The 217,957-nt window shown below is 41.2% G+C and overlaps 6 protein-coding genes and 2 long non-coding RNA genes across 13 annotated transcripts; 5 read left to right on the top strand and 3 right to left on the bottom strand.

The window, feature by feature from the left end:
- Positions 1-10,141: 10,141 nt before the first annotated feature.
- On the bottom strand, positions 10,142-47,110 carry LOC124138932 (serine/threonine-protein kinase H1 homolog). Its single transcript, XM_046505841.2, has 2 exons — positions 45,870-47,110; positions 10,142-15,454 (listed from the first exon to the last, which is right to left on the bottom strand). Exons 1-2 carry the CDS (start codon positions 46,755-46,757, stop codon positions 15,074-15,076), a joined length of 1,269 nt encoding a protein of 422 aa, XP_046361797.1. The 5' UTR covers positions 46,758-47,110; the 3' UTR covers positions 10,142-15,073.
- A 4,164-nt stretch (positions 47,111-51,274) lies between these two features.
- On the top strand, positions 51,275-58,265 carry LOC125381630. Its single transcript, XR_007221920.1, has 3 exons — positions 51,275-51,429; positions 56,220-56,376; positions 57,931-58,265. It is a non-coding gene; the product is annotated as an uncharacterized LOC125381630 (long non-coding RNA).
- A 6,238-nt stretch (positions 58,266-64,503) lies between these two features.
- On the bottom strand, positions 64,504-78,900 carry LOC124138933 (WD repeat-containing protein 89-like). Of its 2 annotated transcripts, none has more exons than XM_048398877.1 (13): positions 78,610-78,900; positions 76,617-76,708; positions 75,632-75,716; positions 74,979-75,028; positions 73,410-73,533; positions 72,500-72,563; positions 72,232-72,363; positions 71,334-71,420; positions 71,125-71,169; positions 70,386-70,468; positions 66,963-67,071; positions 66,483-66,569; positions 64,504-65,478 (listed from the first exon to the last, which is right to left on the bottom strand). In XM_048398877.1, the coding sequence occupies exons 1-13, from the start codon at positions 78,762-78,764 to the stop codon at positions 65,425-65,427; spliced, it is 1,167 nt and encodes a 388-aa protein (XP_048254834.1). In that variant the 5' UTR covers positions 78,765-78,900; the 3' UTR covers positions 64,504-65,424. The 2 variants fall into 2 exon arrangements, with proteins under 2 accessions (XP_048254834.1, XP_048254835.1); XM_048398878.1 differs by having other exon boundaries at positions 73,410-73,518; positions 78,610-78,898.
- A 2,028-nt stretch (positions 78,901-80,928) lies between these two features.
- On the bottom strand, positions 80,929-83,012 carry LOC124151202. Of its 2 annotated transcripts, XR_006863338.2 has the most exons (4): positions 82,253-83,012; positions 81,838-81,962; positions 81,632-81,734; positions 80,929-81,414 (listed from the first exon to the last, which is right to left on the bottom strand). It is a non-coding gene; the product is annotated as an uncharacterized LOC124151202 (long non-coding RNA). The 2 variants fall into 2 exon arrangements; XR_007221940.1 differs by having other exon boundaries at positions 81,838-83,012.
- Positions 83,013-85,215: 2,203 nt separating this feature from the next.
- Positions 85,216-89,041, top strand: LOC124138934. Its single transcript, XM_046505844.2, has 3 exons — positions 85,216-85,507; positions 87,702-87,869; positions 88,464-89,041. Exons 1-3 carry the CDS (start codon positions 85,291-85,293, stop codon positions 88,679-88,681), a joined length of 603 nt encoding a protein of 200 aa, XP_046361800.1. The 5' UTR covers positions 85,216-85,290; the 3' UTR covers positions 88,682-89,041.
- Positions 89,042-99,899: 10,858 nt separating this feature from the next.
- LOC124138936 lies at positions 99,900-134,927 on the top strand. Of its 3 annotated transcripts, none has more exons than XM_048398876.1 (3): positions 99,900-100,188; positions 133,596-133,763; positions 134,358-134,927. In XM_048398876.1, exons 1-3 carry the CDS (start codon positions 99,972-99,974, stop codon positions 134,573-134,575), a joined length of 603 nt encoding a protein of 200 aa, XP_048254833.1. In that variant the 5' UTR covers positions 99,900-99,971; the 3' UTR covers positions 134,576-134,927. The 3 variants fall into 3 exon arrangements, with proteins under 3 accessions (XP_048254833.1, XP_046361802.2, XP_048254832.1); XM_046505846.2 differs by lacking the exons at positions 133,596-133,763; positions 134,358-134,927 and adding exons at positions 101,329-101,496; positions 102,091-102,659 and having other exon boundaries at positions 99,901-100,188; XM_048398875.1 differs by lacking the exon at positions 99,900-100,188 and adding an exon at positions 132,036-132,327.
- A 13,317-nt stretch (positions 134,928-148,244) lies between these two features.
- LOC124138935 lies at positions 148,245-151,125 on the top strand. Its single transcript, XM_046505845.2, has 3 exons — positions 148,245-148,535; positions 149,804-149,971; positions 150,567-151,125. Exons 1-3 carry the CDS (start codon positions 148,319-148,321, stop codon positions 150,782-150,784), a joined length of 603 nt encoding a protein of 200 aa, XP_046361801.1. The 5' UTR covers positions 148,245-148,318; the 3' UTR covers positions 150,785-151,125.
- A 9,997-nt stretch (positions 151,126-161,122) lies between these two features.
- LOC124138938 (phosphoethanolamine N-methyltransferase-like) lies at positions 161,123-188,392 on the top strand. Of its 2 annotated transcripts, none has more exons than XM_046505847.2 (11): positions 161,123-161,243; positions 167,655-167,829; positions 170,120-170,275; positions 176,329-176,465; positions 177,524-177,672; positions 178,312-178,500; positions 180,029-180,118; positions 181,318-181,536; positions 182,366-182,497; positions 183,636-183,752; positions 185,569-188,392. In XM_046505847.2, exons 1-11 carry the CDS (start codon positions 161,228-161,230, stop codon positions 185,677-185,679), a joined length of 1,491 nt encoding a protein of 496 aa, XP_046361803.1. In that variant the 5' UTR covers positions 161,123-161,227; the 3' UTR covers positions 185,680-188,392. The 2 variants fall into 2 exon arrangements, with proteins under 2 accessions (XP_046361803.1, XP_046361804.1); XM_046505848.2 differs by lacking the exon at positions 161,123-161,243 and adding an exon at positions 163,372-163,452.
- The last annotated feature ends 29,565 nt before the right edge of the window (positions 188,393-217,957 follow it).

The following is a 217,957-nucleotide window of genomic DNA, read 5'->3' as shown; positions in this document are numbered from 1 at the left end:
AGAGGATTCTTTGGGCATCATCAGAACATATGAAAACATTAAATGTTCAGGTTTCCAAAGAGAATCTTTAGTCACAAAGGCTATACTCTTCACTAACATATTCTGCTATGATGCAGGCATTTAACTAGGTCCTTGGGCGTCTCGGTAATGAATATTGGGGTCCAGGCTGGCAACATGTGGCACAGTTCACTTGATTTCCAACAATTATACTGATGACAAATTACTGTGCATGCTCAGAAGCCTCTCGCCTATTAAAGGTGGGGACTTCAGTTTTAATTTGAAGAAAATGAACAATTGATACACTGAACATTGTGTGTATTTCTTACCAGAATAGAAATGTTTGTTATATGTAATATGCAATTGACAACTTTGATAAATTGGATGCACAATCTGTACACCAATGTTGTACAGCCCTGTGAGTATAGATATTTCTCCATGTTATCAAGGCCTTCATGCCCCCACCCTACTGCCACCCCTATTGACTTAAGTCTCTTATCTTTTCAATCATATCTCAACATACCTGGTATTAAATATATTTAATCAGGTGTGAATAAATCTTATCTAGATGACTGTCAATGCTCTCCCACATAGCTGACTATTGATTACTGTGTCAAAGAATGACCTAAAAAATGGCTAATTACTTCGTCTTCTTACATAATGAAATGTTGTCACTCCACAATAATGAGAGATACCCGGCCTCACAACACCAGTGTCAGGTACCCTAGCTAGCACATAACACCAGTGTCAGGTACCCTAGCTACCACACAACACCAGTGTCAGGTACCCTAGCTACCACACAACACCAGTGTCAGGTACCCTAGCTACCACACAACACCAGTGTCAGGTACCCTAGCTAGCACATAACACAAGTGTCAGGTACCATACCACACAACACCAATGTCAGGTACCCTATCTACCACACAACACCAGTGTCAGGTACCCTAGCTACCACACAACACCAGTGTCAGGGACCCTAGCTAGCACATAACACAAGTGTCAGGTACCATACCACACAACACCAATGTCAGGTACCCTATCTACCACACAACACCAGTGTCAGGTACCATACCACACAACACCAATGTCAGGTACCCTAGCTACCACACAACACCAGTGTCAGGTACCCTAGCTACCACACAACACCAGTGTCAGGTACCCTAGCTACCACACAACACCAGTGTCAGGGACCCTAGCTAGCACATAACACAAGTGTCGGGTACCATACCACACAACACCAATGTCAGGTACCCTATCTACCACACAACACCAGTGTCAGGTACCATACCACACAACACCAATGTCAGGTACCCTGCCACACAACACCAGTGTCAGGTACCCTAGCTAGCACATAGCACAAGTGTCAGGTACCATACCACACAACACCAATGTCAGGTACCCTATCTACCACACAACACCAATGTCAGGTATCTGCCACATAACACCAGTGTCAGGTACCCTAGCTAGCACATAACACCAATGTCAGGTACCACCCTACCACACAACACCAATGTCAGGTACCCTAGCTACCACACAACACCAGTGTCAGGTACCCTAGCTACCACACAACACCAATGTCAGGTACCATACCACACAACACCAATGTCAGGTACCATACCACACACCACCAATGTCAGGTACCCTAGCTACCACACACCACCAATGTCAGGTACCATACCACACAACACCAATGTCAGGTACCATACCACACAACACCAATGTCAGGTACCCTAGCTACCACACAACACCAATGTCAGGTACCCTAGCTACCACACTACACCAATGTCAGGTACCCTAGCTACCACACACCACCAATGTCAGGTACCATACCACACAACACCAATGTCAGGTACCATACCACACAACACCAATGTCAGGTACCCTAGCTACCACACAACACCAATGTCAGGTACCATACCACACACCACCAATGTCAGGTACCCTAGCTACCACACAACACCAATGTCAGGTACCCTAGCTACCACACAACACCAATGTCAGGTACCCTAGCTACCACACACCACCAATGTCAGGTACCCTAGCTACCACACTACACCAATGCCAGGTACCCTAGCTACCACACACCACCAATGTCAGGTACCCTAGCTACCACACAACACCAATGTCAGATACCCTAGCTACCACACAACACCAGTGCCAGGTACCCTAGCTACCACACACCACCAATGTCAGGTACCCTAGCTACCACACAACACCAATGTCAGGTACCCTAGCTACCACACACCACCAATGTCAGGTACCCTAGCTACCACACTACACCAATGCCAGGTACCCTAGCTACCACACAACACCAATGTCTGGTACCCTACCACACAACACCAATGTCAGGTACCATACCATTCAACACCATTGCCAGGTACCCCAGCTTACACACAACACCAATGTCAGGTACCCTGCCACACAACACCAGTGTCAGGTACCCTAGCTACCACACAACACCAGTGTCAGGTACCCTGCCACACAACACCAGTGTCAGGTACCCTAGCTACCACACAACACCAATGTCAGGTACCATACCACACAACACCAATGTCAGGTACCATACCACACACCACCAATGTCAGGTACCCTAGCTACCACACACCACCAATGTCAGGTACCCTAGCTACCACACAACACCAGTGCCAGGTACCATACCACACACCACCAATGTCAGGTACCCTAGCTACCACACAACACCAATGTCAGGTACCCTAGCTACCACACAACACCAATGTCAGGTACCCTAGCTACCACACACCACCAATGTCAGGTACCCTAGCTACCACACTACACCAATGCCAGGTACCCTAGCTACCACACACCACCAATGTCAGGTACCCTAGCTACCACACAACACCAATGTCAGATACCCTAGCTACCACACAACACCAGTGCCAGGTACCCTAGCTACCACACACCACCAATGTCAGGTACCCTAGCTACCACACAACACCAATGTCAGGTACCCTAGCTACCACACACCACCAATGTCAGGTACCCTAGCTACCACACTACACCAATGCCAGGTACCCTAGCTACCACACACCACCAATGTCAGGTACCCTAGCTACCACACAACACCAATGTCAGATACCCTAGCTACCACACAACTCCAGTGCCAGGTACCCTAGCTACCACACACCACCAATGTCAGGTACCCTAGCTACCACACAACACCAATGTCACGTACCCTAGTTACCACACAACACCAGTGCCAGGTACCATACCACACAACACCAATGTCAGGTACCCTAGCTACCACACAACACCAGTGTCAGGTACCATACCATTCAACACCATTGCCAGGTACCCCAGCTAACACACAACACCAATGTCAGGTACCCTGCCACACAACACCAGTGTCAGGTACCCTAGCTACCACACAACACCAGTGTCAGGTACCCTGCCACACAACACCAGTGTCAGGTACCCTAGCTACCACACAACACCAGTGCCAGGTACCCCAGCTACCACACAACCCCAATGTCTGGTACCATATCACACAACACCAGTGTCAGGTACCCTAGCTACCACACAACACCAATGCCAGGTACCCCAGCTACCACACAACACCAATGTCTGGTACCATACCACACAACACCAATGTCAGGTTCCCTATCTACCACACAACACCAATGTCAGGTACCCTGCCACACAACACCAATGGCAGGTACCCTAGCTAGCACATAACACCAATGTCAGGTACCACCCTACCACACAACACCAGTGTCAGGTACCCTGCCACACAACACCAATGTAGGGTACCCTGCCACACAACACCAATGTCTGGTACCCTGCCACACAACACCAATGGCAGGTACCCTGCCACACAACACCAGTGTCAGGTACCCTGCCACACAACACCAATGTCTAGTACCCTACCACACAACACCAATGTCAGGTACCCTAGCTACCACACAACACCAGTGCCAGGTACCATACCACACACCACCAATGTCAGGTACCCTAGCTACCACACACCACCAATGTCAGGTACCCTAGCTACCACACTACACCAATGCCAGGTACCCTAGCTACCACACACCACCAATGTCAGGTACCCTAGCTACCACACAACACCAGTGTCAGGTACCCCAGCTACCACACAACACCAGTGCCAGGTACCATACCACACAACACCAATGTCAGGTACCCTAGCTACCACACAACACCAGTGTCAGGTACCATACCATTCAACACCAATGCCAGGTACCCCAGCTACCACACAACACCAATGTCAGGTACCCTGCCACACAACACCAATGTCTGGTACCCTATCTACCACACACCACCAATATAAGGTACCCTAGCTACCACACAACACCAGTGTCAGGTACCCTAGCTACCACACAACACCAGTGCCAGGTACCATACCACACACCACCAATGTCAGGTACCCTAGCTACCACACAACACCAATGCCAGGTACCCCAGCTACCACACAACACCAATGTCAGGTACCCTAGCTACCACACACCACCAATGTCAGGTACCCTAGCTACCACACAACACCAGTGTCAGGTACCCTAGCTACCACACAACACCAGTGCCAGGTACCATACCACACACCACCAATGTCAGGTACCCTATCTACCACAAAACACCAATGTCAGGTACCCTGCCACACAACACCAATGTCTGGTACCCTGCCACACAACACCAGTGTCAGGTACCCTAGCTACCACACAACACCAATGTCTGGTACCCTACCACACAACACCAATGTCAGGTACCCTGCCACACAACACCAATGTCTGGTACCATACCACACAACACCAATGGCAGGTACCCTAGCTACCACACAACACCAATGTCAGGTACCCTGCCACACAACACCAGTGTCAGGTACCCTAGCTACCACACAACACCAATGTCTGGTACCCTACCACACAACACCAATGTCAGGTACCCTAGCTACCACACAACACCAATGTCAGGTACCCTACAACACAACACCAGTGTCAGGTACCCTAGCTACCACACAACACCAGTGTCAGGTACCCTGCCACACAACACCAGTGTCAGGTACCCTAGCTACCACACAACACCAGTGCCAGGTACCCCAGCTACCACACAACCCCAATGTCTGGTACCATACCACACAACACCAGTGTCAGGTACCCTAGCTACCACACAACACCAATGCCAGGTACCCCAGCTACCACACAACACCAATGACTGGTACCATACCACACAACACCAATGTCAGGTACCCTATCTACCACACAACACCAATGTCAGGTACCCTGCCACACAACACCAATGGCAGGTACCCTAGCTAGCACATAACACCAATGTCAGGTACCACCCTACCACACAACACCAATGTCAGGTACCCTACCACACAACACCAGTGTCAGGTACCCTGCCACACAACACCAATGTAGGGTACCCTGCCACACAACACCAATGTCTGGTACCCTGCCACACAACACCAATGGCAGGTACCCTGCCACACAACACCAGTGTCAGGTACCCTGCCACACAACACCAATGTCTGGTACCCTACCACACAACACCAATGTCAGGTACCCTAGCTACCACACAACATCAGTGCCAGATACCATACCACACACCACCAATGTCAGGTACCCTAGCTACCACACACCACCAATGTCAGGTACCCTAGCTACCACACTACACCAATGCCAGGTACCCTAGCTACCACACACCACCAATGTCAGGTACCCTAGCTACCACACAACACCAGTGTCAGGTACCCTAGCTACCACACAACACCAGTTCCAGGTACCATACCACACACCACCAATGTCAGGTACCCTAGCTACCACACAACACCAATGTCTGGTACCCTACCACACAACACCAATGTCAGGTACCCTACCACACAACACCAGTGTCAGGTACCCTGCCACACAACACCAGTGTCAGGTACCATACCACACAACACCAATGTCAGGTACCCTAGCTACCACACAACACCAGTGTCAGGTACCATACCATTCAACACCAATGCCAGGTACCCCAGCTACCACACAACACCAATGTCAGGTACCCTGCCACACAACACCAATGTCTGGTACCCTATCTACCACACACCACCAATGTAAGGTACCCTAGCTACCACACAACACCAGTGTCAGGTACCCTAGCTACCACACAACACCAGTGCCAGGTACCATACCACACACCACCAATGTCAGGTACCCTAGCTACCACACAACACCAATGCCAGGTACCCCAGCTACCACACAACACCAATGTCAGGTACCGTAGCTACCACACACCACCAATGTCAGGTACCCTAGCTACCACACAACACCAGTGTCAGGTACCCTAGCTACCACACAACACCAGTGCCAGGTACCATACCACACACCACCAATGTCAGGTACCCTATCTACCACAAAACACCAATGTCAGGTACCCTGCCACACAACACCAGTGTCAGGTACCCTAGCTACCACACAACACCAATGTCTGGTACCCTACCACACAACACCAATGTCAGGTACCCTGCCACACAACACCAATGTCTGGTACCATACCACACAACACCAATGGCAGGTACCCTAGCTACCACACAACACCAATGTCAGGTACCCTGCCACACAACACCAGTGTCAGGTACCCTAGCTACCACACAACACCAATGTCTGGTACCCTACCACACAACACCAATGTCAGGTACCCTAGCTACCACACAACACCAATGTCAGGTACCCTACCACACAACACCAGTGTCAGGTACCCTAGCTACCACACAACACCAGTGTCAGGTACCCTGCCACACAACACCAGTGTCAGGTACCCTAGCTACCACACAACACCAGTGCCAGGTACCCCAGCTACCACACAACCCCAATGTCTGGTACCATACCACACAACACCAGTGTCAGGTACCCTAGCTACCACACAACACCAATGCCAGGTACCCCAGCTACCACACAACACCAATGACTGGTACCATACCACACAACACCAATGTCAGGTACCCTATCTACCACACAACACCAATGTCAGGTACCCTGCCACACAACACCAATGGCAGGTACCCTAGCTAGCACATAACACCAATGTCAGGTACCACCCTACCACACAACACCAATGTCAGGTACCCTACCACACAACACCAGTGTCAGGTACCCTGCCACACAACACCAATGTAGGGTACCCTGCCACACAACACCAATGTCTGGTACCCTGCCACACAACACCAATGGCAGGTACCCTGCCACACAACACCAGTGTCAGGTACCCTGCCACACAACACCAATGTCTGGTACCCTACCACACAACACCAATGTCAGGTACCCTAGCTACCACACAACATCAGTGCCAGATACCATACCACACACCACCAATGTCAGGTACCCTAGCTACCACACACCACCAATGTCAGGTACCCTAGCTACCACACTACACCAATGCCAGGTACCCTAGCTACCACACACCACCAATGTCAGGTACCCTAGCTACCACACAACACCAGTGTCAGGTACCCTAGCTACCACACAACACCAGTTCCAGGTACCATACCACACACCACCAATGTCAGGTACCCTAGCTACCACACAACACCAATGTCTGGTACCCTACCACACAACACCAATGTCAGGTACCCTACCACACAACACCAGTGTCAGGTACCCTAGCTACCACAAAACACCAATGTCTGGTACCCTGCCACACAACACCAATGTCAGGTACCCTAGCTACCACACAACACCAGTGTCAGGTACCCTAGCTACCACACAACACCAGTGTCAGGTACCCTAGCTACCACAAAACACCAATGTCAGGTACCCTACCACACAACACCAATGTCAGGTACCCTACCACACAACACCAGTGTCAGGTACCCTGCCACACAACACCAGTGTCAGGTACCCTAGCTACCACAAAACACCAATGTCAGGTACCCTGCCACACAACACCAATGTCAGGTACCCTAGCTACCACAAAACACCAGTGTCAGGTACCCTACCACACACCACCAATGTCAGGTACCCTAGCTACCACAAAACACCAATGTCAGGTACCCTGCCACACAACACCAATGTCAGGTACCCTAGCTACCACAAAACACCAGTGTCAGGTACCCTAGCTACCACAAAACACCAATGTCAGGTACCCTACCACACAACACCAATGTCAGGTACCCTACCACACAACACCAGTGTCAGGTACCCTGCCACACAACACCAGTGTCAGGTACCCTAGCTACCACAAAACACCAATGTCAGGTACCCTGCCACACAACACCAATGTCAGGTACCCTAGCTACCACAAAACACCAGTGTCAGGTACCCTGCCACACAACACCAATGTCAGGTACCCTAGCTACCACAAAACACCAATGTCAGGTACCCTAGCTACCACACTACACCAATGTCAGGTACCCTGCCACACAACACCATATTGCACTGATGTAAGGTGCTCAGATAAATGGGGAACTCACCTAAAGGAAGGGTCGGTCTTTCACCTGCCAAGATAACTACTGGTGAATGTAGCTACTATATCTTCCTTAACAAATCGCCTAGCTGACAGGCTGAATAGAGTCTGTTTTTCAAATGATCTTCAGCGATTGCAAATAGGAACTTATCATTTGTGAGGAGAAATGATTTACCGATACATTTCTCTCGTTTTATTTGTTTCTTGCATCTGATTAGCCATTGACTTTCATAAAACTGGCCATCAGTAACACATACTGATGTAGGGCTTCTCGGTTTGCACCAATGGGTGCCCCAGTTCTAGTGTCCTATCATTACATGATGTATTGGTGTTGGAGTGGGTGGGTTTTTTGGGGTGGGGGGAGAGTCATGGAAAGATTATTTTTCTGACTGTTTTGCCACAGATTCATGGGTCTCATGTTTCACAACAAAGTGTATAGTTACAACCATAGCAATCCACCAAAACCAATTAAATTATGGCCTCTGATGCATACTTTCAACATACCAGATGGGATCATACCCTACAACTCATCCAAGGGTGAGGTGATATGGGCTTTAATGTTGTGTCAAAGATTATTGCACTTATATAGCGGTGTGTGCGTGTGTCTGCTTGTGCTAGTCAGGACCGATTTAATAGTGCTATCCCACAGAGATACTATGCCGCATTTTTTAACATGAATACCCCCACACAATACACTGACACCGAGCTGACTAGTCCTTGTTTTAGCCCCTTCATAGGGTAACAGGGTGACAACAAGTACCATCTTTTAACGTCTTTTGGTGGGACGTGGCCGGGAATCACACTCATGATCTTCTGCTCTCCCTCTAGACCACGCTCATCCATCCAGAAACATAACAACACAATTGTGTACAATTAGGATTCTGCAATAACAAAGAAGTAAATAATGTCATTGCATAGTCCACGCAGCATACCCAGAACAGACGAAGCTCTAGCCACTCAGCTGAGCACCCTCTTTATCACATTCTGAAGCTACATGTCAAGATTCTTGCGAGGAGCAAGGGCTGTTCAATGCAGCAGTCAGTAGTATTACAGCGCTATCCCCATGGCCTGGAAATGATGGTCTAACCAAACCAGTCACAGAAGATTGAGCATCAACAGTTTTGAAGTACGATGATTGTTGTTTAATGATGCACTCAGCAATATTCCAGCTATATGATGGTGGCTTGTAAATAATCAAGTTCGACCAAACAGTCCAGTGTTGATGTTGTGAACAATGATCCACACCATCGGGGTACAATGGCACTATCTCAACCAAGTCACCGAGCTTGACCACAAGATCCATTTGGTTTGCCTCCTTTGACCAGCATTGGTTGCGGCCGGGGGCATATTCGAACCTAAAATCTCCTCAGGACATTTTCCACAAGTGCTTGTTTTAAATAAATCAAGATACACAGACAGAACTGTTCTGATACAGTCAGATGCCATGTTTATGTTAGTATGCAGATTAGCTGTGACATCATATGGCAACATGATACATAATGCCCCATTGTTTGATAAAATGAGGCAATTTTCATGTTACAGCAATCCTTCATTTTATGATAATTCTATATATTTTAGCTATAATAAGTATGATGACAAGCAACCAACCCAGTCAACGCGACCCTATTATTTGTCAGCTCTCTGAGCTAGGATGCTGGGGAGGTATTCTGACCCCGAATCCCCCAGGGTACATCTTCTGACTGGAAGTGAACACATGACACACGTATAGAGGATATACAGATTTTATTAAACTTAACACATTTTACAAAATTGAACGTAGCAAAATTTGGATCTACATTGCACTACTACATAGACTAACCTCACAGTACAGGAAGGGCCTATTGTCTGTAAGTATAAAACCATTGATAAATATGCGTAAAGATACAAACACAGTGTTCCCAAGTAGTCATCTTTTTCATTCCCCCCATCAAGAAGCAATTTGTGACTATTTTCCCATGAGACCACTTAAATGTTTTTCAATTAAGGGGAGACAATTTAAACCCTTGATAGTGCAACCCTAACGCATGTACTGTACATTTTTGTTTTCTTGCGTTCAGACAAGACATGCAAAAATAATATATGATCAAATCCAGGGAGCTTGACATGATAGAACACTTCCTTATTAACCGCATTATGCCAACAATTGGATAATTGGGAAAATTTTACCGAGCAAAACGTAACAAATATTACACGGAGGAAAAATCTAGAATCTTTGAGCCTTAGGTTATTCTGCATTATGTGCATTGCTCCTGAGACAAATGGCTTTATAAATATCTACGAGTTTTCATACACAATATAACTACAGCAACTGATGGACGGACGGCAAGACATTATCAAAATATCTTTAAATCACTAAATTTGTGGAATAAGCTTATTTGTCAATGATACAGCATCATTCCACAACATAGTACAATCCATAGTGTACTTTTTGTTTCTTAGCACAATTCAAAACATTTTCAGAAAAAAGGAAACGCTCTCCAGAAGGCCCAAGATAAAAGTTTCTAATGCAAGTTACAATTTCATACATTTCTTTGAAATCACATCACTTATTATATATTTCATGTTTAAATTATATGCATGACCTTTGACAAAACAGCTTGTTCTACATAAATCTGTTTAAATGTTTAACTGATAACTAGTGCAGAATGGTCAAAACGTGACCTGTTGAAAATATTTTCGAAGACCTTTTCTGATTGACAATTGATATTGATAACAATGCACAGGCAACTCTTACAAAGAAGTGCTCCTCCTTCGTGCAAACACAACCCCTGTCAGAACCAACATCCCTCCCCACCTAAATATATACAGCAAGAATTTCAAACAAATTCCAATTTTCAAAAGAAATAAAGTCAAGTTCTAAATTTTCACAAAAATTTAAAATACTGGTATGCATTTCTTTTACTACAATTTTTACCCTACAATACATGAAAGGGAGAGCACTCCTTCATACAGTAACAATGAAATGTCCTCGCACAACACAGACCTGTTTTACCCTCATGTGCCCACCCCCAGCAATATGGCCGCCATATGTACTGCTTCAAACAAAATGCCAGTGATATTAAAAATTGAAAGAGTTCTCGTATTTACAATTTCTCCAAAAGTAAATAATATCATCCATATTCTGAACATAAAACTCCATCAAAGTTAAAATATAAATTAGAAATTGAAATCAATAATGACAAAATATAGGCCATCAACATCACCTTGTATTGAGGCATACACCACTGACAATGTCAAAGCATGTTACCATGGTTACCCTTGAACTAGCATGAGGCCATGTGGACTGTGGAGAAATGCAGTTTGCTTCATGAACAATGTTAGCCTGATTGACACAGAAGGCACAGGTGACGACAGACAATCAACATGTTCTATTTACATACACATATATGTACAAAACATGGTCAAACAACATTAACAATGTGAGCTAAGAGCAAAAATTTAAGCAACAATATTACCTCATCTCTTGACGGAGAGCATAAATATCAATTGAGTTTTCAACAATCTGTAGTTTTCTCTTTCATTTAATGTATACCCATCGTTTCCCATCCACTGTTCAGGAAACAGATACAGGGGTGCAATGATTCACCAATGCTTAGTGCATCACGATACTTTGTGCCACGATAATATTTCAAGCAATATTTTCCGACAAAAATCACAAGTTCTCAAGCCATTGATAATTTGCTAGACTCAAGACTTACTTCAAGTGTCTGAGTTGGACCTATGTTGATTCCCATGAGGATGGAACATGGCTCCCATACTATTCCAACAGCATGTACATGAGTTCTGAATGAACTATAATCTACCCCATCAGAGTTGAAATATGGCTTCCTATGATGGCAAGTGTTGAGTTTGTATGTATCATGTATTGTATCGTGGCCCGATACATATGTATCTCATCCTACTAAGTGTATCATTAAAACCCTATAAAGATATTTGTGTCTGCTCATGTTAGTTATTAAGTAGTCGGACATTTCCAATATTCAAAGTGAAAGACATGGACAAAAATTCGTTGAGTTTCATCTTTTGTGATCAATATGCTCAAGAGTTGTAAGTGTGAGACATCACAGATCCGTGACTAGAGAACAAAAATGCATGACATTAAAGGTTCTTGATGCAAATGTACATTAGCAAATTCTTTTCAATAGAATCTACAGAGCTTTGCCAAATTAAAGAACTGTATGAAAAACTATTACTCTAAATTTATTATTATTTAGAAGTAAGTTCCTTCTTTAGGAAATATGCATGACATAGTGAACATGTTCTAGCAACAGAATTGATCAAACTGACACAAAATTTTATTAAAATGAAAATCAAATTATTCAAAGAAAGTGACCAAGTACTCTGCAAAGTTTAGATTTGATGATGAGAATAAAAACCACAAAAATAAGGATGTATGGCACATTGGAATAACAAATAACTATAAAATTAACTACACATTGTTTCATAAAAAATATATTAAATAAATGTAATACAAACTAAAATGGACGGTTCATTGAGAATTGGCACTAGAAATAAACCCATTAAAGTTTAGCACTAAGTACTAAAAAAATAAATATCACTTCATGTTATTAAGAAGAAAGAAGTTCTTGAAATAACAATGGCTTCCCACCAAAACACTATGAAATAACAAACAATACCAATTTCAACAACTTTGATTCAACAGCTGTTGCAAGCACTATGCCTAAAGAATGTACTCAGACCTACAAAGACTTAAGTACATGATGTCCAGCCTGTTACCACAGCAACCAGGCAGAACATAAAATAGCAACAAAACACTGTGTCCTGGTTCTACCCAGATAAAATCTTATTCCACAACAACCTTTCCTCACAGACATGCATGTCTTAATGAACAACAAATTCAACAGTTGGACGGTTAGAATCCTTTTCAATATGTCAATCATATTTACCAGAAATGAAATTACATTGAGTGTGAGTTTACAAACTAAGAGAGAACTGCATGAGTTTTATCAAATTTTAAAAGGCACTTTTAATGCATTGCTGTGTGATAGAACGAAGCAAACCAGTCAGTTTGGATGACAGAAGTTTCACATACATCAATTTCCTTCTAGATCAAAAACATCAAACAAGTATTCATGAAAAGAGGAGCAATTATAGTTTTGAAAGAGCTGACATGAGATAATTTGCTCTACTGACATACATGATATATACATTAATACCATACAAGAGGTAGAAATGGATCACATTAAACAAAATTGGTGCTGATGAATAAAGACAATATACATGTATTACACAGATGTAGTGGCACGCATGTTTGAAAAGGTCACATGAGCAGGGCAAAATGTACACAATAACCAATCAGATCAGCCAACAGATTTCGTGCAGATAATTGTTCCAATATATTCTTAGCATTATTACTTCAGATCATGATAACACGGACCTAACAAAACATTACATAAATGTGGACAGATATCAATTTCAGATTCGTATTCAACTTTTAACAGAAAAAAGTTTAGCATGGTCATAACATACAAAAAAGTTTGTACCGAATGGACAAAAAACAAAATACTAAAACCCCTTTCTTTAAGTAAAGCATTACTTTTTAAACAAGATCACTCTCAATGAGTAAATATAGTTTCAGGAAAGCAGTCCATCTTTAAAGCTTATGGCTCATGAGCATGTTCAAAGCAATCATCTACCGGAAAAATCTGAGTATTTAATGATGTCTTGTATCACCTGGGTGTGTATCTCAAGTACAGAGATAATTTCATATCACAAGGCCTTGAAAGAGTCTTTGACAAGTAGTTTCACAAGCAGTAAAACTGTCAATATTGTGGATCAATGTGTAACGTCACAAGGAAAGATGAGATTTCGGCCACCACTGCCAACTGCGTGAGTCGGCATGATGTCCATCTTTCTCGAAAGGTGCTTGCTTGTCTCATGTCTTGGTTTCTCCTGGACTACAATTTCTTCCAAATCCAAACAATTATTCAACCAGAAACCGAACAACCATCATAACCCAAAAACATTAAATTAATCTTCATAATTCATATCTCTTTAATATCATTCAAAATTGTTGTCAGAAGAAAACATCTTCATTAATTATGCTGGAGTTATTCCATATGATCTCTTCCTTCAAAATGAAAATTGGTTAAGTCTGGTCATGCTGACATCCTATGAGAAAGGAAACCATTGTGTTAGTGGAATCAGAGGAGAAGAGGCTGGCCAGCAACCTAACTCAGACGACAGTGGAACATTACTACTGATTCCATCCCGAGTCCTGCCTGTACCAGTCACATCCCCAGTTGGCTCAACACAGATCAGGGATGTCCCGGTGGGAAATAAGTAGATCAAAAACCTTAGTGTACAGGTTACAATCAGCAAAATCCATTTTTTGAAATAAGTTTTCTGTACAATATCACATCTACTGACCAATCACATCCTTGCCCTTGCAGCCGACTGTCCAGTCACATCTGGCACATGCTACTTGCCTGACAACATGCCGTTAGAAGCTGCCGACAAATGTCCTCGCACACAAGAGAGGCATACTTGTAGCATGATGGTTTTGGGAAAAGTCAATATTCTGTACACATTTCTCATGATAAATACACAACTCCTGAGATGGCAATTCAAAGTTAAGCCAGGTAGCAATGAAACTGATAACCCAGCTTTAATGTCAAGAAACTGACAATACTTGGAGTTACGTTCGATGGCTGTAGTTGCTATGGTGACTGCCAATTGATGCAATGTCTGCCTGAACTTCAGGATCTTTGTGAAGTTCATCAATCTCTTCTGGCTGCACACGGCGATGGTCAGACCGAAGTGACCTTGCCGACTTGTTGGACTTGTTACTTTTGTTGGACTTTGTCGATTTGGCACTTGTACTATTGGCATGCAGGGACTGACGATGCAACAGGTTTTGGCTAATTGTGCGATGGAGATTCTTGTTACTTGATGAGGCAGCATTTGTTGTGATCCACGGGTGTTTCAAGCACTGTGCCGAAGTGCCACGAGTATCCGGATCCAGAACAAGAAGCTTGCTGATGAAGTCCTTGGCTAGTGCAGACACATCCTTCCAATGCTGAAACACACACAACACAGTGTTTTACAAATAAATTATGTATGAAGACTTCTTATCGTTAAACTACAGAGTAAGACATTTCACTAAAAGAAAAAATCTACAGAAGATTTCTATGTATAAAAATGAAGACAGTTTAGGGTTACACAATGCCATATCAGGTCAGTGAGACCGTAAAGAATGAGGAGAAAAAGCTCCGTAACATGACAATTTCAGGATGGAATTGTGGAGTCAGGAAATCAATGGAGACCTATATTTCTAGTCATTAACTTGGTGCAAATATTGGCACGAACATGAATGCCAAGTCCAGTTGTTTGGAAAAGATGCAAGACATAGACATCAGCTCACTTTGACTCATAGTCCCAGTCATTCCCGAGACAATGGGAGTTAACAGACTTTAAAAGTTCAGTTTCAACCCTTGCAGAACTAAGCTGGAATTATGAAGTTACATTTCGGCTTGACTAACGAGTCTATGCATAGTCCAAGCAAAATCCTGTAAGGATATCGACATCCTGTTCATAAATAACATGGCAACTCCTACACTGAATTCATTCGATTGCAGGATTTGCAGAGCATGTGTACCATCAAGTGGGCGTTGACAGTTATTTCCCAAAACTTTTCATGTTTATAATGAAGGGGCTCAAGTGATTTGATGCACTTTGCGAGGCAAAGCCAGTTTTATTACCATATAGATCTTTATTATTGATGAGATCGTCTTGACTAGGTGCTACCATTTTGTTTGAAGCAAATGCAAGTGATATGAGAGGTGGAATCTAATTGGTCGGTAGGGGGGACATAGAAGGGACATAGAAGGGACTCGTAATAGCCACTGGTGGCGCAAAGATCGAGCCAAGAAATTCCAGGCTAGTTCGGCAAGGGTGGAAAGTGGACTTTTAAAGTCACTTAACTCCCTTGCCTCGGGAAAATGAGTCCCAGTGAACTTAACACTGTGAACCCACTCCCCAATAATATATACCCAACGGAGCCAGCCAACCACTGAGCCTTGCCAACTGTTCCTGTGGACGATGAGACAGCATGCATGACCACACCTCCACTATCCTTCTCCCCTCCAGTGATCAACAGCAGATATTCATACCTTTACCATATACAGTCTATGATAAATCACATCTGATCAATTTTACATAACCTTTCAATAAATGCAATACAAATCACTTTTAAAACCTTCCAATAATAAGCTATTCAAGTATGAACATCTAAACAGCAAGTACACAAATATCAAGAAATCAAGTGTTTTAGTCATCACTATTTGACATATGACAAATCTTATATTTTGATAACATTTTCATAGTAAAGTACAAATTCTAGTTCTTTTGTGGGTTGAGTCCCATCCAGGAATCGAACCCACACTCAGAGAGTGAGGCACATAATTGCCAGCACACAAAGTCAGTGTTCTAATCCACTCAGCCATGTTAATTGACATATTAAAAAAAATGATGTATCAAAATACATGTGTTATTGATGTTGGGGAAGGTTTGGTACTGAAACTGAAGTGCTACTAAACAAGGTAGACCTGGGAAGGGAGACCGGCCCCCAATGTATGAAGCTGACTATACCTGGGCTTGTGAATGGGGAAAAGAAAACAAGAGTATTTTAGTTCTGACTCTACACAGGAATAGATCAGTGTGGGTTAGGAGCAATTATTCACTCTCGAGATGCCATCATATGTTCCTGTAACTCAGAATGACCCTGCTTCACAGTGCCTGCCATACAACATGCAATACCTCAAACATTAAGTCGGGACCAGACCTAACCTGACAGTGGCAGTGAGCCTCAAGCTGCCTTCCACTTTGTGTTGTATTAGCAGACACTGCAGCCTACTGCACAGTCGGGGGGGGGGGGGGGGGGGGGGGACAGGGGGAGGGGGCAGCAGTTGGCAGCAGGGACTTGGCTCACAGCATTGAGAAGGAAACCCACTCTATAGTCCATTTCATTCAATAACTACATGTGTTGTTCAGGAACAAAAGAAAAGGTTTATATTGTATATGGTACAAACGATCATGACATCCAATATTTCCTATCATATCTCTTGTACAACCTCACTTCAAAATACCCAGTTCAGATGAGTGACTGTTACATATTGTAGCGCTAAATTCAGCTCGGGTCTGGACGTAATCAGTGCCCAGCGTGAAATGGATGCATGGCAATTAGATACTAGACTCATCTTCTTAAAAAAACCTGTGAAATAGCAGATGAGTAACATATTTGAATGACCTGAATAATTCATAAATTGACCCAAGCATAGTTTCTCTACTAGTTTACTTGTAAACTATAATACTAATGTGCTGATTCCTGGATTGTGACAATCATATTGTAACCCCTTCATCACACATCTATACTGTCAGAAACATGTCACCAAACTTCTTTCTATTACAATTCATTATTGGAACAAAGATTTCAAAGAAATTATGATATGCATAAAAGGATATTACACATGCAACACATTTGTATGTGAATGCTGCCTTTTGTGAAGATGAGAATTTATAGCCATACACTATACAAGCATGAACAGCGTCATATAACATGCCGTCTACTGATAGCAATGCCTTGTAATGTTTACAGCTGGATCGAAACAGTGATATACCAGAATGTGTCTTCAATTCTGGATACAGTTCTAAGCAAATCAGAGAAATTGTCAAAATGGTGAGAGTGCTGTTTAACATAACAATAGTCCAGCTACATGTATATTAGAGTGGCCTGCAAATAATTGAATCTAGGACAGACAATTAGTGCCTGTACAGTTTGTTTGAGAGCTATCAGCACTGAATTCTGTCAACAGAATTAGTTGCTACCATAGTAACCTCCCCTTGACATGAGTCAGTCGAGGTCCTCAGTGGATTGTTAACCAGTACCACAACACACATATTATGTATCATACTGAAATGGATTCTCAGATACCCAGCCCCTTTGAAGTTGTAAAATACAATTTAACTACCACACAGACATGAAACAACCCACACCATCAAATTGATAATCCACATAATCATAAGAAAATATGACAAACGACCTCATGACACAGTATGCACATCCATGTATATAGCATCACAATGTTATTAATGAACTGTTACATCTGCGGTGTAAACCGGTACATCATTGGACACATTAAACATATTAAAGACATAATTGACAGATAAATACATTCTTGTGCAAAGATAAACAAGAAGACAAAATCATTGATATCCCTGGTCTTTTTAAATATGTGTATAGAATCACATTACGTTTATCACATACCTCATACAAGAAACGTTACCGTAATCGCCATATTAAGCCCCCTGCTCCAATATTAAGTGTCCCCTGGCCAACTTTTAGATCAATTTGTAAGTTATCTCTACAAGTGACCCTTCAAAGGCCGAAAATTTATACGACAGTCCATTTTTGGTGTATATTAGATATTTTACAGAAAACAGCAGTGCAGAAGGGATACATACTTGCCCAGAAACTATTAAAGAAAAAGTTTAAGTTTCATCAACATTAGAACAAAGTAGGCTCACTACCACTCAATCGCTTAAAACAGATTAAACTTGTTGTGTACAGTAAAAAGAGCTCCCCTTTGCCAATTTTAAAATGTTCCCAGGGTGCTTATTACAAGATATATGGTAATCCTAAAAGTTTCTGAATACAATTGTCATTATGATTGATGACTAAACCAAATGACTCCCTCTTTTCTTCAATTTCTTCCACTACGTCCCAAAGACATAAATCAGTAATGGTACTTTTATAAATAGAGCAATTCATTTGACAGCAATGCTAACATATTTTCAAAACTCCAAATCATAATTCCATAACAAAATATCCTGCAAATGAATATATGATGTATGTTGCTGATCTTGCTTTCGATTAAACACTTATTAGTTATGACCAGGGGCGTCTATTATGGTTTTTTCACTATTGCAAAAATATTGCAATAATTCCCCACACTATTGCAATAGAATTGTTATAATTATAATAATTATTTTAATCAGAATATGTAATAGAAATGAACAAAATATCACTTACAGTTATTCCTCCATATATACTCACAAGCTCCTCACAGCGATAGTGCGTTCCCGGAGCTCTCTATACTATCGCTGCCACCAGTCAAAACTCCACACTGTGAATAGGTGGCCACAACCATGCTTGGAGTTGAACTCGCAATCGAATGACCGTTATGTTTACAAACAAGTGACGACTGTCGTGACGCCGAATACACTTATCGCTGCTAAATTACTTTCTTCGTTTGTCAATTTAAATTTCTGTTTATTAAAACTATCGTGTTATTGATATCGTAAGAATGTAAGGGAGAAGTTGGTTGATTTTCCGTTAGTCTGCAATCTCGAACCAATCTGATTATCAAAACAACAAAGTAAATTCATCTGGAAAACATGGTCAGTCGTAAAGCTTTTCAAATTGAAATATGATGGCATCCCCAAAGACATAAACAAAAGTATAAACATTACTACATATGGGGTTGGAGGGCAAATTTCAAGATTCTTGTAATGGCCGCGCCCACACTGGTGGCAGCGATGTTACCGAGAGTGTAACGAAGGTGTCACGTGCTGGGAAGGAGCTTGATATACTCAAACCAAAGGGAAGTAACTCTAATCTGAAGTTGTAATCCTTGCTGTCAACACATGGCAGTTGTGAAATTTGACTTTAAAAACTGACTTTTCTGATGCATAAATAATGTTTTATTCATAACTAATTGCGACTTTTGAAACTATCAATTGTTAGCCATACTATCAATACCACTGGGGTTTCTAAATTCCCATCAATATAGTACAATCGTAGGTCAAACAATTGCAATACATTGATAGTTTGATCCACTATTACACTTCTCATAACGAACCACATCCGACTGTCAAGACACAATGTCACCAACTCACCGTCCTGTGTTGTGTTTATGCTACCCACTCACTGTCCTGTGTTGTGTTTATGCTACCAACTCACCATCCTGTGTTGTGTTTATGCTACCCACTCACTGTCCTGTGTTGTGTTTATGCTACCAATCCACCATCCTGTGTTGTGTTTATGCTACCCACTCACTGTCCTGTGTTGTGTTTATGCTACCAACTCACCATCCTGTGTTGTGTTTATGCTACCAACTCAACATATTAAGTTGTGTTTATGCTACCAACTCATTATCCTAAGTTTTGTTTATGCTACCAACTCACCATCCTAAGTTGTGCATGCTACCAACTCACCGTCCTAAGTGGTGTTTATGCTACCAATCCACCATCCCATGTAATGTTTATACTGCCAACCCACCATCCTGTGTAATGTTTATGCTACCATCCACCATCCTGTGTAATGTTTATGCTACCAACCCACCATCCTGTGTAATGTTTCTGCTACCAACCCACCGACCTGTGTAATGTTTATGCTACCAACTCACCATCCTCTGTTGTGTTTATGCTACCAACTGTCTTGTGTTTATGCTACCAACCCACCGTCCTGTGTTTATGCTACCAACCCACCGTCCTGTGTAATGTTTAAGCTACCAACTCACCATCCTGTGTTGTGTTTATGCTACCAATTCACTATCCCATGTTGTTATGCTTGATTATGCTTTCACATGATTATTTTAGTCCCATTTGATTACCAAAGTTACCAATGTAAAAGTAGAAAATTCATAACAATATTCCAATAACAAAAACTGTTCATCCACAGTGTCCTAGTCACTACATTCAAGCACTTCCTACCTGTCACTACTCAAAGTCAACATCCGGTATCTCGAACAGTTACAAAATTAGAATCATGCTTCCCGTAATTGTGACACCTGAACAAATATGACAAGAGGTTTCACTTTTTACATAGTGCCATATGTTGGGAAACTAGACGCCTGGCTGCAACAGCGCATTTCTTATGCCTCTGTTACGCAACAGGGAAGTTCAGCCCTCACCCATCCTCTAAACATTTACAATGAAAAGCCAGGAACTGTCAGCAGCTTTCCTTCCAAAATAATACAAGCCGTGACCTAGAAAACCTAGTACAGTGAGTCTGGGAGTGAGGAAGGCAGGCTGCAATAAGCAGCCTCTTGTTAGCCACTTGTTCTTATCACCCATCCCCCTACAGCGCATGCCAGTCTCAGAGGGAACTGTCTTTATTCTCAGACAACTAGCCCTAATCACACAATCCCCAATCTCCTACAGATTCATCATCATGTTAAACCATTTCCGCTCACCTCGTACAACGGGCGGGGTACCAGAGAAATATGAGGGAGGGGTTAACTTTTTCTTGTTTGGGCAGGGATGATGGGAATGTTGAAGGCCCCTCTAACAGGATCTAGCAGCACCGCTTGCCTGGAACATCGGAAGCCAGCTCAGATCAACCTGCAGGTTGTGTTTCAAGATGGCTGCCATTGGGGTCAAAGTCTACATTGTAGTACAATGTGCCACAAAGTGGTGTTTTGTTACAGTGTGAATCTCCTCCAGCATCCAGTAGGAGGGTGGTGAATATAACAGCACAGAGTTAAGATGGTGGGGAGTGAATGGAAGAGCCGGACTGACTAATTCCTCTCCTAAAGAATATTGCTGCTATCAGATGGAAATGTCTATGGTTAGTCTACGTGATGATTCACATCTCCCTGTTTTGAAACATGAACAGTGGATTTCTATCCACTTGTCTAATCAGTGACCATCTCCTTGTCTAGCGACTTGGATGAAAGCATGGCTGTATGTTGTAACTTTTTAACAATGACAGCACAAATAAATGAACAATACTGGTTGGGGAATTTCAATGTGGAAGAAGCATGATTACATCACTGTGTTTTTGTGAAAGAGAAGTTGTTCTAATGTTGAATAAATGTCCAGTTTTAAGGAATATGATTTGGATACAGTTCTTTCACTGACATACATAGAAGTTATTAGAACAGATAGATATGGGACTCTATGTAGGACAACTTCCATAATAAAGATAAATAATAAACTAGTTGTTATCCATAAACTATGATAAAGTTTCATGTCTGGATAACAGTTTTGATAACAATTTCTCTCACTGTGGCAAAGCAGCCACATGTGAGTTCAGCTTGGCTCAATCCATACTGAAGTTAAAATAAGATAATTCATCACAATACAATACACATCTCAATATATTTCACAAGAGAGTGGAAGATGCTAATGCTGTTCATAAAACACTGAAAAGTTTATGCGAGTTCATTTTGAGATCAAATGATAATGTTTTAAGATTTCATGTTAACATGATCTACAGACTGCTGGAACATTGCTGAGTGTGTTGTTAACATGGTTAAACAACAAACAAACAAAACATTTGTCTGAAACCAATTAGGCATTTCCATATTTGTGATTTGTCTGAAATCTACAGAATAATCCACTTCTGACACAACCAAAAATACTGATCAATTCCATTTTGTATAGTCTGATTCTGAATGAAGCCTGTTGTGTGTTAATATCAGAGTGCACTCTTGGCATACTACTAACTTGATTCAGGGTGCTAGAATCATGATAATTAGCCCTGCAGCCTTCGAACCTCTTGATTCAGGGTGCTAGAATCATGATAATTAGCCCTGCAGCCTTCGAACCTCTTGATTCAGGGTGCTGGAATCATCATAATCAACCTGCAGCCTTCGAACCTCTTGATTCAGGGTGCTAGAATCATGATAATTAGCCCTGCAGCCTTCAAACCTCTTGATTCAGGGTGCTAGAATCACTATAATTAGCCCTGCAGCCTTCAAACCTCTTGATTCAGGGTGCTAGAATCATGATAATTAGCCCTGCAGCCCTCAAACCTCTTGATTCAGGGTGCTGGAATCATCATAATCAACCTGCAGCCTTCGAACCTCTTGATTCAGGGTGCTAGAATCACTATAATTAGCCCTGCAGCCTTCAAACCTCTTGATTCAGGGTGCTAGAATCATGATAATTAGCCCTGCAGCCTTCAAACCTCTTGATTCAGGGTGCTGGAATCATCATAATCAACCTGCAGCCTTCGAACCTCTTGATTCAGGGTGCTGGAATCATCATAATCAACCTGCAGCCTTCAAACCTCTTGATTCAGGGTGCTGGAATCATCATAATCAACCTGCAGCCTTCAAACCTCTTGATTCAGGGTGCTGGAATCATCATAATCAACCTGCAGCCTTCGAACCTCTTGATTCAGGGTGCTGGAATCATCATAATCAACCTGCAGCCTTCAAACCTCTTGATTCAGGGTGCTGGAATCATCATAATCAACCTGCAGCCTTCGAACCTCTTGATTCAGGGTGCTGGAATCATCATAATCAACCTGCAGCCTTCAAACCTCTTGATTCAGGGTGCTGGAATCATGATAATTAGCCCTGCAGCCTTCAAACCTCTGTATTCAGGGTGCTGGAATCATCATAATCAACCTGCAGCCTTCAAACCTCTTGATTCAGGGTGCTAGAATCATCATAATCAACCTGCAGCCTTCAAACCTCTTGATTCAGGGTGCTGGAATCATCATAATCAACCTGCAGCCTTCAAACCTCTTGATTCAGGGTGCTAGAATCATCATAATCAACCTGCAGCCATCTAAAACTCAGCACTACAGCCTGAACCATGATCAGTTAAACTTTTCACTGTTTTCAGAATTGTTAACCTCAGTAAAAGATTTTCTATTACTTACGTTAGTTATTGCTTGTGATAACACATTTCAAAGGCAGTGTCCCTTATGTATTGGTTTATATGAACAATAAAGATTTCTGGATAGAAACAATACTGCTGTATCTTATTCATCCAACATGCAAGTGAAAACATGTTGCCATGGAAACATTGCATACACAATCAATTTGTTGAATTGAAAACGTGTTTCTCTCTATGATGTCTATGAGAATGCTTGAGGTGAGGTGAGGTGAAATTGGGTTTAACGTCGCATCCAAAGATTATTGCACTTATATATATAGTGACGTGCATGCACGTGTGTGTGTGTTTGTTGCTGCTTGTACTAGTCCGGACTGATGTTGATTTATAGTGCTAGCTCACTGAGATACCATGCCGCAGTTTAACATGAATACCCCACTCAGACACAGTAGACTGACTGAGCTGACCAGTCCTTGTTTTAGCCCCTTTATGCCCAGCGCCAGACAGGGTAACAACAAGTACCATCTTTTAACTTCTTTTAGTATGATTCGGCCGGGGATCGAACCCAGGACCTTCCGCTCTCCGGGCGGACGCTCTACCACAAGACCACGGAGGCGGCGAGAAAGCTTGAGGAAGTGCTATGATAATATCAGTGATTATCAACTTGATGACATGAGCCAAAAATAGTCATACCAACTAAACATTCAGTGTTTCTGGTGACTTTTTCAACTGCCAGTTGAAAGGACCGTCAACAATAAAAGATTCTGGTCCTGACAGCTATATTCAACAGCCATGATTTCAAAACATTACTTGGTGAATAAAGAACATTAATACACAACTCTAGGCCTTACTCTGGTTATCACTCATGACTTTCAAGCTTTCGCAAGCAAAGAAGGAAGAGAGTGCAGTCTACTTGGACATCCCTTCCATTTAAAATGCATGTGCAATATAATCTCAAACCAACTGTTTCTACTGACGAAACAACCCAAGAATATATAATCCAATGACAAGACACCTCAGTAATCAGGGCAGAATGAGTCAGTTATAGTGAGTGAGTGAGTGAGTGAGGGAGGGAGGCAGTGAGGTTTAACGCCGCTTTTAACATTATTCCAGTTATATCACGGCATGTTAGCTTAATGTGGGAGGAAAGTTCGAAGTGATGCAGGTCTCAGACCTTGACCACTTTAGTGGAACCCACGAGCACAGGTATGGTGCTGACAAACCTAGAAACATGATCAGGGCGAACCAGGATTCGAACCCACAATGATTGGTTTCTTGCTTGCGCAAGGGACGCAACTCTGCACAGCGAATCGCAGCGCCTTAGACGACTGGGCAACCTGTGCCCCCGCGTCAGTTACAAACAGATACACAAAACACCTCTCCCATGTATACAAAGAAAGGATAAAACACCATGAAATTTATGCTTATGTTATTTTTTCACCTGTTGCAATGTTTGGAGAAGGATCATTCTGTCGTAATCATACTTATTTCAATAATATTTATGCCAACCTCCGGGATGGACAAGTAAAATATGACCAGTCAAAAATAAGTAATTATGGGCAAACAGAATCTCATACATGGGTGAATCCGTGTCATGTTTCACATTGCTCAACCTTCAACAGTTCAAGGAGAAACATTAAACTTTGTCATATTTTGCACCCAATAAAAAACATTTTGGTAAAAACATCCTATGCCCAGCAGTCTAATAATACACTGAATGTCAGGTGCCTATGTAACAAACTATGACCTCAGGCAATTGTCAAAATCTACTTGAAGCAGTTGAAGGCTCCTTGTCCAGAATTACAGACACACATATACTTCAGGTTGGGTTTTCTAATTTGTAAACATGTGTGTTGCAACTGGGTTTCCACTGGTGATATTAGCTGCTTTACCTTGCGCTATACAGAATTTCTTCAGTTGCACATTATTAATAGAGATAATATGCTAAAATGTACTGCTACAAAGACACCTCAGACAAATCTACTTATCTCCTGATAAAGAGTAACAAAGAAAATACCTTACTCAATATGTGTGCAAGTGTTTCGTGAAAAACCTTTAAAATGTTTTTGAGCTGGCTCTGAAAAATGAAGATTGTCCTCAGAAATTAAACTTCAAAATGCCAAAAGGCCAACTCTTATTTTGGGTCAATAAGATTCACAGAGTTTCTTGAAGCTATCAGGAATGTTCTCCTAACTCTGTGGTTGATATGTCACATTTCAATGTGGAGAGAAAAGAAAAGAAAGTTCTAATTCTATGTAACAAATGGAAACAATATAACACTTCACTAGTGCATAGAGGCACAGATAGATTGACATTCCACACATACATCTTGACTACATGCACATTAAATTACATAATAACTTATGGGAGAGTTGAGGGAGTGACTTCTGTTTCATGCCACTGTGAATTGTGATTGTTATATCATCGTGTGGCAGCTTGAACCAACAGGAAAGCTCAAAGTGATGCAGGTCCAGGGTTTATATGGGGGTCCTGTAAAGTAATGAAATGGTACAGTGTATTGTACATTTAGATAATTACTTTAGAACCTGGATTGAAGCAATGTGGACAGTGGTCATGATTGATGGATGAAATTACAGAAACCCATAACTGCTCTTGATGCTCTGTGGGTACAATGAAAAATGTTGTGCACAATATATTCATTTTCTGCATCCTATCTCCACATCTATGAGTCACGGCAATCCTGAGAACTTTGCAGTTTACCACTAGTGAAACCAATAAGCATGGGGATGGAGCTGACAAACATAGAAACATAAACAAGGAGAATCTTGGATTCAAACCTACGATCATAGGTTTCTGGCAAGATAGTGAGGGACACATACACCTTTGAAATGACTGAATTGGCACAGTGTTACACAATGTCATTACACATAGCACATACTAACTTGATTACAACGAAGAATACGAAACAAGGAAGAAAACAGCTGAAAATGGGCAAAGATGATTTGCAAAATGGCTTCAGTGGCAGCCATCTTTAAAACCAAATTAGAATTCTCTGAGCAAAGTTGATAGGATCATATACACACTAACTTCCAGTGGTTTCAGCTGATATGTAAATGATGGACTCCGTTGAACCTTTGTTTCAGGTAAGCCAAAACTTCATATCTTATTGAAATTGGACGCAGATCAAATAATGAAAGCCAGGAGTAAACCAAGGAACATAAGCTACTTTATCTTGGTAAGAATAGCTGAAAATACCCATAGAAGCCCCTTTCCTCTGCATTACACCATATCATGGAATACCAAATGAGAACCATGTGGTCATATTAAAGGATGTGAGGAAACATGTCCGTAACAGGCTTCCATACTATTACTGATCTTTGTTCTGCTAGCTTTGCAGCATGCCAGCCATCGGTGGCCTTCCATAGACTTACTTTCAAAGGAAACATCAACATGGAGGTTTGAAGAACATATGGTCTGAGTTCAGTATCGGTTGTCTGTGGTGCTGCTCTTTTGAGAATGATTAGAAAAAGAATGCATTGTTCAACGATTCCAACAAATGTGATATGCACAATGGCCAGCATCAGTTACTGGTCCACACCTCAAGCAGGAAATTTAAGTTGCTTTACATTTTTTGCAATCAAATATGGAACTCTGCAAATGGCATTACAACTTTTGCTGACAGGGAAATTAATTTGCAATACAATTGTTGAGTTAACTTGGGTTATCCAGTGTTCATTTGTCAAATTGACAAACACAGTTCAGTAAGATTAAATCCCACTCCAGCGTGTGCCTCTAACCTCTTGCTTGATACTTAAAGAAAAGGTCAAATTCTGGCAAGTAAACTTGACCATGTTAAGTGTACAAAAATCAATAATGATTGTTTCCAGAACACTAGATCAGTCATGGGACAGCTCGTGACAGTAATAATGCTGTCTGGTCACAAGAAAGAACATTACGTTACTTCCTTCAGACGCAAAATTGAACAGTTCACATGCTTTAGCAGATCCCTTCTTACAAACTAGGGATGTAATGATTCACCATTGTATTGACGCAATGATATTATTCTCAGAAGATATGATATGCTATCCACACAGAATCCTTATTTTAATCCCGTTTCCTTTCACACATCGAACATTTAAAACAGCAATGGAATGAATTTCTTGGCAAAATGGGTCTTACCTAAATCTTGATAAATAATTTTATCATTATTAACTTACGCTATATCCAGTGATATCTAACACTGTACATAGTTCTTAAGACTTAAATTCTGTTCTAGTTACATCTAACTGCTGTTGACACTCAAGTCTTATCTGAAATAAAGTATTGATTGAAATAAGACATTTATATTTTCAAATATGAGACAAGATACTCAGGAAGTTGCATAATCATTCCCACAACGCTACAGCTGGTCAACTTGTAACATGGCTTATTCCTCGGACATGCCTTAGGAAAGTAATGATATGCTATTTCCTCAAAAACAATCATTTTGAAATAATTTCAGAATAAGATCATACTCATACACATTACACAGAGAAAATACATGACTTGTTGTTTTCATGAAAAGTACTGTAACAAAACCTTTAATTACAAACACCATTTGATTATCAAACATGTCCGATCAGGGAGATCAATAATACTGTCAAGGATCTAATCATGCTAATATTGCCTAAGTCATCTTCTTGAGACATCAACATTAAACAGCTACTGACTCATGAATATTTTAACGCTTATTCAAAGAATGTCTTCATGTATTCATAGAGCACTGAACTGACTGAAAGGTAAACCAAGTCAATCTGTACCAAGTTACATGTCTAATGTCCTTGAAACTTTATTGAATATGGGCTTAGAAAATAAGATCCTTTAATATACAAAACTTATGTTTTCATAACTGAGCCAATATATGCAGTAAACCAGAACAAAGAATGCAGACAGGTCTTTATTTACACAGGAACAAGGTTCATATTATTCTCTCCCAAGTCTGATGCCTACCCCAAGGCGGGAGAAATATGAAAATCCTGAAGTTATTTTTTGCCTGCAGATATCTGGCAAACTAGAACAAGAACATTCTGATCTGTCTGTCAAAAGCAACATTAAACCACGCATATTTACAGTTAATTATGACTCCTCTCAAATCTCATTTGTTCTGTAACAAAGTATTAACATGATGAAGAGTAACTTTACACCTTTCTTCCCTCCGTATCAGTGTGAGTATCTAAGTATTAGGAATAGCTTCACACCTTTCTTCCCTCCGTATCAGTGAGAGTATCTAAGTATTGGGACTAGCTTAACACCTTTCTTCCCTCCGTATCAGTGTGAGTATCTAAGTATTGGGGCTAGCTTCACACCTTTCTTCCCTCCGTATCAGTGAGAGTATCTAAGTATTGGGAATAGCTTCACACCTTTCTTCCCTCCATATCAGTGAGAGTATCTAAGTATTGGGAATAGCTTCACACCTTTCTTCCTTCCGTATCAGTGAGAGTATCTAAGTATTGGGAATAGCTTCACACCTTTCTTCCCTCCGTATCAGTGAGAGTATCTAAGTATTGGGAATAGCTTCACACCTTTCTTCCTTCTGTATCAGTGAGAGTATCTAAGTATTGGGAATAGCTTTACACCTTTCTTCCCTCCGTATCAGTGAGAGTATCTAAGTATTGGGAATAGCTTTACACCTTTCTTCCCTCCGTATCAGTGAGAGTATCTAAGTATTGGGAATAGCTTCACACCTTTCTTCCCTCCGTATCAGTGAGAGTATCTAAGTATTGGGAATAGCTTTACACCTTTCTTCCCTCCGTATCAGTGAGAGTATCTAAGTATTGGGAATAGCTTTACACCTTTCTTCCCTCCGTATCAGTGAGAGTATCTAAGTATTGGGAATAGTTTTACACCTTTCTTCCCTCCGTATCAGTGAGAGTATCAAAGTATTAGGAATAGCTTTACACCTTTCTTCCCTCCGTATCAGTGAGAGTATCTAAGTATTGGGAATAGTTTTACACCTTTCTTCCCTCCGTATCAGTGAGAGTATCAAAGTATTAGGAATAGCTTTACACCTTTCTTCCCTCCGTATCAGTGAGAGTATCAAAGTATTGGGAATAGCTTCACACCTTTCTTCCCTCCGTATCAGTGAGAGTATCAAAGTATTAGGAATAGCTTTACACCTTTCTTCCCTCCGTATCAGTGAGAGTATCAAAGTATTGGGAATAGCTTTACACCTTTCTTCCTTCCGTATCAGTGAGAGTATCAAAGTATTGGGAATAGCTTTACACCTTTCTTCCCTCCGTATCAGTGAGAGTATCTAAGTATTGGGACTAGCTTTACACCTACTTCCTTCCGTATCAGTGAGAGTATCTAAGTATTGGGAATAGCTTTACACCTTTCTTCCCTCCGTATCAGTGAGAGTATCTAAGTATTGGGAATAGCTTTACACCTTTCTTCCTTCCGTATCAGTGAGAGTATCTAAGTATTGGGAATAGCTTTACACCTTTCTTCCTTCCGTATCAGTGAGAGTATCTAAGTATTGGGACTAGCTTTACACCTACTTCCTTCCGTATCAGTGAGAGTATCTAAGTATTGGGACTAGCTTTACACCTACTTCCTTCCGTATCAGTGAGAGTATCTAAGTATTGGGAATAGCTTTAGACGTCTTCCTTCAGTTTCAGTGTGAGTATGTAAGTATTGGGACTAGCTTTAGACTTACATAACATAAATGCCTCTTAAACACAAACAAATAGTTCAATACCCAAAGTCCTAACCATGCTGACAGTCACCCTATCCTGCAGGTGCACACTGGGTAAATGAACACTTGTCTATCACAAGAACAGTCCATAGCAGGTCAATGGAACCCTCAAATCATAAACTTGAGCTCCCAACGAAAACCATAAATCTTGTTCATTGTTTGAGCTCCACACTTGACTAAACAAAAGGTTCCATCTGAAGCTATTGGGTACTGTAGGCATGTTTGCCCAAAGTCCAACAGTCTGTTTACACATCAATGCTCAGTAAGAAGTATGTTATAAACATCTATTAACAAGAAAATTATCTTTACTAAGGATTTGCTAATACAAGTACTGCCAACATTTTACCATTGCCAAAACAACCAAAATATCATGAGTAGGAGTGATAGTGAGTGGGTGAGTGAGGGAGTATGGTTTAACATTGCTTTTAGCAATTTTCCAGCAATATCACGGCGGAGGACAACAGAAATGGGCTTCACACATTGTACCCATGTCAGGAATCAAACCTGGGTCTTCGGCATGACAAACAAACGCTTTAACCACTAGGCTACCCGACTGCCCCAAGTGAGTGAATGAATGAGTGAGTGAGGGAATACAACATAGCATTGAATCATGTTTCAGTTTCATCACACTGAGATAATGTTAAAGGAAAGTCCAAACTGCTGAAGGTGGGTGTTCTGCCAACAAACCAAGTATTATTCCTGATTATTATCATAGTGAATCTGGGATGTAACCCAACTTTGATCAGATGCTGGCTTTAATAAGGGGCACAATCATGCAGTCAGTTGCAGTACCGTAAACCACTTGGTCACCTCTTTCTGGATTTTCAGGAAAATCAGCACTTAGGATGATGATCACAAACTTATGTTATGTCTATTAGACTAAGGTTTAAAAGATATCGGCAGGGCCACCTTGTTTGATGAATCCATTAAACAAGCACAGTGTTTAGATATATATATTAATCTAGCAGTTAAGGTATACTCACTGACATAATGTCTCAATTTAGCACTTGGCACAAAAAAATAGACCAAGACTTCCACTGGAAGCATAGTGCCCTGCATACATCACCAACAGCTTTACCATTCCTGGCTATCAAGTAGTCATACCTCGACCACAGGAACCAGAGGAAGATGGTGTTATCTACAAGAAATGTAGCATACAGGATGCAGACACAGAAAACAACCTAGACAAAACAGACACAGCACAGACAATACAGACACATCCCAGACAATACAGACACATCCCAGACAAAAAAGACACATCCCAGACAATACAGACACTAGCCAGACAATACAGACACATCCTAGACAATACAGACACATCCCAGACAATACAGACACATCCCAGACAATACAGACACAGCCTAGACAATACAGACACAGCCCAGACAATACAGACACATCCCAGACAATACAGACACATCCAAGACAATATAGACACAACCCAGACAATACAGACACAGCCCAGACAATACAGACACAGCCCAGACAATACAGACACAGCCAAGACAATACAGACACATCCCAGACAATACAGACACAGCCTAGACAACACAGACACTAGCCAGACAATACAGACATAGCCCAGACAATACAGACACAGCCCAGACAATACAGACACAGCCCAGACAATACAGACACAGACAATACAGACACATCCCAGACAATACAGACACAGCCCAGACAATACAGACACAGCCCAGACAATACAGACACAGACAATACAGACACATCCCAGACAATACAGACACAGACAATACAGACACAGCCCAGACAATACAGACACAGACAATACAGACACATCCCAGACAATACAGACACATCCCAGACAATACAGACACAGCCAAGACAATACAGACACAGCCCAGACAATACAGACACAGCCCAGACAATACAGACACAACCAAGACAATACAGACACATCCCAGACAATACAGATACAGCCTAGACAATACAGACACTAGCCAGACAATACAGACAGAGCCTAGACAATACAGACACATCCCAGACAATACAGATACAGCCTAGACAATACAGACACTAGCCTGACAATACAGACACAGCCCAGACAATACAGACACAGCCAAGACAATACAGACACAGCCTAGACAATACAGTCAAGCCTAGACAATACAGGCACAGCCTAGACAATACAGTCACAGCCTAGACAATACAGACACAGCCTAGACAATACAGACACAGCCCAGACAATACACAGCCGAGATAGTCACAGCCTAGACAATACAGACACTAGCCAGACAATACAGACAGAGCCTAGACAATACAGACACATCCCAGACAATACAGATACAGCCTAGACAATACAGACACTAGCCTGACAATACAGACACAGCCCAGACAATACAGACACAGCCCAGACAATACAGACACAGCCAAGACAATACAGACACAGCCTAGACAATACAGACACAGCCTAGACAATACAGTCACAGCCTAGACAATACAGACACAGCCTAGACAATACAGACACAGCCTAGACAATACAGACACAGCCCAGACAATACACAGCCGAGATACAGTCACAGCCTAGACAATACAGACACAGACTAGACAATACAGACACAGCCCAGACAATACACAGCCGAGATACAGTCACAGCCTAGACAATACAGTCACAGCCTAGACAATACAGACACAGCCTAGACAATACAGACACAGCCGAGACAATACAGACACAGCCTAGACAATACACAGCCGAGATACAGTCACAGCCTAGACAATACAGTCACAGCCTAGACAATACAGTCACAGCCTTGATACAGTCACAGCCTAGACAATACAGTCACAGCCTTGATACAGTCACAGCCTAGACAATACAGTCACAGCCTAGACAATACACAGCCTTGATACAGTCACAGCCTAGACAATACAGTCACAGCCTAGACAATACACAGCCGAGATACAGTCACAGCCTAGACAATACAGTCACAGCCTAGACAATACACAGCCGAGATAGTCACAGCCTAGACAATACAGTCACAGCCTTGATACAGTCACAGCCTAGACAATACAGTCACAGCCTAGACAATACACAGCCTTGATACAGTCACAGCCTAGACAATACAGTCACAGCCTAGACAATACACAGCCGAGATACAGTCACAGCCTAGACAATACAGTCACAGTCTAGACAATACACAGCCGAGATAGTCACAGCCTAGACAATACAGTCACAGCCTTGATACAGTCACAGCCTAGACAATACAGTCACAGCCTAGACAATACACAGCCTTGATACAGTCACAGCCTAGACAATACAGTCACAGCCTAGACAATACACAGCCTTGATACAGTCACAGCCTAGACAATACAGTCACAGCCTAGACAATACACAGCCGAGATACAGTCACAGCCTAGACAATACAGTCACAGCCTAGACAATACAGTCACAGCCTAGACTAGACAATACAGTCACAGCCTAGACAATACAGTCACAGCCTAGACAATACAGTCACAGCCTAGACAATACAGTCACAGCCTAGACAATACAGTCACAGCCTAGACAATACAGTCACAGCCTAGACTAGACAATACAGACACAGCCTAGACTAGACAATACAGACACAGCCTAGACTAGACAATACAGTCACAGCCTAGACAATACAGTCACAGCCCAGACAATACAGTCACAGCCCAGACAATACAGACACAGCCTAGACAATACAGACACAGCCTAGACAATACAGTCACAGCCTAGACAATACAGACACAGCCTAGACAATACAGTCACAGCCCAGACAATACAGTCACAGCCCAGACAATACAGACACAGCCTAGACAATACAGACACAGCCTAGACAATACAGTCACAGCCCAGACAATACAGTCACAGCCTAGACAATACAGTCACAGCCTAGACAATACAGTCACAGCCTAGACAATACAGTCACAGCCCAGACAATACAGTCACAGCCTAGACAATACAGTCACAGCCTAGACTAGACAATACAGACACAGCCTAGACAATACAGTCACAGCCTAGACAATACAGTCACAGCCTAGACAATACAGTCACAGCCTAGACAATACAGTCACAGCCTAGACAATACAGTCACAGCCTAGACAATACAGTCACAGCCTAGACAATACAGTCACAGCCTAGACAATACAGTCACAGCCTAGACAATACAGTCACAGCCTAGACAATACAGTCACAGCCTTGATACAGTCACAGCCTAGACAATACAGTCACAGCCTAGACAATACAGTCACAGCCTAGACAATACAGTCACAGCCTAGACAATACAGACACAGCCTAGACAATACAGTCACAGCCTAGACAATACAGTCACAGCCTAGACAATACAGTCACAGCCTAGACAATACAGACACAGCCTAGACAATACACAGCCTTGATACAGACACAGCCTAGACAATACAGTCACAGCCTAGACAATACAGTCACAGCCTAGACAATACAGTCACAGCCTAGACAATACAGTCACAGCCTAGACAATACAGACACAGCCTAGACAATACACAGCCGAGATACAGTCACAGCCTAGACAATACAGTCACAGCCTAGACAATACAGTCACAGCCTAGACAATACAGTCACAGCCTAGACAATACAGACACAGCCTAGACAATACAGTCAAGCCTAGACAATACAGACACAGCCTAGACAATACAGACACAGCCTAGACAATACAGTCACAGCCTAGACAATACAGACACAGCCTAGACAATACAGTCACAGCCTAGACAATACAGTCACAGCCTAGACAATACAGTCACAGCCTAGACAATACAGTCACAGCCCAGACAATACAGACACAGCCTAGACAATACAGTCACAGCCTAGACAATACAGTCACAGCCTAGACAATACAGTCACAGCCTAGACAATACAGTCACAGCCTAGACAATACAGTCACAGCCTAGACAATACAGTCACAGCCTAGACAATACAGTCACAGCCTAGACAATACAGTCACAGCCTAGACAATACAGACACAGCCGAGACAATACACAGCCGAGATACAGTCACAGCCTAGACAATACAGTCACAGCCTAGACAATACAGTCACAGCCTAGACAATACAGTCACAGCCTTGATACAGTCACAGCCTAGACAATACACAGCCGAGATACAGTCACAGCCTAGACAATACAGTCACAGCCTAGACAATACAGTCACAGCCTAGACAATACAGTCACAGCCTAGACAATACAGTCACAGCCTAGACAATACAGACACAGCCGAGACAATACACAGCCGAGATACAGTCACAGCCTAGACAATACAGTCACAGCCTAGACAATACAGTCACAGCCTAGACAATACAGACACAGCCTAGACAATACACAGCCGAGATACAGTCACAGCCTAGACAATACAGTCACAGCCTAGACAATACAGTCACAGCCTAGACAATACAGTCACAGCCTAGACAATACAGTCACAGCCTAGACAATACAGACACAGCCGAGACAATACACAGCCGAGATACAGTCACAGCCTAGACAATACAGTCACAGCCTAGACAATACAGTCACAGCCTAGACAATACAGTCACAGCCTAGACAATACAGTCACAGCCTAGACAATACAGTCACAGCCTAGACAATACAGTCACAGCCTAGACAATACAGACACAGCCGAGACAATACACAGCCGAGATACAGTCACAGCCTAGACAATACAGTCACAGCCTAGACAATACAGTCACAGCCTAGACAATACAGACACAGCCTAGACAATACAGACACAGCCTAGACAATACAGTCACAGCCTAGACAATACAGTCACAGCCTAGACAATACAGACACAGCCTAGACAATACAGTCACAGCCTAGACAATACAGTCACAGCCTAGACAATACAGTCATAGCCTAGACAATACAGACACAGCCTAGACAATACAGTCACAGCCTAGACAATACAGTCACAGCCTAGACAATACAGACACAGCCTAGACAATACAGTCACAGCCTAGACAATACAGTCACAGCCTAGACAATACAGACACAGCCTAGACAATACAGACACAGCCTAGACAATACAGTCACAGCCTAGACAATACAGTCACAGCCTAGACAATACAGTCACAGCCTAGACAATACAGTCACAGCCTAGACAATACAGTCACAGCCTAGACAATACAGACACAGCCTAGACAATACAGTCACAGCCTAGACAATACAGTCACAGCCTAGACAATACAGTCACAGCCTAGACAATACAGTCACAGCCTAGACAATACAGACACAGCCTAGACAATACAGTCACAGCCTTGATACAGTCACAGCCTAGACAATACAGTCACAGCCTAGACAATACAGACACAGCCTAGACAATACAGTCACAGCCTAGACAATACAGACACAGCCTAGACAATACAGTCACAGCCTAGACAATACAGTCACAGCCTAGACAATACAGTCACAGCCTAGACAATACAGTCACAGCCTAGACAATACAGACACAGCCTAGACAATACAGTCACAGCCGAGACCTAATAGATGACGGAAGGATCAGCGTGACCAGTAATTGGAAATGTCATCAACCAACAACCTACAAAATCAATACGAACATACATTAAGAATTGATATGTATCATGACAGATGCGTGATGTTGTATAAGCAAAGTATACAGTGGAGATTTCTACCAGGCATATTATGCCTCTTTCACGGTAAAGTGTGTCTTGATGGATTTGGGGAAAGAATACACATGTAACTGCAAAGTCATACAAATACAACAGTCACCATGAGACGACATATTCCCCTGGTCTGGTGCAATTCGGAAATGGAGTTGGGAGACTTATACACCACTTATAGTTCTTTGCATTGGATACCTTCAGTTCAGTGAAGAAAAAAATAATGCTGTTCAGTATTTACATCATCATTTGAATCGAACCGTATCCATTCATCAATTTAATTCGTTACTCGTGGCCACTAGAATCGAATATTTATGAATATGCAAGCGTGTGCATTTACATAAAAATACCCATAATGCGTGATGTTGTATAAGCAAAGTATACAGTGGAGAATTCTACCAGGGTATAAAAATACCCATAAGAACATATTATATCCATAGATTTCTTTAAAAGACAACATTCTTATTTATCCTATTTAATTTGACAGTATTGTTGTAACTGGTCATTGTCGCATTTGAGCAGATGCTAGTACCTGGATAAGTGCAGTATATATATGTATAATATATTAATAATTAACAAACCATGTCAAATAATTTATGCTGTTATTGTTTCAATGAATATAACAAATAATACATCAGCTGCTGACTTGTTATTGTATTTGTGAATTGATATCCGTATTCATTACCCTATATTCGAGTTACGAACTGTATTCGCCTCATAGTGTATTCGTTTCAGCACTAACAATTACCATATCAAAAATTACCAAACGTTGAATAGTATATTAGAGGTAACTGCAACACTGAGTGAGTATTATGCTGCTTTTAGCAATATTATACCACTCACAAGGCTACCCTCAGCACCACCATAACTATAACCTGCAGGAAAGTCGTGGTCTGTCTCCCAGACAAAACAGAATAAATTAAAAAAGGAGTCAACTCAAGTCTAGGATGCTGTGGCAAGTCTAAATGCCTCAGCTCTGGTCTGGGCTCCATTTGGATGTCTTATATTTAGTAGACATAGACTGTTGAACAAAAGAACTTTATTTCTGGGAGTTAATGTCAGTCTGTGATAGTCGGAGAGATCCTAAAGCAGAACTTCTATAACTTTAATAAACATGCTGCCCTGAGAATAATAAACCATTATAGCCACCACAGCACTACTTGTGCAATGTAGTGATGGTAAACATCATCACCTAGAGAGGTATTGATTTGAACAACTCTCCATGCTTCTATATTCTTGGCTCCATCGATTACTTCAAAGAAGATGGCAGTATGCTCCAAATACCGCCCAATGAAAACTACATTCAATCAATTATGAATCACTTTCTTGTTGGTGACAACCATCATTTGAAAACATCAGTTTAAGGCATTTGGATGGCTATCTAACAAAATTTTCATAACAAACGTATGTGTTATCCTGAAAATCATTGTAAGTGGACCAATCTTTGAACCTTCACAGGGATATTTTGAGGATCAAAACCTCTACTTAATTATGTATTATTTTGTACTGGGGATATCAAATTACGCTGATATGATCAACCCTGGCAACATATATCAAAGGTGGGTAAACTGTCCGACACCTTGTCAACAATTAAATTGCCTAACAACCCAATTATATCCAATTACTGTGCCCTCTTAACACATTGTTGAAAATAGGAGCAAAGCAGTTTTGGTTGATTGATCTACGACATCAAAACGACTAATTACAGCCATCTAAGATCCAACAGGAACAGCTACAAATCATCCCAGTTTATCAGGGCCACGAAGCAGCTTAGTGAAAGTTGTGTGCATCATTCAGAATCACAGAAAAATGAAGAGTTGGACTTTGGATACAAGAATCAAACTCGAACTGAATAGTTTCAGATAATGATGAATAACTCAAGAGTTTCTAATATAGTACTTCAAACCACACATTAAGTCTTGCGTCCTTGTCAACACCTCACCTCAAAAATAACCTTTTTTATTTAATTTGTTTTGTGAGGTTTCTAATTCAAAATGGTTTAGTGAGTTATTTGAGATTAACATGCTTAGAACAATACTTACATAATGTTATGATGTGTCAGTCAAAAGTGACACATATTTGAGCCAAATACTACTTTGATTTCCCAAATTGGTGAGAATCTGTGATTTTAACCTGACTTGCAAATTCTGGCAGCCAAAGGAGGCAACTCTGCTAGTTTGTGCAAAGAATGGCCTTCGCACATTGTACCAATATGACAAAGGAATGCATCTGTCCTTTCTATGTAAGGCCAGTATTTCAAAAAGTTAATGTCACTTCAATGCTGGCCAGAGATCTTTGCTGAACATACTGAAGGATAGAACTTTTGGGCAGTTACTTCAAGTCTTTAAACTAGAGTGTGGTATCATTTCTTCGCAACAAAAATTTCAGGTCAGCCTTCAAAATTCATGCTGGTCAGCTAGCCTGAGGCTACTGAATGGTGATGTGGACAAGAAAATTTCCAATGATGGTGGTAGTCTTCACTTACGATTGGGACTGAATAAAACTGACAGAAAATATAAACATATACAGAAAACTAGGGTTATAACAAACTCAAGGAGACCACTTACTTTAATTCGTTGTAACCGTAGTTCGTTATAAGCACATCTACGGCATTATAAAAAGCAAATGGATGGGATCAAGAAATAGTTTGTTATATCCATCAGTCGGTCAAAAACATAGTTTACTGTCACAAGATGTAGTCACATAAGTAATTTTGCACATGTGTAACTATACATACATGTGTATAAGTAAAGTTACCATGGTTACTGTGCATTCACATGAACATTTACAAAGGTGAGGAAATAAAGTATGTAAATGGTGTAAGGTGCATGTTCATTAGCCTGTTAACAACTTTCAGCATGAAAAGGTTGTTTTCCAATCAAAGTGGATTGCGAAGAGAGTTATCTTACAAAAATATTCGCATGAATCGACATGTGTTTGATTTAATCTCTACACAAGTTTTTGACTCCCAAAGAAAACAATGTCTGCATAGATACAGTCAAGTCTCGTTAAACCAACAATCGTTAATCCGACAATCATTAATCTGACAATCGTCTTTATCCGACACAATTATTGTTGGGAACCGATTAACATGATTAGATCAGTGCTGTTTTGTGTTGAAAGTCGTGAACAGACTGACGAATAAATGTGTTTTCTTTTGGTTTCAAGGAGTCAAAACTTTGTGTACAAATTAAATCTAACACATCTTGCTTCATATGAAAATTTCCAGTGAAGTAACTCTCTTCTCATTCAACTTCGATTGGAAAACCTGTTTTGTGTTGAAAATCGTGAACAGACTGACGAATATGTGTGCCTTACACAATTTACATACTTTATTTACACACTTAAGTTGATTTTTATGTGAACGCATAGTAAATTTTCATATACACACGTATGTATAGTTACTTACGTTAGTAAATGTGGTGCATGTGAATGGGGTATAGAAAGCAGCTTTCTTTAGCTTTGCGGCACTAGTTTCAAATTGGCAACTTCCATTCAAGACTAGGCTTTCAAAAGTATTTTGAATCAGTCAACAGTTGTTTTGTGTTAAGCTTTCGAGGTTGCATGATTAGAAAACATATTCTGATAACAATGTCACAATGTTTTTTGTTTTTGTTTGTATCGTTATCCATCGTGTAGTTGTCCGTTTTTTATCACAAACGTTGATAGAACTTAATTTTGTTAATCCGCCATAATCATATACAACCAAACATGTCAGATTAACAGGACATGACTGGATATTGATTAGATCAACCTCTACCACTGGCATAAACCTTCACATGACAACATATGCATACAATGTAAATTTGCACTTGTGTAAATTTACATTTGCATCTGCTCCAGACATGGTGCAAATTTGCTCCTGGTGTAAACATGTTCACTTGACAAATATACTCACATGAGTATATTTACACATGTATGCAAATATACACATAGATATGTATCAAGGTGCATGTGAATGGGGTATATATAGTAAAATATTTTGTCTTGTCCAAGCAGGACTAGCTACAACTTCTGAGGACCAGTGGTTGATAATAATCCTTTGGACGAATTTCTAAAGCTGCAGGTGTGCAAGAAGAGCAATGCCGTACTCAGTACTATTACAGCTAAATGATTTATCAAATCTGGACCAAACAATCCAGTGATTGATATTAAGAGCATGTGATCCATGTTATCAGGGTAAGACGACATGCAATCAAACCAAGTCACTCAGACTGAAAAGGCTTTGAAGTATAACAGCACAGTTCTAATTGCGGTACATGTCATCTGCGGTTACCTCCAGCCTAATATTTTCTGTCTAACCAGTAACATGTGTCACAATAAGGATGATGTTGGTCCAAGACTGACCCACCCACAACTCCCGGGACTCACCCACAGTTACTCCCACCCACAACTCCCTGGACTCGCCTACAACTCCCTGGACCCACCCACAACTCCCTGGACCCAACCACAACTACCTGGACCCACCCACAGTTACTCCCACCCACAACTCCCTGGACCTACCCTCAACTCCCTGGACCCAACCACAACTCCCTGGACCCACCCACAGTTACTCCATCCCACAACTCCCTGGATCCACCCTCAACTCCCTGGACCCACCCACAACTCCCTGGACCCACCCACAACTCCCTGGACCCGCCCACAACTCCCTGTGCCCGCCCACAACTCCCTGGACCCGCCCACAACTCCCTGTACCTGCCCACAACTCCCTGTACCCGCCCACAACTCCCTGTACTCGCCCACAACTCCCTGTACTCGCCCACAACTCCCTGGACCCACCCACAACTCCCTGGACCCACCCACAACTCCCTGGACCACCCCACAACTCCCTGGAGCACCCCACAACTCCCTGGACCCACCCACAACTCCCTGTACCCACTCACAACTCCCTGTACTCGCCTACATCTCCCTGTACTCGCCCACAACTCCCTGGACCCATCCACAACTCCCTTTACTCTCCTACAACTCCCTGGACCCACCCACAACTCCCTGGACCCACCCACAACTCCCTGAACCCAATCACAAAGTCCTGGACCCACCCACAACTCCCTGGACCCACCCACAACTCCCTGTACTCGCCTACAACTCCCTGTACTCGCCCACAACTCCCTGGACCCACCCACAACTCCCTGGACCCACCCACAACTCCCTGTACTCGCCCACAACTCCCTGTACTCGCCCACAACTCCCTGGACCCACCCACAACTCCCTGGACCCACCCACAACTCCCTGCACCCTGGACCCACCCACAACTCCTGGGACTCACCCACAGTTACTCCAACCCACAACTCCCTGTACCCACACCCAGAACTCGCCTACAGTTCCCTGGACCCACCCACAACTCCTGGGACTCACCCACAGTTACTCCAACCCACAACTCCCTGTACCCACCCAGAACTCCCTGGACTCGCCTACAGCTCCCTGGACCCACCCACAACTCCTGGGACTCACCCATAGTTACACCCACCAACAACCCCTGGAGTAATGCAGGAAATAGCTACAGCAAGAGGAAAGTGTAGTTGAGATGCATCACTGATGGTGCATTATACTTCACCACAAAGGGCATACTGCACTGTCTTGCAGGACACGACACATACTAACTTCAGAGTAAAAATGTCCCAAGCAGTCAGCTGTTGAAATGAACATTTACTCCATAGATTATGCAATTAAATTCCACCCACTAATTTATGAGGTGGTTGAACCCTAGTATTCCGAGTGATAAATATATATGTGTTTCTGCAGCTTATCAGCAAGTTGTTAGCACAACCATTCCACAGATTGTAGCCCGCTAACTGAAGCGAAGGACCAAGCACCTGCCACCAATGATTCATTCAAGACATTCTTAAATTATCATCTCTGTTCAGATTTACTTTTTGTTTGAACTTGCGATACAAAGACGAATTGTTGCAAACAGGTCAAACCATACAGGTTGATACTGAAGCCGTTTACAAAACTATGAATGCCGGGTCCTTCTCATATATAACACAAATGTCAAACTATACAATTTTAAAGGTCCCTAGATTAAAATACTATGGCAGATAACCCCAAGGACCCCATGACTCCTTTTAACACTGCTGAAGCCTACAAACTGGTATCAATCAGAGTTTTACTTGACTCACAAATGCGCATCCAGTATGCACTAATGTAGAGAACAGACGCAGAGAAAAAATATACTGCATCGGATGATCCCAAAGGACGCACAATAATACAGCACATCAAGAGCAGTTATGGGTGTTTGTTTTTTCATCCATCAATCATAACTACTGTTCACATTACCATTGATTCATTCCAGTCTCTAACGTAATTATCAAAATGTACAGTACACTATGCTATTTCATTCACTTAAAGGACCCCATAATGCCTCGAAGGACCCTTAAAATTAATTATTAGGGGTCCCTCTAGACCCCCACTTTTGTAAGTCAAGATAAAACCCTCCATTATCAACGATTATTTTGTCCATAACATCAAATCCTTCACATATTATAAAGTATGGTGTTCTTGAACTCCCACTGACATTGGATACAACACATTGATAAATTCAATTGCTATTGCTTTCGTGTCTCAACTTTGAGGTCTATAACTGTTATGAACATGTTCAGTAGGAACTAATTTTCTGCGATATGATCTTTTAACCAAGTTCATAAAAGTTATATGTGCACCAGTGCAAATATCACTTTATGAACACCACAGCAATATTGGCATCATTCGAATCTTTTTGTGACGTAAAGTTGGAATGACGTCACACTAGAAACAACGTCATAACATTCGAAAATTGTGGTTTACAAAGATGGCTGTCGAGGTCAGTGCACTTTTCCGAAGTGGAGGTCAAAAGGATGAAGAAGGGTAATAAAGAAATTACACTCCCATGTGTGTCAATGATTTTATGAAACTTGTGCAAGAATTCATATGTTACCCTCACTCTCACTCGGGAAATACATGAGTTCTGACACTCATTTTGTAAAATCAGTATGACACACATGCTCGTATAATGATCTCTGTCTTGACCATGTTGACATTGTCTCAGCTCTACTCTATATGCAAAGTGTATCAGATGCCCTCCCTTAGCTCAGCACGTTCTTAGTTCTTGCACACTTGTTGGATTCAAGATAGACCAATCATGTCCTATTGGTCAAAGATTGCCAGTCCTTGATACTCCAATCCTATGACCCAATTAACATGTCCACTTAAAATATGTATATCAGTGATCCGTGATCACACCACTCTAATCAAGGTGGAACATTACCTATGTTAATTAACCTACTTGACCTATTGCTAAAGAGATTACCACAACGAGCTCAAGTCACACCTGTGGTTTACCAGGTCTGTAACAACAGGTAGTTAATCGCCATTAAGTAGATTGGATTATTGCGCCTGAGGTTAAACAGACATGCAACATGTTAACAACAGAAGCTAATGATCTGGAACTTGAATACACAGACTGGTGTGCTTTGATCTGACCCAAAGGTATGTATCTAGATGACAAGTTCATGCCCCTATGACACAGTATCAGATTTCCTTCACAAGAACATGGAGAATATAAATTCCAGTCATTATTTAAAAACAAAAACATAATAGTTATGTTCACGTTTCTGACATCATAAGCTAAAAGTTATACATCTAGTTTTCTATCAAAAGGAGTAATCTGACATAAGCGACAAGTTGAATTGTGCTAGTCAGATGCATCTCATGACGCCTATCTCGCCAAAGGTATTGATGTACCATTAACACATTATTCAACATAACAGCTGCTTTAATGTCCTGATCAAAACAGATTATGAATGTTTTACATAAATATTTGAGTACTTCCTGTTATTGATAATTGTCTCCTACAAGTTGCATCTAGTGATAGCGAGCGTTCCTGTTGACATGAAATCTCCCCAAGCCCACAGACAGGTGGCTTCAACATTGATAAAGGATGGTCATCACCATGTGTTACCACACGGAATCGGACCTATCCTTTACAACAGGTGACATTAATAAAACCATGAGCTTTCTTCTGCACTACTAATAATTTCCATATTTTTCATGGAAACATTACACTAAACAATCTTTGAGAATGTCCTTACATGCATAAACATGATGAATAGATTCTATCTGCTGTTACCAACATGTTGGTAGTGAAAATGGATAGTGGTAGCATTCATGAAAGAATCTGTAGGCTGCTACAACTGCATGCAGCGTTTGTGAAAGACACTTGTCAGCTTTGACAGTCAGCTCCAAACTCTCTTGTCTGTTACCTGCTGTGCATGCACTCTGTTCTTAGTCTAACCAATGAGCTTTTGGAATATATACTTAGTGGTGTACTGATACAAAGTGTACCTGCACATACATTCCATTCATTCGATGCATAATGCAATCCAAGTATATCACACCAGAAAATGTTTTGACCGAGCTTATAATCTTGCAACTGTTATCATTGCGGGATACAAGTACTAAAATGTAACCATACATTAAAAAAACAACAACATTATGTTTTCTACAGGGAAAAAACACCCTATATAAATCCCTACCACATTTACATGTGCGCCATGTGTTATGGCACAGTATTTGTTTACCTCTCCAAGATAGGTGAACTTGGCTTTTAGGATGAGTCTGTACAGCCTGCTTCGATTCTCATCATCAAAAGGCATGGTTCCACTAAGCAGTATATAGGTTATCACGCCCATTGCCCACATGTCAACCTGAGTTGTGTAGGGCTTTCGGGCCAAAATTTCTGGTGCAATATATTCGGGAGTTCCACAAGTAGTCCTCATGTAGTTTTCTGGACCTTTTCTCATCGCACTGAGTCCGAAATCTGTGATCATTATTTTAGAGTCATGACCAGGATGATAGTAGAGCAAATTTTCTGGTTTTAAGTCACGGTGGCAGATACCCAAACCGTGTAAATATTTCACACCATCAAGAACCATGTTCAAAACGCGAGTTGCGTCTCTCTCTGTAAAACTTCCCTTGGCAATAATCCTATCGAAAAGTTCGCCTCCAGTGGCTAATTCCATCACCATGTACACTTTCTCTGGGGTTTCAAACACCTCCACTAATTGTATTATGTACATGTGTCTCACCCGCCTCAAAACATTCAGTTCAGACTCGAAAACTTCCTTTCCCTGTACTCGGTCTATCATCTTGATAGCATATGGTTGTTTGGTTACCCTATGCTCGACTCGAACAACACGGCTGAAACTTCCGCGACCGATTAGGGCTTTTATGTCGTATTTTGCCGTTACCCTAGGGTCAAACTTGTCTCTGTATTTTTTCACCTTTTTATTCGCCCGAGGGGCCCCGTCCTGGTTAGCCCGGGGGTTAGGCGACTGCTGAAGTTGTAGGGTGTTTTTGACGAGTGGGTGTCCGCTGCGACCGCTCTTCTCCTGCCCATATTGTACCGTTTCCACTAGGTGGGCATTCGGTGGAGTTTCCGGGGCTAATTTAGTACTCACGCACCCCATAGCGTGTCGAAACAAAGGACTTTGTCCAAATTCATCCCCTCGGTGTCATCGGAGGAGAACAGCCACCCGCATTTAGGAGAAAATAACGGAAGAATGTATCCTAATTTCGGCTCCACATGGGATCTTCCATAGTTCGCTCTTCTAAAGAATACGCCGCTGTGCGCCTGTTTACGACGCATGAAGAAAATAGTCCAGCGGAAGCAAATATATGGCGTCCTCCTTCCTGTGCTTGGGATTTGTTTGCAAGTCCTTTTACGCCTTTTAAGCCTTTGTATATACTTATTGTAATACCGCACACAGATTTAATGTAATCTGTATTTTACACAAATACAGCGGAGAAATAATTGGAATAAACAAGTACTTCATTGTGACACGGTCAATGCAGTCACGTGACTACATGACGTCACAAGTTGTTATAACAACTAAATCTACTATCATTTACAACGCACCGTAAAGAATTCAGTGTCAAGTGATAACAAATGAAATAAGATAACCGTTATGTATTAGTAGCTTATCAATAAAACCAGGTTTTCGAGGGTTTTGGAAAGAACTCTCTCCGTTGTAAAAGGGATAGGCAGGCCCATGTAATCCAATCATGAGTCAATCTTCACCTCAGACAGCGCGAGTACAAAACACGTATAACGGTATATAAACAAGTTTCAAAAAGCCTCTTGTTCCTTGCTAAATCAGCTTATTGTAATTTCATCAAAAACGCGTTACACTTCAGATAACCTTTCAAATAGCGTGTTTTTATTCGATGTAATTCAGATGCAAGATCATACAACTTTCTAAATAGAGCATGTGATGATGTGCGGTGTGATTATTCAATTTAAAAAGTAAACATTAATATATCTATACAGCATTGATGTTATTTATAGGTCTATCTTATTATACAAGAAATATTGTTTTGCTTTTTTTACTGTGTGTTAGGAAGATATAAATACACTATGGTTTGCGTTGGTGCAGTCGTACGTGGATTTTCATAAGCTTGTAATGCATTGTATCACATGTTTTAGGCACGTCGTACACTAATAATCCTTATGGCGTTTGCTCGATACTTGAACAGTTTCATTTATATCCATATATCAAAGCTGATTGGTTTCATGATTGCATATCATCAAAACTTTCTGTAGAATTGACAGGTGTGTAGAGTGAATATTATATATCACATGTTTGATGATGTGATACAGAGTAATCCATATAAATAAATTTCATTAAAGTTCAAAATGTCCACACAAATAGACTCGAATGTAGAATATATCGTATAACGCACGCTAGATGTGTAATAAATAAAATATATCATACCGCTTGTCTCATCGAGATGAAACATTATTCATAAATGTTCCAATATGTTATAATTATTTATCTTTGCTGCGTACTAAAAATGAACGTATTGATCATGCTGTAACACACTGAGCAACATAGTGCGTCGTAGTAATATATATTTACCGACATGTTACCATTGTTTATTCCACACTTGTGCTGCAGGTATCAATATTGCTCGCAAGTAAATATATACATTGGAAAAAATATGTTTTCGAAAAGCATATATTTCTTAACTGGATAAAACAACTCTGAAAAGAGGGAAAACATTCCTATATACATGCCGACGTCTTTTCGTGATCATAATTATAAAAGACATTTCGAACATATTTGAGATCGTGACCAATAACCCCAGTGTGAAAAATTTCAATCTCTGACTTAAATTGTTGTTTTTTTGCGAAACTTTGTCCCTATTGACAAGAGGATGAACAAAAGGACTTCGTGGCCGGGGATAATGGTGAGCTCATTTTAAGCCCATGAGGGAAATGATGCAGAGGCTGCCTCTACTACATTTCCGGGTTGTGACTACCCCCTGCAACCAGTGCTGGTCGTGAGAGCGGATCGGGTGGTCAGGCCTGGTGGCATGGATGATTGATGACATGTAAACGTACCCCGATTGCTCATAGTAATATCACTGGCATGTCTTGTCCTAACTCGATAATAAACAGACTAACATCAAATTGCTGGGCTTAGTGAGGAGAAAAACTACGACTACTATTATTATTACTACTACTACGACGCCGACTACTACTAGTACGACGCCGACGACTACTACTACGATGACAACGACGTCTTTTAAACATGATGACAACAATAATGCTGTTTACTTTGTAATTTGATGATATCATTATTGTGAATCCTGCACGTGTATGCCGTGCAAACATTGTAGCTATGAAGTAATGTAAATCAAATTTTCAAACTGATATACATAAAATAGTTAAGGAATTGTATGTGTAAATTCGGATTTGGCGTGTCCTCTTAAAAATGAAAACACAAATTAAGGAACTAACGTAAACCAATAGACTGCCATCTAGTCTCCGAAATATAATACATAAATTATAAGCGTGTTCGTTATAAACATAGTTTACTGTATATATTTTACAGAAAAAAATACTGTTATATTATTTTAATACAATACAATAAAAGAGAGCCCAGACACTCTCTTCATTTTCAGAAACTGCAGTAATCTAGACTTGCCAACTATTATAGACTTGCATGGGCTGTTTTGGATATATATTTGTTTCAAAGTCTGTATGCCAGACTAATGAACCAAGCGAGAATACGCAACCGTGTTGTGGTTAATATCATAAGTTTGTCGTTAGAATACGACACTGGTATGTATGTAAATTATGTACAAACGTGAATAGAACGCATGTTAGAGACGTTTACCATTACAAAGGTACCAGAGTCGCTGTTGGAGCGCCGCGGAGTAATAGGTGCCATGTACCGACTGAATGGTATAACTAGTGGGGTGGTGCAATTCTTCAATAACAGAACATTCGCCAGCGTCTGAATACACTTCGGTCAAACAGCGAAACGTTATTTGTACACACGTGAGTGGTATACTTTTGTGGTGCGTGCAGCAGTGTCACTGGATCTGTAAAGAGTAAGTGAGTATGGCTTTACACTCTGTTAACAATATCACGGAGTTACAAGACCCATGTGGGAAATACACCCTGAGACTTTCGGCTACCCCACCGCTCATATAAGAACTGCAACGATACCCTGCGATACAATGCATATCTCGATGTAATAATGTCGCGACACTTGTCGGAAATTGCTCGAAATTAAACAGTTGAGTGGGTGAGTTGGGTTTAACGCCGCTTTTAACAGTATTCCAGTTATATCGCGGCGTGTCGGCTTAATGAGTGAGGAAAGCCTGAAGTGATGCAGGTTTTGGACGTTTACCACTTTGGTGAAACCCACGAGCACGGGTATGGTGCTGACCAACATAATTGGAGCGAACCGGGATTCGAACCCACGATCATAGGTTTCTAGAGTGCCCAAGGGACGCAACCCTGCACAGTGAAATGCGGTGCCTTAGGCGACTTGGCCCCCGTGCCCCAATGTCCCCCGAAATAAAAAAATATTTGAGCGACAATGAATCTTAGAAACTATCAATAGCTTCTTTAATACCGCGCCCATGTCCAAACACAGCATTTTACATTTCATATGTGTATACCATGAATACATCTTCAGTATATAAGGCCGAATCTCGTTCTTTTATCGCTACGTGACCTTTCGATACTCGTATGGAGGCACACATCACGATGCGCTGGTGCATTATCCCCCATGCCACAGGTATCTTCGGTTATATTCAACGATGTATAGCAAATGTGTATATGGTTCCTCTGCAGAACCGCCTCCGTGGTCTAGTAGTAGAGCGGAAGGTCCGAGGTTCGACCCCCAACCGCGTCATACCAAAAAGACGTTAAAAGATTATACTTGTTGTTACACTGCCCGACGCTCGGTATTAAGGGGTAAAACAAGGACTGGTCGGCTGGGAGTCAGTATACCGTGTCTGAGTGGGGAATTCAGTAGAGGCGTGGGGTAGCCTAATGGTTAAAACGTTCTCTCGTCACGCCGAAGACCTGGGTTCGATTTTCCCACATGGGTACAATGTGTGAAGCCTGTTTCTGGTGTCCCCCACCATGATATTCCTGGAATATTGCTTAAAGCGGTGTAAAATCATACTCACTCATTCAGTTGTGAACTTAGAATGAAGTGGTTGCGAAATGGAAAATAAAATTAATACTCGGCTTCCAACCATTTTTTTGTTGCGAAAAAAATACTATTACTCATTTTAATCATTTAGTCAACACAAAGACAAAGCCAAAGGGTTTACAATGTGTGATTACGTACACACACGTGCACGCTGTGATCGTGCGTTCGTTAGCCCGCAAATAAAATTTATGAAGTCTTAGGTCCTACAGCTGGCTGTCATGCATGCCAGACGCCATTAGAAGGCCACAGCAGGGACTTGCGTTTGTATACACGACATGCCCCACATTGATAACGATCACCGAAGTCCTGATCTTTATAATTAGTGCAATTACGGGCCATTGACCAATTAAGATAACACGATTTTGAACAGATTATTTCGGACGGTAATGATTTATTATTGAATGAAATTGGGGCAGTGGGGCATTATAGGGTGTTATCTAGTATAGGGGAACAGCGGCGCATAGCGAAGTTACAAATGTACACCACAACATCAATATGTATACATTGCCTCTCTGGGTTACATTCTTTGTAATACAGCAACGTCGATGTCGGATATTTAACGGACATTTACTGAGCCCTCTAAAACACAGGCCAGACTGTTGTGTTCGTCTTCTGTGGAGGTGAGGTGAGGTGAAATGGTGTTTAACATCGCGAGCTCATGTGTGTGTGTGTGTGTGTGTGTGTGTGTGTGTGTGTGTGTGTGTTGTGCCAGTCTGGACTAATGTCGATTTAATAGTGCTAGCCCACTGAGATACCATGCCGCAGTTTAACATGACTACCCCACACCGTATACTGACTCAGAGCCGACCAGTCCTTGTTTTGCCCCTTAATACTGGGTGCCAGGCAGGGTAACAACAAGTACCATCATTTAACGTCATTTAAGGTATGACGCGGCTGGGGATCAGACCCCCGATTTTCCGCTCTCCGGACGGACGCTCTACCACTTGACCACGGAGGTGGTCGTTACGTTATACCGAGGTTAGAATGTTAAAAAAGCTAGAGCTTTTGTAGGGTCGGGCCGAGTTTTAGGATAAGTTATTTATGAGAAACGAGATTTTTCTGGTGGGTTCGATTACGTTCGGCGATTCCATAAACATGTCTAGACAACTTAATCAGTGTCGGCCAACCGTGCCCACTTTAATAGGTATAAATACTTAACCATGCATGTATATGCGGTACCCCATGGGTGTACTTACGTACTCACTATGCCAGTATCACTACACATTTTGTAGTGACGTATATACATATTTAATCTTTAATCCCAGTGCTCTGGCACTGGCTGTAGGTCTAACATCATTTGTGCGAATATAACTTTTTTAGAAGTACTGGAGCTCACCTGAGTTTCTGAGCAGATTGGAGTTTCATCAGTTCATACAACAAATACGAATAAGAACAATATATAAAAGAATGTGTCCATATATTGACTGTACCAAATCACTTAACACACATTATTACATGACCATGTATTTGGCTGGACAAAAGGCAACAACGGTGGATATCCTTCCACAAATGCGTGAGTGAGTTAAATTTAACACCACTTTGAACAGTATTTAAGTTATATCACTGATGTCAGCTTGATGTGGGCGTAAAGCCCGAATTGTGCAGATCTTATAGACGTTTACCACTTTGAACAGTATTTAAGTTATATCACTGATGTCAGCTTGATGTGGGCGTAAAGCCCGAATTGTGCAGATCTTATAGACGTTTACCACTTTGAACAGTATTTAAGTTATATGACTGATGTCAGCTTGATGGGGGCGTAAAGCCCGAATTGTGCAGATCTTATAGACGTTTACCACTTTGAACAGTATTTAAGTTATATCACTGATGTCAGCTTGATGTGGGCGTAAAGCCCGAATTGTGCAGATCTTATAGACGTTTACCACTTTGAAGAGTATTTAAGTTATATGACTGATGTCAGCTTGATGGGGGCGTAAAGCCCGAATTGTGCAGATCTTATAGACGTTGACCACTTTGAACAGTATTTAAGTTATATGACTGATGTCAGCTTGATGGGGGCGTAAAGCCCGAATTGTGCAGATCTTATAGACGTTTACCACTTTGAACAGTATTTAAGTTATATCACTGATGTCAGCTTGATGTGGGCGTAAAGCCCGAATTGTGCAGATCTTATAGACGTTTACCACTTTGAAGAGTATTTAATTTATATGACTGATGTCAGCTTGATGTGGGCGTAAAGCCCGAATTGTGCAGATCTTATAGACGTTGACCACTCTGAACAGTATTTAAGTTATATGACTGATGTCAGCTTGATGGGGGCGTAAAGCCCGAATTGTGCAGATCTTATTGACGTTTACCAGTTTGTAAACCCGGATATGGTGCCGACAAACAGAGAATCATGACGAATGCGAATCTTTAATTCAAACCCACGATTCTGACACGACGAAGTGGCGCAATTCTGCACTGGAAAGGCGCTAGAGATGACCTGGTCATCTTTGCCCCAAAGAGCACATTAACGTTGGACGACGATGCAGTTGCTTCCCCTAGATTGTACAGTGTATATAGAAAACAGTATTATTTGAATCAAGTTGGGGACAAGTGATACTTGTACAAATATTTAAAAGTTAACTACGGCCTTGGATATGTACCTTACATGTTTGCGCGGTACATTGAAAGAACATGAATCCGACGTGCATGTGTAACATAAGTAAATTTGGATAAAATAGGAACATACTTAGGTAGACAGAGGTTGCTCGATGTACCCTGTCGCATGTCATTTTATCATTGTTGTTTTCTGCTGGGTGGTGTGTAGCCTTGTGGTTAAAGCGTTCGCTCGTCACGCCGCGTCCCGGTTTAGTTTCGAAAATGGGTACAATGTGTGAAACTCATTTCTGGTTTCCCCCGCCCTATTACTGGAATATTGCTGAAAGCGGTGGAAAACCATACTCACTCTACTGCCGGTGCATGCCGCCATGATTTAGTTGCAATGGCGGCTGACAAAAGACAGCACCCAATCACCTGTACACTCTATGATCATTTGCTTGTCCAGTATGTCCAATAACACCAGCACCGATACCCCACAACATACACGTTTTATTAGAATTGAGTGTGTTGTTAGATCAATCAACTAGTAAATATTTCAGTGGCCCTGACGTGGAACCGATCGTGATAATGTCTCTGCACTCAGCCCTGTAGGAATCACCATGCAAACACTACTTAAATGGAATCTGTGAACCCAGAAACGCAATTAGTAGTCCGTACGTAGTGTAATCACTGATCACATGTTCTGATTGACACACTCAAAACATTACTAAATAAATTTATAACAACAACAAAAAACAAAAAAACCAACCCCAAACAACCTCATCAGACACGAAAGGTGGGGATTCAGACAGTGTGAGGAAATTAAATGTGTGTGTGTGTGTGTGTGTGTGTGTGTGAGAAACTCTCACTTCCAGTCTATGTATGATTTATCGCATGTCTGTGATATACCCGTATGCCAGCCTTCTTAGTCCTGTGAATCTCACATCTATGTATGCATATATACCTTAGACATACCCCGATGTTAGCGTACTTGGCACACGGATATATCGTATTTGTTTCATAAGCCCGTATACCAGTTTCCACCCCATGTGTGGAATAACCCATATGCGTGTATATGTATATCTCTAATACTGTTGGCAGCGACCTTGGCCAAGCGATTATATCGTTCTTTCAATATGTTAAATGACAACGGGGGTTATTGAAGCATGTGTTAATCCATCCTTTATATTGTGAAGCACCACATTCATCACATGCAACCGTACACACATAGTCCACACCATTTACCCCTCAACCGACACGGGACAAGCCCCTTACAATAGATATGAATCATCGCCAAGGCAGATACCCACCACACGCGTTGTATAGTGAAAGGCTTCCTTCACATGTAGGTAAAGCATTGTTGAAACACAATGTTGAAGTGTATACACAAGTATACGATAGGAACAGGGCGAAAACATAGGGGTGTATAAAGGTAGGCCATACCACAATGGAAGCAGGTCCAATTATATACACACACACTCCCTTTTGTCATATACATTTGAGGTATATCATGAACCATTGTATTTGTAATATATTGTTTCTTTGAGTAGTCAGTGCAGAGGGAAACAAGACTGGAGAGGAATGGGATATGAAAGCACGCTAGGGGAAGCCATATAGAATTTACTGTATACTTAATATATTTAAGAGGTCGTATTTGTCACTCATATATATCGGCATTTGGTAATAATAGAATGTGTAAATAATGCACGATTACTTGAGGGACAGACCATTTGATATCCTCGGGTGCAGGCGTGTGTGGTTGTTATAGGGTCGTATAGATATATATTTGTTCCCGAAAATGCTCGAACGAAATAATCATGCTTCAGATTGTCAGTCCCCCAAATACATTCATGCTTTTTTTTTAAATATCAAGGCTCATAGTTTTATTAAACAAATATGTTTTTATGTCTCCATACAGTATCCCACAAGTTTTCTGTATTGTATGTTTACAAGGTACTGACATGTTGTTTATTAAAACCTAAAAAAAACACAATGTATATCCAATAAACCCAAGTTTAGGACAAGCCGAAGAGTTATATTAGATGGCATTGTCAATAAGGATTCGGTCCAGTTTTGAAGTCACGCAGTTTCATTGTCCTAAAACGATATCTCTAGTTTTTTATGTGTTCTATGTGAAGGCAGTTTTTGTTTTGTTTGTTTGTTGTTTACCGCCGCACTCAGCAATATTCCAGCTATATGACGACGTTCTGTAAATAATCGAGTATGCACCAGACGATCCAGTGACTGACATCATGAGCATCGATCCACGCAATTGGGATACGATGACATTCATCCACCAAGTCAGCGAGCCTGACCACCCGATCCCATTAGTCGCCTCTTACGACAAGCAGAAGATGGTGTGATAGAAGACACATATATATACTGGGGACACAAACGACTGCAGAGTCACATAATATATAACGAGAGAGGTCATACATATCCTTTTAGTTATCTATTTTTTTCCACAGAGCATACTTTCCATACAATGGGATTTATTTTCCTAACACAGGTAGAATTTAGATAAAACAAAACTATTACTTTATCTTCAACTGATCATTTCGGAATTATTTAGGTCGACAGGGGGCAAGAAGAAAGGGCTTTAAACACTGCACTCATGTGAGGAATCACAACCTCGATGTGAACTGTGATGTGAACTGTGATATTAACTTAAACTGAACTCTAAGTGGCGAATATGTTAAAACAATGGATTTAAGGGATGGATGAATTAAAATGTTGAATGAAATAAAGTAAAAGAGGGTATCAAGCATCTTGAGTCATTTCTTTTGTCTATAATAAGACAAGTCCATTTTCATGATAGGGGTTAATTACCTGATTAACATGTGCAACCAGGTATGACATTATTGTTTTAAGGTGTCTCACAACTGGGCTGTCTTACTTATGGGAGGAGACCAACCCGGGCATTCGGCATGACAAGACAATGCTTTACTGTTCGGCTGTTCAACCGCCCTCGGATCAGAGTGAGAGTACATGAAAGTTTAGGTCGGTATGGAGAAATATCGGTCAGTCGGTAAGAAACACGAACATATATTAATGAAAGCTACGAAAAGACGGTAGAGCCTTAAATTACATTCCCAGTAGGAATATAAACATGCATTTATATCTAAATGTCTCTTCATTCGTCACAACTCGCCCTGTTCAGTAACCTGTATTCGGCTTGTTCCGGAGTAACACGAGTTGGTCACGAATGAATGTCTCTTATGGCAGAACGTGCTAGTAATAGAGTTATCTCCCTTGACCATGTTGTTCGTCTACTCTATTACGTCATTTGTTATTCATGAATAATTATCCACATGGGAGCCATTGTCGAGCTTCGCTGCTTGCATTTGTAATTTGAAAATAGTTAGTTGTGTTTCCCTTTTACACACTCTTGAAATCAGCCGCTAAACTATACAGCATTTATATGAGATCACAACAAATGAACTGATTTGTGAAAGACAAGTTGATCTTGAATGTGATTGTATCTCATGAAATAATTAAAACGTAATGACTTTTATGGTTATTTGGTTCGTTTCATTCTCATAACATAATGGATTTCAAGTGCAACAACAGATTAAAAAATGTTTTGATGTTCCCAGAGATGTGAAAGTGTTTTTGGGGTGAGTTGGGTTCGCGCGGCATTGAACAGTTCAGTTGTTTCATGGCGTGTCAGTTTACTGTGGGGGGCGAGACGGTTTGTTTGTTTGTTCTTTTACGCCGCACTCAGCAATATTCCAGCTATATGACGACGCTCTGTAAATAATCGAGTCTGGACCAGACAATCCAGTGATTGACATCATGAGCATCGATCCACGCAATTGGGATCGATGACATGCATCAACCGAGTCAGCGAGCCTGACCATCCGATCCCGTTAGTCGCCTTTTGCGGCAAGCATGGGTTGCTGAAGACCTATTCTACCCCGGATCTTCACGGGTCGGGGACGCGCCGGAGGTGGTGAAACACGGGTCCGAGGTGAAATCCGTGAGCACGGGTATGGTGCTGGCAAACCAAGAGTAATAATAAGGGCGAATCTGGGATTTTAACCCACGATTATAGGAGTCGGGCACGCCTATAAAGGGACGCAACTCACGTTAAGATTGGCCTGGTAACCGCTGATAATGGGTAAAAGTACCGGTATTGAACAATGAGTGAGTGAGTATGTCGGAAACTAATTCTTTCTTTTAAAAGAAATCCCGGCACCACTCCAAGAATGTCCAAAGGTCGGCCCTTTTTTTAATAGTGAGTGAGTATGGTTTTACGCCCAGAAATGGGCTTCACACATTGTACCCATGTCGGAAATCGAACCCGTGTCTTTGGCGTGACGACCGAACGGTTTCACCAGTAGGCTACCCGACCGCCCCTGTATCGAACAATGAATATGATTAATAAGTACCGAATATCTTAATTTTCAGTGCAGCGATGTTGTGTAGAGTTGCTTCCCTTAGCTTCCTTGAGTTCAAACCCTGAACTTGTTTGTAAAGATAAGTCGACAATCTATTATGTTTGGTGTCAGAAGCAACCTTTAAAACCAACTCACAATAATAATAATAAAATGCACTGACTATATATTCTTTGAAAAAATAGATACACGTTAACCGTTGGGAGGAGAAACACGCTTCGCCTTATCATGCTGCAGGAGCTTACATCTACAAGATAACAAAGGACATTCTGTTTTCAACAAGGCTCCGTGTCCTGAACCTCACGCAATTCCTCGAGTGCAGAAGAGTCGGGCCTGGTTCTGCACGCAGCACGCAATAAGTCGCCGCGGGGGGTGCCCGCAACGTGCACACGTTTCCTGTGCAGATATTTTCCTTCTTTGCGAGACAAAGCATCGTGCGCCACAGACCGATCCTCATTTCCGGTGCCGAAAGAAACTGTTTGCTTCAAGTTGTAACGCCCGTCTCAACTATGCGTTTTATGTGTGTATTTTTGTGAAACACGTTGATACAATTCACCACAAAGGTTTATTTTTACATTTGTTAATATGATAAAACTATTACGTTATTGCAGCGTTCATTACTCAATTAGTGATAGATGTGGAGGTATCGCCATTGCTCCTTGATATTAACCCCGTTGTAACATAGTAAGTATTTTACACATAGATATAAAATACGTTTGAAAGTGAATCCATCACATTATTTTATGATGTTATCTGCCAATCAAGTCCTTCGACATATTAGTGTGCTCACTAGGACACAACACTATACAACCACAACACTCTCTTTACCTATCAAATCATATATGACGGTGGTGTGTAAATTATCGAGTCTGGACGAGGCAATCCAGTGATTGACATCATGTGCATCGATCTACGCAATTGGGATACGATGACATACATCAAACAACTCAGCGAGTACACAGTCATCTTTTAACCTGAGAATTTAAGAGCTCCTAGTTCATCACTATGAGGAGTTAACCAACATTCGCTTACTTGTTATTTATAAACAATATTTTTATTGATATAATTATGTCAGAACCGATAAACAATGAATGACTGTCTCATCCAAAGAGACACAAAACAACGATTTGTAAATTTACTTTGAGCGGTAGTGACATTTTAGCATATGCAGGAACAACCTTATTCCGAGAAACAGTCGCACAACTGAAGGCACTGACGGCATGTGAAGCTGAAAATGTTGTCACTGTATGAACTATATTGACGAGATGACAAACCACTTTACTTCAACAATACGTTGTCAAAGCGATATTATCGATCCCTCGTAATCGATAATGAAATATGGCCGTATTAAATGTCAACTGCATCGTCTATGGTGGAGCATCAGCTATACATGCATGTTTACTCAGTTGAAGCCGTGCTACGCGTTTCAAAAGTAATCCCTGTCCTGTGCTGGGCGTTTTGTTTCTTCTGGGGCGGTAGAAGCGGAAAATCAATTTCTCCTACTGCATCTTTATGATCATCAGACAAAGCGACCGAACAAAATAGAATCTCCTTCTAACCTTTTGTTACTTAATATGGAGATGGAGTGTGTGTGTGTGTGTGTGTGTGTGTGTGTGTGAGTGTGTTTTACGCCGCTTTTAGCAATATTCCAGCAATATCACGGCGGGGGACACCAGAAATGGGCTTCACACATTGTACCCATGTCGGGAATCGAACCCGGGTCTTCGGCGTGACGAGCGAACGCTTTAACCATTAGGCTACCCGACCGCCCCAATATGGACATGGAAGGAATTGAAGACTATGAAGATAAATTAATAAACTTTGCTGAAAGTATTAAATGTCCAACGAGTCTGCTTTAGGACAAGTACAGTAGGGATTCTGGGTTCGAACTGGTACCCCATAACCGTGGACTGTTCCATGGATCGATGGTCAGATATCGATGACAGTTTTGTCTGGTCCAGATACGACTTTCTACTGTCCGTCGCCTTAAAGCTTGAATATAGGGCAACGTAAAACAACAAACAAACAAGTGACAAGTCAGTCGTGTTTTTGAAACAACTTCCTTGTATGCTGCTGTACGTCTTTTATTCCAAACGTCATGCACCACACTGCTGCATCTGAGAAAAGTTTCCTCGCACACAACCCAAAAACATTACAAAATACTAACACTTGAGTAGATTGTAAACAACCCTTTTTTATGTGTTTGTGCTTTGGGGTTCGTGCTGTATTTATAAAGTACGAGTATATGACATTGTGTATACCATAATTATGTCAAAAGGACTATTTTAAAAAGTTATTCACATAACGTATACATCAATCACACGTTTACAGAGAACTTGTTCCGACACTAGTACAACAATGGCTTGTAATAGACAATACAATTTGGCCAATGTCCGTCCATATCCAGAGGGAATGTCCGCAGTCCAGATGAACGTATGGAAGGTAAGGCAAATAAGTAGAATAAAAATAAGGAAATAAAAAAAGTAAAAAGTTATTCTGCCATGGCAAGGCAAGGTAGTCGGATGTGGCTGGAGTTACGACCCCTAACTGTCAACACTTCTTTGTCAAATAAATCAACGAGTTCTTATACAACAGATTTTCGGGTCAGCAGTGAAAACATTTTTTTTAAATGACAATATTTATTATTGTTTTTTTCCCGGAGGATCCGCCAGGTAAATGAAAAGGCCTGGTATACAACAACAGCCAGATCTATTTCCCATTTTATTGTGTGGTTCTATTGTCCAACGCCAGGATGACATGTAAACGAGACACTGTCAGAGTGGTATTACTTATCTGAAATCACGACGTGGACATCAATAAGTCGACATTTGCTACCACCAGCAGTTACGTCCCCTTGATTATCGTAAACGTACTTGGTTGATTACCAACGAAACTTGAATACTTGAAGTTGAGAGTGATCGACGGTTTTCAGATTTAGATCAATTTGTTTTTATCCCTATTGGCTTGGCATGGGGTCTGTATCGCTTCTATGATCCTGAATACGATAAACCCAGGGCACTGCGAACACTGTTGGTAAGCTTATCATCAAGTTGGAACGCGCGCAGTGAATGTTAACAAGGATTTCATTACTCGAAAGTCTGTCAAACGTCGGATCAACACAATAGTGGATACGAATAACAAGTAAACAGTGAAAGGAAAGACAGTCACATGTATAAGAAGATGATAAGTGCATTACAATATAATATGCTAGTAATTCTGAATTGATCTTGTTTCATTGATATATAAGTAACAAGGACTGCGAAAAACTGTAACTTTTGTAATCACATGTTATGTGTTACGTTTTCTTAACTCTGCTTAAAATCCCGTTTTCGTCATTTCCTATTTGCACGTGTTAATGTTCCTCCCAAGTGTATCACATATCCCATCTCACAACAGCGATACTTATGTCCAAGTTGTGCAATAAGTGAGGTGTAGCACCTTTTCGCAATATAGAGTCCATACGCGCGATGCCTGCATGCGATCAGTAAACAAATACATGTAAACACACCTGTGCGCATGCTGTAGTGTAAAGGCTACAATGAATATCATCATGCAGTGTTGTTATACTATTGGGTTTCTCAAGCAACACAAAACTAATTGGACAATTATAATTTATTATGCGTATTTTATCTAGAGCTCTATATGGGGAAGCCTAGAAGTTTAGGCATCTAAGTCGAAGAAACTGCATGGTTCGATCGCGCACGTGATTACAATGAGTAGAATATTTAATCTTGGACCCACTGCATGTATTGTATGATGAATTAGTAAATGTTGTTTGAAGTTTGAGTCGTCAGCAATTTTCAACCTATAACATGGCGGCCCCAAAGCGATCCCAGCGGAAAGATTATCGTATATCGTAACTCTTATTCTGTAACACCCAAGACAGTCGTATCACTAAGATCGCTTTGTGAAACAGGTTACGGGAACTCCCACGGGGGTGAATCGACACATGCATAGTTTAGTCACAACTCGTGACAAGGGAGTTTACAACTGTCCAACACAGACATATGCGCTTATGCAAGGACTGCGCGCAAATATAGATGTCTGTCACATCCTAACTGTCTTGACCTTAGTCCGACTCACTGTACCTGAACCATTTTCCCTTCCGCTCATCCCTTTCAATATTGCAAAGAGCCCTAAAAGAAGCAAATCTCGATTTTCCTCAAGTTCATGTTCAAAATTTCCATCTCACTAGATCTCCTTTTCAGTTTAAATGGAGTTATCTGTCCCTTTCAAACTTATATATTTTCAGAGACTAAGCGTTGGGTCTATTTTGACTGTGATGGTTTCATGAGCAGCACCGTTATGCATGTGTGAGCGAGGGCGGGGTTTCAGGTAAACTAGAATGTGGTAACACAAGAAGGGGTCCATGCAAATCACAAATCTGGTAACCCCAGAGGGGTTCCAGGCAAATTCAAATGTGGGAACACCAGAAGGGTTTCAGACAAACTCAAATCTGGGAACATCTGAACGGATTTCAGACAAATTCAAATCTGGGACATTAAGAAGGGTTTCAGACATATCACAAATGTGGGAACACCAAAAGGGGTTTCAGGCAAACCCAAATGTGGGAACCAAGATGGGTTTCAGGCAAACCCAAATGTGGGAACATCTGAATGGGTTTCAGGCAAACCCAAATGTGGGAACCAAGAAGGGTTTCAGACAAACTCAAATCTGGGAACATCTGAACGGATTTCAGACAAATTCAAATCTGGGACATTAAGAAGGGTTTCAGACATATCACAAATGTGGGAACACCAAAAGGGGTTTCAGGCAAACCCAAATGTGGGAACCAAGATGGGTTTCAGGCAAACCCAAATGTGGGAACATCTGAATGGGTTTCAGGCAAACCCAAATGTGGGAACCAAGAAGGGTTTCAGACAAACTCAAATGTGGGAACATCTGAATGGGTTTCAGGCAAATTCAAACATGGGAACACCTGTAGGGGTTTCAGACAAATCACACATGGGAAGCTTATTCCAAGCTTTTGTACAACCAGACTTGGTTGCTGCCTTGTTTTAACACACGAACACGTTTCACTGTCTCTGAGAGAGATCCAGTTTCGGACATAGTTGGTCTAAATTGGCTATCTATTCCAGTTTCCGACGTGGTTGGTCTAAGCTGTCTATCTAATGTCTAAATACAATTCTAATACAGCCTTTGGTTCAAATGGAAATGTAAGAGAAAACCATGCTCTGCTACCACTGTTGCACACTTTGATAGCTTTTCGCACTGTTCCAGTGGTACTACAAAATGGGACCAGGAGCATTACAGTAAACGCTTTGTTGGATGATGTAAGGTGTCTTTGCAGTGATAACTGCTTACCCAAATGGTGACAAATTGAGCAGGAAAGAAGCTGCAAAATGCAGAGTGGTGCCACAGAAAGCTGTCAGTATACCCAGTTTAGACATAACGGCAGCGATTCTAGGGCTACGATTGGCACTGAATACCACGGAAGCACTAGATGTTAACTTGAAAAGGTGGTCTTCAGGTCAGACAACATGAACATGTTATGCTGGATTAGAAATAACAGCCGAATTTTCAAACGTTTCATTGCCAACAGGGAAGGTGAAATCCAGGATGTTACAGTCCTTCACAGTGGAGACACACTCCTACAGAAGCAAATGTCCCTGGCTTGATTAGTCCAGGTGCAACAGCTCAAGAGTTGGTAGCTAGTTCATGGTGGTGGTCAGGCCCCTCTTGTTTAGTAGGAGATGGCCAGAAACTATGTTGAAATCTACCAAGGTAGATGATCAGATAGAGATGAACGGAAATAGAATTCAATCTGCAAGCTTTCTTTCTGTGCCTTTTAGTCATGGCGTGAAGCACGAGTGTAAGCATGGATTCACAGGCTCCTTCACAATTGTGTAGCATCAAAGATGATAAAGTTGAAGGAGAATTATCACCAGATGAGATAAGTGACGCTGAACACAGAATCATCCTGAATGTGCAGGGGGAATCTTATCCAGAATATATCTCATTTACGTCCAGAAAGCCATTACCATCAGGGGTGAAAATCCTGAACCTTCCTCCTCAGCTGGATGACAATGGGCTCATGAGGTTAAAGGGATGTTTTCCAATGTACTGAATACTTACCTCTAGATACGAAATTCCCAGTCATTTTGCCCTAAAACAGCTGGGTGACAACGCTTATTATCAAGCATTATCATGGAGAAACTAAGCATGTCACAGGAACAAATAAAAAATTAGCTTCACTTTCAACAAGGTACTGGATTACCACTGGTAGAGAAGCGATTCAGTCTTGGGAAATGAGATGTTAAATGTGCCTGTTTCCTGGATGCAAACACAGCAGATGCCTCACTAAGGACATTCGACGGACAATTTCTGGACATTTGTGAGAGCACTGGCCCATGTAATAGAGCTTATTATCTATTGCTGCTGCCATATTGTATTGTCTTTTGTAATTGTGAATGTAATCCTGTGTGTTTCAATATAATTTGTTGATTTTTCATTGATCTTGTGTGGTTATGTACTGATTTTACAATTTAGTTCTTTAAGTGCCGATTTCTGGATTATTTGTTCCCGCTTCAACAGGAAACAGAAAACCGACTTTATTTTTACACTTAATTTAGTTTTAAGTTGAAATGATAATTTTATCTGTCCAAAACTGGAATATGAACCTATGACAAGAAGATCCTTGCAGATAACGGTGCCATGGAATACTGGGCCCACTGGGCCTCTCATAGTGAACTGAAGAAGGTGTTACACAACAAGCAGAGAAACATAAAAGTGTCGAAAACGTTTCATGCTTTATTAAGAACAGCATAAACAGAAAATAACAACAGATTTGTTGTGTGTTTTTTCATAATTATACCAAGTCAAACATTGCTCAATCTTTGAAAGGTATTAATAATGATAATATTAACAACAGACAGGGATGCAGATGGTGGCATTGATAGGGTAGCATGGTCATCAGGATCCACAGCATCTTCCATCCCACAATGCAAGACGACCACATGTTGACAAGGCTTACATTTTGTCAATCTCATTAAAATCAGATCTTAGTTCCCGCAATCGCTAAACAAAGATCTGAGACAATCCCATTACGGGTCACGTCAGAACGGCCTTTCATCCGACCAAGCAAAGCCTGAAATGGAAGTGGCCAGGTTGAAAAGAGTGCCGAGTAGCTCGAGAAAGCTGCTTCCTAATTGGCTGATGTCGCGATAGAGAGAACCTAGATCTGATTTTAATGAGATTGACATTTTGTTTATTTCCTTTTAATGCTGCACTCAGCAATACTCCAGCCATATAACAGCTGCCTGTAAAAAACAATGCCTCAACTACACAATCCACAGATTGATATTATGAGCAGCAAGTTTCGACATCCGATTTCGATTACTCGCATCAACCAAGTCACAAACCCTGATCAACCTCCCTTCAAAAAGCATTGGTTGTTAGGACCTATATTCTAACAAGACAAAGTCTTTACATTGTTGATTGGTATTGAAGCACATCCAGTGTTTATATTTAACAGGCATTTCCCTGTAATTCAAAAAGCCAACATGTGCTTGAATTCTCAGTTTAATAAAATCTATTTGGGATCTTTAAGAATGTTCTTTTCAAAATATGTTGCAAAATGAAACGTTAGTGTTGTTGAGTGACCCTCAAATACTCCGACTTCTTCCCTCTCCTGAACAAATCTACTGTCTTGTGTGTGATCATAGCTTATAAGGTTGTGATGACCGTCCTTTTCTTTTTAACTTGGCTCTGCTCTAAAAACAAAACAAAATACAAACAATTATATGTATACACTGGTAGGAATCCCTTGATGTAATTTCAATCCAGGAAAATAACTAATGTAAAAAGACAGTCCAACATTTTACTTGAAAATTAGATCATGCACTAGAGTTATCAAGCTCCTTCCCAGCGCGTGACACCTTCGTTACACTCCCGGGAACATCGCTGCCACCAGTGTGGGCGCGGCCATTACAAGAATCTTGAAATTTGCCCTCTAATCCCAAATGCAGTAACGTTGATACTTTTGTTTATGTCTTTGGGGATGCCATCATATTTCATTTTGAAAAGGTTTACGACTGACCATGTTTTCCAAATGAATTTACTTTGTTGTTTTAATAATCAGATTGGTTCGAGATTGCAGACTAACGGAAAATCAACCAACTTCTCCCTTACATTCTTACTATATCAACAACAAGAATGTTTTAATGAAACAGAAATTCAAATTGACAAACGAAGAAATAAATTTAGCAGCGATAAGTGTATTTGGCGTCACGACAGTCGTCATTTGTTTGTAAACATAACGGTCATTCGGTTGCGAGTTCAACTCCAAGCATGGTTGTGGCCACCTATTCACAGTGGGGAGTTTTGACTGGTGGCAGCGATAGTATAGAGAGCTCCGGGAACGTACTATCGCTGTGAGGAGCTTGTAGAGTTATAGACTAAGGGAGGTAACTCTAAAACGTGATTAAAATGATTGTATGGTTTGTATGCTTGCCTGGTGGTAACATTTGTCTTTTTTTTGTTCAGGTAGCAATATTAGGCTCTATCACGATGGCCTGTAAATAATAAAAGCAGGACCAGACAAACCAGTGATTGATATTATGAGCAACATCCTACACTGTTGGAGTACAATGATGTGCAGTCCACCAAGACATCTAGTGGTGCTAACAATAATATATCAACTTCAGTAGGATTCTATTTTTCAGTATGTTTTTATTCTTCAGAAACTAGTTTGGAACTGAAACAGCCGAGCACTTACCTTTGATGTGACTTTTGCTGAAGGTTTGGTTTGGGTTGACCACAGACACAGCAGGGAGTCTTCCCCTCCTGTCACTAGGCTTGTAGTCTGGGGAGAAGTAACACTTTCATGAAGCCACACTCATGGGGGGGTTGGGGGTAGGGTGTGTGTCAGGTCAAAGTGTCGGTCAAATCCAAAACACCGTCAGGTGCACAAATCCATCAGGTCCAAGTGTCGGTCAAATCCAAAACACCGTCAGGTGCACAACTCCATCAGGTCAAAGTGTCGGTCAAATCCAAAACACCGTCAGGTGCACAACTCCATCAGGTCAAAGTGTCGGTCAAATCCAAAACACCGTCAGGTCCAAGTGTCAGTAAAGCCCAAAGGTCAATACTATCAAAGGGAAAGTCAAGTCCAAAGGTGAGTCATGTCCAATTGTCATTGACAGCAATGGAGCTAGCCAACATAAAGTGTAAATCAGAGGCAAAGACTGTAGCTAACCTGAGCATCCCAGTCACAGCAGCGTACCCGGTCCGTGTGTCCGCTGCTGCCGAGAGTGTGAACCACCTTCACATCATCCTCTACCACCTCCAGAATCCTCACATCACCTCTGAATCATCATACAAGATCAGCTATACAAAAACGATTGCTTTGAACTAGATTAGGAGCTTCAGACAAGCTGCTAATATGAAAGGTGTTCTGATTACATTTCAATTCTCAGGACTTTTAAGTCCTGTTGTCCTCATTTGAACTGCTTGAAATATCTGGGGCTGGCTTTGTCACCAATAATGGCAAGGCTGTTAAAACAAATGAAAGATACCCACACAAGACAACCAATATGGCCACCTTAGTATATGTAAGTGAGTGAGTGAGTGAGAGAGGTTTTACCCTATTTCTAACAACAGTTCCGCAATATCAAAGCGGGCGGTACCAGAAATAGGCTTCACGTATTGTACCCATGTGGGTAATCAAACCCTAGTCTTTGGCGTGAAAAGTGAACGCTTTGACCACTGGGCTACCCCACCGCTCCTCTTAGGAAATGTAACAACACTATCTAAACAGGAGATAAACATTGGTCACAAACAAGTGACAGGGACCACTTTTAGAGACAGGAACTCACCCGTATGTCCCTGCAACTAGTTAGAGACAGGAACTCACCCATATGTCCCTGCAACTAGTTAGAGACAGGAACTCACCCGTATGTCACTACAACTAGTTAGAGACAGGAACTCACCCATATGTCACTACAACTAGTTAGAGACAGGAACTCACCCATATGTCACTACAACTAGTTAGAGACAGGAACTCACCCGTATGTCACTACAACTAGTTAGAGACAGGAACTCACCCATATGTCCCTGCAACTAGTTCAAGACAGAACCCACTCGTATGTCCCTGCAACTAGTTAGAGACAGGAACTCACCCGTATGTCACTACAACTAGTTAGAGACAGGAACTCACCCGTATGTCACTACAACTAGTTAGAGACAGGAACTCACCCGTATGTCACTACAACTAGTTAGAGACAGGAACTCACCCATATGTCACTACAACTAGTTAGAGACAGGAACTCACCCGTATGTCACTACAACTAGTTAGAGACAGGAACTCACCCATATGTCACTACAACTAGTTAGAGACAGGAACTCACCTGTATGTCCCTGCAACTAGTTAGAGACAGGAACTCACCCATATGTCCCAACAACTACAGTCCGTTTGACTCCAAATGACAACGATGAATTGCAAAATAACTCAAAATCCAGAAAAGTGTATGAAACATCAATACGGTACTTGACCCTGAATACCCTGTACCCAACAAAATCTGAATTTTGTTTATTTTAAGACCCATGACGAATGAAGTTCTTTAAGAAACTATCATGTAATTTTGTATAGAAATGTGTACATGACACGTAGGGGGGACAAACCGTGGAAGGCACAGCGCAAGCACGCATGCACTGCACGGTCTGTGGTAGGGGGAATGACAGAGCGTTAGAGGGGCCGTCTCATGATAATTTTAGTCGCAATCTCACTTGCTCATGCCATAGATCTTGTCGTCGGAACTGCTGGTGCCTGAACCGACTGCCACTATTATAGGTTGGATTGTTGCTGGCCGTAGTCCATCTCGTGACCAATAACGTGGCTCTATCTCGTCACCGACTGTGGCCACACAACGCCTCCATGTTTCTACTGTTACCCGACCAAGGGATTCCTTTACGAGTTGTTCAGCGTCTCGTAATTTGAACGTTGTGTTCGATCGTCCAACGTCACCCTTGACGATGCCCCATACCAACTCAATTGGATTCAGGTCGCAGTGATAAGGTGGCAGTCGTAAGACAGCGTGACCCTGACCCTTGATGTAACTGTCAACTTTATACACGGGGTCAGGTTTCATAGTTTTGATGATTTCATAGAGCTGTGGTTTCGTCGCTCGAGAAGGAAAGGTTATGTTCCTCCGTTGCAGCCAAGTAACCATGTCTCCTTTACAGTTATTAGAGGTTGGAGTCTTGCTTTCTGGATCCTGCACACTTTGATACGGTGCATTGTCCATGACAATGAGAGACTTGATAGGCAAAGCAGGGACTAATTTATCTTTCACCCACTCCAGAAATACATTGCCGTTCATTTCTGTGTGGTAGTCCCTGTTGTCTTTGGCCTTGGCTCTAAAGACGAGGTCACAGTCTGGGAGAAAACCCTGACTAGCAGAACCAGCATGGAGAACTATGAGTCTTTCACCCTTTCCCATTTGTAACTTTCTACCAGACTCCTTACAGTCACCACTGGGTACCCACTGACTGTGTGACGCATTTACCCATGTCTCATCTAAGAAGACGGGCTCATATCCTTCTTCACGTTTCTGCTTGATGGTACTAAGGTAATGATTTCGGAGACGAACAATGTCAGACCATTCACACAACACAGCCCTATTTTCTCCAGTTACCGTTTTTTATTTGTAACCAAATGTATGCAACAGCTGCCATAGTTTGTACTTTGTAACACGTAAATCATGGTCAGTTTCAAGGTGTTGCTTCAAAATTCTTAGGGACAGGTACTTATTTTCTGAGTGCGGTTTAACAATTGCACGTCTGACTTGATCCCTCTGAAAACTGTCTAATTTATCAACCTTGCGTGGTTTTGACATGTTCCCTACCTCCTTGGCCTGACTATTTGTATCTCGTCGACTAACAACATTTTTAAGTTTCTGAGGGGACATACCAAGAGCTTTTGAAGCTTGTTTCAAGAATTTATTAATTGCATAAAAAGGCTTTGCTCTTTCTGCTTCACTTCTAAAGAAATCATACACATTCAACATCAACTGTTTAACATCTGCTGAGTAGCGCATCTTGTCATTGAATGAACACGGTCACTGTGTAGCACGTGCAGACCATGCTTGCGCTGTACCTTCCACGGTTTGTCCCCCCTACGTGTCATGTACACATTTCTATACAAAATTACATGATAGTTTCTTAAAGAACTTCATCCGTAATGGCTCTTAAATTAAACAAAATTCAGATTTTGTTGGGTACAGGGTATTCATGGTCAAGTACCAAATTTTGAGTTATTTTGCAATTCATCGTTCTCATTTGGAGTCAAACGGACTGTAGTTAGAGACAGGAACTCACCCGTATGTCCCTGCAACTAGTTAGAGACAGGAACTCACCCGTATGTCCCTGCAACTAGTTAGAGACAGGAACTCACCCGTATGTCCCTGCAACTAGTTAGAGACAGGAACTCACCCGTATGTCCCTGCAACTAGTTAGAGACAGGAACTCACCCGTATGTCCCTGCAACTAGTTAGAGACAGGAACTCACCCGTATGTCCCTGCAACTAGTTAGAGACAGGAACTCACTCGTATGTCCCTGCAACTAGTTAGAGACAGGAACTCACCCATATGTCCCTACAACTAGTTAGAGACAGGAACTCACCCATATGTCCCTGCAACTAGAATGTCCATGTTGTCACACTCTGGCTGAAGCAGGTCCACGATGTAGTCAACAGAGGCAGCCCCCTGGAACCACAACACTGATACGTCCACACCAGTCACATCACCCTGACATTCTCAACACTGATGGATTGCTGGACAGAGTTCATATTTACATTTGGGGGGGATAGAAATGTAATTTGTTTCAAGTGTGTCCCAGGACATTTATAAAGATGTTTACCTGAGCCTTTTTTTTTAATTTGGTGTAAGTATAAACTAACAAGGTGTAAGTATACCCTAGCGAGGTACAGACTCATTTGGTAAAACTCACGAGCACAGGTCGGCTGCTGACAAACCAAGGATGATAGCCAGGGTGAAATCACTTATTGGAAGCCCTGATCATTACATTCTTCACAACTGAGGGGCAGACCAGCACACTGCAGGAACTTAGAATGACTGGGCCAATCACAACCTCTTTCTTCAGAAGACAGCTTCTCTACAGGTGTTAATTATCTTATGGAAATAAAGAGAACATTTGTGTGTCCATCATACAGACTTTACGAAACTTGTGCCAGAATTCATGTGTCAGAAATACACCAATGTTCTGACACTTGTTTCTTAAGTTGGTTGTATACACACTTCTGCAATGTCCAAACTAAGACCATATGAGTAATCATCAGGTTTTAACATTTGTCTTGGAGGAAATTGCTGGGTATAAACAAATACCAGATCAGTTTTCTCACCTGTAGTTTATCTTTTACATCGTTAACTCTCGCTTGTTCATCACCCTAAAAATAAAACATGGCAGATTCAACAGAGTTTTAAAATAATGCTACGGCTCTGTAGTTCACCCAGATATCAACATCAAAACATAAAAAGGGATGTCCACTCTCTCAAGTTACTGGTGGCACTGACGTTTTTATATTTTCTACAGACGTCTCCCCTCAATCACCTCGACTGTGTCCCACACATGAAACGTGTCTATAGATGTCAAACAGTAGATTTCTGTTCGTCTGCTCCCGTACCAGCCAATCGAGTTCTGCAAAACAAAGCATGTAATTAGCACCTTGTATTAAACCTTTGCATTTACATCAATCTTCTTACCTTGATCTATCTTTTTTATGCTAAACGTTTCATACACTGGACAGATGGTACATGGTTGTGTTGAGTTTCTGTTAATGTCTAAATACAAAATAATCCTCTCTGTAATGTTAACTTAAACCCAATGGAGATTCCCAGACGCTTACCACTTTGGTGAAACCCACGATCATGGGTATGGTGCTGACAAACCCAGAAAAATTAAAAGAAAGGTGAGGTGAAACAAGGTTTCACGTTGTGTCCAAGATTTTGCACTTACATAATGACATGCATGCATGTGTCTGTGTGTTGCTGCTTGTTCGAGTCCGGACTCATGCTGATTTAGAGGTAGCCAACTGAGATACCACGTCACAGTTTAACATGAATACCCCACTCAGACACAGTATACTAACTCCAGTCCTTAATTTAGCCCCTTAAAGCCGAGCATCATACAGGGTAACAACAAGTACCATCCTTTAACGTCTCCTGGTATGACACAGCTTGGGATCGAACCCTGGACCTTCTACTCTCCAGACAGATTCTGGTCACTAGACCACAGAGGCGGTCAACTTAAACAAAATAAAATAAAAAAGAGGTCCTTTAACTTAACATGTTCAATGTTCAGTCAAAGATCAAGTCTTCAAACACCAATGTGAGCTGTGCGTATGAGTGACTAAGATAGTTGGGTTTTACACTCTGTTAGCAATATTCCCAGTGTCCATATGCCCAGTGTATGAATGAATATGAAGGGTATTATTTCAAATGTCACATACCACAGAACACTCAGCATTGAAGGTATAGAGCAGGGCATCATCCTCGCTGGTCTGGGAGATGTCAAACACACAAACGAGGCCACCTACACACGCTGTTGACAGGCGGTCTTTGTCACTGGGGTTGAATCTCACCTGAGATAGTCGAAACAAATTTTCAAATGTAAGTTGTAACTAAAGTAACAAAATTTCTTAGCTTTCAACTTTTCCTTGCTATAAACTAAAACTGATACAGAAATGACCAACTTGAAATATCAACTGTTACTCTCACCTGAGTTATGTCCCCTTGATGAGATTCGCCATAGCATCCCAAGCATTCAGCTTTCCGCCGGTCCCTGCAGTAAACAGCAGTGATATTCAGGAATAGTTCCAGCTCAGAATACAGCAAACAATGTATCCAATCTCATATTCATGTCAGATACACAATCAATATGTTACAAAATGTGAAAACATGAGTTCTGGTAAAAAACACTGAACAAAGTCGTGCAGTACGGCGTCAGTATAGCTTGGTGCACTGAACTGTTCCTTCTACTAACATGTAAGTAATTGGCAGATTTAAAAAAAACACTTAAAAAGATCTGTACAAAATGAAATACTTCAACATTAAATCCAAAAAGAGAGCGAGAGGTATGGAATGAGAGTAGGTGATCAGATTTGTCTGAGATTGTTCACAACTGACGTTGGACATGTAGTAGGGCATTGAGTCACCCCATAGACAGGGTCCCCATATTGTCAGCTTGCACTCGGATCTAAAGGACCATAGTTGGACTCCTGTCACAGGCGTCAGACATTTTATGGCCACTACAGACACTTTTGCATTGGCCACTCTTCTTGTATCAACTTGCTGAGGCCATGAGACTGTCACATCTTCAAGGGGCAAGGTTGGAACCTGGACTTTTACAGTCGGCTAACTCCCATGCCTCAGGAAGATGGAGAGAGTGACTGAGTGAGCTTCATTTGAACAGTATCTCAGTTATCAGAACATGTCAGCTGGATGTGGGAGAAAAATGAGCACAGGTGTGGTGCTGGCAAAACAAGGTGCAACAAGGGAAGTAAATCTGTAAAGTGAATGGGGTGCTCTGGGCCATGCATTTCCTTGAGAGCGGATGGTTTAAGAGGCAGCAGACTTGAATAGTTGAGTGATGTAATATTTAGAATTTTTGAAGTTTTTGATTTCTCACCAAAATAAAATGTTGGCACTGTCATCGTCCTCCTCTGTCCCTGCACACAACAGCTTGTCTGTGCAGTCGATGTCCAGACAGGTCAGCTGAGGGCTCACTGTGGCAGGTGCTGCAGGGGAGAAAACTGTGCTGACACAATGCCTTGAGTGTGTGAGTTGGGGTCAACACTGCTTGCAACAGTATTTCAGTTTTAATTTATATCATGGCTTAATCATAAGTTAATGTGGGAGGAACCAGTCAATACTTCGATGTTTTACAGCTTTGTAAAATTCCATGAGAACCACAAGTGTTGAGAGTTGGTGAGTGGCCTCAAATGCCAGGCTAGCAAACGCCGGTAGTGACCAGGTCATATACGTGAGGTGACGTAAAACCTTCTAGTGCCTGCAAGCAGCATGGGTTGTATACTCCCCAGGGAGTTGAGAATGATAACTGGAATGCATACGGATCCACTCATCGGGGAACAAATACAAAACTGTCTGGATAATAGCGGTATATAAATGTATAGTATAGCAATAATAATTAGCGCTGTGGTGCTGACAAATCAAGGATTATAACCTTGTACAATGAGAATGGAGATCAGCAAATCCTGACATGGCTGAAACAAACTGTGATGCTTCAGACCACCTGGCTGCCCATGACATCTCCTTAATCACACGTCACATAATATATGCTTCTCACCACACAAAGACTCTCCTGAGCTATTAACAGTAGAGGACGTAACATGTAAGCGAGACGGGTCCCGACTATGCGTACAAGTGACTCCCTGAGAGCATTCATATGAGTGACTGTCTGTCTGCGGATAACAGATTTGTCCCTGTAGCGTTGTGTTATTTATTTAAATAACAAAGAAAAATTAAGTATAGTTATAGATAGTTATACCAGTTATCGAAATCTTAGGATAACAGCTTAACAGTCTTTACCAGCTACTTTTTCCTATCTGCGTATTTTTCAGAAACAATTTTAGTATCTTCTTAAAGCTTATTCATAGTAGAATTACGACATATAGTTTCAGGCACACAAACTGACAAATTTGCTATCGTGTTGAAACATGTTTACTTTCTTCAAATCTGAGTGTGGCTGTCTTGTCTACAAGTGACTGGCAGATAATCCGCCAAGGGGAGGTAACCAATGCATAAGAAAATCATACAATCGGAACATCCGTCACGTTACACTAAAAGTCTGTCTAAAGGGTGCGTATATAACACAATATTTAGCGTGTAAGAGAGGAAATAGGAAATATACTTTAATCCCATATTTGGATAACAATTTACAATAGGGTCTATATCATTAAATGGAAGCAAATTTTTGGAAAACACTGCAAATACTGATCAAGATATAAGATCAGACTCAAATTGGAATGGAATGTTTTCTTTGTAGAGATGGATACTTGATGAAACTAAACTTTGCAAGCACTCGTGTTGTTTAAGACTTGATCTTTGTGGACAGTACAGGAGAATCAAGATAACAAATGTCCTTTCATGCCTATTTGAGGATTCGTTTCATGGTCGAAATATCAGATAATATCAGACTGAGAAAAGATCGCACCTAAAACAGTTATCCTGCATTTACCTGAAAATGCCTGCACTTCCTTATTCATCCCCACACGGAGATCCCAGCATCTGGAAAATAAACGATATGTTTTTACACATTGTTCATTTCTTGGCCACCCTCGGTTATTGTGTGAAATATTTGTGTGTGTAGGTGGGAAATACAATAAAAAACTGACTTTTCAGAATATTTGTTTATGTTCTTCAAAATGTTTTCTAAATATGTTGCCATGAATTTCAACATGTAGTTAAACAGAGGAAAAGAATTTTGAAACAATCAAGACATACAACATGCACAAGCACTTGATTCTCACATTTCTCAAGTTAATATCTTTTGAAAAATAAGTGGTGGGGTGCTTTGCTCTTTCTGATTTATCATTATTATTATTAAACATATTTTATTGTCCAAAAAGACAAAGGGATTGGGCTCAAGTGCAGCACTTATTACAACCTTCTCCCTTCTCTTCTGATTTATGGTGTATGTTAAAAAGTTTGTACCAATTAAGTTGTCACAATCAGTTTCATTTTAGACTTACATGAACCAGAAATAAAGCGATTTCATAGACATAAAGACATTACTTCTGATTAATCAAGGCCTGAGAATAATAAACATTTGTTTTCACGTGAATATTTACAAAGGTGACAAAATGCTGTAGATTACTTCACAGGACCAACCTGAGAGTCTCATCGTGGGAGGAGGAGAATAGCAGACTGGGCTCTGTCTTCCCAAATGTGACACCAGACACCACATCAGTGTGACCTGAACACAAGGGAGACAACTTGTATTGACTACAGCTTGAACAAGAACTCAACACTTTTACTTCCTGTGGCTCAGGTAACATGGGCATCAAAATAAGGTTAATTAGGCAGTCAGAAATATTTTACTGGAAAATATATTATTCAGTTCTTGGCCATCTGCAAGTACAACAGTGTATGAGGGCATCAGATGTCAAGTTATGCATGCTGTATGTGTGGATGTTAGTGTTACTTATGTCATAACATGCAAAAGCTATACTTTGTACATCTTTACATTATAAATAATATTTCCTGGGTTACTGCTTATTTGTTCAATACAGCCTTGAGCCAAAACTTTAAGTCAAATTCTGACAAAACTTTAAAGCAGTGCAGTTTTACCATGGGGAGTTACAGGGTTGCAAATGATATGGTTCTCATTACCTGATTAAGCTTAAGTTGAGGTGCTGACCATGACATTTCTTCAATGTGGTAACACTGTTCATGATAAGACAATGTGCACACATTAACACACACCAAACTTGCCAAACACTACTGACTTTACATTGGACCCGTGAAGATTCTGGGGTAGAATAGGTCTTCAGCAACCAATGCTTGCCGTAAAAGGCGACTATGCTTGTCGTAAAAGGCGACTAACGGGATCAGGTGGTCAGGCTCGCTGACTTGGTTGATGCACGTCATCAATCCCAATTGCGTGGATTGATGCTCATGATGTCAATCACTGGATTGTCTGGTCCAGACTCGATTATTTACAGACCGCCGTGATATAGCTGGAATATTACTGAGTGCGGTGTTAAACGACAAACCAACCAACCAACATTGGTTTTCTTACATATTCATTATATTTTGAAGCTAAGTGAAATGGCACCACAACAATATTTTGCTCCGATCTCATTACCATGCTTACCTTTAATGCTTCCAACATTTGCTAGATCTACTCGGCTGTATATCCTGATGTTGTAGTTACTACTAGTTGCTGCTAGACGACCATCACTTCCACTGAAAATACATCAATCAATAAGGGATGAAATGATACATCAGTGTCCCGAAGTATCATGCATTTTCATGTGACGATATGATACACAATGTTTTTTTCCGTATCGATACAAGACGATGCACTTTCTAACATAACTTACTTGTTTTAACTACTCGTTTAATGACCCCCATCACAGCATTTTTGTTCGTCAAATATTGCAAAATGTGTTGTAATCAGCTGTGATAATTAGCTTTTCAAGTTCACTTCTTAAAAGAGCTGCTATGAACATGTGTTCACAGCCAGCTTTTCCTTTGGCACCTGTTTTGAAATATTCATAGTCAAGAAGTTTCCATGAGATTTGACGTAAATATGCATATCGCGTGGTATGTATCATGACATGTATTTTATCGTGACCTAATTGTATCATTTCACCCCTATCAATCACTAACTGTGCTAACGAGACCATAGTTTTAAAGATCTTGAGGAATTGAAAATGGCTTTGAACATTATCTCTGTTTTATGGCATGTCAGCTGAATGTGGGCAGAGACAGATCACAGCATGTCACCCAGTAGTGCCGGGAGTAAGAGTTTACCTTCTGGTGAAATCTGCATGCACTGCCGCTGGCATCATGTTTGTTTATTTGTTTGTTGCTTAATGCGGCACTAAGCAATATTCCAGCTACATGACGGCAGTCTGTAAAATAATCGAGTCTGGACAAGTCAATCCAGTGATTGACATCATGAGCATTGATCCACGCAATTGAGATCGATGACATGCATCAACCAAGTCAGTGAGCCTGACCACCCAATCCCGTTAAGTCGCCTCTTATGACAAGCATAGTTGCATTTTACGACAAGCATGGGTTGCTAAAGACCTATTCTACCCTGGATCTTCACAGGTCCACTGGCATCATGGGTATGGTGCTTACAAATCATGTAATCAGTGCTAACTAAGATTTGAATCCATGACATGGATTCTAGCCATGAGTCTTAGGCAACATATGGCTTGAGCATGTTGAGGTCATGGAGTAGAGTCCATTCAGCATAAAATATAAATACTGCTGTATTTCCAACTCCAGGTATCTGAACAAGGTGTGAAAGTCATAAACTAAAAATCACTAAAATCATTATTTTTACCAGATATTGCAAATTAGCTGTTACTCTCATGGGCAAACAAAGTATACTGTAATTGATGCAGTTGATGTTTGTTTGATGTACTTACATTGATCAAAGACGTATATAGATGTATGTACTACTTTGCATTGATTAATGAATATTTTGTTTGGTATATTAATTTTACCCAGGTCCGTGATTATTTTGTCTTCCTGATCAATGCTGACAGTGAGAGAAGTTCAGTTTGCCATTTTAATTGAAATATTCCTTGGTCACTAAAATAAAGTTCATATGAGATGTCGTTCACTGAACATTCAGATTGTGAAATGCCGAAATATTTTGTAACTTCATGTACACTGATTAAGTGAAACATTACTCATACTCGACCCTCTTAGAATAGGTCTTCAGCAACACATGCTTGTCGGAAGAGGTGACTAACGGGATCAGGTGGTCAGGCTCGCTGACTTGGTTTGATGCACGTCATCAATCCCAATTGTGTGGATTGAAGCTCATGATATTAACCACTGGATTGTTTGGTCCAGATTCGATTATTTACAGACTGCCGTCATATAACTGGAATATTGCTGAATGTGGCGTTCAACAACAAACCAACCAACCTTTGGAACCCCCCCTTTTAAAAATGCTAGATCCGCCCTGGAACACACAAACATTACTCATAGTCTTGGGCTGAGGTATCAGCTGATTATGGCTGAAATCATGAGGATCTTGATGATGGGGTCATGAACTGTATTTTTTATAAACTTTCTCTGTGATTAAGATGTGCGTGTATTTGTTCCTTTAATTTAAATACCTTTTCTGAACAGCAAAGTCCAGTACATAATCTGGTTCAACTTTGGCTACCGACAAAGCAGACTTCTCAATCAGTTGCAGTCTCTGCAACTTGTCTTCTAAATCCGTCACTTGTAATCGCTCCATACTTTCTTCTACTTTTGTCTCAAATTCCATTGTAGAAAACAGCTTTCGCGTTCTCCCAAATCACATTTTCCACAGTTGTTTACAAATCAACGTGATCAAAACAAATCACACGTGAGTAAGAAAGCTTCCATATTGGATCTCTAAAATCCGGGTGACCTAGATCTACGCACCAAATATTAACCGGACGAAACCAAAAGTAAAGTTCTCCGTAAGGTTTCTTCATTTTCAACGAGTAACATAACCTCGCACCTCGGATTATCTGTCCCTCGTGAATAAATGCTGCAAGTCCCTCGCCAAATGCTCGGGATTTACACCCTTCATTCACTTGGGACAGATAATCCGTAATTCCTCGTAGTTCGTTGGTTAGTGTCTAAGTTTTGAGTGAGTGAGTGAGTGAATATGGTTTTACGCCGCTTTTAGCAATATTCCAGCAATATCACGGCGGGGGACACCAGAAATGGGCTTCACACATTGTACCCATGTCGGGAATCGAGCCCGGGTCTTCGGCTTGACGAGCGAACGCTTTAACCACTAGGCTACCGGACTGCCCCAGTATATCAGACGTTTACCACTTCGGTGAAACCCACGAGCACGGGCATGGTGCTGACAATCCTTGAAACATAATCGGGGCGAACCGGGATTCGAACCTACAATCATAGGTTTCTGGCGTGCCCAAGGGACACAACTCTGCACAGCGAATCGCGGCGCCTGAGACGACTGGGCCACCCGGAATAACAACATACACTGATACATCTGTGATATTACCGGTTTATATGTGTATATTTAGCACCAATTCCTTTTGAAAAAGGGGCGTTGGGGTAGCCTGTTAGTTGAAGCGTTCGCTCGTCACGCGGAAGACCCGGGTTGGATTCCCCACTTGGGTACAATGTGTGATATTGCTGGAATATTGTTTATTGCTAAAAACGGTGTAAACCAATATTCACTCCATTACACATTGCGGATCAGAAAGAAGTTTGGAAATATTTTCGCAGATTAATCTTTTCGTATGACGGTAATTTTATATATGCCTGATGACTATACACGTCTACACGTGAGTATACGTTGATTGTTTTTGGTATTTAGGCTCATTGCTACAAGCTGTAGAACAGTACATGGGCTAAACTACTTCAATTTGACAGTGGACTTATGTGAAGATCGTTAACTGGGGCAAGTTGGCAAACATGCAGGTTTTCCATCTGAGGTATATGGTCAATGGCGAAACTAATGAACGACACATTTTGACGTTTATCGGACTGTATTATAGACCTGACATGCACTGACGGACGACTTCCATTATCGTTGGGACACCATTGGGGACGTCGTATTAACATATGACATTCATTATAGTTTGACCCTCATTCACAGAAGGTTCGTGCTCCTTTGAAGACCCGTGAAGATCCGGGGTAGAATTGGTCTTCAGCATCCCATGCTTGCCGTAAAAGGCAACTAGTCCTGTCGTAAGAGGCGATTAACGGGATCGGGTGGTTAGGCTTGCCGACTCGGTTGATGCATGTCACTGTATCCAAATTGCGTGGATCGCAATCACTGGATTGTCTGGTCCAGACTCGATTATTTACAGACCGCCCTCATATAGCTGGAATATTGCTGAGCGTGACGTTTAACAACAAACAAACAAACTCCACTGAACTCACACAAAATGAAACTTTAAAGTCAATACTTTAATTAGTTTTGACGATACATTGTACGCATCATGCATTGTCTTAACTGTTCTTGAATTAGAGGCGCTCGGTGACGTCATCATTGTATGTTTAGAGTGATTTAAAAATTACGTACGTTTGGGTGTGAGTAACTATGAGTCTGTTGCTTCCTCTGTGTTTGTTTACACGTGTTAAGCGATATAAATGTATGCATTCATCGATGGCATTGGCGTTAAAATTGGGAACACGTCCCTTTTGAAATAAATATTGTTTTAATGTCGAAAGCACATGAGACAAATTTAGAGAATTGATCCTATCCTTGGAAAATATGCAGTAAAAACAAAAAGCATACTATTCATAAATGTATACACACTCTAAACCCAAGTGTTCCACTTCTGAACACTAGACAGAACACATGGATGTAACACTTTTAGAACGCGTCCATGTGTTCTGAAAATATTCTGAACGTTGATGTTCTCGACCCAGAGCACGAGTGTTCTACAAACATATTTAGAACGCTTCAACGTGTTCTGACGATGTAACACTTTTAGAACGCCTGTAAAGTGTTCTGGACCGAGATTCAGAACACTACACGTTCTCGGACACGTACTTCCACATTACTGAAACGACAACTCATCGTGTGTGTCGAATACAATTTACCCGATGTTTTTCAAGGTGTAAGAATTTGAACCATACACCCATGCATATTCTCTGGCATAAAATCACACGGACGAAATTCTGAACTGCAACCATGAACTCTTTATTATATTTGTTTGGGATGATCATGGATATTCAAGTCACTTATGAGTCAGAGTTCTTCATGAAACATTACAAACTGTCGTGTAGCAAATTGAAGCATACTTCCATACTTAAGATAACTTAAGTTTCAAGTCTTTCACGAAGCGCATGTACTTCGCAGATGTTTCTTGTGGGTAAATATCCCCAAAGGACGATGTTTGTAACAGCCACATGACCATCGCAGGCTTCAGGAAACTTCATGTCAAATATGACTCCCCAACATCCTACAACACAAAACATTTATTTGGTCATAGTCATATAGTTATCAAACTCGTACATATTACATAGGGCATTCTAACAAATGTTCGTTAGTAAACGCAAGATTACCGTGACATTTGTTTCATTATTTATAGGTTGCAAAATGTTTTGCCAAAAATGTCATTTGACTAACAAAGTTACCACTTACTTGGATAAAGGTTTGAGCAAAATATACACAAGTACCTTCTTATTTGATCTGCAAAACCTTGTTTCTTTTCCTCCTTTGTGTAGACGTGTGCTGTGTGCAATAATTTCCATGGATGGTACTGATTATCTGCAATGCACCCTGAAATAGAAACAACAAGACTGATTCTCTAAAATATTTCACATAAAATAGCCAAAAACATGTCCTGTGAAGGTTTAGTTCTTTTTGTTCATTACATACTTACACTACTCTCTGCTGATTTCGATGCTTTGTCGATGCTTGCTGATCATGCCCTCGGATCCCAAATTAGATGTTCAGAGATTTGTTGCATGTAGCCCGCTTCGCACTTTCAGGCGATTCATATAGAACCTGAAATATATATTCATTTTATTTGAACATCATTCAAATAAACGGAAACGTTCAAAAAGTGACAATTGCAATTTGGATTGGAATTTCATCTCATAATTTGTAAATAAAGCGAGTGGAACAATGGCAGAAATGACGGTCAAAATGGCGAGTAATATGTCGTCTGCTATGCGTTTCGTAAGGGGCCGGTTTTATTTCGCTTGCGATCAGCATATGAATATATCGCCGAAATATTACATTATTTTAGGTACGTATTAAATATGAAACAAAAGTATTCCTAGATGGATACTTACCATAGACACACCTCAGATCATAGGAAATTGTAGCGCCAAATACATGCGATGTCACGCCAGTTTCTCACATAACGGATGTGAATCACAGAGCATGGACAGCTTTGAATGCTTGTTAGAAAAACAGAACACCGATGTTCTATTAATGGAACACGTGTTCTTGCATATAACATTATAGAACACAGCAGAACACACGCGTTCTAGGAGAGAACGCAGGCGTTCAGCTAATAGACCGTATATGTTCCAGAGCACCCATTAAAGATCCAGCTAAAATTAGCCATCAGAATGCCAGTGTTCTGATACACGTAAATGTCCCCAATGCAAGCAAGTTATTTCCATGTATTAGCAATGAGCTGTATTTCAGTAATGTTTCTTGTATTTATTCAGGCTACATATGAGTTATATTAACACAAAGTATGCCATGTTTATAAACTATTTATTATTCATCAAACTCAAAATATAACCCTTCTTATACACATTTTCTGTTTGGCTTACCAATCTACCAGCCTCTCTTCTTCTCAAAAATAAATATTCCGAAAACACAAATATGATGGTCGAATTTAAATTTGTCTAACAATATTGAGCACATAATCTCTGCTAATGTGCATGGACTTCTCCCAGGAGAGAACACACGCGTTCTACAACAGATCACAGGCGTTCAGCAATAGAACACGTGCTGCACGAATTAGAACATTCGTATTCTGTGGCAGAACGTATGGACGCGTCCAGTGTTCTATATTAGAACACATAGATTTAGAGTGTAGACAGTTGACAATATAATATACAGTGCGAAAACGATGCAGATAATCTCTACGTTTTACAGAACGGACAATACGTCCCGACAACATGTAGGTCAGAGTGCCAGCCAGGACACGGCTGTATAGGAAGTACGCAGCTGCGTCATACCGGAGCAGCATGCAACAAGTCGGGGGTCAAGCGGTCAGCTCAATCGCTGTCCAGGTTGCAGAATGTGCAGGTTGTGGGTTCGAACTTTGAATTCGCCAAGTGTTCGAGTTTCTTTATCTGTGCAACTTAGGTACTTTCTCACACATTAACAAAGGCTAAAGGCTACTCTGTGATTCAGACCCTGACACAAATATATCTAAACAGCCTTTGCAAGTCTATAATAGTCCGCAAGTCTAGATTACTGCAGTCTCTGGTCTAATTTTTATTATATTTTATTAAGACAATTAAGATAATTCTTTTTCCGTTAGATTTGTTCATTTCTGAGACCAGATGTTAGTCTAGCTATATGCCTCTATATTTGTTTTGTAGGATTCGAACAGTTCGTCATCATATGAAGCCTCCAAAAGAGAGTACACGTTGTTTAAGTGTAGTTATTTATATAGTTGTATGGTTATATATGAATATATGCTCCTATTCTCCTGATAATGTGTTTATTAGTTATTAGTTGACGCAGTAATTACATATCGTTTTACTATCCTCGATATGGGCATTTGTTGAATTGTGGTCTTACAGGTGACCTTTCGTGTGCTGCATTTGTGATGTATAATGCACGGTCGGCATATATTGTAATAGGGAATGGGGAGTATCTGACTGCACACACATCATGTGTGTGCCAAGTTTAACGAGCACACGGAAGGAATAAAAATAAGTCCAATACTGATGACACCGTTAGAATATTTTTTACCAATATCTCTTCCCATGCAAGTTAGGATGCACGGGGTGTCTTTTTCGTCCGCTTTGCCACAAAATCCGCTGAACACTCTGTATTAATCTCTGCTATGTAGCCCGACATGGAGTCGTTGTTTTACAATTTGATCAAATAGACTATCCCAACAAAATCTATTTGACAGATAAAAACAAGCATAATTAATGGAATCTAATCCCTAAATGACTCTCTCTTTCTCACCACACGGCAATTGTTCTTATTGATGTATTAAAATGTGTTCTTCTTGTTTACGGTGAAAAAACATGATTAAAATTATACAACACTGAGATCCTTACTTCAATTCTAACTGAAATGAGTGAATGAGTATGGTTTTACGCCGCTTTTAGCAATATTCCAGCAACATCACGGCGGTGCATCAACTGAAATGAGCCAGCTGTACTATTTTAGAATTGATCAATAAAGGAAAGGACATTTCTGCATTCAGCTAATATTTTAACATCTGTTTCATTTATTACTATGTTGATAATGGTAGTCATGCACATCATAAACCTATTATGTGATCCTTGTCAGCAACATCAGCAAGAACATAAATTCAGATTTTTAGAGACGGTGTTTGCATCTTATCAAAGACATATAGCCTATTAATAAATAATAATGGAAATACTGTTATCTCGTAAAGGACGTGATGGTGCTTAAGAAAGCCAAACAACAACAACAACAACATAAAAACAAACATTACTTTGTTGTGACCTAAACAATACCATTCTACTAATTCAACCGTCTCATGCCTTCAAATATATTGTGCAGTGTTACAGAAAGTGTGCCTCGGTTTGTGACAACTATGGGGGCGGTCGGGTAGCCAAGTTGTTAAAGCGTTCGCTCGTCACGCCGAAGACCCGGGTTCGATTCCCGACATGGGTACAATGTGTGAAGCCCATTTCTGGTGTCCCGCGCCGTGATATTGCTGGAATATTGCTAAAAAGCGGCGTAAAACCATACTCACTCACTCACTGTGACAACTATGTCACGCAACTCGACGACTCCGCGAAAGTTCCTGATAAATGTTTTAGTGATATATTTTTGTGTCACGTGATTTACCGAGTCAAAGTATGTTTACTTATGTATTTTTCTGAGGGGTCAAAGGTGACAGCTTGGGCAAGAAACGGGGATTTCCGAGAATCAGTTATGAGTCACAAATCGAGCCATTCCATCTTCTGCCGGGACCAGCCAATCAAAAGTGGGTAGCCATTTTTAACCAATCAGAAGAAATGACTTACTAAGGGCAGACGACAGCTGAAGATGGAACATCCGGTTCGAGTATTGTATATAATGGTAGTTGGTGTTGTTGGATTTTATTCCGGCCCCTCCATTGCTAGAGTGACAGACAAAGTTGGGAAACTTTAAGAAGATGGACGCCAAGCTCTTGCTCCTGTTTGTGTCGTCTGCTGTACTTGCCTTGTCGTCCGGTGTCAGCGTTCTCACAACTAAAGCTCCCGATGTCGTCACCCCCGACACAAACGCCGTCGCCCCTGCATATTATGATGGTGTCGACCTGAACACTTTGTCGGATGATGAACTTAACGCCCTCGTTGACGCTGAGGACGAAATACTGAAAGGAGAGCTAGGTGAGTTCTAGTGTATTTAACATTTATGATGCTGCACAAGGAGTTACCACCTGGTTATATGCTGATTTGTAGGGTTTAAATTCTAACTAAACTGACAATACGATTGAATTGATAGGGATGCAACGATATACTGAGGCACCAGGCAATTGCAAAGCGTATCGATACGAGTCCATTGATCGTCATGTTTGGAAATATCGAATGCACACCGGTGTATACGCATCGCGATAGAGCCACTACATATTGAAATAAACCGCATTATTGTTTCAAACTGGACATATTCATCCCCGGAGTAATTGATTAATTATCTACTCCAGATCCTCGATTTTCCTATGTATTATATCCCCAATGCATTTGTTATCACATTCGTATGGAGATGCAATGTAAACTGGATAATCGAGGAATATATATGGACACCTGATTTTGGAATATATGTACGGAGTTCTAATTATGACATTCGATGGCCTCAGATCGCGTTTTGTCATGTGTTGTTTGATGTAGTGTCCCGTATGGCAAGCCGTTTTCACATTTATTACAGAATTACAGATATCTTCAATTTTTTTAAAGATATCTTGAATTGAATTGAAGATATCTTAAATCGAATTGAAGATATTTTGAATGGAATTGAAGATAACTTAATTGCAGATAATTGTAGATATCGACAATAAAATTTAAGATATCACGAAATGAATTAAGGATATGGTGAAGCGTATTACTGATATCTTGAAAAGAATTGCTGATATCTTAAATTCGATTATTGATATCAAAATATGATTTAAAGACATCAAAATGTCATGTTTTGTTATGTCAATAATTCAATTCCTGATATCTTGAAACTAAATACAGATATCAATAATTAATTATTGATATCTTCAATTGTTGCCATTATTAAAGATGATACATTAATAATGTTACTTAAATTAGATAACTGATATCAATAATTGATATAAAGATATCATCAAAATCATTTATGAAATCTTTAATTGGATTTTTGATATCAGTAACGGTCAGAATTAATGATATCTTGAATTGAATTAAAAATATCTCTAATTGAATTAAAGATATCTGTAATGCATTTGTGGATATGTTTAACTTATTTCAAGATATCTTGAATTGAATTTAAGATATCTTGAATTTATTTCTAATATATTTATGTACTGTAGGATGGTAATTGTTTAATGACATCTTAAATACATTTAGAGATGTCACAAACTAATTTGTTGATATCACCGTAACATTTTCAGATATCAGTAATTGTATAATGGATATCAGATATGAATTTAAGATATCTCTGATTATTTTGTGATATCTTAAAAACATTAGTTATATCTTTAAATAAAATACCGATATCTTTAAAACAATTGAAGATATCTGTAATTCCGTAAAAAATGTGAAAACGGCTTGCCATAGTCCCGCCATCCTTCTGTCGCATTGTTACAGATTGTATTGTGGCGGTTTAAATATTTCTTATGTATAACAAAAGAAAGACAGCGTCGTGTCGTCTCTGTGTCAAACCTGATAAATGTTTACAGAATCTAAAACAGGCGCAGATAAAGTTGGATTGGAATTGTTAACAGTATATGGTATAGGTGATAAAATGTTTTTATAGCAAGCTTTACACATGTGGAATATACAAGTAAAGAAATTGCGTTCATAATTCATGTGGTAGCCATTTCTATACTTTTTGCCTTGACGAGCTGATAATTGTCAGTTAATCTGTCTTCATAGCCACGTTTACTGAAGTCACTTTCTAACGAGAGAGCGACTGAGAAACATGCACTTCCTCGTCATAAGAATGTCAAGAATATGTGGAACACAGTTATCATGTGAATTATTTCGTTTCAAGGAATGCCACTTCATTATAAAAGCAATATTACTAGAACTTGTAATTATTAAGATGTTATACTTCCTCAGCCGTTAACACGATTCGGTTATAGGGAATCACGAGGAGTCATAAAGAGACTTACTGCGAGTTTTTGTGTGTGAAAGTATACACCTCGAAGAGGCTAACCACATGTCTAGTGTGTCTAGTGGGGTGATTTTACGCGCGCTCTTCTACATTCAGTTCACGCTGATACTGGACTGTGTGATGTGTTTGGTACAGTTTTAAGAAGACAAATCATGGCTTATATTGTTCGATGATTGCGATTGCGATTTTTAAATGTATCTATTTATATGTATCATTTGACCATTTCAGATATCAAGGCCTACCTCAATGCTGTTGCCGACAAACCCCGCCTCCACAAGCGATGGGTCCCACTGGCGCGTGCTGCCTTCTCTGTAGGGCGTTCTCTGTTCCGTAGCTTCTCCCGAGGTCGGGTCTCACGGAGCGGGTCGAGACTCACCCGGCAATATAATCGTCAAGGTGAGATTAATATCACTAACATATATCATAGATGTCCACATTCTGGAAATGTTGCGGTTTTCTGTTTTAACACTCTTCTGTGGGATTAGAATCCAATAAATTGTTGGTGAAACAGTTAACACTGTAACAACAGCAGAAACAGCTGAATCGTTAGCAGGAACAGAGGCTGAACGCGGCGTACTGCAGTGCTTCAGTTGTTTGAACTTCACAGTGGTTTAGATATTGGGGGAGTAATTTCCTGCAGCCGTTTACCACCAAAGTGCAGATGTAGTGTTGCTTGTTGCTTAACGCCACAGTTAGCAATATTCCAACTAAATGACGGCGGCCTGTAAAACAATCGAGTGATTGATATTATGAGAAGCATCCCACACTGTCTTGGTAACTTGGTAGCATCGAGAAGCCTAGTAGCAATAGAAATATCATTATCACTATTATTACCAGTATAACAGGTTCAGGATAAGGTCGACATTGATTAATCAAAATCGAATTAGTCTTTTTTTATATTCATAAGCATTATCACTCCCAGTAGATTTTCTTGACAAATGCACTTGAACCAATATATCCCATATATATTATTGAATTTTGAATTTTCAGGGAATTATGGTGATGCTGTTCGCGACTTCAACAGACTTAGCCCTAGCGGTACTCGTCCCATCACTGGCAACAACAACCTGCGGGGTATCACTGGCACGATGGGCCGACACCGTGTTACTGTACGCAACACAAGCAGCAATGGCAGACCCACTCTGGAAATCCGTTCCCCCAACACAAACGGCGGCTCTACCGTCCGGAAGTTCAGATACAACCCATAAATATGCATGATGTATGATCGAGTTGGCATTTGCTAATTCAAGACAAGAAATAAATCCAGTCAATGGGGCACTTGCTTTAACGTTTCGAACAAATGGTTATTATGAAGAAACTTTTTCATTGTTTATATTTGATTACAACTGTAAGTAAAGTAAATTTTAACTGAAACATTTAATAATTCATAGTAAGTTTGTGTCCATTTGACATCGGAAGTGAGAGTGAACGTGAAGTTGAACGAATGTTACACATCTTAGATTGATGTGTCATAAGCAAGGAAGACTGTAGTGAACGAGTAAATGTGCTTTGACGAGTTCTTATATCTTTTTGTATGTGTATTTTCTTAATAAAAATGATCCATTTCATACCTTTTCCTCGTTGCCTTTGCATAATATCGTTAAAACAAAAGTACCTAGTTCAGGCAATATTGATGCCAATCCATGATGAAGGCGGAAGGTCGCTTGTACGATCCTCTTCCGCGTCATACCAAAAGACGTAAAATATGGTACTTATTGTTACCCTGCCTGGAGCTCGGCATTACGGGGATAAAAAAAGGACTGGTCTGCCCGGAGTAACTATACTGTGTCTGATTGGAGTATCAATGTTAAACTGTGGTATGGTATCCCTGTGGGCCAGCACTGTAAAACCGACATAAGTCAGTCGAACAGTGACAACAGTCAATATAGTTCCAACTGAAAACTATTTCTTAGACAGTGGCGTAACGACGTGCATGCAAATACCAATTGCCTACACATAATGTTTCTATTGGCCTTTCGCTACAATCCATCGGTCCGCCCGCTGGAGTAACTGCCCTTTATCAGTTCAACGCTGAATTTCAGTATCTTAGACAATCGTCACTATTGTTTTGATTTTCTGCATATTCCCGATGGTTAATCCCGATTCGATCGACGCCTGACAAGGGCGATGACGCATTGTGTTTTGGAAACACTGTACCTATTCTTTTAGCATATATTTGAGTCTTTATATGTATATGTCCACAACATACGCCTTTTTTATCCGTTGGCTTTATCCTGCCGCGAAAACTTCCCATTATATGATAAAGTGAGATCTATGGATCCAGGAAAGGATTAGCGTCTCAATAGTCTCAGTCAGGGTCTCAACTCTTCCCCAATGTGTGAACTGTCCCACAGACTGCACCACACGTCCATAAAAGGGTCCTTAAGTTGCAGCAGTGGTGGCGGAGTATAAGGGATTTATTCTCCCGCTCAGAAATATATTTCCCTCGAAGACGGGATACACGTGAGGATCACGCGAACCAATCAGATCTCGTCATTCTGAAATGGAGGTATGCTAAAGTATTATATCAAGATCACGTGAACCAATCAGATCTCATTATTCTGAAATGGAGGTATGATAAAGTATTATATCAAGATCACGTGAACCAATCAGATCTCGTCATTCTGAAATGGAGGCATGCTAAAGTATTATATCAAGATCACGTGAACCAATCAGATCTCATTAGTCAGACATGGAGGTATGATAACAATATTTATCGGATCCAGTTCACCAAATCTTAATTCAGGCAAGGCTACAATTTCGAATCGACTATGTGACAATAAATTAACTTGACACGGAAGTGGTAGGGTGTGTTTTAAAATAGAATTTGGAATCTGAACTTTTAAAGACCATACACGTATCTATAAAGACAAGGAATGTTCACTGAATTTGTAGTTGACTTTATCCACCAACAAATTAAAACTGGATGGCTACCCATTTCAAAGCACCAAGTTATTCTCTTTTCCCTTTTCTCACTTTTGAAGTATTCCATATATACGTGGTCTAAATCTTTGTTTACCTTTTGAAGCTCTTGCTTCCTCGTAAAACCGTCAATTAAAGACCTCATCGTGGAAATCAATTTGGAGCAAATACACATGATGACACAATGGTGGATGGATATAAACTGAATGGCACCTGCCCTGAAGGCGGGGACGTACAAGGGTTAGTTTGTTTTTGACTGGTGGAGAGCGCCACATTGGTTTCTCTGAAAGTTTTAAAAATGAAATGAGAGTTACTTACTCTGGACATGTTTTAACCAATCGCCTGTCCCATTCTGTGACTTAGTCATGTTTCGTAATGTAGATAATCCACGCAATTTGTTCATTTTGTTTTTAAAAGAGCCCAAAATGTTTAGGGGAAATAATCACTAAAATCATTATTTTTACCAGATATTGCAAATCAGCTGTTACTCTGACGGGCAAACAAAGTATACTGTAATTGATGCAGTTGATGTTTGTTTGATGTACTTACATTGATCAAAGACGTATATAGATGTATGTACTACTTTGCATTGATTAATGAATAGTTTGTTTGGTATGTTAATTTTACCCAGGTCTGTGATTATTTTGTCTTCCTGATCAATGCTGACAGTGAGAGAAGTTCAGTTTGCCATTTTAATTGAAATATTCCTTGGTCACTAAAATAAAGTTCATATGAGATGTCGTTCACTGAACATACAAATTGTGAAATGCCGAACTATTTTGTAACTTCATGTACACTGATTAAGTGAAATATTACTCATACTCGACCCTCTTAGAATAGGTCTTCAGCAACAAATGCTTGTCGGAAGGGGTGACTAACGGGATCGGGTGATCAGGCTCGCTGACTTGGTTGATGCATGTCATTGTAACCTAATTGCGTGGATTGATGCTCATGATATCAATCACTGGATTGTCTGGTCCAGACCCGATTATTTACAGACTGATGTCATATAACTGGAATATTGCTTAATGTGGCGTTAAACAACAAACCAAGCAGCCAACCAACCTTTGAACCCCCCCCCCCCCCCCCCCCATTTAAAAAATGCTGGATCCGCCCTTGAACACACAAACATTACTCATAGTCTTGGGCTGAGGTATCAGCTGATTATGAGCGAAATCATGAGGATCTTGCTGATGGGGGTAATGAACTGTATTTTTTATAAACTTTCTCTGTGATTAAGATGTGCGTGTATTTGTTCCTTTAATTTAAATACCTTTTCTGAACAGCAAAGTCCAGTACATAATCTGGTTCAACTTTGGCTACCGACAAAGCAGACTTCTCAATCAGTTGCAATCTCTTCAACTTGTCTTCTAAATCCGTCACTTGTAATCTCTCCATACTTTCCTCTACTTTTGTCTCAAATTCCATTGTAGAAAACAGCTGTCGCGTTCTCCCAAATCACATATTCCACAGTTGATTACAAATCAACGTGATAAAAACAAATCACACGTGAGTAAGAAAGCTTCCATATTGGATCTCTAAAATCCGGGTGAGCTAGATCAAAGCACCAGATATTAACCGGACGAAACCAAAAGTAAAGTTCTCCGTAAGGTTTCTTCATTTTCAACGAGTAACATAACCTCGCACCTCGGATTATCTGTCCCTCGTGAATAAATGCTGCAAGTCTCTCGCCAAATGCTCCGGATTAACACCCTTCATTCACTCGGGACAGATAATCCGTAATTCCTCGTAGTTCGTTGGTTAGTGTCTAAGGTGTGAGTGAGTTGGGTTTAACGCCGCTTTTAACAAAGGCTTCTGGCTTGCCCTAGGGCCGCAACTCTGCACAGCAAATCGCGGCGCCTTAGACGACTGGGCCACCCGGAATAACAACATACACTGGTACATCTGTGATATTACCGGTTTATATGTGTATATTTAGCACCAATTCCTTTTGAAAAGGGGCGTAAGGGTAGCCTGTTAGTTAAAGCGTTCGCTCGTCACGCCGAAGACCGGGTTCGATTCCCCAAATGGGTACAATGTATGATATTGCTGGAATATTGTTTATTGCTAAAAACGGTGTAAACCAATATTCACTCCATTACAAAATGCGGATCAGAAAGAAGTTTGGAAATATTTTCGCAGATTAATCTTTTCACAAGACGGTAATTTTATATATGCCTGATGACTATACACGTCTACACGTGAGTATACGTTGATTGTTTTTGGTATTTAGGCTCATTGCTACAAGCTGTAGAACAGTACATGGGCTAAACTACTTCAATTTGACAGTGGACTTATGTGAAGATCGTTAACTGGGGCAAGTTGGCAAACATGCAGGTTTTCCATCTGAGGTATATGGTCAATGGCGAAACTAATGAACGACACATTTTGACGTTTATCGGACTGTATTATAGACCTGACATGCACTGACGGACGACTTCCATTATCGTTGGGACACCATTGGGGACGTCGTATTAACATATGACATTCATTATAGTTTGACCCTCACTCATAGAAGGTCCGTGCTCCTTTGAAGACCCGTGAAGATCCGGGGTAGAATTGGTCTTCAGCATCCCATGCTTGCCGTAAAAGGCAACTAGTCCTGTCGTAAGAGGCGATTAACGGGATCGGGTGGTTAGGCTTGCCGACTCGGTTGATGCATGTCACTGTATCCAAATTGCGTGGATCGCAATCACTGGATTGTCTGGTCCAGACTCGATTATTTACAGACCGCCCGAATATTGCTGAGCGTGATGTTAAACAACAAACAAACAAACTCCACTGAACTCACACAAAATGAAACTTTAAAGTCAATACTTTAATTATTTTTGACGATGCATTGTACGCATCATGCATTGTGTTAATTTTTCATGAATTAGAGGCGCTCGGTGACGTCATCATTGTATGTTTAGAGTGATTTAAAAATTACGTACGTTTGGGTGTGAGTAACAATGAGTCTGTTGCTTCCTCTGTGTTTGTTTACACGTGTTAAGCGATATAAATGTATGCATTCATCGATGGCATTGGCGTTAAAATTGGGAACACGTCCCTTTTGAAATAAATATTGTTTTAATGTCGAAAGCACATGAGACAAATTTAGAGAATTGATCCTATCCTTGGAAAATATGCAGTAAAAACAAAAAGCATACTATCTTCATCAATGTAGACAGTTGCATGGACAATATTAATAATATACAGTGCGAAAACCATGCAGATAATCTCTACGTTTTACAGAACGGACAATACACAGAAACTGTCAACAAACGGAACCTTTTCGTGACTGTACATTAACAGTTGTAGAGACTTCAACAGACGTGCTATAGTTTCAGGAAGAAGTGGTTTCGTAGAACGCGGGTAAATCTGAAAATGGGAATTCCGTCCGATACCAAGAAACCTGCCAGCCGATGTTTTTGATTATAACTGCACCAGGAACACATCCTCCGTCCCGACAACATGTAGGTCAGAGTGCCAGCCAGGACACGGCTGTATAGGAATTACGCAGCTGCGTCATACCGGAGCAGCATGCAACAAGTCGGGGGTCAAGCGGTCAGCTCAATCGCTGTCCAGGTTGCAGAATGTGCAGGTTGTGGGTTCGAACTTTGAATTCACCAAGTGTTCGAATTTCTTGATCTGTGCCACTTAGGTACTTTCTCACACATTCACAAAGGCTAAAGGCTATAGTCTGTGATTCAGACCCTGACAAAAATATATCTAAACAGCCTTTGCAAGTCTATAATAGTCGGCAAGTCTAGATTACTGCAGTTTCTGAAAGTGAAGTCTCTGGGCTCCTTTTTATTATATTTTATTAAGATAATTAAGATAGTTCTTTTTCAGTTAGATATGTTCATTTCTGAGACCAGATGTTAGTCTAGCTATATGCCTCTATATTTGTTTTGTAGGATTCGAAGAGTTCGTCATCATATGAAGCCCCCAAAAGAGAGTACACGTTGTTTAAGTGTAGTTATTTATATAGTTGTATGGTTCTATATGAATATATGCTCCTATTCTCCTGATAATGTGTTTATTAGTTATTAGTTGACGCAGTAATTACATATCGTTTTACTATCCTCGATATGGGCATTTGTTGAATTGTGGTCTTACAGGTGACCTTTCGTGTGCTGCATTTGTGATGTATAATGCACGGTCGGCATATATTGTAATAGAGAATGGGGAGTATCTGACTGCACACACATCATTTGTGTGCCAAGTTTAACGAGCACACGGAAGGAATAAAAATTAGTCCAGTACCGGTTACATCGTTAGAATATTTTCTCTTTCCATGCAAGTTAGTCTTTTTCGTCCGCTTTCCCACAAAGTCCGGCTGAACACTCTGTATTAATCTCCGCTATGTAGCCCGACAACTTGATCAAATAGACTATCCCAACAAAATCTATTTGACATATAAAAACAAGCATAATTATATGCAGGTACACGTGTAAATGACTGCATGCTAATTAGGTGCCTTTAATTTTAAGTCATGGAATCTAATCCCTAAATGACTCTCTCTTTCTCACCACCGCAATTGTTCTTATTGATATATTAAAATGTGTTCTTCTTGATTAAGGTAAAACTATATAATTAAAATTATACAACACTGAGATCCTTAGTTCAATTCTAACTGAAATGAGTGAATGAGTATGGTTTTATGCCGCTTTTAGCAATATTCCAGCAACATCACGGCGGGCCTAACTGAAATGAGCCAGCTGTACTATTTTAGAAATGATCAATAAAGGAAAGGACATTTCTGCATTCAGCTAATATTTTAACATCTGTATTCATTTATTACTATGTTGATAATGGTAGTCATGCATATCATAAACCTATTATGTGTATCTGTCAACAACATCAGCAACAACAACACATATTCAGATTTTTAGAGACGGTGTGTGCTTCTTTATTATAGACATATAGCCTATTGATAAATAATAATGGACATATAGTAATCTCGTCCTGATAGTAAAATCACTAGCTAAAAAGGATGTGAAGATGCTAAAGAAAGCCAAACAATAACAATAATATAAAAACAAACATTACTTTGTTGTGACCTAAACAATACCATTCTACAAATTCAACCTTCTCATGCCTTCAAATATATTGTGCAGTGTTACAGAAAGTGTGCCTCGGTTTGTGACAACTATGCTACGCAACTCGACGTTTGTAGAAGAGTCGCGGTGTTTTAATCTGTCACTTATATATATTTGCACAGATCGGGGTGTTGCACATAATCAAATTCAGGGGAGTGTGGACAACTGATGACGTTAAGCAGCTAAACAAAGAGTGTCTACCTTCCCCCTCAGTATATGTACACATGGTCTTTTGGTGATGTAAACAGCTGACGTAACACTGGGCTCTTAATGGTGAAATTGTGGTCAGTTGCCATGGTGATAAGATATGGGTCACCAAGCAACACCCGGGGACGTGAAACATGTGATTGACGTACACATACCATTTTGTTACAAACCATTTTACACAATGTATAGCACGCCACCACCACCACCACCACCGCCACCATCATCATCATCGTCATCGTCATCGTCATCATCATCGTCATCATCATCGTCATCGTCATCGTCATCATCGTCATCGTCATCGTCATCGTCATCATCATCATCTTACTTACTTTTTAAGAAGGTTTGCTCATAGTTAAACATTTAATTTAGCACACTTTACCCTTGATAACATCTTTTAACTCTGTGTAGGCCCGTTTCTCGGTCAAAGTGGAGAAGAAATGAATAATAAAAAACATAAGTACAACGACAAACACGTTTTCCTATCTGTACACCATTTCTCTTTCAACAGAGAGTTTATAAGACTCTTTGCTTTACGAATATACCATAAGGATACTAGTATACAGTCAAACACCGTTGTGTCGAACTTTGATGCGTCGAACTTAGGGCTGACTTGAAGTAAAAGCTTCGTCTCTGTGTTTTCCTTCTTTATTCAGCATTTCCGTTGTGTCGAACCTCGAATAACTCAAAGTCTTCCGAGAATGCATCTTGTCTGGATAGTAAGTATGTATACACTTTCAGCGGCCTGTTTAAAGAGATTGGCATAGTGTAAACCTGTAACATTGTATGCGAGTTCGTTTTTCGGTAAGAGGCTCTTAATCGGTTTAAACTAGGATTCGAACTCATGTACACAGCGGAACCTTGCAGTTGTTTTCACTAAGAGTTGGATTTGAAATTGCAATCCTCATGTTCCTTGAGACGTCACGGGCACGTCACGCGTTGTGGAATACTCACTGATATGATGTATGTTATATCGCATGTGATATCTCTACAAAATACATTATACATTATACATTTTAGACACCATCAAACATGGGTGTGTACTTTCTTTTGCACTGCAGTACAGTTAAAGGTGTCGTCTCAAACAGAATGGCAACTGGGAACGCCGTGGATATATTTTCCCGCATATACATTCACATATGTTGCTGTATCATTCAGAGCCAGGAGTTGAGTTGAATCCCAGTGTCTAAATATGATACAGTGCTGGTTGGTGTCACTGCAGGTGGAAACTGTTTAAAAGGCCGGAGTCACTTTGAGATTGTATCACACACTAAGCTGGCAGGGCGTCATATAAATGAAATACTGATTCACAACCCAAAGCCCCCTTTATTTCTGACATTCATCAAGCTGTATGGCCGAGGAGCAACAAAGGTATTAAAGATAATTTGGGAGTGAGGTTATTCCTTGAACCTGGGACCAGGATGTTCTATATTCCTCAGAAATAAACATTAAGCATAAACACTTCTCAGTGTATCTTAGACTGACACGCTTGTGCAGGATTGCCAGTGTTTGTCCAATACTCCATTACATGGTATTCATGGGGTATTCAGATATTGTTTGCATCTGAGTATAAATACGCGTTATGTGGAAGGGTTGTCCTCGTTAGAAGATAAGGGACACCCCCATCCCCGCCCCGCTCCACCTTCAACCCATTGAACATGCATGTTAAAAGTGACAAAAGTATAATTATTAGAAAAACAAGTTTCGTTCCAGGCTGCAATGAACGACATCCTGAGAAACCTAAAGACTGTTCATGGCTGCCTCGACCCATTTAGCAGAAAGCCCTTGTTTCCTGTATACTCATTGCACATCTTTCAGAATTATATATTGTATTCAAGAAGTCCTCCTCATTATAGATATGAATTCGGTTTGACTGATGTCTGCAACTGGACTTCTGTTCACTCGCTGTGACTCTCTTTACCTCCGACAAACAACACAACAATGTATTGAAACGAGAGTTGGGGAATCAGCTCGCTTAGCAGAGGTACCGCTGTACACGACCAACGCACACAACACAAGACCTGAGTGAAAATATCAGTAATATATATGCGAAGGTCATGATGAACATGATATAAAATGATTACACAAGATACATACAACATTAGTCACGATACATATTCGTAAGGTACACAACGTAATAAAACAGTTTTGTGATTGAATCTGGTATACCCGACACACTCTAACTTATACATTACCCGAGTGGGCATTCACACAAGATACATTCAGTTCAGCCACAATACATATTCCAAACGGTAAACAATGTAATTAAATTAACAGAATTGGCATCATTTATACACAGAAGTAGTACAATGGGATACACAGGTATGACATTTTCAGTTACCAAACAGACTTGCAGGCAGGTATTGCCAAGGGTAATATCATATAGATTAAGATTTAACATATTACAATAAAGTAATGTTTCTTACCTGAGTGAATAAACAGTCAGTTAATTAGACAGCCACAGAATGAATTGTGATCCGTATTTATACCTATTTTAGCCACTACAGATAATCTCACTTACTGATTAAAGTTGTTATTGCGAAATTTAGTGGCGCTATCTATAGACAAAATTATATACATGTAATTGAGTTTGATCGAGGCATTAATGATAAAGGTGTTTCCGAGTGAACCTTAGTAAGAATAATAGTTTCCCTTATTTCACAATTTCCAATTCTTAATATGTGGCATTTAACATGATAAAATATTTGTCACACTTTGTTCATTTTCCCATGTTAATAAATGTAAAGTGCACTCAAAGCGAAATATACATGATCGCCCTTTGTATCATATCGTGATATGTACGAAGCATATAGCTCAAGAATTCAAGTGTATGACTGTACGAACTGTAATTTAATTTTGTTGGAGTGTTACCCATGTTATAAGATTGAGTAATATTTAAAGTACTATTGTCCATATCATTACAATTATCAATTTTTTCAGTTATCCCAGTAAATTAATGTGGTCATCTATTGTATGTATTATAAATACCCCTCCTGTTATTAACACGCATCTAGTGACGTATGGGGTTATGCCCACGAGTGATGGCTTGCCTGCTAGATGTGACAATGATTGATACAGGCCTTGGCAGTGGACGGCCGCACAACCCCAGACTACGATGTGTTCCGCGTTTATGACACATTTCTCCAAGAAGATTGTCTGGACTGACAGATAGAGTGCGTCATGTCGAGTCAACAACGACGCATTTCGCTGTTGATGTAGTGAGACAACACCCGTGAACCATATTATTTTGTTTTGTGTTTAACCCCATTGTGCTGGTTTTGAGGATCATCATACAGCTCATTTACATATCAGTGTAAGACTATATAGGCTTTATTAGAAGATCGGGTCTTGTGTGCTGGATATAGTGTATCAAACTTAGGAACAAATAATTCTTATATTTTGAATATTAGAATTATGATTAAGCCTAATCGTCCCAGTTTCATAAGCAATTACGAAAAATGCATATATTGCAAGTTCATTAGTAACACTTATTGGAAAAATAACATTATCTCAAAGACAAAATATAATATTCAGTAATTGTCCATATTTGAAAATGTTTTGTAATAGGTTACGAAAAGGATAGACCTCTGTTTTTAGGAACATATACTTTCTTTCAAGGCCAATATTTTTCTACAGATGAATAAAATTGCTTCTTGTCGTTTAATATCTGTAAATGAAAAATATTAATTACAATTACGTTTTTTTATTATTAATCATTGTTACCCATTTAATATTTAGCACATATAACATATTAAGTCTACTATGGAATGATAATGCCAAAATATGTTATGAGCCTTCTATAAAGAAATTACACTTTGCAAATATACGTTGTAAATATGCATTGTTGGCATACATTTTGTAAACAAAAGTGCGGTGCAAGTTTTTAAGGACGGTTTCTGGGAAGTTTCCTTTTTTTTGCGACTCAGCGAAAGTTCCTGATAAACGTTTTAGTGATATATTTTTGTGTCACGTGATTTACCGAGACAAAGTATGTTTACTTGTGTATTTATCTGAGAGGTCAAAGGTGACAGCTTGGGCAAGAAACGGGGATTTCCGAGAATCAGTTATGCGTCACAAATCGCCCATGCCATCGTCTGCCGGGACCAGCCAATCAAAAGTGGGTAGCCATTTTTAACCAATCAGAAGAAATGACTTACTAAGAGCAGACGACAGCTGAAGATGGAATATCCGGTTCGAGTATTGTATATAATGGTAGTTGGTGTTGTTGGATTTTATTCCGACCCCTCCATTGCTAGAGTGACAGACAAAGTTGGGAAACTTTAAGAAGATGGACGCCAAGCTCTTGCTCCTGTTTGTGTCGTCTGCTGTACTTGCCTTGTCGTCCGGTGTCAGCGTTCTCACAACTAAAGCTCCCGATGTCGTCACCCCCGACACAAACGCCGTCGCCCCTGCATATTATGATAGTGTCGACCTGAACACTTTGTCGGATGATGAACTTAACGCCCTCGTTGACGCTGAGGACGAAATACTGAAAGGAGAGCTAGGTGAGTTCTAGTGTATTTAACATGAAACTGCAAAATGTGTTCTCACCTGGTTATATGCTGATTTGTAGATTTTAAATTCGTACTAAACTGGCAATACGATTGAATTGATAGGGATGCAACGATATACTGATGCACCGGAAAAAAAAAAAAAAAAAAAAAAATAAAAAATTGATTAATTATCTACTCCACATCCTCGATTTCCCTATGTATTATATCCCAAATGCATTTGTTATCACAGTCGTATGGAGATGCAATGTAAACTGGATAATCGAGGAATATATATTGACACCTGATATTGGAATATATGTACGGAGTTCTATTTATGATATTCGATGGCCTCAGATCGCGTTTTGTCATGTGTTGTTTGTTGTAGTTTCCCGCCATCCTTCTGTCGCATTGTTACGGATTGTATTGTGGCGGTTTAAATAGCGCCGTGTCGTCTCTGTGTCAAACCTGGTAAATGTTTACAGAATCTAAAACAGGCGCAGATAAAGTTGGATTGGAATTATTAACAGTATATGGTATGGGTGATAATATTTTTATAGCAAGCTTTACACATGTGGAATATACAAGTAAAGAAATTGCGTTCATAATTCATGTCGTAGCAATTTCTATACTTTTTGCCTGGACGAACCGATAATTGTCAGTTAATCTGTCTTCATAGCCGCGTTTACTGAAGTCACTTTCTAACGAGAGAGCGACTGAGAAACATGCACTGCCTCGTCATAAGAATGTCAAGAATATGTGGAACACAGTTATCATGTGAATTATTTCGTTTCAAGGAATGCCACTTCATTATAAAAGCAATATTACTATAACTTGTCATTATTAAGATTTTATACTTCCTCAGCCGTTAACACGATTCGGTTATAGGGAATCACGAAGAGTCATGAAGAGACTAATAAATTACCTATCTAATTACTTACCAGGTGTTTTTGTGTGTGTGAAAGTTTACAACTCGAAGAGGCTAACCACATTTGTGTGTGTCTAGTGTGGTGATTTTACGCGCGCTCTTCTAGATTCTTCTGGACATGTACCGTGTACAGTTTTAAGAAGTCAAATCATGGCTTATATTGTGTGCACGATTGCGATTGCGATTTTTAAATGTATCTATTTATATGTATCATTTGACCATTTCAGATATCAAGGCCTACCTCAATGCCGTTGCCGAAAAACCCCGCCTCCACAAGCGATGGGTCCCACTGGCGCGTGCTGCCTTCACTGTTGGGCGTTCTCTGTTCCGTAGCTTCTCCCGGGGTCGGGTCTCACGGAGCGGGTCGAGACTCACCCGGCAATATAATCGTCAAGGTGAGATTAATATCACTAACATATATCATAGATGTCCACATTCTGGAAATGTTGCGGTTTTTCTGTTTTAACACTCTTCTGTGGGATTAGAATCCAATAAATTGTTGGTGAAACAGTTAACACTGTAACAACAGCAGAAACAGCTGAATCGTTAGCAGGAACAGAGGCTGAACGCGGCGTACAGCATTGCTTCATTTGTTTGAACTTCACAGTGGTTTAGATATTGGGGGAGTAATTTCCTGCAGCCATTTACCACCAAAGTGCAGATGTAGTGTTGCTTGTTGCTTAACGCCACAGTTAGCAATATTCCAACTAAATGACGGCGGCCTGTAAAACAATCGTGTGATTGATATTATGAGCAACATCCCACACTGTCTTGGTAACTTGGTAGCATCGAGAAGCCTAGTAGCAATAGAAATATCATTATCACTATTATTACCAGTATAACAGGTTCAGGATAAGGTCGACATTGATTCATCAAAATCGAATTAGTGTTTTTTCATATTCATAAGCATTATCACACCCAGTAGATTTTCTTGACAAATGCACTTGAACCCATATATCTCAGTCATTAATTTTTGAATATGTTTTCAGGGAGTTATGGTGATGCTGTTCGCGACTTCAACAGACTTAACCCTAGCGGTACTCGTCCCATCACTGGCAACAACAACCTGCGGGGTATCACTGGCACGATGGGCCGACACCGTGTTACTGTACGCAACACAAGCAGCAATGGCAGACCCACTCTGGAAATCCGTTCCCCCAACACAAACGGCGGCTCTACCGTCCGGAAGTTCAGATACAACCCATAAATATGTATGATCGAGTTGGCATTTGCTAATTCAAGACAAGAAATAAATCCAGTCAACGGGACACTTGCTTAACGTTTCGAACAAATGGTTATTATGAAGAAATGCTTCATTGTTTATATTTGATAACAACTGTAAGTCAAGTAAATTTTAACCGAAACATTTAATAATTCATAGTAAGTTTGTGTCCATTTGACATCGGAAGTGAGAGTGATCGTGAAGTTGAACGAATGTAACACATCTTAGATTGATGTGTCATAAGCAAGGAAGACTGTAGTGAACGAGTAAATGTGCTTTGACGAGTTCTTATATCGTTTTGTATGTGTATTTTCTTAATAAAAATTATCCACTTCATACCTTTTCCTCGTTGCCTTTGCATAATATCGTTAAAACAAATGTACCTGTAGTTCAATATTGATGCCAATCCATGGTCAAGGCGGAAGGTCGCTTGTACGATCCTCTTCCGCGTCATACCAAAAGACGTAAAATATATATAAAACCTTGTTGTTACCCTGCCTGGAGCTCGGCATAACGGGGATGAAACAAGGACTGGTCTGCCCGGAGTAACTATACAGTGTCTGATTGGAGTATCAATGTTAAACTGTGGTATGGTATCTCAGTGGCCCGGCACTGTAAAACCGACATAAGTCAGTCGAACAGTGACAACAGTCAATATAGTTCCAACTGAAAACTATTTCTTAGACAGTGGCGTAACGACGTGCATGCAAATACCAATTGCCTACACATAATGTTTCTATTGGCCTTTCGCTACAATCCATCGGTCCGCCCGCTGGAGTAACTGCCCTTTATCAAAGGGAAGTTAATTACTCGAACCCTAGTCGATGAGACGTCACATTTGTATTAGAGTCTGCGCGGCTAAAATTGTCATCAGCTGGTCATAAAGTTACAAAGTGCAGTCAGATGTACACACAGCGACAAAATGAAACAAGGTAACAATTCCGATATATTTCGGTCAAATCCAACGGTTTTAAATTGGGGATAAGGACACAAGCCACAGCTAGATGTCTACAAGCACAGATATGGAAACTGATCCTACTAGGCTTAAAATGTGTGTCCTCGCTCAATTGTTTCCCAAATAACATATCCAAAGGTGCCCAAACTTGTAAAATGTCTCAGCTGCGTCCCACTGATATTCAGTATCTTAGACTATTGTTTTGTTTTGATTTTCTTCATATTCCCGATGGTTAATCCCGATTCGATCGCCGCCTGACAAGGGCGATGACGCATTGTGTTTTGGAAACACTGTACCTATTCTTTTAGCATATATTTGAGTCTTTATATGTATATGTCCACAACATACGCCGTTTTTATCCGTTGGCTTTATCCTGCCGAGAAAACTTCCCATTATATGATAAAGTGAGATCTATGGATCCAGGAATGGATTAGCGTCTCAATAGTCTCAGTCAGGGTCTCAACTCTTCCCCAATGTGTGTACTGTCCCACAGACTGCGCAACACGTCCATAAAAGGGCCCTTAAGTTGCAGCAGTGGTGGCGGAGTATAAGGGATTTATTCTCCCGCTCAGAAATATATTTCCCTCGAAGGCTGGATACACGTGAAGATCACGCGAACCAATCAGATCTCGTCATTCTGAAATGGAGGTATGCTAAAGTATTATATCAAGATCACGTGAACCAATCAGATCTCATTATTCTGAAATGGAGGTATGATAAAGTATTATATCAAGATCACTTGAACCAATCAGATCTCGTCATTCTGAAATGGAGGCATGCTAAAGTATTATATCAAGATCACGTGAACCAATCAGATCTCATTAGTCTGACATGGAGGTATGATAACAATATTTATCGGATCCAGTTCACCAAATCTTAATTCGGCAAAGGATACCACCCACAACTTCGAATCGACTATGTGACGAGAAATTAACTTGACACAGAAGTGGTAGGGTGTGTTTTTAAAATAGAATTTGGAATCTGAGCTTTTAAAGACCATACACGTATCTATAAAGACAAGGAATGTTCGCTGAATTTGTAGTTGACTTTATCCACCAACAAATTAAAACTGGATGGTTACCCATTTCAAAGCACCAAGTATTATAGGCATTATTATAGGCATAAAAGTGTAATATACATTTAGATAATTAACAAGTAATTAAAGTAATTAATAAGCATTAAGATACATTCTGATTCTATAAAAGATCAAGAGGGAGAGTTGGGGTCGGTAAGTCGGGAATAGGTAAATGTATAAAACAGGCAGCTCTGGTTACTGGAAGACTACGGGAGCATGCCGGGCCACGAGGATCCAGGGACGAGGGCAGTAGGTCGAGGGTTATACATGAACGAAATATAATTAACAGATGAGAAATAGATAAAAGGAAAAAATAGAGTTGGGAGGTACGGGAACGTCAGGGACTTTGGACATATATGGTCTGAGGGGGGAAAATAGTCCGAATTCCAAGGGGTAAGAAGTTACATGATAGCGAGTCCGAATAAGGTTCTGGTTATTAGAGAAGAGTGGGGAAGAACGACCTAAGGTAAGGGGGGAAAGGTGTTTGACCAATGAAATAGGAAAAAATGGGTAAAACCTTGACGTAAGCTGGGGGTAAAAAGGACGGGGAGACCCAAGGTTCGGGGAGACTGGAGGATCCCAATTGAGCACCACGATCTCGACCTTACTCTGAAAAACACCAGTTTACACCTCCAGTATTTCGGCCAGGACTGAAGCTTTGCGGCTAAAGTCCTTAAACCATCGTGACCAGAAGTTGTTGATCAATCATTAGTGATTGAATAAACAGTCATCAACGAAAGAAACTCTTTGTGCTCATTGGGAGAACTACGGTAATTCATCCAAGGCCCTCGGGTACTGACCTTGTACCTCTCGTAACATCCCAGTCTGTCAGCACCAAGAACGAGGGGATTACCGTAGTACAGGTGAGGAGGTAACGACTGTTACCCTCCGGTTAATTAACACCAATTAACACCTGTAATTAAGGGGCGAAAAGTACCTTGGATACGTGGTGGTTTGATGCGGGGTACGATCTTCCCTGACGATCGCCAAAAAGCATTGTCAGGTAGCGTTGTGCAGCGGGTGCACAAGCAAAGTAACATCGCGCAGCGGTTGCGCAAGTAAAAGTAAAACTGTGCGGCGGTCGCACAAGTAAAGTGACGAGGCGTAGCAATTACTGCCAAAAAGCATTGTCGGGTAACGTTGTGCGGCGGTTGCACAAACAAGATCACGTTGCGCAGCGGTTGCGCAAGTAAAGGGGACTTGTGCAGCGGTTGCACAAGTAAGGTAACTGTGTACAGTGTGTACACTAGTCAGATAGCAACGCGGAGAGGTAGCGCGAGCGAATTACCTGTTCTAAACAGGAAGGAACGGTGCAAACGGTTGCACAGCCCCGACCACACCGAGATAGACGGGGGACGATTTGGAGGAAGACTGAAGAGTGCTGGATCAAGGGGACGAGAGAAGTGCAAGAATCCAAACAGAACTCTTAAGTGGTGACATTTTGACAATTGACATTTGTGTTATTGCCAAATTCGTGGATCAAGTCGATTAGGTAAGCAGATATTGATGCATGATAGTGAACATAATTATTCATGTAACTATTGTAAAAGAGCGAGATCCTTGAATTAAGCATGCCACTTACTCCCCAAGCTAGTGATAAACCCATATCAGTTAAGCCAGTAAATCAGCAGTGCCTAACACCAGTCCCTACTTCTAGGCCAGCCTGGTCAGCATTGTTTTCATCACCATGTGCTAGTAATAAAACATGCCCCGATGAACCAGAGAGCACTACAACCATGACTAGCACAACAACAACCGTAACGTCAATAGACACCCCTATCTCAGCCCCCAGTAACACAACCTCGGACCACCCCCCTCTACCATTCGACTGGACACCCTTTAACACGCCTGTAGCAGACTCTCAGCTGTTACAGACAGATATATTCACTACTCCCACCACGCGCACGGTAAATGTTCCCAGCTGTCCTGCCCCCCCAGCATATCAGACAAATGCACTGGCTCCCCCGTATAGCAACAATTCAAATTCGTCAGGGACAGGGAACCCCACTCATACGATCACAAGGGCTGTTTCACTGTCCGCGGTGCCGATGCAACCGTACGATGGGCATGATCCCTTAAAAGCAGAGGGATGGTTAAAGAAATATGAACGCTACTGTAAGGTACATGGGTACACAGAGGAGGAAAAGCGGGAACTGTTGCCATTATATCTAACAGCACAAGCCTCACACTGGTTTGAAGGGACGTTAGCTAGGGATAATTGCTCCTGGCAGAGCCTGAGGAAGTCATTCTTACAACGTTATGCTCCCAACTCAATAGTTATGTTAAGAAGAGCTAACGAACTCATTGATAGGAAACAAAAACAGGCTGAACCATTCGCTGACTTTTTACAAGCAGTCAGGCATCAGGCAGCTATTATTGGCAGAAACAGTGACGATTTTATCAGGGATCTCGTTCTTAGAAATGCATGCCAAAGTGTCAAAAGATTTGTGCTCACTAGGCCACATTCTACCCTTGCTGAAGTAGTACAGAGCGCAGAAATCGCTGATGCAACTGACTGTCAGGAAAACGACTCACGAGTCATGCACGCTATCCATTTGTTAAGTGAACAGGTAGATGAGCTTACCACCAACTCCCGGCAAAATACAACACAACCAGTAAATGTGGTAGATCTAAGCCAATACTTGCAACACCAGACACCACAGGTACCACCAAACTACACAGAAAACATGGCAACACCTACTCGGCAAAGGCCTTATCAGTCACAAAATTATCCATATGCCCAGGCGCGGTCACCCACCAGTCGTAACGACCGGTACTTACCTCAGGGAAACTATCAGTATAAACCGGAGGGTCTTACCCCCCAACGAAATCCAATAACAACCAACCGTGCATACACGTGTCGCGGATGCGGTATGATGCATGTGCATCCCAGGGAATGTAGAGCCCGATTAATACAGTGTTTTCGCTGTAACAAACAAGGACACATTGCTCGGTGGTGTACCACAAGGCAACCCCCAGTTTGACGCCAGGAACTTGAAAATAGCCCCATAGACTATCAACCACAATTATATCAACATACTAACATTCCAATAAGCTTAGAGGTAAGCAGTGAACCGGGACCCTCCGTAATCACCAGTGAACGTGGGTCGACACCTCCTGCCCCCCCTACACTTCACAACACATCTGGCTGGCGGCAGCAGCCCGGGAAACTGTCTCAGTACCAACCCCTCACACAAACGGCTAACCTCACCACAGAGTACTCAGTTTTGAAACCATATCCACGGAAGAGAGTTAGTTTCCTTCCTACTCCCCCTCCAACGTCAGTGGACCAGTCCGTAGAGTATCAAGTGTCAGAAACCAAGGATGAAGATCCTGATAGTTTCCTACCCACCTCCCCTCCTCAACCAGTAAATGCTTCCCGAACTGATCATGATAAAGAATCAGTCCGGAATAACCTACCTGACACCCCCGCGCCAAACATGGGAAGCCGAACAGATGGTATCCGTACTCCACCTGACTCCCCTCTCCTAGTGAACTGGGCTAGTAGAAATAGAATAGGTCAACCCATCTTGGGGGGTAGGGATGACCTTTGTACAGGGCCGGTCTTAAATGAAAGGAGCCAACACGGCTCACCATCCACCAAAGATTCTCGCCCCTCTTCCCCCCCTCCTGTTATCGTGCCGTCCCTCCAGACGATTAACAGTATACATCTGGCTAACAGCATGATTGCCATCACCATTAAGTCCAAGGAATTTCGTGCCTTAGTAGACACCGGGGCTTCATCATCATGTCTCAACTTACACCACTATCAGAGTTTAGGCATCAATGAAACACAACACCTACAACTTGCTCCACGGGTTAAGCTAGCTGGGGCAGATGGTACTCCACTTACCATAACAGGAATGGTTACCCTACCAATCACAGTAGCACACTTAAAGCTGTCTCAGACATTTTATGTTGTGGAAGGGTTACAACAAGAAGTTATACTGGGCTTGGATTTCCTAACTGACCATGTAGCTTCAATTGATTTCACTAAACGACAGTTAGTCTTACACAAGGGCCTCACAGCTACACCCTTTCTCACACCCTACCCCACATTGGCAGCTCGCACGGAAAGTCAACTGTCTATTCCCCCACACGCGGAGGCTTGCTTTTCAGTACAAATTACATCCGGAACTAATGGACTCACTGGATTGCTGAAACCTTCTACTACTCTCGCACAAATTTATTCTATAGTTGGTAGCCATTGTCTGGTATCTTTAGATAAAATGAGTGCACCCTTCCGGGTACTAAACCCCAAAAGCACAACAGTAAACATTCCCACCGGAACGGTTGTAGCAGACTTTGAAACTTTGGAGGAGGATTTTGACTTAGGTGTTCACTTGGTAATGACGGACTCAGAGAGCCAAAGCACACGGGCGGCACATGTCAATAAGGATGTTACATCAGAAACGTTGCAACTGCCTGTTGACACAAATGATCAGTCACCACACATGGTGTCATTTGTCAACAATGATGTCACCTCAGTTGTAACTACACTGCCTGTTGACACAAATGATCAGTCACCACACATGGTGTCACTTGTCAACAATGATGTCACATCAGTTGTACCCCCACTGCCTGTTGACACAAATGATCAGTCACCACACATGGTGTCACTTGTCAACAATGATGTCACATCAGTTGTACCTACACTGCCTGTTGACACAAATGCTCAGTCACCACACATGGTGTCACTTGTCAACAATGATGTCACATCAGTTGTACCTACACTGCCTGTTGACACAAATGCTCAGTCACCACACATGGTGTCACTTGTCAACAATGATGTCACATCAGTTGTACCTACACTGCCTGTTGACACAAATGCTCAGTCACCACACATGGTGTCACTTGTCAACAATGATGTCACATCAGTTGTACCTCCACTGCCTGTCGACACAAATGATCAGTCACCATACATGGTGTCATTTGTCAACAATGATGTCACATCAGTTGTAACTACACTGCCTGTTGACACAAATGATCAGTCACCACACATGGTGTCACTTGTCAACAATGATGTCACATCAGTTGTACCCCCACTGCCTGTTGACACAAATGATCAGTCACCACACATGGTGTCATTTGTCAACAATGATGTCACCTCAGTTGTAACTACACTGCCTGTTGACACAAATGATCAGTCACCACACATGGTGTCACTTGTCAACAATGATGTCACATCAGTTGTACCCCCACTGCCTGTTGACACAAATGATCAGTCACCACACATGGTGTCACTTGTCAACAATGATGTCACATCAGTTGTACCCCCACTGCCGGTGTCATCTGTCAACAATGACGTCACCTCCCATGACATCATCACAAATAAGATGACAACAACAAAACGAGAGCCGCCATCCATATTAAACAACCTTCTTCAGCTTGATAAGCCAACTCAGGACAAATACTTCAAACAAGCTGCGGAGCTGGATCTGAATTTAACTCAGGACAACCTTACTGATGAAGAACGGGATACCTTACTACTATTCTTGGGCCGACATCGCGATGTCTTCGCCAAAGACATTACGGAACTGGGACGCACCCACCTCTTTGAATGCCACATCGATACCGGGTCCCACCTACCCTTACGCCAACGACCCTACCCTGTCAATCCAAATCAACGGGAAGAAATTAGTAAACATGTACAACAAATGCTGGATCATGACATCATCGAGCCATCCTTCTCACCATGGGCGGCCCCTGTCTTACTGGTCAAAAAGAAGGACTCGACGACAAGATTTTGTGTCGATTTTCGCCGGCTTAACCGAATCACATCGGTCGAGCATTGGCCATTAGTGAATATTGACCAATCGTTGATGTCTCTTGGGACAAGCCAAGCCAGCTATTACACGAGCTTGGATTTGATGGCGGGATATCACCAAGTGCCGATGGCCGAGAACAGTAAAATGAAAACCGCATTTATTGTGCAAGGGGAGGGGGCATATCAGTTCAAAGTCATGCCCTTCGGGCTGGTCAACGCCCCAAGCTGCTTCTCATTTATTATCTCGTCCTTGTTCTCCTCGATGTCATGGAAATCGGTCCTAAGTTATTTGGACGACCTTTTGATTTATTCCAAAACATTCGAAGAGCACTTAGACCATTTGGAGGCAGTTTTTAACAAACTCAGGATGGCGAAATTGAAACTTAAACCTACCAAATGTCACTTTGCCCTTTCTACCATCCACTATTTGGGTCATGTCATATCTAAGGATGGTGTGGCAATGGATCCAGCCAAGGTAGACAGTGTGGTGAACTATCCACAACCTACTAACACCAAAGCCCTCCGGTCCTTCTTGGGACTAGCAGGATATTATAGGAAATTCATCAAGGGGTACGCCAACATTGTCGAACCTCTGCACTTCTTACTACGCAAGGACATCTCGTACACTTGGACTGCAGCCGCAGAAAAGGCTTTTACAACTTTGAAGACAGCACTGACTTCTGCGCCGGTATTAGCATACCCGGACTTCTCTGGACCATTCATTCTGGCATGCGATGCATCAGAACAGTGTGTGGGTTTCGTGTTATCACAAAAGAATGCTGACGGCAAGGAACACCCCATATCATTCGCAGGAAAGAGCCTGTCTCCAACTCAAAAGAAATATTCCATCACAGAAAAGGAGTGCCTTGCTACTGTCCTGGGCCTCAAACATTTCCACCCCTTTTTGGCGGATAGCCGCTGCACAGTGATCACAGACCATGCAGCTCTCCAATACTTAAACACAATCAAGGATGCGACGGGACGCCTGGGTCGTTGGAGCATACTACTGTCGCAGTACGATTTACACATTACCTATGTGCCAGGCCCCAAGAACGGGAATGCAGATGCACTCAGTCGACGCCCCTACCCTAGCCGGGAAGATGACGAACAAGAAGAGCTGTTGGGAATTGATACAATCATTAACACCCCAGACGCGGCCGACACAACGTGTAGCCAGGCGGTAGCTACGGAGGCTCCCGGGAACATGGAAAAATTAAAGTACCTGGAGGGAATATCACCTGATCACCTTAAAGGGCTACAAAATGCAGACCCCATCTTCAGAGATGTCATGAACTACCTAACTGATGGGACACTGCCAGATGGAGACAAGGCAGCCAGAAAAATCATCCTAGAAGCTGCGGATTATGAGCTCGACGATGGCCTACTGGTACATTTCTATACGCCAAGGGATCGCACGGAGCTACCTATGCGGACTTATCGCCAAATCTGCATACCCAAGCCCCTCAGACAAGACATTGTTCGGGCCTTCCATGACCATCTTCTGGCAGCACACCCAGGGGTAGACCGTTGTTATGCAGCCATCCGCTTGAAGTATTATTGGAAGGGTATGTACAGCTTCGTCAAAATGTGGATCGCTACGTGTGTACCTTGTCAAACAGCTAAACGGGACTTCCACTACCATCCGGCACCACTGAAACCACTGGAAATAGTGGATGTATTTGACCGATGGTCTATCGACCTCCTTGGGAAATTTACAACCACCAGCGAAGGGTACCAGTATGTCTTAGTCTGTGTTGACTCGGCCTCTCGTTGGCCTGAAGCTTTTCCTCTCAGATCCAAGAAAGCCAAGGAAGTAGCCACAGCTTTTTACGATGGCATCATCACCAGGCACTCTACCCCAAGAGCATTGCTAACAGACAATGGGGGGGAGTTTATTTCACGAATCCTCTCGGAGCTGTGCAAACTCCTTGAAGTCAAACGGCTAAGGACGTCACCATTCCATCCCGCAACAAATGCAGCTGTGGAACGCATGAATAGTGTGATATCTCAAGCCATCAGGGTCTACTGTGAAGATGCCAGAGACGCATGGCCCCACTTACTCCCTAGCATTATGGCGGGATATCGGCTCAGTCCGGCAATAAACTCCACGGGTTATTCCCCATACTTCATGGTGTATGGCAGGGAACCACGACTTCCTATTGATAACATCCTTCAACCTATTCCCGCGGACCTGCCATACAAAATCAGGACTGACCTCCGTCAATTGCTGGACAATTTAGAAATGGCACGGAATATCGCACAGACCAATGTCAAGGCCGCACAGGAAGCCTACAAAGCAAGATATGATCTCAAAGCACAAGTGCCGACCTTTACCGTAGGACAAAAAGTGTGGCTCAAGAAAGGCAACCTGTTACCCCATGTGTCAAGGAAGCTCCAACGAGCATACACAGGACCATTCTACATTGTATTCGCGTACGAAACCCCAAACTACCTTCTACGTCGTTGTGGAACACACAGACCCCTACGGGCTCCAGTGCATGCAAACCGACTGAAACCATACCTTGGACCTGAAAACCGGCCGACGGATGTGGTATTGCCAGATCACATTGGCACACAGGACCCTGATCCCACCAACACCGACTCTGATGAGGAGGAATGGGATCCAGAAGACGATGTACCACTGTCCATCCTACAACGGAAAATCCAAGAAACTACCCAAACAACTGGAGCACCCCCATGCCACGACCTATCCAAGGATGAGCCGGTCGTGGAGAAAATACTCCAATCCAAACGAATGGGAAGGGTCCGACACTACAAAGTTAAGTACGCGGGGGAGACTCGGAGCCGTTGGGTTCCTCACACAATACTCCCTGACATGTTGACAGAGAACTTCCACGCTGGCCGCACATGGAATATGAAAACACGTCAGACAACAACACAACCAACAACCCCGAACTCAGTATCCAACAAAGACTCATACACTATAGGGACAGCTTAAATACAAGAGTTTAGAAGACACCTGAGACACCACGACACAAACACATCAAGACAAGGAAAAAAAACATTGAAGGGAATTGAAACACAGACATAGCATGGTAGCGGGTACACTTAGAACTTAACATAAGCTGAAAATGACTACCAAGAAGAAATACCGACGAGATGGGTTCTTGTCGAGGATGAAATGCCGACGAGATGGTTTCTTGTCGAGGATGTAATGCCGACGAGATGGTTCTGGTTTCTTGTCGAGGATATAATGCCGACGAGATGGTTTCTTGTCGAGGATGTAATACCGACGAGATGGTTTCTGGTTTCTTGTCGAGGATGAAATGCCGACGAGATGGTTCTGGTTTCTTGTCGAGGATATAATGCCGACGAGATGGTTTCTTGTCGAGGATATAATGCCGACGAGATGGTTTCTTGTCGAGGATGTAATACCGACGAGATGGTTTCTGGTTTATTGCCAAGGATGCAATGCAGACGGGATGGTTTATTGCCACTGACGTACTGCCGACGAGATGGTTTCTTGTCGAGGATGTAATACCGACGAGATGGTTTCTGGTTTATTGCCAAGGATGTAATGCAGACGAGATGGTTTATTGCCACGGACGTACTGCCGACGAGATGGGTTTCTTGTCGAGGATGAAATACCGACGAGATGGTTTCTGGTTTATTGCCAAGGATGTAATGCAGACGAGATGGTTTATTGCCACGGACGTACTGCCGACGAGATGGGTTTCTTGTCGAGGATGTAATACCGACGAGATGGTTTCTGGTTTATTGCCAAGGATGTAATGCAGACGAGATGGTTTATTGCCACGGACGTACTGCCGACGAGATGGGTTTCTTGTCGAGGATGAAATACCGACGAGATGGTTTCTGGTTTATTGCCAAGGATGTAATGCAGACGAGATGGTTTATTGCCACGGACGTACTGCCGACGAGATGGGTTTCTTGTCGAGGATGTAATACCGACGAGATGGTTTCTGGTTTATTGCCAAGGATGTAATGCAGACGAGATGGTTTATTGCCACGGACGTACTGCCGACGAGATGGGTTTCTTGTCGAGGATGTAATACCGACGAGATGGTTTCTGGTTTATTGCCAAGGATGTAATGCAGACGAGATGGTTTATTGCCACGGACGTACTGCCGACGAGATGGGTTTCTTGTCAAGGATGAAATACCGACGAGATGGTTTCTTGTCGAGGAAGTAATACCGATGGGATGGTTTCTTGTCGAGGAAGTAATGCCGACGAGTTTGGTTCTTGTCGAAGATATAATGTCAACAGGGTTATAATTATTTAGGTGGAGTCAGTGATGTAGCGTATCATAGGATAGATATCAGGGGGTCAGGATTAAGTACATGTCGCCTACCACCAGTGCGCAATGGAGGTGGGTGACATGTGGGAAACTGGTATCAAATAATAGGAAGTGCCTGCTACCATGAGACTTAGTAAAGTAATTCAGCCACTTACACCGACACAATCACGTCCAGGGTACACGGGCAATGCACTGACAAGAACTTCACCTTACACACAATACCTTGTCCATTAGGACATTGGGAACAAAAGAGTGTATGATATGAAGTTATTGCATTCCACAATAGGGCCCCAAATACTATCACTAAGGTCATCTTTATCTGTTCCCAGGCGAGATGTTGCTCTGGCTGTTGACGACCACCATCCTAAGCCTGGTTTGGAATACACAAGGGACACTTAGTCTGGAAAATGATCTCCAGAGATTACATTTTGGGGTCCTGTTTAAAAATTTGGGGAGACTTAAAACATACGACCAAACTTGGGTACACACATTTGCACTGACACTGCCGAAGACACTTCCTACAGATCTCACATTCAAGTTCCCGCGATGTGTCGCTGCATTTAAGGGTACTCCAGCCCGATGCTTACAGACAAAGGACGTAACGGAACCACTCTTGAATTACACTCGGGACATACACAACGCTGCAACCCAACACATACAGGATACCCTCGACACCATCAAACATTTCATACCAGAAAGTAAAGAACCTCGAAGCCAATCGCGCCAACAACGCAGCTTATTACCATTTTTGGGTACAATAGCTAAGGGCCTCGCGGGGGTCGCCACAGAGAGGGATTTAGAGATTATTGCAGATCATGTCAGACTGTTAGCAAATGAAGTTCACTTACGAGACATAGCCTTTAACCTCACGGGGCACGCCATGGCATCATACATGACTAAAACTAACTCCCGCCTGGATAACCTAGTGAGAATTGTAACGCTTAATCACAACCAAATAGTCCTGGCATCACAACGTAGCCTCCGAGAGAATGACTGGTACAAACAATTATTTGCCACCCTACTCACATTAACCACACAACAGCTGCACCTTACCAATGAACTGAACGCACACGCACGGGACCTCCTGACCAGTGCATCAAAACTCCTACAAGGTCAACTACCACAAGACTTGATTCCATTATCTACGCTCAGAGTAGTAATAAATAGAATTCGACTTCAGTTAGCCTTACATTATCCCGACTTTGACCTCGTTCATAAGGACCCGCGTCAATATTACACCCAAGCACATGTAAAAGTCACCCGGAAAGGGGATATTCTTTTCCTGTCCCTATTAGTCCCCATCACCCCGTTTAAGGAAGCCACTACCCTTTATCAGACCACAGCTATCCCAGTTCCACTACATGAAGACTCGAACGATACTACCGTAGTCAAAAATCTTGCTAGATTCATCGCGGTGTCACAAAGAGATAAACGATTTGTAGAGTTTACGAGGGAGGAGTACGAATCGTGTATAGACACAACATCCACACAATGTAGTAGTCTACCAGCGGAAAGGAGCTTCGTAAATCCTACATGTACGCTTGCACTCGTCCAGAATGATATCGATCTGGTACATGAATTGTGCAACTTCCACTTAGTACCCGATGGAGCGGAGTCACAATTATATGAATTGGGTACAGGACAATTACTCCTCATTAAAATACCCAAAATAATTTACACATGCGCGAACGTAACAAAAATTCAGCAGGGATGTAATTATTGCCTGGCGCCTATCTACTGTTATTGCTCTATCCAAGCAGTAGGGAAGATGCTTCCCCCACGCCTTACTGGTTGCAGACAACCAGAAGACACATCCGCTGTAAATTACACGTTAAACGTGGCCCTGCTCCGTCATTACTTTTCGACACAAGACATCCTGAAGAGACTACCGTCCTTAGTTGCAAAAGAACCAGTTGCTTACAAAACGGCACCATTTCGATTGTCAAACGCTTCGTTTACTAATCTTATGAAAACTGACACAAAACTCAGTATTAACTTAAAACATGCCGTCGCCAAAGCCAAGGCCAACGAAATTATATACACTAACCCGGCCGATCCTTTGTACCTGGATGCACTGACGAGTACTGACGGGGACACCGGTTGGTTCGGCGTAGTAGCCTATTCCACTTACGCGATGTGGGCCTGTATTGCGGTCCTATTCGCCTTAGTAGTCCTTACGAACCGCCGCATAGCGGCGATACAGGCACAACTGACCTTAAGGGCGGCGTTAGCCACGGCGGCGGGAATATCCATACCTCAGAATCCCTTGGTATGGACGCCCCCAACGACCACAGCAATGACAACCGCTACACCCGGACTGTCAGTGGCGGCCATATTCAAACCACTATGGAATCTAGAAATGCTGATACTACTGTTCGTAATAATACTGCTCATCTCCCTCGCAATCTATTTCTACCGGGTACAAACCAATCCCACCTCCACACTCTGCCTGAGTTTCTCAGCGCCACATGATAACATTAGGATCAATCTTTTAAAGGTAGACGCCCCACCTATGGTCCTGGCCCTTTCCCAACCACACTATATACCAGAAAATATCCAGATCAAACATCACTGTCTCACTTCAGAGATCCGCATCAAATGGCCCATGAGCAATGTGTCCCTGAGTAACACACTCACCGATACCCAAATTCCTCTCCCAGTAGTAGTGACGGTTTCCCGCCACGTGGCTGCACGGCTGTATTACGTCCTCCAAGGTAGATACTTACTGTTTATGTACTTGGTACAATTTAGAACGACTTATCCCGTTACTATCGGACCCTCAAATTCTTCTGACAGTCAACCGCCAACAGCCACCCCCTATAAAAACAGGTCGGGGGGAGGACTATATCCAGCATTAAACGTTTAAATGTCTTGTCTTCCAAGGCCTCATACGATAGGAATTGCCATACACCAAATCACTGTTCTCTCACAAGCCGGGAGGTACTGACCAACCACACAACCGCACAGTCTAATCATATAGGACAACTTCTATTACACACTCCTAGGGACACACAACAAACACACCACCACACGTACATATGGACACGTATAACGCATACAATGTGGGGTCACTCCATGCTTGACGTGAGTGAGTCTCCAATAACCAGTATCTATAACGTGGGATCGGTGTTTCTTACGGTACAATTAGGTATGGCATTATAGTCACTACTATACAGTTCAATAGGAGTGTTACTCCCGAACTGCAATCCACACGATCGTACATATCAACAGATAAGTCAGTTGCGATTATTCCCAGCCAAGGAATATTAAGTTGACATACAGTTCAATAGGAGTGTTACTCCCGAACTGCAATCCACACGATCGTACATATCAACAGATAAATCAGTTGCGATTATTCCCAGCCAAGGAATATTAAGTTCGACATACAGTTCAATAGGAGTGTTACTCCCGAACTGCAATCCACACGATCGTACATATCAACAGATAAGTCAGTTGCGATTATTCCCAGCCAAGGAATACTAAGTTTGACATACAGTTCAATAGGAGTGTTACTCCCGAACTGCAATCCACACGATCGTACATATCAACAGATAAGTCAGTTGCGATTATTCCCAGCCAAGGAATATTAAGTTGACATACAGTTCAATAGGAGTGTTACTCCCGAACTGCAATCCACACGATCGTACATATCAACAGATAAATCAGTTGCGATTATTCCCAGCCAAGGAATATTAAGTTCGACATACAGTTCAATAGGAGTGTTACTCCCGAACTGCAATCCACACGATCGTACATATCAACAGATAAGTCAGTTGCGATTATTCCCAGCCAAGGAATACTAAGTTTGACATACAGTTCAATAGGAGTGTTACTCCCGAACTGCAATCCACACGATCGTACATATCAACAGATAAGTCAGTTGCGATTATTCCCAGCCAAGGAATATTAAGTTCGACATACAGTTCAATAGGAGTGTTACTCCCGAACTGCAATCCACACGATCGTACATATCAACAGATAAGTCAGTTGCGATTATCTCCAGCCAAGGAATATTAAGTTTGACATACAGTTCAACAGGAGTGTTACTCCCGAACTGCAATCCATACAATATTGAAAATTGACATATAAGCCAGCAGCAATCATCTCACGAAGGAAAATAATATATCTACGTTTTCATTCTATTATTCTCTTGTGTATATCTATTTGTATTTATCTGTACTTAGTCATTTTATAACGTGATGGAGGACCACCGGGTTGAACACGTGGTGACTCCCTTTGACGAGGAATTTGGGAACATCACCTCCCCTGTTCTAATCCCAGGGAAAGTATGGCGAAAACTATGCCATCTCTCCCTCGTGTTTAAATGCATAGCGGGGTACGTTTTTAATTTGGGTGCGCAATGGGGCACCACCCATCTCGCTAATGGGAAGTTTAAAACCTATAAACGCCTGCGCTTCACGTTAAGTCCCCCGATACTGTTTGTACCCAGCCCCCCTGATTTGGCCGAACGCATAGGACGGGCCCTTACCCTAGCGGCATCCCAGACTCCCCCGAAGGACATGTCTTCCACAACGGATATAGGGGCGGCCGTACTTTTAATGTACGGCGTATACTACGATTTACCAGTCCTGGTAGACCTAGGGGTCAAGACAGCAATCCGCACGTTAGACGTGGGAATCCTTTTCCAGCTGACGCAGCTTCAGACGGACATGGGGGCCGACGTGCAAGCTTATGCGGAATTGTTCTGGCAGCTGCTGGACATTCCCAGATCCGTGATTGGGTATACACTGTCCAGACCGATTACACCAGATACGGCGGGAAGTTTAAGATTCGCAAGGGCCAGGTTCCCATGCCGGGGAACAAAATTCGTATTGCCGCTCGTGTTCCAAAATTGTGCCCTGTGTATGGATGAAACATTCCCATTGACGGATGAGGGGACTAACTTCCCACCGATAACATTTTGTAAATGGTGTCGTCGGGTGCAGCATGCGGAATGTGCTGTCGCGCTCTTGAAACTGTCTGGTATATCCTACCGGACAGTAACACCTGACAAGGGGGCGCAAGACCCTCGCCGATTTATAGATTTATACCTTCCCCCTCCGGTTCACGTGACCGAAGCGTTGACGCACGGAGGGATGTGGGAGAACTGTTATCCCCCGGAGTTAAACCTCAATTTTAATTTAGACCAGTGCGCGGTTTGTCGGGTACCATTCGGACTAAATTGCGGAGAGGTGTCGGACGCAATTCCCCCGTTGCTGACGCACAATCCAGCCATGGATCCACCCCAGCACCCACTGAATAGATTTGATGTGAGAACGTTTATAAATTATTTTAGGCCAACGTCGGTACGAGTACGACCACGGCAACCGGTCCGGTTGTATTTGGGCGGGGCCTCCCCCCCAATGGAACTCTCGAGGGAGGTAACGGACGTGGCAAGGCGTATCGTATTACCTCTACGAAAGAACTTTGCGGCAACAAGGGAGGCACAAATACGCCTATTTTACCCTCCCCAAAGCTCGACCTTTTGGGATGAGTTCCTGTGGAATGGCGGGGACGGTGAACCCGTCACGAGACACACGTACAACAGGGACTGGGAGGCGGAATTCTAAAAACAACCGATAACTTACTAAGTACCAGTTCGGTTGCATCAGGGAAGCAAATATTAATAATAAGTAAGATAAGTCTAAATTGGGACTAAAAGTACTCGTTCAGGGGAGGCCCACGTGTCTACAGGGTGGCCATCAAGACCTTAAGCCAATATATATACGGCAATGTAGTTACTTACGAATGTCATAGTAAAAGTATTGTTAGTACCTTTGAAAATAGATTTGTATTAGAATTGAATTAGAATTAGTCCTAGTATTAGCATGAATGCTATGGAAAAATTTGTTGTTAGATATTGAACTTGTTATTGTATAATAATATTGCACATTGATTGAAGTTTTGTTATTGTTGTAAAACTGTATATGGTCAACCAATTTATGGTCACGATGGTATCCCCAACGTATTTCAAATTCAAAAAGGGAGCCAACCTGGATCTCCACGTCTTTAGAGTGTGAGGACACACTCTTCGCCAAAACGGGGGTCGTATTATAGGCATTATTATAGGCATAAAAGTGTAATATACATTTAGATAATTAACAAGTAATTAAAGTAATTAATAAGCATTAAGATACATTCTGATTCTATAAAAGATCAAGAGGGAGAGTTGGGGTCGGTAAGTCGGGAATAGGTAAATGTATAAAACAGGCAGCTCTGGTTACTGGAAGACTACGGGAGCATGCCGGGCCACGAGGATCCAGGGACGAGGGCAGTAGGTCGAGGGTTATACATGAACGAAATATAATTAACAGATGAGAAATAGATAAAAGGAAAAAATAGAGTTGGGAGGTACGGGAACGTCAGGGACTTTGGACATATATGGTCTGAGGGGGGAAAATAGTCCGAATTCCAAGGGGTAAGAAGTTACATGATAGCGAGTCCGAATAAGGTTCTGGTTATTAGAGAAGAGTGGGGAAGAACGACCTAAGGTAAGGGGGGAAAGGTGTTTGACCAATGAAATAGGAAAAAATGGGTAAAACCTTGACGTAAGCTGGGGGTAAAAAGGACGGGGAGACCCAAGGTTCGGGGAGACTGGAGGATCCCAATTGAGCACCACGATCTCGACCTTACTCTGAAAAACACCAGTTTACACCTCCAGTATTTCGGCCAGGACTGAAGCTTTGCGGCTAAAGTCCTTAAACCATCGTGACCAGAAGTTGTTGATCAATCATTAGTGATTGAATAAACAGTCATCAACGAAAGAAACTCTTTGTGCTCATTGGGAGAACTACGGTAATTCATCCAAGGCCCTCGGGTACTGACCTTGTACCTCTCGTAACATCCCAGTCTGTCAGCACCAAGAACGAGGGGATTACCGTAGTACAGGTGAGGAGGTAACGACTGTTACCCTCCGGTTAATTAACACCAATTAACACCTGTAATTAAGGGGCGAAAAGTACCTTGGATACAAGTTATTCTCTTTTCCCTTTTCTCACTTTTGCAGTATTCCATATATACGTGGTCTAAATCTTTGTTTACCTTTTGAAGCTCTTGCTTCCTCGTAAAACCGTCAATTAAAGACCTCATCGTGGAAATCAATTTGGAGCAAATACACATGATGACACAATGGTGGATGGATATAAACTGAATGGCACCTGTCCTGAAGGCGGGGACATACAAGGGTTAGTTTGTTTTTGACTGGTGGAGAGCGCCACATTGGTTTCTCTGAAAGTTTTAAAAATGAAATGAGAGTTATTTACACTTGACATGTTTTAACCAATCGCCTGTCCCATTCTGTGACTTAGTCATGTTTCGTAATGTAGATATTCCATGCACTTGTTCATTTTGTTTTTAAAAGAGCAAAAGATATAATAATCACTAAAATCATTATTTTTACCAGCTATTGCAAATTAGCTGTTACTCTGTTACTCTCAAACAAAGTATACTGTAATAGATGCAGTTGATGTTTGTTTGATGTACTTACATTGATCAAAGACGTATATAGATGTATGTACTACTTTGCATTGATTAATGAATATTTTGTTTGGTATGTTAATTTTACCCAGGTCTGTGATTATTTTGTCTTCCTGGTCATGCTGACAGTGAGAGAAGTTCACTTTGCCATTTTATTTGAAATATTCCTTGGTCACTAAAATAAATCTTTTATGAGATGTAGTTCACTGAACATACAGATTGTGAAATGCCGAAATATTTTGTAACTTCATGTACACTGATTAAGTGAAATATTACTCATACTCGACCCTCTTAGAATAGGTCTCAACAACACATGCTTGTCGGAAGACTAACGGGATCGGGTGATCAGGCTCGCTGACTTGGTTGATGCATGTCATTGAACCCCAATTGCGTGGATTGATGCTCATGATATCAATCACTGGATTGTTTGGTCCAGACTCGATTATTTACAGACTGCCGTCATGTAGCTGGCATATTGCTGAATGTGGCGTTAAACAACAAACCAAGCAGCCAACCAACCTTTGAACCCCCCCCATTTAAAAAATGCTAGATCCGCCCTGCAACACACAAACATTACTCATACTCATGGGCTGTTATGAGCTGATTATGGCTGAAATCATGAGGATCTTGATGATGGGGTCATGAACTGTATTTTTTATAAACTTTCTCTCTGATAAAGATGTGCGTGTATTTGTTCCTTTGATTTAAATACCTTTTCTGAACAGCAAAGTCCAGTACATAATCTGGTTCAACTTTGGCTACTGACAAAGCAGACTTCTCAATCAGTTGCAGTCTCTTCAACTTGTCTTCTAAATCCGTCACTTGTAATCGCTCCATACTTTCCTCTACTTTTGTCTCAAATTCCATTGTATAAAACAGCTGTCGCGTTCTCCCAAATCACATTTTCCACAGTTGTTTACAAATCAACAAAACACACGTGAGAAAGCTTCCCTATTGGATGTCTATAATCCGGGTGACCTAGATCTACGCACAAGATATTAACCGGACGAAACCAAAAGTAAAGTTCTCCGTAGGGTTTCTTCATTTTCAACGAGTAACATAATCTCGCACCTCGGATTATCTGTCCCTCGTAGATAGTGCTGCAAGTCCCTCGCCAAATGGTCGGGATTACCACTTTTCATTCACGGGACAGATAATCCGTAATTCCTCGTAGTTCGTTGGTTAGTGTCTAGATTTTGAGTGAGTGAGTGAGTTGGGTTTAACGCCGTTTTTAACAGTATTCCAGTTATATCGCGGCGTGTCAGCTTAATGAGGGAGGAAAGCCCGAAATGATGCAGGTCTCAGACGTTTACCACTTCGGTGAAACCCACGAGCACGGATATGGTGCTGACAAGCCTAGAAACATAATCGGGGCGAACCGGGATTCGAACCTACAATCCTAGGTTCACTCCATTACAAAATGCGGATCAGAAAGAAGTTTGGAAACATTTTCGCAGATTAATCTTTTCATAAGATAATTGTATATATGCCTGATGACTACACACGTCTACACGTGAGTGTACGTTGATTGTTTTTGGTATTTAGGCTCATTGGTACAAGCTGTAGAACAATACATGGGCTAAACTACTTCAATTTGACAATGGACTTATGTGAAGATCGTTAGCTGGGGCAAGTTGGCATACAGGTTTTCCATCTGAGGTATATGGACTATGACACATTTTGACGTTTGTCGGACTGTATTATAGACATGACGTGCACTGGCGGACGACTTCCATAATCGTTGGGACACCATTGGGGACGTCGTATTAACATATGACATTCATTATAGTTTGACCCTCATTCACAGAAGGTTCGTGCTCATTTGAAGACCCGTGAAGATCCGGGGTAGAATTGGTCTTCAGCAGCCCATGCTTGCCGTAAAAGGCAACTAGTCCTGTCGTAAGAGGCGATTAACGGGATCGGGTGGTTAGGCTTGCCGACTCGGTTGATGCATGTCACTGTATCCAAATTGCGTGGATCGCAATCACTGGATTGTCTGGTCCAGACTCGATTATTTACAGACCGCCCTCATATAGCTAGAATATTGCTGAGCGTTGCGTTAAACAACAAATAAACAAACAAACTCCATTGAACTCACACAAAATAAAACATTAAAGTCAATACTTAAATTATTTTTGATGATACATTGTACGCATCATGCATCGTGTTAACTTTTCTTGAATTTGAGGGGCTCGGTGACGTCATTGTATGTTTGGAGTGATTTACAATTACGTACGTTTGGGTGTGAGTAACTATGAGCCTGTCGCTTCCGATGTGTTTCTTTACACGTGTTAAGCGATATAACTGAGTGCATTCATCGATGGCATTGGCGTTAAAATCGCGAACACGTCCCTTTTGAAATAAATATTGTTTTAATGTCGAAAGCGCATAGGACAAATTTAGAGAATTGATCCTATCCTTGGAAAATATGCAGTAAAAACAAAAAGCATACTATTCATAAATGTAGACAGTTGACAATATAATATACAGTGCGAAAACGATGCAGATAATCTCTACGTTTTACAGAACGGACAATACACAGAAACTGTCAACAAATTAATTAAGGCGCTCGGAACCTTTTCGTGACTGTACATTAACAGTTGTAGAGACTTCAGCAAACGTGCTATAGATTCAGGAAGAAGTGGTTTCGTAGAACGCGGGTAAACTGAAAATGGGAATTCCGTTCGATACCAAGACACCTGCCAGCCGATGTTTTTGATTATAGCTGCACCAGGAACACATCCTCCGTCCCGACAACATGTAGGTCAGAGTGCCAGCCAGGACACGGCTGTATAGGAATTACGCAGCTGCGTCATACCGGAGCAGCAAGTCGGGGGTCAAGCGGTCAGCTCAAGGGTCCGGGGTGCAGAATGTGCAGGTTGTGGGTTCGAACTTTGAATTCGCCAAGTGTTCGAGTTTCTGTGCCACTTAGGTACTTTCTCACACATTCACAAAGGCTAAAGGCTAGTCTGTGATTCAGAACCTGACACAAATATATCTAAACAGCCTTTGCAAGTCTATAATAGTCGGCAAGTCTAGATTGCTGCAGTATCTGAAAGTGAAGAGTCTCTGGGCTAATTTTATTATAAACTAGTGTCCAAAAGAAACGATACCACCTGTTTGCAAGGACATAAAAGAAAAACTAAACAATGCAGAAGTTTGGGATTGGTGTTATGCTTTTGAGAAATCCTTTCACAACTGTACAAAAATTTCATTTCAATAAAATCTGTACAACCAATATGACAAGCCTTTAAAGATGGGTGGGGTCGAAAAATGAACATTTCGTTAGAGCACTGATCACAGAAACAACGGGAAATGTCACACCACACGTCTCAAAGTCAAGTCAGTAGCGGGTATGTCCACCGTGAACATCAATACATGCCAGAACACGTCTACGGACTGATGACGTCAAACGTCTGATGACGTTGGGAGTGATGCGTTGCCATTCCTCGAGAAGACATCGTTCCAAGTCCTGGACGTTGACTGGAGGCACACGGCGACGTCGGATTTGCCGATCGAGGTGGTCCCATAAGTGCTCGATGGGATTCATGTCCGGTGAACATGCGGGCCATGGCAAAACCTGTACGTTGGCGTTGGCAAGGAAGTTCTGTGTCAATCTTGCTGTGTGTGGCCTTGCATTGTCATGTTGGAAAAGGAGTCCACGAGGCTGTAGACGGTCTGTCGACTGATCCTGTGTCCCAGTGCTGTAGCCGCCGTGGACGTCGCTGTTACGGTGCCGTTCCTCAGGTGTAATACCCGGATGTAACGATCTTCACGGGGCGTGGTTACTCGTGGTCTTCCACTCCTGGGCCTGTCTGACGTCTGACCTGTTTGACGTAACCGCTGCATCAACCTGGTGATAGTGATGCGTGCGCAGCCCAACCTTCTGGCGACGTCGACGTGTGACGCTCCTTGTTGGACCATTCCAACGGCTCTCTCTCTCTCTCGATGGCTGTCAAACGTGGCATATCTTGTGTTCTTTTTGTTGCTGTGATATCAACGTGTCTGATCAGCCGTTTTATACAGTTTTTCTGCACGTGCAGAACATGCTAGAGAGGGAAATGTCACTTTCACGAAATTTACGTTTTTTCCCGGAAGTGATCACGTGTTCCCGAAATTTTTTATCGACTATGCTGTGTTTGGGATGTGCAATACGAATTGGCATGTTTTCATACTTGACAATTCACTTAGTAAAAAACAATTTTGAAAATAAGTTGGTATCGTTTCTTTTGGACACTAGTTTATTTTATTAAGACAATTAAGATAATTCATTTTCCGTTAGATATGTTTATTTCAGAGACCAGATGTTAGTCTAGCTATATGCCTCTATATTTGTTTTGTAGGATTCGAAGAGTTCGTCATCATATGAAGCCTCCAAAAGAGAGTACACGTTGTTTAAGTGTAGTTATTTATATAGTTGTATGGTTATATATGAATATATGCTCCTATTCTCCTGATAATGTGTTTATTAGTTATTAGTTGACGCAGTAATTACATATCGTTTTACTATCCTCGATATGGGCATTTGTTGAATTGTGGTCTTACAGGTGACCTTTCGTGTGCTGCATTTGTGATGTATAATGCACGGTCGGCATATATTGTAATAGAGAATGGGGAGTATCTAACTGCACACACATCATGTGTGTGCCAAGTTTAACGAGCACACGGAAGGAATAAAAATAAGTTCAATACTGATGACACCGTTAGAATATTTTTTACCAATTTCTCTTCCAATGCAAGTTAGGATGCACGGGGTGTCTTTTTCGTCCGCTTTCCCAAAAAGTCCCGCTGAACACTCTGTATTAATCTCTGCTATATAGCCCGACATGGAGTCGTTGTTTTACAATTTTTACTATCCCAACAAAATCTATTTGACATATAAAAACAAGCATAATTATATGCAGGTACAAGTGTAAATGACTGCTTGTATATTAGGTGCCTTTAATTTTAAGTCATGGAATCTAATCCCTAAATGACTCTCTCTTTCTCACCACACGGCAGTTGTTATTAGTGATGTGTTTAAATGTGTTCTTCTTGTTTAAGGTGAAAATACATAATTATAATTATACAACACTTAGATCCTTAGATCAATTCTAACTGAAATGAGTGAGTGAGTATGGTTTTACGCCGCTTTTAGCAATATTCCAGCAACATCACGGCGGGCCTAACTGAAATGAGCCAGCTGTACTATTTTAGAATTGATCAATAAAGGAAAGGACATTTCTGCATTCAGCTAATATTTTAACATCTGTATTCATTTATTACTAAGTTGATAATGGTAGTCATGCATATCATAAACCTATTATGTGTATCTGTCAACAACATCAGCAACAGCAACATATATTCAGTTGTTTAGAGACGGTGTTTGCTTCTTATCATAGACATATAGCCTATTGATAAATGATAATGGACATATAGTAATCTTGTCCTGATAATAAAATCACTAGCTAAAAAGGATGTGATGATGCTTAAGAAAGCCAAACAACAACAACAACAACAACAACAACAACAACAACAACAACAACAACAAAAACAACATTAAAACAAACATTACTTTGTTGTGACCCAAACAATACCATTCTACTAATTCAACCGCCTCATGCCTTCAAATATATTGTGCAGTGTTACAGAAAGTGTGCCTCGGTTTGTGACAACTATGCTCCGCAACTCGACGTTTGTAGAAGAGTCGCGGTGTTTTAATCTGTCACTTATATATATTTGCATAAATCGATGTGTTGCAGGTAATCAGATTCAGGGCAGTGTGGACAACTGATGACGTTAAGCAGCTCAACAAAGAGTGTCTACCTTTCCCCTCAGTATATACACACACGGTCTCTTGGTGATGTAAACAGCTGACGTAACACTGGGCTCTTAATAATGGTGACATTGTGGTCAGTTGCCATGGTGATAAGATATGGGTCACCAAGCAACACCCGGGGACGTGAAACATGTGATTGACGTACACATACCATTTTGTTACAAACCATTTTACACAGTGTAGAGCACGCCACCACCACCACCACCACCGCCACCATCATCATCATCCTCATCCTCATCCTCATCGTCATCGTCACCATCATCATCATCGTCATCATCATCATTGTCATCGTCATCGTCATCGTCATCGTCATCGTCATCATCGTCATCATCATCATCTTACATAATTTTTAAGAAGGTTTGCTCATAGTTAAACATTTAATTTAGCACACTTTACCCTTGATAACATCTTTTAACTCTGTGGAAGAAAATGAATAATAAAAAACATAACTACAACGACAAACACGTTTTCCTATCTGTACACTATTACTCTTTCAACAGAGAGTTTATAAGACTCTCTGCTTTACGAATATACCATACGGATACGAGTATACAGTCAAACACCGTTATGTCGAACTTAGGGCTGACTCGAAGTAAAAGCTTCGTCTCTGTGTATTCCTTCTTTATTCAGAATTTCCGTTGTGTCGAACCTCGAATAACTCAAAGTCTTCCGAGAATGCATCTTGTCTGGATAGTAAGTATGTATACACTTTTAGCAGCCTGTTTAAAGAGATTGGCATAGTGTAAACCTGTTACATTGTATGCGAGTTCGTTTTCGGTAAGAGGCTCTTAATCGGTTTAAACTAGGATTCGAACTCATGTACACAGCGGAACCTTGCAGTTCTTTGCACTAAGAGTTGAATTTGAAATTGCGATCCCCATGTTCCTTGAGACGCCACGGGCACGTCACGCGTTGTGGAATACTCACTGATGTGATGTATGTTATATCGCATGTGATATCTCTACAAAATACATTATACATTTTAGACACCATCAAACATGGGTGTGTACTTTCTTTTGCACTGCAGTACAGTTAAAGGTGTCGTCTCAAACAGAATGGCAACTGGGAACGCCGTGGATATATTTTCCCGCATATACATTCACATATGTTGCTGTATCATTCAGAGCCGAGTCAGGAGTTGAGTTGAATCCCAGTGTCTAATTATGATACCATGCTGGTTGGTGTCACTGCGGGGGGAAACTGTTCAAAAGACCGGAGTCACTTTGAGATTGTATCACACACTAAGCTGGCAAGGCGTCATATAAATGATATACTGATTCATAAACTAAACTGATTCACAACCCAAAGCCCCCTTTATTTCTGACATTGATTAAGATTTATGGCCTAGGAGCAACAAAGGTATTAAAGATAATGTGGGAGTGAGGCTATTCCTTGAACCTGGGACCAGGATGTTCTATATTCCTCAGAAATAAACATTAAGCATAAACACTTCTCAACGTATCTAAGACTGACACGCTTGTGCAGGATTGCCAGTGGTTTTGTCATGTCCAATACTTCATTACTTTGGTATTCATGGGGTATTCAGATATTGTTTGCATCTGAGTATAAATACGCGTTATGTGGAAGGGTTGTCCTCGTTAGAAGATAAGGGACACCCCCATCCCCGCCCCGCTCCACCTTCAACCCATTGAACATGCATGTTAAAAGTGACAAAAGTATAATTATTAGAAAAACCTAAAGACTGTGCACGGCTGCCTCGCCTCATTTAGCAGAAAGCCCTTGTTTCCTGTATACTCATTGCACATCTGCCTTATGTATATGAATTCGGTTTGACTGATGTCTGCAACTGGACTCTCGTTAAAGTAACCTTTATACACAACTCGTTCACTGGCTGTGTCTCTCTATACCTCCGACAAACAACACAACAATGTATTAAAATGAGAGTTGGGGAATCAGCTCGCTTAGCAGAGGTACCGCTGTACACGACCAACGCACACAACACTAGACCTGAGTGAAAAAACAGTCAGTTTATTAGACAGCCACATAATCTTATATATTATCAGTCAATTAGAAATGTTTACAATCAATTATTATAGAATGTTTACAATCAGTAATAGAAGTACATATATGCGAAGGTCATGATGAACATGATATAAAATGATTACACAAGATACATACAACATTAGTCACGATACATATTCGTAAGGTACAAAACGTAATAAAACAGTTTTATGATTGAATCTGGTATACCCGACACACTCTAACTTATACATTACCCGAGTGGGCATTCACACAAGATACATTCAGTTCAGCCACAATACATATTCCAAACGGTAAACAATGTAATTAAATTAACAGAATTGGCATTATTTATACACAGAAGTAGTACAATGGGATACACAGGTATGACATTTTCAGTTACCAAACAGACTTGAAGCATTTGCCAATGGTAATATCAATAGTTGAGATTTAACATATTTCAATAAAGTAACGTGAGTGAATAAACAGTCAGTTAAATAGACAGCCACAGATGAATTGTGACTGTCTGTCGTCCGTCTTCATACCTATTCTAGGCACTACAGATAATCTCACTTACTGATTAAAGTTGTTATTGCGAACTTTAGTGGCGCTATCTATAGATAGAATTATATACATGTAATTGAGTTTGATCGAGGCATTAATGATAAAGGTGTTTCTGGGTGAAGTTCCTGGTATGCCACGAATGTATACGTGGTACGTGTTATTTGTTAAGGGTGGATGATGAAGATATTAACGTCTTATATGTGTTTGCCTCACTCTATCAGACCAGCACCATGAGAGATGCGGGTCCTGTCCGATATGCGTTATCGGGTTGACCATTGGCAGTCTAAAGAACGTGGTCGTTAGTTGTAATATTCCCTTATTTCACAATTTCCAATTCTTAATATGTGGCATTGAATGTGATAAAATATTTGTAAAACTTTGTTCAATTTCCCATGTTAATAAATGTAAAGTGCACTCAAAGCGAAATATAAGTGATCGTCCTTTGTATCATATCGTGATATGTACGAAGCATTTAGCTCAAGAATTCAAGTGTATGAGTGTACGAACTGTAATTTAATTACAATTATCAATTTTCAGTTATCCAAGTAAATTAATGTGTCATCTATTGTGCGTATTATAAATACCCCTCCTGTTATTAACACGCATCTAGTGACGCATGGGTTATGCCCACGAGTGATGGCTTGCCTGCTAGATGTGACAATGATTGATACAGGCCTTGGCAGTGGACGGCCGCACAACCCCAGACTACGATGTGTAACGTGTTTATGACACATTTCTCCAAGAAGATTGTCTGGACTGACAGATAGAGTGCGTCATGTCGAGTCAACAACAACGCATTTCGCTGTTGATGTAGTGAGACAACACCCGTGAACCATATTATTTTGTTTTGTGTTTAACCCCATTGTTCTGGTTTTGAGGATCATCATACAGCTCATTTACATATCAGTGTAAGACTATATAGGCTTTATTAGAAGATCGGGTCTTGTGTGCTGGATATAGTGTATCAAACTTAGGACCCAATAACTCTTATTTATTTAATATTAGAATTATGATTAAGCCTAATCGTCCCAGTTTCATTAGCAATTACGAAATATGCATATATTGCAAGTTGGTTAGTAACACTTATTGGAATAGTGACATTATATGTCAAATACAAAATATAATATTCAGTTACTGTCCATATTTGAAAATGTTTTGTAATAGGTAACGAAAAGGATAGACCTCTGTTTTTAGGAACATATACTTTCTTTCAAGGCCAATATTTTTCTACAGATGAATAAAATTGCTTCTTGTCGTTTAATATCTGTAAATGAAAAATATTAATTACAATTACGTTTTTTTATTATTAATCATTGTTCCCCATTTATAATTTAGCACATAGAACATATTAAGTCTTCTATGGGATGATAATGCCAAGATATGTTATAAACCTTCTATAAAGAAATTACACTTTGCAAATATACCTTGTAGATATGCATTGTTGGCATACATTTTGTAAACAACAGTGCGGTGCAAGGTTTAATCGACGGTTTCCTTTTTTGCGACTCAGCGAAAGTTCCTGATTAATGTGTTAGTGATATATTTTTGTGTCACGTGATTTACCGAGTCAAAGTATGTTTACTTATGTATTTTTCTGAGAGGTCAAAGGTTACAGCTTGGGCAAGAAACGGGGATTTCCGAGAATCAGTTATGAGTCACAAATCGCCCATTCCATCTTCTGCCGGGACCAGCCAATAAAAAGTGGGTAGCCATTTTTAACCAATCAGAAGAAATGACTTACTAAGAGCAGACGACAGCTGAAGATGGAATATCCGGTTCGAGTATTATATATAATGGTAGTTGGTGTTGTTGGATTTTATTCCGGCCCCTCCATTGCTAGAGTGACAGACAAAGTTGGGAAACTTTAAGAAGATGGACGCCAAGCTCTTGCTCCTGTTTGTGTCGTCTGCTGTACTTGCCTTGTCGTCCGGTGTCAGCGTTCTCACAACTAAAGCTCCCGATGTCGTCACCCCCGACACAAACGCCGTCGCCCCTACATATTATGATGGTGTCGACCTGACCACTTTGTCGGATGATGAACTTAACGCCCTCGTTGACGCCGAGGACGAAATACTGAAAGGAGAGCTAGGTGAGTTCTAGTGTATTTAACATGAAACTGCAAAATGTGTTACCACCTGGTTATATGCTGATTTGTAGGGTTTAAATTCGAACTAAACTGACAATACGATTGAATTGGTAGTGATGTAACGATATACTGATGCACCAGGCAATTGCAAAGCGTATCGATACGAGTCCATTGATCGTCATGTTTTGAAATATCGAATGCACATCGGTGTACGCATCGCGATAGAGGCACTACATATTGAAATAAACCGCTCTATTGTTTCAAACTGGAAACATTCATCCCCAGAGTAATTGATTAATTATCTACTCCACATCCTCGATTTTCCTATGTATTATGTCCCCAATGCATTAGTTATCACAGTCGTATGGAGATGCAATGTAAACTGGATAATCGAGGAATATATATGGACACCTGATATGGGAATATATGTACGGAGTTCTATTTATGATATTCGATGGCCTCAGATCGCGTTTTGTCATGTGTTGTTTGTTGTAGTTTCCCGCCATCCTTCTGTCGCATTGTTACGGATTGTATTGTGGCGGTTTAAATAGCGCCGTGTCGTCTCTGTGTCAAACCTGGTAAATGTTTACAGAATCTAAAACAGGCGCAGATAAAGTTGGATTGGAATTGTTAACAGTATATGGTATAGGTGATATTTTTTTTAACAATCTTTACATATGGGGAATATACAAGTAAAGAAATTGCGTTCACAATTCATGTGGTCATTTCTATACTTTTGCCGGGACGAACTGATAATTGTCAGTTAATCTGTCTTCATAGCCACGTTTACTGAAGTCACTTTCTAACGAGAGAGCGACTGAGAAACATGCACTTCCTCGTCATAAGAATGTCAAGAATATGTGGAACACAGTTATCATGTGAATTATTTCGTTTCAAGGAATGCCACTTCATTATAAAAGCAATATTACTATAACTTGTCATTATTAAGATTTTATACTTCTTTAGCCGTTAACACGATTCGGTTATAGGGAATCACGAGGAGTCATGAAGAGACTAATAAATTACCTATCTAATTACTTACCAGGTGTTTTTGTGTGTGTGAAAGTTTACAACTCGAAGAGGCTAACCACATTTGTGTGTGTCTAGTGTGGTGATTTTACGCGCGCTCTTCTAGATTCTTCTGGACCGTGTGATGTTTTTGGATAGCCGTGTACAGTTTTAAGAAGTCAAATCATGGCTTATATTGTGTGCACGATTGCGATTGCGATTTTTAAATGTATCTATTTATATGTATCATTTGACCATTTCAGATATCAAGGCCTACCTCAATGCTGTTGCCGACAAACCCCGCCTCCACAAGCGATGGGTCCCACTGGCGCGTGCTGCCTTCACTGTTGGGCGTTCTCTGTTCCGTAGCTTCTCCCGGGGTCGGGTCTCACGGAGCGGGTCGAGACTCACCCGGCAATATAATCGTCAAGGTGAGATTAATATCACTAACATATATCATAGATGTCCACATTCTGGAAATGTTGCGGTTTTTCTGTTTTAACACTCTTCTGTGGGATTAGAATCCAATAAATTGTTGGTGAAACAGTTAACACTGTAACAACAGCAGAAACAGCTGAATCGTTAGCAGGAACAGAGGCTGAACGCGGCGTACAGCATTGCTTCATTTGTTTGAACTTCACAGTGGTTTAGATATTGGGGGAGTAATTTCCTGCAGCCATTTACCACCAAAGTGCAGATGTAGTGTTGCTTGTTGCTTAACGCCACAGTTAGCAATATTCCAACTAAATGACGGCGGCCTGTAAAACAATCGAGTGATTGATATTATGAGCAACATCCCACACTGTCTTGGTAACTTGGTAGCATCGAGAAGCCTAGTAGCAATAGAAATATCATTATCACTATTATTACCAGTATAACAGGTTCAGGATAAGGTCGACATTGATTCATCAAAATCGAATTAGTGTTTTTTCATATTCATAAGCATTATCACACCCAGTAGATTTTCTTGACAAATGCACTTGAACCCATATATCTCAGTCATTAATTTTTGAATATGTTTTCAGGGAGTTATGGTGATGCTGTTCGCGACTTCAACAGACTTAACCCTAGCGGTACTCGTCCCATCACTGGCAACAAGAACCTGCGGGGTATCACTGGCACGATGGGCCGACACCGTGTTACTGTACGCAACACAAGCAGCAATGGCAGACCCACTCTGGAAATCCGTTCCCCCAACACAAACGGCGGCTCTACCGTCCGGAAGTTCAGATACAACCCATAAATATGTATGATCGAATTGGCATTTGCTAATTCAAGACAAGAAATAAATCCAGTCAACGGGACACTTGCTTAACGTTTCGAACAAATGGTTATTATGAAGAAACTTTTTCATTGTTTATATTTGATAACAACTGTAAGTCAAGTAAATTTTAACCGAAACATTTAATAATTCATAGTAAGTTTGTGTCCATTTGACATCGGAAGTGAGAGTGATCGTGAAGTTGAACGAATGTAACACATCTTAGATTGATGTGTCATAAGCAAGGAAGACTGTAGTGAACGAGTAAATGTGCTTTGACGAGTTCTTATATCGTTTTGTATGTGTATTTTCTTAATAAAAATTATCCACTTCATACCTTTTCCTCGTTGCCTTTGCATAATATCGTTAAAACAAATGTACCTGTAGTTCAATATTGATGCCAATCCATGGTCAAGGCGGAAGGTCGCTTGTACGATCCTCTTCCGCGTCATACCAAAAGACGTAAAATATATATAAAACCTTGTTGTTACCCTGCCTGGAGCTCGGCATAACGGGGATGAAACAAGGACTGGTCTGCCCGGAGTAACTATACAGTGTCTGATTGGAGTATCAATGTTAAACTGTGGTATGGTATCTCAGTGGCCCAGCACTGTAAAACCGACATAAGTCAGTCGAACAGTGACAACAGTCAATATAGTTCCAACTGAAAACTATTTCTTAGACAGTGGCGTAACGACGTGCATGCAAATACCAATTGCCTACACATAATGTTTCTATTGGCCTTTCGCTACAATCCATCGGTCCGCCCGCTGGAGTAACTGCCCTTTATCAAAGGGAAGTTAATTACTCGAACCCTAGTCGATGAGACGTCACATTTGTATTAGAGTCTGCGCGGCTAAAATTGTCATCAGCTGGTCATAAAGTTACAAAGTGCAGTCAGATGTACACACAGCGACAAAATGAAACAAGGTAACAATTCCGATATATTTCGGTCAAATCCAACGGTTTTAAATTGGGGATAAGGACACAAGCCACAGCTAGATGTCTACAAGCACAGATATGGAAACTGATCCTACTAGGCTTAAAATGTGTGTCCTCGCTCAATTGTTTCCCAAATAACATATCCAAAGGTGCCCAAACTTGTAAAATGTCTCAGCTGCGTCCCACTGATATTCAGTATCTTAGACTATTGTTTTGTTTTGATTTTCTTCATATTCCCGATGGTTAATCCCGATTCGATCGCCGCCTGACAAGGGCGATGACGCATTGTGTTTTGGAAACACTGTACCTATTCTTTTAGCATATATTTGAGTCTTTATATGTATATGTCCACAACATACGCCGTTTTTATCCGTTGGCTTTATCCTGCCGAGAAAACTTCCCATTATATGATAAAGTGAGATCTATGGATCCAGGAATGGATTAGCGTCTCAATAGTCTCAGTCAGGGTCTCAACTCTTCCCCAATGTGTGTACTGTCCCACAGACTGCGCAACACGTCCATAAAAGGGCCCTTAAGTTGCAGCAGTGGTGGCGGAGTATAAGGGATTTATTCTCCCGCTCAGAAATATATTTCCCTCGAAGACGGGATACACGTGAAGATCACGCGAACCAATCAGATCTCGTCATTCTGAAATGGAGGTATGCTAAAGTATTATATCAAGATCACGTGAACCAATCAGATCTCATTATTCTGAAATGGAGGTATGATAAAGTATTATATCAAGATCACGTGAACCAATCAGATCTCGTCATTCTGAAATGGAGGCATGCTAAAGTATTATATCAAGATCACGTGAACCAATCAGATCTCATTAGTCTGACATGGAGGTATGATAACAATATTTATCGGATCCAGTTCACCAAATCTTAATTCGGCAAAGGATACCACCCACAACTTCGAATCGACTATGTGACGAGAAATTAACTTGACACAGAAGTGGTAGGGTGTGTTTTTAAAATAGAATTTGGAATCTGAGCTTTTAAAGACCATACACGTATCTATAAAGACAAGGAATGTTCGCTGAATTTGTAGTTGACTTTATCCACCAACAAATTAAAACTGGATGGTTACCCATTTCAAAGCACCAAGTTATTCTCTTTTCCCTTTTCTCACTTTTGCAGTATTCCATATATACGTGGTCTAAATCTTTGTTTACCTTTTGAAGCTCTTGCTTCCTCGTAAAACCGTCAATTAAAGACCTCATCGTGGAAATCAATTTGGAGCAAATACACATGATGACACAATGGTGGATGGATATAAACTGAATGGCACCTGTCCTGAAGGCGGGGACATACAAGGGTTAGTTTGTTTTTGACTGGTGGAGAGCGCCACATTGGTTTCTCTGAAAGTTTTAAAAATGAAATGAGAGTTATTTACTCTTGACATGTTTTAACCAATCGCCTGTCCCATTCTGTGACTTAGTCATGTTTCGTAATGTAGATATTCCATGCACTTGTTCATTTTGTTTTTAAAAGAGCAAAAGATATAATAATCACTAAAATCATTATTTTTACCAGCTATTGCAAATTAGCTGTTACTCTGTTACTCTCAAACAAAGTATACTGTAATAGATGCAGTTGATGTTTGTTTGATGTACTTACATTGATCAAAACGTATATAGATGTATGTACTCCTTTGCATTGATTAATGAATATTTTGTTTGGTATGTTAATTTTACCCAGGTCTGTGATTATTTTGTCTTCCTGGTCATGCTGACAGTGAGAGAAGTTCACTTTGCCATTTTATTTGAAATATTCCTTGGTCACTAAAATAAATCTTTTATGAGATGTAGTTCACTGAACATACAGATTGTGAAATGCCGAAATATTTTGTAACTTCATGTACACTGATTAAGTGAAATATTACTCATACTCGACCCTCTTAGAATAGGTCTGAGCAACACATGCTTGTCGGAAGACTAACGGGATCGGGTGATCAGGCTCGCTGACTTGGTTGATGCATGTCATTGAACCCCAATTGCGTGGATTGATGCTCATGATATCAATCACTGGATTGTTTGGTCCAGACTCGATTATTTACAGACTGCCGTCATGTAGCTGGCATATTGCTGAATGTGGCGTTAAACAACAAACCAAGCAGCCAACCAACCTTTGAACCCCCCCCATTTAAAAAATGCTAGATCCGCCCTGCAACACACAAACATTACTCATACTCATGGGCTGTTATGAGCTGATTATGGCTGAAATCATGAGGATCTTGATGATGGGGTCATGAACTGTATTTTTTATAAACTTTCTCTCTGATAAAGATGTGCGTGTATTTGTTCCTTTGATTTAAATACCTTTTCTGAACAGCAAAGTCCAGTACATAATCTGGTTCAACTTTGGCTACTGACAAAGCAGACTTCTCAATCAGTTGCAGTCTCTTCAACTTGTCTTCTAAATCCGTCACTTGTAATCGCTCCATACTTTCCTCTACTTTTGTCTCAAATTCCATTGTATAAAACAGCTGTCGCGTTCTCCCAAATCACATTTTCCACAGTTGTTTACAAATCAACAAAACACACGTGAGAAAGCTTCCCTATTGGATGTCTATAATCCGGGTGACCTAGATCTACGCACAAGATATTAACAAGACGAAACCAAAAGTAAAGTTCTCCGTAGGGTTTCTTCATTTTCAACGAGTAACATAATCTCGCACCTCGGATTATCTGTCCCTCGTAGATAGTGCTGCAAGTCCCTCGCCAAATGGTCGGGATTACCACTTTTCATTCACGGGACAGATAATCCGTAATTCCTCGTAGTTCGTTGGTTAGTGTCTAGATTTTGAGTGAGTGAGTGAGTTGGGTTTAACGCCGTTTTTAACAGTATTCCAGTTATATCGCGGCGTGTCAGCTTAATGAGGGAGGAAAGCCCGAAATGATGCAGGTCTCAGACGTTTACCACTTCGGTGAAACCCACGAGCACGGATATGGTGCTGACAAGCCTAGAAACATAATCGGGGCGAACCGGGATTCGAACCTACAATCCTAGGTTCACTCCATTACAAAATGCGGATCAGAAAGAAGTTTGGAAACATTTTCGCAGATTAATCTTTTCATAAGATAATTGTATATATGCCTGATGACTACACACGTCTACACGTGAGTGTACGTTGATTGTTTTTGGTATTTAGGCTCATTGGTACAAGCTGTAGAACAATACATGGGCTAAACTACTTCAATTTGACAATGGACTTATGTGAAGATCGTTAGCTGGGGCAAGTTGGCATACAGGTTTTCCATCTGAGGTATATGGACTATGACACATTTTGACGTTTGTCGGACTGTATTATAGACATGACGTGCACTGGCGGACGACTTCCATAATCGTTGGGACACCATTGGGGACGTCGTATTAACATATGACATTCATTATAGTTTGACCCTCATTCACAGAAGGTTCGTGCTCATTTGAAGACCCGTGAAGATCCGGGGTAGAATTGGTCTTCAGCAGCCCATGCTTGCCGTAAAAGGCAACTAGTCCTGTCGTAAGAGGCGATTAACGGGATCGGGTGGTTAGGCTTGCCGACTCGGTTGATGCATGTCACTGTATCCAAATTGCGTGGATCGCAATCACTGGATTGTCTGGTCCAGACTCGATTATTTACAGACCGCCCTCATATAGCTAGAATATTGCTGAGCGTTGCGTTAAACAACAAATAAACAAACAAACTCCATTGAACTCACACAAAATAAAACATTAAAGTCAATACTTAAATTATTTTTGATGATACATTGTACGCATCATGCATCGTGTTAACTTTTCTTGAATTTGAGGGGCTCGGTGACGTCATTGTATGTTTGGAGTGATTTACAATTACGTACGTTTGGGTGTGAGTAACTATGAGCCTGTCGCTTCCGATGTGTTTCTTTACACGTGTTAAGCGATATAACTGAGTGCATTCATCGATGGCATTGGCGTTAAAATCGCGAACACGTCCCTTTTGAAATAAATATTGTTTTAATGTCGAAAGCGCATAGGACAAATTTAGAGAATTGATCCTATCCTTGGAAAATATGCAGTAAAAACAAAAAGCATACTATTCATAAATGTAGACAGTTGACAATATAATATACAGTGCGAAAACGATGCAGATAATCTCTACGTTTTACAGAACGGACAATACACAGAAACTGTCAACAAATTAATTAAGGCGCTCGGAACCTTTTCGTGACTGTACATTAACAGTTGTAGAGACTTCAGCAAACGTGCTATAGATTCAGGAAGAAGTGGTTTCGTAGAACGCGGGTAAACTGAAAATGGGAATTCCGTTCGATACCAAGACACCTGCCAGCCGATGTTTTTGATTATAGCTGCACCAGGAACACATCCTCCGTCCCGACAACATGTAGGTCAGAGTGCCAGCCAGGACACGGCTGTATAGGAATTACGCAGCTGCGTCATACCGGAGCAGCAAGTCGGGGGTCAAGCGGTCAGCTCAAGGGTCCGGGGTGCAGAATGTGCAGGCTGTGGGTTCAAACTTTGAATTCGCCAAGTGTTCGAGTTTCTGTGCCACTTAGGTACTTTCTCACACATTCACAAAGGCTAAAGGCTATAGTCTGTGATTCAGAACCTGACACAAATATATCTAAACAGCCTTTGCAAGTCTATAATAGTCGGCAAGTCTAGATTGCTGCAGTATCTGAAAGTGAAGAGTCTCTGGGCTAATTTTATTATAAACTAGTGTCCAAAAGAAACGATACCACCTGTTTGCAAGGACATAAAAGAAAAACTAAACAATGCAGAAGTTTGGGATTGGTGTTATGCTTTTGAGAAATCCTTTCACAACTGTACAAAAATTTCATTTCAATAAAATCTGTACAACCAATATGACAAGCCTTTAAAGATGGGTGGGGTCGAAAAATGAACATTTCGTTAGAGCACTGATCACAGAAACAACGGGAAATGTCACACCACACGTCTCAAAGTCAAGTCAGTAGCGGGTATGTCCACCGTGAACATCAATACATGCCAGAACACGTCTACGGACTGATGACGTCAAACGTCTGATGACGTTGGGAGTGATGCGTTGCCATTCCTCGAGAAGACATCGTTCCAAGTCCTGGACGTTGACTGGAGGCACACGGCGACGTCGGATTTGCCGATCGAGGTGGTCCCATAAGTGCTCGATGGGATTCATGTCCGGTGAACATGCGGGCCATGGCAAAACCTGTACGTTGGCGTTGGCAAGGAAGTTCTGTGTCAATCTTGCTGTGTGTGGCCTTGCATTGTCATGTTGGAAAAGGAGTCCACGAGGCTGTTGCTGAATAAAGGGCACCACAACAGGCCGTAGGATGTCATCAAGATAACGCTGTTCATTCAGGTTTCCACGAATTACGACAAGCACCGTTTTGACGTCACCACATATGCCACCCCAAACTATTAACCCTCCACCTCCAAACGGCCGGACCTGTTGGATACAGTTAGGCGCCAAACGTTCACCAAATCGTCGGTATACAAGCTGCCGTCCATCGTTTCTGAAGATGAGGAATCTGCTCTCGTCAGAGAACATAACACGTGCCCAGTCCCGCCGTTGCCAACGTCGAACTCGCCTGGCCCAGATCAGTCTGTTGTTCCGGTGTCGAGGCGTCAGGAGCGGTCCGCGGTAGGGATGACGTGGCCGGATACCATACTGCCGTAGTCTCCTGTAGACGGTCTGTCGACTGATCCTGTGTCCCAGTGCTGTAGCCGCCGTGGACGTCGCTGTTACGGTGCCGTTCCTCAGGTGTAATACCCGGATGTAACGATCTTCACGGGGCGTGGTTACTCGTGGTCTTCCACTCCTGGGCCTGTCTGACGTCTGACCTGTCTGACGTAACCGCTGCATCAACCTGGTGATAGTGATGCGTGCGCAGCCCAACCTTCTGGCGACGTCGACGTGTGACGCTCCTTGTTGGACCATTCCAACGGCTCTCTCTCTCCCTCGATGGCTGTCAAACGTGGCATATCTTGTGTTCTTTTTGTTGCTGTGATATCAACGTGTCTGATCAGCCGTTTTATACAGTTTTTCTGCACGTGCAGAACATGCTAGAGAGGGAAATGTCACTTTCACGAAATTTACGTTTTTTCCCGGAAGTGATCACGTGTTCCCGAAATTTTTTTATCGACTATGCTGTGTTTGGGATGTGCAATACGAATTGGCATGTTTTCATACTTGACAATTCACTTAGTAAAAAACAATTTTGAAAATAAGTTGGTATCGTTTCTTTTGGACACTAGTTTATTTTATTAAGACAATTAAGATAATTCATTTTCCGTTAGATATGTTTATTTCAGAGACCAGATGTTAGTCTAGCTATATGCCTCTATATTTGTTTTGTAGGATTCGAAGAGTTCGTCATCATATGAAGCCTCCAAAAGAGAGTACACGTTGTTTAAGTGTAGTTATTTATATAGTTGTATGGTTATATATGAATATATGCTCCTATTCTCCTGATAATGTGTTTATTAGTTATTAGTTGACGCAGTAATTACATATCGTTTTACTATCCTCGATATGGGCATTTGTTGAATTGTGGTCTTACAGGTGACCTTTCGTGTGTTGCATTTGTGATGTATAATGCACGGTCGGCATATATTGTAATAGAGAATGGGGAGTATCTAACTGCACACACATCATTTGTGTGCCAAGTTTAATGAGCACACGGAAGGAATAAAAATAAGTTCAATACTGATGACACCGTTAGAATATTTTTTACCAATTTCTCTTCCAATGCAAGTTAGGATGCACGGGGTGTCTTTTTCGTCCGCTTTCCCAAAAAGTCCCGCTGAACACTCTGTATTAATCTCTGCTATATAGCCCGACATGGAGTCGTTGTTTTACAATTTTTATTATCCCAACAAAATCTATTTGACATATAAAAACAAGCATAATTATATGCAGGTACAAGTGTAAATGACTGCTTGTATATTAGGTGCCTTTAATTTTAAGTCATTGAATCTAATCCCTAAATGACTCTCTCTTTCTCACCACACGGCAGTTGTTATTAGTGATGTGTTTAAATGTGTTCTTCTTGTTTAAGGTGAAAATACATAATTATAATTATACAACACTTAGATCCTTAGATCAATTCTAACTGAAATGAGTGAGTGAGTATGGTTTTACGCCGCTTTTAGCAATATTCCAGCAACATCACGGCGGGCCTAACTGAAATGAGCCAGCTGTACTATTTTAGAATTGATCAATAAAGGAAAGGACATTTCTGCATTCAGCTAATATTTTAACATCTGTATTCATTTATTACTAAGTTGATAATGGTAGTCATGCATATCATAAACCTATTATGTGTATCTGTCAACAACATCAGCAACAGCAACATATATTCAGTTGTTTAGAGACGGTGTTTGCTTCTTATCATGGACATATTGCCTATTGATAAATAATAATGGACATATAGTAATCTTGTCCTGATAATAAAATCACTAGCTAAAAAGGATGTGATGATGCTTAAGAAAGCCAAACAACAACAACAACAACAACAACTACAACAACAAAAAAAACAACAACATTAAAACAAACATTACTTTGTTGTGACCCAAACAATACCATTCTACTAATTCAACCGCCTCATGCCTTCAAATATATTGTGCAGTGTTACAGAAAGTGTGCCTCGGTTTGTGACAACTATGCTCCGCAACTCGACGTTTGTAGAAGAGTCGCGGTGTTTTAATCTGTCACTTATATATATTTGCATAAATCGATGTGTTGCAGGTAATCAGATTCAGGGCAGTGTGGACAACTGATGACGTTAAGCAGCTCAACAAAGAGTGTCTACCTTTCCCCTCAGTATATACACACACGGTCTCTTGGTGATGTAAACAGCTGACGTAACACTGGGCTCTTAATAATGGTGACATTGTGGTCAGTTGCCATGGTGATAAGATATGGGTCACCAAGCAACACCCGGGGACGTGAAACATGTGATTGACCTACACATACCATTTTGTTACAAACCATTTTACACAGTGTAGAGCACGCCACCACCACCACCACCACCGCCACCATCATCATCATCATCATCATCATCCTCATCGTCACCATCATCATCATCATCATCATCCTCATCATCCTCATCGTCATCGTCACCATCATCATCATCATCATCATCCTCATCGTCATCATCATCATCATCATCATCGTCATCATCATCATCATCATCCTCATCGTCACCATCATCATCATCATCCTCATCCTCATCGTCACCGTCACCATCATCATCATCATCATCATCCTCATCGTCATCATCATCATCATCATCATCATCATCATCCTCCTCATCATCCTCATCGTCACCATCATCATCATCATCATCATCCTCATCGTCATCGTCACCATCATCATCATCATCATCATCCTCATCGTCATCGTCACCATCATCATCATCGTCATCATCATCATCGTCATCATCATCGTCATCGTCATCGTCATCGTCATCGTCATCATCATCATCATCGTCATCATCATCATCATCATCATCATCATCGTCACCATCATCATCATCATCATCCTCCTCATCGTCATCGTCACCATCATCATCATCGTCATCATCATCATCGTCATCATCATCATCATCGTCATCGTCATCGTCATCGTCATCATCGTCATCATCATCATCTTACTTACTTTTTAAGAAGCTTTGCTCATAGTTAAACATTTAATCTAGCACACTTTACCCTTGATAACATCTTTTAACTCTGTGTAGGCCCGTTTCTCGGTCAAAGTGGAGAAGAAAATGAATAATAAAAAACATAAGTATAACGACAAACACGTTTTCCTATCTGTACACCATTTCTCTTTCAACAGAGAGTTTATAAGACTCTCTGCTTTACGAATATACCATTCGGATACGAGTATACAGTCAAACACCGTTGTATCGAACTTAGGGCTGACTCGAAGTAAAAGCTTCGTCTCTGTGTATTCCTTCTTTATTCAGCATTTCCGTTGTGTCGAACCTCGAATAACTCAAAGTCTTCCGAGAATGCATCTTGTCTGGATAGTAAGTATGTATACACTTTTAGCGGCCTGTTTAAAGAGATTGGCATAGTGTAAACCTGTAACATTATATGCGAGTTCGTTTTCGGTAAGAGGCTCTTAATCGGTTTAAACTAGGATTCGAACTCATGTACACAGCGGAACCTTGCAGTTCTTTGCACTAAGAGTTGAATTTGAAATTGCGATCCTCATGTTCCTTGAGACGCCACGGGCACGTCACGCGTTGTGGAATACTCACTGATATGATGTATGTTATATCGCATGTGATATCTCTACAAAATACATTATACATTTTACATTTTAGACCCATCAAACATGGGTGTGTACTTTCTTTTGCACTGCAGTACAGTTAAAGGTGTCGTCTCAAACAGAATGGCAACTGGGAACGCCGTGGATATATTTTCCCGCATATACATTCACATATGTTGCTGTATCATTCAGAGCCAGGAGTTGAGTTGAATCCCAGTGTCTAATTATGATACCATGCTGGTTGGTGTCACTGCGGGGGGAAACTGTTCAAAAGACCGGAGTCACTTTGAGATTGTATCACACACTAAGCTGGCAAGGCGTCATATAAATGAAATACTGATTCATAAACTAAACTGATTCACAACCCAAAGCCCCCTTTATTTCTGACATTGATTAAGATTTATGGCCTAGGAGCAACAAAGGTATTAAAGATAATGTGGGAGTGAGGCTATTCCTTGAACCTGGGACCAGGATGTTCTATATTCCTCAGAAATAAACATTAAGCATAAACACTTCTCAACGTATCTAAGACTGACACGCTTGTGCAGGATTGCCAGTGGTTTTGTCATGTCCATTACTTCATTACTTTGGTATTCATGGGGTATTTAGATATTGTTTGCATCTGAGTATAAATACGCGTTATGTGGAAGGGTTGTCCTCGTTAGAAGATAAGGGCACCCCCATCCCCGCCCCGCTCCACCTTCAACCCATTGAACATGCATGTTAAAAGTGACAAAAGTATAATTATTAGAAAAACAAGTTTCGTTCCAGGCTGCAATGAACGACATCCTGAGAAACCTAAAGACTGTGCACGGCTGCCTCGCCTCATTTAGCAGAAAGCCCTTGTTTCCTGTATACTCATTGCACATCTGCCTTATGTATATGAATTCGGTTTGACTGATGTCTGCAACTGGACTCTCGTTAAAGTAACCTTTATACACAACTCGTTCACTGGCTGTGTCTCTCTATACCTCCGACAAACAACACAACAATGTATTAAAATGAGAGTTGGGGAATCAGCTCGCTTAGCAGAGGTACCGCTGTACACGACCAACGCACACAACACAAGACCTGAGTGAAAAAACAGTCAGTTTATTAGACAGCCACATAATCTTATATATTATCAGTCAATTAGAAATGTTTACAATCAATTATTATAGAATGTTTGCAATCAGTAATAGAAGTACATATATGCGAAGTTCATGATGAACATGATATAAAATGATTACACAAGATACATACAACATTAGTCACGATACATATTCGTAAGGTACAAAACGTAATAAAACAGTTTTATGATTGAATCTGGTATACCCGACACACTCTAACCTATACATTACCCGAGTGGGCATTCACACAAGATACATTCAGTTCAGCCACAATACATATTCCAAACGGTAAACAATGTAATTAAATTAACAGAATTGGCATTATTTATACACAGAAGTAGTACAATGGGATACACAGGTATGACATTTTCAGTTACCAAACAGACTTGAAGCATTTGCCAATGGTAATATCAATAGTTGAGATTTAACATATTTCAATAAAGTAACGTGAGTGAATAAACAGTCAGTTAAATAGACAGCCACAGATGAATTGTGACTGTCTGTCGTCCGTCTTTATACCTATTCTAGGCACTACAGATAATCTCACTTACTGATTAAAGTTGTTATTGCGAACTTTAGTGGCGCTATCTATAGATAGAATTATATACATGTAATTGAGTTTGATCGAGGCATTAATGATAAAGGTGTTTCTGGGTGAAGTTCCTGGTATGCCACGAATGTATACGTGGTACGTGTTATTTGTTAAGGGTGGATGATGAAGATATTAACGTCTTATATGTGTTTGCCTCACTCTATCAGACCAGCACCATGAGAGATGCGGGTCCTGTCCGATATGCGTTATCGGGTTGACCATTGGCAGTCTAAAGAACGTGGTCGTTAGTTGTAATATTCCCTTATTTCACAATTTCCAATTCTTAATATGTGGCATTGAATGTGATAAAATATTTGTAAAACTTTGTTCAATTTCCCATGTTAATAAATGTAAAGTGCACTCAAAGCGAAATATAAGTGATCGTCCTTTGTATCATATCGTGATATGTACGAAGCATTTAGCTCAAGAATTCAAGTGTATGAGTGTACGAACTGTAATTTAATTACAATTATCAATTTTCAGTTATCCAAGTAAATTAATGTGTCATCTATTGTGCGTATTATAAATACCCCTCCTGTTATTAACACGCATCTAGTGACGCATGGGTTATGCCCACGAGTGATGGCTTGCCTGCTAGATGTGACAATGATTGATACAGGCCTTGGCAGTGGACGGCCGCACAACCCCAGACTACGATGTGTAACGTGTTTATGACACATTTCTCCAAGAAGATTGTCTGGACTGACAGATAGAGTGCGTCATGTCGAGTCAACAACAACGCATTTCGCTGTTGATGTAGTGAGACAACACCCGTGAACCATATTATTTTGTTTTGTGTTTAACCCCATTGTTCTGGTTTTGAGGATCATCATACAGCTCATTTACATATCAGTGTAAGACTATATAGGCTTTATTAGAAGATCGGGTCTTGTGTGCTGGATATAGTGTATCAAACTTAGGACCCAATAACTCTTATTTATTTAATATTAGAATTATGATTAAGCCTAATCGTCCCAGTTTCATTAGCAATTACGAAATATGCATATATTGCAAGTTGGTTAGTAACACTTATTGGAATAGTGACATTATATGTCAAATACAAAATATAATATTCAGTTACTGTCCATATTTGAAAATGTTTTGTAATAGGTAACGAAAAGGATAGACCTCTGTTTTTAGGAACATATACTTTCTTTCAAGGCCAATATTTTTCTACAGATGAATAAAATTGCTTCTTGTCGTTTAATATCTGTAAATGAAAAATATTAATTACAATTACGTTTTTTTATTATTAATCATTGTTCCCCATTTATAATTTAGCACATAGAACATATTAAGTCTTCTATGGGATGATAATGCCAAGATATGTTATAAACCTTCTATAAAGAAATTACACTTTGCAAATATACCTTGTAGATATGCATTGTTGGCATACATTTTGTAAACAACAGTGCGGTGCAAGGTTTAATCGACGGTTTCCTTTTTTGCGACTCAGCGAAAGTTCCTGATTAATGTGTTAGTGATATATTTTTGGGTCACGTGATTTACCGAGTCAAAGTATGTTTACTTATGTATTTTTCTGAGAGGTCAAAGGTTACAGCTTGGGCAAGAAACGGGGATTTCCGAGAATCAGTTATGAGTCACAAATCGCCCATTCCATCTTCTGCCGGGACCAGCCAATAAAAAGTGGGTAGCCATTTTTAACCAATCAGAAGAAATGACTTACTAAGAGCAGACGACAGCTGAAGATGGAATATCCGGTTCGAGTATTATATATAATGGTAGTTGGTGTTGTTGGATTTTATTCCGGCCCCTCCATTGCTAGAGTGACAGACAAAGTTGGGAAACTTTAAGAAGATGGACGCCAAGCTCTTGCTCCTGTTTGTGTCGTCTGCTGTACTTGCCTTGTCGTCCGGTGTCAGCGTTCTCACAACTAAAGCTCCCGATGTCGTCACCCCCGACACAAACGCCGTCGCCCCTGCATATTATGATGGTGTCGACCTGACCACTTTGTCGGATGATGAACTTAACGCCCTCGTTGACGCCGAGGACGAAATACTGAAAGGAGAGCTAGGTGAGTTCTAGTGTATTTAACATGAAACTGCAAAATGTGTTACCACCTGGTTATATGCTGATTTGTAGGGTTTAAATTCGAACTAAACTGACAATACGATTGAATTGATAGTGATGTAACGATATACTGATGCACCAGGCAATTGCAAAGCGTATCGATACGAGTCCATTGATCGTCATGTTTTGAAATATCGAATGCACATCGGTGTACGCATCGCGATAGAGGCACTACATATTGAAATAAACCGCTCTATTGTTTCAAACTGGAAACATTCATCCCCGGAGTAATTGATTAATTATCTACTCCAGATCCTCGATTTTCCTATGTATTATATCCCCTATGCATTAGTTATCACAGTCGTATGGAGATGCAATGTAAACTGGATAATCGAGGAATATATATGGACACCTGATATGGGAATATATGTACGGAGTTCTATTTATGATATTCGATGGCCTCAGATCGCGTTTTGTCATGTGTTGTTTGTTGTAGTTTCCCGCCATCCTTCTGTCGCATTGTTACGGATTGTATTGTGGCGGTTTAAATAGCGCCGTGTCGTCTCTGTGTCAAACCTGGTAAATGTTTACAGAATCTAAAACAGGCGCAGATAAAGTTGGATTGGAATTGTTAACAGTATATGGTATAGGTGATATTTTTTTTAACAATCTTTACAAATGGGGAATATACAAGTAAAGAAACTGCGTTCACAATTCATGTGGTCATTTCTATACTTTTGCCGGGACGAACTGATAATTGTCAGTTAATCTGTCTTCATAGCCACGTTTACTGAAGTCACTTTCTAACGAGAGAGCGACTGAGAAACATGCACTGCCTCGTCATAAGAATGTCAAGAATATGTGGAACACAGTTATCATGTGAATTATTTCGTTTCAAGGAATGCCACTTCATTATAAAAGCAATATTACTATAACTTGTCATTATTAAGATTTTATACTTCTTTAGCCGTTAACACGATTCGGTTATAGGGAATCACGAGGAGTCATGAAGAGACTAATAAATTACCTATCTAATTACTTACCAGGTGTTTTTGTGTGTGTGAAAGTTTACAACTCGAAGAGGCTAACCACATTTGTGTGTGTCTAGTGTGGTGATTTTACGCGCGCTCTTCTAGATTCTTCTGGACCGCGTGATGTTTTTGGATAGCCGTGTACAGTTTTAAGAATTCAAATCATGGCTTATATTGTGTGCACGATTGCGATTGCGATTTTTAAATGTATCTATTTATATGTATCATTTGACCATTTCAGATATCAAGGCCTACCTCAATGCTGTTGCCGACAAACCCCGCCTCCACAAGCGATGGGTCCCACTGGCGCGTGCTGCCTTCTCTGTAGGGCGTTCTCTGTTCCGTAGCTTCTCCCGGGGTCGGGTCTCACGGAGCGGGTCGAGACTCACCCGGCAATATAATCGTCAAGGTGAGATTAATATCACTAACATATATCATAGATGTCCACATTCTGGAAATGTTGCGGGTTTTCTGTTTTAACACTCTTCTGTGGGATTAGAATCCAATAAATTGTTGGTGAAACAGTTAATACTGTAACAACAGCAGAAACAGCTGAATCGTTAGCAGGAACGGAGGCTGAACGCGGCGTACAGCATTGCTTCAGTTGTTTGCACTTCACAGTGTTTTAGATATTGAGAGAGTAAGCTCCTTGCGGCCGTTTACCACCAAAGCGCAGATGTAGTGTTGCTTGTTGCTTAACGCCACAGTTAGCAATATTCCAACTAAATGACGGCGGCCTGTAAAACAATCGTGTGATTGATATTATGAGAAGCATCCCACACTGTCTTGGTAACTTGGTAGCATCGAGAAGCCTAGTAGCAATAGAAATATCATTATCACTATTATTACCAGTATAACAGGTTCAGGATAAGGTCGACATTGATTCATCAAAATCGAATTAGTGTTTTTTCATATTCATAAGCATTATCACACCCAGTAGATTTTCTTGACAAATGCACTTGAACCAATATATCTCAGTCATTAATTTTTGAATATGTTTTCAGGGAGTTATGGTGATGCTGTTCGCGACTTCAACAGACTTAACCCTAGCGGTACTCGTCCCATCACTGGCAACAAGAACCTGCAGGGTATCACTGGCACGATGGGCCGACACCGTGTTACTGTACGCAACACAAGCAGCAATGGCAGACCCACTCTGGAAATCCGTTCCCCCAACACAAACGGCGGCTCTACCGTCCGGAAGTTCAGATACAACCCATAAATATGTATAATCGAGTTGGCATTTGCTAATTCAAGACAAGAAATAAATCCAGTCAGAGGGACACTTGCTTAACGTTTCGAACAAATGGTTATTATGAAGAAATGCTTCATTGTTTATATTTGATAACAACTGTAAGTAAAGAAATTTTTAACTGAAACATTTAATAATTCAGTCAGTTTTGTGTCCATTTGACATCGGAAGTGAGAGTGATCGTGAAGTTGAACGAATGTTACACATCTTCGATTGATGTGTCATAAGCAAGGAACACTGTATGAACGAGTAAATGTGAGTTCTTATATCTTTTTGTATGTGTATTTTCTTAATAAAAATTATCTATTTCATGCCTTTTCCTTGTTGACTTTGCATAATATCGTTAAAATAAATGTACCTAGTTCAAGCAATGTTGATGCCAATACATGATGAAGGCGGAAGGTCGCTTGTACGATCCTCTTCTGCGTCATACCAAAAGACGTAAAATATGGTACTTGTTGTTACCCTGCCTGGAGCTCGGCATTACGGGGATGAAACAAGGACTGGTCTGCCCGGAGTCACTATACTGTGTCTGATTGGAGTATCAATGTTAAACTGTGGTATGGTATCTCAGTGGGCCAGCACTGTAAAACCGACATAAGTCAGTCGAACAGTGACAACAGTCAATATAGTTCCAACTGAAAACTATTTCTTAGACAGTGGCGTAACGACGTGTATGCAAATATCAATTGCCTACACATACTGTTTCTATTGGCCTTTCGCTACAATCCATCGGTCCGCCCGCTGGAGTAACTGCCCTTTATCAAAGGGAAGTTAATTACTCGAACCCTAGTCGATGAGACGTCACATTTGTTTTAGATTCTTCGCGGCTAAAATTGTTATCAGCTCATAAAGTTACAAAGTGCAGCCAGATGTACACACAACGACAAAATTAAACAAGGTAACAATTCCGATACATTTCGGTCAAATCCAACGGTTTTATATTGGGGAAAAGGACACACACTGTATATGTCCACAACATACACCGTTTTTATCCGTTGGCTTTATCCTGCCGAGAAACCTTCCTTTTTTATGATAATGTGGGATCTATGGATCCAGAAATGGATTAGTCTCAGCTCTTCCCCAACCAATCAGATCCCGTCATTCTGAAATGGAGGCATGCTAAAGTATTATATCAAGATCACGTGAACCAATCAGATCTCATTATTCCGACATGGAGGTATGATAACAATATTTATCGGATACAGTTCACCAAACCTTAATTCAGCAAAGGCTACCATCCACAACTTCGAATCGGCTATGTGATAAGAAATTAACTTGACACGGAAGTGGCAGGGTGTGTTTTAAAATAGAATTCGGAATCTGAGCTTTTAAAGACCGCATACGTATCTATAAAGACAAGCAATGTTCGCTGAATTTGTAGTTGACTTTATCCACCAACGAATTAAAACTAGATGGTTACCCATTTCAAAGCACCAAGTTATTCTCTTTTCCCTTTTCTCATTTTTGCAGTATTCCATATATACGTGGTCTAAATCTTTGTTTACTTTTTGAAGCTCTTGCTTGCTCGTAAAACCGACCATTAAAGACCTCATCGTGGAAATCAATTTGGAGCAAATACACATGATGACACATTGGTGGTTGGATATAAACTGAATGGCACCTTTCCTGTTCTTCCTCGCCCTGAAGGCGGGGACGTATAAGGGTTAGTTTGTTTTTGACTGAAGGAGGGCGCCATATTGGTTTCTCTGACTGAAGGAGAGCGCCATATTGGTTTCTCTGAAAAAATTGGAGTTTTTAATATGAGATGAGAGTGACTTTATCTGGACATGTTTTAACCAATCGCTTGTCCCATTCTGTGACTTAGTCACGTTTCGTAATGTAGATAATCCATGCAATTTGTTCATTTTGTTTTTAAAAGTGCTAAATATGTTTAGGGGAAATATACCTCCTTTCGCTAAAGTTAACCGGTCTATATTTTGTAAGAATAAACTATTGCGCATCGAGCGATTATCTCCTTTAGCTATAGGCGTAGGATAGAGTTTTATCAGGCGTGACCTTGCAACGCTGTTCATCGTATCTTATTCAAGCTGCTGTGAGTGAGTGAGAATGGTTTCACGTCGCTTTTAACAATAATCCAGTAATATCACGGCGGGGAACACCAGAAATGGGCTTCACACGTTATACCCATGTGGGAAATCGAACTTGGTCTTCGGCTTGACGAACTAACGCTTTAACCACTAGGCTACCCCACTGCCCCCATCGCTGTGGCCTTACCACAGTTGATATGTGTGTAGCAGTGACATTTTGAGGGTATTTTAATGTCTTAACTTCGCTTCTACCACCTGGCATCTTCCCTACCGACTGCAAATAGGAAACCATCTAAACCTGAAAATGCTCATGGCTATCTTCCACAGGTACTACACCCATCTGCTTCAAAGTATCACTAAGTCCAGTGAGACTAAGATCGCCTACATCTGACTCTAAGGCTGGCATGATATCAGACCCTGGTTGCTCCTTCTGTTCTGGATCCTCCTCTTTGATACCTGCAAATCCCTCCATGGCTTATAGACCTAACTGCCCAACTACAAACTAAGTACCAGTACACTTATCCAAACACCACTAAAAGCCGTCTACAAAGCAAAACAAATGCTGCAGGGGAGTTAACTTAAAACTTAGTAGATGTACTGTACCAACTAAAGGGTTAGTTGAGTGATGAGTGCCTAAACAAGAAGAGTAAACGGGCAACAACAAGTATAATATTGGGTGCCTTGAAACTAAACTGTATTATTACCTAGTTGAGATTGAATAAATAATTAAATTGACTAAGTACTATTTAGGTAATTTAGTTAATATAAAACCAAGTTTGTTTTGATATACTAATTAAAGTGTAATTAAAGTGTACCTATCTGTAACTAAATAACTGACTAAGACCTGACACAACACAGGGACTACATACCAGTGACCAAATTCATCATGCAATCACACATGTCGCAATGTAACCATACGCATACCACAAATAACAAAGGCAAAAAATGAACCTATAAAATAAACATGGGCAATGAGAGGTCAATCAGGGCAACTACTAAATTCATTTTTGTTTCACAACCCGTAGATACACAAATATCACAGTGTTCAGATACATGTAAGTATAGATAAAAGTCAGACAATATAAAATATCACAGAATCAGTAAATGTCTAATACACCATGTCAATCTGTAATGTTCACTGGATCCCAGCTGTACACTAAAAGTTCAGTGCTGTAAAATGTTCACATGATTGTATAAACAATCTATTGATCCAGTGTTCATGGTGTACTGAGTTCAGCAAAGTAGCATTATCACAGCACGCTAATCAAAACAGGCAAAATAGATGTCACAAGGCAAAGACATGTAACTCACAGAAAGGCAGATCACAGGATGTAAACAAGTCAACTTCCGGTCACCCTCACATTTGACCTCTACGTCAGCAACATCCGGGACATTGGCAAGATCTGTGACATGAGCACCACCCGTTGCAATGTCATTGGCAGCATCGGAGACATGGGTGATATTGGCAAGATCCGAAACGACCTTAACATCCATGACATCTTGATCTTCAGTGACCGATGTGGACTCTGATTTTGATGGAGAATCACCAGTACGGTCAACTTCCACTGATTCAGTTTCTTCCTCAGTTCGATCTTGTACAACATCTTCAACAAAGATTAAATCACCTGCATCCTGTTGCTTCATTTCCGTCAGTTGAACTTCAGCACCAATCGTGTTACCTGTGGATGTATCACTGGCTGAAGAGACAGAATCAATATGAGGAGTAGATGAAACTGACAAAATAACCAAATGTTACAGCTGGTTAGACGCCAAGACATGACTTGCTGTGGGGTTGTGATCGGTTTTATTCAGATGACTAAATGTTGAAATGAAGAAATGACGAAACGGAGAAATGTGATTTAATCTTTGTTGAAGATGTTGTGCGAGATCGAACTGAGGAAGAAACTGAATCACTTATTTACTACACTACAGGAAAATGAACACGTGTGTATATACAAGCTAAAGGAGAAAAAATTATGCATGTACGATTCGTAACATATATTTATCTACTACAAGCTGTTAAAAAAATCTAATTATAAGAGGCAAAATAGCGGTGAGAATTACAGGAATGGATCACCAAATATAAGCAAAAACTGTTTTAATGTACGGCATTAAAGGAAATATCGCTTTCTCGCTCTATCGCTTTCTCGCTCTATCGCTCTATCGCTTTCTCGCTCCATCGCTTTATCGTTTTCTCGCTCTATCGCTTTCTTTAATGACTAACCATAGTCATATGAAAGAACCGGGTGTTCTATAACTTCTTTTGAATAGTATGTACTGTAAATCTTGAAATTAACGTTAGAGTTAATTATAAATGCAAAAATTGAGAGTAGATTTTATTAATTAAACTTTGCATTTATGTCTCAGAAATGACTGTTAATAAGACGGCCTCACTGCACACTTTGAATAGCGGAAATACCAACTTGAATATAAAACCAATCAACTATCTATTTCCACATTACGGTTACTGAGAAAAATATGTCATCCAAAAACTAGAAAGTACATAATAGACATCCGGTAGTATTACCATTGCTTGGGTGAGGACTTCCACTTTGATGACTTCTACTCCGCAAACAGAATAAACATTGATGAACCTGAGTGTTGTTTTTAGGAATACACTATTGTTTTGTAGGAAGTACGCACTACGCTAATGAGCGGTGTTATTTGCTGTTTGTTTTGATATCCTGGCCTGGGGGGCGGGGGATCCAATAAAACTCCTAAATAGGGCCATAAATCAATCAAATTTTTTTTTACGCAGAAATCCGTGGATTATTATAAAAGCATGTTCAAGTAGATAGTGAGAAAATTTCATCCATATGTATAATTTGAAATGTGACTGGAAAAATCTCAGCTCTCTTTTATGCTTAAAACCCACCTCAGCCTCCGCCCACTGAGGTCAGGTTTAACAATTCATTAATGTTTTACGTATATACTTTTTATCGTATAGAAACACATAACATATGCGACCCATATAGTGGTCAAGAGGGAATATTGCTATACCGCGAGAAAGCGATAGAGCGAGAAAGCGATAAAGCGAGAAAGAGACAGAGCGAGAAAGCGAGAAAGCGATGTCCCCTCTCGGCCACCATAGAATAGCTCTTTTTCGCACTACCTTTGCAGGCAGACAGATAGACAGACAGACAGACAGACAGACAGATAGTTTATTTATGTCTCGCCTCAATTTACATATAAAATGCTATAAAAATAAAATAAAATGAGCCACTCCTATTGGAGTTATGAGAGACAAACTACTAGAATTAGTATAACCATAGTTTAAAAACATTATCGAAGATAAAATTCTGTACAACATATATGAAAATTAAAAAATATATTAGGCTTTATATAAAATATTACTACGCAGCTGTAAAATTGCCTTGCAGGTTTTGGCACTAACCGTTACAACACTGGGACTGGCCAGAATAAAACAAACTTTCACAATATCACATTCATCTTTAAAACCACACCACACGTCATTACATTTATCTACTAAAACCTGTCGAACGTCATTATAAGTGGACATGAACATGGACTTCGTCTTCCACACACGTATCACAATAAAAGCACACTCTCTCGTTGATATGTAGGTTTGTATATCGCCCAGTCTCGACTCGTATTGGGGCTACACCACATCTGAATACAGCTAGAGAGCGTCTGTTAGACTTTGACATAGGAATCTGGTTAAAATAAGCAACATTATATTCGTTCTTCAGCTGATTATATAGTCGTAGCTTGTTGCCTTCGTTACCGCTTCGACTGTTCACTTTACTCACTGAAATTTTCCATTCCTCCTTGAAGCGTTGAAATACAGTATCTCTCACTTCACCTCCAATTTGACGATAGTTATACGTGTTATTTGTGGAGGTAAAAACAGATAGACCTAATTGTTTAAACTTCGTGTGTACTCTGAAGTTCCAGTTCCTCTTGTTGTTTAGTGCGTGTTTATTGGCCCACACAAATACTTTTCTTGTTAATCTATGTTGTAGAAGGGAGCTGCAACGTTTGTAGAACTTTGAGATAGTTTCCCATTGTCTTACTATTGGGGGAATCCACCCCATGTCTCAAGATACAGCATTATTCGGAGCAAACTTTCTCAATCCCATGAAAAATCGCATGGACTGCGTTGATACAGCTGACATTGTATGTTCCCCAGATAGCTGATCCATACTGCATTGTCGCCCACACCATGGAGTCATAGAGTTTAGTGTATGTATTGTACTGCATCCCTCCGAGAACCTCGAATTTTGATATCAGCAGCCCTAACGCTCTGTTAGCCAAACTTGCTATAGCTTGTCCCATTCTCCTATAGTCCAAGTGTTCAGAGAGGAGTAAACCCAGATAATTATAACTGTCGACAAATTCAATAACATTCGTCCCACACTCGAAACGCTGTTTAGTTTGACATACCGATGGATTCCTGAAGTGGATTAACTTGGACTTTCCTGCATTTATGTTCATTTTATTTTACGCGCCACTTATGGAGAACGTCGAACAACAGATTCATATTCTCCTCATTTTTTGTAATGAGTATGATGTCATCTGCATAAGCGAGGATACTGACGTTTTCGCCGTCGACTTCAACGCCTAGAGACATAGCATTTACCTTGTCAATCAGATCGTTCACATAGAGGTTAAATAAAAGCGGTGATAAAAGACAACCTTGTTTGAAGCCACATTTCACTTCGAACCATGGAGTGTATTGTCCATTTAGTCGTACACAGCATTTAACGTCTCTATACAGCGACACGATGTATAATTTGAAATGTGACTGGAAAAATCTCAGCTCTCTTTTATGCTTAAAACCCACCTCAGCCTCCGCCCACTGAAGTCAGGTTTAACAATTCATTAATGTTGTTTTACGTATATACTTTTTATCGTATAGAAACACATAACACATGCGACCCATATAGTGGCCAAGAGGGAATATTGCTATACCGCGAGAAAGCGATAGAGCGAGAAAGCGATAAAGCGATAAAGCAAGAAAGAGATAGAGCGAGAGAGCGAGAAAGCGAGAAGGCGATGTCCCCTCTCGGCCACCATATAATAGCTCTTTTGCGCACTACTTTTGCAATAAACAACACAAGAAAAACAACGGGTTTGATATGTGAAATTAGTAATTAAATGCTGCTTGCTGTGCATAGTTCAGCACAGTTACAAGTAGTTCACTGTATGTAAAGCGTGATTCATACCGTTTCATGCTGCGGTTTACGGTTCTGCATGGTAGAACTCTCTTTTCCCTGGTATTATCAATGAACCTATCTTGAAATCTTTTTTACCTCCTGCTCATTGAAACTTACAAGTGTGTGACCTATAATTCCCATAATTCAACTTTGCAGTCATGGATGGTTGCATCATATATATACGCATCAGTACATACAGGCACATCCAGTTATCTCGTTCAGGTGCAATGGAGGGCGCTCAGGGTCTGGCAGGTGAGACATATTTCATTTGTTTCGCAAACCTCGGACATGGGTGGGTGTATACAGATTGATCTACTTACTAAACCCACGACCTTTGAAGTGGTTTTCTTTAATAGGCCTGCATTTCAATGATGACGTTTGCAGTAGATTTTGCAAGTCATCTGGCTACACATCACCTGTCACGAGTATATTGGAAATAGGCTGTAACTGGTCTTCAGAATGCAACTGTTTGCCCTGATACCATATACAGACGGTGGATACATGCATGTTATATACTTGTCAAAAGAAGGTAAGAACTCACAATTTCATCACATGACTATAGTTAATCTGTCATGGCTGGTGAGTATTGCAACACATGAGGGTATTCTTTAACTTGTTTTGAGTAATATATATCAGATATATCAAGCAGGTTACACGTGTAGGTTGTTTGTGAACGATTTTGTAAGCAACATTTTAGCAACAATGCGGCGGGGAATAAAACCAAATGGCTTCACAATGCCCATGCAGGGACTCGAACCCGGATCTAACGCGTGACGAGCTAATTCTTTAACTATTAGGCTACCTCACCGCCACTTGTTTATGTAAATAGAACACAAGTTAGTATGGCAGAATAACAATGAATTCTGTTTGCAATGATTATGGGTCTAATTTCCAAACTACGGGATCGGGTGGTCAGGCTGGCTGAGTTTGTTAATGCATTTTACCGTACCCCACTCTCATACCACCGTTTTTTACCTGGAATATTAATGAACAACAAACAATCAGGATCATCCCAACTTTATCATCAACATGAAGGTGTATGTATTCCCGCCAGGCATTGATACCAAGACGAAACGTCGACCAGCGTCATGAGTAGCGTCACTTGCGTCACTTGACGTTACGTTCATTGACACGTCTCCAACCACGCTTATGGAGGAGGTTTAGGAGAATGCAATAAGATTACATGTGATCATCGTCTCTTGGCGTTACGCCTCCAACCATGCCTATAAGGGGGTTTAGGAGAATGCAAGAAGATTACACGTGCCCATCGTCACTTGGCGTTACGTTCGATGACAGATCTCCAACTACGCCAGTGAATAAGGTTTATGGTGAATGTAAGAAAATGACTCATGCCCATCGTCTCTTGACGTCGACGTTACGTTCATTGACACGTCTCTGACCATGCCCATGAAGGAGGTTTAGGTGGATCTAAAGAAATTAGACGTGGCCATCGTCTATTCACCACAGTGCCTACGTTTGTACCAGTGACGCCACATGGTGTTAAGATATTACAGCTTGTTTCAAACAGCTGTGTGCCTCACCGGGGTCGGATGTATCCATGACGATGACTGAATTATTAATTTTCAATAAATAGCTCAGTATCCGATATACAGCCCCTGATGCACGTGGGCGTGTAATTATCATCAAATATGCACAGAAGGAAAATCATATTCGATTTTCGACACCTCTACTTTAATAAAAAAAAACATAATAAAATCACGAATTATTTTTACTTTAATTCTTTTCGGTATCGACCCATAACAAAACATGAGTTACTTGTTATCACGTGATAACAACATACATGCGTATTCCACGAACTAGCCTTGTTCATAAAGATGGGGGATCTTGTATACAAACTTGCAGTGGAAAACTGTTCACTTGAAATGAGCATGAAAACCGCAAGTGAATTATTAAATAACAAGAGATTTTGACGTACGTCTATAATTAATCGTTGATTAAACATATATGCGACTGGCGGTCTTCAAAACTCCATAGAACTGAAGCCACTCCACACGTGTGGTATGCTGCATATAAGCTAGGCGTAATGGAGGGTCTGACATAGACTTTCAGAGGAAAACTGTTCGCTCGAAATTAAATTAAAAGAACATGGTAAGTGGCAAGAGATAGGGTATGCATGGTGTGGCTAGACTTACTGTACTCAGGCGACACAATAAGAGAAGTGAGGTTCGGCATGAACGGCTACAAAAACGATATCACCTAGCTGTAACAGGTGTGACAGATCTTTGCAGGTATATTAGACGCAGGCAATCTTTCGTATGTTTTACGTTCAACGGCACTAAATGAAATTTTAAGTTATGTTTAGAGAAGAATTTGTTTTAGAGGTCACGAAGTAGATCTTCATTCGTGTGGAAAACTATTCTATGTATATGGAAAGCCTCGCACGATCCTGCTGTGTGTATTATCGGAGGGCAGGGCGTCTGTCTGATCAATGACTTGCTGTTGCGTTTCGACGATATTGAACAGACCGCTGTTTAAAATCATACTGCTGACTCAACACGTTTTTGAACTCCAAAGATAGGCTTCTCCTACTAATTTCATGTCGCAATTTAGGCTAATTTGGTGAAGCATTAATGTCAGGATTTACAGTATATGATCAAAGAAAACAATGCAATGTCGTAACATTATGTTTATTACTGAATCGAAACGCTTTAACACTGTCGGTAATTTTTGTAAGCATTGTGAAAGAATTGGAAACAATTCTCAACAGAGATTCAACTTCCACGAGGGAATTTTGTTGCATAAATGGCGCTTAACATGTATTTCACATGCCGAATCCTGAACTTGTATCGTGACACACACGACAATAACCCAATCCACCAATCAATGGCAGGTCCCTATATACGCACATTAGAAAAGAAATGTACTAATTAATTGAATAATTACGCATCAATCGAGTATAATATCTACAAAATACGTTTGTATATATCTGATCATATCGCACAAACGCCACCACAAATCCCCACCGGCAGGGCATGGTCGGAAACTTCCCCTGACATGAGTGTGAAGATAGGCTGACCTTCACCTTTCGTATCGTCTGACACACACGTCCAGCTGGCATAAAAGGCCTGCTTCATATCCAGAATGTCATTAAAACACCATTTGAGTGAATATTTGTATTTAATTTATTTGGCGTCGAGAGATTTTGTTATAAAGAAAGAGAAAACATGTCAAGTAAAGTTGGTACGTACATGTTTTATTGATTTCTATTGATCAAATATTGTGTTATCACTCTCCTTTATGATATTAACTTCAAATCAGCTGAGCAGGCTCGCCAACCCACAGGTGCTAACAGAAACTCGTCAGTGTGATGTAACACGCGATGGAAAACTCGCTTGTTTGCATAACGGCTTGTCCGATTATATCTTTTTCAGAGAAAAGCACATGTACTTGATTTACTGGTGACGATAATAATAAAAATGTGATACCATATTCAGTATTTATTTCGCATTGGAGCAAAATCAAGCTGAAAATATACTAAGACAATACACACTTGTTTATTTTCGACAATGTACAGTAAACTGTCATAAATATAAATCTGACGTGATTAACAATCTGACGTGACTAACTGTTACCGACGTGACTAACTGTAACCGACGTGACTCTACTGCAGGTGACGCGATTAACTATCTGGTGGTGACTGTCTGATATATATATGGAGAGAGATGCTATATTCCCCCGTTCCCATATTGTCGGGTGAAATACCATTTTTGATTGATACTGTGGTTTTCAGATTAAGACATGTAAGCTCAGTGAGAAAATACATAATAAACACAACATTTTCAGTTTGTCCAGTAACATGAAATATATATGTTTATCACTTCTCGTAAACTGAAAAAGTGGCAAGGGGATACATTCAAACCCGGGTCCCCGCGGGGTAGGCTGTCATACAGACCCTGAAACAAATATATCCAACATCGCCCATGCAAGTCTAGATTACTGCAGTTTCTGAAAATGAAGAGTCTCCGGGCTCCTTTTTATTATATTTCATTAAGATAACTTAACAGCTGTTTTTTTTCTGTAAAATATTTTAATTTTAGAGCCGAGATGTTAGTCTACCACGGGGGTTACTATATGTTAAGCTAAACATATTATTTAACCTTTTTCAAGGCTAGCACTAATACGTTTAGATTAAAGAAGGTAATTGGAGGTCTGTAAATATTTCAGAGACGAGGTGAGGCAAGATGAGGTGAAATGACGTTTAACAGTGCGTTCAAGATTATTGCGCTTATAAGTGTAGCGACGTGAAAGCACGTGTGTGCGTGCGTGCGTGCGTCCGTGGCTTATGGTACTTGTCCGGACTAATGCCGATTTTATAGTGCTAGACCACCAGGTACCATGTCGCAGTTTACTATGGATACCACACTCATACTGACACCCAGCCGACCAGTCCTTGTTTTAGACCCTTAATGGGGGCACGAGTGGCCCAGTCGTCTAAGATGCCGCATTTCGCTGAGTAGAGTTGCTTCTCTTGGGCACGCCATGAAACCTATGATTGTGGGTTCGAATTCCGGATCGGCCCGATTATGTTTATAGGTTTGGCAGCAGCATACCCGTTCTCGTGGCTTTCAACAAAGTGATAATTTTAAACGTATATACGACTGAGACCCGCATCACCCCCCCCCCCCCCCCCCCCCCCCCCCCACCACCACACACACACACACACTTTAAGCTGACAGTCCTTGATATAACTCGAATATTGTTAAAAGCGGCTTGAAAGCTCACTTTATCCCCTGAATGCCGAGAGCTATGCATGTTCTGCCGGTTCTAGATCTATTGTGGTAGCTCACTGAAATTCCATGCCGCAGTTTGACATGGATACCACACTGAGACACAGTAAATAGACTCCGAGCCGACCAGTCCTTGTTTTATAACCTTATTCGCGAGCGCCAGACAGGGTAATAACAATAACCATCTTTAACTTTCTTTGGTGTCACGCGGGATCCGAACACCGACCTTCCGCTCTCCGGGAAGACATTCGATCCACCAGACCACGCAGGCTGTCAAATATCAGAGACGGTCATTATCTTGGTGAGAAGTCAAATATCGACGCATCGCGTATCTCAGAGCACCCCATGCCTTCCGAGTTAAAGAGGTTAAATGTATATATTCATTTAGGTTATTTAGGTATAGGTTATTATTAGTTACATCTTAACTCAAAACTATAATTACATAAAGTGTTTACCAAACCAAAACATTCTGATTCTTCAAATCACAAGTGGAATGTCAAGATAATCCACGCAGAACACCCGATGAGCGGAATTTTCCCCTTCAATAGTCCAAGGGGAATAACTCCAGTATACTACTTTGGCCATTGCCAGCGCTTGTGCGGCGGCCTCCATAGATAAGACGTATCCATCGACACGTACTCAAGACGATTGGGTCGCGTGAGGTAAGTTGATCTACGCGTTACTGTAAGATAAACTAGGCCAGACTCAGTCATGCTCAGCTGGATCGGCTGCAGAACGACCAGGGTACATTTGCAAAGTTGGACCACGATACCTGATAAGAAGATGCAATTTTTGTTTGTTATTTGAGTTGGTCACCACGATGGTGTCTTAATGTGAGTGAGTGGGGTTTAAAGCTGTATTCCAGGTTTAACAGCAGGTCGACACTGAGTGAATTTCTCTTATATCCCCGACCTTAAAGGGCGGAGATGTATAGTTATACTAAGGGATTCCGTCCGTCCGTCCGTCCGTCTGTTCTATCTTTCGAGGACATTTTTATGTGTGACCTATTAGATGCCAGATCTACTTGAAAACTACTGCATAGATTCTTGGTGAACAATTTTTATACCTGTAGCAGAGGTGCAGTGCGAAGTTTGATCTCAATATTTGGATTTTCTGAAAAAACCCAGCTTTTTTCATGTCTTTACTTAGAATTATATTACTGAACAATTTGTGCGACCTACAACTTGAAAACTACTGCATGGATTTTTTTCAGATTTAGGGAATAGTTTCCATACTAATATAAGACTTACAGGGCAAAGTTAAATTTGATATGTGTATTTTCTGAAATAAATATGATTTTTCTCATGTTTTGAACTTATATTATATATTTTTTTACTTCAACATTTGTGCGACCTATAATTCCAAAACTACTTCATGGATTCTTTTGCCTATAGGGTCACTCTCGATGTGGGATCGAAATGTACCCAGGGCACAAATCGATATTTTAAACTGTACCAAGACTTCAGTAACCATGTCGTTTTGTGCCAATTTACCCAATGATAATAAAGTTAATAAAATCATTTTCCCAGTTTGTGTATTGCCCCACATTGTACTGCCCATACTGAATTGTCCTGTGCTGTTTTGTCCTATATTGTATTGCCCCATACTGTATTGTCCCATAATGTATTGTCCCATACTGTATTGTACCACACTGTATTGCTCCACACTGTATTGCTCCACACTGTATTGTCCCATACTGTATTGCTCCACACTGTATTGCTCCACACTGTATTGTCCCATACTGTATTGCCCCACACTGTATTGCCCCACACTGTATTGCTCCACACTGTATTGCCCCACACTGTATTGCCCCACACTGTATTGTCCCATACTGTATTGCCCCACACTGTATTGCCCCTTACAGTATTGTCCCATACTGTATTGCCCCTTACTGTATTGTCCCATACTGTATTGCCCCACACTGTATTGTCCCATACTGTATTGCCCCACACTGTATTGCCCCACACTGTATTGCTCCTCCCTGTATTGCCCCATACTGTATTGCCCCTCACTGTATTGCCCCACACTGTATTGCCCCACACTGTATTGCTCCACACTGTATTGCCCCTCACTGTATTGCCCCACACTGTATTGCTCCTCACTGTTTTGCCCCTCACTGTTTTGCCCCTCACTGTTTTGCCCCTCACTGTTTTGCCCCACACTGTATTGCCCCACACTGTATTGCCCCACACTGTATTGCTCCACACTGTATTGCCCCACACTGTATTGCCCCACACTGTATTGCCCCTCACTGTATTGCCCCACACTGTATTGCCCCACACTGTATTGCCCCACACTGTATTGCTCCACACTGTATTGCCCGAAACTGTATTGTCCCACACTGTATTGCCCCACACTGTATTGCCCTGTATTGCCCCACACTGTATTGCCCCACACTGTATTGCCCCTCACTGTATTGCCCCACACTGTATTGCCCCACACTGTATTGCCCCACACTGTATTGCTCCACACTGTATTGCCCGAAACTGTATTGTCCCACACTGTATTGCCCCACACTGTATTGCCCCACACTGTATTGCTCCACACTGTATTGCCCCACACTGTATTGCTCCACACTGTATTGCCCCACACTGTATTGTCCCACACTGTATTGCCCCACACTGTATTGCCCCACACTGTATTGCTCCACACTGTATTGCTCCACAATGTAGTGCCCCACACTGTATTGCCCCACACTGTATTGCTCCACACTGTATTGCCCCACACTGTATTGCTCCACACTGTATTGCCCCACACTGTATTGCCCCTCACTGTATTGCCCCACACTGTATTGCCCTCACTGTATTGCTCCACACTGTATTGCTCCACACTGTATTGCCCCACACTGTATTGCTCCACACTGTATTGCTCCACACTGTATTGCTCCACACTGTATTGCCCCTCACTGTATTGCCCCACACTGTATTGCCCCACACTGTATTGCCCCACACTGTATTGTCCCACACTGTATTGCCCCACACTGTATTGCTCCACACTGTATTGCTCCACAATGTCGTGCCCCACACTGTATTGCCCCACACTGTATTGCTCCACACTGTGTTGCCCCACACTGTATTGCTCCACACTGTATTGCCCCACACTGTATTGCCCCTCACTGTATTGCCCCACACTGTATTGCCCTCACTGTATTGCTCCACACTGTATTGCTCCACACTGTATTGCCCCACACTGTATTGCTCCACACTGTATTGCTCCACACTGTATTGTCCCATACTGTATTGCTCCACACTGTATTGCTCCACACTGTATTGTCCCATACTGTATTGCCCCACACTGTATTGCCCCACACTGTATTGCTCCACACTGTATTGCCCCACACTGTATTGCCCCACACTGTATTGCTCCACACTGTATTGCCCCACACTGTATTGCTCCACACTGTATTGCTCCACACTGTATTGCCCCACACTGTATTGTCCCACACTGTATTGTCCCACACTGTATTGCCCCACACTGTATTGCTCCACACTGTATTGCCCACACTGTATTGCCCCACACTGTATTGCCCCATACTGTATTGCCCCACACTGTATTGCCCCACACTGTATTGCTCCACACTGTATTGCCCCACACTGTATTATCCCACACTGTATTGCTCCACACTGTATTGCCCCACACTGTATTGTCCCATACTGTATTGCTCCACACTGTATTGCTCCACACTGTATTGTCCCATACTGTATTGCCCCACACTGTATTGCTCCACACTGTATTGCTCCACACTGTATTGCCCCACACTGTATTGCACCACACTGTATTGTCCCATACTGTATTGCCCCACACTGTATTGCCCCTTACTGTATTGTCCCATACTGTATTGCCCCTTACTGTATTGTCCCATACTGTATTGCCCCACACTGTATTGCCCCTTACTGTATTGTCCCATACTGTATTGCCCCACACTGTATTGTCCCATACTGTATTGCCCCACACTGTATTGACCCACACTGTATTGCTCCTCCCTGTATTGCCCCATACTATATTGCCCCTCACTGTATTGCCCCACACTGTATTGCTCCTCACTGTTTTGCCCCTCACTGTTTTGCCCCACACTGTATTGCCTCACACTGTATTGCCCCACACTGTATTGCCCCTCACTGTATTGCCCCACACTGTATTGCCCCACACTGTATTGCCCCACACTGTATTGCTCCACACTGTATTGCTCCACACTGTATTGCCCCACACTGTATTGCCCCACACTGTATTGCTCCACACTGTATTGCCCCACACTGTATTGCTCCACACTGTATTATCCCACACTGTATTGCTCCACACTGTATTGCCCACACTGTATTGCCCCACACTGTATTATCCCACACTGTATTGCTCCACACTGTATTGCCCACACTGTATTGCCCCACACTGCAATGACATTATTTGACATGACATCAGCAAAAACTGGGTACTTGAGTCTGAGTTGTCTCTTACTTGAAACTCTTCATACTGGTTTTGATTCCCCACATAGATAGAATGTGTGAAGTGCATTTCTGGTGTCCCAAGACGTGATCTTACTGGAATATTGCTAAAATCAATGTAAAATAATATTCACTCACTTGAAAGGACTAAGTTATTATTTTAGGGAAGTCACTCCAAAATAGATAATCAAATCAAGTTCCATGGACCCAAATACAGAATTATTATTCCATTTTTAGGCCCATGAGAGTTATTACGTGTGGGCCTAAATATGGGAAGTCCCGGTACCACGAACATGCTTGTTGGGTTCAACCAAATGCATCATGTTATTTGTCTTGCACACAGTCCAACACAACTGTAATCCTGATGAAAGGAAGATAACCTCACTCACTTTGACATTCAAAAGTTTTGAAAATTTCACTTTCAGGTGTGAGAAGTGCAATGGCTGACTACTGGAAGGAACACTCGACATCGGCATCACTAAAAGAGATGATGTTGGACAATGATGCAGAGGAGTTGCACAAGGAGGAGATGCCGGAAATACTCTCCTACCTCCCAGAGTTCGATGGCAAAAGGGTGATAGAACTCGGAGCAGGCATAGGGTATGACTATATCAAATATTAATTCACAGATGTGACTCTATGAGTGTCATATGGGATGGCCCAGTGCTAGAATTTTCTAGGTGTGTTCCTGGATCTGCTGCTCAAGGTTAGAATCCAGGATTTGCCCCGATCATTTGTCCATCAGGCCCATATGTTGACAAACTGATTTTAGGTAGTGATGAACAGTAGACACAGAAGCACATGTAGTACCAGAGTGTAGACGGATTAAAATTACCCAAGCTTACCAATTTTAATCACCGCTCTATTCAGTACAGTCACTTCAGTTATACTGGCGTCTCTGATGATAATCCTAAGGCGTGTGTGTATTTTGAAGCCTTTACTGTCTCTACTCTGTTCATTGTCACTAAATTAAAACAATCAGTAGGTAATCCTTAAGCTTCCTTTACACTATACGAATTTTTGTTTCCATAATTTCTCCACTCTGTTCGATGTGTTAGTAAATCAATTGATTAATTCGTCTTTTTAAGGTTCTTCATTGTTTTTACTAACTAAACTTAACAAATAACAATATATATCAGTAGAAATCCTTAGCGTTTTGTTTCTATAATTTCTTTACTCTGCCTCTAGTCACAATTTAGTTTGCAGAGTTGTGTCCCTTTGGCACACCAGGGTTTGAATCACTTTTGGCCCGATTATGTTTCTAGGTTTGTCAGCATCATACCCGTGCTTGTAGGTTTCACCAAAGTGATAAACGTTTAAGACCTCCATCACTTCGGGCCTTCCTCCCACATTAAGTTGCTATGCCGTGATATGACTTGTAATACTGTTCAAAACGTCATCCAACATCAGTTTACTGTTCATTAACCTCATTGCAAGATGGCAGCTACACAAGTCCGAATTACTTTCCTTGAAAATGTATGCTGTGGGCGAAACATGTGTTTTGGCTACAAGTATGGAGATGGAGAAAACAAGACCTACTGCAAGTGTGTCTAGTCACTTTGTAGTGCTTATATATTTAAGAAATAAATGACTCGTGGTCGTGGTTTATTGTACAGTAAAACACTGCTACCTTGAGTGGTTTATTCTCCCTGCAGTGTTTTATTGTATGATAAACAGCGACCAGAAGTTGTTTATTTCATATATGAGATATCAGTATTATGTACAGCCTCTTTAAGGGTGTTAATAAAATGTACAGACTTAAAAAATATTTATCTGTATTTAAATAATGATGATCCCTCAATAGATTCTGTCCTCGGCAATGTGGGACAAGACCATGTTTTTAACTGAGGGGTTAACTTTGGTATTTCCCACATATTCTCACAATTTGCATGTCGATTATCTGTATCTTTTCTCCCAATACCGATTATCATATCTCTCCCAATTTTGGATGTGATCGTTTGGCCATTGCATTTATCTATGCTGCCAAGCTACATCTATGGGGAACAACACACTAGACACTTCCCCCTAAAAAATAACATCCAATTTACATCATCAAGTTGCGAGCGCATGTTCGAATCTTCGCAAATGGCATAATGATAGAACAAGGTTTTATCATGAAATAAACCATGCTTTGTTCTTCATGGTTCTTTGTGTTTTATCGTTAGCTACACAAGTGACAAATGTCTACAATTTGCTTTTCTGGACTCTAAGCTGACACATATACTGCTCAAAACATATTAAAGAACATCCACGACTGGAAGGCTGTGTGTTGCAATAGCCATTACAGGTTAGGAAAAAATTGGTGTTCTTTAACTTCTTTTGAGTAGTACATATAACTGAAATAATGTAGAAAGCATGCAGCGTTAAACCCAAATCACTCACTAACTTGAGGTATATATGGATGAGGCTCTAGAAATCTGAGGAAGCACTTTGTGTCAAAGAAATAAATGATAACTGATAACGGATGTTTTCCTCTTCATTCTCATGCTTAAAGGTGTCCTTTGTCTTTGGTAGTTTCCACTTCTTTCTCAAGTAAAGTCCTGTGAGTGACTACATTGTTGATGTGTTTTACCCTTGTTGATAGAAAGGTCTTGATACACATTATGATGCATCAGTCTAGACACATGCCACTTTAGGCAGGGCTTCACAAATAGGGAGGTTTTCAGACTCATGGCAAATTTGAAATATCAGTCTACTTGTTTTTTTATCATGTTTTCTTTGTTAGATTGAAACAAATATTTGCAGATACATGAAACTTTGTGCATGAGTTATGTAATGGTGGCAGTGCAGCAAATGTTTTGTCGGAACATTACTGTTTCAGCATCATTGTCTTGGCTACCTGAAACAAATATATTTGCCCATAAGTCATGCATGTCAATTTGTTTTTCAGGAGATTTACAAGTGTTTTTGCTGAGTCAGCCTCAAATGTTGTAGCTGTTGATTTCGTGCAGGACTTTATCAATAAGAACAAAGTTGCCAACAGTTGCTATGGTAACGTGGAGTTCCAGTGTGCTGATGTCACCCGTCTACAGAGAGACAGTAACAGGCAAGGATCTACTTTCTCAAACAATTTATATACTTTCTGTTTATTAATGAATTAGAAAGTTAGAGACAGTAAGAAGATTGTTAAATGCTTGAATAGTGAAACCATACTTGTGTTTCTTAACATTGATGTGATCTTGTGACTGCATCTAGTCACTGGTGTGTTCCTGTGACTGCATCTAGTCACTGGTGTGTTCCTGTGACTGCATCTGGTCACTGGTGTGTTGCTGTGACTGCATCTAGTCACTGGTGTGTTCCTGTGACTGCATCTGGTCACTGGTGTGTTGCTGTGACTGCATCTAGTCACTGGTGTGTTCCTGTGACTGCATCTAGTCACTGGTGTGTTCCTGTGACTGCATCTGGTCACTGGTGTGTTGCTGTGACTGCATCTAGTCACTGGTGTGTTCCTGTGACTGCATCTGGTCACTGGTGTGTTGCTGTGACTGCATCTAGTCACTGGTGTGTTGCTGTGACTACATCTGGTCAATGGTGTGTTGCTGTGACTACATCTGGTCACTGGTGTGTTGCTGTGACTACATCTAGTCACTGGTGTGTTGCTGTGACTACATCTGGTCACTGGTGTGTTCCTGTGACTACATCTGGTCACCGGTGTGTTCCTGTGACTACATCTAGTCACTGGTGTGTTGCTGTGACTACATCTAGTCACTGGTGTGTTCCTGTGACTACATCTGGTCGCTGGTGTGTTCCTGTGACTACATCTAGTCACCGGTGTGTTGCTGTGACTACATCTGGTCAATGGTGTGTTGCTGTGACTACATCTGGTCGCTGGTGTGTTCCTGTGACTACATCTAGTCACTGGTGTGTTGCTGTGACTACATCTAGTCACCGGTGTGTTGCTGTGACTACATCTAGTCACTGGTGTGTTGCTGTGACTACATCTAGTCACTGGTGTGTTCCTGTGACTACATCTGGTCACCGGTGTGTTGCTGTGACTACATCTAGTCACTGGTGTGTTCCTGTGACTACATCTGGTCACCGGTGTGTTGCTGTGACTACATCTAGTCACTGGTGTGTTGCTGTGACTGCATCTACTCACTGGTGTGTTGCTGTGACTACATCTAGTCACTGGTGTGTTGCTGTGACTACATCTGGTCACTGGTGTGTTCCTGTGACTACATCTAGTCACTGGTGTGTTGCTGTGACTACATCTAGTCACTGGTGTGTTCCTGTGACTACATCTGGTCACTGGTGTGTTCCTGTGAGTGCATCTGGTCACCGGTGTGTTGCTGTGACTACATCTAGTCACTGGTGTGTTGCTGTGACTACATCTGGTCACTGGTGTGTTGCTGTGACTACATCTAGTCACTGGTGTGTTGCTGTGACTACATCTGGTCACCGGTGTGTTCCTGTGACTACATCTAGTCACTGGGGTGTTGCTGTGACTACATCTAGTCACTGGTGTGTTGCTGTGACTACATCTGGTCACTGGTGTGTTCCTGTCACTACATCTAGTCACTGGTGTGTTCCTGTGACTACATCTAGTCACTGGTGTGTTGCTGTGACTGCATCTAGTCACCGGTGTGTTGCTGTGACTACGTCTAGTCACTGGTGTGTTGCTGTGACTGCATCTAGTCACTGGTGTGTTCCTGTGACTACATCTGGTCACTGGTGTGTTCCTGTGAGTGCATCTGGTCACCGGTGTGTTGCTGTGACTACATCTAGTCACTGGTGTGTTGCTGTGACTACATCTAGTCACTGGTGTGTTGCTGTGACTACATCTAGTCACTGGTGTGTTGCTGTGACTACATCTGGTCACCGGTGTGTTCCTGTGACTACATCTAGTCACTGGGGTGTTGCTGTGACTACATCTAGTCACTGGTGTGTTGCTGTGACTACATCTGGTCACTGGTGTGTTCCTGTGACTACATCTGGTCACCGGTGTGTTGCTATGACTACATCTGGTCACTGGTGTGTTCCTGTGAGTGCATCTAGTCACCAGTGTGTTCCTGTGACTATATCTAGTCACCAGTGTGTTCCTGTGAGTGCATCTAGTCACTGGTGTGTTGCTGTGACTGCTCTTGTCACCGGTGTGTTGCTGTGACTGCATCTAGTCACTGGTGTGTTCCTGTGACTACATCTGGTCACTGGTGTGTTGCTGTGACTACATCTAGTCACTGGTGTGTTGCTGTGACTATATCTAGTCACCAGTGTGTTCCTGTGACTACATCTGGTCACTCGTGTGTTGCTGTGACTGCTCTTGTCACCGGTGTGTTGCTGTGACTACATCTGGTCACCGGTGTGTTCCTGTGACTACATCTGGTCACCGGTGTGTTGCTGTGAGTACATCTAGTCACTGGTGTGTTCCTGTGACTACATCTGGTCACTGGTGTGTTGCTGTGACTACATCTGGTCACCGGTGTGTTCCTGTGACTACATCTGGTCACCGGTGTGTTGCTGTGACTACATCTAGTCACTGGTGTGTTCCTGTGACTACATCTAGTCACTGGTGTGTTCCTGTGACTACATCTAGTCACTGGTGTGTTGCTGTGACTACATCTGGTCAATGGTGTGTTGCTGTGACTGCATCTAGTCACCGGTGTGTTGCTGTGAGTGCATCTAGTCAATGGTGTGTTGCTGTGAGTGCATCTGGTCACCGGTGTGTCGCTGTGACTACATCTAGTCACTGGTGTGTTCCTGTGACTACATCTAGTCACTGGTGTGTTCCTGTGACTACATCTGGTCACCGGTGTGTACCTGTGACTACATCTAGTCACTGGTGTGTTCCTGTGACTGCATCTAGTCACTGGTGTGTTCCTGTGACTGCATCTGGTCACTGGTGTGTTGCTGTGACTGCATCTAGTCACTGGTGTGTTCCTGTGACTGCATCTGGTCACTGGTGTGTTGCTGTGACTGCATCTAGTCACTGGTGTGTTGCTGTGACTACATCTGGTCAATGGTGTGTTGCTGTGACTACATCTGGTCACTGGTGTGTTGCTGTGACTACATCTAGTCACTGGTGTGTTGCTGTGACTACATCTGGTCACTGGTGTGTTCCTGTGACTACATCTGGTCACCGGTGTGTTCCTGTGACTACATCTAGTCACTGGTGTGTTGCTGTGACTACATCTAGTCACTGGTGTGTTCCTGTGACTACATCTGGTCGCTGGTGTGTTCCTGTGACTACATCTAGTCACTGGTGTGTTGCTGTGACTACATCTGGTCAATGGTGTGTTGCTGTGACTACATCTGGTCGCTGGTGTGTTCCTGTGACTACATCTAGTCACTGGTGTGTTGCTGTGACTACATCTAGTCACCGGTGTGTTGCTGTGACTACATCTAGTCACTGGTGTGTTGCTGTGACTACATCTAGTCACTGGTGTGTTCCTGTGACTACATCTGGTCACCGGTGTGTTGCTGTGACTACATCTAGTCACTGGGGTGTTGCTGTGACTACATCTAGTCACTGGTGTGTTGCTGTGACTACATCTGGTCACTGGTGTGTTCCTGTCACTACATCTAGTCACTGGTGTGTTCCTGTGACTACATCTAGTCACTGGTGTGTTGCTGTGACTGCATCTAGTCACCGGTGTGTTGCTGTGACTACGTCTAGTCACTGGTGTGTTGCTGTGACTGCATCTAGTCACTGGTGTGTTCCTGTGACTACATCTGGTCACTGGTGTGTTCCTGTGAGTGCATCTGGTCACCGGTGTGTTGCTGTGACTACATCTAGTCACTGGTGTGTTGCTGTGACTACATCTAGTCACTGGTGTGTTGCTGTGACTACATCTAGTCACTGGTGTGTTGCTGTGACTACATCTGGTCACCGGTGTGTTCCTGTGACTACATCTAGTCACTGGGGTGTTGCTGTGACTACATCTAGTCACTGGTGTGTTGCTGTGACTACATCTGGTCACTGGTGTGTTCCTGTGACTACATCTGGTCACCGGTGTGTTGCTATGACTACATCTGGTCACTGGTGTGTTCCTGTGACTACATCTAGTCACTGGTGTGTTGCTGTGACTACATCTAGTCACTGGTGTGTTGCTGTGACTACATCTGGTCACTGGTGTGTTCCTGTGACTACATCTAGTCACTGGTGTGTTGCTGTGACTACATCTAGTCACTGGTGTGTTCCTGTGACTACATCTGGTCAATGGTGTGTTCCTGTGAGTGCATCTGGTCACCGGTGTGTTGCTGTGACTACATCTAGTCACTGGTGTGTTGCTGTGACTACATCTGGTCACTGGTGTGTTGCTGTGACTACATCTAGTCACTGGTGTGTTGCTGTGACTACATCTGGTCACCGGTGTGTTCCTGTGACTACATCTAGTCACTGGGGTGTTGCTGTGACTACATCTAGTCACTGGTGTGTTGCTGTGACTACATCTGGTCACTGGTGTGTTCCTGTCACTACATCTAGTCACTGGTGTGTTCCTGTGACTACATCTAGTCACTGGTGTGTTGCTGTGACTGCATCTAGTCACCGGTGTGTTGCTGTGACTACGTCTAGTCACTGGTGTGTTGCTGTGACTGCATCTAGTCACTGGTGTGTTCCTGTGACTACATCTGGTCACTGGTGTGTTCCTGTGAGTGCATCTGGTCACCGGTGTGTTGCTGTGACTACATCTAGTCACTGGTGTGTTGCTGTGACTACATCTAGTCACTGGTGTGTTGCTGTGACTACATCTAGTCACTGGTGTGTTGCTGTGACTACATCTGGTCACCGGTGTGTTCCTGTGACTACATCTAGTCACTGGGGTGTTGCTGTGACTACATCTAGTCACTGGTGTGTTGCTGTGACTACATCTGGTCACTGGTGTGTTCCTGTGACTACATCTGGTCACCGGTGTGTTGCTATGACTACATCTGGTCACTGGTGTGTTCCTGTGAGTGCATCTAGTCACCAGTGTGTTCCTGTGACTATATCTAGTCACCAGTGTGTTCCTGTGAGTGCATCTAGTCACTGGTGTGTTGCTGTGACTGCTCTTGTCACCGGTGTGTTGCTGTGACTGCATCTAGTCACTGGTGTGTTCCTGTGACTACATCTGGTCACCGGTGTGTTGCTGTGACTACATCTAGTCACTGGTGTGTTGCTGTGACTATATCTAGTCACCAGTGTGTTCCTGTGACTACATCTGGTCACTCGTGTGTTGCTGTGACTGCTCTTGTCACCGGTGTGTTGCTGTGACTACATCTGGTCACCGGTGTGTTCCTGTGACTACATCTGGTCACCGGTGTGTTGCTGTGAGTACATCTAGTCACTGGTGTGTTCCTGTGACTACATCTGGTCACTGGTGTGTTGCTGTGACTACATCTGGTCACCGGTGTGTTCCTGTGACTACATCTGGTCACCGGTGTGTTGCTGTGACTACATCTAGTCACTGGTGTGTTCCTGTGACTACATCTAGTCACTGGTGTGTTCCTGTGACTACATCTAGTCACTGGTGTGTTGCTGTGACTACATCTGGTCAATGGTGTGTTGCTGTGACTGCATCTAGTCACCGGTGTGTTGCTGTGAGTGCATCTAGTCAATGGTGTGTTGCTGTGAGTGCATCTGGTCACCGGTGTGTCGCTGTGACTACATCTAGTCACTGGTGTGTTCCTGTGACTACATCTAGTCACTGGTGTGTTCCTGTGACTACATCTGGTCACCGGTGTGTACCTGTGACTACATCTAGTCACTGGTGTGTTCCTGTGACTACATCTGGTCACCGGTGTGTTGCTGTGACTACATCTGGTCACCGGTGTGTTCCTGTGACTACATCTAGTCACTGGTGTGTTCCTGTGACTACATCTGGTCACCGGTGTGTACCTGTGACTACATCTGGTCACTGGTGTGTTCCTGTGACTACATCTAGTCACTGGTGTGTTCCTGTGACTACATCAAGTCACTGGTGTGTTGCTGTGACTACATCTGGTCAATGGTGTGTTGCTGTGACTACATCTGGTCACTGGTGTGTTCCTGTGACTACATCTAGTCACCGGTGTGTTCCGGTGACTACATCTAGTCACTGGTGTGTTGCTGTGACTGCATCTAGTCACCGGTGTGTTGCTGTGACTGCATCTAGTCACTCGTGTGTTCTGTTCCTGTTGCAGTGCTGACATTGTGTTCTCCAACTGGTTGTTGATGTATCTGTCGGACACGGAGGTGCAGGAACTGCTACATAAGCTGCTGGAATGGCTGGACGATGATGGCTACCTGTTCATCAGAGAGTCTTGCTTTCATGCTTCAGGTAGGTTTAGTGTCATCAGGTCATCATTTGGGCCACTATGTAGTGCCAAATCCATCATCATGAACATAATATTTGTTCAACTCGAAATTCATGCAACAGTGTCTCAAGTAAGGTACAGTAAACTATGGTCATGACAAACTCAAGATACCACTAATTTTGATTTGTTTTAACCGTCGTTTGTTATAAGCCTATGTAAGGCATATATACAGCAAATGGACGTGACCAAGAAAAAGTGTGTTATATCCGTCAGTTTGTTATGAGCATTTTTGTTTCCTTACCACTCAAGAAGATTTACTTTAGATCAATAAAACCTGGTATGTTGTCATAATAGGGTAGGCCCAAGATCACAGGTCAAAGTCAGAGTTAGATCACAATTTCTTGCAATGGAAATGAGTTTATCAAACTGGAGTTGATATTGATAAACTGGAAGTACATAAAACTTACTTATTAAGGTAGCTAGAGACATAGGACTTTCAGTTTCACAGCTGTCTTGCATTGGACATGTGTTTCTCAAACTGGAGTGTAACTGGAAGTGCATATTACTTTTCTTATTAAGGTGGTTAGAGGCCTGTGGCGTTCTGTCTAATGACAAGTGATATTATTCCACCGGAAGTGGTTATGTCTTTCTTATTAAGGTGGTTAGAGGCCTGTGGTGTTCTGTCTAATGACAAGTGATATTATTCCACCGGAAGTGGTTATGTCTTTCTTATTAAGGTGGTTAGAGGCCTGTGACGTTCTGTCTAATGACAAGTGATATTATAATTGTACTGCTTTGGCTCTCAGACCTGAAATGATGTCAATAGACTGGAAGTGATGTCATTCGAGTGGCACAGCCTTTAGGTTTCTGATTGTATTCGTTAGAGTTGAGATCCTTAAGTTTGATATGATGTGATGTATTTTACCATATGGTATCAAACTGGAAATGTGAAGTGGTCTGTTATAATTTCTAAGGCATTCTACAACATGGCACCGGTGAAGGTGCTGTAATGGTGTTTTGAGCTGCTTATATACTTTGCTGACTCAATTTGGAGATAACTTTTCATTTTGTGACATGACAGGTAACAAGCCACGTACAAACAATCCCACCCACTACCGAGATCCCCAGATGTATGATGCCTTTGCCGCCTCCACCGTGGTCCCTTGTGGGGAGAGTCAGTCCTACGGCTTGGATCTCGTGTTTTCAAAGGCGGTAGCCACATATATTAAAGTAGGTATCTCGTAACTTTTAACATGACTTTAAACTGAAATAATTCAGAACTAAAACAGAGTTTGATAATAATTAACTTTAAAATGTCACCATTTATACTCCTTTTACTTTCTGTGAAGGTGAAAAATATTTTATACTTCTGTGCCCAGAGGTGGAGGACTAGTTGATCGTTGTGTGTGTGTTGTGTCTGCAGCACTGTAAGATGAGCTAGTGTCTGTGTTGTGTCTGCGGCAATGTAAGATGAGCTAGTGTCTGTGTTGTGTCTGCAGTACTGTAAGATGAGCTAGTGTCTGTGTTATGTCTGCAGCACTGTAAGATGAGCTAGTGTCTGTGTTGTGTCTGCAACACTGTAAGATGGGATACAAAGTGTCTGTGTTGTGTCTGCAGCACTGTAAGATGAGACACAAAGTGTCCGTGTTGTGTCTGCAGCACTGTAAGATGAGATGCAAAGTGTCTGTGTTGTGTCTGCAGCACTGTAAGATGAGATACAAAGTGTCCGTGTTGTGTCTGCAGCACTGTAAGATGAGATGCAAAGTGTCTGTGTTGTGTCTGCAGCACTGTAAGATGAGATACAAAGTGTCCGTGTTGTGTCTGCAGCACTGTAAGATGAGATGCAAAGTGTCTGTGTTGTGTCTGCAGCGTAAAGGTAACGGGAACCAGGTGGTGTGGTTGTGGCAGAAGGTGAAGCGGGACGTGTCTGCCAACCAGGGCTTCCAGACCTTCCAGGAGTTCCTCGACTCTCAGCAGTACTCCATCAACGGCATCCTCCGTTATGAGAAGATATTTGGCCGGACATTTATCAGTACTGGTGGACTTGCAACGACAAAAGTAGGCATCACTTTTCACTTTTTATGTTCCTGTTCCCTTCCCAGTTGATAACAATTAAACAGTACCAGCAAAGTCACAGTTTATCATGTACGTCAATCAGTTAATGAATCTTCCAGAAAAAAATTCTCATAAGGACGAGAATTTATGGATGTCAACTTCTTGTCCTCATGTGTATCACTTCTAAATGCCATTCAAAGACTTAACAATGTCTCAATTTAACACAGGACACTAATTTCAATGTCTAAACCTAGGCTGAAAGTGGACAACAAATAGTAGAGTATAGTCATTCTGTAGAGAGTGTATGTTGTCTCCATTCTAATACAATAAATGTCTGGCCCATTCACTATCAAAGCTCCATTAGGGATGTGACACCCCCATCTCCTATCAGCAGCTTCCCTTACTCTTTCTGGGGCATGGTTGGCCCAGTCATCTGAGGTGCTGCAATTTGCTGTGTGGAGTTGTGTCCCTTAGGCGTGCAAGAAACCTATGACCGTTGGCTTGAATCAGGGATCACCCTGATTACATGTCTAGGTTTGTCCATACCATACCCATACCTATGGGTTACACCACGTAGTAAATATCTAAGACCTGCAGCATTTCAAGCTTTCCTCCCACATCAAGCTGACAGGGATGTGATATAACTGGAATACTGTTAAAAGCAGCATGATACCAAACTCACTCACTCACTCATAATATACCTTGCCATAAGTAGGAAATCCACAACTACTCAAAATGAGAGTCTGACATAAATCAGAATGTTGGGTTGTAAAGGTTACACCTTAGGTACAGAGCTCCAATAATCAATAACTATCAATTTGTATCCCCTGACACAAAGTGGGGCGGGGGATTTAGGAACGGAGTCCATCCATTCTCCTTTCCGTCTTTCAGTCTTTCCTTCCATCTGTTCACTTTTCAAACTTTCAAATTTTCTCAAAAACTATTTAAGTTACAGAAATGAAATTTTGCACAGTGAAGTTTACACTGTCATGATCATAAATGAGTTCGAAAATAGGTGTCTTAAATTTATTTTTTAAGAGTTTTGGCCCTTGATCCATGTTATTTTACTTCGTGCATGGTGTGTACAATGGGAACAAGTTTCTTGAAACTACTGAAGTTAGCTTATCTAAGAGATACTAGTCAACACTGAGTTCAAGAATTGGTGCCATAAATTATTTTTTCCAGAGAAGGGGCCTTTTGTGTGTATTAATTTCACATTTAATCAGTTTTTTGTGATGATGTAAAGCAACCCAAGAGCCTATCTCTTCTTAAGGCTTTACGGGACTCTTTTTTTATAGTTTATATTCACTACTATATGGACAAACAAAATTCTAATGTGCACCATGGCAGGGGATGGTGATAACGCTGTTTTCTTGTTGGTTCTGGGGACCATTGAAATATCGAGGTATCCATGTATGGAGACAGTTAAACTAATGCTGATATTAGACCACAGTATCAATAAAGACTCTGTGAGACTGTAAAGTAACATCTTCGTGGACCTTTATAACTGTTATACTGATTCCCTTTGCAGCTGTTTGTAGACATGTTGAACCTGACCGAGGGTGCTTATGTACTGGATGTTGGCTGTGGAATTGGTGGCAGTGCTTTCTACATGGCCAAGGTAGGTGGGCCTTCTCTCAGACAGTGACACCTTGTTCGTTTATGTATACCTTATTTGACGGGAATCACAACTTTTGGGGAGATTACTGAACGGGATGTTCATATGCTGTTTGTTTGTTCCTGTGAGACAATCACCCTGAAGATGGGACCTTCTTGATTAATGTGGTTTCACTGGACTGTAAAGAAAGGTCACATCCTCCACCTTCAGCAGATTTAGTAGACTCTATTGTTTCAATGACTAACCTACAAACCCACAAATTATCATGCCAAATAGATTATAATTAGGTGCAATTCTCTTTTTCAATTATATCATTACCCACCTAAACTCATTCTTCGGTAAGTAGTTTGTGATGTATATCAAGATTCTTTGTAAGCTTAAGTGCTTTAAAGAACTTGGCACATCCAGAAACACTTGCAACCAACTTCTCCGCGCTGTCATTGCGAGTTGCTACAGTCGATGCATGGACGTTTCAAGTACTCCTAGTAACCAGTGATAAGACTCTTATGGGTTATTGGTTTATCAGCTGACACTAGAATAAAGAAAGAAAGAAAGAAAGAAAGAAAGAAAGAAAGAAAGAAGAAAAAGAAAGATAAGCACTATTTTTATTTTTACTCCATGGATTGCAAACCTATGTGTCAGTCACTCTGATCTAAGGGCGTGAATGATGTCTATAAATATTTGTATGACCGTTGTGAAATAAGAACTTTGCATATGATAGTTTGATAAATCAATCTTTGCATACTTACAGATGTGAATTAATTCTAGAATACAGAATCTATGATGAGTATCTAGTGTATTGTCATACAGTATGAAAGCATTCCCCAACTGTGCCAGGACTGGCTGTTCGTCAGTTGACGAACCGGATTTAGATTTTGTTTCGCAATTTTGATTGGACTATGCAAAGATTCATTACTCCAGTCAAAATGTATTTCTATAATAACAGTCTAGTTCGGCAAGGGTTGAAACTGGTCAGTTAACTCTCTTGCCTCGGGAAGATGGGTTTTACAACGCTTTTAGCAATATTACAGAAATATTGTGGCGGGGGACCCCAGAAGGGCTTCACACATCGTGCCCATGTGGAGAAATGAACCCGGGTCTTCAGTGTTATGAGCGAACACTTTAACCACTAGGCTACCCCACTGCCCTTGTTGGGAGAGTGTTTAATGTTGCTTATCTCCTGGCTGTATTGGTAATTCCAGGAGTTTGGGTCACGGGTTGTTGCCATGGATCTGTCAGCCAACATGATCAAGCTGGGGATCCAGAGAGCAGCGGAGGGAGGTGTAGATCCGGACCAAGTCACCTTTGAGATTGCTGATGTCACAAAACGATCCTACCGCCCTGAGTCCTTCGACATCATCTACAGCAGGGACACCATCCTCCACATTGCCGACAAACTAGCACTCTTCAAGAGGTTCTATGTAAGTTTGAAATATCACATAAGCTGCCTTTAGTAGTCATGATGGGTGGTTGATGTCCATCCTTGTACTTAGTTTCATATTCCTAGTATATCAGCTGTTCAACTGATTTTTCCATCAACCTTTCTATCCAACTTACAGCATGTGTGGAATGAAACTGCATGTTAGGTCCTGAGGGACATACATGCACACATTTCTGTATATCTACTAAGAGAGTTGTAGCAGGACGTGGAGTCATCCCACAGATGACATCCTTACCTTGTCAGCTTGCTGACGGGGTTAACCTCTTTGGTCATGTGGACAAGGCGTCTGACCTCTGATTAGAAGGTCCATGGTTCGAATCCCATCACAGGACTCGGACATTTTATGGCCGCTACATTGGCGCCCAACGTGGGGCTGAGCATATTCATATTAAATTTCAGCAAAATAAGTCTCAGTACCCTACTATGCGTCCCTTCTGTTGATGGGGAAGTATGTAGCAGGGCGTGGAGTCATCCCACAGATGACATCCTCACCTTGTCAGCTTGCTGACAGGGTTAACACCTTTGGTCATGTGGACAAGGCCGCTACAGAGTAGCACACTAACATGTAGAAATTGAGAGACTTTTGTATGGATAGACAATTATCCATATTAAATAAACTATTTAAAAAAGGTTAAATACTATAAATAATACTTTAAAAAAGTTTTATACAGAACAATTTGTTTGATGTTGCAGGAGATGAAGCAAATAAAGTATGAGTTAAATTTCCTTCATTAATATGTACAGGATGAGAATATCAGCATGGACTGTTCTAGAAAACAATTAACGCTGGTGTTGTCAATATTCTGTAGAAATGGCTGAAACCAGGTGGGAAGATCTTGATCTCCGACTACTGCTGCAGCGCCGAGGAGCACTCTGACGTCTTCAAGTCATACGTCAAACAGAGGGGCTACATCTTGTACAGTCCTGCACAGTATGGGAAGGTGTGCCTCCATGTGTATTTTGTTGTGCTCCTTACTGATTTACAAATCATTAAAACATTGAAAACGAACACTGTAAAATGAAGGTTATGGTCACCCTTTACCAATTTGATGCTTAGGAGAAGACAATACAGACAGACCTTTATTAGAGGTAGGGTTCCAGAGAGGTAGACACTGTTGGTCAAATCCACAAGTCCGCAGATCATTTTGGAATAGTGGCTTATGTAAGATAACTAGATGTTGCAGAAATCAACTTGTCTCACTTGATTTTTTCATTAGTCTTGGACCAACAGACAAGTGGCCATGTTTGTCGCTGGTTACAGTGCTAGGACAAGGCAGAATATTTGATTGTCACCTAAGCCTTAAGCCTGAGGAAGACTGTATGTGTCTTTGCTTATATACTCTTAAACAAATGTATGAGATCATGAAATATAAATGTTAATTCCAAGTATCAGACCAAACATATATGTTGACAACAAACATCCCATGCAAGAGCGTTTATGTCTGTAAAAGTTAACACAAAAACACCTCCTACAGTTCATGATAGTTTGCACATGCTGCACGCGGTAGCCACACACATGTGTAGGGTGTCATTCCTGATTTTAACTCTTTCAAGGAAAGTCAATGGATCTCTCTGGACCATTTTTTCTGTCAATGTTATTGATTCTGTTCATTTTTTGTGTATCAATAGGAATGTGGCGTGTGCAACATGTTTAATATTTGTGTCCAACCTCGTGTCCAAGAATTATATTACTTATAGAGCAATGTGCATTCACGTGTGTGTCTGTGTGTGGCTGCTTGTACTAGTCCGGAGTTATGCCAATTTTATAGTGCTAGCACACTGAGATACCACGCCACAGTTTAACATAAATAGCCCGCTCAGACACAGTATGCTGACTCCGAGCCGACCAGTCCTTGTGTTATGCGGAGTGCCAGGCAGGGTAACAACAAGTACCATCTCATAACATCTTTTGGTATGGCATTCTGCCTATACATTGAGATTGTTGCAATCTTGCAATCAGTCACTGGTTTGTCTAGTCAATGCTAGATTATTTACAGGCCACCGTGCCTACAAGGGCATTAGTCATGAAGATGATGAAGTGGAAGTATCCCCCTACCTATATACTGTATTTGTCTTCAGTTGCTGGAACAGGCTGGCTTTGTTGATGTGAGAGCGGAGGACAAGACTGATCTGTTCACAGAGGTTCTTAAGGCAGAGCTGGCTCGCACTGAGCAAATCAAGGATGTCTTCATTAAGGTTGGTGAAACTGATTTTTATTAATAATAGTGTTCTGACAGAATTACTTTAAGCATTTGTGTAAGTATTGGACAAATATTAGGGACTTCATTTTTTATGTACTTCCTCTGTGTCCCTGGGGAATTATTCTAACATATTATTCGATGACACTGAAGATCAAGGTCACTCATTATGAACTAGGCATGAAAAAGTCTGTATACGTGATGTCAGTATATTTTTGTGGGGAATTTAATGAAACTAGGCACATGACCTCTAAAAGTGGGTCTCAACAGAATCAGCTTTTGGATGATCTCTGTAAGATGTGAAGGTCACTGGAAGTCAAATTGTAGCTTTTGTTTTTTGAAACTTCAAATAAATTCATGAAACACCAATCATTAATGATATACTCAAAGTAACTGACTCAATACCATATATCAAGGTTGTGTCAAATGTCAAGGTTGTGTCAAATGTCAAAGTTGTGTCATATATCAAGGTTGTGTCATATGTCAAGGTTGTGTCATATATCAAGGTTGTTTGAGGATGGTAATGTGAAAGAATTATGTCTCTCCCCTAAAGGGAGGGGAGACATTGTTTTTGGCTTGGTTCCCGTTGGTGTTGGTATCAGCGTCAGTGTTCCAATCCTATTCTGAGCCATATCTTGAAAACCATTCAATGTTTTTTAACGAAACTTGGCATATGCATTGCTCATCAGCTTAACTGGTGCCTTTTGCTATTTTGAAATTTGGCTAAATTTGATTTTGTTACTTTTCCATGGAAACAATTTGGAATTAGTATCGAACAACTCTAGGCTTTGTTTCCGAGTCATAACTCTCAAACTAATGAATATTTTTGCATGAAACTATACATGTGCAATGACCACTTGCTCAACTTTCACCTTTTCATACTTTTGAATTTATATTTTTTTAAATTTCTTGTATTTTCCATGGACACAATTTAGAAAGTATTTTTTTCTGAGCATAAGGGTACATCTACTTGCACAATTCCATCATCCGAACGGCAGTTACAAGTTCAGTAGTCTCATCTGCCACAAAGAGACAACATAGCATCAACTGTAATGCTGTTTCAGTAATTCATTAATCAGAATCTGTATAAGTACCTTTTGCCATTATTGTATTTTGGATTTGCAAACACATTTAAGTAACAATTTGAACTGATATGTCAAAAAAGGAAGGGTAGACATAAAAACACATTCTAGCTCTCTGTTAATATGCAGTGAAACACCTTTAATCCAGACAATACCATTCTCATTGAAAATTCTAGATTAAGGAACCATTGTTTCTTTGTAATGTTCTTGGTGTTATGTATTCATCCAAAAGTGGTGTTCCATGAGGTTTCCATAATCAGGGGATTTATTACCCATAGGGTTAGAAATAACTGAGTTCATAAAAATTGTATGTGCACTTGTGCAAATATCACTTCTCATGCACCTGTGTATTGTTTCCGTCATTCGAACGGCATAGTTGATGTCATTCACATCTTATTGTGACGTAAGGTTTGAATGACATCACACTAGAAATGTCATTCATAGCTGTTGGTGTGATTCGACAAATTGTGGTTTTCTGGGACAGCGGTGGTGATCAGTACATTTTTCTAAAGGGGACCTCAAAAGGATCAAGACATAACGGGTAATAAAGAAATTACTACACTCACATGTGTGTCATACTTTTTTTAACAAAACTTGTGTAAGAATTCATGTATTACCTTCGCTCTCGCTCAGGAAATACAAGAATTCTGACACTCATAAAATCAGTATGACACACATGCTCACATAATTATCTCTGGATATGACTTAATTTTTCTTGCTGTGATTTTGCAGGAGTTCAGCCAGAAGGACTATGATGACATCGTGTCTGGCTGGAAGGACAAGCTGTTCCGTGTGGGGTTGGGGGACCAGAGATGGGGGCTCTTCTATGCTGTGAAGCCATGAAAAATTGTGTGAATCTCAAAATCTGACTTGTCTCGCTTTGTGAGAGGACATCATGACTTTTCATGCAATGATGCAACTGTGATAATCATCCTTTCCTGGTGAATCGGGAAGAAAACTGTGATTCTGTTTACCTCACTGTGGGCGTATGTTTCACGCCATCATCACTATATTTGATCATATTACAGGTCTGGGTAATTGTCATAAATTAGATGGCTAATTATAAAGAAAGGAATGGTGAAGTTGGACCTGTCATGAAAATAGAATGAAAATATGTTTCTGTGACATATACACATGAGTATTAATTAAGCAACACCCACGTTTTCGGATATGTGCTTCATTATCAATGACTATTGGTTGTTGGAAACACGAGTAGTGAACTGACACTCAAAAGACCTGGCACTACCATCACACATGTAATGAAGCTGACACTAGCAATTTTATTGGCGTTATGAGAAGTCTAAGCACATTCATTTCAACATCACTGAAAAGTATCTGTACCCAGCCCTCACAACGAATCGGACTGTCACATGATGCAGTGAAAAATGATGACTGCCAACCTAGGAATCACCACTGACTCTGTAATCAGTATCTGGTGTAGGCAGCCCTCTCACGGCTGACATTCGCAAGGCTTCTCTTGATGCGGCTGATCAGATATCGGATTTTCAACATAGGGATCCTCTGCCATTCCTGGTGCAGTGCTTGGTTTTAGACTGGAGGGTCTCAACTGTCATTTGGTGGCCAAGGTAATCCAAAACGTATTCAGTTCAAATCAGGCTTTGTTATTATTTTTCGGAATTGGATTGTGAATTAGGTGGTGCTTAATTACTGCTCATATGTGTATATAAATGGTATATTGAGTTATCAAACTGATGACTGAAAAGAGTCACAATTATCTACTGCCTGATTGACACTTTGTGTCAAATGTGTCTCGTCTTGCTGACTCATGTTTGAAATCCACATCTTTGTGCAGTGCCATGGTTGATCAGATAGCCTCACTTGCAAGAATGGAATGACTGATTGTCGCTGGGCTTGTGTTCCAGATCAGGCCTTTGTTTGCCATTTGCTTGTAATTAATGTGAATAAGGTACTTCAGTGAAGTTCTTTGATGTCTCAGTTCATGTTAAATCTCACATCAAATTAAATTGAGATGATCAATGCTACAGTTATTCCTTTGATTCACAGCTTTTATCTCTTGTATTAAAAATGTAAATGTATCATGAAAAATATGGGTTTGGGTTTGGGTAGGGTTACAAAAAAGTGCTATTTTGTTTACTGAAGGTAATGATGTCAGGTGACATACCAGTGCTATGGGTGCTATATTCACTGATCATGATCAATTATTCATGATCCCAAACATTTTTTGTTCAGTATGTATTTTTATGTACAACAGTGTTGTGTAACACAAGGTTATGACAAGATGGCACTTATATGTCAAGTAATATCTTAACCATATGATCTTTCTGCACAAGGCATTTTTACAGTATGTTCAGAAAATTGGAAACAAAACCAGTCACACAAAAGTAGGAATTAGCTGATGATGATTATATGTACATTGATGTAGAGAAATGTATATATTCTAGGTGTCCTTGGTTTTACAGATTTTTACAAAAATATAGTATTTTAGTGCCAAATATTTTTTCCTGTATTTTTTCTGTAAAAGTAACAATTGATGAAGGATATACAAAGTAACTGTTTGTAAAGATAAAGAAACATATTGTCCTTTTGCTAAGTACTTACTCAGTATATTCCAATGTAGAGGTGACACGTGACCCCACATACGTTACAGTTATTAGTTTTCATGTAATATGGGTTATATGGCTTTCAACACAATAAATATCTTAACTCTTGGATCATTTATGTAGTGGAATGTACATGTTCTAGATATGTTTGGTTTTAAAGATTTTTGACAAAATGTGATATTTTAGTGCCAAACATTTGTTCCTGTACTTTTCTGTATAAGTGCAAATTGATGAAGTCAATTGATAAAAAACTTACATTAGCCTGATAACCATTCAACAAATTATATTTTTAATACCATGGTAACATAGCTTGTCAAGGACGTCTACCTCTTGTTAACCAACGAATGACTGTACTACGCACAATTCTATATACTGGTGGCTAACTCCTTTATATAAAAGGTTTCTGCATACCTATATGTTATACCATATGTCCTATAGGCAGTTGTGATAAGTCAATTCATGTTGTTGAGAGCACAGTTGGACGTACAGTTTACTGCTGTTCCCAATCTTCATCCTCATCACCGTCACATCTTTTTCTTGTTTCATTCATCCACTGATAGATCATGAAGCACGTTACTAATTTGACACTTCTTCAGGAGGAAATGGCAATACATTCAAATACCGCTTGAAATGGACATATTCGGTTAAACCGAAGCAATTATATTTCCTTTTTAAAGGATTAATCTATAATACATGTTTAAAAATAAGTGTTTTTCATTGTTTAAGGGGCATTTGGGTAGATTTTGTCTATGAATATTTATCAAGTTGTAACATCTTCTTTTAAAATTCTATGGAGGTTAAGAATGTGTTTGTGGCCTCAATTTTGCATCACAAAATATTTCCAGAATCACACGAGGTTATGGAACAGCACTAAGAAGCCCTGTGACTGTTAACCAGTTTGTAGCTATGTTAATAACTGGCCCATGTTATTGTCCCTTGTGTAGGGTGTTTAATAAAACATTTATTTATGTGTAGAGATGTCATGTGTTTGTTTTTTAGCACAAAAGTGAATTCCTATGAGTGAAATTGCTACGTGTTGTTGGCCTGTATGAGTTCTAGCTATACCAGGAGACAAATCACTTGTCATATGTTGACAGAGGGCAGTGTCAGTCCTAGCTATACCAGGAGACAAATCACTTGTCATATGTTGACAGAGGGTAGTGTCAGTCCTAGCTATACCAGGAGACAAATCACTTGTCATATGTTGACAGAGGGTAGTGTCAGTCCTAGCTATACCAGGAGACAAATCACTTGTCATATGTTGACAGAGGGTAGTGTCAGTCCTAGCTATACCAGGAGACAAATCACTTGTCATATGTTGACAGGGGGTAGTGTCAGTCCTAGCTATACCAGGAGACAAATCACTTGTCATATGTTGACAGAGGGTAGTGTCAGGCCTAGCTATACCAGGAGACAAATCCCTTGTCATATGTTGACAGAGGGTAGTGTCAGTCCTAGCTATACCAGGAGACAAATCACTTGTCATATGTTGACAGAGGGTAGTGACAGTCCTAGCTATACCAGGAGACAAATCACTTGTCATATGTTGACAGAGGGTAGTGTCAGTCCTATCTATACCAGGAGACAAATCACTTGTCATATGTTGACAGAGGGAAGTGTCAGTCCTAGCTATACCAGGAGACAAATCACTTGTCATATGTTGACAGAGGGTAGTGTCAGTCCTAGCTATACCAGGAGACAAATCACTTGTCATATGTTGACAGAGGGTAGTGTCAGTCCTAGCTATACCAGGAGACAAATCACTTGTCATATGTTGACAGAGGGTAGTGTCAGTCCTAGCTATATCAGGAGACAAATCACTTGTCATATGTTGACAGAGGGTAGTGTCAGTCTAGCTATACCAGGAGACAAATCACTTGTCATATGTTGACAGAGGGTAGTGACAGTCCTAGCTATACCAGGAGACAAATCACTTGTCATATGTTGACAGAGGGTAGTGTCAGTCCTAGCTATACCAGGAGACAAATCACTTGTCATATGTTGACAGAGGGTAGTGTCAGTCCTAGCTATACCAGGAGACAAATCACTTGTCATATGTTGGCAGAGGGTAGTGTCAGTCCTAGCTATACCAGGAGACAAATCACTTGTCACATGTTGACAGAGGGTAGTGTCAGTCCTAGCTATACCAGGAGACAAATCACTTGTCATGTTGACAGAGGGTAGTGTCAGTCCTAGCTATACCAGGAGACAAATCACTTGTCATATGTTGACAGAGGGTAGTGTCAGTCCTAGCTATACCAGGAGACAAATCACTTGTCATATGTTGACAGAGGGTAGTGTCAGTCCTAGCTATACCAGGAGACAAATCACTTGTCATATGTTGACAGAGGGCAGTGTCAGTCCTAGCTATACCAGGAGATAAATCACTTGTCATATGTTGACAGAGGGTAGTGACACAAAAGCTGGGATCTTGCCACATGTTGTTGCATATGATGATGACACAAGAGATATAATGATATAATTTGTCACATGTTGCATATTGTTATGCCACAAGAGATGGAATGAGATAATTTGTCACATGTTGCATATTGTGATGACAAGAGATGGAATGAGATAATTTGTCACATGTTGCATATTTTGATGACACAAGAGATGGAATGAGATAACTTGTCACACCTTGCATATTGTAATGACAAGAGATGGACTGAGATAATTTGTCACATGTTGCATATTGTGATGACACAAGAGATGGAATGTGAGATGTGCCATGCTGACAACAAGTACCATCTTTAATTGATACCACCCTTTCCCTTGGCAAGTGCTGTATCCACCAGACCACTGAGGAGGTCTCTGCAACTTGAGAGATGTGAGGAGAGCTACTAGGTCTTGTCACATGCTATGTGTGCAGTCCAATTCGGCAGATATGTCTATAAGAAGAACAGCAGTAAACTTGATACGAAATGGCAGAATAGAATAAAGATGTAAAATAGTATCTTGAAGCAACATCGCTGAACAATTTAGTCTCTTAAACAATCATAGTCACGCAGGTGCTTAACACACGGTGATAATTATTGTTTTAAAACATGATTGGTTCTTGTTAACATGGTAGGCAAGTTATTTGGGTTATTGCAAGTCTTCCATCAAGGGACCATTTGGTTGTATCTGTTTAGGATTTGTTTATTTTGATTAGAAGTGAGACACAGTTTATAGTTTACATTTATTTTCGTTTTGGGACGTGTGCACTTCATGTGTTTTAAACATGATAAAGAATGGTTACTGTAGTGGCGATGCTTGTTTTCACGGATGGTCATTTAAACCAACAAGTGCCACAGCGGCCCCATAATTCTTGTGAATACCTCACCTCTATCACATCAGTGCCATAAATTCCTGTTTATGCTGAGAACCACACTATAAATTTTTATAAATTTTCAACAGACGTCCACTACACTGCCAACGTATCCATAGTTGTGAGGGAAACCCTATCCCTTGCCAGAGGCGCCACTGCGCATGCGCAAGGCGGGAATCTAGTCACTTCTTTCCTGTGTGTCCTGATGACAACAAGGAAAATTATTTTGTTGCACATCCGAACACGTGATTGCGTTCCACACTACAAGCATTAGATCGTCTCAAGCTTTATAGATTACAAGCAAAGAGCAGTTCTACAAGCAGAACGGGGGTATAGAAGATCGGAGTCTCTAGTAAGTAATTAGTTAAGAAAAGTGTTGTGGGATGAGATCTTCATCTCATAAGCAGACACCTGTCTGTTCGGGCTGTGGACAACACCAAGCTCCGGGGGATCCTCACCCTAGATGTCTCGCATGCAAGAAAAGCAGCTGTACACAGAAGTCAAGGTGCAGTTATTGCGAGCATCTGTCAAAAGAAAAATTTGACAAGCTCTCCAAGGCATGGATCACAAATCCCGATTATAAAAAGGTCACTAGAGCATCTACATCAAGAAAACAAGTGATTAAGCCCGAGGCGGCAAAAATTAACCACGTGGGTGACAAGCGAGTGTCGCGCGAGGGCGCCGTCTCACCTTATGAGGAGAAGAGACCACGTCGCTCATCCCACTCTCCCTATAATGTTGAGGAGCAGATGCATGTTATTGGTCAATCAGAAAGTACCTCTAACTTGCATCCGGCAACGTCCGGTACGGTCGATCGTCGAGTTTGGACAGAAACTAACGACTTTCACCCTCTGCCGCGTTCCCCCTTTAACGTAAATGAGTTCACGGAAAGAATAACAAATTCTATTTCTGTTATGATTGACACACGCATGCAATCTATGTCTCGAGAAATCTCAGATCTAAAAGAATCAGTTAATCAAACCCGGCTGGGCCAATCAGGGATCGATCACGAGAGTAAACAGAGATCTAAGGCAGAATATGGCAGTACACCCTCATACAGCAGACATGTAAAGCAAGGTTACGCTGAATCAGACTATGAGGACAGTAGGAGAGTTTTACTAAGAGACCGAGAATCTCATAGATCTTCTCCCTACCACGCATACCATAGGGATCATCGTGAATCACGGTCTTCACACCGAAGTATGCATTGAAATACGCACCAGTCACCGTCAAGCCACTATGATAGACGCACTGACAAAGCTCGTGCATATCAGGGTAGTAATCCTAAGCGTGCACCCTCTCATACTGCCACACAGTCCTGTTATACGGGCGAAGAAAGCGAGGGAAATTTGACATCACTATACAGTTATAGATCACGTGATTCCCGCACAGCTTGTCGTAAATCAGATGACCGGGATTACGATACCCTCAGCCATACGACCCACTCCCAGCACAGCCAGAGTAGGGGGTGCCGATCTACACCGGAGTATTCAGGCTATGGGGACACTGCTATAGAGGGGGATTATAGATCAAACAATTACTCCCTTAGAGACATCTTAGCAGAACTTTATGAACTAATGCCCACATTAAAACCAGATCAGGACAGTACACCCGTTAAACCCTTGATTGAACGTGCAGGATATGAGGGACCCGATAAAGGGACCGAACCATACCATACGCTTCCCCCTCCGTCATATTTGGATGACGTCATCAAGAGAACTGAAAATCAATTGAATTGTTCAGCGGGACCTAGTGCTAAACTGAGGCCTGTATCATGTGATGCCAGACCCCTTAAAGAGATCCATGATGTCAGCCCATTACGTCATCGCAGACTGAAGTCGGTGAAGGAAGCCATTATCTCTTCAACTAACCAGAGATTTCAGGAATCCACCATCTCATTAGCATCCAAGATACAGAGACAACCGGCGGCTACTCGACCCCAGCGACGGAGTCCTGGACCCCGACGTGAACAGCCCAACCGGGATTCTTTTCGAGCCTCTACACAGAGAAACAGATCGTATCAACCCAGATACAAGAGCTCCAAAGTTGATTTTCCCACTTCACAGAAAGGACTTGGCAGAGGAAGAGGCAGTTCCCGTAGGGCCCCCCTCGGAAATGACTTCACCATAAATCTACAGACCCATCCAGATCCTACCGACTTCGCCTGCCCTACGGACAACGATTTAGCATTACGGAAGACGAGGACACGTCTATTCCAAATCCAGTCGAACTAGCCAATCTTACAAACATCGACTCAAGACTTCCCAAGTTCAAATCTCATCCTATTCCAGGACCTGTCGGGGGCCGTCTTATGCAGTACTCGGACAACTGGGAGACCATCACAGACGACTCAGGGTTACTCGAAGTTATAAGAAGAGGCTACAAACTTCACTTCTTAAAGCGACCAAAACTAGTCATTCATCCTACCGGACCCCGATTCCACCTATCAGGACCCAAGCTAATCGCAGCAGAAGTGGCCATACAAAAATTACTCACAAAAGGAGCTATCAGCACCCTAAAGGAGTCAGACACCACCCTCGGATTCCACTCCCCAGTTTTTCTGGTACCGAAGAAGAATTCTTCAGAGATGAGATTAATAATAGACCTAAAAACTCTGAACAAAGATTACCTGGAAAAACCACCCACATTTCAGATGGAATCTATAAAGAAGTTGAAGAATTCCCTAAGACAATCAGATTGGATGATAAGCATAGATCTCAAAGACGCATATCTTCACGTCCCCATTCATCCAAGCCATCGTGGATACCTACGATTCGCTGTCAACGGTCAGAGATACCAGTTCAGGGTACTACCATTTCCATCGCCCCATGGTTATTCACCAGGATCACCAATCCCGTCATTGGGTTCGCCCATATGAAGCTCATAAGGCTGCACGGATATATAGACGATTTCCTATCGGTCGATCAGGACAAATCACAACTCAGTCTAAACACAGTGTGTCTCATCCAACTTCTCACACATTTAGGTTTCCTGGTTCACTCTCAAAAATCAGAGCTAGTACCCACACAGGCCATCACCTACATAGGCGCAAGATTTATTCTCGACAAAGGCATAGTCGCACCCCCAGAGGACAGATATGCAAGGGTACAGCACATGATTACGAGCGCACTCGATCAGCCCGTCAAGTCGAGAAGGTGGTGGATGTCTTGCCTAGGCACACTCACATCTATCCAAGACCTAACCTACAGAGGCAGGCTACAATTGCGGTCCTTGCAGATTTGGATGAACACCACCAAGAACCTAGAGCTGGAAGCACTAATCCAACCCCCAGAAGTTCGAATCTCAGAACTCTTTTGGTGGCTAGATCGTCAAAATTTCATGCTAGGTATTCCACTAAACTACCCCACCCCGCTACATCAACTCTACACAGATGCATCAGGAGAGGGTTGGGGTGCCCATATGGACGATGTCACCATTCAAGGGAAATGGTCCTCCCAAGAGAGAGAGTTGCACATCAACTGTCTAGAAATGAGAGCGATATATCTAGCATTAACAGCTTGGCTAGATCGTCTACACCACTCGTCAGTGAAGATCGCTACAGACAACTCAACTGTGGTCGCTTACATACAGCACCAAGGAGGCACAAGATCTCAGCCTTTACTGAAGGAGGTTACACGTTTATATGCCTTGGTAGACTCAGTGAGTTGCAAGATCGAAGTAAGACACATTCCGGGCAAGCTAAATATACTAACAGATTACCTATCCCGGAAGAAAAAGATAGTACCCACAGAATGGTCACTACATCCCGAGGTGTTCAAGTGGATAACCCAGATATGGGACATTCCAAACATAGATCTATTCGCCACATGTCTCAACAACAAACTACCAGTCTATGTCAGCCCGGTACCAGACCCACTAGCACTCCAAGTCGATGCGCTCTCCATGGAATGGAAGGGAATGTTTGCTTACGCATTTCCCCCATGGGCTCTCCTAGACAGAGTACTGAGGAAAATAGAGGAAACGGAAATCCTCATAGCCCCGGCTTGGCCGAAAAGGGCTTGGTTTCCAAGACTTCTACAACTCCTGATAGAAGTACCTCTGAAACTCCCAGTACGTCACGACCTATTGAGACAACCAAAGACTGACATATTTTACGGCCGCCTCGACAACCTCCATCTTCACGCTTGGAAGTTATCTCGCATAAGATGCAAGCCGCCGGTTACTCTGAATCAGCTGCACGAAGAGTGGCTAGCTCATGGAGACCAGCCTCATCTGCCTTATATAATAACAGATGGGACAAGTTCGTCGAATGGAGAAGAGGAAAACAGTTACATGGAGATATAACGATACCTATAGTAGCCGATTTCTTGCTCCATCTCAGGAATGACAAGAAATTACGACACGGCACTATCGAAGGGTATAGATCAGCCCTGTCATCAGTATTACAACACGATGGCCTATCTATAGGTACCCATCCAGTACTAAATCGACTTATGAAGTCTTTTGCCCTGGAAGATATAAAAGTACCACGTACTTTTCCTAAATGGGATCTATCTGTAGTATTGTCAGCATTGATGAAAGCACCGTATGAACCCATGAGTAGTGCGACATTACTATCAGTGTCCAAGAAAACTGCTTTTCTCTTAGCCATGGCTACGGCGGCTCGCGTGTCAGAACTACACGCTATTGACATCTCCACTGTAACCCATACCAAAGAATGGAAAGCAGTGTCGTTCAGATCGCTCCCTGAATTTATTGCCAAAAACCAGTCGTCAACCTTCGGCCCACTCGGACATCGGCAATACACAATACCAGCCTAAGTAAAAGTGTGGACTTCCCGGATAGATTGCTTTGCCCCATAAGAGCCTTGAGATATTTTATCACAGCGACTCAACCCCACAGAAAGCAGAGGAAACGCCTATTTATCTCTTGCAAGCCCTCGTCAGAAAAGGACATCGCAAAGGGCACTGTAGCGGGATGGCTAAAAACAGTTATCACAGATAGCTATAAAACGGCGCAAATCTCCACTCCGATTTGGGGTAGCTGCAGACCCCACGAAATCAGAGCACTGGCAACAAGCCAAGCCACATGGAATACTGCATCCATCGAACAAATCGTGGCCAGCTGCCAGTGGAAGTCCCACAACACTTTTTCAAACTTTTACTTAGGAGACATACAGACCGATCTAAATGGACTATACACTCTGGGGCCTTTGGTGGCCGCCCAGGTGATAGTTACCAAGTAAAGTAACCTGTTCCCTCCCTCTTCCAGGAAAGGGAAAAAAGAGTGTGTGTGTGCGTGTGTGTGTGCGTGTGTGTGTGTGAAGATTTCAGAAGTACCTCAGGAACTCAGGGTAAGTTGTACTTTGTTACTGGACTGCGCTATTGAGTTAGTAAAACAGGGCAAATGTCAACACTGAAATCAGAGATCGAAGGATTAAGTGATATACTGGTAATCTACATGATAGGAACGTCAATGTACTACCACCGGAAGTGACGTCATAGGAGTCATCACACCGGAGAAACGTTAAGATACGTTAAATATCACTATCCAAAAGGGCATAACGGTTAACCACGTCATAAGTGATACGGGAGAATAGTGACACCGGAAGTGACGTCACAGATGACGTCATCACAGGAAACGACGTCACTAAAAAGTCTAAGTATCACAAGGGAATATACATATACCCTTCACATGACGCCTTGAAAATTCTATACGTCTAAGTCTTGTAAGTAGACTGTTAGACAAATCCGTTTAAGACCCTTTTGGCATATAATCCTTGGTTTTACCATTTCACTAGCCAAATATCTATGGGATGCTAGATATCAGAACCCGCCGGTCCCTCTGGTGTATACTGGCACTGATGTGATAGAGGTGAGGTATTCACAAGAATGATCAAACAATAGTTATCATTGTGAATAATTCTAAGAATACCACCTCTATCACATCAGGAATTAATCCCTCCCACCTCCCCAAATATCTGCATCTAGTTGATGAGAGTATGGGTTGAAAGAAGTGACTAGATTCCCGCCTTGCGCATGCGCAGTGGCGCCTCTGGCAAGGGATAGGGTTTCCCTCACAACTATGGATATGTTGGCAGTGTAGTGGACGTCTGTTGAAAATTTATAAAAATTTATAGTGTGGTTCTCAGAATGAACAGGAATTTATGGCACTGATGTGATAGAGGTGGTATTCACAAGAATTATTCACAATGATAACTATTGTTTGATATTTCCCTGCCAAATACGGATCCAAATTGGCGAAATGTCCTCACGCATTGGTTCGCGACCTGGTAAAATAAATTAAAAAATCCAGAACAGACAACAACTGCGTTAGAAATTAAATATTACGTCACTTTTTATTTGAAACATTAAGAAACGTCATAGTTTGTTCGCTCATTAAGATAAACACGGGGACATATGTAAAGTCCAAATAGGGAATGGCTTTGGACATAAATTTTTCACTGATACGTCAGATTTGGAAATGTCCTCCACATGTCTGTCATATAAGTGTTTGTAAGCTTACTGTGGCCTTGGATGTTGTAAATCTGATGAAATACCTTTTGAGCAAGTGTCCCATAACGCTCCTTAAAATCTCCGAAGAAAGAACATGTTCGATTATACCTCAAAAGTTCTGAAATGTAACACCAAAGGCTGGAACTGCTGGAATATTGCTCGTCATAAGGGTAAAGTTGACTATTGGAAAGTTGAAGTCACTCCTCTTGTAACACGGTCTTGTGGAAAGTGTTTTGTCACTCTCAGTCTTAATGCACAGATCTAAACATGAAGCTGAAGACACTATTTGCGAGGCATTCTGCTAGGTATTTTACTCAATTTTGAATTGTAACACAAATCAAAGATTTTAGCTTAGCATTTTAAACAATGGCCATATCTCCAAGAATGATTTTGTCCAATGCCACAGAAAATGAAAGAACAAGCATAGATAGCAATGTTGAGAGTTATTGATAGAAGTTATATAATACAACATATATTTTTACATTACACTAAAGAACGCTTGATTCGGATTCGTCACTGTATACATAGTGTTTATTCCTAATACAGGATATTTACCATCCCCAAACACACAAGCGTGATAACCTCTTTATCATATAATGTCATTCTTTAATTCTTTAATTCTGTGCTTTAAAATCGCTTTTTATCATATAATGTCATTCTTTAATTCTTTAATTCTGTGCTTTAAAATCGCTTTCCCACTCTCACAAACATTACCGAAACATTGCGAGTTTTCCTGGAATGCGCGCATTCATTTTTATTACGTCACAGGGTAAGTGATGTGTGATGTGTCAGTCGGACAATGACAGTAGCCAATATAGTTCCAACTAAAATCTGTTTCTTATACAGTGGCGAAGCAGCATATACGCAAAACAACAGTTGTTTTTAATTGCCTTTCGCGGCAATTCATCGGTCTGTCCGCTAGAGTAACTGCCCTTTGTCAAAGGGAAGCTACTCTAACCCTAGTCTATGAGACGTCACGGCCACGGTCAGACGATGTTGACAGTCGGTCTGTCCTGTCATAACGTTTAGAAATGTAGTCAGATGTACACACAGCGACAAAACGAAACAAGGTAACAATTCAAACATATTTCGGCCAAATCCAACTATTTTAATTTGTGGAAAAGGTTTCAAGCCGCAGAGGTCTACAAGCACAGATATGGCTACTGATCCCGCTTGGCTAGGCCTCGGGTCGTGCCCTCGCAAAATTGTTTCGAAATCTCCAAAGTTGCCAAAACTTATAAAATGCCTTAGCTACGTCACAGTTAGACACTGAATTTCAGTATATTAGACTGTTTTGTTTTATAATGATAGCAATTATACCTGTAGTTTATTCAGATTCCCGATGGTTAATTCTGACTCGATCGCCGAATGACGAGGGCGACGCCATGTTTGTTTATAAACAGTGAAAGTAGTCCTACTTGACCTTTGATATTTGCATCTCTATCCGCATATGACCCCAACGGATATCGTTTTTATCCGTTGGCTTTATCCTGCGGAGAAACCTACCTATTATATGATAAAATATGTTACTCTATGCATTCTAGTATTTGTACAGTACTTGTGATTTTCTAGCTTTTCGTTTAACGAAACGAACAGATAGTAAGGAAATTACTATTATCTTGATTAGGGCTATATTTGCTCATAACAGGCCCATCAACATGGGCAAGTAATATTTAGTTGATTGATAAATGTGCTCGAGTTGGTCCAAAATGAATGGTATACTTGCCCCGGGACATGCATTTCATAATCCAAATCGGCAAAGTGCGAGGTGCACATGCAAAAGGCTCGGGGAAGACATTTCACGTGCTTCACGCATTGCCGACTCACACAAGGTTCTCACAGTTGAGCATAGAGTTCCTGAATATCTTTCAATATACCTTTAACAAAAAAATGTTTCAAAGCAATTTAGGTGCCATAAATGTAGGACATAGTTTAAGTATGTTAAACCACTCGGACCCCAGTGTCTAATCGTTGAAATGGTTGATTAAACCACAAAACGCTGCGCGCCTCGTGGTTTAACTCACCATTTCAACGATAGACACCGGGTACTCGTGGTCTAACCTATACGTAGTGACTTTCTGTGGCTGAATTGCATCACAATTGTAACTTCAGGTGAGTTCACATACGAATAGCCCAGATGACTTTAGTGAGGGATTTTACCGACTTGGGGCTTCATCTCGGGTGATTTTACCTTGCTATATTTATTTCTTAGTTTCAATGGGAGTTCTACTGTTTCTATTTACTTTGATTCTAGTGAAGTAGCTGTTGCTCTACTGTTTCTATTTATTTTGTTTCTAGTGAAGCAGCTGTTGCTCTACTGTTTCTATTTATTTTGATTCTAGTGAAGTAGCTGTTGCTCTACTGTTTCTATTTATTTTGATTCTAGTGAAGTAGCTGTTGCTCTACTGTTTCTATTTATTTTGATTCTAGTGAAGTAGCTGTTGCTCTACTGTTTCTATTTATTTTGATTCTAGTGAAGTAGCTGTTGCTCTACTGTTTCTATTTATTTTGATTCTAGTGAAGTAGCTGTTGCTCTACTGTTTCTATTTATTTTGATTCTAGTGAAGTAGCTGTTGCTCTACTGTTTCTATTTATTTTGATTCTAGTGAAGTAGCTGTTGCTCTACTGTTTCTATTTATTTTGATTCTAGTGAAGTAGCTGTTGCTCTACTGTTTCTATTTATTTTGATTCTAGTGAAGTAGCTGTTGCTCTACTGTTTCTATTTATTTTGATTCTAGTGAAGTAGCTGTTGCCTCGGAGTATTGCTTCCTTTATCAACTCGTGTTGATATATTTTATATAAAAAACACTCGGGTAAGATTCTCTATTTACACAATAAAATCAAGCTGAATACTATACAAAAATAAAGTTACCTTCATATGTGGTCAGTTAGTCATGAAAGTCAATCTGCTGTAACAATATTAATTTAGTTTCATACAAATATATAATATGTAAATAAACTTTACAAATATGGCATTGCGATTGATTTTTAATTAATTGTATGAAGTGAATAGTGATACTATCGATAATGAAAACTTTAGTATGACATGTGCTGTAAACGATATGATTCTGCTACCAGAACTGGCAAAAAGTGACAAGATGAAAAGAGAGCTAACTGAAATGATTAATATATGTGCCTTAATCAGCCCTTATTACAATTGTACATTACGTCGGCAATATTCCTGCCATGTAGCCATATACGTCTTTTAACAAACGGTCATTCAAATATGCAAGACTGTAAACTACCTATATAAGCATCTCTCTACATATTCATATCTCTATATATGTAAATATTTTAGATGAGTTATTTTTCAAATATTTCGAATATGGATTTATCATAACACATTATTAATTATAACTTCACAATTTGCATTTTGTATTTACGAAGGGAGTGTTTAAGCTTTGATCCTGTGAGGGGAGTCATTTGATCCAAAGGAAATTTCACTCTAGAGTGTGTCAGTCCTAAGATCAAGTCACTCAAAAATGATTCTATCCTAGGACAGACTCACTCTAGAGTAACATTTATGGGGGAGCGATGTAATCGTGCCACACCGGCATTGTACGACATCAGAGACCGATGTGAATTTCAGGATTTCACGGCTTTCGACGCCAGCATGTGGCAGCAGTGTGACTGACATTGCCCCTCAGGCAGTGGCGAGTGTATGGTTTAGTTCAGATGTTCCGATATGGAACGTATACAGTTCTAATGGGGTATCGGTAGCCATTGTTGTATGCACCAATGCTTTGTTTATCGGCAAATCGATGTATTCATACCCACGTTTTAGCGTTAAAAGGCATGTGAATTTTGATGCATCGAATGGAATTAGATACCAACCCGTAATCTCATTTGGACCAGTCAGAATCATGGATACTTCAGTGTCATAATAGATGAACTTGTAAAGTGGATGTTGTTGCTTTATTTGGACTAAAGTTTAGACTGGTTTGACTTGTGTTTGGCACTATTCTCGCTGCGCTGCGCGAAGCGACACCCATTAGAGGATCGAAGAATGAGAATCCGTATATCATATCAAAGGATATACAATGAAGAGCTGTAGCCAAACTGAGAAGTGTTCTTGTTGCTGATTAATGCATATACGACTTGAAAGGGTGACGCTGTCGGTCAACATCATATTATACACAGGGAAAAACTACATAGTATCCCTTCAGAAAATTCAGGTAAACAAACTTGGTTAATAAAATGTGAAATTTGAGATAAATTATTTAAATTAAACTGGGCGGCAAAAGAAATTACAGGTCGAGTTCCATGATCGATAAAAAAAACAAGAAGAGGTTTTGTTGTGAATTATAATATAATCTAGGGAGGGGTAACAAATGATTGATCAACCACTGTTTGAATGAAATTGTGCAATCACAGGTAATGTAAGCTCAAGGTAAACAATGGTGGGGTAAGAAATTTCATTTTCAAAAGTTGTCTGAAATGTCACCAAAAAATGGTCAGACACACTACAAGTTCATTGTCGACACAGTTGCCTTCAATAGCGTGTACGACCTCCAGCTGCCTCAATGCATGCTGTGATACGCCGCCTCATCGATGACGTCAGTCTTCTGATGACGTGGACTGGAATCTGTTGCCATTCGTCTCCCAGGGCCTGCTGCAATTCTTGTCTGTTGACGGGAGGCTGATGGCGTGCTCTAATCTGTCTGTGAAGATGGTCCCACAGATGTTCAATAGGATTCATATCTAGTGAGTGGGCAGGCCAGGGCAAAACGTCAATGTTCTGCTGGTTTAGAATGTTCCGAGTCAGTCTTGCAGAATGGGGCCTGGCATTGTCGTGTTGAAACAATGTCCCCTGCTGTTGGTTTTGTAAGAACGGAAGCACAACTGGCTCCAACACTTGGTCTCTGTACTGCACAGCCTTCAGGTTTCCCTGTATAATCACCAAATCAGTCTTCTTATCTCCACAAATACCGCCCCACACCATGACACCTTCCCCGCCGAATGGATGGAGCTCTCGAATACACGCTGGAGCCAAACGTTCCCCTCTGTGTCGATAAACTCGTTCTCTGCCGTCATTTCGAAACAAATGAACCCGACTTTCATCGCAGTCTCAGGCGTCGATGTTGAGCAGTCAGTACCATTCCTCGGAAAGGACGATACGCTCGGATTCCAGCAGCACGAAGTCGTCGTAGTACTGTACGTTGGCTAATGGGATGTCCCAACACTGTTGCTGCCGTCGCCGTAACCGTCGCCGTCGCCGTTACGAATCTGTTTCGCAGGTGAATGAGCCGTATCGGACCGTCTTCCAGCGGTGTTGTCACTCGGGGACGTCCGGTTCTAGGCCTGTCCTAGCCTGTGTCCTCCCTGTCTGCCTGCACCGTTGAATCAGCCTGGCTACTGTAAATGGTGTACAAGCAAACTTTCTAGCAATTTGGACCTGTGTTGCCTCCATTTCGGCCATACCGATGGCTCTCTCTCTGCTCCTGTGACAGTCGTGGCATTTCTTTTGTGTGCTTTCATTACGTGTGGTTATACCCTGCAGACGAACGCATTTATACAGCTAACATGCACGTGCAGTTTATGCCATAGGCGGGAAACCTGTTTCACCGTTTATTTGTCACCTCACGAGCGCCGTCAAAGGTGGCGCGTTCGGGTGAGGTGTTTTTTGGTTCCTGTTCATATTCCCAATACCAACTAGTTATCGCTGTTTTTATGAAAATTACAAATTGCCAACCTATACTTTCTTTTGCCGCTCAGTTTATATTATCTGCTCTGCTAGGCATTGTTTTATTTGCAGAAATAAAGATTACCTTGTGTATTTTCTGGTAAACTAAGCCGCAAATAGCAATCAGTTGTACACACATCCCCTACCAATCTTCCGGTGATTCGGTTAAAAATTACCCAATAATATAACTTCAAAGACTGTTTTTTGCTATGATCGGATGAATTGTATCCGAAGCTATTATTTTATTAGGAATAATATATTCCTATATCGAGTTAACGTTATTTTAGTTGCAGCTTTTACAATATATGTGTAAAATAGTAATAGCTAAAAGCCCTTTGGAACACCGATTGCTGTTGCCTCTCGTGTTTTTTCTACAGCAAATGAATGAATACAAAAATCAAATATCGTAATTGCAACCGTCAACAGTTATATGCATAATATCGGACAGATAACTTGTTCGAGGAATGTATCCGTCAATATTCACATACAGGAACAACATCCCATACAACTGCAGATGTTATTATGTGACGGTGTATATTTGTGTGGTTCACAAGGGGTCTAGTTGGAGTGGACGGCATCATGCTTGATTGAGTTAAGCAAGCAGTCTGAAGAGGAGAAGCGTGCTTGTGGGGTGATTGGGTGTGAGTTGGCTATGTAATTGATTGGTGTGGGCCGATCAACCTTCTGTTGTGGTGTGTTTAGCTTACTTGGAAATTTGTATTACTATATGAGGGCAAGTTATCTGCTGTGAGTGAAGGCCTGGATGTGGGAATGGATGTGGTTGTGTGTATATAGGATGTTTGTATGGGGGATAATATTATGAATGTTATTTTCATAATTACTATTAAATGTGGTGTGTACATAAAATATTTTTTTTATGAGTCTTTTAGTGTCTCGTAGTCCACTGATTTTTTACATTCCTGTCTTGTCATTTTATATGTACAGTGGGTGACACTATAATAACATCTTCTTCTTCTTCTTCTAAAAAAGGGAAAGGAAAAAGAATTGGAGAGGGAGTCAGTCAACGTATTATCGGCTGATCCTTTCAACAAAGTATGTTGTTTTTGCATAGGCACTTGAGGCCCAGACGTGGGTGTTTTCCGTCTGCTGTAGTAAACTTACACGTATAAAAACTTACATTTAGTACTAACTACTAAATGACTTTATCGCGCGTATCCAAACCATGGGCTAATTACGTCTGTAATCCAATCACCCCTCGTAACTCAATCACCCCCGGGTCACCACTCTGCACCGTGCCGGGGAATAATCCCGCGCAAGCATCATCCCGCCTTTGTTAAAGTAGTAGTATAGGTAATGATGGTTCTGGCTCACTTCCACTGGAGCTGGATTTATATACCTATACCATCACTACAGATGGAATTTTTTATGCCAAAATGACTATGCAATTCAATGATAGTCATAAGATTCAGCTAAATTGGCTCCAGCTCACCACCACCTGGAGCCAATGATATAAATTTTTATTGGTAATGATGGTTCTGGCTCACTTCCACTGGAGACAGATTTATATACCTATACTGCTACTACAGAGTGAATTTTTTATGTCAAAATGATGATGCGATTCAACGATAGTCATGAGTTTAAGTTAAATTGACCCCAGCTCACCAATACCTGGGGCCAATCATTGCTTTAGATGAGTCTAAATGGTAATAAAAATATTCTTTATTATTTTTATCGATAAAGCGATATTCAAGATTTTTATTAAGTTCTTCGTTTTTAAATTGATAAGAAACAATTGATAACCGTATTTGGTCGGTTTGACATCACTGATATAATAAAAACCTTGTGGTAATTCTCTCCATTTAATAGCTTTCTCCATTATTATATATTTATGTAAGCATTTGTCTAAATGTAATCACACGATAGTAAGCAATCTATTTTTAATCTCCAACCAGTTCTTTGGTTTTGGCACGGAATAATTGACGCGCTTGTTGCCTCCCCTGTTCTATGAACTTTTTTTTCTCGTCTTCGCTAATACCACTGGTCTTACGAGATTTTGATCGAATCTCCTGCTTCATTTCGTTGTATTTGGTGAGTTCCGACAGCACTAAACGAAACTCATCCTCGGATATCTTACAATCGGCCATTGGTGTAGAAATATGATCCTCAATGCTGTTCAACTTTGCTTCGGCGAGTATCCGAATACTATCGTGTTTTAATGCTTTCTTTTGTAACCTACGAGAAATGAATTTTATCGCTATTCCTGCCAGTCCCGAGACTCGAGCGGTTATTTCCATGCCGAGCAGGATAGGCGCGGCGATTATAGTTGATAGAAAACCGACACCGGCTACACCGAGTCCCATGCCAGATACTAAAAGCGCGGTGTCAACTCCGTCCAGAGCATTCACGGCTTTGCGATACTTTTTATACAATCCAAGTCTCAACTCCCTTTCCTTCCCTATTCGATGTTTTATGTCGCTTATTTGATGTAATCGAAATCCATCAACAGTTTCCATCTTTTCAAATGCTTCACCGAGCGCCGGATATAAACTCATAGTGTATATTACGATCATATAATAGTCTTTAATTGGTCTTGCTTAAATGTTTTGAGACTATACATCAATCTTATCAAATGTATATTATACGGCAATAATATCTTAGAAAGAGAAATGCTGTCACTTTTAATAATTTGGACCCCCTCGAGGGTTGCAACGGGCGATGCTCCGATATGAATAATACTGCAACGTTGACGCTCGTGTTTCTTGAGCCATTTTATCGATAGACCTGGTAATATTTCGAAGGCATCTTCCGGTGCATCTCCGAACAAGACTTCAATAATAAGCGTAGAAAGATTAGGTATTGCACTCAAGTTAACTTTAATTTCATTGAATTCAGTAACCAAATTTAAAGTAACATTTTTTAAGGCCGGACGACTATATAACATATGACCTGGGTTTTCTGGAAGGGGGGTAACTAACACACTTTTTCGTTTTGATGGGATATAAGCCGCGAGTACGATGCCACTATTTATTATCTTAGTTAAATTATGTCCCTTACCCATCATCACATAAGGTGGGGTAATGACGATATTCAGTAGCCACTCGATGTTTGCTTCGACCATAGTCCATTTATTATCATCGTTGCGAGTAATATTGTACGAAGTGGTTTTAAGGAGTCTACTAACGTCAACATCGCTTAAATCTCCTAGATTACCCGCGAATGTAACTTCTTTCCGATTGTATACATTATCGTGTAAGTGTAAAGCGTATAACTTACCATCGGTACCGGGTTTACCGAATCCTTCTGTGTCTCCGAGATCGGAAAGCGCAATTGTATTACATTTTCTGAGAGTTCCAGGGCCTGATGAATCAACCATTATTTATAGTATGGAGTGTTACACTTAAGTATCCTATATGTACAGGTTGGTGTTTTACATCTAATACAGAAATTTTGAGGTCTGAAATAATACCACGCTTTAATTTTTTATATTGTAATGTCGAGAATGATTCAGTTCTGCCACTATTATATTTTTCATTTTTCACTGGAACACTTCTGAGCAGAGTTGAAGGACTTTCTTGTTGAATATTATCTGTCGTACTGATTTGATCAAGATGGATGCACAACTCTTTATAGGGAACTAACTCAGGTAAATAGAGTCCCTGATCTGATGTCTTGATTACTGTTATTTCTCCTCCCCATCCAAGTGTGTATGCTAAGTTCTTGTAAAGCTTTACATCCTTTGTTCCAGGGTTTAAAATCAGTAACCCATTTGACTCATTTTGTGTTAGACTAATTCCATTAGGCTTAAAAAATTCATCATTGAGTGAGCATACGCTGTAATACCCATCAGGTATAATGTATTTTTTACCATTTATTTCTGTCTCATTATTATAACCCCTCGTAGCACTTATATTAGTCCACCTCGGGTAATACGTTACATCGCATAGAGCGACTTCGAGTTGTCCATCCGAGTTATCGATAGTACGAAGCAGTTGAATAGACTGACCATTTGTTATTCCCAGGAGTGTAACATACATATCAAATATACAATGATACTATATCATAACTTAAATATGGCATCAACCATTATTTTTAATATGGAGTGTTACACTTAAGTATCCTATATGTACAGGTTGATGTTTTACATCTAATACAGAAATTTTGAGGTCTGAAATAATACTATCATGGAACTGTTCTGGGTGAACAATACCTTCCAAATGACGTGCTGGTTTTCTTGGGGAATTAGTCAGCAAAGAGCCAGAGTCACAGGAGACTAATCACAATTTTATTTACAAGAACAATTAACAATTTACAATATACTTAGATTATAACTGAGGGTGCCACAGAGAGTCGGTACACACTCTGGGCTGTGGGAGAGAGGTCTGCTTGGTCAGTGAGTCAAACCCCTTCTCTGTTTCTCTCTGGACCAAGGCTTATATAGCCAAGGTCACCTGACATGTAGTAAGTAATAAATATAAATGTAAACAGTAAATCATCAGTGACATACTTGCACATCCTGTTCAGGATGGCAGACGGTTGATGTACACAAAAATGGGGATTAACAAATAGGATTAGCATCTAATAAATAACAGCAATTAAATGTTTCAAGGCATATAGATGTCATGGCTCCAGGGTAATGAGCCTTTGCAATCAAATGTTCTTCAGACAATGGGTGTCGTAAATCAGTCACCATGACAACTTCCCTCCGTTACGTGAAGCTTGGACCCCAAGCTTATATGAGTCCAAATTGATATGTGTGAGTTTTTTTCACCAACGAAAACAACCATGCAAATGTGATCAAAATCAGTTATATGAAATCCTTATGCAACAAATATATCTATGCAATGACGGTATGAAAGTGATCATCTAGCCAATTTGAATTAGTGCCAGTTTGAAAACTAACCAAGTGATCTTTGTAATGTGCAATTTCACTACAAGGTAATTACTGCTTTGCACAGATTCAATAAATATATCACTGAAGGTTCTTTGAATTCAGGAGTCTGGCTTGGCGGTGCGACTCAGTACCCAATAATGATAATGATTAATGTCATAAAAAGTACAAATTAAACATCTCAGCAAATATTTTGCATAGAGAAATTTGAAACCAGGAGTCTAGCTTTACCGCGTGACTCAAACGGTACTTGTGGGTACTATTGCCCTTTTAAGTACAATGGGTGCTCTTCCCGTGTCTTTGACGGAGCTTGCCCAGATATTGTGGGTGCGATGCCCAAGAAAAAAAATCCTTAATTCCGACATCAAAATTCTGAAATGCTGAATACTGCTGTGCTGTTAATTACTTAATACTGACATACAATAAACATATGTGTAGGGGTGGCTCACCCAAGAATATCCCTAATCTGAATTCAAAGTCCTAGACAATACATTCAATTTTGTACCAAACTGTGCACATTAATTACTTGTAACAAATTGACAAATTTTGTCGTTTAGATTTTTAAAATTACGAGTCGAGCTTAGAGGTGTGACTCGATAACCCTACAGCTTAGGTTTGTCTGGGCCCTAGCTGCAACTATATGTCTGGCGTGGCCTGGAGACATTTCAAAGATTCCCTACACAATAACTTCAAAAATCTAGCTGACTAAAGATGTAATTTGGAGTATATTGCACACATACAAAACTGAACTTTGGAAAGACACATTTTGGCATTAATATACTGGCTTTGATTAACATACCTGGTTGCACTACTATTCAACAGTCACACAATATATATCCTTGATTGAGTCCATGTAAGTAAACACAAATTAGTAAGTCCCAATGAGATATCTTGTACACAGTGTCCATCTTGTAGGTGCCCGTGAGGCGGTTTCTGTATTGTGCAGGGTCTGCATGAAGATGGCTGTGATCGGGTCTCTGTGGGATAGGCGTGTATACTTCTTTTCTTAGGTCATGTGCAGGAACGACATCTTGAAGGGGAAGTCTTAGCAGTGTTGCTAAGATATTCGAGCAGGGAAGGTTTGGGATCTGAGAACTTGTTCTTGATCAGAGAGGTTCTTGTTCTTTCTTCAATCTTGTTAAAGGCCATTTCTTCGTTCTTGGTGATTGGCCCCCAGGAAGGTAGTATATCCTTTTAATAAGAGACTGTCACTTCCTACAGTTTTGTGAACCATAAGCCATGCTGCAAAGAGGTACAGGAAAGGACAGACTAAGAAGTCTGTCATACCCGATAGCTCCACCAAATTAACAACGCGTGTCGGTCTGACGTTGATTAATCAACAATTTGCATACTCGTATATGCAAGGAGCCGACGTATGGTTCCTGTAGGAAGTGACAACTTGGAGACGATGGCTTGCGGTATATACAGTTTTACTTTATACATGTAGATATATACATACAAAAGACACTTTGTGCCAGGTCAGCACATAGTGGTTGTGGTTGTTGTCTTGGTGCCCCGGAGCACCCAGCCTAACCCTAGCTAGGCTAAGGGTAAGACCTTTCTTTTCCTCCCATTTCACTCTGTAGTAGATTTTGCCATTTGCTCTCTTAGAACTTACAATTGAGTGGATGTCCTTTGGATTGAAAATAGGAGGGATATCCTTGGTTTGATTACCTGATGTTGGACTCTGACTTGGAGGTTGTGCCTGGCCGTCGTCAGTTGTTTTCTGGATTTTGGCTGGTGATACTTACTATCCACTCCTCTTTTCCCTTTGTTTACTTTCTCATTTAGCTTGGTTGGAGCATGATTTTCCTTCGTCATTGTTGTACTGGGACTGGCAGGTTTTTCTGTTGTACTTGGAGCAGGGTTTTTCTTCTTTGTTGGGGTCTTTTGCTTCGGACTCTTGTTGCTGGAAGTACCTGCCTTTGTTTTGGAATTGACCTTCTTACCTTTCTGTTGTGGAGGTGATTGATCAGTAGCCTGGTAAGTTGAACTTGTTGATGGGGAATTGTTGCTGTCAAGCTGAGTATCATTGACTGGTTCCTCGTTGTCATGCATGACTCCTGAATCTATGTTACTGGTGTCATTGAGGTATGGTTCTGGAGGATACTGTGGACGATCAGCAGGATCAAAATATGGCTTCAGACGGTTGGCATGGACCAGTGGTTTGTGTATTTTGTCGTCAGAACTTCGGCGTAGTTTGTAGGTATAATTTGGACCTGTATGGATGATATAATAGCTACCATACCACTTTTTGTTTAATTTGTTGGAAAGGCCTTTTCAACTTTTTGACAGTAAAGCCAAACTCTTTGACCTGGGGCGAATTCTGGTTCTTTAGCCTATCGATTATATTGTTCTGAATACACCTCCTTAGCTCGAGCAGTGTTTTCAGCTGCAATTGTTCTAGTGATTTCAAGCTCCTCAAGCAAATCCGAAAGGTAAATTTTGTTATTGTGGCCTAAATTTTCTTTTGGAATTAGTGCTACATCTTGTGGAGCTCTCATTTCTCAGCCAAAAAGCATAACGTATGGGGATTTTTGTGTTGATGAATTTGGGGCCATCCGATTGGCCATCATGATGCCAGGAAATAAAACGGGGCAAATCATTTTGAGACTTGTTACAATAGGCTCTTAGTGATTGATTGATGTAAGAATTGAATCTTTCTACACAGCTGTTAGTTTGAGGATGGTATGGGTACATTTAATTGCCAGTTCACAAAGTTCACAAATTGCTTTGATAAGTTTGGACATGAAGTTCCTGACCTCTGTCTGAAATTAAGGTCCTTGGAGCGCCATACCGACAAAATATTTCTCTGACGAGAACATCTGCTACTTCTTTGGCTTCTTGGGTCCGAAGAGGAAAGGCTTCACACCATCTAGATGATGCATCTGTGATGACCAAAATGTACTTGTACTTGTCTGGTGTTGTTGGCAGGGGACCGAGAATGTCAACGTGCCATCGGGTGAAGACCTCTTCTACAGGTAGTGGACGAAGTGGTGCCTTCTTGCCATGGTAGTGCCTCTTGGTCTGTTGACATACCTCACATGTCTGGACATAAGTAGCAATATCGCTGTACATTTTGGGCCAGTAGTACCTAGTAGTAGGTCTCATGGTGTTGTGCATCCTTTCTTTCCCGTGGTGGCAACCGCCAAACTCTGAGTCATGATAGGATTGCAGGACTTGATTTCTGAGGATTCTTGGGACAGCCAGCTGTTAAATGAATTTGTCCGCATGGCCTTTCTGTCTTTGTGGAACGAATCTGTATAGAATGCCTTCATCAATTTCAAAAGTATTGGCTTCGATTAGAATCTGTTGACGATCCTTTTCATTTTGTGTTTGTGTGTTTGGCAAGATTGTGGTACTGCTAGTTGATTTGCTTTGCTGAGTTGAAGTTACTGAGAAGATTGTTTTCTCAGCATCTTCTTCTGTTTGATCATTACAGTTAATATTTTCCTCATATTCCCTACGTGAGAGAGCATCGGCATTCCCATTGGCTTTGCCGCTACGGTGAACAATGTCAAAAGTGTAGGTAGAAAGTTCCAAAGACCATCGTCCTAACCTACCTGTGGCATCCTTGATGGATTTCAGCCACTTCAATGCTATATGATCAGTGTTTGAATTTGGAATTTGCAAGGTATGGACGAAAGGATCTAATGGCTTCAACTAGAGCTAAGCCTTCCTTTTCTGTAATGCTCCAGTTCTTTTCGCTGCCATGAAGAGCTCTACCACCAAAAGCTATTGGATGTTCATTATTTTTCTCATCTTTTTGACCCAAAACAAAACCTATGCTCATATCACTGGCATCAGTTGCGAGAAGAAATTCTTTGTCAAAATTTGGATAAGCCAGAACAGGTGTATTACTCATAGCATGTTTGAGTGTGTTGAATGCCTGATCACACTTAAGTGACCATTGGAACTTTGGTTTCTTTCTTACTTCTGCCTCCGAATGCTTCTTTAGCAAGGCATTCAGTGGAAGCGCTATGTGAGTGTAATTTTTCACATACTTCCTGTAGAAGTTTGTGAGACCTAAGAAGGGGCGAATCTGCTTTTGTGATTTGGGCACTGGAAAGGTTCTAATTGCTTCAATCTTTTTGTCATCAACTTGAACACCTCCACATGATAAAACATGACCCAGAAAAGAAACTGAGTCCGTTGCAAAATTGCATTTGGATGGCTTTAGTGTTAATTTTGCCTGTTTGAGATAGTAAAATACTTGCTCCAAATGTTGGAGATGCTCTTCAAAGTTTTTGCTGTAAATTATCAAATCATCAATGTAAATCAGCGCAACCTTAAAAAGCAATTTTCTTAACACTTTGCTCATGAGCTGTTGAAAACAAAGTGGAGAATTTGTCAAACCTTTGGGCAAACGTTTGAATTGATAAAGCCCTTGATGGGTGACGAAAGCAGTTTTATGCTTTGAATCTTCATGTAATGGCACTTGGAAGAAACCATTAGCAAGATCTAAAGTTGAGAAGATCTTAGCTTGTGCATTGGCGATGTGATCAACAACATCATCAAAAACAGGAAGAGGCCATGACATTGGTAAAGTGACAGAATTCAACTTTCTGTAGTCACAAACAAATCTATATGAGCCATCACGTTTCTTGACTAGGATAATGGGAGCTGAATACATAGAAGTAGACTCCTCGATCAAATCATACTTCAGAAAATCATCTATAAGTTCTTCGGTGACTTTTTGGAGATGAGGAGATTGGCGATATGGTCTACTCTTAACAGGTGGGTGGTTGCCAGTTTCAATGATATGTTGGTGCATGTCAATCTTTCCTAAATCTGCAAGACTCGTTGAAAACATGTCTCTATTTTGTCCCAAAAATCTAAGTAGTCTGTGTCGTTGGTCTGGAGTCAGTTGTGTATTGGTCAAATCAAATCCTAACTCCTGTGCAATTTTAACATAATCCCTAGTGTCATTGTCTCTCTTCTCATTGTCGGTGTTAACGGTACTGATGAATGGTTGGTCAGAGTCAATTTCAAAAACAGAGTCTTTGTCAATCTAACTAAGCAGTTTTGCTTTTCACTTTGGAAAGAGTTCTACCGCCTGCTACTTCAGAATGAGCAGTGAGGGAAGCAATGGGTTCAATGAGGATGAGGGAATCCTCTTTGACCTCTGATAGTCTAACCTTGAAATGAATTTCACTCTGAGGGGGGATGTAAATCTGATCTATTGTTTTTGCTAATCCACTAATCTCTTGCACTGAATTGGCTATGAAATTGATATATTGCCTATCTGAGGTGCTGTTGTTAAGTATCAAGGAATGACAGCTGTAATCTAAGACTGCATCATTGTCATCAAGGAAGTTCTCACCTAGTATCACTGCTTCTGGTAGTGTAGGCAGAACATAGAATCTTTGAGAAAATTCCTGATCCTCAATGACAAAATCTAACACAACTGAACCTAACACTTTATGCAATTCGCCGCCAACACCTTTAACCTGTGGAAAGGGTGAGTTTCCAAGAGTAAGGTTTTCAAAAGCTGTGCTCAGAAAAGCAGACGAAATACAACAAATGGATGCCCCTATATCTACTAAACAATTTGTTGTTTTTGTACCAAATTTTGCCTGAATTACACTTTTGGCAAGGGGCGTAACTAAAGACACTGTTGGAATATCACTTTCAAAGTTACTTTCCATACCAGACTCCATATTTGCCATGACACCTATTAGTATGTACCGTACTAATTTAAAGAAAGACAAGTAATCAACAATGTAGTACTTACAATATTTGAAGACTTTTTCTTCCTTTGTTTGTGTCTTTGGAGGAGTTGGTTGTCTTTAATCCAGTGTTGAGGTCAGAGCTAGATGCAGCTTGCTTGTTATTCCATCAGATGATCATGGTTGGACATGTCCTCCAATGGGTTCTTGTAGCTGGTTGTAGTTAGTTCCTGGGCTCCATGGTTCCGAAAACGATGATTCTCCGCCAAATTATCATGGAACTGTTCTGGGTGAACAATACCTTCCAAATGACGTGCTGGTTTTCTTGGGGAATTAGTCAGCAAAGAGCCAGAGTCACAGGAGACTAATCACAATTTTATTTACAAGAACAATTAACAATTTACAATATACTTAGATAATAACTGAGGGTGCCACAGAGAGTCGGTACACACTCTGGGCTGTGGGAGAGAGGTCTGCTTGGTCAGTGAGTCAAACCCCTTCTCTGTTTCTCTCTGGACCAAGGCTTATATAGCCAAGGTCACCTGACATGTAGTAAGTAATAAATATAAATGTAAACAGTAAATCATCAGTGACATACTTGCACATCCTGTTCAGGATGGCAGACGGTTGATGTACACAAAAATGGGGATTAACAAATAGGATTAGCATCTAATAAATAACAGCAATTAAATGTTTCAAGGCATATAGATGTCATGGCTCCAGGGTAATGAGCCTTTGCAATCAAATGTTTTTCAGACAATGGGTGTCGTAAATCAGTCACCATGACAATACCACGCTTCAATTTTATATATTGTAATAACGAGAAAGATTCCGTTCTACCGCTATTATATTTTTCATTTTTCACTTGAACACTTCTGAGAAGAGTTGAAGGACTTTCTTGTTGAATATTATCTGTCGTGCTTATTTGATCAAGATGAATGAACAACTCTTTATAGGGAACTAAATCGGGTAATTCACCATTTGAAATCATTATTACGCCGGGTGGTAATGTTATTTCTCCTCCCAATCCAAGTATGTATGCTAAGTTCTCACCAATAATTATTTTTGTGTTTCCATCGATGATTTTCACTGTCCCATTCGACTCATTTTGTGTGATACTAATTTTACTAGTATTTAAAAATTCCATATTAGACTTAAAATAGTCATCATTGAGTGAGCTTACGCTGTAATACCCATCAGGTATAGTAATAATTCTATTAATTCTATTTTGGTCTTCTATTATAAATATCTCATTATTTTTTCTCGCAGCACTTATATTGGTCCACCGTTGGTAATACGTTACATCGCATAGAGCTACTTCGAGTTGTCCATCCGAGTTATCGATTGTATGAAGCAGTTCAATAGACTGACCATTTGTTATTCCCGGGAGTGTAACATACATATTAAATATACAATGATACTATATCATAACTTAAATATGAAATCGAGATACATTACTAATCAATCGATTATAGTAACTGCCTCTGGTGCTGAATTTTTCGTTAAATTCCCCGATATCTTTGAAAAGTACAGGGTCACGGCAACTAGCGATAAAATGGTGCATGATTGGTTTCACAATCCGATGCAATTTTGGCAGAATCAGTTAAACTTTGCCATATGGTGTGCCACAACGGGATGTGGCGTATCTGTTAATGCCCCAGGATTTATGTTAAATAAGTCTGTTTTATTATTTCACGTGTACTATCAGATTAGACGTATACTTAAAGAAATTAGTGCTCCATTACCGCAGGATGGAGCGTGGAATTCCACAAATAATCCGTACAATAAGTCCGCGTATGAGCGTATTTGTCAGGAATTTAATATTTCTACGAGTAAAGATTGGCGTATTAAAGGAGCAAACCATGGTCTAGGTGTTCCTTACACAGGGGAAATAACCGTCAAAGAAGAAAGCGATGATTTATTTAAAGAAGTTAACAAAGGTCCATTTAATGAGTTTAAGTTGTTGCATACCAGCAAACTTTACATAAGAATCTATGATTATTTTCTAAAAACTCATCATTGGTATAAAGACTGGGAACTTTCGAGTAACGATTGGAGAGGGGATATTAGGGGAGTTTTAAGAGTGGTTTAATTTATATTGTTACAAAATTTATACAACTGAACGATACCGCAAACGCTTGGAATGAATTTCTTAATGATAAAACGGAAAATAATTTTACTAACCCAGGATTTGTAAGATTTAATGAATCGATAAGAACTTATGTATGGGCAATTCTCGATGCACAATCGCAAACAGGAACATCCATTATCGGTTCTGGGACGGCGCTCGATGCGCAAAAACAGTTTGTCGCAAACGTGGAGGACGCCATTAATTCACCAGTTGACATACCATCGTCTATAAAGCGTTTTCAAGATGCATTACAGTACGCTCAATCCAAAGTGGACTTCGTTTATGCGCCGGGACTATACATGTCTCCGAGTAATATGGAACTTAAGATCGGTCAAGTGATAGGCTATAATAATAAAATTGTTATCGCTACCGATCAACAAAAACCAGGTATAAATTCAGATATTAACGTCGAATTAATAACGCAAACGATCACGGGCGAAAAGGGAATAGTCAAGCCGCAAACACCACATGTTCCACAACCATCTACTAATGCTCAAACATCTACTGATGCTCAAACACAAGTACCACCGCATATTGAGGCTAAAAATCAACAACATATCGATGAAAAAACAGCGCTTGTAGTGGGTGGAGTCTCGGTTGGTTTACTCATGATTTGGTTAGCGAACTGATTTGGTGGATAAATAGTTCTTAGCGAATACGTACAACAGCCCTGCAATTGCTACGATCAACCCCCACAAGTTTTGACTAAGCCAAGTGGTGGTCTTAGCTAATAAATTCAATAGCCAGGAAACAACACTCCCTATTATACCGGGAAGTGCGGCCGCGGCTTTCTCAGCGAGCTTTCCCAGTGCTGAACCTAATGCTTTTAAATGCTTTTTTATCCACTCTTTTATGCCATTTTTATCGTTGGGCGGTGATCCGCCTCCACCTGTACTGCCACCTGTTAACGAGAGAGTCAAAGTCGATATAATAAAACCCAACGCGGTTAAAATACTGGCAATTGTTATTCCCTGTTCTCTGAACAATGTTTTAATTTTATCGGCCAGTGTAGTGTCATCGTTGAGAACTTGATCGATAGTTTCTCGAATACGACTGATTTGCGAACGAAGTGCCTTTCTATTACTGGAAGCAGCCTCGAGGCAGGCCAATCTTTCGTCTTCTAAGTTACGCAATCTTTCCGCTACGCGGCGTCTACTGAACTCATCGCCCGCCTGTTCGAGTTTTGTTTTCTCATAAGCTATATGCTTGTCGAGTTCGGATAGCTTGGCTGTATTATTGATGAGTTCTCCCCGCATTGTTTGCATTGCCTTGTCAAGACCTCGTAATTCCCTAATACTGAACTCCGAAACCTGTAACGTGGAATGATCGTAATAGGTATCTAAGATTTCTCCGAGTCCGTTCGAGGCCACCATCGAGGAAGCCTCCAAATTATCTGTATTACCGAGTTCATCACGCACGGTTCGAAGAACCTAAGTAGTCTTCGCGGGAAGTTTTGCTCGTCCGTATTCTACAAAACCTAATTTATCATGAACAAACTCGCGGCTATGTTTACCAGCTATAGTAGACAAGGCTAGGGGCTTACGAGTACTATAATGCATAAGATCAATATGCGGAGAATCACGCAGTCGCAATATTCCTTTACTATCTAGCATAAACTTTGAATACTCACGACCTATTGGGATAACATAATTTTTATCTTCTTTTAAGGCATCGTAATGATCATTGACGGTTGATTGTAAAATTTCATCGTTAAGATTCGTGCCACCAAAGTTGGTTTCATCAGTATCTTCGATTGGATTCTGGTTATCAAAGTCATCAAAGGTACTTAGATCTAAGTCATTATGTTCAAAATTAGCCATTTTTATATTAAACATAGGGTACATAATTTCAATATAAACAATGTCTTCGCAATACGGACGCAAGTTAAACCCACAACGTAGACTTCGAGATCCATTAGGGGTCAAGGCAATTCGTCAGTCTGTAACTATAACTAATAACCCTAGTACCATCGATCAGAATCAAACGCTTCTGGTTCGCTTTCCTAATCTCGGCGCACACGATGTGTTAGTTCCCGGAACTGTCCGACTAGCATTTACGATTAGTTTGACTTCTACAGACGTTAACAGGGAGCCCGTTCAGAACATAGGTCGTGCTATCGTTAAGAAAATCGCGATTAAAATAAGCGGTAATGAGGTTTTGAGTATCGACGATAGCGATGTATACTATTGTTACATGGATCTCTGGAGAACGGATAAAGAGCGGGAAAACTTACAGTACCAAGGTATTTGTAATAAGAACACATTGAGACTGCGCGTGGGTGCTGATAATGGTGATAGTACCGTCGTAAAAGATAAGGTAATTTAGGGCATTAGGTAACAGATTCTATGTTCCCCTAGACTTTGAATTACTAGATTCCCACATGCCCTTTTATCAAGCATCCCTAGGCGATAGGTTAGAATACGA

This window comes from Haliotis rufescens, unplaced genomic scaffold, assembly GCF_023055435.1.
Source record: "Haliotis rufescens isolate VD_foot unplaced genomic scaffold, xgHalRufe1.0.p SCAF_19, whole genome shotgun sequence".
Classification (NCBI taxonomy): domain Eukaryota; kingdom Metazoa; phylum Mollusca; class Gastropoda; order Lepetellida; family Haliotidae; genus Haliotis; species Haliotis rufescens.
This window is presented reverse-complemented; position numbering and strand designations above follow the sequence as displayed.

Bases quoted from the DNA above. Each gene is read 5' to 3' on its own strand.
- LOC124138933 (XM_048398877.1), bottom strand. From the start codon at position 78,764: ATGGAATTTGAGACAAAAGTAGAAGAAAGTATGGAGCGATTACAAGTG. The intron at 73,534-74,978 runs GTAAATGCAGGA...GTGTCAGCACAG, and splicing joins GGAAGTGCAGGCATTTTCAG to TTTTCTCCCCTGCAGCACCT. The intron at 71,170-71,333 runs GTGATTGAGGGG...TTTTATTTTTAG, and splicing joins ATGTGTGGGACACAGTCGAG to GGTGATGAACAAGCGAGAGT.
- LOC124138932 (XM_046505841.2), bottom strand. From the start codon at position 46,757: ATGGGGTGCGTGAGTACTAAATTAGCCCCGGAAACTCCACCGAATGCC. The intron at 15,455-45,869 runs GTAAACAAATAC...TGTGTGTTTCAG, and splicing joins AGTTCACCTATCTTGGAGAG to CATTGGAAGGATGTGTCTGC.
- LOC124138938 (XM_046505847.2), top strand. The intron at 170,276-176,328 runs GCAAGGATCTAC...TTCCTGTTGCAG, and splicing joins CTACAGAGAGACAGTAACAG to TGCTGACATTGTGTTCTCCA. The intron at 177,673-178,311 runs GTAGGTATCTCG...TTGTGTCTGCAG, and splicing joins CGGTAGCCACATATATTAAA to CGTAAAGGTAACGGGAACCA.
- LOC124138934 (XM_046505844.2), top strand. From the start codon at position 85,291: ATGGACGCCAAGCTCTTGCTCCTGTTTGTGTCGTCTGCTGTACTTGCC. The intron at 85,508-87,701 runs GTGAGTTCTAGT...TGACCATTTCAG, and splicing joins AATACTGAAAGGAGAGCTAG to ATATCAAGGCCTACCTCAAT. The intron at 87,870-88,463 runs GTGAGATTAATA...TTGAATTTTCAG, and splicing joins CCGGCAATATAATCGTCAAG to GGAATTATGGTGATGCTGTT.
- LOC124138936 (XM_048398876.1), top strand. From the start codon at position 99,972: ATGGACGCCAAGCTCTTGCTCCTGTTTGTGTCGTCTGCTGTACTTGCC. The intron at 100,189-133,595 runs GTGAGTTCTAGT...TGACCATTTCAG, and splicing joins AATACTGAAAGGAGAGCTAG to ATATCAAGGCCTACCTCAAT. The intron at 133,764-134,357 runs GTGAGATTAATA...ATATGTTTTCAG, and splicing joins CCGGCAATATAATCGTCAAG to GGAGTTATGGTGATGCTGTT.
- LOC124138935 (XM_046505845.2), top strand. From the start codon at position 148,319: ATGGACGCCAAGCTCTTGCTCCTGTTTGTGTCGTCTGCTGTACTTGCC. The intron at 148,536-149,803 runs GTGAGTTCTAGT...TGACCATTTCAG, and splicing joins AATACTGAAAGGAGAGCTAG to ATATCAAGGCCTACCTCAAT. The intron at 149,972-150,566 runs GTGAGATTAATA...ATATGTTTTCAG, and splicing joins CCGGCAATATAATCGTCAAG to GGAGTTATGGTGATGCTGTT.